Source organism: Mus musculus, chromosome 4 (genome assembly GCF_000001635.26).
Source record: "Mus musculus strain C57BL/6J chromosome 4, GRCm38.p6 C57BL/6J".
NCBI classification, from domain to species: domain Eukaryota; kingdom Metazoa; phylum Chordata; class Mammalia; order Rodentia; family Muridae; genus Mus; species Mus musculus.
The window spans coordinates 135,356,919-135,641,752 of NC_000070.6; the positions used below are offsets into that span (position 1 = coordinate 135,356,919).

Sequence of the window (284,834 nt, forward strand, 5' to 3'; positions counted from 1 at the left end):
TTTTATTTTTAGCCCAGTGAACATATGAAGCGGCACCTTAGCTTCTTGGACAAATATGGTTCTAGGTTAGCACCCCACATCTGGACTGGCCCACCCCACATCTGGACTGGCCCACCCGTCTACCTGCAGTCCTTCCTTCCTGTGTGGGTCTTGGGATGTAGCTCAGTGGTAGAGTGCTTGCCCTAGATGAGATTCACAGCACCATAAGTAAAAGAAAAAAGGTTCTGTGGGCATCAGCAAGGATCACACATAACTGATTGTCCCCGAACTTAAGACAATAAATTATCATCTCCAAGTTTCTGTGGGTCAGGAGTCTGGAGTTGCTTAGGTGAATGGCTCCGGCTCAGGTCTCTCAGGATATTGGATATGATCCACACGGCTGCTGGCAAGCGGCACCAGCTCTTTGCCCCGGTGTGCTGTTCCTGGGTTATTTCCTGATGATGCCCCATGGCTTTCTGCCAGAGCAGGTGCTCCAAAAGAGAGCACAAGCATGAAAGAACCTCAAAAGACACAGAGGGCAGTTTCACAATATCCTATTAGTTACAGTGACCTAGCGGAGGAGAGCCAGGCACTGGACACAAGCCTGCGATCACAGCCTCATGGAAGACGCAGGTAGGAGGATTAGGAGGTACAGGCTGTCCTGGACAACCTAGAGACTGTCTCGAAATAAAGTAAAAAAAGGTAGGTAGGGATGTGGTTGCATGGTCTTGACAGTAGTTCCTTCTACTATGTAACAGACCATCCCCTCAGGATGTACTCTGTCCCCTTAGTTTGGGTTCACTCATCCCTCCTGGGTGGTGGTGCCAGGTTCATTTACTGCCAACACTCACAACGCAGAGGCACGTAGAACTCAAGAATTCAAGGCCAGCTTGAACAAAGCGCTACAAAGCTGGGGTATGGCTTCAAGCTGGAGGTGCAGTAGGTTCAGGTATGTGCATGTTTCCTGAGCACCCAGGTTTCATTTCTTGCACCCACATCTGGTGGCACACAACCACCCGTGCATGCACATGGTGGGAATAAACTCACTCAGGCACGCAGACATACACATAAGTAAGAATCAATCTTTTAGGGCTGGAGAGATGGTTAAGAGCACTGACTGCTCTTCCAGAGGTCCTGAGTTCAAGTCCCAGCAACCACATGGTGGCTCACAATCACCTGCAATGAGATTTGATGCCGGCTTCTGGTGCGTCTGAAAACAGCTACTGTGTACTTATATATAATAGATAAATAAATTAAAAAAATCAATCTATTAGCCAAGTATGATGATGCATGCCTTTAATCCCAGCACTCTGGGATCTCTGAGTTTGAGGCAGGCCTGGTCTATAGAGCGAGTTCCAGGACAACCAGAGCTACACAGAAAAACCCTATCTCAAAAAACAAACAAAACAAAACAACAATATAAGGCTAGAGACAAAGCTGGGCAGTGGTGGCGCACACCTATGATCCTAGCACCTTTAATCCCAGCACTTAGGAGGCAGAGGCAGGCAGATTTTTTAGTTCGAGGCCAGCCTGGTCTACAGAGTGAGTTCCAGGACAGCCAGGGCTATACAGAGAAACCCTGTCTCTAAAAAAAAACAAAAACAAAAAACAAAACAAAACAAAACAAAAAAGAGCTAGAGACAGAGACAGCTTAGTGGCAGAGTGTTTGCCTAGCATATCTAAGGCCCTTACTTCAATCCTCATGTGTACAGAATAAATTGGAAAATTTTATTTAAAAAAACCCAGAACCTACCACAGCTGCCAAACTGGCTCTGGGAGTCTGGGTGCTTGCTGAGAAGCCCGGTAATGGGCCGAGTTCAATCATAGAGCCAGAACCTGTATGTTGGAAAGAGAGGATGAAGTCCAGAAAGCTGTCTTCTGACCCCCTCCACACACACACGGCATATACACACAACATACAAATAATAAGTAAATATACTATGAATATAAAAATTGAAAAAAAAACATGAAAACAATCTGCAAGTAAATACGAGAGTCACTAGATGGCGCTCTTCCCTCTGGGGATATTGGGTCTCTGCGCAGGTGGAGCGTGTTACTCAACCCCCCCCCCCCAAAAAAAAAAAAATGAGTGAGTGGTTGGATCCTCGTGTGCAGGGACCTTGCTGTGTTCTTAAAGGGATGCAAAAGAAATGTAAGGCCCAGGAGTTTACAGGGCAGCTGGGAGGATGTAGCAACAGGCTCCAAGGAAAAATGTAACAATGTTTCTTGCTTTTCCTTCTCTTAAAGATTTCCACAGATGCCGGACAGTCGCGGCGCACGCCTTTAATCACAGCACTTGGGAGGCAAAGGCAGGAGGATTGCTGAGTTCGAGGCCAGACTGGTCTACAAAGTGAGTTCCAGGATAGCCAGGGCTATACAGAGAAACCCTGTCTCAAAAAACAAACAAACAAACAAATAAGTAAATGCAGGGCTGGTTACAAATCACAAAAGGGGCCAAGTGGTACCTTTAATTCCAGCATTCCTTTAATTCCAGCATTCAGAGGCAGAAGGATCTCTTTGCTGCCAGCCAGGGCTACACAGAGAAACTGTCTTCTAAACAAAACTGTCTTCTAAAAACTGTCTTCTAAAAACTGTCTTCTAAACAAAACATCTCGATGGTGGCACACACCTTAAAGCCCAACACTGGAGGCAGAGACAGGCGTATTTCTGAGTTCCAGACCTGGTCTACAGAGTGAGTTCCAGGAAAGCCAGAAACAAAAAAACAAAACAAACAAAACAAAAGAACACACCCTTCCCCCAAAGGAATCACGGATCACAGTTGTCTGTAACTCCAATTTTAGGAGATCCCATGCCCTCTTCTGGCCTCTACAGATAACCAGATACATACAGACAGTTTTTGCCTTTTGAGACAGTGTTTCTCTGAGTAGCCCTAGCTGTCTGGGAACTCACTTGGTAGACCAGGCTAGCCTGAACTCAGAGATCTGCTTGCCTCAGCCTCCAGTAGTGTGTGCTACCATGCCTGGCAAGAGACTGTCAGGTCCCCTGGAAGTAGAGTTACAGATGGCTGTGAGTCACTGGGTGGATGTTGGGAACCAAACCTGGGTCCTCTGGAAGAATTGCCAGTGTTCTTAACTGATGAACCACCTCTTCACTTCTTAAAAAAAAAAAAAATCATTATTTATAGTCAATTTTGTATAAGTCTGTGAACACAGAGCTGGCCTACAGGGGCCAGGAGAGGGCATCCCATCTCCTGAAGCAGGGATCATAGGAGGTTGTGAGCTGCCTGATAGATTCTGGAAATGAAACTCCATTCGTCTGAAAGGCAAGCAAGCAGCCTGAACCACTGGACCATCTCTCCAGGCCCTCCTCATTTTCCCAGCCTCGAGAGAAGGTCTTACGCTGTAGCTCAGTCTGGCCTCATATTTCCTACCCTCAGGTCTCCTCTATCTCTAAGTGCTCAGATTAAGGGCATGTTGCAGTAAGCCCAGCCTTCCTAGAGACCTTTAACACCATTATTGTTGCTATCTTAAGCTCTTTGCCTGCTGACTCCAATGCCTTCAGCATTTGTGGGTCTCCTTCTTTTGGCTTGTCTTTCTCTTCCAGACAGGTTACAGTTAACTGCTGTTGTTAGTTTATGATTTTTTAAAATTTAATTATATATCAATGCAGGTGTCTATGTGTAGGTTTGTGCACATGAGTCCAATGCTCATGGAAGCAAGCAGAGATCGTTGGATCTCCTGGACCTGGAGTTATAGGCTTGTGAGCTCTGGCGTGGGTGCTGGGCACTGAAGTCAGGTCCTCTGCAAGAGCAATGAGGGCCTTTAACCACTGAGCCACCTCTCCACTCCTGAAGTTTACTGTTTTGCTGAACATCTTATGTCCGCATGCTACACTGGACGTGGGAGAAAGAACATGTAGTAAAGGCTAGATAGAGCATCTTGTTTTGTTTTAAAGATTTATTTATTAATTATATGTAAGTACACTGTAGCTGTCTTCAGACACTCCAGAAGAGGGCGTCAGATCTTGTTACAGATGGTTGTAAGCCACCATGTGGTTGCTGGGATTTGAACTCCTGACCTTCGGAAGAGCAGTTGGGTGCTCTTACCCACTGAGCCATCTCACCAGCCCCGAGCATCTTGTTTTACGAAAGCTTTGAGTTTTATTGTAGACAACAGCTAAATCACTGTTGTCTCAGCTTCTCCAAGCCTTGGTCTTGATGCTCATTTCCATATTTGGAGTCCTAGAAAGAAGAGGAATAGGAAGGAAAATGCTTTTTAAAGAACCACTACCCAGGGCTGGAGAGATGGCTCTGCTGTTGGGAGCACTGACTGTCTACCTAAGGTCCTGAGTTCAGATCCCAGCAACCACATGATGGCTCACAACCATCTGTAATGAGATCTGATGCCCTCTTCTGGGATGTCTGAAGACAGTGACAGTGTATTCATATACATAATAGATAAATAAATAAATAAAAATTGTTTTTTAAAAGAAAGATAAAATGGGAAAAGCACCCATATATAGCTGCGCGTCCACAGGAAACTAACAGAGAAAATAGCAGCTACCTTGGAGCTGGGAAACAGAAGAACTCCATCTTCGAAGGGAAACAAGTCAGGGCACCATCTCGGAGGCCGAGCAGGGTGTTTCAGTAGGAGACTGTGGTGGGCTATGACCAGGAGATGTGGACTGGAAGAGAGGGCTGTGGGCCTGGTGAGAGAGATTGCAGTTACTGTGGCTGTACGCTATTGCCAAAACAGTTGGAGCCAGGGAGTAATGGCACACACCTTTAATCCCAGCACTCAGGAGACAGAGGCAGACAGATCTCTGTGAGTGTGAGGCCAGCCTGGTCTGTTGAGTGAGTTCTAGGACAGCCAGGGCTGTTACACAGAAAAACCATGTCTCAAACAAAACAAAACAAAAAACAAAACACCTGACTTGGTTTTTAAGACCAGGTCTCATGTGGCCCAGATTGGCCTTAAGCTCAATCTGCAGCCTCGGCTGTCCTTGCGGTCTTCACCTGCCTGTGCCTCTGCTCTGGGACTGAGCGCTGCTTACACGTACGCCCCGCCAACCATGGCTGCGAGCGTGTTTGCAATGAGTCACGTTACGTACATTAGAGGAGCAATCTACAGCAGGGAGGGAAGGTTCAGGATAAAATGGGAGGAATCATGAGGCCAGAATGGTGCTTTCCGTGTCTAGGAGGACAATGCACTGTGCACGGTGAACTGAAGAACACAGCAGTGCCCTATGGGCTAGGGCCAGGCATAAAGGGGCAGCGCACGGAACAGGCGAGACCTTTCTGACATTTGTTACTGAGAACAAAGTGTCCTAATTACTTTTCCATTGCTGTAATAAATACCTAGACAAAACAAGTTGAAGGAGAAAGAATTTACTTTGGCTTACAGTGCTGGGGAACTGGGTAGACACCATCCATTCTGGTTTGGAGAACTTGGTGACAGAAGCAGAAATTAAGAAGTGGGACCAGGCTATAAACCCATAAGGCCCATGCCCAGGGACACACTTCCTCCAGCAAGGTTTTCCCACAGGAAGGTTCCACAACCTTCCGGAACAGCCCTGGCAGCTGGGGACCAAGTGTTCAAACACACGAGCCCATAGAGGACGCGTCACACTTAAACTACAGCATTAACCGCACAGCCTTCCATTCTCGGTCTTCCATTCTCTGTTGAACTGGACAGCTAGAGAGGGAACGCATACACACAAAATAAATCTTTTTAGAAATCTTTTTCAAATGCTGGTATGCTTCTCTGAGGTCACTTAAGGTGAGGCAGCATTGGGGAAGAGCATCAGGATGAATCTAAGCCTAGGAGACCATGCCTGTCATCCCACAGATGAGGAGGGGAGGGGACGGATACTCGGAGGGCAATCTGATTGACACAGTGGTGTGAGGCCACCTGAGTGATGCAGAGAGACGCTATCCCAGCTACCCCAAGTAAAACGGAGCATCATTGAGAGGCCCATGTACATTGTATTCATTTAAAAGATTGACCTTGATACCCGGGTGGATCCAAAAAGGCCTCCTCCCAGATGCCTGAAGGGCAGGCAGCCTGTTTCCACCTGTGTCTCTCAGATGTGCCCAGACCACCTGCGTCTGGAGGAGGAGCAGCCGCTGCTAAGCTGTTGCCATTTGCGTCTTTGCCAGGACATTGCTGTGGAGGGAACGGGTGTCCCAGGACAAAGGACTACAGAGCTGAGACAATGCCCCTGTGTGTGCCCCCATCCAGTGGGCTTCAGACAACTCTGGGAGACATTTTTGTTGGGTTGCTGTACACCCACAAATAGCTACTTAAAAAAAGAAAGAAAGAAAAAAAGGACGATTTGAGGGCTATTTAGAACAGGCATTTAAAAAACTAGAAACTACACAGATGTGCCTGCTGTGCCTTGCAATAGACTCTGTCTTGTTCCCTTCGCCTCCGGTCTCTCCCACACTGGCCCATTCTGCACATTGTGGTTGGACTTAGAAGCTCTGATCTAGACAGTGGCGTCTGTTGTCCCTAGCCAAGCACTTTTGTTTATTTAAGATTTTATTTTTATTGTTAAGTAATCTCTCCCATGTGTGTGTCCCCATGCCTTCGGAGGCCAGAGACATCAGCTTGCGGGAAACTGAGGTTACAGGCGGTTATGAGCACCTGACGTGGTTCTGGAAATCACACTCAGGGCCTCTGGAAGAACACCGTGGGCTCTGAACCATTGAGACCAACACTTTCTTTCCTTCAATTTTTTTTTTTATTACATTTTTGTCTGAGTGCAGCATGGGCTGAACATTGATGTCAGAGGATAATCAGGGGCAATTCTTTCCTTCCACATGTTGGTCCTGGGGATTGAAGCCAGGTCTTTAGGTTTGATAGCAAGTGTGTACCCACTGGGCAACCCCACCAGCCCTGTGCTCAAGGATTTTCACTGTTCCCTTTTTTTTTTTTTTTTTTTGGTTTTTCAAAACAGGATTTCTCTGCATAGTAGAAATCCTGTAGACCAGGCTAGCCTCAAACTCAGAAATCCGCCTGCCTCTGCCTCCCAAGTGCTGGGATAAAAGGCGTGCGCCACCACGCCCAGCTCTCTGTTACTCTTTAAATAACGAAGCATTGATGGTCCTCCCCACTGGAGCCTCCCTCTTCTTCTTCTCTTAGGTTTTTGCTAAGTGGAAATATCTCTATCCTGCATTGCTCTCTGCTCTCTCTCTCTCTCTCTCTCTCTCTCTCTCTCTCTCTCTCTCTCTTCCTCTCCTCCCATTCTCCCCCAGGACTCACTCTTTGATGACAGTTTTCATTCTTCCTTTCCTTGTTATTTTTACCTGGGCACCTTTCCTGAGACCTCCTGAGCCCAAGGACGAGAGAGAGAGAGAGAGAGAGAGAGAGAGAGAGAGAGAGCGAGAGAGAGCTAGAAGGTTTCAGGCCACGGCTGTTTTACTCTGGTGTTGATTTTGTACCCAGGAAACTGAGCAAGAAAGTGAGAAACAGCAGGTGAGTCCTGCACCCCCAGCTCCCAGGGTTTGCTCCACTTTTCTTTCTGCTGTCATTGATGTGACCAGTGCAAGTTACAAATGTACTCACTCCATTTCTCGGAGGTGACACCACAGTGGAGCAGGGAGAGCAAGTGGTGCTGGGCACACACACACACAGACAGACACACACAGAGACAGACACACTCTCACACACACACTCCCAACACACACACAAACATGCCCCCCACATGCACCACATGCACACACGTACACGCACACACACACACACACACACACATGCATATGTACACACATACACACACACACACACTCCCAACATACACACACACAGAGTCAATAATAGGATTTTTGGAAGAATACCTAAGACAGGCTGGGGATGGGGCTCAGCTGGTAGGGAGGGGCCCTAGGCTCACTGCATGGAAAGTAAGCGTGGTGGCCCAGGTGTGCAGGCCTGTGGTCCTAGCAGTCGGAGGTAGAGGCAGGAGGATCTGAAATTCCGACATCCTCAACCTCATTGTCTTAAACTGAAAAGAAGAGAAAGAAAAGAAAAGAAAAGAAAAGAGAAAAAGAGAAAGGGAAAGAAAGAAAGAAAGAAAAAAAGAGAGAAAGAAAGAAAGAAAGAAAGAAAGAAAGAAAGAAAGAAAGAAAGAAAGAAAGAAAGAAAGAAAGAAAGAAAGAAAGAAAGAAAGGGCATCTGGGGAGAAGGCCCAGTGGGTTAAGTGAGTTTGTGAGTTTGTGATGCAGGCACAAGGTCCTGTGCTCAGATGCGCAGTACCCACGTAAAAAGGCTGGGCATGGCAGCTCACACTTGGAACCTCAGTCCTGGGGGAGGATGGAGGCCAGAGTATCTCTGGAGCCTGTGGGCCACCATCCTAGCCAAAAGAAAGTTGTGCTCTAGACAGTGAGAGATCCCGCCTCAAAGAGGACAGAGAAAGTCAGTCTCTCGTCAGGACACTTGGCCTCCGTGCACATCTTGGTGGGTGTACGTACACACTTGCACACAGGTATATGTATAGACATGGAAGAAGAAAGAAAAGAGAAAAAAAGTCATGGCCGAACTGGGGGTCGGTCATTTTTATAATAATACATGTCCACATCAGACCTTTTGTTTCCAGAACCAACATACATAAGAGATTTTATTTCAGTGGCTAAGTGGGATGACGGTAATGGCGAGGACGATTTTATCTGGAGCAGTGTCTTCCCTGTGCCCCCTGCAGCCTCAGTTTGTGGCTGTTCTCCCTCTGACTTCAAGGAGCACCGGATGATGACCGGTGCTTCCCACCACACCCAGCTCAGAGTCATTTATCCAAGGTTGGTTTAGCATATGAAGGCGCCCAACAGGTTTTCCTCTGCAGTGGTCCTCTGACCTCCTGCTGGCCACAAAGACCCTAAGTCTTGTCTGTCAACTTGATTGCATTTAGAGTCTCTAGCTTTTGTTTTTAAAAGCAAGGCACTGGATAGCAAATGATTTATGGTTTTGTCTGTAAAAATCTTTCAAGTCAATACTAAAAGAGGAAGAACGAAATAAAAGAGTGGATTGAAAGACTGAAAGGTAATTTTATAAGAATGATACTCAAGTGGCCACCAAACAAATGGGGTGGGGTGGGAGGCCCCAAGATTTATCAGGGAATACAGGTCAAAGCCACCGTGAGAGCTCATTGCACACACATCAGATGACTAAAACCTCAGATTCTCAAAACAGCCAACGCTGTGACGTGTACCGAGAAACTAGAACTATTTTATTTGTTTTGTTGTCATTGACACAATCTTATGTATCTTTTTAAATTTATTTTTATTTTACGTGCATTAGTGTTCTGCCTGCATGTATGTCTGTATTCGGGTGTTGGATCCCCTGCAACTGGAGTTACAGAGAGTTGTGAGCTGCCATGTGGTTGTGGGGAGTTGAACTGGGGTCCTCTGGAAGAGCGGCTAGTACTCACCACTGGGCCATCTCTCCAGCCTCAGAGACTTGTGTATTTTAGGCTGGCCTGAAACTTGCTAGTTGAAGATGAACTTCTGACCCACCTGCCACCACTTCCAACTGTTGGGGTTACAGGTTGCACCACCACACCAGGTTTCACGGGGTGCTGGGGTTGGAACCCTGGGCTTCATGCCTGTTAGGCAAGCACTCTGCCAAGTGAGCTATATCCCCAGCCAACAACCCTGTAATCCTCCTGCCTCAGCTTCCTGAGTGCTGGAATTGTAGGTTTGCAGTGCATGTTCAGATGGGAACTGCAGAGGGTCAGAGTGGCTGTTGGGTACACGTGGCCAGTGTTGTGTCAGGCACACGGTGGGAACATAGTTCATGGTAACTGTCACTGCTGGTGACTTGAGGTTTACTCTGATATGTCGTACAACCCCAGTGATTCCAGGTCCTTGACATCCTAGAGCCTTTGGTGTTTAGCTTCAGGCTACAAAACTTCATATTGTCACATTTGAATAACTCAGCAAGTTTCCTACCTCCTAGAAACATCTAGCGTTGGCTCAGTATGTAGCCCAGGCTAGCCTCAAAGTACAATCTTTCTGTATCAGACCTTTAATTCTGGGACTATAAGCATGGGGCACCACACCCAGTTCAACAAGAGTTTTTTTTGAAAAGGCATTTGTTTGTTTGTTTGCTTGCTTTTTAAAAAAAGATTTGTTAAACTTTATGTGTATTGCTGTTTGCCTGCATGTATGTCTGCAAGGGTGTTGGATCCTCTGGAACTGGAGTTACAGACAGTTGTGAGCTGCTATGTGGGTGCTGGGAATTGAACTCAGGTCCTCTGGAAGAACAGCCAGTGCTCTTAAGCATCCAGCCATCTCTCCAGCCTGTTTGTTGATTCCTCTGTGCAGCCCTGGCCTGGTACTCACAGAGATCTGCTGGCCTCTACTGGGATTAAAGCCATGCACTATCAGTGCCCAGCAGAAGTGGAGTCTTACACGCGTTCTCGCGACCGGCCAGGAAGAACGCAGCAAACCAGAATCTTCTGCGGCAAAACTTTATTGCTTACATCTTCAGGAGCAAGAGTGCAAGAGAGCAAGAGCTCTATTGCTTACATCTTTAGGAGCCAGAGCGCAAGAGCGCTAGAGTGCAAGAGCCAGAGCAAGAGAGCAAGAGCGCAAGAGCTTTATTGCTTACATCTTCAGGAGCAAGAAGCAAGAGCCAGAGCAAGAGAGAGAATGGCGAAACCCCGTCCCTTTTTAAGGAGAATTATTCTCCGCCTAGGACGTATTACTCCCTGATTGGCTGCAGCCCATCGGCCGAGTTGTCGTCACGGGGAAGGCAGAGCACATGTAGTGGAAAACTACCCTTGGCACATGCGCAGATTATTTGTTTACCACTTAGAACACAGGATGTCAGCGCCATCTTGCAACGGCGAATGTGAGGGCGGCTCCCCACAGTGGAGTTTGTTAACACTACATGTAATTGAAATGAATAACACATACTGGATTTAAACCTTTTTGTTTTAAAACTTATGCATGTAATATCTTTCATTGATCCCATGGCCACTTGAAAGAGAACCTGCCCCAGTGTGAGAGGGAAATAAATGGGGCTGTACCATCCCCGGGTGAAATTTGGGGCCCTGTCTTCCTGTACTGAGGAGCCCCCTCAACTTGGACAGAGCCACAATGGGAGCCTTCCTGGGTTATCTTCATTACTGAGACGCAGAACAGTAAAGTTGTCTCGCTTGCTCCCGCCCTGACTGTCCTGTCCACCTCTCTCCTCCATTCCCAAGCATTAATTAGCAAGGGAAGACCTTCTGTGGGCGGGAGAGGTTAGTTTAAGGCTGGAACATTTGGGCTGATTTTTTTTCCCCAGTACTTGGAATGGAGGGAAGGGCCTTGAGGAGGTGTCTCTGGTGGCGCAAGGGCTTTGCTTGTTTGTTTCTGTTTTGCTTTTGAAAGCAGAGCATGTTCAGGGAAGCATTATCTATTAGGGCTTGTCCAGGGCCTCAGTGGGAAGCAAGTGAAGCGGGACACTGGGTGCACAGGTGGGTCAGAGAACGCCATCTTGGCTATGCTCATGAGAGTCAACAGGAGGCCACCAAAATGGCCTTTCTCCCACTTGCACCTGGGAAGCCAGATCCCTGTCTCCACACAGGACAGGGACAAGACTGCTTTGCTGTGTATCCATTCTCAGAGCAGCTGACATCTTTTGGGAAGGGTGGAAGGAAGAAGATACAATGGAAAGAAGGCTCCTGCCAAGTCGGGCCGACCCTACTTTGAGCCCTGGCACGTGACTCCCGGCACATGATGTCCCAGCACGTGACTCCCGGCAGGTCCCTCCTCTTTGTGAACTGGAACCTCTCATCTGAGAGTGGAAAGAAAGATGACCTCCCAGACTCACGGAGAGAATGAAATTCTGAGATAACTTAGTAGATGCCCTCCCGGTGCCTGGAGAGTGGTAGGTATTTAAGACAGAAGGGGAAGATGACCACTGAGCCACGGTAAGAGTTTCCTAGGATCTTCCCACAGCTACTCAAGGAGGCTTCTTTTGTTTTGTTTTGTTTTGTTTGTTTGTTTGTTGAGAGAGGATTTCTGTAGCCCAGGGTGCTCCTAAGTTTTCTGTGTAGCCAAGGATGATGACCTTAAACTCTTGATCCTCCTGTGAAGCTCTGTCTGCCTCTCTCTCTCTCTCTCTCTCTCTCTCTCTCTCTCTCTCTCTCTCTCTGTGTGTGTGTATGTGTGTGTGTGTGTGTTGGTAGTGGTGCACGCCTTTAATTCCAGCACTCAAGAGATAGAGGCAGGAGGATCTCTGTTGATTCAAAGCCAGCCTCGTCTACAGAGTTTCAAGCCAGTCAGGGCTACATAGTAAGACCCCCGTTGTTTCCCTAAGACACACAAAAAAGTTGTGTGTGTTGCATGTGCGTGGCATATGTTCCCTTATGAGCAAACCAGGAGGTCAGATGAGGATGTCAGGTGATCTACTCTCTTGTTCTCTTTCTTACACTCTTTCTTTCTTTCTTTCTTTCTTTCTTTCTTTCTTTCTTTCTTTCTTTCTTTCTTTCTTTCTTTCTGGGACAGGGTTTCTCTGTATAGCCCTAGCTGGCCTTGTAGACCAGGCTGGCCTTGAACTCAGAAATCGCCTGCCTCTGCTGGGATTAAAGGTGTGTGCCACCACGCCCAGCTATAAATCTTAATCCTAAAATGTTTGTCCTTGTTTGTGGACTGTCTTCTGGCCCAGGGTCAGGGGTCAGCTGTCACAGAGAATCAGTTGACAGTGTTGTGCTTTGACTCTGCAAGGTGACAAAAAAGCATGCAGGAAATACAAGGTTTAATGGGTTCAAAATACTTGTCCCCAGAGGCAAGAGGACTGCCAGGGAAGCTTAGCAACCAAATAAAAGAGAGCCAGGAAATGGGGGGTCAGGGTAGTCTGCCTGGGGCAGCAGAAAGAGCCCAGAGCAGCTACCACATAGCCCAGGACCTTGAGCAATGCAACAATTCTTATCCTAGAGCTAGCCTATGCTTCTCATCCTTGAGCTAGCCTCTGCTCCTCGGGGTACATCTTCCTTCTGACTATTAATGAAGTAGAAGTTTTGAAGAATACTGTTTATTCTTTTTCTTTCTTTCTTTCTTTTTTTTTTTTTTTTAAAAGAGAAGCATCTCTGAATGTGGTCAAAGCTGGTCCTGCAATCCCAGTGTTCCCGCTTTTACTGAGCACTGTGATGACAGGCACGTGCCACTTTATCCAGCCTCTGTACCCTTTGTTAAAGGGGGAGAGCGCTGACTGGCCATTAGGAGCTGGCTAGTGGCCATCTAGTACTGCATCAGTTAGATGCTACCAAGTTGGTTTTGTGGCTAGTTAGTCCAAGTTAGTTTCCCTGCATCTGGCTATGGGATTGAGGAAGCTGTGGACATGCCCTTAAGTTGAGATGCTCCCAGTGGCTCCCTGGGGAACACTCTCTTTAACACTCCCTGACCATGAGCAGAAGACTCAGATGTCTGTCTATCAAGCTGTCTAGCCGTCGCACTTGTGAGGCGACAACCAGACTCACACCAGTTTCCCCAGCTCAGTGCTTCTCGTCAGGTAACAGAAGAAATGTCCTCAGAGCTTTGGTCGAGTGGCAGCAGGGACGTGGACATAGCTGGGGTGGCCAGAGCACAGGTGAGGGTGGCTTCAAGCTGCAGGGGCTGTTTGAAGGGTGCCTCAGTTTACCCAACCAGAAAGAACTTGGTGAAGCTGCCAGCAGAGTGGACTTTCAGGTCATCAAAGCTCTTTGCAGAGAGGCAGGAATGGCGCCAAGGCAGGGTCACCGAGTCTCCACATGGACATTGGCAGGGTCGAAGGTCACAGTAGCAGGCTGCTGGCTGCCATTGCTGCTGGGGTCCAGGGCAGGAGGGACAGGTGGCTTTGGGCTCTTGGGCTCCAGCTCCCGCCTGGTCCTCATTCTCCTGTAACGAACGAGACGGTGAAGAATGGGCTCTGTAACCGTGGCTCATCGTAAGGTCACACTGTTCAATCGCCACTGTTACAATTGGGAAGGCCCTTCAACATCAGCTTGGCTCACTGTGGGATAGTCTGTTTAAATTAAACCGCTAAACTGCAATCTGTCCCTGACACTGAATGGAATCTGAGCATGGCCACATTCAAGGCTAAGGGAAGCCCTTCAAGGTTTGCAGCAGCATGAGTATGCATGCTAAATGTTTTGCTAAGAATATTTCAGAATATCTTATTATAATCGAGAAGAGAACTGACTTAAAATGTCTACAATCCCAGGACTTTTAAGGCTGAGACAGGAACATCTGAGGCCAGCTTGGGCTACCTGGGAAGATGCCGTCTCAAACAAACTGGCAAACTGAGAATTCTATCTTCATTCTATATACCATAAAATTCAGTAGTTAACAATAGTGAGTCCTGATGTGATATTTCATCCACTGATAGATCCTAACTCCTTAGGGGACACTGGAATTCAACGCTGCTTCCTTGTTTCCTATAGGTTCATATGGTAACACCGTCAAAGGCTTTAAAAATAATACTTAGGGCTGGAGAGATGGCTCAGCGGTTAAGAGCACTGACTGCTCTTCCAAGGGTCCCGAGTTCAAATCCCAGCAACCACATGGTGGCTCACAACCATCTGCAATGAGATCTGATGTCCTCTTCTGGTGTGTCTGAAGACAGCTACAGTGTACTCATATATAATAATAAATAAATTAAAAAAATAATACTTAACGCTACTATTGTTGTTGGCTTGGAGTCAGGGTCTTATGTAGCTCAGGCTGGCCTCAAATTCATCCTGTACACTTCTGGTCCTCCTGCCTTTATCTCCTGAGTGCCACCATACTTGATTTATAAGGTACTGGGACTCAAACCCAGGCCTTCACGGATGCTAGGCAAGAGCTCCACCTTCCAAACTTCATCCCCTGCCCCTGTCATTGTCACATGCTATGGTGGGAATATTTTCTTTGAAACCGCATGGTTTGGGTTTGAACCTCAGCTCTGACAAAGAGTTTCAGAGGGCAGGGTCTTGCATGGCAGGTGAGCTAACAGTCTACAGGTGGAATGGGTGGGAGGTCTGTGTGTGGGGGTGGAGAACTGGCGAGTTCTGGGCCTCCGGTACCTGTTGTACATCTTCAGCAGGATCAGCACCAAGGTGACAATGATGATGACAACCACCACAATGGCAGCCACGATGGCTCCAGAGCCTGCAGAGAAGAGGGAACGGAAAGTGGGAGAAGCTCTTATCAGACATCTATGAGTCCCCAGGAACCTCATGAGTCAGCATAGGAATCCCAGGGCTCCTGTGGGCACGGTGGGCAGTGACAGGAGGACCCCCAGAAGCCTGCAGGCCCCCTAGCCTGGCGTATGCTGGGGTACAGTGGGGAAAATAACAAAGAGACCCTGTTATAGGCAAGGTAGGTAGAAGGGCAGGACTGGTATTGAGGGTGTCCTCTGACCTCTGAGTGTGTGTCACGGGGCACTCTTATGCCAGCATGGACACACACAAGCAAATGCGCGTGCATGCGTGTATACACATACACACACACACACACACACCAAAAAAGGTAAATGAATTCAAATACAAAATAAGAGAGAACAGAGATGGTAAAGACAGGAGCTGACATACAGATTGGGGACTCCCCAGTCTGCCCTTGTCATGCATGACCTGGATCCACCTAAATCTCACAGAGTAATGATTTGTTCTCTGGCTATTGGACTGAGTTACTGATCATTGGCCCTGATCTAATCAGATTTAGCTATTGAATTTATAGTTTGATGGCACTATTGCGAGGTGACAGGAACTGTATGGGAGAGGGGCCTGGTGAGAGGAAGGGGCAGGGGCACTAGGGCCCTTGAAGGTCATCTTATAGTGTTTCTCTATCTCTGCCTCCCGAATCATGAGTGGGCGGCTCATCACACTGGCTCTGCCGATGCTACCTCAGCTCAGGCCCACAGCGGAGGAGCCAGTGATGGCCTTGAACTCCTGATTCTCCTCCTCTGACTCTAAAGGGCTGGGATTTGCAGGTATGTGCCATGGTGCCTGCCTGGCTCCTCCTATCAGCACAGCTCTAAACGTCCACAGAACAGATCAGTACACCGTCCTCCCCTCTTTTTGAAGATTTATTTATTTATTTTATGTATATGAGTACACTGTAGCTGTACAGATGGTTGTGAGCCTTCATGTGGTTGTGGGAATTGAATTTTTAGGACCTCGCTCTGGTCAACCCTGCTTGCTCAGTCCCTGCTTGCTCCGGCCCAAAGATTTCTTTATTATTATAAATAAGTACACTATTGTTGTCTTCAGACATACCAGAAGAGGACATCAGATCTCATTATGGGTGGTTGTGAGCTACCGTGTGGTTGCTGGGATTTGAACTCAGGACCTTTGGAAGAGTAATCAGTGCTCTTACCCGCTGAACTATCTCTCCAGTCCCCCCCACACACCTTTTTTTGGATAATGTGCAATTAATGTGGTTTTTTTAAAGATGATTTGGAAAATGCAAAAATAAGCAACACATAGGCAAGGATGTTTACAGGTCTTCTATACCTACCTACAGATCCATTGGTGCGGCCATGTGTGTGCACACCATAGTCTGGTAAGGTTTTAGGAATAGGCACTGGAAAGAGAAGGCTCAGCAGTTAAGAGCACTGGTTGCTCCTACACAGGACCCAAGTTCAGTTCCCGGAACCCAGACAATGTCTTACACCCTTCTGTGACTCCAGTACCTGTAGGGTCTGACGCCCCCTTCTGGCAATTTTGGGCACTACATGCTCACGGTGCACACTCATGTAGGTAAAACACCCATATACATAAAATAAGAACAAATCTTTTAAATGTCAGTCTTGGGCTGGAGAGATGGCTCAGCGGTTAAGAGCACTGACTGCTCTTCCAGAGGTCCTGAGTTCAATTCACAGCAACCCCATGGTGGCTCACAACTATCTATAAACGGATCTGATGCCCTCTTCTGGTGTGTCTGATGACAGCTACAGTGCACTCATATAAATAAAATAAATAAATTCTTAAAAAAAAAAGTCAGTCTTCTGTCTGAAACAGCTGCCCTACGGGACTAACTGTCTTACATATGCAGTAGTTAAAAGGACACCTGGATTTCCAGTCGTGGTAGTGCACACCTGGGATCCAGCCATGGTAGTGCACACCTGGGATCCAGCCATGGTAGTGCACACCTGGGATCCAGCCATGGTAGTGCACACCTGGGATCCAGCCATGGTAGTACACACCTGGGATCCAGCCATGGTAGTGCACACCTGGGATCCAGCCGTGGTAGTGCACACCTGGGATCCAGCACTCAAGGCAGAGGCAGAAGGATCAGGAGTTACAGGTCATCTTCAACTACACAGAAAGTTCAAGTCCAGTCTAAACTACATGTCTCCGGCTGGAGAGCTGGCTCAGTGGTTAAGAGCACTGACTGCTCTTCCAGAGGTCCTGAGTTCAATTCCCAGCAACCACATGGTGGCTTACAACCATCTGTAATGGGATCCGATACACTCTCCTGGTGTGTGTCTGAAGACAGCTACAGTGTACTCATATATAAATAAATAAATAAATAAATAAATAAATAAATAAACTACATGTCTCCTGTCCTAAAACAGAATAAAGCTAAATAAGGGGGCTGGAGAGATGGATCTGCAGCTAAGAGTACACACTCTTCTTGCAAAGGAACCAGTTTTGGGTTCCTAGTACCTACATCATATGGCTCACAACCACCTGTAACTCCAGGAACACAGGCGCGCGCACGCACGTGCGCACACACACACACACACACACACACACCCAGCTCAGACAATTTCGTGTGTTATCTTATGGTACTATCACCTCCATCCCTCCATGCGTTTACCTGTTCTCCATGGTTTCAATGACTGCACACTACCCAGTTTTGGTTGTACCATGTTCCGTTCATCAAGTTCCTACTGAGATCATTTGTGTTTTCAATCTTTTGCTCTTACACACAAGGCTAGTATGCATGTCCTGTAGTGCACTGGGTCACAGGCTAAGCTCAATACATTTTCAATGGCAAACTCCCAAATGTCCGAGAACAACATCCTTGTCAGAGTTTTGAAAACCTCAAGAACCACAAATACGGGGGTTGGTGAGATGGCTCAGTGGTTAGGAGTGCCGACTGCTATTCCAAAGGTCCTGAGTTCAAATCCCAGCAACCACATGGTGGCTCACAACCATTCATAATGAGATCTGATGAGCTCTTCTGGAGTATCTGAAGACAGCTACAGTGTATATAATAAATAAATAAATAAATAAATATTTAAAAAAATACATTCACGCTTAAGCTTAATCTGTCACTTCAGAGGGAATTTCATATTTAGGGGGTAACTAATCTTTTTTTTTTTCTTTTTTGGTTTTTTGAGACAGGGTTTCTCTGTATAGCTCTGGCTGTCCTGGAACTCACTTTGTAGACCAGGCTGGCCTCAAACTCAGAAATCCACCTGCCTCTGCCTCCCGAGTGCTGGGATTAAAGGCTTGCGCCACTACACCTGGCAGGGGGGTAACTAATCCTCAATGTTGAAAGGCTGTTTGAAACAAAAGGCTGTCTGTTAACAAAATTACTGACATGCTAAGTGGGTTAATAAGGTAGTCTAGCCCATAAAATAAATACTTTGGAATGCTTTCAATGACGATTTTTGGAAACTATAAATAGCTCAGGAACACTTAAGACCATCTCAGGCACGGAGACTAGACTACAACATTATAAAACACTAACATACATGACTGGAAACACAAGGTTCAGCTAAAGACACCAGATACAAGACCAGAGAGATGGCTCAGTGGTTTGTAAGTACAGGCTGCTCTTCCAGAGGACCCAGCTTCCATTCCCAGCATCCACACCGGCTGTAACTCTAGTTTCTGGGTATCTGGCGCCCTCTTCTGGCCTTCACAGGTACTACACACAGTGCAGTACACTTACATGCTAGCAAACACTCATGCTATATTAAAAAAAAAGCCAAATACAAAGAACACATATGGCTCTCTTCCCCATCATAAAAGACTCAAAACCATATGTAACTAATCAGTATGTGTGTGTGGGGGGGCATCCTTTGAGGAACAGGATCTTGAAGTCATTGGTATCCCTCCGTTTCTGGTGTCACGGTGAATACACTTTGCTGTGGAGTTACCTCCATCTGATCAGCCTGTGGGCCTGTGTCTGCAGGGCCATTTTCCTGAATAATGATTGAGGTGAGAGGTCCTGGGTTGTATCAGAAAACAGGCTGAGCAGGCCATAGGAGCAGGCTAGTGAGCAGCACCCCTCCCTGGTCGCTGCTTCCGTTCCTGCATTCCTGTTCCTGCCTCTCAGGTTCCCATGACGATAAACTGTAAGCCTTAAGCTAAAATAAACCCTTTCCTCCCCGAGTAGCTTTTAACGATGGTGTTCATTACAGCAGTAGAGACATAAACTAATATACAAGGTCTCGTACAGCTCAAGTTGTTCTTGGACTTAATGTGTAGCTGAAGATAACCTTGAACTCTCAATCTTCCCGTTCCCACATCGCCAGTGCTGGGAATAAAACCCAGGCCTTTATGAGGGTCTGCTGGGCAAACGCTCTACCAACTGAACAGTGGTATTGCACGCCTTTAATCCCAGGACTCTGGAGGCAGATCTCTGAGTCTGAGGACAGCCTGGTCTATAGAGTTAGGTCCAGAAGAGCCAGGGCTACACAGAGAAACCCTCAAAAACAGGGGGCAGGGGGAGAAAAAATAGTAAATGAGCTGTTACCTTTTAATTCTGTTGTTGTCATCTTCAAGGCAGAATCTCCCTCTGGATAGCCCTGTCTGGCCTTTGAACTCACAGAGATCCTCCTGCCTCTGCTTTCCCCAGTGTTGGAATTAAAGGTGTGCACTACCAAACTTAGCAAGCAGTTAACTTTTCAAGGAGACCCACTTCAGTCTCTTGAGAGATTCGAACTCCCATCCCTCCCTGGACTCCAGGACTTGCTGGAGACAAAGAGGAGCAGCAGCTCATTGTGCCACGGCGCTTGGGGTGGTTAATGTGCTGTGCGTATCTACAGGAACCAGGCCCTTCCTCCTGGGGCTCATTTACACTCTCACAACAACCTCTTGCAGGGTCTTCATTAGGATGCTCTGTCTCACAGGTGAGGGAACTGAGGCCCAGGACAAAGCAGCCATGTAGGGTTGGCAAGTGATGGGACCAGGAAGCTGACCCCAGAACTGGCCCTGGCCACCTTCCCCCAAGTCCACCTTACTCTTATACAGGGCGTCCTCTCCCCTGGTCATGTTCAGCGAGAAGACGGCGTCCCCCAAAGTGGTGGCTGTGGTCATCTCGCCCCTGCTGAAAACAAAGGAGAACTTTTGCTTACAACTTGGATTAGGCTCTCGGTCTTAGCACCACCTTCCTTGAGATTCCTGCGCCATGAGAGGGAAGAGGCGGAAGAAGAGAATGCGCAGGCTGAAGCGCAAGAGAAAAGAGATGAGGATGAGGGCCAAGCAAACCAGCCTGTGCCCCCACGACGCCTGCGGGAGCAGAAGTGAGGGATGCTCAAGGCCGGGACACCGGAACAAGCTGTCGGACTGTGTGCTGCTGTCGGTAGTAAGTCTCAGGAGACCTGCAACGTCACCTCGTCACAATCACCTGGGAAAATGACTGCCTTTCCTAGGACCAAAACAGTCCCGCTGGCCCTCTGCCCTGGACCTTTGGCACTCTGGACTAGTTCTGGTCTCTCTTGTGGCCAAGTGTAACTCATGCACAATCAATCCTCTTGCTGTCAGCTGAAGAATCAAAAAGCAAAGAAACAAACAAACAAAACCAAAAAACCTTGGATTAGTCTTACCATGCCCGTACAAAGCCTCTTTCCCTCATTTCCTGGATGATCCTAGAACTCTCAAACACACAGTTTCTTTGGACAGCAAGTAAAGATGAGGCCTGTTCCTAAAAGCAGTACCCCAGAAGTGTAAGGAACGTCCCTCCCTCCCTTCTCCCTTCCCTTCCTCCCACCTCTTCTGACAGGGTCTCACATAGCCTAGGCAGCCTGATGGTGACCTTGAACTCCACCTCCCCAGGTGGCTGGGATCACAGATGTGCGCCGCCACCTTGCTTGGCAAGGAACTCGGAACTTGGTTTTTCTTTTTGAAATATTTTTTATTTATTTAGACTTACTTTATTTTTTGGGTATGAGTCCTTTCACTTGTCTGTCTGTCTGTCTGTCTGTCTGGTGCAGGTGGCAGTCAGAAGCAGGCATAAGACCTTTTGGGACTGAATTTACAGATGGCTGTGTGCTGCCCTGTAGAGTCTGGGAATAGAACCCAGGTCTTCAGGGAGAGCAGCCAGTGTTCTTAACCACTCAGCCATCTCTCCAGCCTAGAAACTTGTGGGGTTTTTTTTTTTCAAAGCAGTGTGAATTCATTACACTTCTCCTAGGTCACTAGTAGGAAGACAAACTCAACCCAGTAAGGTCAGGGTGGGTTGGGAGGTGCATAGTTAGATGTCTCGCCACCAGGAGGGAATGCCAGGATTGACCGAGCATGCCTCGGAAGCAGGCTGGTGCTCTAAATTGGTTGTTCTGAACTACAGGGGTCAGGAAAAGACGGGAAATAAGCAAAATTTCACTTCACTATTTTAGAGTCTGAGGATCTAGCTCAGTAGTAGAGCAAGTGTCTGGTATGTGAAGCCCTGGGTTTTATCCCTCTATATCTCTATCTATAGATCTACAGATCTAGATCTAGATAGACAGACATAGATATTTAGATACATAGATATATAGACGTAGATAGATAGATAGAGAGAGAGATAGATAGAGAGATAGAGATAGACAGAGATAGAGATAGAGACAGAGACAGAGATAGCTATACAGATAGACATGTGCCAGCTCCGCTGGATTGCTGAGACAAGGAACCCGCCTTTTCCTCTTGTTTCTGTTCTGGCTGCCTCAGGTTTCAGCCCCCTACTCTCTAGACCAGCGGCTCTCAACTTTCCTCATGCTGTGACCCTTTAATACAGTTCCTCATGTTGTGGTGACCCCCAATCGTAAAATTATTTTCGTTGCTACTTCATAACTGCAACTTGGTTACTGTTAGGAATCGTGACGTAAACATCTGATATGCAGGATACCTGACAGGCGACGCCTGTGAAAGGAGTCGGGACCTACAGGTCAAGAACCTTGCTCTAGAGTAAGGCCCCCAAGCCCTTCCGCCAACATTCTCCCAGCTACAATGGAAACAGGGACAGGCATCTGCCTGAGACATGAGGGAGGCCATCTTCACTCACTTGGAGGCTCTGTCAACTACTACCATAAGACGGATCTTGGTGGCCTGGCCCTGTTCATCTATAGGCCAGGCTCTCCCTTCAGTTTCTCTGCCCCACTGCGAGTTCAGGGTCCTAACTCCCACCCTGGTTCTTGTGATTTTTCAGGGCCTCCATGGCTCAGCTCCTCCTCCAGGAAACGTACAGGGCTCTACAGACCTCCCCTGTCTTCTGTCCCGGGCTCTGGTCACCTGATTGCCTTAGACAAGCTGGGGTGGGCCACATACTCCCCAGCAGGAAGAACACAGCCTCAAGCCACCACCCTTCCCTGAAGACTCCCACCCAGACAGCGTTAGCAAGGTTGTTCTCTCTTGTCCCACAGCCTCTGTGAGTCAGAAAGCACAGCTAGTGTCCCTGCCTTGTCTTTGCACACTCCCTGTCGCCCCCTGAAGATATAGCCTCGTCTGGTTCTTCTTTAGCTCTGTCTACCAGGTACAGCCTCATCTCCCTGTTGCCAGTGGGAGGACGGCAGCAAGGGACAGAACCCCTCCCAGCTTCTGCTTGTCTGAAAATGAAAGGCCTGGCCCTAAGGGAGCTGAGACTAGGACTAAGCTGTGAGCACTACTTTTTGTTTTTTGAGATGGCACTTCATGTATTCCAGGTCGGCTTCGAATCCACTATATAGCTAATGATGAGCCTGAACTGACCCTCTGGCCGCCACGTCTCCAGCGCTGCTGGGATTATAGGTGTGTGCACTGAGCCTAGGGCTTCACGCTTGCTAGGCAAGCACTCTGCCCACTGAGCAACATCTCAAGCCTGGAATGTGTTGCTATTAGGAGTTCAGTGAGCCTGGGCATAGTGAGAATTCCTGTAATCCCAGCGCCGCAGAGATGCAGGCAGGACGGTCAGGATTTCAAGGTTATCCTCAGCTCCAAACGGAGTTGAAGCTAGCCCAGGATAAGTGAGATACTCTCTCTAAAGAAATAAACAAATACATAGGCTAAAGATGAGAAATCAGGATGGCGGGCTCCCTGCTCGGCTCTTGAAGACGGACCCCTGCCTTTGACGCCACAGTGAGGCAGACGTGCTAATAAGGCGCATTTGCCCAAACCTTCTGTGTAACCCCAGTACAAGTACCTGCTCCCAGTACAAGATGCCACAGAAAACAGGGTTTCCTTTCCCATGGCTTCCCATCGGGACCTGAGGCTCAGAGCTACAAAGCTCACTCTTGTGCTCAGTTAGTCTGCAAACTGAAGAGCAGCCCCCTGGAATGCCCGTGTTCTGCCACCCCTCTGCCCTGAGATGCACCTGGTGGGAGCAGTGACCAGTCATTGCAGTAACACTCAGATGCACACATACACACACACATGCATACACATGCCCACTCCCACCCACTCCCTGATTCACACAAACATACACACATGTGTACTCATGCACACATATAAACACATAGCCAAACATACATACACCCTCATACCCACTCCCACTCATTCCCCTATAAATATACACACATGTACATATGCACATATAAACACATATACACACATACATATGCCCTCATACCCCCTCGCATCGTTACAGATTCATTCAAGCATACATATATGTATACACATAGATACACACATGTATAAACACACACACACACACACACACACACACACACTGACCAGTGAGTAGTCTCCCAAGGACACAGGACACAGGATCCTCCTCAGGTCCGTCCGGGTTCACCTCCTGGGTGCTGGGTTCAGGTGCCGGTGGCGGCCAGTCACTCCTCCTTCAAGAAGAACAGTGAGCAACCCCAGAGCCGATCTTGCCTCATGCCGGCAGCGACAGCTCTCAATGGCATCTCTGTTCCTGCCACATCAGAGAAGGTGGGAGGAGGGCGGTGAACACTGATGGCTACGGGTGTGGATGCTTTCATGTGTGGGGGCCCCAGCAACCGTAGCTAACCAAGCCAGACCCAAGACAGGGGACTGTGCATGCCCATGGCCGTGGGACGTCGGGATACTCGGGACGGCAAGGCTGGCCTTTCCAGACCACAGCTAATTTCACAACTACGGTAATGAGCATGGCTCTTGGCCTCCCCAGGCAGGATCCTATTCCACCCTCATCCTCATTCTGGAGGGGAGGGTGCAGCCACGGCACCCACTGCACAGAGGAGGCATCCGAGGTGCAGAGTAGACAGGAGCCCCACCTAATGTAGCTGTTAGCCAAAGCTATACCAGGCCATAGGCTGAGTTCTGGGACGCCCAGCCAGTCACTGTGAATCCCCTCCCCCTCCCTTAGACTGCTTCCCAGAGAACACACACAGAAGAGATGGCCTTCGTGAGTATTGAGATGGACAGAAACCCAAGATGGCTAAGGATGGTTCCACTCACAGAGCCAGAATGCTTACTCCAGCTTTGATCCCAGCTCCTACCGTGCCGGCTCTTGAACACACTCTGACATACTTCAGCCTAACTTTACTCAAGCTAGCGTCTCCGTCTCCACAAGAGCCGGTTGTTCCCTCTGCTGGTTAACTGGTCCTGTGTGGGGGCTGGGCTGGGAAGTGGCGGAGGTCATGACCCTTTACATACTGACTCATCCTCCCTTTGACTCCCCCTGGGGTCAAGTGTAAGAACTGTTATCAGGAGGATAAATGCTGTCCCCCTCCAACACCTCAATACATCTCCGCCCTAGCCCTCCCTGTGCTTCCAAGCTTCTCCCTGGAGAAGACAAGAAAACCAAATCCCCAGCAGACAAACTCACAAATATCCACCCGCAACCCAGAGTTTCAGTAAAGCGATTCGGCTTCCATGAGTGCGACAGAGCCCGGTAGGTAACACTCTTGCCTAACACACAAGAAGCAGCCTCAGGCCGGGCGTGGTGGCACACGTCTTTAATCCCAGCACTTGGGAGGCAGAGGCAGGCGGATTTCTGAGTTCGAGGCCAGCCTGGTCTACAAAGTGAGTTCCAAGACAGCCAGGGCTACACAGAGAAACCCTGTATCAAAAAACCAAATAAATAAATAAATAAATAAAAGAAGCAGCCTCAGGCTCAGTCCTCAGCACTGTATCAATGGTGTCACACCTGAAACATGGAAGGGTCAGAAATTCAAGGTCATCATTGGCTACACATTAAGTATGAGTTCAGCCTGGGCTACATGAAACCCTTACCTCAGCAATTAAAAAAAAAAAAATTAAAACGTGAAATCGGGGCATTTGCTGCCAAACCTGATGATCCAAGTTTAACCCCCACATGATTTATGAAGAGGGGGGACTTGTACAAGTTGTCCTTTAAGCTCTACCCATGCATCATCAAACATACACAAAATAAATAAATAATTAAGAAGCTTAAATGAGATTAAAGAAAAGTTCCGACTTTCCGAAATACTGGCGCTTTTTGGAGCTACAGACAATGACGATCACTTTGTCATCACCCCACCCCCAATCTCGCTGCTGGCCCTATTCCCTTTTACCATCTTTTCCACAAACCAAACCTGTGAAACCTCATGGATTCCCTACTGCGGATAGCAGCGTGGCAATTCTACCTCTGTCCAGCAGGTGGCGGTAGCAGTTAGCGGTAGGTCGGTAACTAGCCTGCGGAACCCAAGCGTCTAAGGATTTCTTCCTACCCTGGAAAAGAGCAATTCTGTGGTCTCTGAAAACGTTCTTCTTGGTTAAATATCTTCCATTTCAGCAATCCTTAAAGTGGGCTATCGGGAGCCTGAAATATTTATAATGGCTTTTATTTTCTTTTCAGAAACACAGACTTGGGAAGCTGTGGCTGTCTTGGAACTTTTTACATAGAGCAGACTGGCTTCAAATTCCCAGTCATCCAAGAGCTGTGCCCTCATGCTAGGCTCAAAAATTTTTTTTTTTTGGTCCACGATCCCTGCCTGAATTCTGTCATTACAACCCAGGCCTCCTTACCTTACCTGTCTTTCACAGTTCCTGTTTGGACCTGTTCCAGTAGAGCTTTTCCACTGGTCTTGTGGGAATTAGATTAGATGGGAACTGTAGCTGGGTGTGATGGCACACACCCAGGAACCCCACCACTGGGGAGGATCGTGAGTTGGAGGCCAGCCTGGAGCTAGAAGGCTATGTCTAACAACAACAACAACAACCACCTAAGCCGCAGTGTCTGGGGTATAGCTCACTGGTACAATGCGTCCCTGGCCTGCCCTAGGGTCATGCCCTGGGTGTAGTGGTAAACCTAGCACTCTCCGACACAGAGCTATAGGCAGGAGAATCGGGAGACAAGGGCACGTACCTGGGGTGAGATGTCTGTCTGAAGGGAGTAGGGAGAGAGGATTCTACCAGCCACGGACACTCCCCACTCTCTGGACAGACAGACAGGTGACTGATCGGCTGCTGGGGTTAGGTAGATGAGCTACAGCGGAATCTAAGCTCCCCGCCGAGGCCAAGGGAGAGATCTTCACTTCTACTTCAACACCGGCCCCCCCAGTGCTTCCTCATCTGCCACATCCTCCATGAGAACCCCAGGAGGCAGCTGCTCCTGTGTCCACAGCCTTCTCCTTTACAATCAGGGAAACTGAGGACCAAGAGAGCCTCGGGATGCATGTAGAGAGGAAGCGTGGAGCAGGGTACAGCAACAGCAAAGAGAGGCATAAAATAACTCGCCCTTGACCCACAGTAACAACCAGGCCTGTCGAGAACCCCCACCCCGTTTCTCTTTTAGTGCCCTGCTGCCGTGGCAGTATTGCTCCCATGAAGCGAGAGAACTCGGAGTTACTGAGTCACTTACTGAAAGCAAGAGGCAGGAGAGATAACTCAGCAGGTAACAGTGCTCAGAGCACAAGCCTGACCCAAGAGAGAACCGACTCCCCAAAGTCATTCACTCTCCCTTCCCCCCACTTCTCTCGCTCATATGCACACACACATGCACCCACACCCCCATGTGCACACATTGCACACATCATATATACACATAATAGTAATGTTTTCCCCCACCCCACAGTCACATACAGGTGTGCATATGGAGGATAGAAGTTAACTTGGGTGTCATTCCTCAAGTGCGACCCACGGGTTTTATGAGACAGGATCATTTGCTGGCCTGAAGTTCATCACATACTGGCTTAGGTAGTGAGCCCCAGGGATCCTTCTGTCTCTGCCTCCCCAGCTCTGGAATGAAAGGCACTGCCTGCTTCCCAGCTTTTTATGTGGTTGCTGGGGCGTGTCAAACTCAGGTCCTCACGCTTGTGCGGCAAGCATGTCATTGACTGAGCCATCTCTCCAGCGGGCCTCCCCCATTGTTTTTAGATGTATTGATCTTATTGTAGTGTGTGAGAGTTCTGACTGTGTTTATCCACCACATGCTACCTGGTGCCCAGGTCAGAAGAAGGTGTCAGAGTTCCTAGAATTGGAGTTATAGATGGTTGGGAGCCACCGTGTGGAGGTTGTAATTGAACCTGGGTCCTCTGAAGGAGTAACCAGAGAGCTCTTAACCACTAGCCATCTCTCCAGCCTGTTTTTGTCTGTCTTCAGAAATAAGGCCTGGGGCTGGTGATATGGCTCAGCGGGTAAGAGCACTGACTGCTCTTCCGAAGGTCCTGAGTTCAATTCCCAGCAACCACATGGTGGCTCACAATCACCCATAATGAGATCTGATGCCCTCTTATGGTGTGTCTGAAGTCAGCTACAGTGATCTTATGTATAATAATAATAAAGAAATCTTTTTTAAAAAAGAAAAAGAAAAGAAAAAGAAATAAGGCCTGTTAGAAATGGGAAAGCAGGGCTGGAGAGATGGCTCAGTGGTTAAGAGCACTGACTGCTCTTCCAGAGGTCTTGAGTTCAATTCCCAGCAACCACATGATGGCTCACAACCATTCGGAATGAGATCTGATGCACTCTCCTGGTGTGTTACAATCTACTCACATATAATAAATAAATACATCTTTTTTAAACAAAAAGGAGATCACTATAATAATTCCGGTTACTCTACACGGTGAACTGCTACAAGTTTGAAGTTTGAGTCCAGCCTGATCTTACTCTGTAACTCCACCCCTTACCTCAGTTTCCCAAGTGCTGGGGTCACAGAGCCGTGTATCGTGTGTGACATTGTCTGGATTTGGGTTCCTGCCTCTCCTTCTGCCATTCCTGAGGACGTGGCAGGCTCCAAGTGCTTACCATGTGTGACTTACAGAGAGAAAAGCTCGCTGGGGTGGGGGCTCTCAACCCGTGGGTCCTGACCCCGTTGGGGTAATGTCTCATATCAGATATCCTGCCTCTCAGATAGTTACATCACAATTCATAACCATAGCAAAATTACAGTTATGAAGTAGCGATGAAATAATCTCAGGGTTGGGGTCAGTACAACGCGAGGAACTCTATCAAAGGGTCGCATCGTAGGCAGATTGAGACTCACTGCTCTGCTCAATGGAGACACGGTGTCCCAGGAACCCAGTGCTCCAGTGTCTAGGCAGGCCACCCTTTCAGGGAGCCCATATCTCCTGATCTGTAGCCTCACACGGGAGCATGGCAGAGACCCTGATAGCTGGAATGTTGGCCTGAGAGGGAGGGAGGGGTCCTGGATTTAAATCTTACCTTTGTTGCTCATTGGCTGCGGGACTGTTCCAAAGTCACTTGTTCCGTCTAGTGTACAGCTTTCTGTCCCGTGGAATGGGACAGTCGGGACCCAGTGACCTTCCTCTCAGCTGCTCACTACCTTAAGACGTTGGGCTTCCTGAGTGGTTCAGGGTGTGGCCCCTCACCCTCCCCACGCTGGCTTGCCTAGCACAGTCTCTATTCCAGAGAGAGTACACCCCCTGTTTCCTGCCCAAGTCAGGACCTGGCAGGGCAGGGCTGCAGCGAGGACTGCAGACAGACCAATCCCAACTTCTGAAGCTGCCCGCGGTGAGCGCTGGACGGCTGCCAGTCACAATAGGCCTGAAGGTACAGAGGGGCATTTGTCCGGGGACCGGAGCCTCATGTAAACCTGTGCTCTTGCTTTGGCAAGCCACCTCCTTTTCTCCACAGCCTCTGGGGCTGCAGTAGCAGCTCCTGCTTGGCTGTGTGTTTGAGGGGAGGGGGGGATGGGCACGCCATTCGGATCCCTCTGTGGGGCTGGAAGCTTCGGGAAGAAAGTGGGTGGGAAGAGAGGCAGACCGTCATTTGTGCAGGGTCACACTGAGGGTCACAGAGAGGGTAGAAGGACTGCACAGTGGAAGACAGGAAATGCTCTGAACACAGCCAGGGGTGGTCAAGAGGGCCAGGGACTGGTTCTGGACTCCCTCACTGACTAGACAAGAGACTGTGGGCACAGAACTCCCTTCTCTTCTGGCCTTGGTTTGCTCTGCTGTAAAATGGGGTGACTGTCTCCACCTCAGGCTGAGAGGACTCTATCAAATAAAGTTATTAGTGAATACCCAGTGAGGTATAGTAACAATAACGGTTTGGACCCAGACGGGCTTGGATCTTCATGCTACCTGCTAAGCAATTCAACTGGCAGTGTTTACCTACAAGGCTGTAGCTTGATTCCCCATCACAGCATAGACTGGGCGAGGTGGTGCACACCTGTAATCCCAGCACCCAGAGGGTGAAGTAGAAGGGGCAGGAGTTCAAGGAGCTCAACAAAAGAGAGTATTAGTTCCTTGCTTGCTGCCGTGACAAAACTCTTGACAAAGTCAATGTAAGGAAGGGCTTATTTGGCTCACGGTTTGAGGAAGGGCTTATGACCCTCAACGGCTCATGGCCCTGTTGAGGGTACAACAGTCATGGAGGGGAGGGGCTGGTGCAAAGAGGTGGCTGGCTGGTCACACTGTGTCTGGAGTGAGGAAGGAGACCGGTCAGGAGTCGGTTGCATGGTGGTAGCTACTGGCACTCAGGTGACATCTTCCCTTGCTCTCCCAGGGTACCCAGTGGTGCTGGTAGAATTTCGGACGGATCTGCTCATTTTACTTATCCTAGTTTAGGGACGTCCTCATAGACAGGCCATGAAGCCTGCTTCTTGTGGGATTCTGTCGAGTCAATATTTCTCACCATACCTCTAAGGACTTTTTATTTTTTAACATGGGGGTCACATTTTCTTCCACCTTAAAAAGTGCTGCCCAGTTTCTTTTTTCCTTGTTGAGACAGTCTTATGTCATAGGCCAGGTGAGCCTGAAATTCATGATCCTCTGACCCCAGCCTCCTATATTCTGAGATTCCAAGGGGGAGAGCCCACAACTGTCCATTCCCCAACCATGATTTGATTTGATTTTACTTTATTTGTTTGTTTGGTTTGGGAGACAGGGTTTTTCTTTGTAGCCCTGGCTGTCCTGGAACTTACTCTGTAGACCAGGCTGGCTTTGAACTCAGAGATCTGCAACCCTGAGTACTGGGACTAAAGGCGTGTGCCACCACCGGCCCGGCTTCCCTATCTTTGACTTTAAAATAAGCTATAATCTCATTGGAGGGCCTTCAAAATATTGTGGGGCTCCCTACAGTACCTGGTGACTCTCACATGGGTTCAGCATTCTCTAGGTGCCTGTCTGTCTGGGCATCCTGTCCCAGCCTGTCCCGTATCTGCCGGACCCCGTGTCTTCACCTCTGAGGATCCTCTCCAGACCTCAGAGTCCTGGGACCTGATGCCTCACTCTCTGCAGAGCTGAGCTCAGGGCCTTGGTTTGTGAAAAATGTCCTCTTGTGAAAATGTCCTCTTGTGAAAATGTCCTCTTGTGAAAATGTCCTCTTGGTTTGTGAAAAATATCTACGTGGCACATATTCTGGTCCCAGAGGCTGAGTATATGCTGTGTCTAGAGGCTGATAGGATCCCAAGAATTTCAGTTGTGGGCAGGCCATCCTGCTGTGGCCAGGGCCTCCATGTGTTTTAGCTGGAGTGGCCATGGTGAACACTCCTAATGGCTCTGTGCCTGAGGCCTCACACTCTCATCTGTCTGAAGCCCCATCGCATCCCCTTTACCTCACACCCAAGGACCCTTAGATTCCAAGAACCTAACTCATCACAGTTGCAAGTATCAGAGGGAGACCCAGGCACCTTGTGCTTCCCAGAGCCCCCACTGTCTCCCTCAGCAGGCTGTAGGGACTATGGAAGATACTCTGAGGTGTGCAGAGACCAGACAAATGTATTGGGCACAGAAGAGGCTGGGTAGACGCCCTGGATGTGTCAGGGTACTGAGCAGGGAAGGTACCCTGTCACTGTACGTTTCTGGGAACTGTGTGTCCCCAGCTGGCTCCGAGTGTCAGAGAACCCTGGCCAGGAGGGGCTGTTGCTAAACAGGCTAGCAGGGACTTCATTTCCTTACCAAGAAGTCCAGAGTCGCATGTTTACCACAGAGCAGAGCGCTACAGAACTATGACACTCTGTCCATTCGGGTGCCTTTAAGTAGCTATGAGGGAGAAGCTCAGAGTCTTAGAGGAGAGGGGTGAAGGCAGAAGGCCCTGGGTCCAAAGCTTATGTTGGGGGCTTATCGGCACCATTTACTCTACAGAGATTGGTAAGGCAGAGAGAGGAAGAGAGATCTGGCTGGGCTCAACTGTGGGAATGCAGACTGGGTGGGGGGACAAAGGACATTCAGGAAGGGGAAGAGGGTTGCCTGGCCTGGGATTCTGGACTATACAAAAGGAGAGGGGAACTGTCATGCTCTGCTTCCTGACTCTGGATGCAGTGTGACCAGCCGCTTCCACATCCTACCACCATGCCTCCCACGCAGTGATGGACTGTGTGCCCTTGAACCGGGAGTCAAAATAAACCCTTTTTCCCTAAAGTTTGTTTGTTTGTTTGTTTAAATAGACTTATTTATGTATGTGAGTATACTGTCCTACGTTCAGACACACCAGAAGAGGGCATCTGATTCCATTACAGATGGTTGTGAGCCACTATGTGGTTGCTGGGAATTGAACTCAGGACCTCTGGGAGAGCAGTCAGTGGTTACTGAGCCATCTCCCCAGTACCCCACAAAGTTGCTTTTTTATCGGGGTGCTTTATCATAGCAGCAGGACAGTAGCTGAGACAGCGTGGGTTTGCTGTTAGGATAAAATGAAATATGTATAAAAGCCCTCAGCTGGCACAAAGCCGCACTGGACAGATTCGCTTCCTTACCGAACCTGCTGGATGGTCTCCACGCTCGCCCAGCTTGCAGTCCAATCAAGACAAAATCAGAGCTGGGGTGGGGGAGGAGAGAGGGTAAGGGGGAGGTGGGGGGGTGCGTGGTGCTTAGTCAGTCAAGCACTTGCCCCAAAAGCATGAGGACCCAAGGAAAAAGGCTGGGTGTGGAGGGGTCTATCTGCCTGCCTGTCTGTGTATAATCTCAGGGGTGGGGGGTTGGGGAGTAGAGGGAGGTAGATCCGTATGTAGATCCTGTATAGAGCACCGAGTGCTGTGACACACATGGGGGAGTTGTCTAACAAGGAGGAGTCCCTGAGTTCAGGTGACAGCCAGGTAGAGGAGTGTAGAAACTCACAGGCTTCAGACCCTGAGCATCTCTTTTGCCTGGACTCTGATCAAAACCCAGAGGGCACCCGGAGAGCAGAGGCAGGTGGATCTCTGTGAGTTCCAGTACAGCCAGAGCTACATAGACCCTGTCTCAAAGTCAAAATCCAAACAAAACAAAACAAAACAAAAAACATAAAAGAACACTGGAGACCGGGCGGTAGTGGTGCACGCCTTTAATCCCAGCACTTGGGCAGCAGAGGCAGATGGATCTCTGAGTTCGAGGCCAGCCTGGTCTACAGAGTGAGTTCCAGTACAGCCAGGGCTACACAGAGAAACCCTGTCTCGAAAAAAGAAAGAAAAAAAAAAAGAAAAATCAAACCAAACCAAAACCAAGCAAACGACAACAAAACAGGACGCTGGAGCTGGGTCTGGTGTTATATGATCCTAACCCCAGCATTCATGACTTGGAGACAGGAGGAGCAGAAGTTCAAAGCCAGTCTCAGCTATATTGTGAATCTGAGACCCTGTCTCAAAAAAATCAGGCTCCCAGGGCTGGCAAAATGGCCTCGTGGGTAAGGACACTTGCCTGTAAGCCTTAGCAGTTCCCCACATGTGTGCCATGATGTACGGACCCCTCCAAAATAAATAGCTGTAATAAAACATTAAAATCAAAACAGCACCCAAAAGATCTCAGTGGGTAGTCACAATGCAACAGTCACACCGAAGGCACTAAACGAAATGGGTCACATAACAAAGCCGAAAGTCATGAATCTGGGAAAGGGACAGACAGGGAGGAGGGCGGGGTTGGGGAGGGAAGGGATGGTGGAGACCGGTGTGTGTGTGTGGGGGGGTGAGATGGGGAAAGGAGAGGCAGCTAAATGTATCATAAATAAGTGTTAAACTGTCAAGGAACTAACTTAATCAAACAAAGGAGACCGGAATTCTGTACTGGGAAGACGGCCCAGCCAGTGAGGTGCTCGCCTGAGTTCACACCCTAGAACCTGGGTAAAAGCCATGCGTGGTGTTGGGGAGATGGACAGAGAGGAATCTCTGAACCTCACTTGACTGCAGGCTTAGCCTAATGGATGAGCTCTGGGGCAATGAAGAGTGGTGTGTGCCTGTAATCTTACCACCCAGGAGGCAGAGATCGGAGGGTCACAAGCTCAAGGTCACCCACTGCTACAGGGCCAGGCTTGGCTACCTGAGACCTCCTCTCAAACAACCCAAACCAAACCAATAAACAGAAATAACAACAACAGCAAATGGGTTGGAGCAAGAACAACAACAGCTAGGGAGCAGCTATCGAGCAGGCTGGAGCTAGAAGAAAAGCATAAGGTCCTGAGTTCAATTCCCCAGCAACCACATGGTGGCTCACAACCATCTGTAATGGGATCTGATGCCCTCTTCTGGTGTGTCTGAAGACAGCGACAGTGTACTCACATACATAAAGTAAATAAATAAATAAATCTTTAAAAAAATAACAACAACAACAACAAAAAAAAACAGAGCAAAGCAAGGGCTTTGGTGACCCTGGCGACCTTGGCAGGCAGGGTTAGCACTGGCACAGCTGAGCTTCTGTCTCCCTGGACGGAGCCCAGCCATAGCTTTCCCTTGGCTTAACAGTTCCTGTGGCTGTCTTAGGCTGCCAGGCTTCCAGGTGGGCCCATTCTCAATGGTCATGGAATACCCCGACATGCCAATAGTTAGGCGAAGCCCTGATCTCCAGAGGAATTCAAGGTTGGCCAAGGCTGGGTTGTGAGACCCTGTCTCAACCAAAACCAAAACAAAACAAAACAAAGATCAGTGCAGATACCTCAATTGGCAGAGTGCCTGCCTAGCACCGTTAAGTCAGGCGTGGTGGCACACCCATGTCTGTAACCCCAGCATCCTGGAGGCAGAGGCAGGAGGTTCAAGGCCCTGTCTCAAACAAAACTTAACAGCCTGCTTTCTAGAGTGCTGAGCACCCTCTACCCTGCTCTGTGCAGGGTCGCCATTGACAGTTTGTTTCTTTTCATAGTTAACTATTTCCTCTGAGTTGTCTCCCTCCGTGGCTCCACTTTCTGAGGCTTTGTTTATTTGCCTAGGAATGCTTTTATGGTGAGTTCATGTTTGGAGGGCAGTTTGGCTGGCGTTGGGACCACAGATTGAATGGTTCTTCTCTTTCCGTTCCAAGGACAGCACCACCTCTGCTTCCTTTATCAGAGTGACCGCTGGCTCCCTGCTCTTGTCCTGGTCTTTCACTTTTTATGTGAATACATTGTCGCTGTTGCTGTCTTCAGACAACCAGAAGAAGGCATCAGATCACTTTACAGATGGTTATGAGTCACCCTGTGGTTGCTGGGATTTGAACTCAGGACCTCTGGAAGAGCAGCTACTGCTCTAAACCTCTGAGCCATCTCTCCAGCCCTCACTTTTTTTTTTTTTTAATAAAAAGGTCTACGTTCTGTAGAGGCATGGAGACCAGAAGAGGACATCGGATTCCCTGGAACTGGACTTTTAGATGGTTTAAGCCGCCATCTGTGAGCTGGGATTTGAACCCGAGTCTTCTGGAAGATCTTCCAGTTCTCTCAAGCGCTGAGCCACTCCTCCAGCCAGTCCTTATGGTTCCAGTCTCACCTTCACTGTGATGGAGGCTTATTTCACTGTTGGTTATTCTGAGTCTTTAATATGTGCTCATGCAAATCCCCGAGTTGTTTTCAACCTGTGAGTCTCCACCCCTTTGGGGTAGAACTACCCTTTCCTCGGGGGTAGCATATCAGCTATTCCGCATATTGGATATTTATAATTCATTACAGTAGCTAAATTACAGTTATGGAATAGCAGCAAAAGAATTTTATGGTTGTGGGGGGTCCCCAAAACATGAATGGTCTCAGCATCAGGAAGGCTGAGAGCCATTGCTCTCTCCTGTTACCTCTGAATTTTAAACCTGAGTTCCTTTCTCGGTGATTTCCTTGTTGACCTCTTTTGGGGTTTCTTTTCTTTTCTTTCCTTTTTTCTTTTTCTTGACAGGTTCTTACATAGCCCAGGCTCGCCTTGACATCTCTATGTACTTGTGGACGACCCTGAACTTCTGATTCTCCTGCCTCCACCTTCCAAGTACTGGGGTGACAGATGGACAGCGCCGTGCCTAGCGCCTCCCTCTGCTGTGTGAGGGTATGCTGTCCATCTCCTTCTGTGACTTGACTTTGCACATGGATAATTATTGTCTTTCTATCACAGAAGTCATATCAACTGCTGTTCTGCTCTGGGTCTGAAATGTCCCTGTTTGAGTCGCTGATCGAGTGCACAAGCAGATGCCATGACCAAGGCAATTTACAGAATAAAGCATTCACCTGGGGGCTCACAGTTTCAGAGACTGTGAGTCCATGACCATCATGGTGGGGAGCATGGAGGCAGGCATGGTGCTGGAGCAGTAACCAAGAGCTTACAGCTTATATCCTGATCTGCAGGCAGAGAGACACAGAGAGAGAGAGAGACAGAGAGAGACAGAATGAAAGAGAGAGAATGAGAAAAAGAGAGAGAACTCGAGAGAGAGAGAACTCGAGAGACAGCAAGCACACCTGGCATGGGCTTTTGAAACCTAGGGACACACCTCCTCTGGCAAGGCCACACCTCCTAATCCTTCCCAAACAGTTGCACTGACTGGAAACCAAGCATTCAAATAGCAGAGCCTACAGGAGCCTTTCTCATTCAAACCACTCCCCCAGCAAGCTCACTGTTTGAATACTTAGTCTCCAGCTGGAGGCACTGTTTGGGGAGGTTGTGGAACCTCTGAGTGTGTGTGGATCCCTGCTGTCCAGCTGGTGGCAGTGAGTCTCTGGGGTGGCCCACGAAGGTTACAGCCAGCTGTGGTTCTAAGTGAGTTACTCCTCAAGCCTCCAGCACTACGGATGGAGCAGCCATCCTTCTCCATGGTGAAGTAGCTAGACAAATATTAACAACCCCCCAGACAACTGAAGATGGATTCCCTCCCTCAAGGTCCATGTTGGACTCCACCTCCCATCACTCCTCTGCCTTAGGATTTAAGTACCACACGTGAAGGGCAGTTTTATTGAAGCCCATTAGGGAAAAGCTAACTTTTTTTTTTCTTTCTTTCTTTTCCCTCCAGCCCTACTCACTCTGGCGGCCCAAAGATTTATTTACTTATTATATGTAAGTATACTGTAGCTGTCTTTAGACACACCAGAAGAAGGCATCAATCAGATGTCATTACGGATGGTTGTGAGTCACCATGTGGTTGCTGGGATTTGAACTCAGGACCTCTGGAAGAGCAGTCAGCCCTTTTAACAGCTGAGTCATCTCTCCAGCCCGGGGAGGGGGGGGCGGGGGCGGGGGAGGTAGGATGAGGAGGCTAAATCTTCCCAGTAAAGATTAGAATCTGAATTCCACCTCTGGCTATGACACTCTATAACTACCTGGAAAGTTACACACTATTGTCTCCTTCCCAAGCAATTGGTTACTTTCAAGAAGACCTGCTGAGAGCTTCTGCAGTCAGTTCTGGATCTGCAGGGTCCATGGGCATGAGCTCAGCAGGTCACAGCTGAGTATATTCAGAAATAGGCTGGCTAGGCGGCTCATGGGGTAAAAGGGCCTGCCGCCAAGCCTGACTACCTGAGTTCGATCCCTGGGGACCCACATGATAGTAAGAGAGAACCCTCTTTCAGAAGTTGTTCTCTGGCTAGGCAGTGGTGGCGCACGCCTTTAATCCCAGCACTTGGGAGGCAGAGGCAGGCGGATTTCTGAGTTCAAGGCCAGCCTGGTCTACAAAGTGAGTTCCAGGACAGCCAGGGCTACACAGAGAAACCCAGTCTAAAACAAAACAAAACAAAACAAAACAAACAAACAAAACAAAACAAAAACCAAAAAAAAAAAAAAAAGTTGTCCTCTGAATGCCGTGGTATGCATCCCTCCCTGTTCCCCTGGACAAATAATAAGAATGTAATGAAAAGACCCATATCTAGTTGTTATTCCCCCAAATAACAGTTTTACAATTGCTTATACTGTCTTAGGTGTTTAGGCATCAGCAGAAATCTAGAGATGGTTAAAGTTTGAAGAAAAAAAAAGTTTAAAAAGTTGGATGGTGGTGGCCCATGTCTTTAATCCCAGTACTCAGGAGGCAGAGGCAGGCAGTTCACTGTGAGTTTGAGGCCAGTCGGATCTACAGAACAAGTTCTAGGACAGCCAGGGCTACCCAGAGAAACCCTGTCTTAAAATAACACAACAAACAAACAAGAATGGAGGAGATTGTGTTTATGCTTTGCTATTTTACATACAGGATATGACTGTCAGAGGTGTTAGTATCCGAGGGGTCCTTGAACTCCCATGGTCATCTTTGGCTATGTAGCAAGTTCGAGGCCAGCCTGAGATAGATAGTCTGACTGACTCAGGCCCATCCCTGGGAACACCACCTGGGTGTTCATACTTCTAAAGCCTGTTTGTGCAACTGCGGGGGTGGGGGTGGGGTTAGGAAGGGATGAATGTCCCATCCGTTGAGCGCCTGAGGCTTTTGGAGGAATTCAGCTGAAGGCGTAGGCTGCTCGCAGGATCACTGCTAATGTCTCTAGGACCAGACACTGCAGCTGGATGAGGGAGGAACAGAGAGGAATCTGCCTTTGTCCTCTGGGCATCCTTCAGGTCTGCAGCTGGAAAGAGAGCTAAGGTGTGGCTCCCAGAACTGAGAGGACTAGAGGGGCTGGCCTTCTCGAGAAGTTCTGGGTGAAAGGGTCCACCATGCCCAGTGGTAGGAAGAATTTTAAAATTTCAAGGCAGCATGCCCTAAAAATTGTCACAGCAGGTCCTAGACACAGGTTTCTCCAAAAGGGGGCACTGACATTATTAAGTAATTGCTGCTGATCGATAAATCAGGGAGTGGTAGATCAGAGACACGAGGTTTAAACCACATGCAGACACTGGGCACAGTGTAGGGTAAAGTCCCTGCTGGTCGTCCCCTCCTCAGTTCTGGCACAAGGTCAGCTGGGTTTCTAGATCCTCATCATTCCCCAAGGTGCCCCGTTCTTACACCTCCCACTCTGCTGCCACTGGGACCCTGGCTTGGGGGTCTCATCAGCTCAGGCATGCCTGGCACAGACAGGAGGTCCTGAGAACAGGCTCCAGACTAGCTATAGAACAAGCCTTGTCTCAGAGACAGACACACCCTCTTTTCCACCCTCAGACCGAGCTGTAAAGTTGCCGGAGAGCTTTGGACCACAGAACTTCTCCTGGACCTGCCACCCTGCAGCTGGCTCCACCTTCCCCGGTGCCGCACTGAGTGGGGGAACATGGAGCCCCACTACAGGTAAGTGACTCAGCTCTGGCCCCCTCCCTCCCTGACTTTCTGCCTCCTGCCTACCTAGCCTCACTGTGGATCAGGAATTCATCTGAGGACAGGGCACAAAGAACCTATCCCACCAGATCTTAAAGCAAAGATGGAATCCAGATGGGCCATATGCAGAAGAATGGAGATGGAGAACCTGCTGGAGGTGGGGGGTGGGGAACCAGGGACATGGAAGCCAGCTAGGTGAACCCATGTGCTCTATGTAGCCCTAGCAATCCTGGAACTCAATTTGTAAACCAGACTGGCCTTGAATTCAGAGATCCGCCTGCCTCTACCTCCTGAGTGCTGGGAGTAAAAGCATGTGCTACCACCCCCTGGCTGACCTTAAAACTTCTGATTCTCCTGCCATCCCTGGTTCTGCCGCCCTGCCCCACATCCCAGGGCAGGGAGGCAGAGCCATCATGGCTACCTCATGTCCTGGCCTCTCTTGAATATGCCCATGTCCAGCAGAGGGCTGTTATTTGAGAAGAGCCACTGGCATAGGGAGAAGCAGAGGTTTCAGATGAATGAGAGGATGTACCCCTAAGCTGGGGGGACATGGGTGAAGAAAATCACAGTTCTGCCAGGACTGCCTCAAAGCCAAGAGCGCAGGTCTACAGTCCACAGAAAACTCCCCGAGTGTCTACATGTCCCCTGCAGTGCTGGGGGTGGGAACAGTGAGGGGGGCACTCAGCATCCATGCTCCTCCCTGTTCACTTAGAGTTCACAGTGAGACACAGGTGGGTTCGCTGTATGTACGTATGTATGTATGTATGTATGTATGTATGTATGTTCTGCCTGCATATATGCCTGCAAGCCAGAAGAGGGCGCCAGACCTTATCATAGATGGTTGTCAGCCATCATATGGTTGTGGGACTTGAACTCAGGACCCCTGGAAGAGCAGTCAGTGGTCTCAACTTCTGAGTCATCTCTCCAGCCCTATTTACTTATTTTTAAGGATTGTATTACTATCTAGCCTGGGCTGGCCTTGAACTTGAGACAAGCCTCACCCTTCACCCTCGTGAGTACTGAAATTACAGGCATAAGCAAGACCCAAGTAAGTGCTACAAGAGGCCTTGACCTTGCCTTTCTGGGGGACCGTGTCCCTGTCTCTGTCCCTCTGGATGCCCGCACTCCCACCAGCCTCAATCCTCGTCAGATCTTTGCTACTCATGTTATCACATGGCCACCTGGAGGTCACCAGAACCAGACAGGCTCGGGATAGTGTTTACTGCTGTTATATACAAGCCTGTGTCCAGCCTGAGCTACAGTTCAGGTGGTGATATGAGTCCAGTTGGAGAATTAGGAATTAGGTGGGCAATCCCAACCACAGAGACCAGGGGAGCCTATCTTCAAGCCCAGCTCAGCCGCCTGTGCCTGCTCACCACACACACCAGGAGGTGCCCAGCTCCACCCGATGCTGCCACTCTTTTTTGTTTTGTTTTGTTTTTTGTTTTGGTTTTTCGAGACAGGGTTTCTCTGTGTAGCCCTGGCTGTCCTGGAACTCACTTTGTAGACCAGGCTGGCCTCAAACTCAGAAATCCGCTTGCCTCTGCCTCCCAAGTGCTGGGATTAAAGGTGTGCGCCACCACGCTCCACAATGCTGCTGCCACTCTTAAGCCCCTGGTTTAACTACGAGCCCAGCTTTACTGGAGCTGGTGAGGCAATTGTGAACCAGACACAGTCCCTGGCCCCAAGGAGCCAGTCTGGCAAAAAGGAATAGCTTACATAAAATCAAATCACCGGTTCGTTTAGATACAAGAAAGTTTCACTTAGGTACAAGAAACCGAATTGGTAAGAAGAGGCTGCCTCAAGGCGACAGCCAGCCAGGCCGAGGCGGAGACTCGGATTGGGTACCACTCCACTCCGGCTTCTTTGCTCCTTTCGCAGCTTCTCAAATCCCCCAACCCCTCTTCCAAGAAGAATCTTCCTCCCGCACCCCAGAGCTTCCCCACCCAGCCCCTTTGGAGGCAGGAATCCATTTCCTTCCACCTCAAGGTACCCGGGACTGGAATCTCCCACTATCAAGGAGCGGCTGATTCAACATCTCGCTTATTGACTCTGGTACGAGCCCGGGCCCCTTTTCCGGGTGCTGGTCTCATTGGACTGCACAGCTCCTGGGGCCTCGGAAGGAGCGTGCTCTCCTGGATGCCCAGTTTATAAACCAGGAGAGCTCAGGACCCGAGGGGGAGGGGAGTTCAAGGCTCCTACCTCTCGTAGGCTTTTCTTCCGGGAGTCCAGGTCGCTCCCTGTGACTTCGTAGGAGCGGACAAGGAAACCACCAGCTTTCCGCATGCCAGAGATGTAGCCCCGAATGCACCCAGCTTCGGGGTGCTTCTCAGCTTGCACCCTGAACACCTCTGTGCACCGGTGTCTGCAGACAACCGGGAGATGTTGCTGACCTTTCAGCTACCGGCTCACGCCAAGGCGCGCGCCAGGCTGGGGACCCCTGGGGGTCCGGAGAGCTATCTTCCGCGGGCCTGAGCCCCTGTGCGCTGTCCTTCCAAGCCCCCGCGTTCCGTGCCCTGCGCCCTACCTGCTCCACACCCCAGCCCCGCCTCTTGCAGCCGCCGCTGTCGCCTCCGGGTCCTGTCCCGCCCCATCCCTCCCAACTAGTGACCACCCTCCCCCATCACCTGCCCAGCGCTCCCGCCCCGCCCGCAGTGTCCCCACGTCGCTCTCTCCTCCTGCCGCTCAGGGGACTTCAGGTCTGGCACCCCCCCGCACCCACTTCTTCCAGGTTGGAATTGTGAGAAGACAAAAGAGGAGGAAGGGACCTCGCGTTGACGGAGAGCTGAATCGGATGAAGCGAGCTGATGGAGTGAAAGTGTGGACCAGCTGTGGGATCCGAGGACCAGAGGACTGGCAGTTTACAGGTGACAGAAATTCCTCCTGAGCGTGATTAGAAACTAATTTTCTAGTAGTACACAGGCAGCAGAGGCAAGGGGATTGCTGCAAGTTCAAGGCTGGCTCCGAAAACATAGTACGTTTCAGCTAGCATGGGTCAGTGGGTAAAGTGCTTGCCTAGCAAGCGTGAGAAAATTCCCTGTTTCCTGCCTAAAAGTTAGCACGGAGGGTGGGGTGGGCTTAGAAGATGAGCTTAACATAAGTTCAGTTCCCAGCACCCACATCAGGAAAGGCACGATTGCTTCTAACTCCATCCCCTCCCACATGAACACATGCACACACAAAATTTAAAAAAAGAATTATTGGGCTGGTGAGATGGTTCAGCGGTTAAGAGCACTGACTGCTATTCCGAAGTTCAAATCCCAGCAACCAAATGGTGGCTCACAGCCACCTGTAATGAGATCTGACGCCCTCTTCTGGTGTGTCTGAAGACAGCAACAGTGTACTTATTTATAATAAATAAAATCTTTTTTTAAAAAAAAGAATTATTGCTTCACCAACGAAAATAAAAAACAGCACTCCCACTTTCAACTAGGCTGTGCGCATCTTCACGGTCTCCGGGTGCCACACGGTCTCTCCAGCACACGGTAGGCTCACAACCAGATTTAAGAGATCCTTGTATAAACAGGGAAATGAAGTACCAGGAAGACAAGGTGGGCCTCAGGTCCCCAGAAGGTAAAGTGGCAGACTGGGAGTAGAGCCAGGAAGTGACTGGGTCTGGACCGAGCGCCCCTGAGTTGCTTCCATGGCTCAGTGTGAAGCAACTTCTGTATTAGTCAGGGTTCTCTAGAGTCACAGAACTTACGGATAGTCTCTATATAGTAAAAGAATTTATTGATGACTTACAGTTGGCAGCGCAATTCCCAACAATGGTTCAATCGCAGCTGTGAATGGAAGTCCAAGGATCTAGCAGTTACTCAGTCTCACACAGCAAGCGGGCGAAGGAGCAAGAGCCATGGAAGAGTTACTTGTACTTTGATAGGAAACTCCGTCGTGGGTTTGTTGACACATGCTGTTAGACAATACCATGCATGATTCACTGCCTCACCAAAGACGGAGTGGCCACACATGATGGAGGAGGGCAAGGTAGGGGGCACTCCTGGCTCTGAACTAGAGTAGGGTCTCTTAGGGACATTCTGGGATGTTTCCAGATCCTCTTCTGGGTATGGGTACAAGATCTCAGTTGTTAGATGGCCTTGGGTTCAAATTCTGATCCATTGTTTACTAATTCCAAGACAGGTGTGGCTATGGCTATGGCTATGTGTCTTCAGCTCCGTGCTACTATGGCAAGGACTAGAAATGAGGTGCTTCAGGTGATGGGCAGGCTGGGGACATTTATATTTATTCATAGAGCCAGAGAGAAATGTACACACGCCGGGCGTGGTGACGCACGCCTTTAATCCCAGCACTCGGGAGGCAGAGGCAGGCGGATTTTTGAGTTCGAGGCCAGCCTGGTCTACAAAGTGAGCTCCAGGACAGCCAGGGCTACACAGAGAAACCCTGTCTCGAAAAACAAAACAAAACAAACAAACAAACAAAAAAAGAAGTGTACACACACACACACAGTTCCCTCTGAGAGATCTGTTTATGGTCCTCCTATCTTCTGTATCTCTGTCCATCTCTTCCTTTCTCCCCTAACATACCACATCAGAACAAGTTCTCACACTCCTATAATGAAGGGACATAGAGACAGACCCTTTCTTTCCCCCAGTTTTTTCTTTTTTAAAATATTTACTTTTATCTTATGTGCATTGGTGTTTTGCCTGTATGAATGTGTATGTATGTCTCTGTGAGAGTTTAAGATTTTGGAGTTACAGATAGTTGTAACCTGCCATGTGGGTGCTGGGATTTGAACCCCGGTCCTCTGGAAGAGCAGTCAGTGCCTTTAGTGCCTTTAACCACTGAACCATCTCTCTAGTGCCCCTCCCCCCTTTAAAACTATAACCAAGACCAGGCAGCCCAAGTGTAGAAGACTGAAGGCGTTCTTTATCCGCTACTCTGGTCCAGCATTAAAGCCCTGGAATGTTCACTCTGGGTTAGCGTCTTTGAGCAACGGGCATCACCACAGAAGCCCTGCCCTGCTTAATGGACCTCACCTCCAGTGAAGTGGGGTTCTGGGGTGGGGTACAAGATGATTCATCTACAAAAGGGAGAGAACCGGAGAAGTTCTGTGGAGGAAACAATACCTTCTGTCTCAGAACGTTCCAGGTGGGAAGGCAGTGACCTCTCTCCACAAGACAGGGACAGGCAAACACCCTCTTAGGAACAACCTGGTTGTGTCCTGTGTGGGCAAAGCCTATAAGCAGAAAGTCACCCAAGAGGGGACCCTGAGGGGAACGCTGAGGTCAGAGGTCATGGTGAGGCCTTATCCTGACAGGGGGAAGAGCTCAGGCTTCATTTTAAGGATGGGGTTTCTCCCTTAAAGAAGCCGGGAGGGTGAGAAGGAAGGTCACACTCTGGTCTAGCCCTTGTTCCAGTAGATCACTGGAGCTGGTGCCAGGGATAGAGAAAGCTAGCTGGAAAGTGGTGTGGTATGTGTGTGTGTGTGTGTGTGTGTGTGTGTGTGTGTGTGTGTGTAAGGAGTGGTTGGGGCTTATCTGGAGGAAGGCAGGCAGAGGACTGATGCTATTCTAAGACAGGTTATGGTAGCCTGGCCACTGATGCTACAATTCATGTCCCCTGCTTTCGAGGCTTCTGGGCCTAGAACCCCAAGGCCTTGTGCACACTAGGTAACTAGGCAGGTGCTCACCACTGGGCCACACCATCAGAATCTTGACCCTTCTTCTGGCCAAGGGAGTATACACCCAGAGTCTGTGCTAGAGGGGTGGAAAATAAGCCTCTGATTCGTGCGCCTGTCGAGTAGAAGTACTTGTTGGTGACAGAACAGGTGGATCTCTGTGAGTTTGGGGCAGCCTGATCTACATTGTGAGCTCCAGCCAAGCAGCACAGCATATTGAGTCCAGTATTGGTGTGGTGCTTGATGACTGTATTCAGTATTGAGAACTACAGAGCCTGAGGCAGAAGGAGAGACCCAGGCTGCCTTGGTCTGCATAGTGAATTTTAGGCAATCCTGGGCTACATAATAAGACCCAGTCTCAAAACAAAACAAAAGACTCCAAACAAACAAAAAAGGAGGAGGAAGAAGAGGAAGAGGAGAAAAGGAATTTGGGGAGGGGAGAGATGTCCCTTTTCAGGGGAAAGCCCCCAAATGCATCAGGCTCCTTCCAAGTTTGTTAGCACAGGATGACTCAGGGAAGCCCTATCCTTGGGCACTGACTGGGGTATTCCGTTTTGAGACACAGTCTCACTGTTTGGTGCTAGGGATAGAGCCCAGGACTTTGTGAACATTAAGAGAACACTCTCCCCGCTGAGCCTCAGCCCCAGCCTGGCCCTGGAAGTTGGTTTTATCTCAGTTAGGATTGCCCAGTCTCTTCTCTCAAAGCCGTGGTCTGCCGTTTATGGCTTTGAAGAGGGTTGCTGGGGAACAGGCACACGTTGTTGTACGGGATTAAAGTGTAGTCTCAGTGGGGAGCCAACACTGGCTCAGAGACAACTAAGTACACAGTGATTACACTAGAACTAGAGCGTGCATGTGGGAGCCAGTTTTCCAGGCTGATGGCTTTTGAAATGAATTCTTTACCTGTCAGCCAAGGAGGGGGCAGAGGCAGCAGCAGAGACGCAGAAACTCAAGGTATGTTTTGTTTTTGTTTTAATTATTTTAGGCTGGAGGGATGGCTTAGAGGATTAGAGCACTTGCTGCTCTCGCAGAGGACCTGGGTTCAATTCCCAGCACCCACACAGTGGTTCATCCCCACCCCTAACTCCAGTTCTAGGGGATCCAATGCTCTCTGAGCACCAGGCATGGACATAAGCACATACCAACAGGCAGGCAAAACACTCTCACAGGAAGTAAAATGGGTAACTTTAATAAGCAATCTTTTAAAGATTATTTACTATTATTATTATTAGTAGTATTATGTATGTCTATGTGAGTTTGTGTGTTCAAGTATATGTGTCTGTTATTAGAAGTAGTGTTTGTGTGCATGTGTATATACATGCATGTATTAGTATTAGAAGTAGTGTTTGTGTGTATATGTATGTGTTCTTAATAGTATGTGTGTGTGAGTGTGCATGTGTATGTGTAGGTGTTAGTAGTGTGTATGTTTGTATGTGTATGCATGTGTGTGTTATTAGTGGTAGTATGTATGTATGTGCATTCGTGAGTGTGTGCATGTACGAGTGTGAGTGCGCGTGTGTACATGTCACAGCTCAACATGGAGGGCAGAAGGTAACGTAGTGGAGTTGGTTGTCTTCTTCTACCTTTGCGTGGGTTCTAGGCACTGGATTCAGGTACCAGGCCTGCGGGGCCATCTCTCCGGCCCAGGTGAGGGGTGAAGAGCTGGAGGGTGGTACCCCAACAAACCATGTGACCTCTCTGGGCCTCCACCCTCTGTGTGGCTGGCAGGCGGACTGAGTAGTGTCTTCGACTCTCCCCCATGGTCAGCTTGATTTTCATGACCGTTTCAACCAGCTCAGGCAATCCTCTGACAACTTCCCCATTTTTGTTTTTAAACACTTTGCAGTCCGGTCTTTTATTTCTCTTTTGCACATTAGGCCATGATTTCATATGCAGTGGCTCTAGCAGCTCCACTCTTTTCCGTTAGTCCTCACAAAGGGGGCTTCTCTGGTGGCGCAGGCTGGCGCTTCAGCTGCACCCAGGTGCCCTTCTCTTTGGCTTCCTTTTTCTTCTGGTCGTTCTCCTTCACCCCCTTCAGGAAGCTGTCTCTGCTCTGCGAGTGCTTGATGTGCTCAGTCCGCACATTGGTCCTCTTGGCCAGCATCTTGCCCTTAACTTGCTTGTTTACAATGATGCCCACGGCCTGCTGGGTGACATTGTCGACTCTTCCAGCTTTGCCGTGGTAGCACTGATGGGGCATGCCTTTTTGAACAGTGCTGTCTACAATCTCACCCTTCTTCTAGATTCCAGTGTATGTGGCCAAAGGAACAACACCATGTTTCCTAAAAGGCCTAGAGAACATGTACCGGGTGTCTCTTCTCTTTCCCTTTGTGTTCCTCATTTGGGAGAGTTACTGGAAGATGGCTACCGTGGCCGTCCCCATTTTTTTTTTTTTTAATGCTACAGTTTAGGGCTTTGTGTAAGCTGCTTGCATGTTTACTAGAGGGAAGCTGCTTTTCTATTCCCACGATGGCAATGAGAAGCTATGAATGAAGATCAGCCTCCAGCCATCTGCCAAGGTGATTCCTCACCTCGAGGCCCTGTGGCTACATCTAGAGAATTCTAGGAGCTCTTCCTGGGTGTAGTTAAGTCCATCCAAAGCCATCCAGGCTGCTGAACCGGGTGCCACGTGGGACCCTAAGTCGGAGGCGAAAAGACACGGAGTAGATGCAATTCCGCATCTTCTCTACCTGTGTGCTGTGTGACACCTGTCAGCGCTCCTAGCCTCTCTGGGCTCCAGAGTCTTCGTCCAGAATCCATTCAATCAGCATTCGTTGACCGCCTGTGATGAACCCAAGAGTTGCCAGTGCCTGCTGAAGCTCCCTCCCCGCTCTAAGAACCAACAATAATAAACAGGCCAATGAGACCAACGTGGGAGGCAAGTGCTCAGGAGGGAGGAGGGGTGAGGAGGAGTAGGAAATGACATCGGCCTGCTGCCCGCCCACGGAAAGCTTAGTGCGCAGTGCAGGAGTCCACAGTGTTACTTTGTTACATTGCAAAGGAAAACTGTAGTTTGTAAAAGAACATTCTGTCCAAAGGAAAACATCTACAACTACTCTAAAGGCCCCAGGCAGACGGGGTGATGGGGGGGGGGTGGCAATCACTGAAGATGAGGAAACCTTGACAGTCCTTGACTCCAAGGCCTTCAGTCCTGCTTGTCACTTTGAACCTCAGACTCCCCTGGGCACTTGGGCTGGCAAGATGGCTCAGTAGGAAAAGGTGCTTGCTGCTAAGGCCGAGAGACTTGAGTTCCCTCCCTGGGAGCCTACGTGGTGGAAGGAGAGAACTGCATCTACATATTGTGATTTGATCCCCTCATGCACACACGGGCGTGCCCGCACACAAGAAATAAGTAAATGCAATAAAAGATTTTATTTTATTTTTTAAAAGATGGGCATGGTGGCATACTGTTTTAATCCCAGCACTTGGTAGGCAGAGGCAGGTGGATCTCTGTGAGTTCAAGGCCAGCCTGGTTTACAGAGTGACTTCTAGAACAGCCAGGACTATTACACAGAGAAACCTCTATATTGAAAAATTCAAATAAATAAATGTTCGGCAGGGAAGGTACTATTAGTGCAATTTATACCTGAAAAAACCCAGGGCTTTGGACTTGGCCAAAAAATCAAAAATCAGAACCGCCCCCAACAACCCCTAACTGCTTAGCATTGTGGGAGCCCTGGGGAAGGAGATTGAGATCTGGCAGGTCTGAGGGTCACAGTCCTGAGCAGAGATGTCACTGGTGCTATGGCCCCACCTTTTGCTCTCTGCTAGCTGGGTGGAGTCACCCCAGATATCACTCTCAGGGAGCCTCCCTTCCCAGCTTCCCCTGCGCTCCACCCTTCTCACACAAATGCTCTGGAGTCACTGTTTCTTAAACACTAGCACCTGGGCCAGCCTGTGACCTGTCACCTGTCTGTGACCTGTCACCTGGTTATCTGTCTGTGTCAAAGCCTATGACCAGAGCACAGAGGTCCTATCCTAACCAGACACATCAAAAGGAGTCTGCAGAATGACTGGCTATTATGGGACAGCTGCAAGGGCAGGTGGCAGGTCCCTGCATAAGACTGGCAGTCAAAGGAAAACGTGTTAAAAGATTTTTGTTAAGATTTATTTTATGGCTGGGCGGTGGTGGCGCACGCCTTTAATCCCAGCATTTGGGAGGCAGGGACAGGCGGATTTCTGAGTTCGAGGCCAGCCTGGTCTACAAAGTGAGTTCCAGGACAGCCAAGACTATACAGAGAAACCCTGTCTCGAAAAACCAAAAAAAAAAAAAAAAAAAAAAGATTTATTTTATGTGTATGTGTGTTTTTCCTGCATGCGTGTCTGTGCACCACATGTGTGCCCCTGTCCGTGGAGGTCAGAAGAGAGTACTGTATTCCCTGGATCCAGTGGTTGTGAACTACCTTGTGGGTGCTGAGAACCAAATCCTTTGCAAGGGCAGCAAGCGTCCCTAACCACTAGGCAATTCCACCAGCCCCACTTTATCTTTAGGCTTTCCTCTCTGCCTCCCCAACCTGTTGTCACAGTCCTCCCTTGAGCCTGGCTTCTGGTTTTTTTCTTCTCCATTTTCCTTAGTACAGTGTGGTGGTCTTTAGAGTTATCCCTTCTGTGGTCACTGCTCACTGGCAGAAATAAAAAGTCTAGAAACACCAGTTCCCGCCCCATTAACTACGAGATGATGATGGTGATGTGTTTGTGTGTACATGCATGCACATGTGTGAGTATGTGTGTATGTGTGCGTGTGGCCTTTCACAGGGGAAACTGCTAGTGAGCCTAGGATCACTTCACACTCAAAGGCAGCTTCTCAGGTGCAGAGGGACCCCTCCCCTCTCTGCTCTAGCTTTACCAGCGGTTACTAGGAATTTCTAATGGGCTAGGAATCACCTCAGAAATGACTACAGTAGCCCAGGAAATCAGCTAGACAGTATTAGAAACCTCAGCTCGTGAGAGACTGAGAAAACACCAGCTTGCTCACTTCATTTCCTCTTCTGGGGGGGGGGGGGCAGGCTTGACAGAATCCCTTAGCCAGGAAGAGCAGAGAACTCGCCAATCAAGATCTCAGTTACTCAAAAGATGCTGAAGGTGCATGGCACTGGGCCAAGACCAGAGTCACCTGATTACTTCTCTGAATTGTAGGGAAATTGTGACTCACGTCTACCACCCACAGAGAGCACTGAGTGATACTGCGTTTTCCCATTCATTTGGAGTAAATTATTTAACAACGAATCCAAAAAAACAAACAAAAAAACCCCAATCCCCCCATATATATACATACATACATACACACACACACACACACAAACGCCCATCTATAAACCCACCTATATACCCATCTCATATTTCTGTATTAGTTAGGGTTTTACTGCTGTGAACAGATGCTATGACCAAGGCAAGTCTTATAAAAAACAACATTTAGTTGGGGCTGGTTTACAGGTCCAGAGGTTCAGTCCATTATCATCAAGGTGGGAGCATGGCAGTGTCCAGGCAGGCATGGTGCAGGCAGAGCTGAGAGGTTACATCTTCATCCAAAGGCTGCTAGTGGAAGACTGACTTCCAGGCGACTAGGGTGAGGATCTTAAGCCCACACCCACAGTGGCACACCTACTCCAACCAGGTCCCACCTATTTCAACAAGGCCACACCTCCAAATGGTGCCACTCCCTGGCCCAAGAATATACAAACCATCACAATACCCATCTATATACCCATCTATATACCGATCTATATGCCCATCTATATACCGATCTATATTCCCATCTATATACCGATCTATATGCCCATCTATATACCGATCTATATGCCCATCTATATACCGATCTATATGCCCATCTATATACCGATCTATATGCCCATCTATATACCGATCTATATGCCCATCTATATACCGATCTATATGCCCATCTATATACCGATCTATATGCCCATCTATATACCGATCTATATGCCCATCTATATACCATCTATATACCGATCTATATACCCATCTATATACCATCTATATACCGATCTATATGCCCATCTATATACCATCTATATACCGATCTATATGCCCATCTATATACCATCTATATACCGATCTATATACCCATCTATATACCCATCTAGCCACAGACTGAGCACCACTGGGCACTCTTCTGAAATATTTATCCTCAAATAAAAGGCACAAGAATCACCCAAAAAACACCTTGTATTTCATTTAAAGATATCACAGCAAAATATTTTCTTACAGCAGAAGAAAATATCATGCAATCATTAACTCGCCTTAGCTCAGTGGCAAGGCAGGAAGAAGGCAGATGTATTAACAGTTTTGAAAAGGAATTATGTTGTTCTGGGGCAGTGAGATGGCTCAGTGGGAAAGCCTGCTGACCTGGGTTTGATCCCTGGAGCCCACACAGAGGAGAACCTTCCAGAATTATCCTTTAATCTCCCTGTGGTGCAGGTATACAAACATACCTGCAGGTGCACACACACACACACACACACACAAACATACACACACCTCTATAGGCACACACATACACACCTCTGTAGGCACACACACACATGCACACACACACCTCTGTAGGCGCGCACACACACATACACATAGAAGAATCACACTTTTTTGACAATTTTAAAAATGTTTCTTCTTGGGCTGGGGAGATGGCTCAGTGGTTAAGAGCACTGACTGTTCTTCTAGAGGTCCTGAGTTCAATTCCCAGCAACCACATGGTGGCTCACAACCATCTGTAATGGGATCTGATGCCCTCTTCTGGTGTGTCTGAAGGTAGCTACAGTGTATTCATATAAATAAAAATAAATAAATAACATTTAAAAAATGTTTCTTCATTATTATTAATGTGTGTGTGTGTGTGTGTGTGTGTGTGTGTGTACATATGTGCCACAGCAGACATGTGGCAGTAAGTTCTCTCCATCCACCATGGGTCCTGGGGCTAGAACTCCGGACGTCAGGCTTGGCAGCAAGCATTACTATTCACGAGCCATCTCTCCAGCCCTGTGCTATTAGTGTAAGTCCCATAGGAAGGCTGGGTGAGACCTAAGAGGAGATAAGATTTTTCAGTTATGGCAAATGGTTCTTGAGTTGCCTATGGGTATTAAACAGTGGCTGTCTTGTTTTTCTCTTTGTGCAAGATCTGTTATTGTCTGTTTTGCTTTCCAAATACAGGGACTATAGAAGTGACTCACACCCATTTTTAAAAAAAGATCTATCTATCTATCTATCTATCTATCTATCTATCTATCTATCTATCTAATGTATGTGAGTACACTGTAGCTGTCTTCAGACACATCAAAAGAGGGCATGGGATCCCATTACAGATGGTTGTGAGCCACCATGTGGTTGCTGAGAACTGAACTCAGGCCCTCTGGAGGAGCAGTCAGTGCTCTCAGTGCTCTTGACTGCTGAGCCATCTCGCCAGCCCTCCCGCCCACTTTTGCTACAAAGAATTATCATTTTTTTAGACAGGGGTCTCTTATGGTCAGGCTGGCCTTGAACTCCTGACCCTCCTGACTCCACATCTCAAGTGCTGTGATTACAAGCCTGGGTCACCACCCTGGCCACTCAGCTGTTTTCAAGATCAGTTTGTATCTACCTTGCTTCTCATAGCTTGCTCGGCCTGGCTTCTTTATAAACCTCAAGGCTACTTGCCCAGGGACTGGGGACCAGGAAATCTGATGGAGGCATTTTCTCAGCTGAGATGGACTTCGCAGATAACTCTAGTGTCGTGTCTAGCTGAGCTGTCAAAAACCCGACCAGACCAAGAGGATTCTTTTGATTACACTAATTGAAGCGCCATCTCAGTTGTGGACAGGACTCTTCCTTAGGCAGGGAATCCTGGACCGCTGGAGTGAGAAAAGTGGAGAAAGCAAGTGGAATATTAGCATGCATGGAGCACTCCCACTCTCACGCATGGAGCACTCCCATGCATGAAGCACTTGCATGCATTACATACATGCATGCATGCAGCACTCCCACTCTCACACATGGAGCACTCCCATGCATGAAGCACTCGCATGCATGCATTGCTCTCTCTCTGGCTCTCTTTTTTTTTTTTTTTTTGTTTTTCAAGGCAGGGTTTCTCTGTGTATTCCTGGATGTCCTGGAACTCACTTTGTAGACCAGGCTGGCCTCGAACTCAGAAATCCGCCTGCCTCTGCCTCCCGAGTGCTGGGATTAAAGGCGTGCGCCACCACGCCCGGCGCATTGCTCTCTTCGGATCAGGGCATAGCACAACTGGCTGATTCAAGATCATTTTGTCTTGATCTCCCTGCCATGATGGATTGTAACATGGAACTATGAGTTAGAAATAAAACTTTTCTTCCTTACGTCATTTAGTCAGGGTACTTTATCACAGCTATAATGAAAAGAAAGGCAGGCAGCTCTGAGGGAGGGTTATGACATTTGAGAAAGCCGGGACAGCAGTGTGTGTACTGCATCCCTCCACGTGTGAGCCAACGATGAGACATATGGGATGGTTGACAGAGTGAGCAGACCTCCTAGCAGTGTTATAGCTGTCTTAGCATTTCTCAGAGACCTCGTCCTCATGGAAAGACCACTGTATTCCCAACTGTATGGGTTTAGAAGGCTCTAGAAACACTATAATAGAGAAAGTGATTTTTCTGAACATTTCAGGCCTCAAACCCCTAGATAACATAGATTCAACACCCCCTGTGGTGGTTTGGATGACAATTCCCCATAGGCTCATATATTTGTGTGCTTAGTCAACCGGGAGCAGAGTGGCTCTCTTTGAGAAGGATTAGAAGGATTAGGAGGCGTGGCCTTATTGAGTGCACGTGTCCTGTCAATGGAGTGGGCGTTGAGGTTTCAAATACCCACATACACCAGGCCCAGTGCCTGCCTGTCTCTCTCTGTGAGTTTATCTGTGTCTACATCTTTCTCCTGCCTGGAGACCAGGATATAGTTCTCAGCTACTTCGCCAGCAGCTCTACCTTTACGCCACCATGCTTCCAACCATGATGATCATGGAGTAAATCTCTGAAACTGTAAGCAAGCTCCCACCCAATTAAATGCTTTCCTTGATCAGAGCTGCCTTGGTCCTGCTGTCTCTTCACAGCAGCAGAACAGTGTTCTAACCTTCAGAGCAGTTCTTTGCCTTGGCAGAGCAGAGAAACCTTGGCAAGATTTCGAATTTTCCCTGTGGAGGCTATCAAGGGTCAGAGCTGCAAGCACACACGGGTTCCTCTCAATGCTGATATTAATGGCTGTGTCTAGTACTAACAGAACTCTGACACATACTGACGTACTTTTTTTCTTAATATTTAATATAAAAATAATATATTTTTTTGTTTTTTTGAGACAGAGTTTCTCTGTCCTGGAACTCACTCTGTAGAGCAGGCTGGCCTCAAACTCAGAAATCCACCTGCCTCTGCCTCCCAAGTGCTGGAATTAAAGGTGTGCGCCACCACTGCTGTATGTGAGTAGCTGTACAGATGGTTGTGAGCCATCATGTGGTTGCTGGGAATTGAATTCAGGACCTCTGCTCGCTTCGGTTAGCCCTGCTCACTCCGGTCAACCTGGCTCGCTCCAGCCCAAAGATTGATTGATTGATTGATCGATCAATCAATCGATCTACCTATCTATTTATTTATGGTTTTTTGATTTTTTTCAAGACAGGTTTTCTCGGTGTAGCCTTGGCTGTCCTGGAACTCACTCTGTAGACCAGGCTAGCTGTCTTCGGACACAGCAGAAGAGGGAGTCAGATCTCATGACAGATGGTTGTGAGCCACATGTGGTTGCTGGGAATTGAACTCAGGACCTTCAGAAGAGCAGTCGGTGCTCTTAACCGCTGAGCCATCTCTCCAGCCCGCTGATGAGCTTTGAAATCAGCTTATTTTTAGGAGGTTAACTTCGAAGTTAGGTTTCATTCTTATATTTTCTAGTCTGTACTTTTTCATTTCATGGCTTTTAGAGGTAGGATTTCATGGAGCACAGGCTAGCCTCAAACTTGTATATAGTTAAGGGTGACCTTGAACTGATCCTCTTGAGTCTAAATCCAAAGAACTGACCTTTTAGACATACATGACCATGGTTAGTCCTATCCCGTACTGTTTTGTTATTTGGAGACACGGCTTCACGTAGCCCAGGCTGACATCATGTAGCCCAGGCTATGTAGCTAAGGATGACCTTGAACTCCTGATCCTCCTGCCTCAGAAGTGTCAGGATTATAGGCCTGTGCCACCAAGGTGGCTTGGGATCCAACACAGGGTCTTGTGAAAGTTAGGAAAGCACTCTGCCAGGTAGGTCACACCTCAGACCTCTAGTCTGTGTTTTCAAAAATGGCTTCTTTTTCGGTTTGTAATGTCTTTTCTGCTTACTGTTATCAACCAAATGAGATTTGATCATGATGGTAGGGGTTTGGGTGGGTGTTGTCAGGGTGCTGGGGATTAGGCCTGGGGCGCAGTATATGCCAGCTAAGCACTAGACCTACCTTCTAAGGTCCTTTTGAACCCCAAGTTATAGTAGAGCCTTAAGCAGAGCTCAAGGCCCCAACCTGGAAGCACAGTGCCACCTGGTGGCAGCTCTGCAGACCAGCCTGGAGAGGCAGCCACGGAAGTGGAACCATCGGCTTGCTTTGTGTTCATTTTATTCAAAACTATATAAAGAACCTTTGAGTCCTAACATACTTCCAGGAGGATTACAGAGTTCCACCAGACAGAGCTCAGAGCACTAGAACAAGGACACGACTATGCAGTCTAGAAACACGTTGATTTTGACCCACTGAGACTTAGGCTACTTACTGCCTCTGGCATCTTCTGGTAAATGTGAGTGGGGTGAGGGTGGGCCTGGGGGCTAGGAATTTGGGGTGCTACCCTCTTGAGAGTTCTGCTCCTTTCTAAATAGAACAGCTGTTTACTTTTAATTGAGACAAGGTCTTACTGTATAGCCCTGGCTGTCCTGGAATTCACAATGTGTAGCCCTACATTATTGTCTAGTCAGTCCTAGTATATACACTGAAGAGACTGCTCAATGAGCTGACTTAAAAAACAACAATTCTTTATTAGTTTCAACATCAACGTTTGTTACAGGTAATCACAAGTGTCTTCCGGGTCACAGTCTGCCTCTGTCACCTCCTTACAGGACAAGGAATGTTCGAAAGCCTCAGGACACAGGACAGTTGAAGCTGATAATGAACTGTGGCCCATCAGATCAACGATACTGAAATCACAGGACACACGGATGAGGCTCACTGACCAGTTTCCACACGTGCAGCGAGCATACTACAGTGCACAGACCAGGGGATTACAGACATGCTGGATTCGGGACTTAATCCAGCTGCAGGTTCAGTTGTGGGGATCAATGTGCAACAGCTGTGAATGCGTTCTCACACGTCAAAGACACACATGACGTGAATAGATACTCAGAGGCTGACAGCAGAGGGCACAGCACGGCACAGGACTGAGACCTGTGGTCCCTTAGTCCTCAATTGGACTTAGGAAGAGGGGTGCCAACAGGGAACGGTACAGAAAACCACAAATTATCTGCATAGATAGAAAAGAAACCCCCCTGTGTCATAAACGCACATCCGGTCAGGTCAGGCCATGTGGGACCTGCAAGGGTCTCGGGACCCACTTCAAGAACTGCAGGTTTCCAAGAGAAAGCACTAACCCGAGTGAGTAGGTGGTGTCTGCATGCTGACCGTATCTGGGATCACTTCTAGCCTTGACTAGAAACCACAGGGAAGGAATACGGCACGTTCCCAGCCGTGGACAAGATGCACAGTTGCTGTTATCTGTCCCTGGGATACCTGGACACCCAGGAATCCCCTTGTTTTTAGACAGGGTCTCGGTACATGGCCCAGGCTGGCCTTAAGCTTGCCAAGCCCTGGTACCTCTGCCTCCCAAGCGCTGAGAGGACAGCCTATGTCACTGTGCTGAATACACGGTAATCCTGACTATGAACTGCGCTCCACTCAAGACTGAGGGAAACAGTGGCACTCTGAGAGGGATGGCTTTTCTGGAGAACACACTCTTGAAGGGAGTTTGAAACACCAACAGTCATTTGTCATGTGGTTGCTCAAGGTTCATACATCGTACTCTCTCTGTGTGTGTACTTAAGTTTGTGTAGAATGAGTCCAGAACAGACTTCTTGGCTAGAAGTAAATATTTTCCCAGTTGCTCTGTACTGTCACACCAAGAAAAAGGAAAAACCTTATTCTGAGACGGTTTAACTCATGTAGCCCAAGCTAGCCCCGTTCTCTCAATCCTCCTGCCTCAGTCTCCTGCAGGCTGAGATTACAGGCCAGGGCCACCACACCCAGACAACGGTTTCCTTTAAGATAGATGTATTATGGAGCACAGAGGGAGGCTGGAGGTGACCCGGGGTGAGGTCTCAGGCTCTATAGAGAAGAAGGCAAGCAGGTAGGTGTGAACCCAAGGCATCAAAGAATCCAGTACACTCCCATGGTTTAATTATGCGTAAAGCTTTCCTCTGAAAACCAAATCCTCCAGTCTAAAAATAGTTTACATAAAAATATAAAGCCCAGGCCCACCGTTAGTCTGGAATAGAACTTGATTCTCTAAACCGAGGGAGAGGGACATTCCGTAGAACCTTTAACTCCATGCATCCTTTGTGCCTGGCTCCGCTCTCACTACTGTTTACATTTTAACATGTAAATTCTAACACATGGCATGAATGTGACTATCCAGGGAACCCAGATAAGGTGGCAACACAACTGCCAGTGGCCAAGGTAGCATCAAGTATGCAGATTTGAACTTCTTGACTTAAAAAAAAAAAGAATGTTCTTTCATTGAGGGGTAGAAAATGAAAGCCAAGACAAATTTTAAAACAGGGTTATGATCACATAGAAAATTAGAGAGAACGTGTACTGTATAACGGGGAACACACAAACTCCCCAACTGTGAGAACACACTTGCTGGCAGCTAGGGTCTACCTTACAATCAAATGAAGTACACTGCCGAGCTCAGCACTGCAAAGCACTGTAAGCCAAGGATGAACTCTTGATCTACTGCATTCGCCTCCAAAGTCTCAGGATTACAGCAGCTGTGTGCCTGCATCCAGTCAACTGGGAAGACCCACTGAGGCCTGGCGTTTGAGACCAACCTGGGCCACACTGAGCTGTCACCTCAAAACCAAACTCACTTTATCTGACAGATGACTTGGATCTAAAAACCAATGCGGGTGGAATCGTAATCTGCAACTGAATCTGCACGGAGGGCTCCCAATGGCAAACGCAGAATTCAGCATTCCACAGGACCTGAAGGCAAGGGACACTCTCCTGTTCTTGTCAGGTATGGTGGCACACACCCTCAGTCCTAGCACTTATGAGACAGAGGCAGGAGGAGCAGTTCAGGGTCATCCTTGGGACACAGCAAGTTTGAGGTCAACCTGGACTACATGGGACCCGGTTTTAATGACAGACAATGCACCTGTGTGCGTGTGTTTGTGTGTGAGCTCATGCATGCACGCTCATGAAATCAATCCTACCACAAAAGGACTCAGCCCTAACATGTCACGCAAAGTACACGGCTCTCATGGCTTCATTTCTCTACGTTCTTTTCTTTGCAGTTGCAGCTATGTTCCTCTCTGTTCTATGCCCAGCCCCTTCACCTAGGCCAGCCAGCTCTGAATACTTGATGAGTGGAGCAGCTGATGTACCTGTAGCCCAGCACTCAAAGGCAGGAAAGTCTGCAAGGGACCAGTGATGCTGAGTGACCTATGGAGGCCCCAACAACACATCTTCAAGTGTAAGAAGCAATTCTACCTGAGGGCCAACTGCAAGCAAAGGTGGAAATGATTGTTAAAGGAGGAAGCATAGACTACAACAAGCCCATGCCTACAATCCAAACAAACAGAGCCTGAGGAAAGAGAGTGGTCTGGGCCTCAAGGCCAGCTTGGGCTACATAATGAGTGACAGGCTAGCATGAGCTACAGCGTGAAACCTTATCTCAAAATCAACCAACCAACCAACCAACCAACCAAACAAACAAACCCAACCACCCCCAAAAGAATGATTACTTTCCCTAATCCATGGGGGAAAGGACAGGTGATTTTTCTTTCTGAACAGCTGAAATACTTGAATGGAAAACTTTGAAATGTGTGGTGCTCACCCCTCTAATTCCAGCACTTGGGAAGCTGAGGCAGGAGGATCACAGAGGACTTGAGGCCCAGGAGCTACAAAGTGAAACCCTGTCTTTGAAGAAAACAAAAGCAAACTGGCTCTCCCTATTTAAAGCGGTCTTCACAAAGTCTTATCATTATCTTCTAAAGTTAAGACGACTAACGTCCTTGATTACACGCACAGCACAGGAAACCTCAAGCAGTAGCAGGCCGGCATTAGGAGGGTCAAGAGAGTAACTGAAGAGCTGCCCCACAGACTCCAACTCTGTAGTCCTCAGCCAAGCTTCCCGGTGACACATCCCACTGGCAAAGGGAGATTCCTCCAGCAGAGCCGAGGCTGGGAAGGGCTGAGCTGGGAGCAGAGTCCTGTACACCACTGTCACTGACTGCCAAGAGAGGCAGGACAGACGGACAGCCAGGAGAGCTAAGAGCACATCTGCCCACGATATCTGGATCTGACAATCTCAGTCATTTGGCCTTTCATCCTCAAAGCTAGTGAAAAAATACTTGTGAGAAATGACTTCTACAAATGATTTTGTATCTCGGGTTTCTTCTCATGCAACAACAAAAAAAAGGTCATGTCTACTGAACAACACTCAGCCTTTGCTCAATATATTTGTTAAGACACTGCCACACCTGTACAAAAATACCCACACCAAAGTACTGAAACCGTAAGACTAATTTTTAAATCTGTAAAAATGGCAGTGCACTGGGTGACTCTAGTTCTGGCCTGTGGTACCCAATGCTCTACAGGTTCAAGGGAACTAATATTTCTGGGGGAGGAGACAGGTGCCACATGGTCAGGGCTAACCTTGTCACTTAAAGTGCCATTGAGAATACTGTTCAGAATTTCAAACAGCTGGCCGAATCTGCTACTTCACCCCACGTTCTGGCCTGGGGAGGCTGGCCCAACTGCCTGACGGATGCAACAGCATCCCTGGGCTGTGCTCCTAGACAGGCGCAGCTGTAGTGGTGGGACAGGCAGGCGCGGCAGGCACCGCAGCCGCTCAGAGTGCACAGTCCAGCCGCTCACTCAGTGCCGCCGTGGGAGCCTCCGGGCGCCGCGTCTGCGTGATTTTCTGTTTTGGATTTTTTGTGTCTTCTTCCTCTTCAGTTTCGCTCTCACAGACGTGCACCACCACACTGGGGGTGGACTCGGTTCCCGCGTGCAGTTCGTATTTCTCCCCTGCAAGCACAGGAAGGAGCCTTACTCCCAGTGAAGGAAATCAAGTTCTTCTATCTCCCAACTTCCTCTTCTACTACGTCATTCAGTGGCTGATTTTTTTTTTTTTTTTTAAGACTGCGTCTCATGAAATCTGGGCCAGTTAGAAACTTGCTGCTGTAGCTGAGGCTGACCTTGAACTCTAATTCTTCTGCTTCCATCTCCCAAGTGCTGGCATTTAAAAAAAACAAAAACAAAAACAAAAACTCCCTGGAGTCGCACTATGTAGCCCAGGCTGGCCTAGGCTCACTGTGTAGACAGGCTGACCTGGAACTCCCAGGGAGCTGCCAGCCTCTGCCTCCCAAGTGCTGTTAAAGTTGAGTACCACCATGCCCTGCAGAAATTCTATTTGTAAAGACACTGTCGGGCTAATGCGATGGCTCAGTGAGTAAGAGCACTTGATGCTCTTCCGAAGAGTTCAAATCCCAGCAACCACATGGTGGCTCACAACTACCCGCAATGAGATCTGATGTCCTCTTCTGGTACGTCTGAAGTCAGCTACAGTGTACTTATATATAATAATAAATAAATCTTTGGGCTGGAGCAAGCAGGGACTAGCGAGCAGGGCCGACCAGAGCGAGGGGGGTTGATGGGAGCAAGCAAAGGTCCTAAAAATTCAATTCCCAACCACATGAAGGCTCACAGCCATCTGTACAGCTACAATGTACTCATATACATAAGTCTTAAAAAATAAATAAATAAAGACACCGTCCCTTCTGTCCTGAGCCCTAGGAGTTAAATCCAAGCACTTCAGGCACCTTCAAGGCAGACTCCTGTTAGCACACACCTTAAAACCATCCTTCTCTTATTTTCAAGTGAAACTTCATGGTGCAAGCGAACCCAAGCACACCCTGTCCACCATGTTCATCTCCATGATTTTCAACTGCGCGTGCTCAGGAGTGCACATGCCACTGTATGAATATACACAGCTTCCTTCACTCGGGGAGGGCTTGCTTTGCAAACAGCTCCTGTCTCTTCCTATCTCTTCTCTTCTTGTCTCTTCTGTTCTATGCTTACTCTGGCTTTGTGCTCAGGAAGAAGACGAGAACCCATTGATTAGATTACATAAATACTAATTAAAATGTTAACATAAATGCTAACTGCTGTTCTATAGATAACTAAGGTGGGATAGTTAAATTCACAGTGGTGTTGGGGCGCCATGGGAGGCACTGGCTAAGCTCTAGGCAGCGGTGTCTACGGTAGGGCCTCTGCCATCGAAGAGCTCAACCGCCCAGGAGCATAGAGTGCCTTCTCAAAAGCCTCTGAAGTGCCCTAGAAGAATCGGCTTCTTGCAGTATTAAAGATGAGTGAGACCGAGCAAGAAAAGAAGGAAGTAAGAAGTGAAAAGAGAGAGAGATAGAACTTTGGAAGGGTGATAGGTCATTGTCACTGTCACCCAAAGCAGCTGCCAAACGACAGACACTGTGCTGACTGGCTTGCAGAGAGAAAGCAGTGAGGATGTTCACTAACCGCCTATATTAACTTCTGGCTGAATGGCTAAAGTTATCACGCTGCAGACAGCGTTTAATCCTTAGAACACACTCAGATAACCCAGGCTAGGCAACTGGCTGAGGACCACAGCACTGGAAAGTGTACAGCTCGAGTGTGAACTCAGACTGGTGTGGCCACACCGCCCACTGGACGGTGCTGGTGTTGCTGGGCTCTGCACCCCATACTGCACACAGTCTCCAACACACAGAACAGCAATGTCCGAGGACTCGGAGAGCGAAGGTGGAATGCAGTACCTGGGCCCAGCTTGGAGACAGCGCAGAGCAGGTCATAGTTGATCACTGGCATCGCATCTTCACTCTGCTTCCACCCCACGGGGGGTGAGGCGGGAGGGGAGATGAGGAACTGCTTGGTGGGTTGTGGTGGCAGTAAGTAGGACTTGTCCCGGGCCTCCCCGGACACCTGCACCTGCAGGGAAAGGCGTGCTTGTGAGCAGCTGTCCTTTCTTTTCTTTTTCTGAGACAGGGTTTCTCCGTGTATCCCTGGCTGTCCTGGAACTCACTCTGTAGGCCTGACTCACAGATCTCACGGTCTCTGCCTCCAGTTCTTAGATTAAAGGCCTGCACCATCACCACAGGGCTTTCATTTCCAACTTTATGGTAATTGTTACTTTCTTGGAGGGGTGATTAAAACTGTCTCTCAAACTGTCTGTGACCTTCCAGGTGGTGGACTGGAAGTGGCCACAGGCCCTGGACCCTTGATAAACGTGCTACTCTGTGGTCTGGGCTCTAAGTGACCCTTGGGCTCTACATAGTAGATAGAGGCTTGCTCCCCTGAGAGGTCAAACTGGGAGCCTTCAGGAGGCAGGGAGGCCTTTAGTCATGGGGACATACCCTAAGGGACAGTGGAACCCCAACCCCTTACTCTTCCCCCTTCCCATGAACGAAGTGAAGAGCTTTGCTCTGCCCCTATGTGCTACTGCACAGCAGGCTCACAGGAAAAGTGCCAATCACATGCAGACTGAAACCTGCAAACCACAAGCCGAGACTTTTCTCCTTTACAGCTGACTCTCCCAGGTATTTGCTAGTGGTGTGAGTGGGTGTGCTGGCTACTATATGTCAACCTGATGCAAGCTTTAGTCATCAAGAGACAGGAACCCAACTGAGAAAATGTCTCCAGAAGACCTGACTGCAGGCAGGAAGTTTTCTTAGTGACCAATGTGGGGAAGGCCCTGCCCATTGTGAATGATACCAGCCTGGGTTGTGGTTCTAGGTTCTATAAGAAAGCAGGCTGAAGCCAGGCACAGTGGCACACGCCTTTAATCCCAGTACTCGGGAGGCAGAGGCAGGCGGATTTCTGAGTTCGAGGCCAGCCTGGTCTACAGAGTGAGTTTCAGGACAGCCAGGGCTATACAGAGAAACCCTGTCTCAAAAACCAAAAAACAAAACAAAAAAAAGAAAGCAGGCTGAGTAGGCCGAGGAGCCAGTAAACAGCACCCCTCCATGGCCTCTGCCTCCAGGTTTCTGCCCAGGTTGAGTTCTTGCCTTGGCTTCCCTCAATGAATGGTGATTCATTATAAGTAAAGTACATACACCTTTTGTCTCCTGGGTGCTTTTGGTCACAGTGTCTCATCCCAGTAACTAATTCGCTGGGAAGGGCTGACTAACAAACACACTACTGTCTCAGAAGAGAGAAAACTGCATATGTGGTCCTCAGAGGACACAGGTTGGTTCTTTCCTTCCACCCGTGGATGAGTTCCTGGGATCAAACTCGGGCTGCCAGGCTTGGTGGCAAGCACCTTCACCCCCTGGGCCATCTTGATGACCCTTGAAGGTTTTGTTCTGTTTTCCCACGGATGTCATGTTCTCGGTGCCATTTTAGATGCACAGTGTTTAATCTGCCAACCTCGAAGTATCAGGACTTCCCTCACAGAGCCCTAGCTGAGCAAAATCGCCAGAAAAACGAATCCCTTAGGTGTTCGTCTCAGAGAAACAAGAACAGAGGCTCAATGTGCTCTTAAAATACATGAAATGACGTATGTGTAAAGTCAGAAAAAGCACGGCAGCCCTGGCTCACGTGACTGCTGACCTCACAGACCTCTGACCCCGTGCTGGAGCGGGAACTGGAGCAGGCTGTGTGCGCAGGCGCAGAACGGCCATTACCTGTGCGAAGTAAAGCTTCAGCTTCCGTCCGTGGAACTCACTCTCGTGGAGCTCTATCCGCGCTCTTGCCGCAGCCTCGGGCTTGCTGAAGTTGATCCTCACTCTGCGAAAGCTCTTGAACAACTGGAATGTGACCTGGTCATCGTAGAGGGTGAACAGGGCCTCAAACCTCTCCTGCACCGGGAGGGAAGACAGAATATTCCTGTTAACGGGAGACCTGCTAAGGGGAAGCCGCCAGACAAACTCCCTATGTTGCTCGCGTGGGCGCTGCGGCTCCTTTCTCACTGGTGTTCAGAGTTGCTACCTATTGTAGATTGCCTTGGTGCTGTTTGTATTTTGATGCTAATCCTGGCCCCAGCGAGGAGCGGATCACTACTCAGGTGATAACATGGGAACCCTGCTCCCCATTTTAACTGGTCAAATAATGGCTAGAGCCTGTGATTGGGCCATGGAAGAAAAAGGTGGGGCTGGAAGTTTTAGAGAAGAGGAGGAAGGAAGAAAGGATGATGAGATGAAGGCACAGAGAAAGGAGGATGGAGGAGAGCCACGTGGCCTAGAGGAGCCGCAAGTAGCAAGGGATCTCACAGCTGGGGACTAGAGTAGTGTAGTGGTCGATCTGCCCAGTCTAGGCTTATAGTTTATAAATATTATTAACTGAGTTGTGTGTTCTTGGCATGGGCATATTGGGTTTGGAGATTTACCAATACAAATCTGCCGGTAAATCAATAATTAATTTGGCTGTCTAGTGTTTTCCATTTGTGACGATTTAGATGGGCAAGAGAGAGACTGAAACTGCGGGGCTGTCTTTGGTGGTTGATGTTGCAGACCACCAGGTGTGGTCGGTCTGTGGAACAGGAGAGGTAGCTCCAGGCGTTTGGCTGGTTTAGCAAGCCAGGCCAGGGAACCAGGGCCAGATGGCCGGTTTCCCGCATTGGGCAAGGAGGAAGGCTACCGATTCTAGAGCCTAGCCGGACCATGCGTGGGCTTTTTAAAATTACATGCAATAGATACACCGTGACTCACGTGTTCAAGTCTGCAATCTGCACGGACTTAACAATGGCTACCTCTGTTAGATACTGCAGGTTCAAAGGTTATTATAAAATATTTATGATGTGTAAGACAACACACATACACACACACACACACACACACACACACACACACACACGCGGCTGTACACAGAACAGGAGCATGGCATGGCTGCTGTCAAGGCACCAACATACCCAGCAGTGATTCCTCTCACGGGAGACAGGAGTGTCTGGCACTCAGACCCTTCCCTGCTTCCTCGAAGTTCTAGGCATTTGTCTGCATGCTTATGTCTGACACTGGCGAGGGCTCCTTTGACTTCTTCCTCGTAGAATCTGAACAACACCCACTTAGCATGTGCACACAATCTAACGCAGGTAAATCACTTCCTACCTTTTGCTTTTTAAAGACTAGGTCTCACATAGTCCAGGTGGTCCTGAGTTCTATTTTTAAAAAAAGCAGGCAGAGCAAGCCAGTAAGCAGCACCTTCCATGGCCTCTGCATCAGCTCTTGCCTCCAGGTACCTGCCCTGCTTAATTACGTTCCTGTCTTGACTTCCTTCAGTGACGAACAGTGCTGTGGCAGTGTGCGACAAATAAATCCTTTCCTCCCCGAGTTGCTTTGGTCATGGTGTTTTATCACAGCAACAATAACCCTAAGACACTGGAACACACGTGCGTGCAGACACACAAGCACACACGGTCTGGGATACAGATACCCCTCCAATGGTTTTAAAAATGAAAACCGGGGCTGAAGAGATGGTTTAGTGGTTAAGAACATCTGCTGCTCTTACAGAGGACTCAGATTCATTTCCCAGCATCCACAGCAGGTGGCTCACAACCATCAACTCCAGTTCCCAGGGGTCCATTACGCTCACCTGGTTTCTCTCTAGGGATTCACTCACATATACACATAAATAAAACAAAGATCCAAAACAACAACAAAACAAAACAAAACACAGCACCAACAAGAGAAAACCAACAAGAACTCAAGCTTCTGCCGAGTCAAACCTTTTCCACATCACCCCCCTGAAGTAGATTCACAGGTCTGAAGCTCTGCCCCGTGACTCTTGAAGTTGAGTGTGTACTTACTGTTATCTGTGTGCACACGTGGGTGTGTGGGCAGCTGAGTGTGGAACTCATAGAGGGTCGTTCACCTTTCTGTGGGTTTCTAGGGAGGCTGTCAGGCTGACGTCACTAAGCAACAAGCACCTTCTCCCAGAGAGCCATCTCACTGTCCCCAAAATCTTTTTTTTTTTTTAAAGATTTATTTATTATTATATGTAGGTACACTGTAGCTGTCTTCAGACACTCCAGAAGAGGGAGTCAGATCTTGTTAGGGATGGTTGCGAGCCACCATGTGGTTGCTGGGATTTGAACTCTGGACCTTCAGAAAAGCAGTCGGGTGCTCTTACCCACTGAGCCATCTCACCAGCCCCCTGTCCCCAAAATCTTGTGACTATGATTTTCAGATAAAATGGTCCTAAGATCCTCTCAAGTCCAACATGCTTGTATAGTAAGTGCCGGCTATAAAGAGGAGAGTATCGGCAAAGGGTCTGTGCACTTCCCCAATGTGTTAAACCACTGCTAGATGACCTACAACTCAGAACACAAGGTGGGCAGTTTTTATACCGCATTGCTTAGGAATGGGGTATTCAGTACAGAAACAACCCCTTTCTTCTCCCTCTTGCTCCCTCTCTCTATCTCTCCTCCCTCCCTCCCTCCTTCTCTCTCTCTCTCTCTGAGACAGGACCTCTCTCCACAGCCTGGAACTCACTGTCCTGGAACTCACTCTGTAGACCAGGCTGGCCTTGAATCCAGAGATCCTCCTGCCTCTGCCTTCCAAATGCTGGGATTAAAGCGTGTGCCACCACCACCTAGCCTAGATAATTCTTTTTTTAGCAGAATATTTTCCATCAGCGATTGTTTGAACTTGGGGATGCTACATCCACTGATAGATACAAAGGGCTGGGTTAAATACATGTGCTTTCTTACACACACACAAATTATCTCTAATATGAAATTCAGAGCTCTTAAAAAAAGAGAAAGCAGGAGAGATGCTTCAGATTCCTGACCTGTGGCTAAACTGGGCAAAGAAACAGCATTTGTAAGTAAAACAACCAGAAAAGAACCCCTCTGTGGCTGGCCATGCCTCCCCGACCCCAACCCCCATGCACCGCACAGGCTCCCATCTCCAGAAAGGAGCCCTGAACCTCCCCATCACACTCCTGAGCCCAGTGCAGTTTCAAATGCCACTCTTTGCTCCGAAGCCCTAGGATTGAAACCCCGTAAGAGGCAACTTCCACTCTGCATCGCAATGTTCTGCAGGGAGGCCCAACACCCACCTCCCAGCCTAGGGTTCTTGACTCGGGTGCTGAGAGACTGAGAGTCAGTCATACAGAATGCCTGTTGCTCTTCCCTGCCTCATACTGTCTAACTAGTCTCAGTGTATCTGGTTTTCTCTGGCTGAAGATTCGTTTTTTTGCTGAAGTTCTAATTCTCACAGGTCTTCCTCAAGGCCACTTGTCCCTACGAGAGACTTGCTGAACCTGGCTGTGAACCTGTGTCCTTGACACCCCGATGGACTACAGGACTGTCCGCCCTGGGACTCAGAAGCTGAACAATGCACACTGTCCCCCAACCTAATGGGCATGGAGCCTTACTCTGCAGGCCTTTGAGCACCCAGGTATCTGAGCATGTATCCAGCTCTGTCCCTAAGACACTGGAAGGAAGCCCAGCCTGGGCTACAGAGTGAGAGCCACTCTCACTGAAAGGGAAAAATCTTTGCATACAGACTAGACCATTTAAAGGCCAAGTCTAGAGTGGTGGCTTCTGCCTGTAATCCCAGTGCTCAGGAGGCTGAAGAGGATCGCCCAGATGTCAGTCTGGGATACACAGTGAGACTAAGTCTTAAAGAAAGAAAAAAAAGAAAGACAGCTATGTAGGCTTTTATGAACGTGTGCTGGATACACACAGACACTTTGCAAGTCAATAATAAGTAGTTTAAAAGGAAATCCATTTTTCCTTTAAAGCCATAAAGAGCAATAAGAGCAATGTTAACTATGAGCTAATAACTATTCCTCATAGCCTCATAGTCCCCATAAGCCCCAGGAGAAAGCTGAGCTGCCTCTTTAGTGAGTGCAAGAAGACAAGGAGGAAGAAGCCAGGTATAAATAAATAAATAAATAAATAAATAAAATTTAAAAAAGCAGCAGCAACAGCACTTGGACACATCCTAGCATTCAGGAGTTAGAGCCTTCAGCTGCACCACAGGCCAATCCCAGGCAAGCCTGGGCCACACAGCCAGTTCCGCCTGAGCTACAAAGTTCTTCTGTCAAACAACAGTAGCATGTTAGGTAAAGGCAGACTTAGTGGAGGGAAGAAAGGTACCCAAGAGCAGAGACAGGCCCTGTACACAAATAAAATGTGCTAACGAAACACATTCTGTATATTTAATATCTTCAAGTAAAATATTTAAATAGCTTTTCTTCAATTCTAGTCTCCAAAACTCCATGAATAAGTGAATGAATAAAAACTGCATTCTTTTTTTTTTTTTTTTGACTTTTCAAGACAGGGTTTCTCTTTATAGCCCTGGCTGTCCTGGAACTCACTTTATAGACCAGGCTGGCCTCAAACTCAGAAATCCGCCTGCCTCTGCCTCCAGTAGTGCTGGGTGGGATTAAAGGCGTGTGCCACCACTGCCCAGCAAAATGTGCATTCTTAGCCAGGTATCGCCCTGACTCAGAGTTCACTAGTTCATTGTTCTTCCAGTGTGGTGGGAGGACTGGCTCTGAACTATGCCTGACGGTGGCACACTGAGACTCTCCTAAGGCACAGAGAGGGGCCAGCGTGATACACACTGTGTATATAATGTCACAGGCTCAGGGGCCAAAGCTATCTTTGCTTCCCACAGTGTGAGCGCAGGGACAGGGTGTGTGCCTACCTTTTGCTCTTGGACCTCAAACACTGCTTCATGGACACTGCAAGCAAAGAGTGAGGTGGGCAGGTCACTTAGGTCCATCATCTCTTCCAGTCCGTCCTCATTTTCACCGAAGACCATCTCCTCTTCCTCCTCCTGGTCGCTGCTACAGAGGTCTGACTGGCTGTCATTCCAAGATTTCAGGCTGTCTCGGAGCATCTTCTCTGTAAAGTTCTAGGATGCCTGCCAGATACTTCTTAAAGAAAAAACCGAGGAGGGAGAACTTGAAGGCTTTGTAATGTGGCACTCAATCTATTTCTCACGACAGCAATTCATCAAGCAAAACGATGTAATCCAGGAAAGATCAATCAGTATTTAAGTTAGCTCCAGCTCTCATGAGTGACTTTCCTGTCTACAAGTCTGATTTGCTTAGCAGATTTTAAGAGACAATGAAATACGAAGCAGAAAAAAACAAAAAAACAAATCCAAAAGCAAGTGCAGGATAGAAAGGGTAATGGGAGCGATCATATCAACATGTCCTTGAGTTTACAAGCAGAGACAGGGAAGGTGGGAGCCAGCACGGCCTTCACATATTTGTTTTGGGTTTGAGGTGCAAACACTGGAAGTGGCCCAGCAGAATCACACCCACTCGATCTGCTCGCCATCTGCACCGAGATGCCGTCTGTGAGGCTCTGCCTTTCTTACCCAGCCTGGTTTTTCTGAGCAGACTCCTAAGTTATTAAGTCACTTAGGCTCCCACCCCCGAGTTCCCTTTAAAAGATGTTCATGAACATGCAAGGCAAACCGGGCAGTGGTGGCACACACCTTTAATCTCAGCACTTGGGAGGCAGAGGCAGGCAGATTTCTGAGTTCGAGGACAGCCTGGTATACAGAGTGAGTTGAAAAACCAAACCAAACCAAATACAAAAACAAACAAAGGAAACACGCAATGCAAGCACACCCAGCACACACTTAAGCTGGGAGACAATCCAGGGGATGCACTTAGTCAGAGGCTTAAAGCTGATACTGTCCCTCTGTAAAATCCTGGGACAGAATCTGCCTGTGTCTGGTGCCCTTTGGACTCAACGTATTTCAAGATGGTGGTGGCATGGGACTGAAGAAAGCCCAGGGGTGGCAGGGACACTGAGCGGCCATGGTTATTATGACTGTGCTTCTGAGTTCCCCCTTCATTTGTGAGGACACAAGGCTGTAGATACACTATGGCTACACTATGCACATAGACTACATTTCCTACTGGTTACGAACTATGGGATAAAAATAGCAGAGCCTCCCATTATTCTAAAGCACTCAAGACAACCTTTGGGGGGGGGGGAAGCATCTATACCTGTTTCTGTCACTATCTGGGCACCTACTGCCAGGCACTGGGGACAGCGGGGCAAACAGTTCTCCTGTAGGCCCACCCAGTCACATTCTGCAACAGGCCTCATCCTGTCTACTACACTATCGAATTCTCCAATGCTCCTCTTCCATGGCACACAAGCCTGTTCATGTTGGGGTCCCCACCATCTGCTCTACCTTGCCTCCATCCCCTACTTCTCTTCCTGCCCACTTCCTGGAGAGAGCGCACATGTGAGCATGAGCGAGCTCAGTCACCTAGCTTGTCTCCTTCGCTGCACTCACTCCACGGCTTAGTCTCATGAGCTGGCTGCCAGTCTCTCTTGGCTTCAACTTCCCTCACTACTGACATGAAGGCCCCTAGGCCCCAGAGTCCCTTCCTTCACTCCCAGCCTCTCCATGCCTCTCTGGGGTTTTTGCGCAGTCTGCTCTGAAGCCGTTGGCTACTTAGTCCTCAGCTTGGTGTCCTGATTCTGTCTCCCCAGGTGGCAGTAGCAGTACCACATTGCCTTTCACACAATCGCTCCTAAGCCACGAAGCACCAAAGTCAGGGGGAAACGAGAACTGGATCTGCACGGCACGACATGGGAAGCACGGAAATATACCATGTCTCCAAGAAATTATGAGCCACCTCTTGGTGGCTCTGCCCTCTACAGCTGACAACTACGGATCCACAGATGACCATATTTGGGGATTGGAACCTTTCCCCTAGATCTACAATTAGATATTTAACTTTGTGCTAAACATAGGTTTATTCGGGTAGCCCAAGGTCTGACAATTTTTAGCTGATTATATTAATTATATTGCTGTGCCTGAACCTTTGGGTCTGAAGAGAGGCCCCCAGGAATATGTCTCACGGTGGCTTTTATGAGGGAGAGGTTGGACTCTATCATCACTCTGCTGCCTTCTCTGCTCTAAGCCTACATGACTGTTTAAAAATCGGCCCTAGCGACCAGACTCCCCAGGCCTTCAAATTCCCAAGTCCTCTCATAGTTTCTGACTCACAGCTGCTTAGAAAGGGCAGCCGAGCAAAAGCAGACAGCACCGAGCCTCATGTCACTGGCTTGTCAGCACAGACAGAAGATTCCGGTCCGTAAGGAATTAGAGATGGGCTCCCAAAGAGGTTGTGGAGGACGTCCTCAGGCAAAGAATGGGGCACAGCCCAGCACCGAGCATGCATGCACAAGGCGAGGAACAGAAATGTCTGAAAGCTGTGTGGCTTAGGAAATAATGTAGCCTATCTAGTTTATCTTTGCAGAGTGGTCTCTTTGCAACTTGTCTATTAGAGGCATTAGTTCTTTCTGTTTTGTTTTGTTTTTAAATTCCCCATTTTATTTATTTCCCTTCTTAAAAGATGTGAGAAGCCGGGCGTGGTGGCACACAGAGAGCCCTGGCTGTCCTGGAACTCACTCTGTAGACCAGGCAAGCCTCGAACTCAGAAATCCTCCTGCCTCTGCCTCCCGAGTGCTGGGATTAAAGGCATGTGCCACCATGCCTGGCTTCCCAGTCTACTTTTTACAACTATTTCTTTTTTCAAGGTCCTTCCTCCTATATGACAGAGAAGGACATAAAAACAGAGCATAGGGAACAATCCTTTGCTTGGTTTAGAATGTTGTATCTTCATTTCCTGTTTTTCTACCTTCAACGTGGGTTAACTTTCCTTTGATACAACTTCAAAAAGAAAGGATAAAAATGGGCTTAGGCATAGTGGCTCACGTCTGTAATCTCAGTCCTCAAGAGCCTGAGACAGGAGGACTGCCAGGAGTTTGAGGTCAGCCTGGGTTAAACAGTAAATTCCAGGCCTGCCTGGGTTACAGAGAGAGACTCTCTCCAACAAAACAACACATCTTTTTTCTTTTTTTTTTCTGAGACAGGGTTTCTCTGTGTAGCCCTGGCTGACCAGGAACTCATTTTGTAGACCAGGCTGGCCTCAAACTCAGAAACTTGCCTGCCTCTGCCTCCCGAGTGCTGAGATTAAAGGCGTGCACCACCATGCCCGGCAACAACACATCTTTTATCTTGAGTTACCCAACAGCCTTTTAAAACTATTTACCAGTGATTACAAAGTATACTATAATACAAATACTCCCAAGCCAGCATGGAAGCAAGATCCCTTTTCTACACAGCAAGACCCATCAATTTAACAAGGGTAAAATAGTACTGTCTACTCTAGTCTATATTCAAATTTTGTTAATTATCCTAATAATGGCAACAATAATGATTTTGTTTCTCCAAAATTACTCATCTATTGTAGCACTAAGATGGACTCAGGGCCTCTTACATACTGGGCAAGTGCTCTACCACTGTGCTCTTTCTCAGCCCTCTGTACCCATATTTTGAGACAGAGAGACAGGATCTTGTTAAAATGTTCAGCCTGGCTCTGGATAACCCCTTTGGCCTAGACAGGCCTTGAAACTTTTTTTGAAAGTTATTTATTTTTATGAATACGTGTACACTGTAGCTGTCTTCAGACACACCAGAAGAGGGCATTGACTTTCATTACAGATGGTTGTGAGCTACCATGTGGTTACTGGGAATTGAACTCCGAACTTCTGGATGAGCAGTCAGTGTTCTTAACCACTGAGCCATCTCTCTAGCCCCCTCTTACTTGAACTTTTGATCCTCTTGATTCAGCTTCCACATTAGCTGGGATTACAGGCCTATCCCATCAAGCCCAGATCAAATTAGATGATAATATTGCTCCGAGACTTACAGCTCTATATACTTAAAATAACAGACTGTGCAGATACACAGAACTCTAAACATATCTGATCAGTCCTCAAGTATCCCCAGAAGGGGTCAGGATCCATCTTCAGACCTTCAACACTGGAACTCTGAGGCCCTGCAGGACTCTGTTTAGACACATTACTCCACCTATGTGTTTCTGGTGGTGGTGGTGGTGGTGGTGGTGGAGTGTCTGCCGGCGTGTGGCATGCTGTGTGTGAGAGTCAGAGGACAGCTTTCAGGAGTTGCTTCTCCTACCATGTGGAACGTGGGCTGTGTTAGGCTTGGCAGGAAATGCCTCTACTCTTTGAGCCAGCTCACCAAACCTGCCTTGGTTTTTTACTTGGTTCCTCAAGTGCAAAATAGAGATAACAATAATCTTTTACCCAATAAAGATATTAGGAGAAATAATGCTCATATTCAGAGTAACACTTCACACACGGCTGTGCTAAGCAACTATTTAACACAAGCTTGATGTGAGTTTCCCTGTTGGTTGAAAGGAGCCCAATAGTACCAGAACTACTGTTAGAACTCATGTTTAGACTATAATATGGAATGAAAAAGGAAAAAAAAAACTGAGTAAATCACAATATAAAGGGAGAAAAACCCTAGCATTTAGTATGACCTCAAGGAAAGCAGAGAGGACCTATCAGGAAACCGAGCTCCCAAACAGCCACTGACTTAGTTCTCTGCTTCTAGTGTAAAGACAGATTTAAAACAGCCCGGAAAAGGCCACCAGGCCTTGTGTGAGCCTCACAGAATTTTATGTCATACATTATCTGCCATTTCTAGGTAGATATCGGCTATCTTGATGAAAATACGTGAGAGTTTTTGATGTTTTGTTTTTTGCTCAAAAGCCTACACTGTCAATCACTTTAGAATTTCCTGACATGCTAAATGCATTTCAAATGGAAAAGAGAAGTATGGACAGAGATAAGCTAGCCTTGGTTTCATGAGGGCAATAAGCAAACACTACAGGGCTGAAGCCCAGGCTCAGAGCTCCAGGCCTTGCCTGGCATCAGGAGGCCCTGGGTTCTGTCCCCAGCACAAAGGCTCTATTCCTGATTCCTGTAACTGTTGCAAGCCCCACCTGTGCTGATCCAGGCCTAGCATCATCTCCAGTGCTGATTCCTGCAACTGTTGCAAGCCCCACCTGTGCTGGTCCAGGCCTAGCATCATCTCCAGTGCTGATTCCTGCAACTGTTGCAAGCCCCACCTGTGCTGGTCCCCGCCTAGCATCATCTCCAGTGCTGCCCGGCCCTGGCTGGCTTCCCGCTAGGCTAGGCTAATGGTTTCCTCATGCAAACATTGCGTGAGTGGGAAGCCTCCAAGGACAGACCTTGACCATCTGCTCTGCTGCACCAGCCTGGGGACAGAGCTAAGCCATCAGGGCTGAATGGCAAGCAATTTCAGCTGACAAGGAAAAGGTGAATTCTTTCTCCTCTAGAATTTGTCAACAAAATATTATGTTTCCTAACTCCGGGAACATTCTAATCTCTTAGCCAGATTTGCTTCAAATGGAACTCCTGCCAACCCTGGGGCTCTGGTCTACCATGGTTCCCCTCTCATCTCTCATCCAGCATTCTCAGGTAGAACTCTACTACCTTTTTTTTTTTTTTTCTTGATTTGGTTTTTTGAGACAGGGTTTCTCTGTATAGCCCTGGCTGTCCTGGAACTCTATAGACCAGGATGGCCTCGAACTCAAAAATCTGCTTGCCTCTGCCTCCCAAGTGCTGGGATTAAAGGTGTGTGCCACCACTGCCCGGCTTCTTTTTTCTTTTCAGTAGTAGTAGTGACAAGAATCAACATAATAAAGTTGGTGGAACATTAATGTAAAATCGGTTATAGAGACTAGATTTTGGGGGCTAGAGAGATGGATGGCTTCGCAGTTAAGAGCACGTACTGCTCTTGCAGAGGACAAGAGTTCGGTTCCTAGCTCCCGCCTCTGGTGGTTCATAACCACCTGTAACTACAGTTCCGCAGGATCCAATGTCCTCTTCTTGACCCCACAGATATGTGCTTATGTGCATAAACTCACACACAGACACAATTGAAAACATGAATTTTTAAAAGTTATCCTTCTGGAGCTGGAGAGATGGCTTTTGCTCTTGCAGAAGACCTGGGTTCAGTTCCCAGCACCCACCCAGGGGCTCACAACCCCAGGATAGCCAATGCCTTCCTCAGACTTCTGAGGACCCCAGGCATGTCTGTGGCTCACAGAACAAGCAGACAAGACACTCATACACATAAACTTCTAAAAACCTAAAAATTACATTTCTGTATTCTGTTTTCAAGACCTAAAGTCACCGCATTTTTATTGATAATCTATAACTGTCCCTATCACTGGTGACATTCCTGCTCGGTGTGTTAGTATGAGAAAGACGAAATGTAAACACCGCCTGCCAAGGCTGTGGAGAGTAGCTGACTCCATTCCGTTTGCTGCATGTAACTCAGACACCCGAGCAGAGCCGGTTCTCTTCAGGGCACTGCTACTGCAGCTCAATGGCGAGAGGGTTTTTCTGTTTCTCTGTTTTCATATTGAGGATTGAACCTGGCATCTCCAGCATGCCGGTCAAGGGCTTTACCATTGAACTACATCACTCTAGGCCAGGCTGAGCTTTGTGTAGGTTTTTGGAGCTGGGTGGCAGGTCTGGAGCTCTAAGTTATAGTATCTTCATGCCTGCCCACCCCCCCTTTGGACCCACACTTCCTGTAACATCATGCAGCATTGCTTCTCGTGGGTTAGTGAGCACTCCAAGGTTTTAAAACCTTAAAATATAGCATGATTGAATAGTTAAAAAAAAAAAAATCAAATCTGTGTTCCCCCAAAACACTAAAAGCTCCTCTCTTGGAAACTGGCTGCCAATGAAGCAAATTGGAAAGCTGCAGTGAAGAGTAACAGGATACTGATTTCATCTTTTTCATAATCCTCCCACATCCAATGTATAACTGAACGCTAACGTGAAATCCCCATCAAAATGAACAACTGTGCATGCTGCATAAACACCCAGACTCTGAGACTTAATATATTCCTCAAATTCTGCCCTTTTACTTACTTCTGAGTTTGTGTACATGCATCAGGTGTGTGCATAAGCCCTCAGAGGTCAGAGGAGGGGTGGGATCACCTGGAACTGAAGTTACATACGGGTGCTAGGACTCAGAGCCCAGTTCTGTGCAAGAGCAGTAGGTGCTCTTAACAGTGGACATCCCCCGCCCCCGGCACACTATTTTGTTAACATATATTTATTGAATGTTTATATGTGTGTTTGACTGTGGCCTCAGCAACACTCAGGTATTAGTCAAAGGACAACTTGCAAAAGCTGATTCTCTCCTCCTGCCATGTTGATCCCCGGGATCCGGGAACTCCAACTGTCAGGCTTTGCAGTAAGTGTGTCTGTCTGTACCAGCTGAGCCATCTCATAGGACTACATATTGATATATTGGACTAGAGGTAATGGCATTGTGTTAAGATAGGTTTTATTTTGTTTTGTTGGGCAGGACCGTATTATGTAGTCCAGACTAGTCTCCCACTTGCTAATATTATAAACGTGTGCCACACCCAGTTCTTAAAATAACATTTTAAAGTAATCACTAATCATAGCTACAGATGGTCAATTACTTCTCTGGCCAACTAGTAGATGAGAGACTTCTACGAAAAGTTCAAGTAAATGTATTGTCCTAGATAGCCTTCAATATTGGGACGCGAATATATATATATTTGGTTTTAAACCCTACAATAAAACATCACTCTACATAATCCTAGTTTGAATCTGAAACATGGACGTGAGCCGCTAGAATCTTAATCCCCAGAGGAGATGATGAGATTTCGCACGGAAGCTGGAACCCCACAACCTGGAAACAGACAGCTATTGAAGGGTTCAAGAGGAAGCGGACAAGTTTCCAGATGCCAGGGAAGCAGAGAAGCACGAGGATTCCTGCATCCTGGGGGAGGGGAGGAGAGAGGGGAGTGGGGCTTCCACCTGCTGCCAGGAGGGTTTTACTAGCCACACCTTCCCTGCCCTCCGGGAGGGGGGGGCCAGGTTGGGCCTGACATCTTTCAAAAAGTCGAACTGCGGGTGGAGAAATTGCTGGTGGAGGAGAAAGGACCTGGGGGCGAGGGTTGTTTTGCAGGACGTTACCCCGAAGCTGCTGGGGGAGATCCTGGGCATCAGGCGGTTGGTCCTTAGCAACGTCTAGGGGGTTCCTGGAGGATCTGGGCAGCTGCTGCTCTAGCTGAGGCTGCTTTAACTTTCAGGGATCCTGGGGATCCATCACCCAGAGCTGCTGCAAACCTGTTCCGAGCGGCCGCGACCCGGCCCCGCCCTGCGAAGGGGAGACTCACCTGTGCGCTCGAGGGGAGAGGCCCGAGGGGGGATGCCCACGAGCGCGGCCTGGGGCGGACAGACCCTCACCACCCGGAGCCACCACGCCCTCAACGCGGGCCGCAGCGGCCGCCTCAGCCGGCGACACGGGCGGTGACCTAGGGCTGAGCGAGGTTGCCAGCGTCGCGCGCGCTCCCGGGCCCGCGCGCCTCGCGCCCTCCCTGGGTTCCTCGCGCCCAGGGGGCGCGCTGCGCCGGCGCACAGACAGGAGGGCGGGGCTGACAGCTGGGTGGGCGGGAGTCGCCGAGTGGTGGGCGGGGCTCTGGGGGCGGGGGTGGGTTCTGCGCGCGCGCATTCGCCTGCTCCTCTTGGCTGGCTGGCACTGGCTTTGAGGGACTTGGGCCGGCACTCTTTTTTTTTTTTTTTCCCACCCCCCCTGGGCCGGCACTCTTAAGGCAGAGGCTTTCCTTGACCTCCAGAACGGGACTTTTGATGTCCCCTTGGTATCCGCCGCCCCCAAGAAACATTTTCTCTCTCTTTTTGCTGACCTCACGTGACAGTGACAGGAACAGCTAGCCGGGATACTAGGAACCTTCTCGGGGCGGGTTCCTGTGAGCTTAACCCGGGGTAGCCTTCTAGGAACCTGGCAGCCGGATGTGCCCGACCTCGCCCCGCAGCTCCCGTCGCCCAGTAGAGGCGATGGCGACGTGGCTGTGCTATGGGTGTCACCAGGTGTGTGACTGCGCGCGCCCCATCCCTCCCTCCATTGCACCCAGCACAGATGTACAATATTAATGATATTTGCGTTTGCCTTTCCACACAGTCTTGCTTATCTCCCTTGGAGATAATGGAACATTAATTATGTCTAGGTCAGGGTTTAGGCTAGTAGTAGCGCCGAGGCTGGCTGGCATTTTAATTTTAATTGCTGTTGCTGAGACCAGCCTGTCAGGGAGCTGTGCCCTCTTCCAGCTCACAAACTGGATGAACGGTACAGAGCTGGAGAACTCTCAGCTCCCGCTAGAAGGATTCTGCTCTGCTATCCAGGCCGTATGGCTCAGTTCTGAGGGTCCTTGCTCCCAACCCCGGACGCACGTGATGGAAGGAGAGAACTCCTGCAAGTGTTCTCTGACTTCCACACGGCTGCCCTTCTGAATAATAAACAAATAATAAATAGAAAATCAGCTTTTGTCATTTACGCAAGACCCTTCATAGGACAAATGAAACAAGGGGGTCAAAACTAAGGACACAGTGTTGTCACTCGGTGAGAGTCATGGGCACAAAATGCAGGGCATAGCATCCTCGTCAGAGTGACTCCCATAGTGTCCCCCACAGGATCACAGTGTTGTATCCCTTTTGCTTTAGGAAGTTTCTGCAGCTTTCCACCCTGAGGCTCCTGATTAAACTTGACTTAACACGTCAAGTTCTTCACTTTTTCATCAAAGAATTATGGAGAGTGACTTCTATACTCACATCAAGAAGCATAGAAATGTTTCCCCTTGGGCTGGTGAGATGGCTAGATGGTTAAGAGCACTGACTGCTCTTCCAAAGATCCTGAGTTCAAATCTCAGCAACCACACGGTGGCTCACAACCATCTGTAATGAGATCTGACTCCCTCTTCTGGAGTGTCTGAAGACAGCTACAGTGTACTTACATATAATAATAAATAAATAAATCTTAAAAAAAAAGAAAGAAAGATTCTCTGAACTCAGTTTCTGAGGTGACTCAGTTGGCTAAATACTGGGTTCAGTGAGAAATTGCGTCTCAAAATATGCAATAAAGAGTAAATGTGGCCAGCTTCTTACCCCCACAGTCATATGTGCACAAGCACACAAGTATGCATGTGTATGTGTGTACATGCAGATTTGTGCACACATACACAGACGTGTATATGTAGCACACACATGATGGAGTTCTAAGTCAGTGTGTGTGGGAACTGCTGCATTCTCTACCCCTGCTCAGGAATGAATGAGCTCCGGGAGCCTTAGGAAGGGCTTGGAGCCATTCTAAGTTAAAAGCCTGGCTCCAGCTTGCATTGGTTATTATTTCCCAATGGTTATGAAGGCCCTGTGCTGGGGGTTGAGCTCATAAGATCAAGGAGCCTACCAAGAGAGAGGAGACAGTGGTTGTGAAAGGTTACATGTACCAGTGATGTGCTGGCAAGTAGAGAGAGAAGGTGGTACAAGTGCCTGAGGAGGGCTTCTGTAGGTAGTCAGATGGGAGGGGGCATTGCCCAATTAGTGACCACAGGGGCACATTGACATGTAGACAGACAGAACCCTATCTTTCCAAGTCTTACTGGCCATTCTCTCTCCTCTCTCCATCCTCCTCCCCTCAATCCTCACCCCCAACCTCTCTCCTTGTAGTCCAACACATAAAATAAAGCACACTGGAGGATGTGCACGCTGGATGACCTAACAGGAAAGCCTGAGGCTTCAGGAATGGCTGGACCCAGGGGCTCAAGCTACACCACTGGCTCGTCCCCCTTTCTCTCTATCTCTTAACTGTTTTCTTCCTCCATGCTGACAGCAAAAGTTACACCCAGTATCTCACTGGTGTAGGTTTGGTTATGTCGCATCTTTAAATCTCTCTCTTGAGAGGGGGCGTGGAATATTCCAACAGTCTAGTTCTGGGTCATGCATTCAGTCTCAGGCACGGGAGAAGCGGGAGAGGCAGGTTCTCGTGCCAGGAAGTTTCTGGCTGGTTCCTCCATCACTGTAGCTCCTGATTTGCTCACAGTGGAGCTGACCTGTCTACGCGGCTTCCATGAGTCCCCTGTACTCTGGCTCAGGCAAGGCATCCCAGAGAGAGTAGGCAGAATGGAACGCAAAGGTCAAAGGTCAAAAGCTTGACGTCAGACCCGTGAGTCTGCCTTTGCATCAAAGGAAGAGTTGTTGCCTGTATTGTGAATGAGACTGAGATCAAGAGATTAAGAGACCAGGAGCGGAATCTTCCACATCCTTCCTCTTCCTGTTGTGTCTGGCGAGGTGATGGGCATTGTGGGTAAGGAATACTTGCTATGAATGAGCTCGGCACGGACTCCCGTTTCCCAGGGCACCTTTCCTCGCCTCATCTCCGTGGTTTGGGTTACAGGCCGAGGGAAAAGGATCTCTTGATCCATTGAAACTGGGACTAAGGTTGATAAGCGGCCCCTGTCCCACAAAACTCAAGGAGAGCCTGTTAGTCGATGACTTGATACAGCTCCTGCAGGAAACTTTCCGGATGTGCAATCTCATTTCCGAAGTTCTCATCCGATGTGCATGGCTTAAGCAGTCAATACACGGAAAGTATCCTTGATGGGTCTGCTGGGAGAATCTAAAGCCTGTGGCTGTCTCCAGAGATGCTTTGCCATTTTATCAACCAAATGAATGCCTAACTGGTGACCCAGAAATTCCATCTCCCCTCCTCCAAATAAAAAGAAAGAATGAGGGTAGGGAGATGGGTCAGTGAGTAAAGTATTTATTGCCCTGGTGTGAGCATTGGTGTTCGATCCCTCACCTCACACTCCTGAGAATTCTGAGGGGGCGTGGCCCTGACCTATAGTCCAGCACTCTGAAGACTGAGACGGAAGATCTCTGGAGCAAGCTGGCTAGCCAGACCAGCTGCATTAGGTGTACTCTCTGTTCAACTGGGAGACCCTGCCTTAGTGAGTGAAGTGAAAAGCGATTGAGGAAGACTTTGATGTCCCTGGGCCTTCCCAAACACAAGAAGGAATTTGCATGCAAGTTCATGAATATACATGTAAATACCCCACACCTTTTTTTTATTTATTTATTTATTTATTTATTTATTTATTTAAAAGAGACTTGTCTAAGAATTCTCTGGGTGTGTTTACCCATGCATATTATCTCCAGGTTGGAAAGATCTCATATACCCATCAGCTGAAAGATTATGTTTTGGTTCTTTTAGTTGACTGACAGAACCAAAGCTTTTCCTTGTCTTTTTCTTTCCCACTCTCTCCAGCCCAGGCTGGCTATGAACCCTCTACATAGCTGATGATTCCCTTGAACTTTTGACCCTCCTGCTTGCTCCACTCCTGGGATGACATCTGTGCACTACCACACCTGATTGGTGACACGCTGGGAGTGGAACTCAAGGCTTCATATATCTAAGCAAACACGACCAACTGAGCTACAGCTCCAGCCCCTGAGTTAATTTTTTTTTCCTTTTTATCCGATAAGGAGTGGACAAATGGAGCCTGTTTGAACTGTAAGGCCCGCTCGTTGGCTTTTGCTATTCCTCTGTTGCTCTATCTAGCCTGTGAACATGGCAGCTGGAGGTGCAGCAGCCATTATGGACCTGGAAGTAACTCTGAAGATGGCAATGGCATGTGGGATGTTGGCTTCAGAAGAGAAGGGGTTTAGAACAGGCACAGGACTGGTCCATTTGATGAGGAGGCCCCAGCTTCTATAACAGTACCTGGTGCTGGTAGACAATAAGGGCTCAATCACAGTGGAAAAAAAAAGGGGAAGGAGGAAGCTGCTGCTGCTACTGCTGCTACTGCTGCCACTGCTGGGGTGTGTGTGTGTGTGTGTGTATGTGTAAGAGAGAGTAAGAGAGAGAGAGAGAGAGAGAGAGAGAGAGAGAGAGAGAGAGCACTGAGAAAGGAAGCTGGAAGGCTGGGTGGAAGCTGGACTGCTTGAACTCTACAAATCAAAACTGCCCCAACCACACCACCTCCACCCTTTATCCCCCAACTACCTGCCTGTGCTACCTGCTTAAATTCATGATCCACTACATACTTTAGATAAAGCTCCTGAAATGAACCTGTCTCCCTGGTAACCTACCCTGTATCTACTTTTCCTGGGGACTCAGTTGTTTTCTCATGAGGAGCCCCAATGCGATCAGAGATTTATATATATTTATTTATATATATTTATATAAATATATTCACTTATTTATTTTGGTGTACATGTGTGTGCACATCCCATGGTGTGCAGCTCTATGAAGAGCAGACATTAACTTTCAGGAGTTGATGCTTTCCACACTGTAGGACCCGGGAATCGAACTCAGGTTGTCAAGCTTGGCAGCAGCCATTTTTACCCACTGAACTTATCTCACCTGTTTTAAGATTATTTATTTATTATATATAAGTACACTGTAGCTGTCTTCAGACACTCCAGAAGAGGGAGTCAGATCGCACCACAGATGGTTGTGAGCTACCATGTGGCTGCTGGGATTTGAACTCAGGACCTCTGGAAGAGCAGCTAGTGCTCTTAACCACTGAGCTATCTCTCCAGCCCATACCCAGTGGTTTCTTAATGGCACCACTTTAATGTTGGTTTGGAGATGCATTCTGTAGACTTGGGATATTTTAAATGTTCTTATTATCAAAATTAGACTTGGCCTTTATAGATAATTTGAAAGCAAATGATAATAAGAAAACTAAAGTCAACTGTAGAGCTAGCCATTCTTCAATATTTGGGTATATTTCCTCTTTATAATTAGACTTACTGTTGGAATTATTCAATTTGGACCTCCCCTCTATTTGCTTAATGCCAATCAGTACTTCCTTGTGTTCCAAATTTTATTTTAAAATATTTTAAAATGATGAGCTAAAACTTCACCCTGGGCAATTATTTAGCTAATTGGTAGATTCAGGGTTTCCTGAGAACTTCCATTTGTATAATTAAGCATTCGGTGACTGCCTTTTACATTATTGCATCCACGTTTGTTTCAGAGTTCCGGCAGAGGACAGCAGGACAAAGAGCGCGAACTTGCACAAACTTCTTAGGAAATGAAGGACCCATTGTAGGTGCCTATAGGGCCCGTCCCTCCCAGGGCCCGCCCCTCCCAGGGCCCGCCCCTCCCAGGGCCCGCATCCTCCGCGAGTGAGGCTTTCCAGTTCCTCTTCTACAGACAGAAAGCTAACAACAGCAGTGTCTGGATCATGGGGGGGATGGGTGAGCTGTCCCTAGCTGCTCCTCAGGGGAAACCGCCCAAGTTTACTGAGTGATTACAGCGGCGTGACTGAGTACAACAAACTGCATTTGTTCAAAGGTTTCCCTCCGTGGTTTCCCTGTTGAAATCTTTTGTTTTGTTCTGTTTTGCTTCTTTTATTTTGTTTTTCAAGACAGGGTTTCTCTGTATAACCTTGGCCATCCTGGAACTTGCACTGTAGGCCAGGCTGGACTCAGAGGTCCATCTGCCTCTGCTTCCTGAGTGCTGGGATTAAAGGTGTGGGTCACCACTGTCCAGTTGTTGAAATCTCTTTAAGTACATGTTTTGTATTTTGCTGTATCTACTTTGAGATATTTTTTCACTTACTAAGTCTAATTAATAGTGACTGTAGTGATGTCCATTTTAAAAAAAAGACATGAGTGTTTGTCTTAGTGTTCTATTGCTGTGAAGAGAATCCATGACCACAACAACTCTTACAAAGGAAAACATTAACTTGAGACTGGCTTACAGTTCCAGCGGTTAATCCATTATCTTCATGGCAGGAACATATCGGCATGCAGGCTGACATGGTGCTGGAGAGATAGCCGGGAGTTCGGCAGGCAGCAGGAAGAGAGAGACACTGGACTGGTTTGAGCGTCTGAAACCTCACTCTGGGTGACACATTTCTTCCAACGAGGCCACACTTCCTATTAGTATGACTCCCCGGTGAATAAGCATTCAAATCTGCGAGCCTCTGGGGGCCATTCTTATTCAAACCACCACAGTATGTATGTGTATATGAACACACACACACACACACACACACACACACACACACACACACACACACACACACACACAAAATGTGCATGCAGTACCTATGGAGGCCAGAAGAGGGCATCAGATACTCTAGAACTGGAATTACAGATAATGGCTGCCGTGTGGGTGCTAGAACCCCTCTGGGTTCCCTGTAAGAGCAGCAGGTGCTCCTAACTGTGGGGCCATCTCTCCAGCCAACTTTTCCTTTTTGTTAAGGTAGCACTCCAGGCTGACCTTGAACTTGCAGTCTCCCTGCCCCAGCTCCCCAGTGCTGAGATTACAAGTGTGCATTAAGATGCAAAGCTTTCTTTTCTTTTCTTTTTGTCTTTTTTTGTTTTTTGTTTTTGTTTCTGTTTGGTTTTTTCAAGACAGGGTTTCTCTGTGTAGCCCTGGCTGTCCTGGAACTCACTTTGTAGACCAGGCTGGCCTCCAACTCAGAAATCCGCCTGCCTCTACCCCCCTACCCCCACCCCAGTGCTGGGATTAAAGGTGCACACCACCACTGCCTATTTTCTATGGTTCTACATTCTCTCTCTCTCTCTCTGTATACAACTTGAGTCAGTTTCTCTCTCTTTCTCTCTCTCTCTCTCTCTCTCTCTCTGTATACAACTTGAGTCAGTTTTCTCTTTCTACCACATGAGTCCCAGGAATTGAACTTAGGTATCAGGCTTAGTGACAAGGCCCCTGGCCCTCTGAGCCATCCTGTCAGCCTGTGACACTCAAAATTTTGTTTTATGTTCTGTTGGAACACACTGTGTCGTTTAGACTGGCCTCAAACTAAGGTAATCCTCCTGCCTCTGGCTCCAGAGTGCTGAATTACAAGTGTGAGTTATTACACCTCATTTTTCTAATTATTTTTCACCCGTGGCTTTAAAAAAATCATGCTGGAAAGACAGCTGAGCCGGTCAAGGTCCTGGCTGCACAAACCTGATGAGTTGGGTCCCCAGAACCTATGTAAAAAGCTGGGTGCAGTAGTGCCCATCTCTTATCCCAGAATTCCCTCGGTGAGGTGGGCGGCAGAGACAGAAGGATCCGCTTGAAGCTTGCAGATGGGCTAACTTGGAGTAGGGTGAGGCAAAAACCAAGGGAAACCCTGACACAGCAAGATGGAAGTCAAAAGCAGACTCCTGACCTCTCCAGGTGCAGTGTGCCATGGCAGGCAGGTGTGTGAGTGCAGGCACACAAATTAAGGCTCCATTTTCCCCAACACTTCAAATAAATACAATTATATACGGATATGTATATATATCATATTACATATATTTCCAGGTTCTCTCTCTCTTTCCTTTTTTAAAAGTCAGGGTTTTACTATAGAGCCCCTGGCTGGCCTGGACCTCTCTATGTAGTCCAGGCTAGCCTCGAACTTAAAGAGGTTCACCTGCCTCTCCCATCATACCTAGTCAGATTGTAGCTTGTATTTAGTTATTTGTTAATAGAAACGGTTCTGATACGTGTAGTTTTATTCTCTAGAACGGAATGCCCGGATATTCATAATTCCAGCCACTTGTAGGAAAGTTGTAATAGGCAGGAATGACAATGACCTCTTGGCATCTCCTTGATTGGGACGTGGAGGCAGGAAGATTGGAAGTTCAGGGTTACCTGAGGACACTGTCCAAAAGCAAAGAAAGTAGAGGACATGTGAACTGTTGCAGTCGATGGAGCTGTCCCTGAGTCTCAAGCAAGTAGACCTTTCAGTGAGAATTTCAGTTTCTTTGGAAACCCAGTTATGCTGTATGAATGAATATGTTTCTTGTTTTAGTCCCAGGTGTGGGATATGGGGCTGCTTCAATTTGTCCACAGCTGTTAAATGTGATTGCTTTGTGCTCTACGGGGCATGATTTTTTTGTGTTTGTTTGTTTGTTTTGTTTTTTGTTTGTTTGTTTGTTTGTTTTTGTTTTTCGAGACTGGGTTTCTCTGTATAGCCCTGGCTGTCCTGGACTCATTCTGTAGATCAGGCTGGCCTCGAACTCACCCAAGACTCTTTGTATTTCTTTAAGATAAAAATTTAACAGTTACCAATCAAGCAGCTTTTAATTAAGAGTTTATATTCCTCTAGAAACTTCTGGAAACAGTTATTGGAGTCTCAAAACCATCTGATGCAGGAGGTACTTTTGTCTCTCTGTTAAAATGAAAAGTAACTAGGCTTTAAAAGTAAGAGGTCTAGCTGGGCGTGGTGGCACACACCTTTAATCCCAGCACTCAGGAGGCAGAGGCAGGCGATTTCTGAGTTTGAGGCCAGCCTGGTCTACAGAGAGAGTTCCAGGACAGCCAAGGCTACACAGAGAAACCTTGTCTTGAAGAAAAAAAAAAAAAAAGTAAGAGGTTTAAGGCCAGGGAGGGGAACAGATAAAGTATCTGCTGCCAGGCTTGGAGACCTGAGCTCAGTCTCTGGAACCCACGTGGTAGAAGAAGAGAACCGACTCCTGCAGGTTGTCCTCTGGCCCCAAACATGTGCTGCGGCATAGAAGAGTCCCCCTCCCCCGCCCCCACATACACACACACACACACATATATACACATACACATGTACACACACATACACATGCATACAACATACACATATATATGCACACATACATGCACACACACACATACCATATACATGTATGAAATAAATACATGGAAAAATATGAGATTTGCTCAGGTTGAGCAGATAGGTAACTATATAAACAACTGGCATAATTATTTAGCTGTTTTTGTTTATTTTTGGTACTGGGAATGGAATCCATTGTGCATGCTCTGTCATTGAGCTGCACCCCCCTCCAACCCTAAAGACCTTTAAGTATTTTAAGTAAGTTACTCGGTTTATGCATTGCTGGGGATAGAACTCAGGGCTCTGGGCATGCGAGGCAATTGCTCAATCAATTGAGGTATGTCACGTTGGCTTTAAGTATCAGTTTGACACATACTAGAGTTGTGTGTGTGTGTGTGTGTGTGTGTGTGTGTGGTGGTGGTGATGTCTCTACAACCTCCATGGCCACCAGAGTGATGATCTGTAAGAGGCAAGAAGGTATTTCAGTTCAGTAAGACTAAGTAGCTAGTGTTGTTTCAAACTTCTGAAGTCAGATCCCAAGTGGTTTATTTCAGGCATATTTAAGCACAGCACAACTTGGGTGATAACTTTTCTTGTGGTAATTAACTCAATCCCTGTGCACAATAAAGCATGCATAAATCTCTCTGAGGAACAAAGTAAGCTAAAAAAAGATTGGACGTGACTACATAGAAACTCTTTGTAGGCTGGAGAGATGGCTCAGCGGTTAAGAGCACTGACTGCTCTTCCAGAGGTCCTGAGTTCAATTCCAGCAACCACATGGTGGCTCACAAACATCTGCAATAGGATCTGATGCCCTCTTCTGGTGTGTTTAGATAAATAAATCTTAAAAAAGAAAGAAAGAAAGAAAAGAAACTTTTTGTAAAGTATACGTGGCACCCTCCATATAGCTAAATTCTATAGATTGACTGAGAACAGCAAGCTATAATCAGGGCCTCAGGGAGGGTTATACAGATAACACAAAAGTCACCAGGCTAGAAAACAGATCTGCTCTCAGCCTTCTGGGAGGATAACAGGTTACGCACTCCTTCCCTTGAGGGAACAACGGTGTGTGCTAATATCCCAGGGTCCCCTAGGACTTTTCTGTGAGCAATGAGGACCTTGTACCTCTTGAGAAGTCATCTGAGAAGAAGCCTCAGTCAAGAAACAACTTAGATCAGATTGGCCCACGGGCATGTCTGTGGGAGACCCTCTTGATTATTAGCTGATGTAGGAGGGTCCAGTCCACCGTGGGCGGAGCTATTCCTAGGTCAGTGGTCCTGGGCGATAAAAGAAGCTAGCTAAGCATGAGGCTGTGAGTGAACTAGCAAGCCGCATCCTCCACTGTCTCTGTTGGTTTTTGTTTTGTTTTGTTTTTGTTTTTGTTTTTTTTTGTTTTTTTTTTTTTTTTTTTTTTTGCCTGTGAGTTTCCTGGTTGGAGGTAATGCACGGAACAGCAAGCAATCCTGCCTCGATTTCCCTCACTGTGACCTGGGAGTGTTAAGACGGAAACAAACCCTTTTCTTCCTTTTAGTCAGAAAGTTTTAAGTTTTATCCCAGGAACAGGATGAAACTAGAACAAGCTTTGTCCCCAGCTCAGTGGTCATCTGCTATCTGCCTTCGTGAGTGTCAGCACTCCAGGGAACCTCATGGACATGGGACCATATATGTGCCCTGCTGTGTCCTGTTTAGTCACTTAGCAGAGTATCTTCCAGGCTCATGACTGTGTTGTATCACACGTGGAATGTCCTTTCTCAGGTTGAAGGCTAGTCCACCATACACTACAGGACACTTTGTTCAACCCATCATCATGGAAGGGCACGGCAGGTTGTTTCATAGTGCTGGGGATTTAGACTCCATCTAAGCACAAGCTAGCAGAGTGCTCTGCCACTCTCTTACATTCCCAACACACAGCTTTTTTTTTTTTTTTTTTTTTTTTTTTTTGGTTTTTGGTTTTTCAAGACAGGGTTTCTCTGTATAGCCCTGGCTGTCCTGGAACTCACTTTGTAGACCAGGCTGGCCTCAAACTCAGAAATCCACCTGCCTCTGCCTCCCGAGTGCTGGGATTAAAGACATGGGCCACCACGCCCAGCTACAACACACAGCTTTTATTGTAGATGCAAACATCTGTCTAAGATCCTGCTTTGGGAGCCTGAAGAGATGGCTCAGGGGTTAAGAGCACTGGTTGCTTTCCCTAGAGGATCTGGGCTCAAGTCCCAGCACCCACAAGGCAGCTCACAACCATCTGCACCTCCAGTTCCAGGGGATTTACATACGTGTGGTATACATCCATTCATGGAGACAAATCACTCATACACATGATAGAAAAACAAGCACTTTTTTTTTTTTTTTTGAGACAGGGTTTCTCTGTGTAGCTCTGGCTGTCCTAGAACTTGCTCTGTAAACCAGGCTGGCCTTGAACTCACAGAGATCCACTTGCCTCTGCCTCCTGAACGCTGGTATTAAAGGCATGAGCCAGCCACCACTGCCCGGCTAATAAACACAATTTTAAAAAATGATCGTTTTCATTTTTTTTTCTATATAAATCTGGAAATGGAATTCCAGGATCATATGGTCAATTCCTTTTTTTTTTTTTTTTTTGAGAGGCAGAATCTCTTTGGGTACAGGCTGGCCTTGAACTCTGTGTGGCCCAGATTGGTCTCAAACTCAATACTTTGTCACAGACAGGAGAAACACAACTAGTTTACCCAGGAACCTTTCCTCAAGCTTTAGTCTTAGCAACCATTAGAGCTGGAAAGCTTCAGTAGTTCATGTAGTGTGTTATTATGTATGATGGGACACAAGCTAGAGTCCCCAAGAGATGTACATGGTGTTTAGTTCATTAGGGCAGAGCTTTGTATTCATTCCAGGTGTTAGGATATCCTGGTGGCCATCTGCATGGGCTACGTTTGGATCTACATCTTGCACTGTACAGAGAGAAAAACTGAGTGACTGTCACAGATCTTTTAAATGATGAGTCAAAATTCAGAAACCATGAGACACTAATTATGTACATAAACTACATATATAAACACCTACATAGAGATAATTCAATCATATACATAAAATGGGGTAAAAATAGACTTTCTTTGAGCCAGGATGTTATTGTAACCCAGGCTGGCCTGGAACTCGTTATGTGGCCCAGGGTGACCTCAAAGATCACTCCTCCTGCCTCTGCCTCCTTAGTGCTAAGATTCAGGTTTGAGCAACCATGTTTGGCAAACAAACATCTCCACTAACAAAGCAGCAAAAACCTGAGTGTATTTGTCTTAGGGTTTTACTGCTGTGAACAGACACCATGACCAAGGCAAGTCTTATAAGGACAACATTTAATTGGGACTGGCTTATAGGTTCAGAGGTGCAGTCCATTATCATCAAGGCATGGCAGCATCCAGGCAGGCATAGTGCAGGAGGAGCTGAGAGTTCTACATCTTCATCTGAAGGCTGCTAGCAAAATACTGACTTCCAGGCAGCTAGGATGAGGCTCTTAAAGCCCACACCCACAGTGACACACCTCTCCAACGAGGCCACACCTTTCAATAATGCCACTATCTGGACCAAGCATCATATACAAACCATAACAGTATTTTCTATCTATATTCCTCTCTCTCTCTCTGTCTCTGTCTCTGTCTCTCTCTCTCTCTCTATATATATATATATATATATATATATATATATATCCATCTAGATCCCCCATATACATATATATGGGATTTATTGCAGTAGCTTATAGGCTGTGGTTCAGCTAGTCCAACAATGACTCTCTACCTATGAAAAGTTCAAGAATGCAACAGTTGTTCAGTCCATGAGGCTAGATGTCTTCAGTATTTATCAAAATGCTGAAGAAGCAGGCTCTAATGCCAGTGAAGGGATGCACTTGCCAGTGGAAGCCAGCAGCAGAAGAGAGCAAGCTTGGTGGCAGCCATCTTTCCCAGCTGAGCCCTCTCTCACTGGCCCTGAACTGCCTGCCATGCCCAACTTAAGAGGGTCTCGAGTATTTCAGGCTGGCCTGGAACTTGCAATTGATAACCCCAATCTCCTGATCCCCCAGCCTTCCCTCCCTAATGCTGGGATTGCAGGTGTAGCCGCTCATGCTTAGTTTATGTGGAACCAAACCAAAGGCTTAGTGCTAAGCAAACCCACTACCAAACAGGCTGCATTCCCAGACCAACTTAAACATTAAAAAAGAGAGAGATCATTTTTATCTTATGTGGATGGGTGTTTGTCTGTATTTTTTCTGTGCACCTCATGGGTGCAGTGCCCTCAGAGGCCAGAAAAAGGCGTTGGGTTTTTTTTCTGGAATTGGAGTTACCTATGACTGTGAACTGCTGTGTGGGTGCTGGGAACCAAACCCAGGTCCTCTTCAAGAGCAGTAAGCTCTCTTAAACTTGGTGCCTTCTCTCCAGCCACCAGCCCCACGTCTTGAGCATCTTGATAGAATTATATTCAGTAACTTTTTGGCAGTGTAATAAGACATGGCTCCCCAGCTTCCTGAGCATCCTCCACAGTGGATGTGGCTGGCACTGGAACGCTGTATGGTCAGCACAGGGGCTACTAGCCCAGCTCCATTTCTGTGATCAAACACACCTGGGGGGATTTAAACAGGACTTAGAGGTTTTATTTGTTTCTAACTAGAAAGCAGGGCTGGAGAGATAGCTCAGTGGTTAAGAGCACTGACTGCTCTTCCAAAGGTCCTGAGTTCAAATCCCAGCAACCACATGGTGGCTCCCAACCATCCGTAATGAGATCTGACGCCCTCTTCTGGTGCATCTGAAGACAGCTACAGTGTACTTAGATATAATAATAATAATAAAGTCTTAAAAAAAAAAAGCAACCTGAGAGAGGAAGGTCTGAGCACTTCTAGAGAGCATGGCTGAGACTTCTGGGGAAGGGAGGGTGCTGTTCTCAGTGCCTTGTGGCGTGGCCTGCCATCATCCTCCACACTAGGGGCCTGCAGAGAAACAGTCTGTTCTAGGAATGAACACCTCGTGGCGCCACAATGAGAAAGAAAATTCTGTCTCTCGGCCTGTACTCACTTTGTATTTACCAGCTGACATTCTGCTTGGTGTGTTTTGAGAATTTTTAAAAATTTATTTATTTTATGTATATGAGTACACTGTAGTTGTCTTCAGACACACTAGAAGAGGCATTGATTGGATCTTGTTAAAGATAGTTGTGAGCCACCATGTGGTTGCTGGGAATTGAATTCATGACCTCCTCTGGAAGAACAGCCAGTGTTCTTAACCACTGAGCCATCTCTCCAGCCCTTGTTTTGAGATTTAATATACCCACAACAGAACACTGGGCCTGCTGTGCCAGGCACAATCTTTGTCCACATAAAGCTGAATTTATTCTACAATGGATGATGGTGGTGGTGGTGATGAAGAGGAGGGGGAAGAGGAAGAAGAAGAAGAGGAAGAGGAGGAGGAAGAATGGGACTTGGGAGTTGTAGTAATTTGACAGAAATATTTGATATTTGAACCCTTAGTCCCCAGTTGGGTGCTCTTTGAAGAGGTTCTGGAACCTGTAGGAGGTAGAGGCTTTCTAGAAGAAGGTTTTAAACAGGCCCCACTTCCTGTTTGCTCTCTCTGCTTCCTGATGTGAAGACTCGACTTCCTGTTCTACTGCCATTGCCTCCCCACCACGATGGACTCTCACCTCTCCAGAGCCATAAGCCAGAATAAACGGACTTGCATGCATTGCTTTGACCATGGTATGTTAGCGCAGTAACAGGGAGGAACTATGCAGGGGTGTGGCTTAGTGGTGACACATTTTGGGGCTAATGAGATGGCTTAGCAGGTAAGGGCACTTGCTGCCAAGCCTAATGACCCCAGTTTGATGCCTGGACCCCACATGGGGAAAGGAGAGAACTGAACCCCAAAGTCCTCTGAACTCCACTCATGGGGCATGCATGTATTCACATGTGTGCACATGCAAAGTATAAAATTAGTTTCTTGGGCACACTAGCCATATTTAGAGTGGCCAGCAGTCACGTGGGGATGACAAGACAGAAATGACATGGACCATTCTACTAGACAGCTGCTGAAGTATTAGTGCAACACAGGACCCGAACTCTGCAAGAACTGCTTGGATTTTTAATTAAATACCGCTTTACAATGTTATCTGCACACAGTATACACACTTCTGCAAAATAACACATGCTGTGTTAGTTTTGACATTTAACAAAATATAAGCATCTACAGAGACTATGTTCTAGAGTGACTTCATTTACAGGGTGGTTTCGGTGTCAGTTAGAGTTGGGTCACATTTGAAATCTGCAAGCCTGCAGGGTGAGCAGGGCCCAGTCCTTCTCTGATGGCCACCTGCGTCTATTCCCACAATACCCTCAAGCTGGCTAGGTCCACTGGAAAGGCAACCTCCCCCCGACCCCCAGTACTCAGGTCCATGATGAACCCCAAACCTTAGTGCTGAGAGTGTGAGAACCATCAGGCCACAGCGTGGAGTCAGGACCCCACCTCTGAAAGCAGCAGTGTGCAATCACATCTGTTCTAATGTCTAATCTGGAACCCAACCCGCAGAACAGAGATTCGGATCGGGGTTTGGGGAGGAAGACAAGGGAACAAATGAAGTTCCATCCCATGGTTGATGCCCCTGTTGGAGTGCCTTTGTGGCTGGGAGAGAGGCCCTGTGGCATTTAATGTGGCCAGGGGAGTTCCGATGGGAGCTGGACACAGTAGTACACACCTGCAATCCCGGCACTCCAGAGGTGGAGGCAAGAGGACTGAGATTTCAAGATCAGCCTGGGCTACAGACTGAATGCCTGGCTTCAGGGTAAGGGGTGGAGAAGGATAGGAGTGGGTGGGTGATGTCAGAGCCATGAGGGAAAACAGGGGGTTGTGGGTAGAAAGTTGGTCTCCCCCTTCCTCATTCTACCAACAGGGCAGCCCTGCTGTGAGCTGAAAATCCAGTGACTCCTGGGGCCAAGCAGGGCATCTAGGACTGTGGGGGGACTCCAGTCTCCCACTGCCTGACTGCCCTGCCCCATCTCCATTCAGGACCTCAAAGGCCTTTCTGCTCATCCCTCATGGCTCTTTTTGTATGATGGTAGCTACTGTCCCCAACCTGAAAGCCATCAAGCTGCCCAGGCCCCAGGAAGCAGTTCCTGGGTGGCACTGCCTACCTCTTCTGTATCACCTGCAGTTACAGTGCACCTGTATCTCAGGCTGGCCACGGCTAAACAGCCCACGGGAACAGGGAAGGGGCAGAGCAAGGCTGGGCATACATACCATGCCAAAACTTTGGGTGCCAGCCCCGGTTTGCCACACAGAAACCTGCTTACTTCTTTGCGTACACCACCCACGTCCCAATCCCTACCAGCGATCAGAACAGAAGCTTTAATTCTTTAATCTTAGGGGCCTGGAGTCTGACCCTGAAAGGTGACTTCTTGCTCCAGCTTTCTCTGCTGCCACAGAACAGGGTCTCCTTCCCAATAGGTGTTGACTCTGTTACCATCTTCCTTGTGACTCTTCAGTAGCTCCCACGTCCTCTGGGATACTTGCCTCTGCCAGCCAATCACACCTCCTTTATGATTATCTTTGCTGCCAATCTTGTTTTGAGACAGGGTCTCACTTGGTAGTCCAGGTTAGCCTAGAATTTGCGGCTATTCTCCTGAAGGAAAGAATAATGTCTTCCAAGTGACGGGTGTGAGCCACTGTGCTTCAAAAGACTGCTTGTCTTTTGACCTTCATCTTTTATCACATCCCTGGGCTCTTTGGCAACCCTGGTTCCCACCCCTGATTTTCCAGAGCAGCCCATTTCCTTTCAGGGGGAGCATGTGATCACCCACTTCTCTAATCTTAGCTATATTTCCACCATGATTGCATGGAAATCGTTTCCAATCGGAACAACTATTGAGTTCAGGGCTTAGCCTTATGGCAAACCTCCGTGAGGCTATGCCTCTCTGCCACACAGCCTGCCCTGCCCAAGGTTCCTGGTGTGTCCGTCCCCCTGCAGTCCTGGTGGGCAGAACTATGTATAATGCTTGGAGCTTTGTGGGTGAGAGATATATGGTAAAACAGCCCCCAGGACCTCAGAAAAGCACCCGGGGCCTACTGCTGTTGGGCTGAGTTGAAGAGCCCTTTCTCTGTTCCCATTTCAACCTCAGGCATGCGAGCCACAATACAGACATGGTCAAGAAGAAATACAGAAGTGGTTGTAGGCTCTGTAGCAGATGGCAGAGTTCTGAAGTCAGAGCACTGTTTGGGCGTGAAGAGACATGCCGAGGACGGCATATCAAACACTGACCTATTAACACTGCCACTCTCCAGTGGTGTTCACTGGGTAGGGACTGCCACAGGTCCGAAGAGCCCATATAGATTGCCTATAAAGCCCTGAGAGGGTAAGAAACTGGAGGTTTAAACCTTCTGGGCCGCGTGGTCCCTTGGGAATTAGTGGTCCGTGAGAAGGCTTCTGAGGGGGTCTGCTCTCTGCTCTCTGGGGCTCAGATCTCCGAGCTGATGCAGGCCGTTGGGTCCCATCCCAAGCCCACTGACCCAGGTCACTCCAGTTGGCGCAAGGAACTTACATTTTAAACAAACTCCTCTGGAATTCTAATGCCTGTCAAAGCCTGCAAGCCTTTGCCAGCTACTCTCAAGTGTGTGCATTGGTTGGGGAGGGGGGGAGGGCGAGGGGGAGGCCACTCACGGAATAAACAGGAAGAAAGCTGCAGACCTGTGTGTGAAAATGCCTGTTCTGCCTGAACCAGGCTGTGAAATTGCAGCTGAGGCTTAGCTAGCGGGAGACTAAGGGGAGGACGGGGAGGAGGCTGAAGTGGATCTTCAGGAGGCTCCGACTCTTCCAACCTTTCTAATTAGCCGGAAACAGAGTGGGCTGAAAGCGGCCCACCCCCACACACACCCCACCCCCACCCCCGCTCCTGTCCCCCTCTGCCTCTGTTCTCTCGGCTTCTTTGGAGAGAGGAAGCAATGGAATAATCTCTAAGGACTGGAACGAAGCCAGTTTTCAGAGCAGACCCAGTAGACACCGCCCGGTCTTCACAGATGGACCCAGGCGATGGGAAGGTCCATGTCCGCCAGGAAGGTGCAAACGACAGCTTTTTCCACACAGGGTTGACAAAAGGGACAGCAGTGTCCTCAGAGTTACAGAATGGTGAGTGAACTAGGTAGAGCTGAGACATGCGTGCTGGGTAGAGGAAGACCAACGGTGGAGGTCGCCAGCCTTTTGCTGGATTTGCAAAGAGGGGGCAGACTCACTCTGTCTTGCTTTTACTCCAAGGAAATGTGTGGAACCTGTGACCGTTACCTGACGCTCACTGACTGTCCAAGGAGGTAAAATGGTTTCAACTCCCACTAGCATAACCGGCCACATAGCCCACCTGGGATTCTCCCCCTACTATTTGAAATTTCCAAAGCCAAGGTCATCGAATGGCTTCTCTGCCCGAGAGACAGGGGCCTTGCAAGGCCATCTTGCACAGAGTTCTCCGTTTGAAACCAGGATACTTGAAAGGCAGTTTGGGCAATGAAGAACGGAACCATGGGTGACCTCCGGGCAGTGACACCCCAAAGGGAGGCCGGTCATTCCTTCTTGGTGTGCTCCAGGACGCGGTAGGGAACCCCAGGGGTGCTCCTGGAGCTGTGCTCCTCCTGCATGACGGGCAGTGTGGCCGGGGTGTAGAGCTCAGAAATGCTGTCGTTGCTTTCCAAGGCTCCGTAGGAAAAAGAAGCTTTGAGGTCAGGCTGGACCGTTGTCCCTTTGGCATGCATGTCCTGCATACCTGAAATGACATCCATGTGCCCAGTCATTGAGTGGGAAGGGCCGCTGTACTTCCCTCCCTCTCTCCCCACCTCAGAGCCACCAGAGCTGATGGGCTGATCAAGCGCGTTCCTGCTTCCCAGATGTCTTAGACTTAAGAGGATCTATTCACACGTACACTGGAGGAAGGGAGGTGTGTATCCCGGGTGGCAGGTGGACAGGACAGAACACGGTGCCTAGGTGTGCTAGATGCCACGTTGCTGAAATAACTCAGAATTCAGAGAGTTTTTCCCCATCGAGGAAATAAAGAGGGTGACTTTTGCAGCCTGGATACCCAACACTGGGATGGGTGGAGGGAATGTTTGTTAATTGACCTTCACTCCGTATCTATATGCAGGGTGAGGTGTGATTCCCATAGTTTAGGACACGCTGATGTTGGTTTTAAATTTACACATAGGAGGAAACAAAGCCCCTAGTTTGGTTTTGTTGCTGTTGTTGCTGTTGTGTTAACTACTGTTTTTAGAGACGTACGTGTGTGTGTGTGTGTGTGTGTGTGTGTGTGTGTGTGTCTCACTATTTAACCCTGGCTGCCCTGGAACTTTCTATGGACATCAGGCTGGCCTTGAACTAATAACCTTGGCCTCCCACATGTTGCGCTGTAGGCATGCATCTCCACGCCTGGCTTAAAGAGCTGTTTCTGTAACAGTCTTCTACAACCCTTCCAGGCAGGGCGTCTGATCACTTGGGGGCCAACACCTTTCCTAACTAAATGCCAAGTGTCTCCAGTGAAGGATGTAACAATTGTCCTCTCACTTCCTGACACACCCTCTGCCCCAGGCTAACACTGCTGCAGACCAAGATAGGCCGAGGTGTGCTGGGATTTAGACAGCAAAATATCCTATTTCAGACATTCACCCAATTTTGTCCCATCCGATCCTTAAGGCCGTGGAGGAGGACTAGACACAGCTGGAGGCAAGTTCCCAGAGAAGCTTGGGAGCTGTTAAGAGGCAGGGACAGGGTTTAACACAAGGGTGTTTAAACTCTAAAGCCCACGATCTTAACTGCAGTGGTATACTGTCTCCCTATAGACCTAACTTAATCATTAAACAACGCTAGGGCAGAGAAAAACTACTACCCTCATTTCCTGGATAATAAAACAGGTTCTAAGAGGCAGAGTAGCCCGCCTACATAGGGCTAAAGAGCAGCTGGGACTTAGCACCAGAGCCTGCAGCTTTGAATGCCAGCTGGGGAAGGCCTGTGCCTTCCACGTGACACAGATTCAATGGATGCTTATTTCCAGGGCCACTTCGAGAGTGTACGGCCCAGGCCGGGACTGCAGCTCCATCAGCCGCGTGCTTTGCTTGCTTGCTTGCTTACTTGCCTGCCGAGCACGCACGAAGCCTTAGGCTGAATCCCAAGCATCTCATACAATTGGGCACGAAGGCACACACCTGTAATCCTAGCACTGGGGAGGTAGAAGCAGGAGGTTCAAAAGTTCAAGGCCATCCTCAGTCATATAGAGAGAGTTCAGAGCCAGCCTGGGCTACAGAAGGCCCTGTCTCAAACAAACAAACAAACAAACAAACAAGCAAACAGAAAAACAAACGTCTATGGTTTTGGGCTCCCGGGTGTGGTGGGGCAGGCAAAGGAGTCTGCTGCTCAGGGGAGAGCTAGTGTACATGATTATAAAGTACTGCATAGCTGTGAACTGTGTCAGTACCTCCTGCCTTATCCCACCATTCCATAAGAGTCTCTCTCTCTGTGTGTGTGTGTGTGTGTGTGTGTGTGTGTGTATATAGCAAGCATTTTATGTACCTTGCCATCTACCTAGCCCCAAAACTTCAAAGTTTTTTAAAGCAAAATGGAAGCAAAGGCAAAGTTAACCAGGCATCTACCACCTCCCAGGCACTGTGTCAGAATCCTTGACACATGTGGCCCACAACCCACAACTAAGGAGTTCTCCAATGCATGAGGGTAAGAGGCCTCAACACCGGACAGTGGGAAGGTGGCAGCGTCTGAATCGGAGCCAGGCCATGTGAACTCTGTGTGTCCAGCACGGTTGTCTCAGCAGCCAACAGGACAGGGTCTCCTCTCTTCAACGCCTCATTCCCCAATGGTCATGAGGTCCAAGAGCCACACCCCCAAACTGGCCACACAATCCTGGTGTCTAGGATCATCTGATCTCACCCCCCTACTTCCCATGGAAAAATACATCTGTATGTATGTACAGAGGAACATGTGTATGGACAGACACACAGTTTATAAACACACGGACACACAGGGGACATACACATACTCGCACACACGGAGTTGACACCTCACCTATCTGGGATTCAGCTATCCAGCGCCCTCATCTATCCGGAACACAGCCGAGAAACAAGGAAATAAGCAGAAAAGGCGTCTGAGCAGCCAGGTTCGACGTTAACACAGTCCACGCACTCACAGCCCGAGCCCTCAACTGCCAGGAGAGACCTCAGGGCCCGACTCAGCCACTCTGCGTTTATCCACGTGTGGCTGAGTTGGGTCAAAAGAAAATGCTGACTTGGGGTTCTCTAGTCCTGCTCAGGCAGGCTGGCCACAGCAAGCAGGGCAGATGGCAGCTTTCACGGAGCAAGATAAAAACAAACAAACAAACAAACCAGTAAGCGAATGCAGCTGGGGCCACTCGGCACAGGAGCACATCAGCCAGTCCTGAGAACACACTTGGGTCATGGCATCAAAGCCTCAAACCTGGGTCCTGTTGCTATGGTGCCCAGGCTGGTCTCGAACTCACAATCCTCCTGCCTCGGCCTCTCAAATGCTGGGATTGCAGGTGCATGGCACTGAGGACATTTAAGCACTGCCCTTGACTAGGCGGTACCTTATGTGGCTGACATATGCACTCATGCTTTCTTCACAGATTACATAACTGAAGAATGCGCGGTTGTGTTGTGGAGCAATGTAGGAGAGACAGCAGGCATGACCTGGCGGCCAACCTACTTGGCACACTGCACTTCTAAATAAGAAGCACGGCACACTGTGCCCCTGAAAGTCAGAACACTGAATTCTCAAGTAGCGGGGCTGGAGAGATGGCTCAGCGGGTAAGAGCACGGACTGCTCTTCCAGAGGTCCTGAGTTCAAATCCCAGCAACCACATGGTGGCTCACAACCACCCGTAATAAGATCTAACGCCCTCTTCTGAAGCAAGCGGGTCCTACTGGAGTGAGCAGAGGTCCTAAATTCAATTCCCAACAACCACATGAAGGCTCACAACTGTTGGGAGCCGCCCCCACATTCGCCGTTACAAGATGGCGCTGACATCCTGTGTTCTAAGTGGTAAACAAATAATCTGCGCATGTGCCAAGGGTATCTTATGACTACTTGTGCTCTGCCTTCCCCGTGACGTCAACTCGGCCGATGGGCTGCAGCCAATCAAGGAGTGACACGTCCGAGGCGAAGGAGAATGCTCCTTAAGAGGGACGGGGTTTTCGTTTTCTCTCTCTCTTGCTTCTTGCTCTCTTTTCCTGAAGATGTAAGAATAAAGCTTTGCCGCAGAAGATTCTGGTCTGTGGTGTTCTTCCTGGCCGGTCGTGAGAACGCGTCGAATAACAATTGGTGCCGAATTCCGGGACGAGAAAAAACTCCGGACTGGCGCAGGAGGGATACTTCATTCCAGAACCAGAACTGCGAATCAAGGTTATAAGGTTCCCGTAACACAGACTGTTGAGAAGGATTCAACTGCCGAATTCAGAACTCATCAGCTGGGGAACGACGGTGATAAAGGTTCCCGTAAAGCAGACTGTTGAGAAGGATTCAACTGCCGAATTCAGAACTCATCAGCTGGGGAACGGAAGTGAGAAATGGCTTTACCAGGTATGTTTGGCCTTGAACTTTTTCTAGTGTTAGGAGCCCTTTTGTTCCTTTTCACATGTTATATAGTGCTTAAGGCAGGGCTAAAAATTCTAGAGGAAATTCAGGACAGTCTATCAGAAGTAAAGCGGAGAGAGAGAGTAGGAACAAGGAGAAACGGTAAGTATACAGGCCTTTCCAAGGGTCTTGAACCCGAGGAAAAGTTTAGGTCAGGTAAGAATACCTGGAGAGAGATTAGAAGAAAAAGAGGAAAAAGGGAAAAGAAGAAAGCGGAGGTCTCTAGGAAAAGGAGCCTGTGCTCATCGCTGGATGGGCTCGGGGAGCCAGCTCTTAGTAGCTCTGAAGCAGGTGAAGAATTCTCCTCTGAGGAAACAGACTGGGAGGAAGAAGCAGCCCATTACCAGCCAGCTAATTGGTCAAGAAAAAAGCCAAAAGCGGCTGGCGAAGGCCAGTTTGCTAATTGGCCTCAGGGCAATCGGCTACCAGGTGCACTCCCGCCCTATGCGGAGTCCCCGCCCTGCGTAGTGCGTCAGCCCGTAGTGCGTCAGCAATGCGCAGAGAGGCAGTGCGCAGAGAGGCAGTGCGCAGACTCATTCATTCCCCGAGAGGAACAAAGGAAAATACAACAGGCATTTCCAGTCTTTGAAGGAGCCGAGGGTGGGCGTGTCCACGCTCCGGTAGAATACGTACAGATTAAGGAAATTGCCGAGTCGGTTCGTAAATACGGAACCAATGCTAATTTTACCTTGGCGCAGTTAGACAGGCTCGCTGGCATGGCACTAACTCCTGCCGATTGGCAGACGGTTGTAAAAGCCGCTCTCCCTAGTATGGGCAAATATATGGAATGGAAAGCGCTTTGGCACGAAGCTGCACAGGCGCAGGCCCGAGCAAACGCAGCTGCTTTGACTCCAGAGCAGAGAGATTGGACTTTTGACTTGTTAACGGGTCAGGGAGCTTATTCTGCTGATCAGACAAACTACCATTGGGGAGCTTATGCCCAGATTTCTTCCACGGCTATTAGGGCCTGGAAGGCGCTCTCTCGAGCAGGTGAAACCACTGGTCAGTTAACAAAGATAATCCAGGGACCTCAGGAATCTTTCTCAGATTTTGTGGCCAGAATGACAGAGGCAGCAGAGCGTATTTTTGGAGAGTCAGAGCAAGCTGCGCCTCTCATAGAACAGCTAATCTACGAGCAAGCCACAAAGGAGTGCCGAGCGGCCATAGCCCCAAGAAAGAACAAAGGCTTACAAGACTGGCTCAGGGTCTGTCGAGAGCTTGGGGGACCCCTCAGCAATGCAGGTTTAGCGGCTGCCATCCTTCAATCCCAAAACCGCTCCATGGGCAGAAATGATCAGAGGACATGTTTTAACTGCGGAAAGCCTGGGCATTTTAAGAAAGATTGCAGAGCTCCAGATAAACAGGGAGGGACTCTCACTCTTTGCTCTAAGTGTGGCAAGGGTTATCATAGAGCTGACCAGTGTCGCTCTGTGAGGGATATAAAGGGCAGAATTCTTCCCCCACCTGATAGTCAATCAGCTTATGTGCCAAAAAACGGGTCATCGGGCCCTCGGTCCCAGGGCCCTCAAAGATATGGGAACCGGTTTGTCAGGACCCAGGAAGCAGTCAGAGAGACGACCCAGGAAGACCCACAAGGGTGGACCTGCGTGCCGCCTCCGACTTCCTATTAATGCCTCAAATGAGTATTCAGCCGGTGCCGGTGGAGCCTATACCATCCTTGCCCCCGGGAACCATGGGCCTTATTCTCGGCCGAGGTTCACTCACCTTGCAGGGCTTAGTAGTCCACCCTGGAGTTATGGATTGTCAACATTCCCCTGAAATACAGGTCCTGTGCTCAAGCCCTAAAGGCGTTTTTTCTATTAGTAAAGGAGATAGGATAGCTCAGCTGCTGCTCCTCCCTGATAATACCAGGGAGAAATCTGCAGGACCTGAGATAAAGAAAATGGGCTCCTCAGGAAATGATTCTGCCTATTTGGTTGTATCTTTAAATGATAGACCTAAGCTCCGCCTTAAGATTAATGGAAAAGAGTTTGAAGGCATCCTTGATACCGGAGCAGATAAAAGTATAATTTCTACACATTGGTGGCCCAAAGCATGGCCCACCACAGAGTCATCTCATTCATTACAGGGCCTAGGATATCAATCATGTCCCACTATAAGCTCCGTTGCCTTGACGTGGGAATCCTCTGAAGGGCAGCAAGGGAAATTCATACCTTATGTGCTCCCACTCCCGGTTAACCTCTGGGGAAGGGATATTATGCAGCATTTGGGCCTTATTTTGTCCAATGAAAACGCCCCATCAGGAGGGTATTCAGCTAAAGCAAAAAATATCATGGCAAAGATGGGTTATAAAGAAGGAAAAGGGTTAGGACATCAAGAACAGGGAAGGATAGAGCCCATCTCACCTAATGGAAACCAAGACAGACAGGGTCTGGGTTTTCCATAGCGGCCATTGGGGCAGCACGACCCATACCATGGAAAACAGGGGACCCAGTGTGGGTTCCTCAATGGCACCTATCCTCTGAAAAACTAGAAGCTGTGATTCAACTGGTAGAGGAACAATTAAAACTAGGCCATATTGAACCCTCTACCTCACCTTGGAATACTCCAATTTTTGTAATTAAGAAAAAGTCAGGAAAGTGGAGACTGCTCCATGACCTCAGAGCCATTAATGAGCAAATGAACTTATTTGGCCCAGTACAGAGGGGTCTCCCTGTACTTTCCGCCTTACCACGTGGCTGGAATTTAATTATTATAGATATTAAAGATTGTTTCTTTTCTATACCTTTGTGTCCAAGAGATAGGCCCAGATTTGCCTTTACCATCCCCTCTATTAATCACATGGAACCTGATAAGAGGTATCAATGGAAGGTCTTACCACAGGGAATGTCCAATAGTCCTACAATGTGCCAACTTTATGTGCAAGAAGCTCTTTTGCCAGTGAGGAAACAGTTCCCCTCTTTAATTTTGCTCCTTTACATGGATGACATCCTCCTGTGCCATAAAGACCTTACCATGCTACAAAAGGCATATCCTTTTCTACTTAAAACTTTAAGTCAGTGGGGTTTACAGATAGCCACAGAAAAGGTCCAAATTTCTGATACAGGACAATTCTTGGGCTCTGTGGTGTCCCCAGATAAGATTGTGCCCCAAAAGGTAGAGATAAGAAGAGATCACCTCCATACCTTAAATGATTTTCAAAAGCTGTTGGGAGATATTAATTGGCTCAGACCCTTTTTAAAGATTCCTTCCGCTGAGTTAAGGCCTTTGTTTAGTATTTTAGAAGGAGATCCTCATATCTCCTCCCCTAGGACTCTTACTCTAGCTGCTAACCAGGCCTTACAAAAGGTGGAAAAAGCCTTACAGAATGCACAATTACAACGTATTGAGGATTCGCAGCCTTTCAGTTTGTGTGTCTTTAAGACAGCACAATTGCCAACTGCAGTTTTGTGGCAGAATGGGCCATTGTTGTGGATCCATCCAAACGTATCCCCAGCTAAAATAATAGATTGGTATCCTGATGCAATTGCACAGCTTGCCCTTAAAGGCCTAAAAGCAGCAATCACCCACTTTGGGCAAAGTCCATATCTTTTAATTGTACCTTATACCGCTGCACAGGTTCAAACCTTGGCAGCCGCATCTAATGATTGGGCAGTTTTAGTTACCTCCTTTTCAGGAAAAATAGATAACCATTATCCAAAGCATCCAATCTTACAGTTTGCCCAAAATCAATCTGTTGTGTTTCCACAAATAACAGTAAGAAACCCACTTAAAAATGGGATTGTGGTATATACTGATGGATCAAAAACTGGCATAGGTGCCTATGTGGCTAATGGTAAAGTGGTATCCAAACAATATAATGAAAATTCACCTCAAGTGGTAGAATGTTTAGTGGTCTTAGAAGTTTTAAAAACCTTTTTAAAACCCCTTAATATTGTGTCAGATTCCTGTTATGTGGTAAATGCAGTAAATCTTTTAGAAGTGGCTGGAGTGATTAAGCCTTCCAGTAGAGTTGCCAATATTTTTCAGCAGATACAATTAGTTTTGTTATCTAGAAGATCTCCTGTTTATATTACTCATGTTAGAGCCCATTCAGGCCTACCTGGCCCCATGGCTCTGGGAAATGATTTGGCAGATAAGGCCACTAAAGTGGTGGCTGCTGCCCTATCATCCCCGGTAGAGGCTGCAAGAAATTTTCATAACAATTTTCATGTGACGGCTGAAACATTACGCAGTCGTTTCTCCTTGACAAGAAAAGAAGCCCGTGACATTGTTACTCAATGTCAAAGCTGCTGTGAGTTCTTGCCAGTTCCTCATGTGGGAATTAACCCACGCGGTATTCGACCTCTACAGGTCTGGCAAATGGATGTTACACATGTTTCTTCCTTTGGAAAACTTCAATATCTCCATGTGTCCATTGACACATGTTCTGGCATCATGTTTGCTTCTCCGTTAACTGGAGAAAAAGCCTCACATGTGATTCAACATTGTCTTGAGGCATGGAGTGCTTGGGGGAAACCCAGACTCCTTAAGACTGATAATGGACCAGCTTATACGTCTCAAAAATTCCAACAGTTCTGCCGTCAGATGGACGTGACCCACCTGACTGGACTTCCATACAACCCTCAAGGACAGGGTATTGTTGAGCGTGCGCATCGCACCCTCAAAGCCTATCTTATAAAACAGAAGAGGGGAACTTTTGAGGAGACTGTACCCCGAGCACCAAGAGTGTCGGTGTCTTTGGCACTCTTTACACTCAATTTTTTAAATATTGATGCTCATGGCCATACTGCGGCTGAACGTCATTGTTCAGAGCCAGATAGGCCCAATGAGATGGTTAAATGGAAAAATGTCCTTGATAATAAATGGTATGGCCCGGATCCTATCTTGATAAGATCCAGGGGAGCTATCTGTGTTTTCCCACAGAATGAAGACAACCCATTTTGGGTACCAGAAAGACTCACCCGAAAAATCCAGACTGACCAAGGGAATACTAATGTCCCTCGTCTTGGTGATGTCCAGGGCGTCAATAATAAAGAGAGAGCAGCGTTGGGGGATAATGTCGACATTTCCACTCCCAATGACGGTGATGTATAATGCTCAAGTATTCTCCTGCTTTTTTACCACTAACTAGGAACTGGGTTTGGCCTTAATTCAGACAGCCTTGGCTCTGTCTGGACAGGTCCAGATGACTGACACCATTAACACTTTGTCAGCCTCAGTGACTACAGTCATAGATGAACAGGCCTCAGCTAATGTCAAGATACAGAGAGGTCTCATGCTGGTTAATCAACTCATAGATCTTGTCCAGATACAACTAGATGTATTATGACAAATAACTCAGCAGGGATGTGAACAAAAGTTTCCGGGATTGTGTGTTATTTCCATTCAGTATGTTAAATTTACTAGGGCAGCTAATTTGTCAAAAAGTCTTTTTCAGTATATGTTACAGAATTGGATGGCTGAATTTGAACAGACCCTTCGAGGCTTGCCATCATTCAGGTCAACTCCACGCGCTTGGACCTGTCGCTGACCAAAGGATTACCCAATTGGATCTCCTCAGCATTTTCTTTCTTTAAAAAATTGGGTGGGATTAATATTATTTGGAGATACACTTTGCTGTGGATTAGTGTTGCTTCTTTGATTGGTCTGTAAGCTTAAGGCCCAAACTAGGAGAGACAAGGTGGTTATTGCCCAGGCGCTTGCAGGACTAGAACATGGAGCTCCCCCTGATATATGGTTATCTATGCTTAGGCAATAGGTCGCTGGCCACTCAGCTCTTATATCCCACGAGGCTAGTCTCATTGCACGGGATGGAGTGAGTGTGCTTCAGCAGCCCGAGAGAGTTGCAAGGCTAAGCACTGCAATGGAAAGGCTCTGCGGCATATATGAGCCTATTCTAGGGAGACATGTCATCTTTCATGAAGGTTCAGTGTCCTAGTTCCCTTCCCCCAGGCAAAACGACACGGGAGCAGGTCAGGGTTGCTCTGGGTAAAAGCCTGTAAGCCTAAGAGCTAATCCTGTACATGGTTCCTTTACCTACACACTGGGGATTTGACCTCTATCTCCACTCTCATTAATATGGGTGGCCTATTTGCTCTTATTAAAAGAAAAAGGGGGAGATGTTGGGAGCCGCCCCCACATTCGCCGTTACAAGATGGCGCTGACATCCTGTGTTCTAAGTGGTAAACAAATAATCTGCGCATGTGCCAAGGGTATCTTATGACTACTTGTGCTCTGCCTTCCCCGTGACGTCAACTCGGCCGATGGGCTGCAGCCAATCAAGGAGTGACACGTCCGAGGCGAAGGAGAATGCTCCTTAAGAGGGACGGGGTTTTCGTTTTCTCTCTCTCTTGCTTCTTGCTCTCTTTTCCTGAAGATGTAAGAATAAAGCTTTGCCGCAGAAGATTCTGGTCTGTGGTGTTCTTCCTGGCCGGTCGTGAGAACGCGTCGAATAACACACAACCATCTGGACTGCGTACTCATATACATAAAGTAAATAAATCTCTGAAGTAGCGTGAGTAGCAGGTAGCTGGCCCACAGAGGAGTCTGAATTCTCCATGTCTTCTTTAATGCGCTGCTTTCCCATACAGACCTGGTGGTATGAGCTCTCACTGTCCAATCAGAAGTAAGGTGCTAGCTAACCAACCACAGCCAACAGGCTTCCACCATATAAGTCGCTCACATGCATTAAAGCAGACGCTGTTCCCTGAAATCCTCTCTGGGGTGGTTCAACTCCTAGCCCTTTTTACCAAGCCTCAGGCATTGCTGTCTTGTCGGGGAGGCCCCAGTAACAATAGCAGAGTGAGGGTCATCTTAATCTATTTAAAATAAAGACTGTTTGGGGTTCAAGGGGGTAAGGTTAGTGGGCAGAATTTACATCAGCCAACCTAACCCAGGCTGCTCTAGTCTTTAACTGTCCGACTCTGAGCTTTTCTGATTCACCACAAGCCCCCGCTTCTCCCTCTCTTTGAGCTTGTGTTCTCAGTGTGAGCCCTTATAGTGTTGGGAGTCATCCATGTTATTTTTCTTCTTATTTTTCTCCCCTGCTGTGAGCACTCTGTCCCTACAGGCTCGAAGCTTGGTACTGTGGGTTGGAAACACACCCGGTGTGAATCGGGGTTTTCTGTAGAAGAGCCTCTCTCTGTGTCAGACCAGGGAGCTGGCAAGGGGTTCTCAAGGCTGACTGAGATGCGTCAGCTGTCACCTCCTCTTGAAAGAGAAGCAAACCAACAAGGACAGGGCTAGAACTCACACCACAGCACACTTTTCTGCACCTCGCCCAGCGCTGGCAGTCTAATTTCCGACACCAAGCAGCGGTCATTTGGACAGGGGCAGCCGGCAGGATACAGGGGGTTTTATCGTTACCTGGCATGGCGTCCATGGAAATATAGGGCTCGAACGGAATGGCCTTCTTTCTGTTTCGAGTGATTAGGAACACGCCCAAGAAGGCGATGAGGCACCTGAAAGAAAGGAGACAGGAGAGGAAGAGGAGAAATGAGGCCAGGAGCAGCCACGAGGAGGGGGACTCAAGGGCGAGTGGCAAAGGGTGGCTGGCTAAAAGCAAGGCTGAGATGGTGGGGACTGAAAGCAACCAACAAGGAACAGACGCCCTGAGTAGTAACAGTCATGGGGGGAGGAGTGTCGGGGCGGGGATGTGCATCTGCAGTCCCCACGAGCTGGGTTCAGGGTGGACTAGAGTCACGATCTGCAGTGTATGGCTTATCCACTGCTCTCACCCAGCGTTCTCAGAAGCTTGCTCTTTAGAAAGCTGTATTTTTCCTTTCCTTTCTCTTCCTTCCTTCCTTCCTTCCTTCCTTCCTTCCTTCCTTTTTTTTTTTAAAGCTTTATTTATTTATTTTATGTATATGAGTACACCATAGCTGTCTTCAGACACCAGAAGAGGGCATCAGATCCCATTACAGATGGTCGTGAGCCACCATGTGGTTGCTGGGAATTGAACTCAGGACCTCTGGAAGAGCAGTCAGTGCTCTTAACCACTGAGCCATCTCTCCAGCCTAAAAGCTGTATTTTTGAAACTAAAAAAAAATTCTTTATGACTTTAGGAGTGCAGTCGGTATACAAGTCTAGCAAAATGAATGAATATAGGAAAGTCCCTGTACTTCTCAGTCCAACTCCCCCAGGAGGAGCTGGAAGCGGGACTGCCTTCAGATGTTCTCCCCTCTGCCTCTGTGAGTGTGTGTGAGTGTGTGTGTGTGTGTGTGTGTGTGTGTGTGTGTGTGTGTATGAGAGAGAGAGAGAGAGAGAGAGAGAGAGAGAGAGAATGTGTGTCACGCTCCCAGTGTTGCTCTCTCTGGCCTGGGGTTTGTCCTGTAGTTCAGGAACGCACAGGTTTATCTACCTCTGCCCCATCTGCCTGCCACCCCCAGGGCTGGGGTCAAAGGTCTGTGCCCCCCCCCCGAAACCCCCAGTCCCTCTCCACTTGATTTTTCGTTTTTTTTCAGTTTGTATAAATGAGACATTTCTCAAAATCAAGGTGAGATTTACATGCAGGAATGTATGAGTGCCAACAAGAAAGATGGCCGGTGTGTTTATATTAACTTGTGTGTGTATCGTCCCCTTCCAGGTCAAGATCAAAAGATTTCTCTCTCCCTAAGGTAAGGGCTCTCGAGCTTCCCAAGGCTGCGACCCTTTAGTACGGTTCCTCGGGTTGTGATGGCCTCCAACCATAAAGTTATTTCATTGCTACTTCATAACTGTAGTTTTGCTACTGTTGTGAAGCATAATGTAAATACCTGACACGTAGGATATCTGATATGTGACTCCTGTGTCAGGGTCCTTTGAACCCCAAAGGGGTTGTGACCCACAGGTAGAGAATCACTGATCTAGAATGTTCTACGCGGCTGAAGGTGACCTTGAATTTCTGATCCTCCTGCCTCTACTTTCTGAGTGCTGGGTTTACAATTGTGTGCCACGAAGCCTGGTTTTCTGTAGTGCTGGGGATGCCAGGGAAGACCTCTACCAAATGAGCCCCAGCCCCATCTTCCTTCTTCTCTTCACGCTCCGCCATCCCCGACAGTCTCTACCACCAGACTTCTCTCTCCACAAGCTAGATTTACCTGATTTTAGAAGGGACCAGGAGAGAGAAGGAGGCAAGGCTTGGAGGGGGGGATAAGCTGCTCACTCCGGTGGTCAGCCCCCTCCAGCTCGATGCTCTCCCAACTCCAGGCCCACGGCTGAAGCAAAGGGCCAGGGTCAAGGCCTGGAGGGAGGCTCCCCCTAGTCCTGGTTAGATGGGGTGAGACTCACCCCAGTGCAAACATACAGATGTGCAGAGCTTCCTCCCCAAGGAAGTCCAGGTAGAAGATCGCACCTGGGCAGCAGCAAGGGAGAGAAAAGACGGTAAGGTAACCATTTCCGGATCTGCCCTGTGCCCACCTGGCTAGGCTCTGGCTATATACTCTTCCCTACAGGGCACTGAAGTGACCAGAAACATTAGGATTAAAACTTTTGGAGGCAGATGGTCTTCTCTGCCAGCCCTCTCAGGCTCTTCTATCTCCCTATGAAAACAAACCAACCAACAGTCTTTTGGTATAATATTAAAACTGTCCCAGCTGTACAGTGGTGGCGCACGCCTTTAATCCCGGTATTTGGGAGGCAGAGGCAAGTGGATCTTTGAGTTTAAGACCAGTCTGGTCTACAGAGTGAGTTCCAAGACAGCCAAAGCTATACAGAGAAACCCTGTCTCAAAAATACACACACACACACACACACACACACACACACACACACACACACACACACACACACACACACAAACTGTTCCAAATAGCAAAGCTCTCATATATGCTTCCAATAGGATCTCCGATCATTAACCGATCAGTTCACAATAATTTTCCTGCCTTAGCTTCCCACAGGCTCAAGCCACCATCCCTGGTTGGGTGGTTTCTTCTTTCATCTTCTTCCCCGTCCCGTTTTTTGGCAGTCTCAATGTAGCCTAGGCTGGCCTCGAACTCATTATTAGATGACCTAAAACTTCTCGTTCTCCTGCTTCTGCCTCCCAAGTGCTGGCTGTCAGGCAGGCCCAGGCAGACCTAGTTAATGCAGCATAGGGGATGACTCCCAGAGATTTGTGTGCACAAGGCCAGCACTCTACCCACAGAACCCAGCCCCAGCCAAAACTGTTGAAGAAGCCCTAGTCTCGGACCCACAAGCAGGAGGACCAGGGGCTGTTTGGATTGTACATATTGCAATTCTAGAAGGGAGGTGTTATTAGAGTGTAAAACCGAGCCTCAGAGAATTCCCTGAGCCCTACAGTTGGTATATGTTTACTGGATGGCAAGCCTCCATGTCTACATTCCACACCTTCCACAGAAGCCCAGGGCGGAACCAGACCGCGGAATCAGCTGAGCGGTAGCCCCTCCGACCCCTAGGCAGGGGACAGACCCCAATAAAGGACTGCTCTTACCTGCTGTGATGGCCGCTGTTGTGGACAGGATGTAGCCAACGCTGGCAATCAAGGAGGAGTCATAGATCTGGGAGGCTTCACTCAGAAACCTGCAACACAGGCACTTGGGTCAGTGGGCGGAGGGGAAAAAAGAGAGAAACTTGGGGGTATAAGGTAAGACACGGGGGTTTCTAGGTCTGTAAGGATGGTCTCTCCCTATTACAGGGTAGGGTGTATCCCAAGATCTGGGGTCTATACCTGGCCCACAGACAGGCCAGCCAGTAGTGTGCCTCTGGCTGTATGGCTCTGGCCATTGCCACACCCTTCTCCTCATCCTTGATCCCTACCTCATAGAACAGAGCTGCCCCTGGGTCCACACATCCCAGGGCTCTCTCTCAACACCAGTTGCATCCAGCCCAACATTGTTATTTTTTAAATATTAGAAACATTATTTTAGTGGTTACTGCAATAAACGGGACAAAGGGGAATTAGCACTGTTCCTAATCTCTGTGTCTGTGACAGACACCACCTTCATGCGGGAACCGATCCTGTCCTCTCTCGGTTGACAGTCCAGTTGGCGCTGCACGGCTGCCCACATGAACGCTAACCACTGGGTTAACCATCTGTGTGTCCAGGAGAAGGACAGTGGCTCTGAGTGCTGGGGGGGAAGTAGGAGCTTCGTGCCCTGATTGGGAGACCATTAGTTCCTGAGAGATGGCAGGAGCCCCTGGTTGCCTGCATCACCCTGACCTCGAAGCACGAAGCTGAGGGCAATAATGGTATTGAAGGGTTAAAAGTCATAATAAAAACAACAGCAGTGACCAAGCTGATGCTGTGTGGACACCTCGTGTGGGCCACTTCAGACCCGTGGGTCTCAGAGAGTGAAGCTGAGTCCCAGAAAAACCCAGTTAAGACTGGAGCAGCAGGTGCAGAGAGTCCAGCCTGGGAGCCTGATGTCTGGGTTTGGCTCTCAACCTGTCACTTCCGAGTTCCCTCTGCCTCATCTGTAGCCTGGGACAGACAACACCATTTCTGTGTCCCCCAAGAAGATGCTGTGAGCACAGGAAAATGAAAGATGGGCGTCACCACCACTAGCAGCAGCTACTGCTATGGCCCTCAAAGTCAAGTGGCTGGTGGATGCTGAGGCCAGGTCAGAGCTAGGAACCTGACTATCAGGCTTGCTCAGCCTCACTCACCGCCTTGAGACCGTTAGGTTGACTCTCGGCTGTCACCTACACTATTCATGGAGTGCCACTGGCAGGACTCCGAGGGGAGGGGACATAAGCCTCAGGATCACAGAGCTTCATGTCACCCGGGCTCAGAGGGAGAAGGGAGTGTGCACTCTTCTCCCTGTGAGGACCAGGGATAGAGTTCTCGGGGACGAGAAATGACAACTTGTTCTTCCAAGCAGACAAGAACATGCCTCTTAGGTGACCACAAGGTTTTTTCAAGTCCCCACGGGGCATATGACAGGGAGTGAGGCTGCTGCTCATACTTTGAGGCAGAAGGTGCACTCAGGGTGAGGAGGTAGGGGGAGGGGCAGCTCAGCCCCCCGACCCCCTCGGGCTCCCTGGAACTCATCTCCACCCAGAGACTAAACCCCCTTCCTGTAAGTTCTGGCTCCCCTATAACTTTAAAACGGAACAGAATTAGGCCCAGAGCGGAGGGAGCGCAACGTACGTGGCCTGATAGATGGCGGTGGCCACCATGCACACAAACATCACGTAGAAGATGGGGTAGTCCAGCTGCAGGTTGCCTTGGATGGACAGCACCAGCATCCCTGACACGGCCTTGACCGTCACCACTGTCATGGAACCTGTGAAGAGAGAGCAAGCGAGGGTGTGGGAGGCCCAGGAGAATGTAAGGAGTCTGAATGGACTTGGGGACAGAGGTGGAGGGCCATGGAGCTCCTCTGGTATGAAGCAGCCACTGAATAGGTCTCCCTTGCCTGTGGCTCCCAAGTCTGGGAGGACAAGTCACAGGAAGGGAAGGGAGGTGCCCACAGCTATTTCCAAATGTCACCTGACTCTACCTTAATGGGCTGCGAGTTCAGGTCTCTGTCCCCAGACTCCACAGCAGGGAGTGGGGACATGCAAATTTCCCGAGCATCAACTTGATGGTACTCTCAGAAAAACAGGTAGGGAAAGAACTCAGGAACTAGGACTTCATAACCCTCAGTCACACGTACTTTTTTGTTTGTTTGTTTGTCGAGACAGGGTTTCTCTGTGTAGCCCTGACTGTCCAGGAACTCACTCTGTAGACCAAGCTTGCCTTGAACACAAAGATCTGCCTGCCTTCCAAGTTCTGAGATTAAAGGTGTGCATTGCTCTCTACCCCTCCCCACTCTATCTATCTATCTATCTATCTATCTATCTATCTATCTATCTATCTATCTATTTTTTGGTTAGGTGCTGGAGAGATGGCTCAGTGGTTAAGAGCACTTGCTGCTCTTCTTTGAGGACCTGAGTTCAATTCCCAGCAACCACACGGTGGCTCACAACCATCTGTAAGTCCAGATCTGGGGGATGTGATGCCCTCTATAGCAATCATACACACATGGTGTGGTTTTTGTTTTTTTTTTTCCTTTTTTTTCAGTTGCTTCTCCTCCCCCCCCTCCTTCCTTCCCTCCTTCCTTCCTTCTTTCCTTCCTTCCTTCTTCCATTCCTCCCTCCCTCTCTCCCTCCCTCCCTCCCTCTTTTGGAGACAGAGTTCCTTACTGAGCCTGGAGCTCATCGCTTTGGCTAGACTGGCTGGCTAGTGAGTACCAGCGATGCTCCTGCCTCTGCCTCCCTAGAGCCAGGACTCCCTGTGCCTGGCTTTTCACTGGGGGGGGGGGAGGGGGGAATCCAAACTCAGGAACTCAAGCACTGTGTTGTCTGAACTGACTCCCCAGCCTCCTCTGCACATTCCTTCACTCCCAGAAGTCTCTAGTTTTACATAGCCTTATGCATATGCAAATTAACATCCAACATAGCTTGACTTGCTTCAAAATTATCGCTATGTAAGAATGTACTTGTATGATTGCATGCATGCATATTATGTGATATAAAACACACACGAGAAATGTAACTGGATGCGAATTAGAAGGAAGATGGGGATTTCTCCTACACATCCCGTGGCCATCGTGAGCACCATACTATGGAGACCCATTGCTGACTTCAAAATGGCTTCAGCTTGCAAAGTGTCACATCTGCCAAACTGGTGTTAGGAGAAGCAACGGGTGTGTGAGTGTGTGTGTGTGTGCATGTGTGTGTGTTGAACTGCTTTTTCTCCACTTTCTGCCAGCTGCCTCATTGGCTTTCTTGTGCCAACCATACAGCACACAGTGCCTTCTGGGACCCTCAGCCACTACAGGCATTCGTCACCACGCTGTCCATGTTACCAAGCAGCAGATGGACCATGAGGGAAGAGATGTTGATGACTCTGGTCCTAACCACCAAAACTTAAGTCAAAAGGGACAGGAATGTCTTAGGCTGCACCATGCGCACTCGTAAAGATGGTTTGTTGAAACAAGCCAGTTACAAAAAGGCCACATAGGCCAGGGGTGCACCTGTCCTCCCAGCATTTAGGAGGCCAAGGCAGGAAGATTGAGAGTTCAAGGCCAGCTGTTTAAAAAAAAAAAAGAAAAAAGGCAGCAGCTGGAGAGTTGGCTCTGTGGCTTGGTGGCTCGGTGGCTAAGAGAACTTGCTGTTCAATTCCCAGCACTCACATGGACTCTCATCACCTCCTTGGGCACCAGGCATGAGTGTGGTACACAGATGTACACACAGGCAAAACACATATACATAAAATAATAAAAATAAATCTAAAAAAAACCAAAACCAGCTGAAGATGCATCTCAGTTGGCAAGGGGCTTGTCTAACATGCACATAGCCCCTGGGCTCAGTCCCCAGCACTGCCTAACTGGGGTGGGCTGTGGTCCCAGCACTCAGGAGGTGCCTGTGGGAGGATCAGAAGTTCAAGGTGGCAACAGAGGGACTTCAAGGTCAGCCTAGGCTACCAGAGACCCCATCTCCACACAAAGAACCACATTACTGCATTTATAGAATTTATAAGATTCACAAAGGTGCATTTATACACAGAAGAAAGGCTAGTGGTTGCCTGGGGCTAAGAAGAGGGGAGATGGGAGCCACCAGCACTGATTCCAGGGTTTATTTTGGGGGTGAAAATGTTCTAGGATTAGAGTGTGCAAGCCTGTGGCTATAGTAAAGTCCCTACAGAGGCTTACCTTGAGTAGAGGAACCGTGTGGCATAGGAAATCTATTTCGATAAAGCTGTTTTAAGAAGGAGACCAGCTGGGCAGTGGTGGCACATGCCTTTAATCCCAGCACTTGGGAGGCACAGGCAGGCAGATTTCTGAGTTCAAGGCCAGGCTGGTCTACAGAGTGAGTTCCAGGACAGCCAGGGCTATACAGAGAAACCCTGTCATAAAAAAAAAACAAAAACAAAACAAAACAAAACAAAACAAAATGCCAGCCAGTGACAGATATTCTTGTGGTTTGGGGGCCCTGTCCCCAAGGTGGGACTGGGGGAAGAACACATGTGGGCACCTCTGCCTGTGTCAGCTTGCCTTCCTCCCAACCTTTGTGTACTTTCATTGTCTGTTGTGTAGTGTTGTGTGAAGGAGAGTCACCAGATGGCCAGGGGGCTAACAGGAAATGGCACTGTCCTGCTCTGTCGGGCATCGGGTGACATAGCATCCATGCCTCAGTCTGGGGGCCACCTTCCCACTCACCATCCATCCCATTAAAGTAAAGAAAATCTGTCTGCTATGACTCCATTCCTGCCCTCTGCGAGTGCTGCTGGACAGCACAGGGGTTGCTCTGAGGTGACCTCTGACCTCACCTATCTCACCCTGGGTCCTTCCTCTTCCTGTTGTGTCACTGCCCACACTCACATGGCTCTCTCTTGACCGTGCCTGCTAACTTCTATATTGCTACAGACAGCCCTCTGAGTCCTCCACTTTGGACTTCAGTTCTGGACACTTGTCTGTAGCCAGAGCCTACAGCCCCAGAAGCCCCAGCAGCCCCATGATCCCCATGGTCCAGACACTGCTTACCAAGCAGGGCCACCAGGAGGAGAATCACAACGATGCTGTTGGCGTTCCTCTCCTTGTAGAAGTAGAGCAGCAGGCAGAACAGGACGATCGCCACCAGCTGTGGGGACATCAGTGATCACCAAGCTTTTAGTAGGGAATTCAGTGTGTGTCCCCTGGCCCAACCAAGCCCCGAGTGTGTGTGGCTGAGTAGGGAAAGAAGGCATCTGTTGGGCCCAGTGGCTCACTTAGGATGGAGGGTGTGGTAGGAGGGTTGAGAGTTCAAGACTGGCCAGGACTGCATGGTGAGTTCAAGGCTGGCCTGGGTAACTTAGGTCTCAGAATAAGAAAGTAAAAAGCGGTTTTGGGCAGACAAAAGGCAGAGCACTTTTTTTTCTTTTTTCTTTTCTTTTTTTTTTTTTTTAAGATTTATTTATTAGTATACATAAGTACACTGTAGCTGTCTTCAGATGTGCCAGAAGAGGGCATCAGATCTCATTATGGGTGGTTGTGAGCCACCATGTGGTTGTGGGATTTGAACTCAGGACCTTCGGAAGAGCAGTCAAGTGCTCCTATCTGCTGAGCCATCTCACCAGCCCGCAGAGCACTTTTTAGGGACTTTTTAGGACAGGCCCTGGGCTCTATATCTAGCACCAAAAAAAATCAAACCATTGAAAAACCAAAAAAAAAAAAAAAAAAAAAAAAAAAATCATACCAAACCAACAAAAAAAGCAAAATGCTACCCCAGAATGAGACACTCACTCCAGGAGCCATGTGGTCAAGTAACAAGTGTACATTCTGTGTCACCAAGCCTCAGCTAGGCACAGCTCCCAAAGTAGACAGAGGAAGGCAACAGCTGGGCGTGGTGGCCCATGCCCCATCCCTGGGACTTGGGAGGCTGGTGGCCCATGTCCCATCGCTGGGACTTGGGAGGATTTTGAGTTGCAGGCTAGCCTGGGCTATGTGGTGAGACTGAGTGAGACTGGGAGAGTCAGGCGGTCATTGCATCTGTCTCTAAATTGCTTATGGGACCATGGGGAAGTCTAAACGTCCCCAAACCTCTGGGGCATCCTCTGCACAGCAGAGGTAACTCCATTTACAGAGCACCAGGCAGTGCTATGCTGGGTGAACTCTCCCCACAGGCGAGACACCAGGCTTGGCATGGCTACTATGCAAACTCCTTACACCAACATAGTATTATGAGGTGGGGAGCATTACGTCCCACCTGGCCAATGACTTGAACCTGGGCAACTTGTCTAAGGGTCCGTATTCTTTCCTAGTGACCATGCTGTATGGGGCTGGAAGCCTAAAGCCTCACATGGCCAAGCTGCTTCAGCAACAGAAACTTCCTAGTAGCTGATTCAAAGCTTGCGTTTGAGAAGGCCTACCTGCCTATCGTCAGCCTCCTGCCCTTTCTAACCCCCTTCAGGGCCTAGATGCCTGGCTGTATCTCCTCTAAGGTCTGGAGTCAAACCCAGCACCCAGCAATGATAAGGCAGCAAACTGTAACAATGGCTCAGCTCCCTTGCCAGCCCCAAACCCATACTAAAGTCTACTTATTCCTAAAACTGACGGGAGAACACCGGCAAACAAGTATTCCAAGGTGAGAGATTTTAACTGGAGGCCATTAACTCCAGGTCTTCCATGTCTGCAGGGTCCTCTCTCAGTTCCAGTGGCTGTGTCTTACCTAGCTGTCGAGGGTCTTTGTCAGTCTGCAAGCTAGCCTCGTGTTAGGGAGGAGTCATGCAGGATTCCACATGATTACTGGTAAATACCCAATCAGGTATACACAGACGACGCAGACTGACACAGTAACATTCCCAAGGCTGCGTGTGTGTGTGTGTGTGTGTGTGTGTGTGTGTGTGTGTGTGTGTAACTCCTCAGTTCTTACCTGTTGCCTAAAATAACTCTTTGTGCCTCACCAGTGAGGCAGGTGGAACAAGACCTAAGGGCCAGCCTGGGATACACAGCGAGTTTAAGGGTAGCCTGGGCAACTTAGTAAGCTCCTGGTTTAAAATGTAAGAAGTAACAAAGTGGGCCAGGGGTATAGCTCACCAGGAAAACCTGCCTAGCGTATGTGAATCCCTAGGATTCATGTCTAGTACCACCAAAAAAAAAAAAAAAAGATAAAATTAGTGCACGTTGGCAAAACTTTGGATCTAGAAAGACAAAGCAGAACTAAAACATACATCATAATCATAATTTCATCTCCCAGAGACAACTACCCAGAATTTCTGTTCTGCTCCCTGCCCTTCACAGATACAGGTTGTACATACACCTTCACAGCCTTCTGAATACCCAAGGCTGGCAGACGTGGCACCAGCATGCCATGGGAACCAAGCATGTCCTTGTAAGCTCAGTGGTCACACCGTGCCTCGGTGATCCCAACCGCTGGTCCCCTCCCGGGGACCAACCGCTGGGACCTGACTCCTGTCCAAGCAAAAGGATGTCACCGTCACTTACCATGTACAGGAGAAACGGCCAGCTCACAAGGTGCCTGGCGATGTTCTCGCCTGTCATCTTCTCATGACTGTTGGGTGCAAATGTCACTAGCAGGTAGGTGCCCACGATGGCCAAGCCGCAGCCAACAAAGGACAAGACATAGCGTCCTGTGCGGAAGCAGGGAGAATTGGTCAGAGCCTCGGGCATGGCTCAGGTGCATCGGAGAGGTCTTAGCAAGTCAGGGCAGTTTTTGCCTGTGTGCTGGCTACTTTTAGGTCAACTTGACACAAGCTAGAGTCATCTGAAGTGGGGGAACCTCAATTGAGAAATGCCTCAGTAGGATCTGTCTGTTGGCAGACTTGTAGGCATTTTCTTAATTGCAGATTGATGGGGAGGGCCTAGCCCACTGTGGGTGGGGCTTGTGGTTCTATAAGACAGCAGGGCTGTAAGCAGCACTAATGAGTCCTGGTGCCTTCAGAGATGAGAGGGAATTAGATCCCCTGGAACTGGAGTTATAGACAGTTGTGATCCACCATGTGGGTGCCAGGGATTGAATCCAGGTCCTCTGCAAGAACACCAAGTGCTCTTAACCACTGAGCATTTTGTCCAGGTCCCCTTAATGTATGTGTGTTTTACAGATTGTTCTCTTACTTGATTTGAATCATTTTACAAAAACTTTTAAAACTTTATTTTGTGTGTGTGTTTTGCCTATACAGAGTTACAGATGGTTGTGAGCTGTCACATGGGTGCTTAAAACCAACCCCAGGTCCTCTGCAAGAGCAGCCAGTGCTCTTAACCACTGAGCCATCCCTCCAGCCCGTTATTTTAAGATTTATTTTTATTTATGTGAATGTGTGTGTATTTGTATGCTGCCTTTGTGAAGTCACAGATATGTGATATCATGCCTGGAGCGTTTTTATAATGCTATTGGGGGAGGTACATCAGAGCCTCTTCACACATGCGCATCATGAACTTTGTGCACATTCATTCCCTTAAATGCCATTCTAAAAACCTTAACTAAACCAGCTGTGTGGCACACACCTTTAATTCCAGCACTTGGGAGGCAGAGGAAGGAGGATCTCTGAGTTCGAGACCAGCCTGGTCTACAGAGTGAGTTCCAGGACAGCCAGGGCTATACAGGAAAAAATAAAAAAAAACTGTCATGGAAAACTAACTAACCAACCAACTAAACCCAAACCAAAAACCAAACCAAACCTTAACAAAACTCTGATGAAGGTCGCATGTGCTCATTCACACAGGAAGTGCTAGAGGGAGTCTTGAAGTGAGCAGGGGTACCACACCCATATCCCCAGCACCCAAGTCAGGAAAGGAGACATCAGGAGTGTCCCAGTTCCCACAGCCTGCCACAGGGTAGCATGGCCCCTGAGCAGTGACACTGCTCACTGAGGTTTGAGTGACACTGAGGGTGTCAACTGCTTTGGCTTTTTGTTGTTGTTGTTTTTGGTGTTTTGGTTTTTTTTTTTTTTTTTTTTCGAGACAGGGTTTCTCTGTATAGCCCTGGTTTTCCTGGAACTCACTCTGTAGACCAGGCTGGCCTCAAACTCAGAAATCTGCCTGCCTGTGCCTCCCAAGTGCTGGGATTAAAGGCATGCGCCATCACTGCCTGGCTGTTTTGGCTTTCGGTAGACATGGACCTGTGGGGTCTCTTTGGGTCACTCAGCAGGTGTTTGTGAGGCCCATCTGTGTCCTGTGCCAACTGGGTTCATTCACTCTTGCCTGCCTAGCAGTGGGCCATGTGACAGCGACTGTTCTGCTGGGCCCTGTCTGCAGCCTTGGGTTGTATAGACTATGCCCCAACCATAAAGTTATTTCATTGCTACTTCATATTGTAATATTGCTATTGTTATGAATTGTGCTGTAAACAACTGACATGCAGGCTAACTGATATGTGACCTCTGTGAAAAGGTCATTTGACCCCACAGGTTGAGAACCCCAGTGTAAGGGTTCTGTTTGTGTTCTTGGTTACTCTTATGGTATACTCTTAATGTCTTGTAGCCATTCTGGGGGCGGGTGGGGACTAAGTTCACCTTTAGGTTTTCCAGTACTGGGAGTGGAACCAGAACCTTGAGCACTGGGCAAGCTCTCCCACTGAGCCCAAGCCCCTGCACGGTGGTTCTTATGTGCATTTGAGAGGGAAGTTCCAACCTAGAATCCCTCTGTGGGCAAGCTAAGAAGGAAATAAAACTCCTAAAGCAAACAAAGGGTAACTTTTAAGAGGGACTTTGTCCCTTTCCAACCTCTATTTAACCTGCTCTTAAGGATCACCTTTAGGGCTATTGTTAGTCTGCCCTGAGGCCTCCTGGGGACCATCAATGGGACCCAGGACAGAGTGGAGGCTAAGAGACCTATGTTTCTTCCCTGGTGGCCTATCATACTCCAATGGGGAAGGTCCAGCTCAGACTTGGCCAGCTGTGGGCTAGCACACACTGCACTCACGTTAGACTACGGTCTCCTGAGAGCAGTGCTCCAGGCCCTACTGACACCCCCATGACACAGTGTGACTGGTGTCCAGTGGAGGGACCTCGATTGACACTAAAGCCCCTTGATCTACGGAGTCCATGTTTCTCAGTTGGTCAGGATTATCTATAAACAAATTAAACATGGGACTTCCATCTTTTTCCTCCCTTCTGTCCTTCTAAATGGTTTGAGACAATACTTCTGGGTCAATACCTTGACTCTGTAAACCCAGATGATACCTTGGGGCTTGGGGACCAGGCCCAGGTCTAACTGAGCGGAGGGATATTTTGAGGGACTATGATCAGGTTTCCTGGGCTGCGAGCTCAAACTCAGCCTTATCTGTAATGAACTAAAGGTTTCTGGCTTCTAGGTTTGACTCTTGTGGATTTAAAACTCGATCTCTCCAGCCCCTGGGTTTTTCTAAGTCTCCAACAACAAAGTCCCAAGCTGTATAGACTGCAGGAATGAAGGAAGGGTAATTTTCTACTGGGCCACAGACAATTCTGATGGGTAGCTGGGCTTGGGTTATTTAATGTTAACATCCCAGGAGTATGGAACCCAGAGGGGAGCAGGTATCAGAGCATCTTTCCATGGCGGGGGTGGGGATGGAGGAGGTGGAAGGGGGAGGGGAGGGGCTCCATCAGAGACTTACTCACAAAGTCCTTAGGTTTCCATTTTTCCTTGATGAATATGATTCCGATGATGGCGCTTGCTGGAAAAAGCCAAACAGAGGCGTGAGGCTGTTGCCAGGCAGAGGGCGCCTCTTACCTACACTCTCCCCGTGGCTCATTTCCACACAGCCTCTTACACATGTTCCGCATGCTCCCCAGAGACCTTTAGAGCTTGCTCTCCTTCAGCCTCAGACTCTCCATCTGGGAGTGGGGACCTTCTAGAGCCTTCTGTGGCATCTCTCATAAGCCAGGGCCCTGGGCCGAGAGGGCCCACTGTCGCGAGAGGTAACTTACATGTGTGACTTTGGACATGCTCACCCTGAGAGGTGGGCACCACTGTTAAGTCTTCTTTGGTAAATGGGGATACTGAGGCAAAAGGGGTGAAGCTGGTATGAAAAGGCAAGATTTGAAATCAGGATCGTGGGGGCCAGAGCCTTTCTTCTTCTACTACTGTATCCTCCCTCTCCCATGATGCTCGGCCCTCCCTGACTACTGCAGAGTCACAGCTTTAAGCTCCTGTGATCATCGTACTGGGCAGGCCTGGCAGCCACTGTGAATGACTTCATTACTAGCCCAGCTCTGCCTCTGCTGGCTGGGTGACCTTGGGGAAGTCAGCTTTGCCTCTGCCGGCTGGGTGACCCTGGGGAAGTCACCTCACTAGTGACAGCCTTCTAAGAGAACGTGTTCTGGGTCCGGCTGCATCATATTCTGCCACACACTCAGGAGGCCACTGGTGGAGGTCGCTGTTGACCGGATGCGCCTACACCGTGCAGCTCAGCAAACTCTGAGAGAAGGGGCCTTCTCTCCAGTCTTATTGACTACGCCCATGGCCACCTTCCTCTCTACTTCTCTTCCCACCTCAGAACAGTCCACAGACCCTACTGAAAACTCCTTCTCTGACTTATAGGATAATAACTGCAAATCATTTATCACACAGTAAATGCTCAATATGAAACAATTCTTGTTATTGAACGGTGACAGAAAACTCACAGGTGGCCAGCGGATGAGCCGTTGTATTAAATTTATTTCTCACTGCGTAGTCTCTGTAGCCCAAAGAACACCTTAAAATCCAGTGGCTGACTGTCGCCCCCTCCCCCAATCTTGGCACAATTTACCCTACTTACCTATTTATCTTGTCAATGGGGCTCAAAACCAGGGCCTGGTACCAACCAGGCCCTCATCTCTGGCCTCTACGTTTGAAGGATTTGGTTACTTATTTGAAAGCAAAGACTCTGATCACTTATGCCTCACTGTGAATGAAGTCCCTGAGGGGTCTTTGGAGACCCCAAGCAGCGGGCAGAAGGGAGACAAGGATGTAATTCTATCAGTGGGGCTGGGTGGAGCCCTGAATGCAGGAAGCAATCCAGAGAACCACCAAGGAAGGTGGGGATTGCCAAAGGACTTGCCTTAATTAGAGACATTCAAAGCACCTTAGAAAAAGACACTGGGCTGGGCGGAGGTGGCGCACGCCTTTAATCCCAGCACTTGGGAGGCAGAGGCAGGTGGATTTCTGAGTTTGAGGCCAGTCTGGTCTACAGAGTGAGTTCCAGGACAGCCAGGGCTACTCAGAGAAACCCTGTCTCGAAAAACCAAACCAAACAAACAAAAAACCCAAACCAAAAAAAAAAAAAAAAAAAAAAAAAGGGAGGCTCTTCTAATAGCAATTTGGAAATCCAATTGAATTGCCCACTTTGCTAATTTCTTATCATTGGTAGTGACTGCCTACAGAGCAGAGAATTCTGAGCTCCCAGCTAGGCTGGCTAGAAGGAGAGCTGTAATTGATTAATGATGTCTTCCCTGAGCCCAGGAGGGGCAGTTACCACCATGTGTCATACACAGCCCCATTTAAGGAGAACTAAAACACCAAGATTCTTTGCTATCCTGTGAGCAGGAGACAGTCAGGCTGACCTCAAACTCACAAAGACCTACCTGTCTCTGCCTCCCAAGTGCTGGGATTAAAGGTGGGCACTGCAATGGCTGGCCCGGAGAATAGTTTTTTAATGTGAGTGCTCTGAGCCTCGTTCATGGTGGCACTTGGGCCACCCAGAGCATGGGTTCTAGGTGATGAGAAGGTTGGGGCTTACCTATCACGGAGACGGCACTGAGGGGCACGATGAGCGACAGTGGAGCAAAGGCGTAGGAGGCGAACACGCCCAGTTCCCCCAGTAGCAGCAGGAGCAGCCCCAGCCACCATGTCTTGGTCTTGAAGTAGGCCCGTGGGTCCTTGGAGCCTGCTAGGCGGATGTGGCAGTATTTCTACAAGGCCAAGAAGGAATGCAATTTGACCGGAGGTTTTGAGAAAAGGAAAGGCTCTGGTGAAGGAATCCAAGCTGACACTCCACCTTTAAAAACCATTTACGTGGGTCTGAGTGGGATTTGGGGGACATGTGGGTTGGACCCTGACATGGAGATTTAGTCACATGTATGTGGATATGTATGCACATATGTGTACAGGGTCCATGTTCATAGGTATGTGGGTGTGTACATACATGTGTATGTGTGTGTGAGTTTGTGTGTGAGTGGGGGGGGGCGGTCCTCATGTCTGTAAGGCAAGGACTTTACCTAGTAAGCTATCTCTCCTGTCTCTGTCTCTGTCTCTCTGTCTTTCTGTCTCTCTCTCCTGCCTCTGTCTCTGTCTCTTTCTCTCCTGTCTCATAGCCCAAGGAGATCTTGAGATTTCAATCCTTGGGGGGTCATAGGGATGGCTCAGCGCACAATGTTGCTGTTACAGAGAACCTGTGTTTCCTTCCCAGCACCCATGTGGTGGCGTATAAACCACCTGTAACTCTAGTTCCAGGAGATACAGTTCCCTCTCCTGACATCCACAGACACCAGGCATCCACATGGTACACAGACAGACAAACACTCACATGATGCACAAAAATAAAATAAAGAAATCTGGAAAAGAGAAAAGAAATGACAATCTACCCTCGCCCCCTTAGTGAATGCTGGGATTCCAGGCCGTGACTGGTTAGAAACCGACATCCCTAAGGCACTCCCAGGAGAACTGCAGTCTAGGTCTAAGGTCCCTGCTTTGGCTGGGCCCTTGGGTTGACCTCCTCCTGGCTGCCACCCCCAGCAATCCCTGCCTGTGGATGCTCAGGGGGCCACACCCTCCTGCAGATGGTGGGTGGCGGCTCCTGCTGGCTGGGTTTGTGGATAACAGGGAGTCCGCCCTCTTAGAGTCGGTGAGAGGCTCGAGCACAGACTCATGTTCTTTTCTTCTGGAAATATGAACTTAGGACGCAGAAACTGAGACCGTAACTAAAGAAGACAGAAAGAAGGTCTTGGGGGCTATGGTTCAGGGAGACTGACTCTTCCACAGCATGCTGCTGAGAACAGGACAGCCCTCTGCCTGACCCAGATGTAGGCAGCTCATGGCTCTTAGAAGCAGGGGATGCCTGGTGCATTATGGGATTTCTCGGGGTCAGCAGTGCCAGCTCTATGATTCGGCTTCCCAGAAGCAGCACCTGAGACCTGGGAAGTATATGTGGGAGATGATTCCAGATGGTATAAGTGAGGAAGGGGGAGGGGAGGCAGGCAGGCAGGCAGGCAGGCAGGCTAATGAATGTGGGCTATGTTGATGAGACTTAGTTCTTAAGGCTCAGAGAACCTCTGAGAAATCTAATAGAGATCATTTACCAACTGACTTCTCTTGCCACCTACCACAGTGGCCACCAGCATGGGGACATGCCTGTCTCCTGGGACACAGCTGGATCAATTCCCTGGACCTCAGGGGAAGCTCTTCAAGCTGCCAGCTTGCTCCACAGCACAGATGTGATCACTATCAGGCTAGGGGCAGTGGAGGCTCTACAGTAACTGCTGCAGCCTCCCTGCCTGAGACTTGAAGCATGAACTGTTCGAGAATCAGAGCTGAAGGTGATGGCACCATGACGGTCCCAGCAGCAGGAGGCTTACTGCAGTATGGGCCAAGACCAGGGCCTGTCATTAGGGTACCATGCCACAGCTTATAGAGAGAATCTCTTATGTACTGTGTGGAAGCATCACCTGTCAATAAAAAGCCGATGGCCTATTAGCTGAGGCAGGAAATAGAAGGTGGGACATCCAGCAGAGAGAGAGGGAGAGGATTCTGGGAAAGAGTCAAGAGCAGGAGGATTCACCACATGGACTCTGAGGGAGTTGGACGTGTGAAACTAGGAGAGGTAACCAGCCATGCGGCAGACGTAGAATAAACGGGTTATATAAGTTATGAGCTAGTTGGGGAATGAGACAAAGCTTAAGGGCTAGGCATTTATTCATAAATAATTAAGTCTCACAGTTGTTATTTTGGGAACTGGATGCAGGTAGAAAATTCCAAACCTACAACTTGAGAGACGGGGCTGGGCAGGGGAGAGGGCATTGTAAGTCTGGTGTCTGCTGTGTGAGCATGTGACTTGAGTCTGGATCCCACCGTCCATGTAAAAAGCCAGGCATGGCAGGAGGTGCCTGTGATCCCACACTAGGGCCACAGAAACAGAAAGTGCTTCTTGCTCTCACTGAGCTCCAGGTTCAGCGAGAGACCTTGTCTCAGAAAAATTAGGTGGGGCAGGAGAGGCGACGCAGCGGCTAAGGGTTAGTGCCACTTGCCAGAGGATCCAAGTTAGGGTCTCACCATCCACACCAGGTACTGCACAAAACTCCAGCTCCAGGGTAATTGGATGCTTCTGTAGGCACCTGGGCTCATGTGCACACACCCATTCTCTGACACATATAGCTCAAAGTAGAACAAGTCTTACAGAGGAAAGAAGGTGGCAAGCAATTGAGAAAGGTGCCCACCATCGATCTCTGGCTTCCAGTGGGTGCAGGTGCACACACCTGCACACATATGTGCGCACACACATGCATATGCCTCACATGTGCACATAGAAGGAACACTGGGGCTTCTGACCTATGGGAGCCTGGTGGGGAGGGGGAGGGGGAATAGACAGAGACTGTGGAGAGATTCAGGGTGTAGACAGCAGACCTGGCTCACCAGCTGCTCCTCTGCCTGGGACAGCCCTGGCTGGCATCTGAGACTCACCTGCAGGTTAAGGGCAATGCTGACCACCAGGTGCCCAAAAATGGCCAAGAGTGCTCCGATCAAGTTTTCCTAGAAGGAAACAGAACAGACGTGAGTAGCACTTAAGGGGTCCTAGGACGTATGTGATATCCAACAGTTTACCCCCAAACAAAACTGAACAAGGTCCACACTTCCCATCCTTGCTTCTACTGAACCTGGACTGTTGCTACCTAGAGGTCAGCCAGCTAGCTACCTTACAGATTCGCAGGGCAGGGTGCTGTCCTGAGTTGGCTACATTTAGAAAGAACCATCTTTGGTTGTCCCTGCCTTGGTAACCGGAGCAGACTTAAACTGACCCCGCTGGCCCCTGAGATCCGTTGATCGGCTGCCATCTTGTACAGAAAGGCAATATGTAGACACCAGTGTGGATGAGGGAAACTAGGGCTGGGACGTCTTGCCAGGGGAGCCTTATCATCCCCTGTCATCAAGAGCCTCGAAACTAACAATCTGCCAGCATGCATATATATATATATATATATATATATATATATATATATATATATAAATTTGTTGTTGTTGTTCTTTTTTGTTTGTTTTTCAAGACAGGGTTTCTCTGTATAGCCCTGGCTGTCCTGGACCTCACTTTGTAGACCAGGCTGACCTCAAACTCAGAAATCCGCCTGCCTCTGCCTCCCGAGTGCTGGGATTAAGGGCGTGCGCCACCACGCCTAGCTCCAGCCAGCATGTATTTATTATGGAATAATTGGGAAACACAGGGTACAAAGATAGCAATAAGAGCAGGTGTGCCGGCCATGGCTGTGAGTCCAGCACTTAGGAGGCAGAGGCAGGCAGAAGATGAGTTCAAGGTCAGCCTCTGAGCTTATCTCAGAAAACAAAACCCTGGGTCTGGAGAGATGGCTTCGTGGTTAAGTGTGCATATTGTTCTCCCAGGGGACCTGAGTTCACTTTCTAGCCTCTGTGGGAGGCAGCTCACAATTGCCAGTTGCCCTAGCTCCGGGAGACGTGAAGCCTCTGCCCTACCCCCAACAGTGCTCATGTGCCCAGCGTACTGTGAACATATTTCTGTCTTAGGCACAGTGAACTCATCATTTTGAAAAGGTCAGCAGGTACCCTGCCAACCCAAGCTACAGTCTCAACCCAGGTGACCATTTAAAATTTTTATCTATATTTGTGCACATGAATGTTTTCTGTGAATGTGTATGTATGTGCACCACGCGCATGCCTAGTGCCTGCATAGGTGGGGATGGAAGGGTGGGGGAGGGGAGTGGGAAGTGGGGGTGGGTGGGCACCAGGTCCCCAAGAACTCGAGTTCTAGACAGTCCTCTGCGAGAACAACACGTGTTCTTAACTGCTGAGCCATCTTCCCAGTCCCCCATCTGACTATTTTGACCGAGCAAACATGGTTGTTCCATGTGGTTCGCCTTGTGACTGAACCGCTGTTACTTGCAGATAGACCATGTCATCCTTTGATGCCTTGTTGACAGAAACAACAGGGCTGCTGAGAGGCCCCTGCTTTATGCCAAGTGGAAGTTAAGAGCTAAGAAGGGGAAAGCCTCCCGCCACACAGACAAGCCCACGCCGCTGTCAGGAAGGGCCGATGAGAAGGTTCTGAGTGGGAGAACCAGAGAACTCACAAGGCCCAACCAGAACCAGCATGAGCACTGGATCACCTCGCAGTTAGGGATTCCGGGAGTCAAGGCTCAGTCACAGGGGGCTCACACGTGACAGCAGGGCCTCCCCACACAACCCGAGGAGAGCTGGGCCTGGTGGGGGACCCACCTGTGATCTCAGCACTGGGGAAGTGAGCCACACCTTCTCTTTAGGGACACAGCGAGTTCAAGACAGACCAGCTTGGGCTACATAGCAAGACCTTATCTTTTTTTTTTTTTTTTTTTTAAAGAGATGTATTTATTGTATGTTTGTGAGTACACCATCATTGTCTTCAGACACACCAGAAGAGGGCATCAGATCTCATTACAGATGGTTGTTAGCCACCATGTGGGTGCTGGGATTTGAACTCAGGACCTCTGGAAGTGCAGTCAGTGCTCCTAACCGCTGAGCCATCTCTCCAGCCCCGCAAGACCTTATCTTAAAGAAAAAAATAAACCCCCACGGGGCTGGAGAGATGGCTCAGTGGTTCTTAGGGCCCTTATAGAGGACTCTGCTTCCAGGGATTCAACAACTCTTTGAGGACTCTTAAGTACATGTGATATATATATATATATATATATATATATATATATATATATATATACATACACACACACACACACACATGCACTCACACGTACATACACACCAAAATAAAAAAACAAAACAAAAACACCAAACCAAACCAACCCCCCTAAACTAACCAGACAGCAAACGCCCCCAAACAGCCCTAAGGGATGGTACTCCACTGAATTTCTCAGCACCAGAGCTGGAAGCCCACGGCAGATTAAGTACAGATAGGAAGGTCCAAACAGAAGCGTGACTTCTGGCCTTCTGATGACAGTGCTGGCTAACATGGTCTCCGGGTTCTCTGAGGAGTTTGTTCAGAAGGTAAGAAGTGACCTGGGGTGGGGCACTGTGTAAGCACTCCTCCGTGCTGACGTTTGCTCTGCAAAGCCATTTACCCAGCACATTAATCTTCACATTTAATAGCCGGTTCCAGATAGACACGGTGAATAACAGCAGACACCACTCACGCCCTCGGATCTGAGTGTCTCCAAGGGCCTCATCAGCGCTAATTATGCCCCCGAACCTTTGTGAAGTAGTGCATGGACTAGTTTTATGAACATTTAAAGTCATGGACTGCTGCCACCACCCAGGGGTTACACGGTTTGAACACACATCCACCAGCTGCCCTCAGGGCTTAGCATGGGGCATTCAGAGCCAACAAGGATCCGGCCTGAAGTTCCTCTTCCAACCCCAGAGCCTGACGACTCATGTGGCATAAGCTAGGAGTCCCGGTCATCTATTCTGTGAGGCCTCTGGGCCAGAGTGTCCTCAGAGTGAAACTTGGAAGGCTATCATTTGGGCAGAGACAGCAGGATTTCAAACTGTTTCCTATCACAGCTTCGAGCTCCTGGGAACCTCACTATCAGGGAGACAGAGAGCAGAGAGGCTGGTTCCAGCCAGTGCTATGGTTTGTCTTTGCATCTTTTTATTTTTAAAAAAAAAATTTTTTAAGACAATGTCTCCTGCCGGGCAGTAGTGGCGCACGCCTTTAATCCCAGCACTCGGGAGGTACAGGCAGGCAGATTTCTGAGTTTGAGGCTAGCCTGGTCTACAGAGTGAGTTCCAAGACAGCCAGGGCTATACAGAGAAACCCTGTCTCAGAAAAAAACAAAACAAAAACAAAAGGCAATGTCTCCTGTAGACCAGGCTAGCCTCCAACTCATTATGTAGCTGAGGATATCTTCAAATTCCTGGTCCTCCTGCCTATACTCCCGAGTAGGCTACCAAGCCTGTGAGCTTCTACCGCTCGCCATTCCTGTCGTCCTTACTAGCAATGTCTCCAGGCAATCCCTTCTGAAGCTGAGATTTTCTAAACCAAAATGGATTTTGGTTTGTTTGGGTTTTTTTTGCCCCTATGACTCTGAAAGAAAATGAAGTGTTTCTGGGAAGTTGCTGCAGGTTAGAGGTGGACCCTGTCTGTGTGTGTAGATTATTGGCACCCAAGTGAGTCAGAGCCACACACATGCCAGTGCCAAGGTCCCCCTCAGGTCTGGTCCCACCAGCATCCGTTTAAATACCACCATCATCACAGTCATCTCTTGATGGTTAAACTGACCTCCCACAATGCTTTGGGCTGTGTTCAAGGCTGAGACAGAGCTTGATTTGTCTGGTAGTCAGCTGGAACTGGAGACCATCATGAACTCTACCCCTTCATGTGACAGAGACAGAAACTGAGGCACTGAAAGAGAGGGCCTGACTTGTCTAAGATCAGCTGTGCCGATGAAGCCGAGCTGCTCTCCTGATCTTCACGAGGGCGCTCTGCCCGTCACCCATCCTCCCTCCAAAGAGCTGTAAACAGGTAAGGTGCAGCCTTGCATCCTGGCTGGCTCCAGGTGGTTGGCACTCCAAGGAGTGAAGTCCCGCCAACCAGGTTCTGCCATGCCTGCAATTTGGCTTCAAGCCACCTCCCTGACACTGTCTTTAACAGGCGAGGCATTCCCTGCCTTGTGACAGCCATGCCCGCACCCGTGGCAGGAACAGGAGCCTAGCAGACTGCCTGGGACAATACAAGTAGCACAAAATGGTGGCCTGGACCCTGGACACCGGCAACGAGTAGATACCAATTCTGTCTTTGTGACTGTATAGACTGTGGGGACTCAGGCAAGTTCAAGGACTTCTCTGCTAGTTTCCTTATAAGTAAAAGGATGTTATCACAGACTCTACGCTCTGGCCTTTTGGGAGGCTTAGTACAATCCCTGCTCCACAGTCAACACTCAACACACACCAGCTGCTATTATGACGCCCGTGGCATTGATTGTTAATTGACTATGGGTAAAGGATCTGTATGTCCCTGCTGGCAACAGGTGATGAGGGAGCTGGGTAGACAGGAGGCAAAACGGGAGACTCATGTGGCTTGGGGTTCCTCATTCTGCGCATCCTGCCATCCCCCTAATTACCCTACAGGGTGGATGCTAGCCTCACCTGTGGGGAGAGCCTATGAGTTTCCCGGGCTTTAATTCAAGATATACCAAAGCTGGGACTTAAGCCGGCCTGTCTGAGTCCAAAGTCTGAGGTCTCGGCACTCTGCTCTGCCATCTCTCTAATGTAGTCCTCCCTCCCTTCCTCCTCCTTCCTTCCCTCCCTCCTGTCCTCCCCCTCCCTCCTTTCCTTTCCTTCCCTTCCCTCCCCTCCCCTTCCCTTCTTCCGTTCCATTCCGTTCCGTTCCGTTCCCTTCCCTTCCCTCCCCTTCCCTTCTTCCCTTACCTTCTTCCCTTCCCTTCCCTTCCCTCCCCTCCCCTTCCCTTCTTCCCTTCCCTTCCCTTCCCTTCCCTTCCCTTCCCTTCCCTTCCGTTTCCTTCCTTTCTTTTTTTTTTTTTTTTTTTTTTTCGATTTTTTGAGACAGGGTTTTTCTGTGTAGCCCTGGATGTCTTGGAACTCACTCTGTAGACCAGGCTGGCCTTGAACTCAGAAATCCGCCTGCCTCTGCCTCCCAAGTGCTGGGATTAAAGGTGTGACTGGCTTGCTTTGCTTGCTTGCTTGCTTCCTTCCTTCCTTTCTCTCTCTCTCTCTTTCTTTCTTTCTTTCTTCCTTTCTTTCTTTCAATATGGGGACCGAGTCTCACTATGTAGACCAGGTTGGCCTGGAACTTGCAGAAACCCATCTGCCTCTGTTTCCCAAGTCCTGGGATTAAGGGCGTGTGTCACTTTTTTCTCTTAATGACAGGTCCCCGTGGAGACCTAGCTTCTCCACTTCTCTCCTGGACCCCAGGGAATGTGCATCCCTTTTACCTGCAGGGCTGCCCTAGTTGATAGTCTGACTCACCTGAGGCTGCTCTAGAAACCATACCCTCCAGGACTCTAGCCTAGGTCTGCTGGATCAGGATTTGCAAAGGGAGAGCAAGGGGTGGGGGTGGGGGTGGGGGTAGAGGCTGCAGGCAGAAAGCTGTATTCAAGGCTGAGACAGAGCTCCCAGATATATCTGGTAGTCAGCTGGAACTGGGGACCATTACAAAACCCTTCATGAGACAGAGACAGAAGCAGGCACTGAAAGAGAGGGCCTGACTTGTCTAAGATCAGCTGTGCCAATGAAACTGAGCTGCTCTCCTGATCTTCATGTAGGTGTTCTGCCCGTCACCCACTCTCCCTCTAAGAAGAACGCAGTGGCCACGAGGGGAAGTGGACAATCACAGGCTTCCGTGAAAAGAAGATTAAAGAGCAGGAAGAGCCACCTTGGCTTTGAGATAGACCCAACTCTGCACAGGAGCTTTCTAGGTGGGCTGGAACCAGCGGGGAGAGCGACAGCCAGTCCTCGCTTTGTCTACCTACAGTGAGCCCAACTCCAGGCGGACGTTCATGACGCTCATACACGTGTATCAGCGTCCCCCGTGGGATGGAATTAAAATGAATACAGTCCTTTCGCTCTCCTTGTGCCTCTCTGCCTAGCACCTTCTTTGGCCTACAGGGTGACAGGGCCCTCAGGAGTATGTTGAAGCAGAGAGGACACTGGCTGAGAAACCATGATGCCAGTGAGGAGGTACCACTTAATCTCTTGCTTCAGTTTCCTCATCCCCAAAGTGGGGAGGGAGATGCTGTTGCCAGGCACCCATTGAAACCTAGATGTTGTAACTGGGTCACCGTTCCAAGCTTCATATGGCTGAACTCATTTGCCCCTCCTGTCAGGAGGCAGGCATTACTGTACCCCGTTTTATAGATGATGAAGAAGAAAGGGCACAGTTTTAGTGCTGCTGAGAAGACGGCCTGGAAGAATACACGGGAAGGACCCAGCACAGCACGGAACAGAACGGAAGCTTGACACGTGTTACTCGTCATGGTTATTATCACCACTCAGAGCTAACGCTAGTCACGGTTTTTCCTGTCAATGTGCCACATGATCTCAAGTATGTCACTCCCCGCCATTCGGCTCCACTTCCCCAACCCATAAGGCCTGGGTGTTAGACTGGATGATCTCTAAATCTCTTCTGGCCCACGGTGTTATCAGTCTTGACTATGAGGGCTACCTTAACATTGTTATTATTTAACTTTATGTGTCTATGTGTGCACCTGAGTCTGTGTTTGTGCACTACATGGATGCGGTGCCTGAGAAGGTCAGGAGAGGAGCTGGATCCCTTGGGTACCAAGAATGGAACTTGAGTCCTCTGTAAGAGCAGTAGGTACTCTTAACCACTGAGCCATCTTTCCAGCCCCTGTGATGGTTCTTTTTCACTGTCAGCTCGGCACAACCTGGGAAGAGTCTCAATGAAGGATTGTCGAGATCTGATTGGCCTGCAGGCTTGTCTGTGAAGACTGCGTTATGTTAATTGATGCAGGAAGAGCCGCCCACTGTGGGCGGCACCATCCCTTAGATCTGGGTCCTAGAGAAGCAGAGAAAGCAAGCTGAGCACTAACCCTCAACCATTCTTCGTTTTCTGACCCTGATTACGAAGGCCACATGAGCAGTTCCCTCTCTTGACACTGTTATTTCCCTGCTAGAATGGGTTGTAACCTGGAAATAGGAATTTCTCCCCTATCATAGGGAATGGAAATGAAACTAAGAAGTTAACTAATTCAAGAAAACAAACAAGTTTTAAAACGGGTTCCAGTCTCTATATGCTTCATTAGGAACACCAAAGTTTGATAGTAAAACCTTTTACCTATTCATAGAGAACAATCTAAAACTCATCCGAGGAAATATTCAGAGATGAGTACCAGACCTGGTACTCAGTCACGTTCACAGTTCATCCCACACTCAAAGCAACCAGACAACAGGGAATCTGCCATGCAAATTCCTGCAGAGCAAGTCAACAAGTGCCTGGGCAGGTGGCCATTCTAGAAGTGCTTTGGGGGCAGCAATCCACTGTCAGCGCCATGGGGGAGTAGCCCACCAGGACGGAGATCAGAAACAACCAAGGTCCAAAACCTTCCGAAAAAACATGCCGCCAAATCTTAAATATTAAAACAAAAACAAAAGACATGGCAGACGGAGACATGAACAGAGAGGCTCTTCAGCTAAAACCCAAACCTAAACTGGAGAGATGGCTCAGTGGTTCAGGGTACGCACTGCCCTTACAGAGGTCCTGGGTTCGATTCCCAACACCCACATGCTGGCTCACAACCATCTGTAACTCCAGATCCAGAAGAAACACCTTCTGATGCCCTTGGGAACGGGGCACAGAAAGACACACACATAAAATAAAACAAAGCTCATGTCTCCTAACTGGACGGGTCCTCCCTTATAACTCTGCATTTCAGATGTGTCTCTGCCTCTCTGTGTTTTAAACATCTGTATTTATTTGGTTAATGTTATTTCAGTGTGTGTGTGTATGTGTGTGTGAGACAGAGAGAGAGAGAGAAGAGGGCCTAGAGGACAACTTCTCCATCTTATTTATTGAAGCAGGATTTCGTTTTGTTTTGTTTTGTCTGAATTCAGAGCTGACAGATCTGGCCAGTCTGCCCACCCAGCTTGCTACAGGGATTCCCTTGTGTCTACCTCCCATGTGCTGGGACTATAGGCAGCCTCCTAGAATTACTTGGCATGTATGTAGGTGTTGTGGATCCAGACCCGGGTCCTCACCCTTGTCTGTCGAGCACTTCGCCAGCTGAGCTATCTCCCTGGCCCTATTTTTATCTGTTTGAATGAGCATCTCTTTTCTTGTGTTGCCGTGTTGTCCCGTGTCTGTGGAGGACCTTTCTGTTTCTGCTCGTGATGGCCATACAGACCCTGGGCACAGTGGTTAGGCCATTCAGCTCTTGTGTCCCTTTTGTTAGAAAACCATAAAATCCCCAAAGGAAAGTGAGGTGCTTGCCTTGTAGGAGAAGGAGCCCTCGCTGCTGCTCAGGCTCGTGGAGGTGGCGCCGCTGGTGGGTGGGAGTGGCTGCAGCTGCAGACCTGCACTGTGGGCTCCGTCCATGGCTGTCTAGCGGGACATCCTGCCGGGCCAGGCTGGGCGCTGGAGCTGCTGCTAGGCAGGGTGTGAACTGGAAGCCATGTCTCCCGGTGTTCTCCTCCTTCCAGCAGCCGCCTCGCTCCCTTCCTCAGCCAAAGGAGTCCTCTGATCTCTTTTGGTTGATTTACATACAGCCTTCCCGGAGAAGGAAGCGGTGTCTCTCCTCCAAGCAGATGGGTGAGGGTGTGTCTTCTGACTCTGGCCAAGCTCTGGGTGGTGGAGACACACATAAAAAATGCATGGACATGAGACTCGGCTTCACTGCTCGAGAAAGCTCTTCCCACAAAGTACGACTGGCCACAGGAAAGGAGACCCTGACAGCATGATTACCAAGCTTCTGACCCCCTTAATAAACAGATCTTTCTAAAACTCTACTCTTGGCTCTTAGACATCCCATTCCCTCTTCTCCCCTTCCTCCCCCAACTCCCGCTCCCCCCCCCCCCCGATTTAAACTCCTATTTCACCCATCAGCTTGAGGACAAGATAATGGGCCACCGACATCTGCTTCTCCTTGTCTCTGAAATCAATGAATCAATAGATCCCACGGCCATCAGGTTGGCAGCACCTGCTTACAAGCCCAGCACTCAGGGGAGGCTGTCACAGGACCCCAGGATAGCCTGGGCTACATAATGAGATCTTGTCTTAGAGCAAACCAAACCAACAGTAACAATGATGAACAACCACACCAAACCAAATCACGGGTGTTTCAACTTAGGAAGGAAAGACTATGAGGAAAATCCTCCACGGGGCAGGGGCGCTGTACTGGGAGGTGGGGCCTGATGCCCGGGTCAGCTTGGCTCTGGGTGATTCAGCATCTCATCTGTAAATTGTGGCTTTGAGCTGAAGCAGGGATAAAGATCACCCTGTTAGCTTAACTGGACTGCTGTTTTCAGTGTTTCTCACACTTGTCTCCCAAACAGAGAAGAGAAAATCCAAGAGCTCACAGTGGAAACCCTAACACTGTATTAAAAGGTTCTATCCAGCCTTATGCTTTCAAATATATATATATATATTATACATATTATATATAATATATATTATATATATATATATATACACACACACACAGAATAACCCCACACAAAGCACCAAACAAAAATCATATGAATTTATATTCTATTCTATTGTGCAAACTGTTTACTATACTTCACGTTGTAGTTGTTAATGTGTTATCGTCACGTATGTGAGTGTCTGAGGGTCGTCGTGTGTTTGTGGAGGTGGTGGCAGTCAGTCCTCTCCTCCCGCAGTGGGTTCCAGGGATTGAACTCAGGCTTCCAGCCTTGCCTGACAGCTGTCTTCGCCTGCTGAGCCATCCCGATGGCCTCTTGACATGTTTTGGATTGCTTCTGATCTGACATGTGCTACCTTGTGTACCTCAGCCAGGTTACCCCCAGCTTTTAAGCCAGTTTCCTTAGCTGTAAAACGTGACTCATGTTTCTGTGCCACGGGCTGCGCGGAAATCCGATGGGATGTGGTGTGCTAAGGTGCACAGAAGACAGCTTGGTGGAGCCAGTTCCTTCCATCCTACATAGTGGTCCTGGGGATTGAACTCAACTCATTAAGCTTAACCGCAACTACCCTGACCCACTAAGCCATCTTGTGGGCCCACTCCCCAGTGTAACCCTATAGGGTTCATTCATACATCTATGCTCTTAGCTCCCAGGCATCTACCCAAGAAAGAGTTGAGGGCCTAGGTTTTAAAAACCTGCGCATCACATAGTTTCTAGTTCCCTCTACCTCCTGTTCCACACCTAGGAAAAGCAACAGCATGCACTGATGTCACAAGACAGACAGGCACAGACACCAAATGCCAGCTTAGTACAGGGCAGCCATGAAGACCTCTCTGCCCAGGTTGCACCTTGTCAAAGGGCCTAAAGTTAAGTTGTTGCTGCTGCTATCATTTGAGACAGTATTTCTGCAAGATGCCTCCCATATGTTTTTTGATATGTTAGATCCAATGCATATAGGATCAACTGGGAACCATAATTTTCTGGGAAGACTGGGAGGGCATAATTATAATTACTCTTGGATTAGACTGCATGTGTGTGAAAGCAACTCTGTGTTAAATGTCTGTATCTCTGTCCTGACATCGTTAATATGGGGGTGCTCGAGAGCTCCTTCTACCTGGGAGAGACCTAGGGCTGCTTCCAGCCTGGAGTTGAGGGGGCCCTGGATTGAAGGCACCTGTCAGGTCCTCTGCTGTTCCTGGAAACCTAGCTCAGAGCCTGGCAAGGTAACTTGCATAGATGCCCACTCGACCAAATGTAATGCCCATGATACACTGTGGTTTAAAAAAAGAATGCCTTACTCAGAACCCATGGCCACAAACAGATATACCCAGCCCCACCCACAGGATGTCAGAAAATGCAAACAGGCCTTGGGAACCAGCTAGGGAGGACAGCAGGTTGTCTCCCCCCACCGCACCCCTCTGTGTGTGTGTGTGTGTGTGTGTGTGTTGAGTCACTGGCTTTTAAACAGTAGCTTCAACTCCCCTCTCTACCCAGGGAACCCCCAGAGCTCTGAATACCCAAAGACAGAGGGAGGAAGATTCTCCTTGAACTGCCGTGTAGCATCACCCCAAAGCCTCCGTGGACTCTGTAAGTTGCATTCCCTTATAAGGCTCACACTTTGGCCTGGTGATGGTTTATTGTTGGTCCAAGGCTGACATATGTCCAAGAGGCACACAGCCAAGCCAGTGTTGACAATCACAGTCACAGTTTATGGTCACTGACCCAAGAGAATTCACAAAGTGCTTGCTTCCACTCGAATCCCCCGGCCTCATCTAAATGAATAACTCCGTTAACCCCACCGAGCAAGTCTTCCAGCGAGCATAACAGCCTCGCGGCCATGAAATTGGCTGTAACTAAAAACAAGGGTGTGTGTGTGTGTCCGCGCGCGCCCCCCCGCGTGCGTGCATGGAGGTCTTGTCACCACCTGACGATTCAGTTTGACCAAAGAACGTCGGTTTCATGCCAAGCTTTTCTTTCCCGGGGCTTTTGAGCACTGAGGGGTGACATTCTCGGAGAGACACACCTCTGTTTCAGTACCAAGCACAGAGCTCCCTCCATCCACCTGCCAGTCGCACCGGCTATTTCCTGCACGCTGGAGCCGGCAGTACTGGCCTTCCACTTCCTCATCTGGTAACGCCCAGCATCTCCTTCATTAAGGCAAACCCGTGCCCACCCTCCTTGAAAATATGGAAGAGACAAAAAAAAAAAAAAAAAAAAAAAATCGGAGGCAACAGAACCCAAACTGACAAGGCTGGCAACAACAAGGGAGACTATATTTATACTAGGGGATCAAAACAGCAAGCCTGATTTCAAGTACCCCTTCCCTCAGTCATGACCGTGACTCACCCGGGACGTTCCTTCTAGATCCACCTATCCCAGGTTCCGGAGAAGCGACTCGGACACTCCGTGCCACCCCTAGGTACAGCCTCTTGGATCCCTTCCCAGCTCCGAGTTTCCAAGGGGCTGCAGTGTTTTGCTTTCAAAGGTGGAGACTTGATTTGTTACACTGCCTGCCAGTCCCAAGCTGGCGAAGCCTCTGCGCAGGCGAGTGGTTGTCGGGAGGGGATGGGCGGGACATCCTGAAATAATTGGCTGCGTCGCCAAGCTCGCTTGAAGCGTAGGGGCGACCTGACACTCACCTGGAGGAGTCCCCTCTAGCGGCCAAAGGAAGAAGTCCGGGCTGCTTTGGTCCCCAAGTTATGGCTGCTCACCTCCACCTGCCGGACAAGTAGGCTGGGCTTAAGCAGCCCGCCTGGTGTCCCCCCGCAGTCTGCGCTAACTGCCACCGACCGTCCCGGGCGGCGCCCCTGCTGCTTCCATCAGGTAGCTCCAGTATCGAAACCCAGCAGAGCCCTGACACGTCTCGGGGACCGTGCGTACCCCTTCTTTCCTGCGCCTGCGTCCCACCTGTTGGCTGTATTGCGTCCTTAATTTCCCGGTACGCCTGCAGCTCAGCAGCCCCGGTAGGCTGTCAATCATCCTAGTAGTCCCGTCCCCCCCCCCGCACCCCTCCCCCGCCCGCTGCTGTTTCCCAGGGGTTCGGCTGTGAGCATGAACCTGCGCGTGGAGCTTCCAGCGCGCTCATTTTTCAGCACGCGCCGTTCAGTCCAGAGCCGCACAGCAACCTCTGGGGGAGATGTTGAGATCACACAGGTTTTACGAGGAAATGACATTGGGGAGACCTCAGCGATGGAAACGCGGTAGAACTGGGAGGGAGAGTTTAAGAGAGGATGGAGCTGCCATATTGTATTATGGGAGATGCCCAAAGACCAACTGGGTCGGTGCGAGATTTTTTTTTTTTTTCTTGAGGCGTGGGTGGCAGGAGATGTGATCTGAGGAACAAGCGGGAGACAGTTTCTAACAGGGGACTATCCCATAATTTTAAAGAAGACGCTGGTGGGTTTAAGCCGGGCTGTGGCTAGGCACTGTGGCTGCGGTGAAACGGGTAAGGGGCTCTTGGAATACTGCACGGTTGCCCTTGGGGAATTATGTCATCGACCTTTCTGCTCTCACACTCAGGGTGTGGATGGATGGGTAGGAACACTTGGGTTTATTCCTTCGATGAGTCACAAAAACAACAAACCAAACAAACCCAACAACCAAACAAAACCGAAACAATCAAACAAACAAACAAACAAGAAAAGGGAACTGAACCCCAGAAACAAAAACCCTAATAGTTAGTTCCCTGCCTAACAGGTTCTCCTTAGCATTGTCAATCCGAACCCCAAAATTCTGGTAGCTTTTTTTGTTGGTTTTTGAAACGTCTCCAACGATTGGTCAACAGCTTTTCACATTAAAGACACAGAGGACACCCCTGGCTAGTTAGCCAGTTGCCTGCCGCCGGACTCTGGAATGTTAGGCCAGTGGTTGCCATAGCGACCGGGCGGGAGGGATAGATTGACTAGTTAGGAACCAGTTCCTGTTAAGGGACCGGTCCTTGAGGTCTTGAGGAGGATTCCGCGCACTCCATGGGACACCCACGGAGACCTCCATACTCCGGGTGCGTGCGGAATCTCTGTGGCCAGTTGGGTGGTGCCTCGGATGCCAGAAGGTGCCACTTGGGGTACGAGTGGGTCAGCTTAAGCCCTCAGTGTACCAACGTGAAAAGAGCTCCCCCTTGGGCCCGGTGAATGGTTGGACATCTGATGCCCCTACTTCAGTCTTTGAGGGGGTCTCAGAACTGGGCGGTGGGTGAACCTCCAAGAGCCAGCTCTAACAGAACCCTTTTGGTACTCCCGCGTCTTCCTCAGCAAGTCTTTATTCTGGACTCCATTTTGGCCAAATGAAAGGGTGAGACTGGCTTCTCGAAGCCACTAACCAGTTGGTACAGTTCCATGTAGGCCTTGAACACACTCTCTCACCAAGCAAAATAGCTAATGGGTCAATCTCCTGGGGCTTTGAAAGGTCTTTTGAATCTCCTGTGCCTTCCACTATCCTTTAGTAGGGATGTTTCAAGTTGGAGGAAATCAGGCTAGACCGTGACCATCCGTCATGACCCATCAAGTGCAGGAGGCTCACCTGGCAAGCAGCATCCTGGGCAGAGCTAGGTTATATCTGTTCTCTACCAACTGTACCAGCATTCCATGGAAGACTGGAAAGCAAGATAGATACTTGTTTCCTTCTGGTGGTAGAATAATGTACTCTTTGACAGTTTTATACTTTCTTAAAATTTTCCAAAAATTTGATAATTTGCGTGAGAAGCATAATTTTAAAAATCTCTTGCAACTTTTAAAAAATAGATTATTTTAATTTTATGTACATTGGTGTTTTGACTGCATGTGTGTCTGTGTGAAGGTTGTCAGATTGCCCCTGGAACAGGAGTTATAGTTGTGAGCTGCCATGTTCATGAGAATTGAACTCTTAACCTCTCTCTGAGTCATCTCTCCAGCCCCGAATTTTTTTTCTTTAAAGACAAAGTCTCACTATGTAGTCCTGGCTAGCTTGGAAAGCTCTATTTAAACCAGGCTGGCCTTAGGCTCACAGAGATCCATCCACCTTTTCATGTTGGCATTAAAGGAGAAAACATCACTCCAAAATTTTTTGTTGTCATTTAAAAAAATTAATTTTCACTTTATGAATATGGATATTTTTCTCTGTCTGTCTGTTTCTGTAGCACACACAGGCCTGGTGCCTGTGGTGGCCAGGAAAGGGAGATTATCAGGTCTGTTTACACTGGAGCTATATAATGGCTTGGGGCCTCCATATGAATGCTTAGAATGGAACTCAGGCCCTCTGGAAAACCAGTCAGTGCCCTTCACCACTAGGCCATCTCTCCAGCCCTGTTGCTTTGTTTTGTGAGATAGGGGTCTGGACATATGATCCAAGCTGGCCTAGAACTCAGCGTGTAGATCGGGCTATCCTTGAACTTCTGATCCTCTCGCCTCTATTTCAAAGTGCTTGGATTACACGTCCCACTGCTGTTGCTGCCGAACAAACCAGGGCTTTGTCTTCATGAGACACCATTCCCAGCGTTCTCCAACAGCAGCGTCCTTAACGGGAGGGCTAAAAAATGGTCCTTACTAAAACAGCAAGGTCACACGGCAATGCGGTTAGTGAATACTGGCTGCTTTCAGAGACAGTAAAAGGCACTGTTCTCTGGTCAGTATTGATCGCTGTTTGGAAATATCTTAATGTTTTAAAGCCATAGTTTCCCGTGATCTTATTAAATGTTAAAATCTTAGATTATACAAATTGCCCTCGCGAAGAAGAATCCATCAAGGAACACACAGTGAAGAAGAAAGTTCTAGACGGACTTAAAATTGCTTACTCAATTCCCCCATTCACTAAGATTTAGAGACAGGGAGAGTTCCTTAGGGCGTATGGGTAAAATGAATCCAGAGTCAGCTCATGAAAAATTAACTGCTTTGGAGATGAAACTGTGTACATGCTATTGACAACTAAATGAAAAAAACAAACAGAAAAAAGAAAAAAGAAAAAACAGAATAATAGCCCCAGCCACATGGATTAGAAAACTCTTTAGATCTCAGACAAGCAGGTGGCCCAATAATGTAGTCCCTGAGAGAAGTTACCTCGATTAGGGAGGGAGCAATTTCCAGGCTGCCCTGCAGGCAGGAGGGCAGTGGAAACAAACTCTAGTCTTCTGAATTGAAGTGCATTAGCATTGCAGCTTGGATGGCCCCCAAGGCCTGTTTGTTGAAAACCTGGTCCCTGGCCTTTGATGGTATTGGGGGTTTGTGGAATCTTCAGGAGATAGGGCCCAGTGGAAGGAAGTTAGGTCACTGGGTGTGTGATGTTGGAGGAGCTATTGGGACCAGCCCTTTCCTGTTTTTCTTTGCTTCTCTGGATGCTGTGGAGAGGACCCCCCACCCCTACTTCCACTATGCTGTGTTCCCGAAGTCCGCGCTGATGTAGGCCCTGAGCAGCGGGACCGATGAGGAGGGGCTGAAACCCTGGGAGCCGGGAGCCAATACAAGTCTTTAAGTATTTTGTTTAAGTGATGGGATGCTACCTGACATAAGGACATGGAGGTCAGAGTCCAGGGAAGGCAAAGAATGCAGAATTGTGATCTAAAATACCAGAGGAGACTGTGGCTTAGGGAAAAAGCTGGCAATCTGAAGAGATCGCTTTGGGTGTTGGCTGTGGAACCCCAGAGCCAAGGATACTTCATGTCCCCATAGGCCAGGATGGAGGGACACTGTGTTAGACAGGAGATAGGATGATTCCACAGAAGCAGTATGCCTAGTGACTGAGGGCGTGGCTCAGCTGGCAGACTGCTTGCCTAGCTTACATGTGTGTAGCCCTGAACTCGATTCCCTGCGCCACATCCAGGGGTATAAATGGTGATGTATGCACGCAATCCATCAGTCAGGAGGCGGTGGCAGGAGGATCAGAAGTTCCAGGTCATCATTAGCTCCATGGTGGGTTTGCCAGCCCAGGCTACAAGAGATACTGTTAAAAGAAAATCAAGTATCATGCCTTAGTAGTGACAATAAATGACTTCCAGAATAAAAACTGCTCTGAATCTTCCCAAGCCTGAACGCTTGAAGAAGTCAAACCTGCAAGTTACCAAAAACAAGCCAGGGGAAAAGAATGCAAACGCACGTACCCAGCAGGAAGATCCAGGAAAATGGACCCCAACCAGGAGAGCAGTACCAGCAATGGCAGATATTACAGAACCAGCGGAAAAGCACTCCAGAAAAGCCGTTACAGACTGGAGAAGACTCCAGAAAAGCCGTTACAGACTGGAGAAGACTCCAGAAAAGCCATTACAGACTGGAGAAGACTCCAGAAAAGCCGTTACAGACTGGAGAAGACTCCAGAAAAGCCGTTACAGACTGGAGAAGACTCCAGAAAAGCTGTTACAGACTGGAGAAGACTCCAGAAAAGCTGTTACAGACTGGAGAAGACTCCAGAAAAGCTGTTACAGACTGGAGAAGACTGCCCCCAGGAAGGCAGAGGACAGCATAGTCACCGTGAGGCTGGACGGGGAAGGTCTTTTTAAAAACAGAAAGATAAGAGACGCTGCCTAAGGGTGCAGAGGTTGGTTAGCTTTCTCTGCTGATAAAAAGGGAAAATGTGGTAGACAAGTGGTGTTCCCAGGCATCTTGGGGAGTCCCAGAAGAGCCCCATATTATGTATGGAAGTCAGGGTCCCCTCTTGGGGTTCTCAGTTTCATTACTAAAAGAATTTAAGAAGGAACACTAACAGAAGCCCAAGGACAAAGAACCAAGTCAAACAAGTTGAGGGCGATTGAATTAGTTTGAAAGGAGAAGCCCTTTCAAAGGGCAGGTGAGCTGTACATGTCATGGCTGCTGGGGAGGAAGGACAAGGGTGGAGAGGAGAAGCTGGCACAGAGATCAGCTACTTGTTGAGGACAGGAGCTTTAGAAAAAGATCAAATTCAAAGCATTGGGGAATTTGTAAGCAGGGCTCTTGAGCTCTGGATAGCATCTGAAAGAAAAAAGAGGAAATAGTTATGGCTAGGTGGTCAGACCCAGCAGATCCCCATGGCAACCGCTGGGGAGTGCACTGGGGGAAGGGGTGGATATTACCTGGTAACCTCCCTTTCCCAGTGATGGCCCCTAGACAGATCCCAGACCTGTCCGCTTAATTAATCCTCAAGGGAGGAGACGAGGGCCTGTCTCCACTAAGGGGTAGAGTCCTCCTTCACAAAGGAGAGACCCAGATCCCACATCCCTGCTCTGAGGAGATGGAGACAGCAGGCCCCCTGGGACTCCCTGGTCAGCAGGTCAAATCAGTCAGCTCCAGGTTCATTGTGAGACCCTGTCTCAAAAATGAAAGGGAGAAAGGGAGGAAGACATCTGGTGTGGTGTTTCACACTCAGGCATCATATGTATACACATGAATACTCATGAATACATACACATGAATACATATACACATGAATACTCGCGGTCACAGGGTAGCATTTAGAAATGAAGGAAATGTAAGTGTAGGCGTATATTTTTCACAACCTACTTTAATAAGGGTCCATCCTTCCCTCGAGCCCACCACCCACCAGATGCAGTGGAAAGAGAGGTGATTAGGATGCAGGGGAAGCAGACATGTTTAGAGATAGTTTTGGGGGGCTTTTCCAATCTTCACTGTTCCCAGTGCAGTCCACTCAGCAGACACCACACACGAATCAGTAGTGGCAGCTGGATCTAAGAGAAATGGCCAGGTTCAATAATAGGCTGGAGTCCAGGGAAGTGGGCAAGAAACTGCAGGAACCACACAGGAAGGAAGCTCTTTGGAGAGTTTCTCTCAATGATGTCATCACAGGCGAAGTTCGACAACGCAGTGTAAGGCGAACCGATACGTGTGCATCGTCAGTGAAGATGGGTGAGTCAGAGCGCCCACTGTCTGTAGGGTCATTCTTATATTCCTTCTGGACATCATGCATCCTTTCATGGATCTGCTATAGCAAAAAATCCTTTCACCTGTGTCTGCTTCGGCAAAACATTCCTTCACCCTTCTGCCCCAGCAAAACACCATTATAGCCTAATTGAGTTTCCAAAGAAACCAGGACTTTCCGCTTTATATAGCAATTAAAACGAAAACAGTTGATGAGGTCCACAGGTGAGACTAGCTTGGTGAAGCTGAAGCTGGAACAATCTAGATGGTCTAATGGAGCACAGAGGTTAAACCAGGCCGAGCTTCAAAGACAGACAGACTCTCGGCAACCTTTAGGAAAACACAAGTGACCTAACACATGTATAACTGTCACCCTGGAAAAGGGGAGAGCAGAAAAAAAAAGGTCTGCGAAATGGTCTCAGAATCCAATGGAAAGCATAAGCCGTCAGGAAATGCATCGAATCCCAAATATTAAAAGTCCTGAAGAAGCCGGTAGTGGCGCACGCCTTTAATTCCGGCACTCGGGAGGCAGAGGCAGGCGGATTTCTGAGTTCGAAGCCAGCCTGGTCTACAGAGTGAGTTCCAGGACAGCCAGGGCTACACAGAGAAACCCTGTCTCAAAAATAGGAAAAAGGAGGAGGGGGAGGAGGAGGAGGAGGAGGGGGAGGGGGAGGAGGAGGAAGAGGAGGAGGAGGAGGAGGAGAAGGAGAAGATGAAAAGTCCTGAAGAAAACCATGCCAAGGCACCATCAAAATTAGATCAGTGAGAAAAAAAAAGAAAAAGTAGATCATTGAGGGAGCGGAGCTGCAGGCGGCAGAGCACTGGCAGTGGGGAGGGGACCTCTGGAGGAAATGCCTCTGTTCTGTTTGCCATCTCCCACTGTGATAAAGGTCTTGTCTGAAAGCTACTTAGGGAGGAAAGGGTTTACATTCTTACCGCAGTCATGAAAGGAAGTCAAAGCAGGAACCTATGTGCAAGTAGGTTCACCTTTCATCTCAGCACTCAGGAGACATAGGCAGAGGGGACTTTGAGGCTAGCCTGGACTACATAGTTTCGGGACAGCCAGGGCTATGTAGTTAGACCCTGCCTCAAACAAGACAAAAAAAAAAAAAAAAAAAAGTAGGTGGAAGCTGTTGTGATGCACTCTTTAAAACCCATGACTGGAGAAAGTGAGGCAAGTTCAAGGCTAGCCTGGGCTACATAGCTTATTGTCTTTAAAACAAAACAAGAAAACAAAAATTAGGTTTGTTAAAAACAACAACAAAAACAAAAGAAAAATAAAACCTCTGTGAGTTCAAGGCCAACCTAGTCTACATAAAAAGAGTTCTAGACCAGCTAGGACTACACAGCGATGCCCCTGTCTCAATAGCAAAACAGCTCCTCAAACAAGACAAGAAAAAGCACCGAGCTTGCAGAGGGAGGGAGGTAAGAATTACAGTGAACCTCTCTATAACTGTGGGGGCCAGGAGGTGGGGATGCAGCGTGGGGGCAGAGCTGGTGTCTAGCATGCTCCTAGTCCCAAGTTCAGACTTCAGAATCAAAACAACAGGGAACCACATTTAGGGCTGGGGTTATAGGTCACTGCATGGTCCTGGGTTTGAAGCCCAGTTTTTTGGTTTTTTTTTTGTTTTGTTTTGTTTTTTTTTTTGTTGTTGTTCTTTAAATGAGGGGCTGGAGAGATGGCTTAGTGGTTAAGAGCACCGACTGCTCTCCCGAAGGTCCTTAGTTCAAATCCCAGCAACCACATGGTGGCTCACAACCATCTGTAATGTGATCTGACGCTCTCTTTTGGTGCATCTGAAGACAGCTACAGTGTACTTAGATATAATGATAAATAAATCTTTAAAAAAATGAAAGAAAGAAAAAAAAACTATCTTTAAATATGAAGGAACAGTTGGTTCACACAAAAAAAGGCTAGGAAGGGGTATAGATATTAATAGTAATTAAAAGACAGCTGGAGGGGATATTAATAAGAACTATTAGCAAGAAATATTAATAAGACAGAACAGGAATCTTACCAGAGCTAGACAGAGGCATTTCAAAAGTACCTATAGATCACATGTGTGCAGGCATCCCTAACAGTGTGCATTACATGTGTGCATCACATGTGTGCATCCCTAACAGTGCTTCAACATACATGGAACACAGGGAGAGTTCTGGAAATAAAGAAGAGCCGCCAGTGGTGCTGCCCAGGGGCCGCCAGCACATCCCTCAGCACTGCGTGGGAAACCGGGGCATAGAAGGCGTGAACACCAACACTGAGCAGTCCATCAGGGTGGCAACTGTGCAAAACTGTAGCCAACCATATAGGAAAACTCAAAACCAACCACAGGAAGAAGTCTGGGAAATTCCCCCAACGGCTTGGAAATGAATTACCCGACTTCCACGTTTCAAAAAGAAGTCACAAGGGTTAATGGTGTAAACCGAGAGGAAAATAAAAACGAAACGCATCAAAATATACGAGGTGCCATTAAGACGGTACCTCTGGACAAATTTAAGGTTAAAATATTGGTTTTATTCTAAGTGGTAAGAGAAGTCCGAGTTTAGTGGCCCAGGCTTTCTCCTAAGAGTTAAAAATAGCATGTGGAACTCACAGAAAGAAAGGACATGGAAAAGCTGTTTGCTTTTGAAAAGGTGGTTGTTAGAGCCCTAGCAGGCCTGTCAACAAAAGTCTATAAAGTGTAAATTGTTAGTACAGGGAGTAAAGGAAGGCCAGCTCTGCAGATATTAAAAGGACAGTTTGGCCAGGTGTGGTGATGCACACGCTTAAACCCAGAGCTTGGGGCACAGGCCAGCTGCCCTGCATAGTAAAGCTACCTAGTGGGACCCTGCCCCCAAACAAGCCAGGGCAATAAGGAACGTTTTGAACAAAGTTATGCTAATGAACCTCATGGCGGTGAAACGGAGACGTTTCTTTGAAATGTGCTTGTTTTCCAGGAGAAGCTGACAGCATTAAGTCACGCAATGTATCGCCGAGAACCTTCCCTCAACATCAGACCTTGGCTTCATCTGAATGGAAAGAAGAAAGTATTTGAGTCCTAAGCAAACACTTTGAGGATAATGCCAATACTAGGAAGTAAAAAGAGAAGCAGGGTCGACAAGATGGCTCAGCAGGGAAAGGTGCTTGCTGCCAACCTGGTGACCTGAGTTCAATTCCAGGGAACCATACAGTGAAAGAAGAAAGTGAGTCCCCTCAAATTGCCTTTGGACCCCCAAATGTGCATGCCCAGACACACAAATGGAGAAATAGTGGAAAAAAAGAAATACATACTTTTAAACTCATTTTATGAAACAAAAAGCGAGGACATTTAAAAAAAATAGAAGAAAGCTACCGTTTGGTAGCCTTGTACATAGGTCTGGAAGTCTACATTGCAACCAAAGTAGCACTAATTACAGAAATTCTAGATTTAAAAAATATTTTAATTAGTGTAAATCAGTTAATATAACCGCAAAGAATACCGACAGGGGTCATGTGTACAAACAAAGATGAAGTGTTCCATAAAATTCAATATCTGGTACTACACAGGAAAAGAGTTGTAGGAAATTAGGATTAAAAATGAAAAATATCTTCTATTAAAAAAAAGAAAAGAGGGCTGGTGAGATGGCTCAGTGGGTAAGAGCACCCGACTGCTCTTCTGAAGGTCCGGAGTTCAAATCCCAGCAACCACATGATGACTCACAACCATCCGTAATGAGATCTGACTCCCTCTTCTGGAGTGTCTGAAGACAGCTACAGTGTACTTACATATAATAAATAAATGAATCTTTAAAAAATATTAAAAAAAAAAAGAAAGAAAAGGAAAACTTCCTAGAACCAAATGTGGTACACACCTTCATTCCCAGCACACAGGAGGTTGTGGCAGGAGGATCACAGGTTCTAGGCCAGCCTGGATTATTAATATATAAGGAGACCTTGTCTCCAAATTCAACTAACCTAACAACAACAACAACAACACCCTTGTAACTAGCATCAGACTTTATGCAGAAGGCCTGCGTATCCCTACTCAAGCTGGTATTAAGATAAATATCTGCTCTTGTCAGCTACCTTCAGGGTGTGCCCCGGGCATTGCAATGTTCCAAGGGAAGAAAGTAATGGCATACATTAGAAAGGGATGGAATAAGCCCGGTCTTTTATGGATGGATGGATGGTTATCTCTATTAGAATTCCTAATCTACAGTGAAGCTTTTAGAACTGAAAAAACAGGGCTAAGTTGGAGAACAGGATCAATATATAAAAATCACCAGAAATGGAGAATTGGAAACAGACGACTGGGGAAGCATTTCAGGGGCAGACGGCTTGCCTGGTATCATCCATGGCCCGGCTCCAGTCTCCAGCACCAATTCTCATGTCAAGACTTTTAAGAGAGTCCATTTTCGTGACATAGGAATATGAACCCCCTAGGGTTGCATTTAAGAAAGTCTACGTTGGGATGGGGAGATGGCTCATAAGACAGTGTCCAACGGGGACCTGAGTTAGGATCCCCTGAACCCATTAAAAGCCGGACACAGCAAGCAAGGTGAAAGGCGGGGTCTAATACCTGAGGCTTGTCCTCTGACCTTCACGCGTGCACCGTGGCACTCTCTCACAAAGGCCCACAGAGATGTGCAATAGCGATACATTCATAAGTACAAGCTGCTGCTGAGAAATGCAAGTATATCAGAATAAACGGGAGATCTGCCAGATGAGTGGCTCTCAATACTCAACGAAGCTGAGATATTCTCACGGAATTTTTGATGCAATACCAATCAAAATCTAGGAAGTATTTTTAAAACAACAACAACAAACAAGTAACCTTTCCTTTCTAGGTGTGTGTGTGTGTTTACTCATATGAAGTGTGCAGGTGCCTGTGGAGGCCAGAAAAGTGCATCTGATTCTCAGACGCTGGAGTTCCAGGCTTTCTGAACTTCTCTGTGTGTAGGCGCTTGGAAAGCGAACAGAAGCCCTTTGCAGAAGCAGTGAATGCTTTTAACCACTGAGCTGTCTCTCCAGCCCCACGAGGACTGGGTCAGTAGCACTTGATCAGCTGATGGTCACATTTGTGCCACATTGTAGAAGGGCAGCCATTGTGACAGGAAGCACGGAAACCGGCAGAAACCAGTTCCCCGAGGGAAATGCCTGCAAACGCGCTTGCCAACTTTGTGGCATACAGATAACCTTAATGTCTTAGTCATGGTGGTATATGACCCAATTGTACCCACTGTCAAGACGCATACCTTTACCGCTGATGAATTGAACTGTATGTAAATTATATCTCCGCCAAACTAAGTAAGTCAATAATGAAAATGAGATCTAAAGCCTCCACAGTCCAGCAGTGATGGTGACCTTGGGTGGCCTCCTTAATTCTGGCACTTCTGTGTGCTTGAAGCCTGGGGCTTCCCAGCAGTTGGTGGACATGCTCCACACCCTAACCCTTACAGAGCCGCCCGCAGGGTAAAATGGCCCCTACAAATGCCGCATCTTATTTCAGGTATTTAGAAGGACGCGAGGCTGTGGTTCTCAAACAGACGGAACATGTCCCAGAAATTTGCTAACTTGGACAACGTTGTCCTGAGGGCAGACCTTGACAAACCTAAGAAGCACGCCGACAGAGTTCAGAAAGGTGAATTTAGATGACAACATGTCCGCTCCAGTACCTGAGAGCAGGCGTGCAGCGTCTGGTTAGTAAATCCAGGCACTAGCCACAAGTCCATCCTTTGGGAGTGTATCCCATGGATTGCTGACCCTAGCGTGTAGATGGGAAGAAACCATTAGAGAGGATGAATCGGAATTGGGGGTGGGGTGGGGTGGGGACTGACCTTTCAACAACAGCAAAAACCAACATGCTGTTTTTAATCTGTCCAGCCAGAACCGTCTTCTTCAGTTTTAAATGTGTAACAGGTCATGCTTGCTTTATTTTCGACAACTAAGTTGGGTTTTTTTGTTTGTTTGTTTGGTTTGGTTTGGTTTTTGTTGTTGTGGGGAGTTTTTTTTTTTGTTTTTTTTTTTTATTAGGTATTTTTCTCGTTTACATTTTCAATGCTATCCCAAAAGTCCCCCATACCCACCCCTGTTTTTTGGTTTTTTATTTTTTTGGTTTTTGGTTTTGGTTTTGGTTTTTCAAGACAGGGTTTCTCTGTGTAGTCCTGGCCTGGCTGTTCTGGACCTCACTCTGTATGTAGACCAGGCTGGCCTTGAACACAGAACTCGCCCTGCCTCTGCCTCCCAAGTATTGGGATTAAAGGCGTGCGCCACCACTGCCCAGCAACAACTAAGTGAGCTGCCATGTAGGTGCTGGGAATCAAACCTGGGTCCTCTGGAAGTGCGGCAGCCTGTGCTCTTAACCTCGGAGCCATCTTTTCAGTCTCTATTTTAATTTTCCAAAATAATACTTCTTTATTTTGTACCTGCATGCTGTGGAGCACATGTGGAAGACACAGAACACCTTTTGGGGATTAGTTCTCTCCTTCCACCATGGAGGTCTTGGGGACTGAATTCAGCGCACCAGCCCGGGCAACAAGAGCCCTTGCTCCACTGCGCCATCCTTTGACCCTGTATTGAATGTTTTTAATTCAAAGAGGATAGTTTTATTAGAGTTTTAAAGAGGAAAGGAAAGAAAACAGAGCAAAGCTGTAAATTTAAACAGCTGCCAAGAGAAGGGAGAAAAGAAGAAAGCACCACACTGACCGCGGAGTTCAGCTCCGTGTCATCAGACAGCCACACGCGGGGAAGGGGGGCTGTGGAGAAAGAGGAAGTCTCACCCACCAATATAAGCATCCTCTAGTTCTAGCCAGCATCCCGGAGAAAACACTAAACAAAAGGAAAGGTTGTATCTCCCTGGGAGGGACTGCCTATTCCAGCCTGGTCTTGTACTTAATATGTAGCCAAAGGTGACCTTGACTTTCTTCTAATCCCCCTGCCTCCACTACCTGAACGCTGCATGGAGCCAGGGGGGCGTGCGCATGCGCTATCTACCAGCCGCGCTACATTCCCAGCCTAGTATGACTCCACAGTTTTCCTGTCGCCGCGCGGGCACTGATGGATATCTTTTTGTTGTTGTATAGGTTTTACGGCTGCATACCCAACTCAGTCCTCCATCCCTTATAGACACAGGACGTCAATAATCCCAGAATCAGAAAAAAAGGGATTTAACAGCCAAGCCAGGAGATTTTATAGCAAAAAGGTAAATGACAGTTGCCTTCAAAATTCTTTGCTTGGGTTTAGCTGTTGTGTTTCTCTATGAACAGCAGGGGGCAGTATCACCCGAGGGCCTGTACCATCCTTGTGTCAGGATTTTATATATAATATACGCTTTGGAAACATAACTCAGGGTCTTGCTGGGTAGCCTGGCCAGCTTTGTACTCGGTCCCCTTTCCTTGGCCACCAGTATACCTGAATTGAAATCTGCCTCCACACCCTGTAGCCAAAATCATCTTTATGTTGAAAAGAATAAAAATACAAACTCTTCCGAACCTACGTATGTATAGCCGAAGACAAAACCCACCCCACTCTGATCCGTCAGAGGGAATGACATAATTCCCCAGATAACATGTGGGAAGACAAGTCTCTAAAAAAATTATAGTTGTGTTAGTAATGAGCACCCCTGTTTAAAAGATTCCTTAAACAGTATCTGATTAATATTACAGGGGGCTGGTAAGATGGCTTAGCCTTGAACCCATTTAGTGGCGAGAAGCCAACTCTTTTAATAGTTGTCCTCGTGTATACCATGGTATGTACACACAAATAAATACATACATGCAATTAAAAAATAATAATATATCCGTGCTGTCTCCATCCAACCCCCTTTTCTCCAGATCTCCAAGCCCTGAAAGTTCTGGGTGTTTTCTGGCAAGCCTTTATTTAACTTATTCCTGGGCTTTGGTCTTCTCTTTTCTCACCACCAGGGGGCAGTAGCAGCTCAAGGCATCCCTAGCGTCTTCTCTCCACATCCCTCCTGCTTTTAAGTAGGACCCTGACAGTAAGCATTCCCGGTTACCTCCTGCAGCAATCTGCAGGTGGCCGTCAACCTCCCACCTCCCCGAGAAGGCAGCGGGGGAGGGGCGGGAGAACCTGGGGTCGGAACAACGGGGAGGTATACCAGTGAGGGGCCCTGGCAAGGCCCGCAGCCCTAGGCCTGGCTCTTCTGTTGTGAGTTGGATCTCGGAACTGTAGAGCAGATTTCGTCCTTTTAAACTGGTCACCTCAGGATTCTATGAAGCTGGCCCGCACACACACACACACACACACACACACACATTTTAAAAATCACAGGTGGCTTTCTTTACGATGATAAAAACTTATTCTGGCACTTTTCTTTCTTCTTTTCTTTCGCTCTTTCTTTGTTTCCTTCTTTCTTTCTCTTTCTTTTTTCTCTAGTTTCTCTGTATTGTAACTGTCAGGCTCTTTCCCCACTTGCTGTGCGGGTCCCCGTTGATCTGCTTTAATGACAGTGTATAAGTTGCCCACGTCCAGGGTGTTTGCAGCTCAGTTTCCAATAAAAAGAATAGTAGCTGTCACCAACCAATCCCTAGTATGTGGTAAAGCATTTTTAGATCGTATCGCCGCTCCCCCAGAACAATACTAAAAGAAGAGGGTTTAGTGTCTTCATTTAACATAAGAGGAAAACCGAGGCTTAGGGAGGCCAAGTGACCCACCCTGGGCCGTGCAGCCCCGGGTTTGCCACATAAGAGAGGCTCTAAATAAATATTTGCTGAATCAACGTCGAAAGAATTAGGCCTCAACCCAAAACCTCTCACTGTTTCCACACTGAGCCACGCCTGCCTTTGTGGCCTTCAAGGCTGTAAATTTGGTTGATGAAAGCCAGCATGCTTCTGGACCGACCTTGGCAAGACAGACTGCTCTCCAGGGAGGATAGCAAGTACTCTTTGCCGGGCTCCATCCCACATGGCAAGCTCTGATCCAGGAGCTGAAAGTACCCTGTGGGATCCTATCTCGTCTCCTGCCCATGGCTGACAGCGCGGCCTCCAGCCGGAACTGCAGGGTAGCACCAGATACAGGCGGAAACCACTCAGAAGTTTGGTTCCAAACTTTCCAGTGCGGTGGTGGCATCCGCTCGACGGGAAGCCTTTCACCGATGCCTTTGAAAGCATTTTTTATTTTGTATTTTTGCAGAAGCATGGCTCCTCTACGGAGATCCCAGTGTCCCCTCACCCAGGAGCCTTTGAGAGTGGCCACTTGTCCTTTGCGGCCACGATTTCCTCGTCTGCGACGTTGAGAGTTGGGATTGTGCAATTACCGAGGCGTTATATAATCCCCATGTCCTAGGCACAGAGAACCCACTCCTTCCTCGCTCCGTGCCCATCTCATTTTTCCTGGGGGGGAAAATGAACACAGAGAAGCAACGCGCCTGCGCGGCATCACCCAGTAATTTAGTGAGGCAACGCGAGTTAACAACAGATTTGAAACCTCCCCTGCTTAAGACAGGAGCCACACACGCCCTGTGCCGAGCCCACACCCGATCAGCTGCTCACCTTGGAGCAGTGACCCACTTAGCCCTGCTTTAACATGACACCCTCTGAGGCAGGCACTCACCTCTGCTGCAGCTGAACCCCAGGCCCAGTTCACATTCCCTGTAAAGAATCCCACTCCTGCAGTGCCAGTGTGGTAGCTGGTGTGTGTGTGGTGTGTGTGTGTGTGTGTGTGTGTGTGTGTGTGTGTGTGTTAAAGGTACTCACTTCCAGAACTGACTCTCTTAGCTTGTCCCCTGAACTCTGCTCTCAAGCTATGGCTCACATGTCCCCCTCAGACTTTTGTTTTGAGGCAGGGTTTCTCTGTGTAGCGCTGGCCCTCCTGGAACTCGCTCTGTAGACCAGGCTGGCCTGGAATCCACAGAGATCCACCTGTCCCTGCCTTCTGAGTGCTGGGATCAAAGGCTTGTGTCACTACCCACAAGAATCTCACCACAGGGAGGATGAGGGTCCAGCACAGGCGTGTGTCTAAATTGGCCACTTGGATTGCTAGAACTAAACTTTATGATTGGTTACAAACATGTAGCTAACTTAGCATTCACGAGGGGATATGGCTCTAGGTGACACAGCCCCCTGGACACTTCCTTCCCTGTCACCCAGCTTCTGCTCCGTCATACTCAGCTTACTAAGCTAAGCAGCTGTAAGGGCCCCGCCTGCATCTGCTTCTTCCCCTTAACAATTAGGATGTTATGCTGGATCAGCTCTTCCTGGGGGGGAGATTGCAGGATGCCAAATTTGATGCCTTCCACGTGAATGAACACGCGCTGGTAGAACCCGGACACTGTGTCTTGTGGGTTGCGGGGTGAGGGTGGGAGGGAACTTAAGTTCCATGGTGAAAGGACTGGAGAAATGGCTCAGTGGTTTAGAGCATTTGTGGCCCTCATACAAGACCTGGGCTCGATTCCCAGCACCCATATGGTAGCTCGTAAAATGCACGATGAAATTGTGCGGCAATTCCAGCACTTGGGAGGCTAAGGCAGGGCAGTCAGCCACTCACGCTCATCCTTGGTCATATAGTGAATTTGAAGACCAGCCAGGGACATAGAAAAGCACTTCAGAAACAAACTAGCCAGCCAACTAAGCTGGTAGTTCTACAGGAGATCTACCCTGCCAGGCAGAAGCCAGGGTTTAAATGCGGTGAAACCATTTAAGGTTAGAGGAACTCAGAATTCATGATATTAGATGGAAACCACAGTAGGTAGGAAGCCATGCCTGGCTCTAGGCTCTACAGTCCCACCTCCCCCGACAAGACTGAGAAGATACTCAGGCCCGGGGTCTACATGCCAGCTCCCTCGTGACCTCTTCAGGCCCATCCCTAGGTCAGGTGGACAGGGGTCATCTGCCACTCCTCACACCTGCAGAGACTGCCAGTCCAATGGGCGCTCTAAGGGCTGCTCCACCAAGTGTCACCCGCGGTGTGTGCTGGCCGAGAGGAGGGGAACACGTCTGACACCCATCGCTTGCTCAGTACCGTGCCCGCAGGTGGCCCTGGCTCCGAGGCTCTGCGGCTGTGGTGGGCAGTTACTTCTACTCGGGTTATTTGGTTTTCGCCTTCTGAGGTGTCTCATCTAAGAGATTGAGGGGATGGCTGGGTCCTGCCCCACTTCTGGCAGCTTCCCAGGGATCCTTTGCACGGGGTTCTTTCTCTTGTGCCCGTGGAGTCCCCTGGTGGTTTTGGGGCCTGATAATGAGAAGGAAACCCAGCTCTTCCCTCCACTGGAGCCTCGGCTGCTTTCTCCGCTGTAAACATTCCTGCAGCAGCCGATTTCGATGACCACGGTCAGGGTTTTAAATGGCCCCCGTCACAGGCCAGCTCCAGCATGCTTCAACCCCAAAGACGCTTCTCTTACACCTTCGTGGAGAGTAAATTGCGTCCCCACAGGCTAAACGGTGACAGCCCTATTCCCATGTGCCCTGGACCATAGCTGTTTTGCAGTCTGACCCAGCTGATGGATGCCCAGTAAAGTTGTCAGATTTAGCAAAGACAAATACAGGTGCTTAGATAAATTAGAATTGCAAATAGGTAATTATTTTTAGCACAAGAATGTCCCAAATACTTCATGGGCTATACTTAAGCAAAAACAGCTAGTTGTTGTTTGTGATTCTAATTTAACTGGGTAGGTGGAGACAGAGCAGTGGCTGTGTGCAGAGAGACCAGGAGCGAGAGGAGAGAGAGAGGAGAGCGAGAGAGAGAGCGAGAGAGAGAGAGAGAGAGAGAGAGAGAGAGAGAGAGAGAGAGAGAGAGAGTGAGAGAGAGAGAGAGAGGAGAGAGAGAGAGAGAGGAGAGAGAGAGGTGTCTTCCCTGCCCACTTGCACCTGTGAGGTCATATATCAGGGGCTGGAGAGATAGTTTAGCAGTTAGAGCGATTGCTCTTGCAGAGGACCTGGGTTCAATTCCTAGCGTCTACCTGGCAGCTCACAACTGTTTATAACTCCAGTCCCAGAGGATCCAATTCCTTCCTCTGGCCTCCATGGGCATGCAGGCACACACGTGTTCCACATCCATACAAGCAGGCAAAGCGTTTTCATGCATCAGCGCTATGACTAGTGACACTACAACTCCTGCTGCAGATGGGGACCTGGAACCTCACTAGGATCCCAGCACCTCAGGTTTGCAGATAAGGAGACTAAGGCCCAGTGAGGAGACTCACTGAAGATGGTGGAGCTGAGCAGCACTGAGAACAGACTTTCCAATTTACAACCCTGGGGACGGGCGTTTCCTTATCCTCTCAGTCTCATCTGAGAGGCAGTTGGTGTCCGTGGTTGGAAGACTCTATCCCGAGTCTGGCTAGGTCTTTGCCCGTTGTGCAACATTAGGACATCTATCTCCCTTTTGATCCTGTCTTCTCAGTGAGCCGGTCATTGTAATGTCTCAGTGTGCTACTGGGGAAAAGTGTGCAAACTGCGCCCTGGGAAACTGACCTGCCTGCAGTATCTTGCTCCTGATTCTTGGCCTGGGAGGCTGAGCCCTCTGCTCTTCTTCTCACTACCTACCGTGTGTGTGTGTGTGTGTGTGTGTGTGTGTGTGTGTGGTATGAATGTGTGTATGTATATGTGTGTATGAGTATATGTGTGTGTATGTCTCACTTGTGTGTGTGTCTCGCCTGTGTGTGTCTCACCTGTGTGTGTGGGGTGTGTATATGTGTGTGTCAGTGTGTATGTGAGTTGTGTATGTCTCACCTGTGTGTGTCACCTGTGTGTATGTGGTGTGTGTGTGAGTATATATATATGTACATATGTGTGTGAGTGTATGTGTGTAGTATGTGTGTATGTGTGTGAGTATATATCTATGTACATGTGTGTGTGAGTGTATCTGTTTGTTTATATGTGTTTGTGGTGTGTGAGTGTGCCACACATCTGTTCTAAGATCTTGCTAACAACAACTTTGCCTCTCTTCTTTATAGTCAACTCCAGTCACTCTCTCCCCACTTTTCAGATTGGAAAGTTCTGGAAGGCACCAGTGGTCCATCAAGCTCCCTGCCTGGATGAAGCAGCCAGGACAGGAGAGTTAGGATGTCTTTGGCTTTACAGAGTGGCACTAGCAAACTCTGCACTCAGGGCTTACTGCTTGCTGCTGTGGCCCCCACATGGCTGGCTTCTGGTTTTTTAGGTAGCTTTGGTGACAGGCCCACTTCCGAGAGCACTCGCCGTGTAGTCAGCATTTGGACTTTGGACAAGTTCATCTGCATGTGCCTCCTTGGTGAAACAGGGACTGTAATCCCTTCCTTGTTGGGTGGTGGTGAAAATGAGATTAGCCTTGAACAGCTCCCAGCAGCGGGCAGGACCAGGAAGCCCTGTGCGACGATGAAGCATCTCCTCTTTTCTTGTCACCTGTTCCCCAGGCTTTTGACAACACTGCTATCCCCTTAGTAACGAGCACCAGAAAGGAGCTGGAAGCTTCTGGAAGCTCACGTAGCTTGTGCTGGCTCCGAGCACAGCTTCTGCTGCCTGCTCCCCAATACCCCAACTTCAAGCTACCCTCGGGCCCCATGGGTGCCTCATTTTGTCTCCAAGTTCAAGATGGCCTCGTCTGGAATGAAGATTGTTTTTGTTTCCTTTTGCTTTATAAACAGAAACACTCCCCAATTTCCCTTCTTAGAGGCCTCAGGAGGAAGCTGAGTCAGGTGGGGTGTGGTTACCGTAAAATCGGTCACCCTCCCCTCACCTCAGGCTTGGCTGCCCCAGTCCGAGAAGGCTGACATGCACACCAGTACATTTCCCTAATGACACGAAAACCAAAATCTCCCCAAAGCACTGTTGCCGTCGAACTCAGGATGGCACCTCTGTGGAAAGAGCAAGGGCTTTGGGAGACCCGGCCTGAGTTAGAACTCCGGCCCCTCCCATTGGTCACTGAGGTAGAGATTGGGCAAGTGAGGGAACTTCGAAGCCAGGCTGTCACTTCTGTTATGGTGGAGCCTGCTTGTAGGATTAGAGGGAGGCTTAGCGCTAATGGATGGAAGACTGGTGGAAAAGCATGCTGAAGTTGCCGTGCCCAGTGACACTGCATTCTTGTCCTTCTCAGGATGACGTCCCGGGCCCTGGGTTCTACAATGTCATCCACCAGTCTCCAGTGTTCAGCAGTGCCTCTCTTTCCAAGAGAGGAACGTGCACTTTTCCCTCCACGGTGAGAGCCCCGGGGCGTTGACCGGTCAGTAATTTCCCCTGTTCACTGCATAATGACACGTTGGGCAGCTGTCCTTTCTCTCCAACCACCCCTGTCCTGATTAAGACAGCAGCCACTTCCTGTGATTTCACAAAGGTAAATCTGACCCTGTGACCTTACGCCGGTCGTCTCCATGGATGCGTGTGGACGAGGTAGGAAGAAAAACTAGGCCTTAGTTGTCCATCGAAAGAAGCAGGTGTCTTCCCGAGGCTTTGAGGCATGCCGGGAAAACTGCTGTGGCTTTCCCTGAAAGGAAAATGATTTTTAACACTTGCTTCATATAACTGGGTTGTTCAAATCATTGGGAATTTGGATGAAAAAAAAACAAAAAACAAAATACAAACAACCCTAGGAGTACAATTAGATGGCTCTGCCAAAGCCAATGGCCAGAGCTGGATTGCTGAGATCCACGTGGTAGGAGAGAGCTGACCTCTGACCTCCACATTCTCTACACTGGACTCAGGGCATAGATATTACTCCCTCACAGTAAGGAGAGAGACAGAGAAACAGAGAGACACACAGAAAGACAGACAGACAGACACATGCACACACACACATGCACACAGAGAGACAGAGATAGAGACAGACAGACAGACAGACACAGTGACAGAGAGGCAGTAAAGAGAGAGACAGAGAAACAGAGACACACAGAAAGACAGACAGACACGTGCACACACACATGTACACACAGAGAGACAGAAACAGACACACAGTGACAGGCAGATACACAGAACAAGGGAGACAGACAGACATACACAGAGAGAGACAGAGACACACACACACAGAGACAGAGGGAGAACACACAGTCCGAGAGAGAGAGAGAGAGAGAGAGAGAGAGAGAGAGAGAGAGAGAGAAATTGGGGGAAGAGAGCACACACACATGGGGCCTGAGACACGGGAATCTTCCTGTTCCTTCCTGGGACTCCATCTTTGTCGAGGACTCTTGCAGTCAAGCATAGAAATGCAACAGCCCTGACCCTGAGCAGACGTGAGTGAAGACTGTGTTCTTCTGCCTTCTGTTTTGGTGTGTAAGCAGAGGATGGCACTCAAGGCTCTTACCACTAAGCTACAGCCTCAGCCTTAAGGGAAGCAAGGGCGGGAAAGAGCCAAGCCAGAGCAACGTTGCCTGAGGTGGAGCAGCGTCGGCGAAAAGCAGGGTCAGAGACTAACATCAATAGAATGCGTGTGCCTGCCTGTCCCTGTAAAGGCTGGGACAGTTCTTACATAGATGGATACAATGCCTGACACCAGGGATCATTTTCTTATTAATCTCACACAAAGGGACCATTTAGGGCCCACCAAACGCGGCCACCTCTTGCTGGGGGTTGGGTTGGTTTGCAGTGGGGAATTTTCAGGAGCAAACTGACTTTGGAGTGAAGGCTCATGGTCTCGGAGCCCTCAGCAAAGTCACAGGATAGCCAGGTCTTTAGCTCCGCGTCAGGAGAAAGACCCCAAAGCAACCATCCAGGTGCCACGTCACAATGCCCCAGCATTGGCCACAGGCCTGGGGACCTAATCCTGACTCAGCCGTGGAGCCTGAATGTGACCTCAAGCACGCCACCCTTCAACATACCAGTTGCCTCAGAGACTCCCTGGAGGCTCTGAGCGAATTGCAGTGAGAAAGACTTTGAAATTGCTGAGCAGTGTAAACAAGCAGGAGCTAGCTAGCTCTGTCAGTACCAGAGTCACCCTTCAGACTGCCCAAAGCGCCTGGCTTCTCTCTGAGAACTCCTCTGGCCGACTGTACACTACTACCCTACCATGAAGGGTCTGGATTAGTGCCCAGTGGATCAGGACGCTGCCAGGCTTCACTGGCCATGACTTTTGAGTGGTTTAACTAACTCTTCACCCAAGAGAGAAGGCCCTGGTAGATCAGAGTGTTACACAATCCAATCAGGTCTTTCACCTCTTTAAAAAAAAATGACCCAGAAGAAAGGAGAGGGGGGACGTCTCTCCCTTCGCTGGCCCTAAGATTCAGCTTTATATTTCTTGTTTTAAATACAAGGCTTGTTTTTAACTATGTGTGTTGAGTCGGGGGAGGGACGGAGAAGCTAAGGCACAAAGGAGTTGCAGATACCTGCAGAGGCCAGCAGAGGGCACCAGGTCCCTAGAAACTGGATGCTTGATGTGGGTGCCAGGAATAGAGTCCAGGCCCTCTCCTGAAGTGCTAGGATGTCTGAGCCCCAGCCTTACACTTGTAAATGTGTGAGTTCCTTGGGACGGGGGTCCTAAGGGTTTGTAATACCTGGCTGCAGCCCACATTGTCCAACCTCAATGAGAGACAGAGAGCCTTTCCCCCACTTCCGGATCCGGAGACTCAGGGAATTCAAGCCTCCCGCCTCAGAGGGAGATCATAAGAGCCCAGGAGGAATGTGTTCAGGGTGAGGCCACCCCGAAATGTCCGTGGGCTTATAAACGCGACACACTTCCTCATGACTGTCATGGGGACAACACCCAACCTTTTGTCACCCCTCAAAGTTCAAATGATATAAAGCACCCACCTCACTAAGGCATTCCGAGTTTTTATTCTAGAATCTTCTACAACCAGGAAGCTAAATGAGGCAGATGGGTGGGGACTTTGGTGGCCTTTCTGGGTTGCCACTGCACAGTGGATTTCATATGTGTTGGGAGAAGTTCTCCAGTGGCAGCATGGGGTCGAGTGGAGACCACAGGCCTGACAGAGAAATGCAGGGGAGTGGGTGTTGCCAACACTAATCCTGTTATGGTACCTCAGCGAACTCGGTGTCACTGGAAAGTTTCTAGAACACCCCACCCCAGCCCCCAAACATAAAAGCAATAAATCTCTGAAGGCAAGAAAGACACCAGGATGGGAAAGAAACGCTCGCAATTTCTCTAGGGCAGAGCCCGCTGATCTCTCTTTTGGACGCCATGGCTGATCTTGGTCACCAGATGGAGGCAAGACTGCCTGGCTGAACGAACATGTCGGTCCCACACCACTTTACTAGCAGAGTTGAATTTCTTGGTAAAGGATTGGCCAAAAACCAAAGGCTGCTGCAGGTTTAGTCTTTGCTGCTGAGAACACTGGGGAGCGCCGCAACCAGAGCTTGGGTTTGAACCCGGGTTAGAATCAGACTAGCACAGCCTGGCTTCTGCCGAAACTCCTACCCTCATACCACCGTGGAGAGCCACCCCCACGAGCCCTCTCCCCTGTGTGTATGTGGCTATTAACCTCCACGGAATGGAGAATCCCCACGGCAGTGTTCCCGAGCCTTTCACTGTAAAGCCATGGGAACGCTCTTGTTTTATCAGACTCTAATACCAGCCACGCTGTCATAGGGCAAAGAGATGTTATCATCGAGTTTCTGTGACTTTTGCCCCCATTCATTTGGCAAACACGAATTGTGTTTGTTTTTGAACTGAAAATACTTTATTGTGCTCTCCCGGAAGGGATGGGATCGGTTCTGTTGAAGCATAGGTCTTTTAGGGTTTTATTGCTGTTTATTTGCTGTTGGTCTGGGTGATAATTATTTATTTATTATTTTTGAGACAGTGTCTCACTGTGTAGCTCAGGCTGGCCTCAAATTTGCAGTCACCCTGTCTCTGCCTCCTGAATCCTGAACCACACGTGTGTGCCACTAAACCCGGCAAGAACACAGTAGGGAGAGGAGGCGTGAGCAAGCGGCCTTCTCTGAGCCTCCCTGTCCCTCCCTGAAGCAGCTCCATGAGAACGCCATGGAGAGCAGTCTTACCTTTCCTGTCTCGGGAGTCACCCCACAGCTGATGAGGCGGGCGTAGTGGTGGGGCACAGGACACTGTGAAAATGTGACGCCAGGAAAGTCACTCTCTCCAGGTCCCAAACAGGTGACGAATACTTTGAGTTAGTTTACAGAAGTTGGAACAGGTCTGAACTTGCATTTCCCAAGATTGAGCCCTCAAAGCTCGAGGTCTGATTACCCCTGGCACCTGCTACGGTCTCGCCTCTTAAGGAAAAACATGCTTGTAAGCTGGGCATGGTGGCTAGTGCCCCACACCCCGGCACTCCCAAAGCGAGGCAGCAGGAAGGCTCCAAGGCTGAGGCTAGCCTATGTAAGGCTGAAGCTAGCCTGAGCTATATACAGTGAGCTCTAGGTCGACTTGGGCTACAGACTGAGGCCCTGTATCAACAAATAATCAGACAAACAAGCAAACCAACAAGCAAATAACAATGGTCAGGGACCTTTGCTTTTGACCTGTCTTTCCCGGCCCCTGGGTCGATTGGCAATGCTAATCCTCCTCCTCTTCCTCAGTGTGCCCGGCTGGGCCCCATCATTTCTAAAAATCCCGCTGCCAACGCGTATACCATCCGGTCAGACTTGGCTTCCAAGAAGGACTTCAGCAATTCCTGTTCCAGCATGTTCCAGCTGCCAAGCTTCATGAAAGTGGAAAAATCTGAAACCCCTGCCCCAAACCATTACAATGTAAGGTCACCGCTGCCCTTGTCCAGTGTCTGTGTGGAGAGGGTGGGCTGCCAACGGGGCAGGGAGGGGCTCAAGGCATGGGGAAACAGGATTTTTTTTTTTTTATTGTAAGTACACTGTAGCTGTCAGACACTCCAGAAGAGGGCGTCAGATCTTGTTACAGATGGTTGTGAACCACCATGTGGTTGCTGGGATTTGAACTCTGGACCTTCGGAAGAGCAGTCGGGTGCTCTTACCCACTGAGCCATCTCACCAGCCCGGGGAAACAGGATTTTAACACCGGAGGTCAGACAGTGAGCATTTATGAGCATGCTGGGGCAGGGGCGGGGTGACCGTGGTTGCAAGAATCTGAATCGTAGGTAACGATGGTGGGTGGCAGGGGCTTCAAGAAGCCCGCTTCTCCCACTCACCCCTGTGTAGACTAGTGTGTCAGGGACGCGATTGTCCCCTGGCATAGCAGGTATATACATACGTACTGCTTCAGCCACCGACATTATTCCTTTACTTTTTAGAATCTGATAAGATAAAACCCAGCTTCTTTTTATTATCTGAAAGTTGCCAATGTTCCGGATGCTGCTGGCTTTGGTTGTGAGACAAGATCTCACTATGTAACTTTCACTGTCCTGGAACTTGCTGTGTAGTCAAGGCTGGCCTCGAATGAGCAGAGATCTCTACCTGTCTCTGTCTCCTCAGTGTTGAAATGAAAGGTGTCTGGAATGGTGTGTGTGTGTGTGTGTGTGTGTGTGTGTGTGTGTGTATTTACATGTGAACTCAAATGTGTGTGAGGGAGCAAGTATCTAAGTGTGTTGACGTGCACACAAGCTCCAGTGTATGTGCTAACATTGGTGCTCTAGGCAGAATAGGGTGAGTGGGAAAGGGTACCTGAAGGAAGTTTGGGCTCAGGTCTCCATTTTGCCACTATCTATGCCTTGCCTATGCTCCACCAGTCTTTTCAAGACTCAGTTTGTTGATCTGTAGAATGGGGGGGTATATGTGTTTGTCTACCAGATTTGATGAAGATACTCAGTAGGAGAACCTAGGTTAAGGAATGAGAGCAGCACCTGGCACAAAGGCCTGCGCAATAGCCCTCAGGGGAGCGGGGGAGCTGTCCTTGGTTAGTCATGGGGTCTGTGGCGCCACAACGGTAAAATAAAATCAATGACGTTTGTCTTGGGAGGCTGTGGGGGAAAGTCAGGCAGACCACAAACCCATGCGAAAGCTCTGAAGTCAGGGTGTGGCCCACACAGAATTCTGGTGAACTTGGCGAAGGGCTGCTTTTCAAAAGCCTGCTCTCAGATACCTCATTCTCGAGGGCCTCTCTTGAAAGACGGTCTGTAAGTCACCATTATCCACATGGCTTCTGCCCACTCTGTGTGAGTAAGCTGGTCAACTGTAAAATGCGCAGAGCGGAGGACAGGGCGGCAGCAGGGAGAGGGGAACTACCAGGTTAGGACTTGGCAGTAGCAAATTGATGGAGGACAGCTGGGTCATTTAGAAATTTCTAGTAGCAGTGTACAGAGCTAAAAAGGAACAGGTGAAGTTAACTTGGTAATATAGCTCACTTAACCCAGCAGATCCAAGATGTCCTTGTTTTGACACCAATCACACAGAGATGATAGGCGATTACTAATGAGCCATCTCGAGGGGAGTCTTTGCAGTCTGGTGTGTATCTGCTCTATGCAGCCTGCCTTAAGTTTGGATCAGTCAAGTTTCCAGGGCTGATTGTGGATACTCTCTTGGTCATGCTGTTCTAGAATGTTCCCCTGGAATAGCTGGACCCTAATGATGACCACGTGATGGTGGCAGCAGGGGTTTGCATGGGCGGAGTCAGCTGGACCTCCAATCACAAAGTCCTTGCATTCATTCCTCACAGAACACTGTATTTAATGGATCGCCTGATTCCGGCTCACAGTAGGAGATGCTAAGATGTGTATGGGGAGAGTGTGGAGGTATACCTGCCTTCAGTTTCCCAGCTTAGTGTTTCCACACACTCGTACATATACAGGAACACCACATACACATATGCAGAGAGAGAGACAGAGAGGAGAGACAGAGAGACTGAGAGAGAGGAGAGAGACAGAGAGAGAGACACGCACACACAGAGAGACGAGAGACCGAGAGAGACAGAGACAGGAGAGAGAGGGACAGAGACAGACAGACAGACAGAGAGACCAAGGAGAGAGAAAGACAGAGACAGACAGACAGACCAAGGAGAGAGAGAGACAGAGACAGGAGAGGGACAGAGACAGACAGACAGACAGAGAGACCAAGGAGAGAGAAAGACAGAGACAGACAGACAGACCAAAGAGAGAGAGAGACAGAGAGAGGGGAGAGAGAAAGAGAAAGAGAGAGAGAGAGAGAGAGAGAGAGAGAGAGAGCTAGCTTTAAGGGAGATAAACATTTGGAACCTGAGAAGGTAGGTACAGTTTGGGGGTTGAAGTACCTATGCCCTTTAGACTGAGTAGTCAGAGAAACATCAGAGGCTGAGACCCACGATTGGAGGGAAGTCCAGAGGGAAGAGCATATGCAAAGGTCCTGAGACAGGAAAGGAGTTGGTTCATCAGGGACTGTAGGGTCAGAGGGTGATCTGAGCCAGGAGGCTGCAAGAGGAAAGAGAGCACACAGGCAGACAGTGGCTATCTCAGTCTATCCCTGAAGATCCCAGGGAGAGTTTGGGCTTGTTCTCTGTGCCCTGGGAGACTCCCGATGGGCAGCGAGAAGGGTAGGACATAACCTGAGGAAGATTCTAGAACACCTCCTCCAGCCTGCACTGTGGGTTCTGAGACGCGACGATTCAGGTTTTCAGGAGAAAGGAAATGTGTGTCTAGGAGTGATCTGCACAGGAGCAAGGCATTCAGAGAGAGCCAGGCCACCTGGGAGCCAGGCTCAGCTCTGTCACTGTGAGCACCCCTCTGTGTCCTAGGTTGCAGCAGAAGGGTGACATAGCTCGAGCCAGGCCTGGGTGCTTCCAGTCCTCTGTGCACATCCTTATGCTTCCCCATAGGGCTTGTGATAAATGTCTCTCATCGAACAAATGGCCTCTGGGCCCATGCAGCTGTGAGTCTGCAAATGACCAAGATCCAGAATAGAGTTGTTTCTTTCTGCCAATTCATGCATGTTGTGTGTGTGTGTACACTTGTGTGTGCACATGAGGGTGTTTTCCTCAGTTGCTGTCTATCTTAGATGGTGATGGTGATGTTTTTGAGAAAGGGTCCTTGGTGACTGGCAGGCAAATAAATCTCAGGGATCCTCCAGACTCTGCCTTCCCAAGATGTGGGCCACTGTGTCTTTCGTTTGTTTGGTTTTGTCTTTTGGGTTTTTTTTTGTTTTTTGTTTTTTTTCGAGACAGGGTTTCTCTGTGTAGCCCTGGCTGTCTTGGAACTCACTCTGTAGACCAGGCTGGCCTTGAACTCAAAACCCGCCTGCCTCTGCCTCCCAAGTGCTGGGATTAAAGGCGTGCACCACCACTGTGTGTGTGTGTGTGTGTGTGTGTGTGTGTGTGTGTGTATGTATATATACATATATATATTCACTGTCTTCAGACACAGCAGAAGAGGGCACTGGATCCCATTACAGATGGTTGTGAGCCACCACGTGGTTGCTGGGAATTGAACTCAGGACCTCTGCAAGAGCAAGCAGTCAGTGCTTTTAAATGCGGAGCCGACTCTCCAGTCCATGTCTGACTTTTTGTGCCGAGGGCTGTGGATGTGAATTCGGGCTCTCATGCTGATGCAGCAATCCTTTTCATGACTAAGCCGTTTCTCCGGCTCCATGGAGCGCCTGGGCTTTGTTCATGATTGTTTTAAGGTGACACATTTATACTTTGAATAATATACAATTAAGCCCTATGGAAATCCAGGAAGCAGAGATATAGAGTAGATTTTTCTTACAATTATACTTCTCGTTCTTAAAAATGTTTATTTTTTAAAGTGTGTGTGTGTACAGTGTGTGTGTGTGTGTGGGGGGGTGTATGCTTGTATACCTTAGTGCAGATGCCCTTGGAGGCCAGACCATCCATCCATCCCATGAAGCTGGAGTTACAGGCAGTAAGAAAGGAGCCACTTGGTGTGGGTGCTGGGAATTGAACTCTGGTCCTCAGCAAGAGCAGTATGTGCTCTTAACTGCTGAAGTCTCTCTCACCCCATGCCAACTCCCTTAGAATGTGGGTTCCCAGGGCAAATGCAAATGTCACCAACAGCCAGATGCAATTTCTTCAGGGGCTTTACACATGTCTGCGCACGTGCACGCGCGCGTGCACACACACACACACACACACACACACACACACCACCCCCTTCAGTTTTGAAGTCACCCTGTCAGGGTCCAGGTGGATTTTCTGCTCAGTCCATCTGGAGTTTCTCTCTCTGAGAGTTCACAACTCAGCTTTGTTCTGTGTTTACCTGCTGAGTGTTTTCTTAGTCTAATGGAGAAATCTTCCTGTGGACTCACAGGTATACAACAATGTTCCATTTTCCACAGGTTTCTGTCTGGGTAAAGAACAAAGGTGGGGAGCTGTTTTGTCTGCAGGAGACGCCCCCCCCCCCGCAGCTCCCCCCCCCCCCCAGCCCAGAGAACAATGGCGGGGACAGCAGGCAAGCAGCCCAAAAGCCATAATCCCGTTAGCCATGCTGTGCTCTGAGCAACTTGCCTGGCCTCAATCTTAGGTTCTCTTTTGGAGTCCTTTGCTGTGGCAGCTGTTATTATCTTCTCTCTAGGCCTGGTCCTCGCCTGTCCAGTAATTAGCCTGCCCATCTGGGCTTTGTGTAGGAACTCCCTGCATGCAACCTGCCATCGGGACCCTGGGAAAAGCTACATTCCTTGTGAGCACAAAACCAAAGTGCCACCTGCGTTTCTCAAGAAACTCTTTTTTTTTTTTTTTTTTTTTTTTTCTTTTTAAACAAAGAAGTACCCGGGAGAATCAAGCCCTCCCAGCCCCCAGCAAATAGTTTCACTCATTCGGCAAATATTTCCCAGCACTCTTGAACACAATTTTTTATTGCTTCTGTTATCTAACGAATACAGGAGACTGACTACAAATTGGTACTTCAAATATTTGTGATGCGTGCGTAATAGAAGAATGATCTCAGCCTCCCCCCACCCCCGAGACCCAGCCCCTCCCTCCTTATCATTTCTAGAGTTCTGAACCCATGGGACGCTCTCATGTGTATATGTCGTGGATCAGCCAAAATTCTTAATTTCTGGTCTGTCCAGAAAAGCAGAGAGAAGAGAGTGACTGCAGATTTGATTAGAATCTTGAGCGATAGGACTCCAGGCAATGCTGGATGCCTAGGTTAGAGCACTATTTGTTCAGGGAGAAATGCAGCCAGGGACCAGGTGGGGGACATGAGGACCTGTCCTGGAAAGGATTCAAAACAAAACAAAACAAAACAAAACAAAACAAAATGATGGCAAAGGAAATGAAAACACGCGCAACAGCATCACACACCCAGCCAAACCCTTCCCCCAAGCGCAGTGGGTGCAGCTGGCCCATGGTGCACAAGACTCCAGCACTGAGAAGAAACAAACCCGTAAACTTTCTCTGAAGGGTTTGTGATGTCCTTCCCTGCCCCCAACAATGCTCCAAAACAGAACAGGGATCATCGGGTGGATTTTACAGAGAGAGAAAAACTCAGGCTCAGAGAAACGAGACCATCTGAGCAGGGTCACACAGACTTGGCCAGGCTGGAGAGGGGCTATCGACCGAGGTCTTCAGGTTTCTCTCTTAGACTCCTAGCCGTTCTCTGGTTTCTCCGTGGTGTGCATGCGTGCGTGCGTGGGTGTGCACATGGTTTGTCACAGACCACTTGGACTTTGTAGATAAGGACACAGCCATAGCCACCTTTTGCAGTTCATGCCCACGCTCCATCCAAGAAGGACGGGTTGAAATTTGGCTTATATTTGCCACCTGTCCAGGCAGGGTGGCAGAGACAGAGAGCAGGCAGGCTCTGAGCATGCGGGTGGGTTTCCTCCCACACAGGCCTCCATCGCCTCCTGCAGACAGAAAAACAATGTCTGCGCTCGAGCCGGGTTTCTGTCGAAAACGCCGAGAGGATTCATACCCTCGTCGGCATCCGGAGGGCCAGCACCAGGTAAGCAGCCGCTTGGCTTTGCCCTTGACTTTGGGTTCCTGCTATGGCTTCGATGTTCTGGGCGCCCATCTCCCTGCAGGGCGCCTGTGCAGAAGAACCTTAGTTGTGGGGTTGGAGGCCGTGGAGACAGAGAAAGTGCTGAACACAGAGAGAGAGAGGATCGGGGATCCAGTGGCTCTGGGCATGTCCGCTAAGCGGCCATCTTGGCCTTAGTGGTCATGGCCTTTTGGGACCAGGCACGACAGCTCTGGGCAGCCAGGTGGAAAGGTGGCCTCAGCAGGCCACTAACAGGGAGGGAGAGAGAAGGTGACACTGCCTCAGAGGTCACTTCACCATCTAAATGACCAGGTGCTGGCTGCATTTATTCCACTGGGAGTGTTTCACCTGCCTGTGCCCATAGTCCCGATTTTCTCATATATGGAAGAAGATGCTCAGAGAGTTTACAAATACTTGTCCAGAATCGCAAGACACTAAATAGCACACCTGAGCCCAAAGGTGCCTGGCCAGACCCCTGCTTCCCTTCAGATACTTGGTGCCTTCTGGAACCAGAATCCAGGAACACATCTGAGCTTGCCTGTATTGTAGTCTTCTGTATTCCCAAAGGTGGCCATACCCCTGTGCGACCGCACTTCCGTCTCCAGAGCACTTGTCCTAGAGGATTAGTTCAGAGGGCTCCAGAATAGTCCACACAACCTGACCTCTCGCCAGCCTTACCCAGCCAAGCCTGGAACTTTGGGCCCCAGAACCCAGAGGAGGGGCAGGGAGGCGTAGGGTGTGGAGAAAATTGCAGGGCATGTCAGATTTCAGCAAATCCAGATTAAAGCCAGAAGATCAAGCTGAAGCTGAGTAACAAAACCAGTGCTAATTAGGAGGCTCAATGCAGCCACAATCCCCCCCCACTTGCACCATCCGCACAAAGCCCCTCCTTGTTTGTTTATACAGCGGAACAAAGCAGCACCCTTGGGGCTTAGCCAGAGGCCCCACCACGGGTCCCTGGGACAGGGCATCACAGACAGCACGCCCTCTCAGAGGCTCCTCAGCGTCCCCTGTAACAAAGAACAGAATAGGACCCAACTGCTCCGGAGCACGGGAAAGGGGGGGGGGGCAGGGCATTCCTCTTGTTCCCATAGAGGGCATCCAGCCTTCCTTCCCGATGCCCTGCCTGGAGACGACAGTGCTGACTCTTATAGCATCTTAGAGTTCTCTTCACCACTTAGTCAATAGAAAAGTCAAATCTGCTTAGAGAAAAAGTCAACCTCTCAGAAGACAGACGCTGGAAGGTAGCCTTAGGGGTGAGGCCAGCCAGAGCTGCAGAGCAAGACTTGTCTCTAAAACAGAAGGCCAGAACGAACACAGTCAGATCTACAGTGCTTTAGATCTTGTCCCTCTGATGCCACCACTCCTAAGATTGTTCCCACCTTTCTGGGTCCCACCAGTTCTACTGAATTTCTTTCCTGGTATGACCCCTCTCGGGCCCTGCCTCGCTCTGCCCTGATTTTGTCCTTTTCACGAAAGCACGGATGTCATGATGTCATATAGACTTTCAAGCTCTGTGTGTATGTGTATTCATGTATATCTTTAAAAATGTGTTAGTATGTGGCATCTCTGATCCCAATGGTTGGGAGACTGAGGCAGGAGAATCGTTATGAGTTTCTGTTTATTTAAGGTGGGTGGGGCAAAGTGCTTGCTCTTGCTGAGAACAGGCACAAGGACCTGGGCTCTATCACCAAGTGAAAAAGCCCTTTGGGAGGCAAAGACAGGGGGATCCTTGGAGCTTGCCAGTCAGCCAATCTGGCCAAACCTGGGACTCCAGGTTCAGTGAGAGATCATTCGATGATGACAATGACAATGATGACGATGATGATGATGTTGTGAGGGCTGACAAGATGGTCCATTGACCTGAGTTCAGTCCTCAGGACCAAATCTCTGACCTCCACGTGTGTGCTGTGGTAATCTGTAAATACACAATACGTGCCGTAAGTAAACAAATGGAAACAATTGTAAAAAAGCAGAGGGGGCGGGGGGGGGTGCTGGTGAGATGGCTCAGTGGGCAAGAGCACCCAACTGCTCTTCCGAAGGTCCTGAGTTCAAATCCCAGCAACCACATGGTGGCTCATAACCATCCTTAATGAGATCTGACTCCCTCTTCTGGAGTGTCTGAAGACAGCTACAGTGTACTTACATATAATAAAAATAAAATAAATTTAAAAAAAAGCAGAGGGGACTGAGGAGTGGACGTCTGGCCTCCACATACACCAGCACACACACACTAACACAAGCACACATACAGATAACTAAGAGTACACGCAAACAAAACTCCCAAGCCATGCACCAGTGGCCTTCGGGCACTTGAGAGTGTCACTGTGGAACTTGCCCTTCCCCTGCTGGCTTAGTCCCTGCAATGCTGCCTGCTCCCAGCATGCCCAGCGTCATGCCTAGAGCGCCGCCTCTGTTGAGTAGTTCCCCTAACTTGCGACTGATGGGAAGTCTGGAGCAAGCGAGCAGGTGACAGCCTTGGGGGGTGAGGCTGCTCCCTGTTCTCCAGCTCAGGCCATTCTCCCCTCCTTGGAGCTTTGTGGACAGATGAAGTGGATTTGATTTTGGTTTCTTAAGACAAGAGCAATGGGGCGCCGGCTCTAGGGCAGTGGTCCTCAGCCTTCCTGACACTGTGACCCCAACCATAACATTATCTCCGTTGCTGCTTCATAACTGTAATCGTGCCACTGTTGTGGGTCATAATGTAAATACCTGTGTTTTCAGATGATCTTAGGTGATCCCTCTGAAAGGGTCCTTTGATTCCCAAAGGGGTCTCGACCCACAGGTTGAGAAACACTGCTCTAGCGGAAACTAGACTTCCCCTCCCCCCCACGCAGCGGATTCTCAGGAATATTGTGCAGGGCCTCAGGCGATGACATAGTGGTTAAGAGCACTTGCTGTTCTTCCAGAGGACCCAGGTTCCCATCCCAGCACCCGTTTCAGTGGCTTACAGCTTTAGGGGATTCCAACCCTGAGAGCTCTGACCCCTCCGGGGAACTTTGTGCCCACATGCAAACAGAAACACCTAAAAATAATAAACTTAAAAAAATATTGCTTGGGGACTGAGAAGGTGGCTCCTCAGGTACTTGCAGTATAGGCACGAGGATCTGATATTAAATCCCTATTACCCATGTAAAAAGTTGGGTGTGGTCACACATGCACCCACAACTCCAGTGTTGTGTAGGGCAGAGACAAAGAAACTGCTGAGTTTTATTGGCCACAAGCCTGTCAGAGAGAGATCTCTGTTTGAAGGAAATAAGGCAGAAAGTGGTAGAAAGAACAAGAGAAGGGCACCTTTGGTCTTGTGTGCACACAGATGTGCATATCTGCACATGCATACCTGTATGCATAACAGACATAAACACACACACAGACATATACACACAGGCATATACATAGACATACACACATAGATACATAGATACATAGACACATGGACACATACAGAAAGACACATACACAGACATACAGACACACAGGCACACACACATACACACACTTTTCTCATTGGACATGTACAAACCGTGAAGATAACATTCAGCAATTGGAATCTCCCTGTCCCCAGAAGACTGGGTGTTCTTACTCTATTAAAGGGGAAGCTGTGTCAGTATGGGGTGTTCCTTAGGTGTCTGGCTGGCTGCAAGTCCTCTGGCTATTTAATTTCTGTCTCTGGTATTAACTGCAGGGTCCTGGGTATGGTTTGAAACAGTGAGACCCACCCTGCCAGGCTGCTCTGAGGCGGATGGGCTGAAGTCATTTCCCAAGTGGCAGGCCTGACTGTCGTCCCACACAGGCGACCTTCCCAGTTGATCTGCTGAGGTGACAGTGTCACCATGTCTGCTGTGAGGTGCCTGTGGTGGCAGACGCTGCTTTTCCCTGAACTGGGAAGTAACTCATCCCATGTCCATGTTCCTCTCTGTTCAGGGCATTACAATGTCAACGAGTCCCTGGTGAGGCAATCGCCAAAGTTCTTAATGTCCTGCTTCAAATCCAGAACTGGCCGTGGATTAAAGCCGACCTCAATAGGCCCGGGACCCGGTTACTACAACCCGAATGATCAAACCAAGATTCTGAAAAAATCTTACTTCCCGTGAGTCCTGCATTTTCTTTCTCTGGTAGCTCCAGGGGACCCTTGGAGGGACAGAATGGGAAGGGCACCACTTAACAGGACTCAGTCCAGGGTGGGATGGGGGTTGGGGCCGCCATGGTACAATGCTCAATTAGCCATCGGAGAGTATGTGACTTTAACTGAGTAGCACCTGTATTTGGAGTGTGCCTTCCCACGCCAGCACTAGAGTCACCGTCCTCCCAGCTCACATCTTCCCATAGAGACCCAGGTTTAGGGCTGCCAGGCTCTTTCTATGTCCCTCTTGAAGCTGGCTTCTCCTGGGGTCATGGAGGTTCCGCTTTTATAAGGTGGAGTCTTCCCTGCGCTGGGGAAGAGGCAGGAGTGGGGACACACCCAGGAGAGGTGCACTGATGGGGAACAGCTAGATCTGACCTTTGGCCCCTGGGCAGCGTGCACAGAGTTCCCGTACCTTCGTCTGTAGAGCGGAGTGGGTTTTAGCCATGCCTTACAGGATTGCTTTCAGAATTAAAAATTTGTCAGGCACACAGTAGGTGCAAAAGGTGACTTACTAGTGACACAAAGTTAAAAAGAAACAGCTGGGCAGGTTGGTGCATGCTTGTTATCCTAGCACTTTGGAGGCTGAGGCAGGAGGATTGAGAATTCAAGATCAGTCTGGGTTACTTAGCCAGACCCTGCTTCACCAAAGTAGGGGTGGGAGGCCGAGAGAGACAACCATGTGAATTTCTTATTGTTATTTGATGTGTACAGGTGTTTTGCCTGCATGTTTATCTGTGCACCATGTGTCTGCAGTACCCATAGGGGCCAGAAGAGGGCGACAGGACCTCTGGAACTGTAGCTATAGCTGGTTGTAAGCTGCCTTGTGGGTGCTGGGAACCTAACCCCAGCCCTCTGCAAGAACAAGTGCTCTTTGTCACTGAACCCTCTTTCCAGCCTCTCTCTCTACACCATTTCTAATGTTACTTTCATCTAAGAGACTCAAAGGTATTTGGGGCTTAAGAATTCCTCAAATGGCTGAAGAGCTTCTAGAACCAACTGCACCAAAGGTTGATCTTTTTACCATCAGAGGCGTCACCTCCTGTTTGAGCCTTTCTTGCAGGTCCAACCATTGGAAGGGTGACATCGGGGTCGGGGCTGAGTGTGTGGACACCTGAGCCCCTCCACAGAGCCAAGGCAGGTGTCAGGTCCATTGCTTGCCTGGGCTAGACACCCAGGCAACTGGTAGGAGGCTGGAAATATTGGGCATCATCTGGCCATCAGGCTGGGGCACAGGGCAGGAAGGCAGGACTCTGTCAAGTCAGATAGGAGCTGGAGAAGGGACTCGGGCTCATGTGGAAGTTTGCTCTGTGCTCCCATGTGGGATTCTGCAGGCTCCTTCCCAGGGGAGCAGGATGGCTAGTCCCTCTCTAAAGGTCAGAGACTCCTGCCTTCAGGCTGGCTTGAATTCCCTTTGCACACAAACTTTTCCTTAGTCTGTCGGGGGAACTGTTACAATAAAGGGCAGGCTCGTGGGCAGAGGATTGACCCCGATGGAACCTCCCTCCCCACTTTGCCTCATTGCTGAGCAGAGATGAGGACCTTCTCTGCTGTGGCTCCTAAGGCTGAATGCAAGCAGAACTTGGAAACAGTTCTTACTTTTCCCCCAGCTGACGCATAAAAGCCATGCATATTTATGGAGATCATGTGATATTTTGATGCATTACCTAATGTTCAAACTGGAAGAAGCGTCTGCCGCCTCAGACATCTGGCTCTCACTCATTACAGCTGAGATTACACTGTACCCTGCAGAAATAGGACATAGCTGCCATTTGGCATGGTGACTCAAACCCACAGCCCGCATCTGTAAGCTTCAGTGAGGAGGACCTACCCTTGAGCTCTCCGGAATGGCGGCCATAGGGCAGGTGCCACCCCAGAGGCTGCCGCTTGTGCCTGGTGTGCCGTGGCTGAGGAACGTGTTGTGGGTGCCTTCAGCTACCAAGCAGACTCAAAGCTAAGAGGACTTGTTGTGTGGGTTGTCTTAGGTTGTGAAGAGAGCTGGGTATACGCCTTTAATCCCAGCACACAGGAGGCTGAGGCAGGTGGATGTCTGAGTTTGAGGCCAGCCTGGCCTACACAAAGAGTTCTAGGACGGCCAGGGTGACACAGAGAAAGCCTGTCTTGAAAAGCAGATGTCAGTCAGCGCTTCCCTTCTTGAGTTGCTCAGCCCCCATCCTGGGGGTGTGACTCAGTGAAGGCAGGGCCAGGCAAGGTGAAGAAGCCCTTGGGATCAGAAAGGGGTCATTCTGGTGTCCTTGCTGCCTGGCGGGAGGTATCCCCAGAGACTCCTCTCTGACCACTTCCTGGAGTCTCTCTGAAGCCCCTAGCTTTGCACAGTATGCTGTCCTGTCAAGGGTAGCTCGAGAGAATCCAGCCCTTTGGGCAGGCTCCAGTTCAGTAATTATGCTAGGCCAATTACACCTGGGTCCACCTAGGGTTCCCTGGGGGATGGGGATTGCCATTCACTGTGGGGTGCATCTTCCCAGGCAGCTATCTGTCACTGCCCTACCCTGCAGAACAGATACTGCATTCCGCCCCAGAGGCAGTCGGCCTCCCTTTAATGTGGAGAAGAATTGTGGGAAATTGCTCCTTTATCCCTCCCAAACCTGGGAATCCCCGAGGCAGAGAACCTGTGTCTGGGAGTGTCCCAGGGGTCCTAGGTGCCTTCTACAAGTGACCTGCTGTGACCTTGAAGATATCCATTATCTCTAGGCCATTGACAAAGGGGGGTCCCTTGGAGACCGGAGGAGTGTGCTTAACCCTGCTGTGGCTCCTGGGAGAGTCTAATAGATGTTTTTATTCATTACTAAGCCATGAAACCCATCAAAGCCTGGTCACACTGCATTGCTGGCCATCCTGGGTGTGGCCTCTGAACCTCAGCGATTTCACAACTGCTCCTCAGCACCTGGAGCCAGCTGTGGGTACAGGGGTGGGGGTGGTGCTGGAGGGGGGGGATGTGCTGTCTGGATTCCATCACCTTCTTTGCACCCCTCCCTCAGGGTTTCAGACATAGGAAAAGAAGACAGTGCTTGCCTCCGCTCCCTGTCCCGCTAGCCTCTATCATTTCTGGGTGGTTCTCTTGTTTCTTACCATTCTCTCCCATCCCCCATCTCCTACACAGTGTGACATTAAAGGGAGCTCTCTCATTAATGACTTTTCAGTCACATTTGCCTCCCAGAAAGATCCAGAATAACACTGCTCCCATGCTGGGTCTTTGCCCATGTTCCTCCTTCCTGCAGAAACAGCATCCTTATTCACTCTGCTCCACTCTGTGGGTGATGGCAGTGTGAAACAGTTACAATACAAGCAGCAAGTTCCAGATTCCCAGCCCTGGGCCTTTCCACTCCAGCCTCCAGCCTTAAGGGGGAACGAGCTAGCAGGGTTCTGGAACGTTAGCAGAAATCTGCCAATTGTAGACCAGCAAATCCCTGCAAGGAAAGATAGGGCTTCCTCTTCCCTGGCTATGCAGACATCACAAGTGGCTCATCAAAGACTTGTCTCAACCAGGCTTCAGTACAGGCATCACTAGTGGCTCATCAAAGCCTCTTTTCGCTCAGGCATCAGTTCTCAGAGCTCCAGCCAGACTAAAGCAATTAATCACAGACAGCACATATTATCAATGCGACCTGCTTTTCCCAATGAGCTCAGCAACAGGCGTCTGGGACAGAAATGTGTCTGTGCTCTCGCTGCCCCAGGACCATAGTTTAAATACTACACCTCATTTAACCCAGGCAAGCCTGTGTGGTTTGGTTACCATTGTACAGGTGAGGAAACTGAGGCCCAGAGGTCCTGGGCTCATAAGCAACTGAGCTAGGATACCGCCCAAGGTGAACCGCCCCATAGACTCTTGGGGGGGGGGTCCCCTGGCATTGCCTGTGCTTTGTAGACACTCCTGTTTCCCCCATGAGGCTGCTGTGGTGACATCTTCCCATTTGGTCTTTTCCAAAGGAAAACTACACTCCTGAACTTTTCTGCCCACCCTCTGCCCCTGCCTCCGAAGCCACCCCTGCCTGGCCCTGGTCAGTATGAGATCGTGAACTACGAGGGACCCCCAAAGCACTTCATCTCCAGTGCATCGTTTGTGTCCAACACCAGCCGGTGGCCAATGAAGTCATCCAAACCAAACCTTCCCGGCCCAGGTCAGAGAACTGAGACCCCCAGTTCTTCCACAACAGTGTGTGATTCCGAGGCCATCAAATGCCACCAGTTTATGGGCTGTTTGCTAAAACAGGTTCCAAGGGTGAGATGGTTTGGCAGGTCACTGGCTCTCAGTTCGGAATACTAAAATGTTTTCTTTCTGAATGGAAAGGGGGCTTTCAGTTTAAAACCATGGCTGGGGTCATGCAAGGGTTCAGAGCTTCTGTGCAGTAGTGACTGTACTAGCTAAGGCGTGCACTTCACAGACCGCCCCTTCCCTCCCCTCTTGATCCCCTCCCCTCCTCTCTCCTTCCCTCTCCCCTTCCCTCCTTCGTGTGTGTGTGTGTGTGTGTGTGTGTGTGTGTGTGTGTGTGCACATGCACACACATACACATACATGCACTCTCATGCCATGACCTGTATGGATGTCAGAGGACAAGTTGTGGACCCCGGGGATTGGACTCAGGCTGTCAGGCTTGGCAGTGAGTGAGCATGGTCATCTCAAAAGCTTTCTCTTTTACTTTTTGGATACAAGGTCTCTCCCTGAAGTACACTGATTCTACTAGGCAGCTAGCCAGCGAGCTTCAGGGGCCTGCCTGTCTTCATAACACCAGGTTTAGGGTTACAGACCCATACCCGTGGCCCTGACTTTTCCCCAGGGCCCCGGGGAGCTAAGGTCAGGTCCTCAAGCTTCATCAGCTATCTTTACTGAGCCACTTTTGAGCCCAGATACTGTTTTTGATTTTTTAAAGAAATATATCTTTTTAAAATTTATTTATTCATTTAATGTATGAGTACACTGTTGCTATCTTCAGACACACCAGAAGAGGGCACCAGATCCCAGTACAGATGGTTGTGAGCCACCACGTTGTTGCTGGGAATTGAACTCAGGACCTCTGATGAGCAGTTGGTGCTCTTAACTGCTGAGCCATCTCTCCAGCGCCCCCCACCCCAGATATTGTTTTAGAAGGAAATGGTCACAGCATTTATAAAGTTCTCAGAAACCTTCTTACTCTTAAAGACTAAGACTAGAGAGTCTAGACTAGCCAAGGAATTTTAAAGACAGGTAAGGCCTGAAGGGTAAGCTGCCTACTGCTTGAGATATCTGTGGTGGGGTTGAGTCTCCAGGTGGGGTCCTGTCTTCGGGTTTCATTGCTGTGAAGAGACACCATGACCAAGGCAACTCTCATAAAGGACAACATTTAATTAGGACTGGCTTACAGTTTTAGAGGTTCAGCCCATTATCATCATGGTGGGAAGCATGGCAGCAGGCAGACAGACATGGTGTTGAAGAAACCAATAATTCTACATCTTGATCCAAAGGCAGCCAGGAGGAGGCTCCGAATCCACCATGGGCGGAGCTTGAGCATCGGAGACCTCAAAGCTGTCCTACACAGTGACACACTTCCTCCAATATGGCCACACCTGTTCCAGTAAGGCCACACCTCCTAATAGTGCCACTCCCTATGGCCAAGCATTGAAACATATGAAACTGTGGGGGACAAACCTATTTAAACCACCACAGGTCTCTTGCTGCTGTGTCTTGTTTGTTGTGGACACCAGAATTGGGCTGAAGGGGTGGCTCTCTGATGCCACCTGGCTCCTCCCTCCCTCCCCACGAGCTGAGGGTAGATCTCCCTGAGAGTTGGCATCCTAAGGGGTCCACTCCACCAAGATGGGACACCAAGAGCCATTGGCCCATGCCATGTGCACAGGGACTGGAAGGCAGAGCGAACACGGCAGCCACCTTGTCTTTCACGCTCGGCCTTTTGGTAAGCCCTGATGGGCAGCCCTGGAGGGCGTTTGGTCAGGACAGGAGAACAGCGTCTAACACAGGAATTCTGGAGGCCCAGGGATGGTTGGGGCTTCGTGTCGAGCTCTTTTGGGTCCTCTTGGAATGGTGTATGAGAAGGATGCACATGAAGGATTCCTGAAGCAGGGGCCCTAAGATATGGACCCTCCTCCTGCTGTGGTCCCCTCCATCACAGTATCCCAAGGGTAGGCTGGGAGGATGCACAACATGTCTGTGGTGGTGCCTCTGGCAGGCATAGGTCTGCCTGGACCCATGACCTCCCCTCTGTAGCTTCCTGAGAGGGCATGGAAGAGATTCTGGGACTGTGCCTCACAAGGTTTGTTTGCTAGAGAATGAAGCCCATTCTCTAAGTCCGTGAATGGGCATAGATTTCAGTTTTCCTGGGAACATTTGAACTAACACAAAACTCTACCAACTTAAACCCCCCTTCTTTAAGAGTACCAGTTGACTTGAAATGTCCATTTTACATCTTCTAGAAAGCGCTATTGTAAATAAAGTTGGTTCTGTTATGGAAGGATAGAGTTAAAAGAGTACCAGAAGCCACAGTCCAGAGGCCAGCTAAAAGCCCCGTCACAGGGCTCAGTAGGTCAAGTGCTTACTGTATAAGCATGAGGACCAGGCTCAGATCCCAGCACCCAGGCAAAAGCCAAAATCAATGTTGCACGCCTGAGACAACATGGAGCAGAAGTTTCGATGAGAGACCTTATCCCAAATAAATAAAAACTGGAGAGGGAGGCATAGAGGAAGACGTCCGAAGGTGACCTCTGTCCCTGCCCCTTCAAAATAAGAGCCAGGCAACACAAAACCAGTTGCTTCCTCTCCCTGTCCCTAGACACAGGCTGCAGGGCAGGAGCAGGGTGAGGGAGCCCTTCCCAGCTCTGATCCGCCCTTCGGGCCACCTCTGTCTCTTGATGCCATTTCCTTCTCTCTCTTCAGCCACGTACAAGCCAGAGATTCCAGGGAAGCAATCCTTCCTCTACAATGAAGACAACAAATGGGTCCCTGCGGTCTAGTGATGCCACAGGAGCAGAGGGAGAGAGAGGCTCAGCTCGCCAGACCCCCTGACCCTGCTCCTCAAGACATCTATCAACAGAACACCCAGCCCAGGGTCACATACTGTCTGGAGCTGCCTTCTGGAGACTGGCCACCCCTGCCCCTCCCATAGCCCCCCTCACCCACCCCAGCAGAGCTCTCTGGCTACCTCTGTGTCAGCCTCTAAGCTGGTTCTGATGATTCTCCTTCCCAGAGATCAGGACTTTTGGAGCACTGACTCTAATGTGGAGCCCCAGTCTCCTGCTAAGGCAGTCTGTGGTCAATTAGAAGCAAGTCAGCCAGGGTGCCGAGGCCCTGTCCTCCAGATTGTCCTTGTCTTCTGGGTGGCAGGAAGGCTCAGAGGTGCCTGCAGCAGAGGCACCTCTGCCCTCAGCTATGCCTTGTTATTACACAGCAAGAACATGGAAACTAGGCATGAATCACTCATCACACATCAGCAGGCTAGGCAGAGCCTCTAGCTGGAGCGAGAGGCATGGCGCCACTGTCCCCAGGGCATGGAGGACTTATGGGTCCCCTGCCTTCATGTTCTCACTTCCCAGTCACTTGCCTCTGCCCGGTCTCTGTCACCTTCCTGCCTTCCCACTCTGATTCTGGGTAGGGTAAGAATCAGTTACTAAGTTGGACGGTGTCCCTGAGAGATCATGGCTTGTGGGAGATCTGACCAAGAACGAAGATGAAATGTGCCTTCCCTTCCTGCTTCTCTCATCTCCTCCCACCCTCCCCTATCCCAGACACTGATAATGTCTGTCACTTTCCTAAATGACATCCTCATAGCCTCCCCTTCCCTCCTCTGGCCCCTGATTGCCTTCCAAAACACCTGCCTGGGCTTCTCTCCTCCCAAGGCCCCTTCCTTGACATTTTCTGAGAACTCTGCCTCCTGGGCTTCCCATCTGGACTGGCTGCCTGACTGGCTCTCTTCCTGGGGTGGGGGCGGGGGGCAGACATGAGCAAGGAGGAGGGAAGGGACGAAGAGACAGATTCAATTAAATGGAATTCTTGCTTCTCACAGAAGCCGGGTTCTTTGTGATCTTCAGATTCCCTCAAGCCAAAGCTTTGGAATGGCGAGGTAGCCTGGTCTACCCTGGGAAGCATAAAGGATTCTGATCATGGGCTCCCCTGCTCTGATCCTTGGCTGCTGTCTGTGGTCAGAACTCAGTTGGAATCAGGACTTCAAAGTCTACACCTTCAGGTCTTATGATGTGTGGGTGGGGTCGATCAGGTGTGAGCTGAGTCACACCTAACATGCTAGCATCCAGCACATTAATGGGTGTCAGAGCCCCAGGAGTTTTAAGAGTGTCTGTTTTCGACAAGGTATCTCCAAGGATGGCTGCAGTTGACTATAAATTTTATTAAAGAGGAGACTCTTGGGTGGGCTCTCTACTTCCATGTTAGAAGGTCTAGAAGACTGTTCAGAGCTGACATTCAGAACTTGAAGATGCCTGTGTGCCTGGCCACAGATTCTTGGCAACAGGGCTAGATCCAAAGTGAACTAGGATCAGGGGATCCCATCCCGGTCCCTCTGACCCAGACTTAGCACATGGAGTCCCCTGGTCCTGGGCATGCTGGGTGGAGGCTGGTGCAATGTACAGGAAGTTGCATCAGGCCTCTTCAGACACCGTGATGCTCCACCAAGTGATTATTGTCTCTCCAAGTAGACAAGGAAACAGGCCGCTCTGAGGGGGTGAGAGGGCGGGCTGCAAGAATTCACCATTGATACCAAGGCTGGGCCGAGGCTGGCCTGTGGTTGGGCTGAGGACCTAAGCTCACGTGGTCCATGTAACAGTTTTCAGAGACTCAGAAGAAGTCCTGGGCTGCTCAGGATTCTGTCCCAACCCTCAGACGGACGGTAGGCTCATCTAGGAGCAGAGAGAGGTTCCAACACCAAGATCATGCCAAACTTGAATCTCAAAGTTCTCATTTAATTGATTTGGGGCATGGGATTCAGATACTTTCACATCACTTGACAAGATTATCTGGCAGAGGTAACTTGCAAGAAGAGGGATGAATCTTGGCTCAGAGCGTGAGGGCGCGGTCCACCGCGGTGGGGACCATGGGGTGGTCAGGAGAGCTCAGGGTGTGTTAGCAGGGGTGAGCACAAGATGGCTAAGCTAAGGATGCTAAGGCTGGCACCAGAAGCAGAGAAGCAAACCATGGGAGGGTACCATCCACATTCAGGATGAGTCTTTAGTTCATGCCTCACAGGCTCAAATCTAGACATTGTTATTAAGTTCTGTGAGTGTGTGTGTGTGTATGTGTGTGTGTGTGTGTGTGTGTTTGGTTTTGATTTTTTTTTAATACAAGGCCTCCCTCTGTAGTCCAACTGTCCTGGAACTCCAGATCCTCTTGCCTTAACATCCCGAGTGCTGGGATTACAGCCATGCAGCCGCAGGCTGACCTATGAAGTCCTGTGTGGGATACATTGGGATACAGCTCGGCAGAACTGGGATGCACAGCTCTGCTCTCAAAGTGCTTCCCAAATAATGCACAGGCAAATCCCATGGGTATTGGGTTAGAATACAGACGTCATGGATCTGGGGCGGGGCCAGAGAGACTGCTCTTACACATGCCCCATGTGAAGTCAATGCTGCAAGCTTAGCGAGCCGTGCTGGGTCTGATACACACTCGGTTCTTCGGCTTGCGTCTTTCACGTGTTCATCCGACTCTTTGGTAATTCCCCCCTCCCCCACTTCCCGCTCCTCATTCCTTTCTCCCCACACTTCTCCTGTGCTGGCTAACTTGACCCAGGCAAAAGGCATTTGAGAGATAGGGACCTCAACTGAGGAAATGCCTGCATTAAAAAAAAAAAAAAAAAGTCAGGCCGTGGGCAAGCCTGCAGGGCATTTTCATAATTTGTGATTGATGTGAGAAGGTCCAGCCCAGTGTGGGTGCTGCCATCCCTGGGCTGGTTGTCCTGAGTTCTATAAGAGAGCAAGTCGAGCAAACCGTGGAGAGCAAGCCAGTAAGCAGCATCCCTCCATGGCCTCTGCAACAGCTCCTGTCTCCAGTTACCTGCAGACAGGTAGTGTTCTGCCCACTGGCAACAGCTGCCCTCTGAGAGTGAAAGCTATAGAAACTCCTGTTCTTCCCGGCTTCTCATTTCAGGGAGTGAATTATTCTTGCCATTGGCAAGCTGACCTCCCCTGACTTTCTTGAAGAGGAGAGACAATCTTTTCAAAGCTGGTTAGAGTGCTGTCCTTGGGGACCAAGTGACTTTTGTCCCCTCAGCTCTGTTTTGGTGTCTTGCTGGAGGCGTAATACAGAATGCAGAAGCTTCCAGTACACGTCCTATGCCCCACAGCAGGTGTGTTCCAAAGCTGCCGAGCCTGCTGTGTGCAGGTGGAAGCCACAGAGACCCAACGGCATCAGTGCCTCTTTGGAACAGTGCCCCTCAGCATTGATTACACACTATGATCACCTAGGGAACTTCAAAACGTGCCATTGCCTGGGCCTTCATCCAGGACGCTAATTTAGAGGCAAGGGCAGGGTAGAGGCTGCCAGATAATTCCAATACACCAGTGAGGCTAGCAGCAGCCCCTTGGCCTGCCGGGATTTCCTCGTTGCTCTGGGTTACAGAAACGGTTACAGGACGTTAGGAGTCGTGGATGTGCCTGGCACTGTCAGCTGCTTTGTTCTCCTGTCACGTCACCTTCACGTGTGACTCTGCTCTGATGCATAGTGTGGTGTCCCAGCAGCAGGGAGGCATGACTGGGAGATGCAACCCTGGTGCTGCAGTGTCCCTTGAGCAGGTCACAGCAACCATGATGAAGCACGAGGAAGCATTAGTCATGCAGAGTCTGTCTTTAGACTCGAGATTTTGTTCATTGTGGATCTTCGGCCTTAATGTTCAAAGGGTCTCAGATTGGGATTGGTTGTGTGCGCTCACCCTCCTAGTGCTATGGATAATGAGTTTAAGATGAGCTTGAACCACACAGAGAGACCCTATCTAATAATAAAAACGAAACAGTAACTATCTCCCCAGTGTGTTAAACTATTCCCTAAGTGCAGTGCTGAGTCCTTTGGCATCCTGTCCTTGTCGCCGCCTGAGGCCAGCTCCTCCCGTGGGTAGCCTGCCTCCCAGTGCCGATTGTGGTATTTGACCATGGATTCTGTTGGAATTGGGAGTTCTTAAAAAATGTATCTTGGAGCCAGGCGTGGTGGCACACGCCTTTAATCCCAACACTCAGGAGGCAGAGGCAGGTGGATTTCTGAGGTCGAGGCCAGCCTGGTCTACAAAGTGAGTTCCAGGACAGCCAGGGCTACACAGAGAAACCCTGTCTTGGAAAGCCAAAACAAACAAACAAACAAACAAAAAAAAAAGTATCTTGGTTCTTAAACTTTAAAAACAAACCAAGAAACAAAAGTATACAAACGTGTAACAAAGACACACATTCAGGCAAAACACCCATACGCATAAAACTGTAAAAAGTCTTGTTTAGTCAGAAGAAATCCCAATTCATGGGAAGCAGAGCTTCTGGGACAAAAGGCAGGGCTGCTGACCCCTCCCACAGCCTGGATCTTTGAGACTCGATGGAGAGCCCAAGGCTCTGAGGGACACGGAGGCCAGTGAGGACCACACTACATTTTATTGGTAAGGAAGTGGAGTAGATACAACTGTGGAAAGGAAGAAAAGAAGGAAGGGAGGGGGGAGGGAGGGAGTCAGGAAGGCTGTTCTAGGAGAGGATATAAGACTTAGTTTGAAGTTACCCCCTGCCCCAGAGGCCTAGACACTGGCACATGACTCTACAAGTTACCAATCTGATGTTACTGCTGTACAGTTGGGAAGTGATGTGTAGCTGCCTTTGGGTAGCAGTTCGAGTTGAATCCAGAGAAAGTGTTAGCCTGAGAAGTAGGGGCAGAGTTGGCCCAGGTCTTGGTGGCATGGGTCCCAGCTTTGGGCTCTGTCCACTGGCCTAGCTTTGAGGGACTTGTCACAGAGGTGGTGAATCTTCCCGGGCCTTGCTCTCTGCATGGAGGAGCCTCGTCATGACTCTTGTGAGACCACATGTGGATTCTATGGCCTGGCAGGGTAAATATGCCATGCCCATTGTCAGCCTTCATGTACAGGACATGAAGCCCTTGGGACAAGCCACAGTGAAGGGAGAAAGAGGAAGGGCCTCTCCAACCGGAGCCTCTCTTCTGGGTCTTTGAGACTCACTGGAGTCTCACAGAAGGAAGAAGCGCATGAAAACCGGGGAAGTGTGCATGGGTAGGCTTTTATTACTAAACCCTATGATATACAAAATGCATAATCGAATAACAGCTAAAAAAATAGTTCAAGAAATATGAAATACATATTTTTGAAATGATAAAAATGTAACATGGACATACAAAATGTTGCATATATGTACATAATATATACTTACATATATATATATATAATCACATAATGAAAACTGTAAATAAGAAATGTGTACAACAGTAGGTGGCAAGGGTATTTGTTCCTGTCAGCTCGATGATGGTGACTTACATCTTGTGCCGAGGAAGTCAATAAGAAAGTTTCCTCTCCAAGGGCCTCACAAAGGCATCTGCTGTGAAAGTCACGAGTTTTCAAGTTATTTGGCCAAAGTGTGAGAACTCTCTGGTCTGAAGTTGGTAGAAAGGAAACAGTGAACGTCAGAACCGATCGAGACAGCGGGTGTAGCCCTGCAGAGAAGGTGGTGTGACCCCCGTCCCCTGTAAGGGCCTCTGCAGCGGGACTTAGAAGAGAAAGCAGGCAGTTGGGTCTGTGTTGCTCAGACTCTCCGGTGGGCTGGGTGCTTTCAGGAAGCTCTGGAGTGAGTTCGAGCCTGGGTGGGACATTTAGATCCTGGAACCTTCTTGGTCTCTCCCTGGCTTGGACATCACCGAGTTGGTTGCTTGCGAGACCTCTTTCCCAAAGAAAGGCATTTCAAGTAACAGCTGACACAGAAGAGGTTGTACGTGGCTTGAGCCGGGCCCCGGGTGTGGGACGCTTGAGGCCGGGCCCTCATAGCTCCTTCAGGATGATCTGGATCTTGCCGTCCAGCTCACCCATGTCCAGCAGGAAGGCCACGTGGTTGCTGTAGTGTTGGATGATGTTGTTGTCCATGTTAACCAGGATGCTGGAAGAGAGAGGAGGGAGACATGGTTACTATGCGTCCAGGCCAGCTGTCATGACCCTCTGAGCAACAAGCTTGATAGCAATGCTACAGGCCACTTCTGTAGCTTTCTGTGACCCTCAAGACCAGGCTGTAAGATGAGGAATTCCAGTGGTCAAGTTTCAGCTCGGAACCCAGCCTGCCAGCCATGCCATGCTGGTGCCTGCTGGTGGATGGCTTCCCTTCTGCTGGGCTGAATGTGGATGCTTCTGAGTGACTAACATGAAACTCTGGGAGAGATGCTATGTTCTCAGTCATTAGACTGGGGGCTCGGACTGTAAACTCAAGTTCAGGAGGTGTAGTAATCTGGGTTTCACAGAAAGCTACACTGAGCCACTCAGGTGTGTTGGCCTGAGCCAGAGACAGGGGCCATACAACACCCCTCTCAATTGATTCCTGTCAAGCTGAAATCTCAAGGGGATTATATAACAGACTGGAAGGATGGAGCCTCCACCCTCAAGTCAGGGACTTGAAGCTCAAGAAGCATGAACTCCATGGCTATGGGCTCTGAAAGGGTCAAAGTCATAGTTTATATCAAGAGTACCCTGTAAGAGCTGCCTCCCTGATAAAAAGTCACCCAGAGGTCACCTGAGCTGTGCTTTGTCTCCCTGCTAATCTTCTGAGCAGGTGATAGAATTGGGCATATACATTCAACCATTTATCCATCTCTCTGTTCATCTATTCATCATCTGTCTGTCCATCCATCCATCTATCCATCTGTCCATCCACCTATCTGCCCATTTACCCATCCATCCATCCATTTGTCCATCCGTCCATCCATCCATCTGTCCATCCATCCACCTACCCATCCATCTCCCCATCTCTTTCCTCCATCCTCCCTCCATATATCCATTTATCTCTGATCTTTCAGTCTTTGCTGGACACTTTCATGTGCAGGACATTGCTCCTGCACACAAATTAATTGGACCTGAATTCTGTCCTCCAGAATTTCATCCAGAAAGGAAGACTGGGTTCTTAACAACCATGCCATGCCAGGCAATAGAATGGAGAAGCTACGATTCAAAGACACAAAGCTATTCTTTTGTAGCCACGGTTAGTAGATGGCAGAGCTCAGGTTTTAATCTAGACCTTTGTATTTCTATGATATCACTTTTCAGGATAGGGAAAAGAGCCACAAAATCCTATAAATACAAGTTAGTGGGAGTCAGAAGGAAGCCAAAAATCTATGTTCAGGCAAGAGCTCAGTAGATGCTTGCTTTTGTAAGGACTCTGGGAAGGGTGGCAGGGACAGTAGTGAACCTGAGAAGCCCACTGGGCTATTTCTGTCATCTGTCAGCACCAGCTGGCAGCGCCTTCTTTTGGGGAAAAGGTTGGAGGTGGGGCTCCCAGAGTCTGGGGGCTGGCAGGACCCTGCATTCCCAGGTGATCATTATCTTGGGGGCTGAAGGCTGGAGATACACTAGAGAGCAGGGCTGGGTGGGGAGGAGAGAAGGTGTGTGCTCTGGAAACTTCAGGGTTGAATTGTCTGTTTCCTAGCATGGCATTCATCAGCCTCAGCGTACTGGGCTGTGTAAGCGCACCTCCAGGGCAGTGGTGTGAAGATGGATCCTCCAGTAAGAGGTCAGTGACAACTGGGTCCCCAGCCAGTGGCAGGCACTTGTCAACAGTTATTGTTATTTCTTAGCTTCCAACCCCTCTGCCTGTATTGAGTTAACCCCCCTGGCCCACTGCCAGCAAAAACAGTGTGTTGGTTAATCTTTCAAGCACTCTATGATGCTTGTAAAATTGATTTTATCTACCTTGGTCTGGAGGACTTGGGGGGAGGAGACCTGTGAGAATAAAGTAGGCTTTGGGTTAGAATATCCACCTTTCTCTGATGTGGACATATATTTGAATGAACTCATATATGGAAATATGGTCTTTCATATTTCTTATCTTTGAGCTGAAGTTCTCATGGCTGTGGAGTTCATGTGCTCCACAGTGCTGAGTGAACAATATGTGCATATTTCTTAGAGGTCAGAGGAACAAGGAGGAGAGGTGAGATCAAGCCGTGTGTGTGTGGGGGGGGGGGGTGCACTTTAGGTCACCGAGAATCTCTTTTGCTAGTCTCTAACTCAGGACCGCTACTTTGAACCTCAGCTTCAAAGGGGGGCGGGGGGATCCTGCCGAGCTCAAGGGCAGCCGGGATGATGCCAGGAATTACTGGGGACAGTATCTGGCCCGAGGGAAGAACTTCCGTGATGGAAGTCATGACAATTACAGTTTGAGCAGCTGCCTGGATTGATGGGAAGGCCTCCCGGCAAAGGAGCCAGGAGCTAGAACGCTGAGCCTCACAGCTCATCAACTTCCCAACTTACACAGACTATCCCTGGTCCCTCAGGGGAACCCTGCACAGGAGGGGCAGAAAGCAGGGCACATGGGTGTGGCGCTAAAGGAGAAGTGGGGCTGGGCTTGTCTGGGCAAAGCAGACGAGAAGCAGTCTTACTCCAGACAGAGGGTGAGCCCCTGTATGAAACCGAAACTTGATGGGATGGCGGAGAGGAGAGGGAGGAGGCTGGTGGGAGGGGAGAGACCCCACACACCGACAAAACCCTCTAGATTCTCATGCAACCCAAACCAAATGGGTCCTTTTCTACACTCCAGCCTTTTGCCTGGGAGGCTAGCTGGGAGCCACAGAGGAAGGACAAGGGGGCGGGGCTTGGAGGAAGCCAGGCATTCTCAATGGGAGAATGTGCCGACCACCGGGCGGGTCATGCTCAAGTGCAGCTGGAGTTAGACTGTCTATTGGGGTGCAGCTGTGCTCCCCACAGAGCAGCGGGAGGACTAGCAGGTCCTGGAGAGTATGGCCTGCTTCTCTCCTGCCTGCTGTAGCCTGGAGGGGGAAGAGAACCTTGGAGTTTCTTTTGATTGGGCTCTTCAACCTAATCCCCAATCAAATTCCCACCTAGGCTCCTGGCAGCCACCCCTTCCTGTCACCCTCTGCCTGGGGAGGCTCCTCTGGGCCTCCTTACCTCTGGTGCCTTGCTCACTGCTCCTGCACCCACCCCTGCTTATTGCCTCCGAGCCTCAGTTTTCCTGCATGTAAAATGTGGGTGTGTGTGCCAGTGTGATTCCAAGGGTTAAATGAGATAGACTCAGTCTGATGTCTGTAACAGGAGTCGGGTGAATGGAGGTTGCTACAATGAACATAATAAGAGAAGAACTTTGGTCTCCAGTGTTTTGGGGACTTGAACTTGGGTCTTCTGATGAGCGAGCCGCACTCCCCCCTCTATGCCAGGAGGGTCACTTGTGAGAAGACCCTTGCACCTCCTCCTACTCTCACCCAGGTTTCTGCAGGTGGAGAGGTGACCATGACCTTGGCCTGACTTGGGGACTCTCCACCCTCACTGAGCATGCTCTCTGTAACTCCGCCAAGGCCAAGCCCAGCCTTGGTAGCTCTGAGTAGCCCCTGGAGGACTGAAGTGGCACTTACCCTCGCTTGCATTTCTTGTAGACTTTGCAAATATTCTCCTCGGGGAGGCCGTACTTCTCAGAGATCTGGAAGGAAACGGTAAGGTTTCACTGCCTGTGGCCCAAACTGGATTTATACATACTTTATACTACTGCCTTTTACTTGGTGGCTATAAAAGTAATAAATAGCGGGAAAACAAAGAGAATTACAATGATCCTATTTCCCTGGGGAGAACACCACTGTCACCTGGGCACCTTCCCCTCTGTGTGCTGTGCATGCGTACATACGCATAAATTTACATCACCCGTAGGGGGTTTGATATTATTTTGAATTGTCTTATGATAAGCCAAATCACAAGAAACCCTTAGCAAACTGCATTTTAGTGTCTATAAAATATCTAGTTGAGCATCTACCATTTCCTTTGGTTCTCACCTAGGGTCTGACCTTTGGATCTGTGTTTAAGGACTGATTTTTCACTGGCTGGTGACCTCATGCAGACTCTTTGTGGGGACAGCAAGAATGCCTCCCCCGCCCCCCGCCAGAGGACTGCTGAGAGAATTAAATGATTGGCTGATGATGTCATATGTTCACGCCAGCTCCTGCCATGTACCAAAGCCCCCATGAGTGTCACTGTCACTGTCTTGGGAGCAATGGGCGTGCTCCAGAACCTGCTTTTAGGTGGGGTACCCCGCATGTCCCTCTCCTGAGCAGGAGTTCATAATTGCAGCTGATGGGGTTGGCCCATGGAGCGCCAAGTGCCCAAGCCTGGCTCAGAGCCTAAAGGCCCATTAGGTCCACATGAGAGCTTCCTCTATAGGTGAGGCAGCTGTGGCTCTAAGCTTGGCTGAGCAGCCTGCCTGAACCAAGACAAGTGGTCCCTGCCCACACTAGAGTTGCCTAACTTGTCATTGTTGTTGTTGTTGTTGTTTGAGACAGGATCTCTCTCTATCACCCTGGCTGTTCTGAAACTTACTATGTAGACCAAGCTGGCCTTGAACTTACAGAGATGTGCCTGTACCTGCCTCTGGAATGCTGGGGTTAAAGGTGTGTGCCACCATACTGGGGGAGTTGTAGAACAGTGTTCCTGTGCCTCTCTTAGTTTCACTTTTGGACAATGAAAAGAACTTGGGAAGGACCAGGTCTGGCCCACTGTCAGCTCTCAGTCAAATACTGGTGCCCAGTGGAGCAGGCAGCTTTAAAGCTTCAGTTAAGCCCAGGTGGTCCCCTCTGGGCGGTTGAGAATGAGGAAGAGTTCGGTGTCCTGGGTAATTTTCACAGAGATCCCTCCTAGCTAGAAATGTCCCTAGACTTTCTTCTAACGGCACTGTAATCAGAAGCTGCCAGGGCTCTGTGAAGAGCGGCAAGCTCTGCTTCCAGGGAAGCAGAGAAGCCAAGAGTGGGTGCCGTCGAAGCTAATGTGCTGTGCCGTTCAGCCCAAAGATTCTATCTGCTTTCAAGTGACATTAATGACTTTTTGTGAGCCCAACTTCCTGGGGCTGATGCCAAGCAGGCCGGCAATATGTTATAAGAGCAGGACAGCCCGGAGGGCAGGAAACTTGGGCTTGACTGGCACTTACGCCACCTTTGCCAGTCCCTGGCCTCTCAGAGCGAGGCGATGCCCAGTCAATAAAGGGAAGAGGCAGTCACGCACACGGCAGACAGAACAAAACGCTTGGCCCGTGGGTCTCCATTAAGCAGGTCGTCAAGGCTGCCAAGGATCTCCCAGCTACAGGGGCTCAGCTGTCCAATGAGGTTTCACCTTCAAGTCCAAAGCCCCCGGTGACCCTCAACTTGCCCAGGCTGGGCTGTACTCAGGTGACTGGGGGTTGGGGAAGGTCTCCTGGTCCAGATACAGTCCCACCCTCGCCCTCAGCCACCCTAGAGTCCTGCAATCCCAAGGAATGAGGCCACCCTGGGAGGAAAAAAAAAATGAGCGTCTCTGGGGCCTGGCCTTTTTGTGGAGGGCTTTTTCACTCCCATTAAAACAGAAACAGGTTTGCAAAGCCAACAAAAGCCCTGGGCTGTCAGACAGATTAAGGAGGATTTATGGTGTGAGTGACTCTCAGGGTGGAGCAGGGTTCTGACAGGGTGATAAGATCGCAAGGCACACCCCCTAGCAGGGCCCTGGCCCCCCTGTGGGGTGGGAAGAGCAGACCACCGGAGCCCTCCTGTGGGAAATGAGGCCCCTTACCGCATTCCTCAGGCCCTTCAGGTCCGGGGTCTTCAACATGAGCGCGTCAAACACCTCCTCTGTCTCCCTCCTCACATACAACAGAACTGAAAACCAAGAACGGAGGATGTTGAGCACGGGGGTGGGGGTGGGTGGGAGGTAGGGGTCTGGGCGGGGGATGGAGAAGGCTCTCAAAAGGCATGCAAGGGTGTGCTCGCATCCAGTCCTTTCCAAACTGCCCTGCTTTGCCGGAGTTTGAATCTTGGGTCTGGCTCCATTATGTGGCAGTCAGTGACCTTGAAAAGGTCATTTTAGCTCCATTGGCATTACTGTGTGTGTGCATTGGGGTCCTTGCCACCTACTTCAGAGCTGCTGCTGAAATCAGGAGCAGTGTCTGGGAACCCCCGAGTGCATTTGCTAAGCTTGGTTCCTGACTTACTGGAGGCCTTGGATTTTCTAAGGTCATCTAAGCCTCCAGGGCTTCTGTTCCCCATCCCCCACCCTCCTTCCCGTCGCAGGCTTAAGAAGGTCAAAGCCAGACGACCAGACATAGAAGTCCATCCAACTCTTAACTACTTAGAGAACCAAAGGCCTTTTCCAACCCAATAAGCTTGTCACCCGTGCTAGCTGCCTTGGGAGAGCCATGTCCAAACAGGGTCAAAGCCACAGATGTCCTTCTATCTCTGTGACATCTGTCTGAGCTCTGGAGTGTTCTCAGTCATCCCCAAATCTTGGCCTAAACACTCTCCAAGGCCTTGGGTGGGGGGACTTCAGGAAAGTCATGGGGTGGGTGGGGGCTTCTGAGAAGGCTCTGGGGGGCTTTGATGGACTCTGAGACTCTGTGTACCTCTCTGAAGGTCATCTTCCTTGGCTTGTTTAGAAGGAAGAGGCTCAAACTCCTCAGCAAAGGGTGAGCAGGTTCGCTTCAGAGGCAGCCTGTAGGGCAGCAGAGAGGGGCGGGTGAGGACAGCTGCCCCCACAACCCACCCCAGGTCCCTTAGGGCAGAGCAGGAACCAGGAAAGGCTAACAGCGTGTTAGGGTAGAGGTGAAGTCCTAAGATTGAATACAGGTCTAACTGGGTCAGACCCCAGCCCTGCCACATGCTGGCAGCATGCCAGGCTGAGTTCCTTAACCTCAAATGACACATTAGAGAAGCCGGCCATGGGGAGAGCTGTCATGCTATAGGAGGTGGCACAAGGCGTGCGTGGCCTTAATCAAAGTGAACTGTTAGCACTGCCCACATTATGTCTTCTAAAAGAAGTGAGCCAGGGATGGGTAGAGCCTTGGGAGGAGTGGGGACCGTGGGGCCTAGAGCAAGCCAGCTCTGGTTCAGTCCTGTCCCTGTGACTTAGTAGCTGGAGAATATGAATGAGCTCTGTCACTCATGGTGAGAGAATTTGGAGAAAAGCTCCTTATGAAAAACATACATGGCTGTTTATAGGGAGAAATGGATTCCAGCAGACGGCTTGCATGCAAAGCCAAGCCAGTTACGGCCACACACTCACGCCGTCCCGCCCTTCTGCCTCACCCTCTATAAACATTCGGGGGTCCCCCCAGGGTTGCTGGGACAGAGGCTCTGACCGGCAGAGGGAGGGGCACGGGTGACTGTGGCCTCTGAAGGGGACGCGCTGGGGAGAGGGATGTCCAGCATAGCTCTGGTTTGTGCTCCCCCAAATCTGTATCCCCATCTCGGAGGCTTTTCTTTGCCTTTAGTTTTTTTACAAGCAGGTGTCTCACCAGAGATTTGCCAACTTTCCATGTAAGGGAAGCCCATAAAAACCCAGGTGGTTTCAATGTAAAGGGAGGACCCAGGCCTGGCTCCAGGGAGCAGGGGAAAGACAGGAGGCAACGTGAGGGGTACAGAATTAAGAAAGGACAGGACCCCTGGCTGCTGTTCCTGTACCTGTCAGAGCTGCTGTGTCCTGCTGAGGGGACAACCTGCAACAGAGAGAATAGACATTTCTGGTCAGGGACAAGAGCGGCCTAGGAAGGAAGGGGGTGGGTATTACGCTAGAGTCCCCTGTGTTCTGCACTGAGGGCTCCCTAAGTGAGTTGGGGTGAACCGTCCAGATCAGGCTGCTGTACTGGGGACTCAGGGACACAACCGAACTGCTGCAGTATTGCTGGCAGGCTGGTGACCCAGCAGCAAGCCCAGAGGAGGCGGGGAGCTGCAGCTACTGGGCCTGCTGCTGGGGACCAGTGATCATGGGAAGATGGAGCTGAAGCTACGCCCCTGAGCACACTGCATGCCTGGCGCTACTGCTGCTGCGCTGCCCGTTGGGTGTCCCCGTGTGGTCCCGTGGGGTGAGCACTCAGGGCCAGAGAGGGCAGGAGATGGCTCAGGGCCATCCTGTGCTCTCTTCCCCACTGGGTACAGACACTGGTTTCCCACAGAATAGCTGTCTACCCAGTTGGGGACACTAAGTGAACATCTTCCTTCCTGGGGCCTCAGGCTATAACAGGATCAATATAGAAAGGCCAATACTACTGCCCAGGCTGCTTCCAGGAGAGCAGAAAGGATGGGATATGCTTCTGGGCATGTCTGAGCTACTTTGTGCTGGCGGCTGTATCCAGCCCTGTGATGTACCTCCTAAGTCAGACACCAAGGACTTAATCAGGCACCATGGCCTGGACTTCAAACGCTCCTGAGGAGCCTGGGGGCTGGGCCTTCAAGTCAAGAAAGATAGTGATGGAAGCAGAGCAGAGTGAAGCCGGCTCTTGACCTTGTCTGGCCAAGGGAACACATTGGATGGGCATGCTAGTGGGAGGGAACATAGCTCAGTCAAGGCCTCGCTCGTGCCTCCAGGCTGCAGGTGCTCTGGGTTAGCATCCCTGGCTGGGGAGACAGGCGGAGCAGCCAATGAGTGGCCAAGGGCACCTGGATCCTGATCGAGGCTTCAGAGTGGGTTCACATTCTGGCCATGGGATTTTAGGAGTGTGCCTCTATCCAACCCTTAGACCCAGTATTGGTGACTCATAGAGGTGCAGAAAGGGTCAAGGTGCTGTAGGGTTGCTGGGCTCTCATATCTGTTCCCCGGGACCAGCTGCCCAGCCTGGGTGTGGCCTCAACTCACATCTTTCATGTGAGCCCAAAGAGTTTGATGGATGGAGAATCCATTTCTCTTTTCCTCATGACTGGTCCCCGAGGCTATATACCCACATGGTCAGTGGTCATTTTTAAACGCCTTGCTGTTCAACAGAAGCAATTTTCTTTCTGCTTTTCAATAGCAGGTCCAGGAAACACCCTAATACCATCACGGCAGTAGTATGTGAAACCCCCAGCAGTGTGGTTAGACGGGCCCTATCTGGACCCAGGGCCCGCCTGGTCCCTCTCCCACCTGCCCTCTCCTCACCCCTCCTGGGCGCTGTAGGCTGGAAAAATGCAGATTGGGGATAAACAACACAGGCTGGGTCTCCAGGTCAGTTTCTGGCCGCAAGTATGTGGTCTCATTGCCCCTGAAGCCTGACAGCAGGCAGCCCTTGATTCCTGCTAAAACAAAAGAAGCCACTGAGCCCCAAAGTCCCTTCACACAACCCCCTGACCATCTTCTCTGTCTTCCTTCCCTTTGGCCTACCCTACCTGGCCCCCTGTCCACTGTTTACTGACCATTGTTACTGGAGTCTGGGCACTTGACCTTCCTTCGAAACTGCTTCCGTTCATCATCGCGCATCTTCCTCTCAGCTCCCTGCAAAGAGAGGTGGTGCTCACCAGGGGCCAGGGGAGGGGCTTGCCATGTCCACAGCTGCTACTTTGCATCTTGAATATGGGCCAGGCCACAGGGAAAGTGGGAAATGGGCGAGTCCCGGCCTAAGGCCCAGCTTCCCTGAAGTGGGCTCAGGTCTTGAGAGAGATGAAGAAGGAAGCTTATGGAGATGGAGCCGGAGGGAACGGAGGGAAGTGGGGGGGGGGGGGAGATGAGCAGGAATGAGGAGGACCAGGGGAGACAATGGAGCCATAGAGCCCGATTTACAGACCCTGCAGAAGGGTGCAGAAATACAGATGCAGAGATGGATACTGAGAGGAGCTGGGACGAGCACACAGAGGAATTGACAGACAGGGACTGGCTTCCCAGAGAAGCAAGTAGTGTCTCCTGCTCTTCCAAACACACACACACACACACACACACACACACACACACACACCTTATCACAGAAGATCTTGATCTGGCAGACAGCACGGTGTACCAGGCGCTCAGTGCCTGCTCCACAGTCATAGGTGTCAATTTGCAAGTTCAGGGGGACACCCTTCACTCCCTTCTGCGAGGAGAAGTCTGTGCTCAGACAGTTGACACCGATAAACACCTAGGGACAGAGCAGGGAGCCAGATAAGTGGTCTACTCAGATCTCAGAGTTCAGTGACTACCCTTCAGCCATCTTGGGCCCCGAGGACAGGCATCACTACCTGCCTCCCTTTCACAGATGGGAAGGGGTGCAGCTGGAGCCAGGCTGGTGTCCCCCCTGTAGCTCACTGGGGTCACCCCACCCTGGGAGGGCACTAAGGATTTTTGGGGGACTGTAGGTCTGAAGGTTGATTTCTCTTCAGTTTAAAGCATGATGGGGGACACAGCTTCCCTGCTGATCCAGGCACACAGGAGGTGACACTTCACGCTAAGGACCAATTACAGCCAGCATAGGATCCCAGTTCTTGCCTTTCAATAGTCCTGTGCCGTTAGTGGCCAGCGGCTACCCAGGTAATCTCTATTCTACAGCCTCGCAGGCTCAGCTGAGACAGGATGGCTGCAGCCCATTCCCTAGGGGTCAGGGCATGAGCTTGGACCTGGACCTCCTAATCTGCCGTGGGAAATCTGCCAGCTTGCAGCTTGGTTAGATGCTTTGGGCTTCTGCAGACCCCGTTTGTTTTATCTGCAGATGAGGACGGGTAAACGATCCCGTGGGGCTAGGAGAGTTCACACTTCTTGTCAGTCAGAGATGCCGGGGATTCTAGTGAAGATTTGGTTCCAAGTCTACAGACAGCCTGCGTTTTCTCAAAAGCCAGCCTGGGGTCTGTCTAAGCCCTGGCAGGCTCAGGGTCAGACTCTACTGCCCCAGTCTGGGCTTGGTCTCTGGAACATTTTCCCCTTAGAAACAATCTTGACCTGAACAGTGGGGGTGGGATTCAGGGGGAGCATCTTTACAACTCCCCCCCCTGGTCACAGGCTTTGTGGGAGCTCTGCTCACACGACCCAGGTATGATACCACCGGCTCACAGCTAGTACTGAGACCCAGGCCTGAGGGCATGAAGGCCGTGAGAAAAATCCCCACCGAAACCCACCTCTCCCTTCCCATGAAACTCTCCCACATCCCTGGCCCACCCCTCCCTTCCCAAGAGACTCTCCCACCTCCCTTGACTGGCAGGCTCCTCCTCTAGCCCCTAGCTCTGTTTGAATAACAACCATGCCAGCTGGGCCTGTCATCCCCCCCCCCCCATATCTTCTCTATGTCCCACCAGGGGAGGCAGGGGTCCACAGATGCCTTTGGGATGAGAGGTCCCAGGCTCAGTGGGTGTGGTGAACCTGTTCAGGGTGTAGAGGGACTGACTGGAGAGAGGTCACCCAGCTCCTGAGGGCCAAGCTGGTGCTATTTCCACAACACAGAGAAGCCATAAGTGCTCAGCTGGTGATGGGCTCAGGCACCTGGCTAGGGAGAATCCTCAGGGTTCAAACCGCCATGAAGGAAGCCAGTGGGGCTCCCTCTCCTTGGCTTCTCCCTCGACCAACCCCATGGCCTTGTTCTAGCCTCTTAGACATGGCAATAGGAGCTCACCACTGCTCGAAGCATCTAAGAAACCAGTGCCAAGGTTCAAGCCCTCCCCTGCTACTTCTGAGCCCGTGTCAGCACGCAATCGGGAACTTTGAGCCCCTCCCTTCCTGTGAGGCTCAGTTATCTGAAGAACAGGGATGCTGACATCTGCCAGTCACCCCATCCCTATGACAACCAGTCATTTGGGCAATAGTTAAACACAGTGGCATGGCTTCTGAGGGGACAGGTTGGGTGCAACCCAGCTTGTCAGCCCAGAGCCTGTGTCTCTGTCGCCTATGAATACCACCACCTGGACACCACCACCCTTGGGCCCCTCAAGCCTTTCCCAGGCACAACAGCCCCACCCAAGCCCACACTGACCTTGGCTTCCTCGTTGACATTCCACACAAAGGACAGCGCGTTATAGGCCACCTCTTCAATGTGCTGGACCGTGTTGAAGTTTTCCTTACAGTCAGCTGGAAGTGTAGGAGACCAGAGGGTCAGCGCGAAAGAGACTGGGGCACTGTGGGAAGGAGCTATGAACCACACCTCACCCCAGGCAAGGACATGCATGCTGACCCCCAAGCTGTGGTTCAGAGCTTAGCCTGGGAGTGTGACAGACGGTCTCTGAGGTAATTCAGCGAGGACCACATAGCAAGGGATGTATGGTGAGGCAGCAGGTGTAGGGACAGGGATCCTGGCAGCTGTCGTCAATACAATACTGATAAGGGGCGAGCCTCAGTCAATGCCCCCAACCCTCTGAATAGTCAGTCTATATAAGAGAAAAGCGTAGCTTAGAGAGGTTGGGTTTCTCACCCAAAGTCACACAGCAAATGAAAGGTGGAGCAAGGAGCACACTATTTGGCTCTTAAGCCCAGTCTCCTAATTGCTCCGTTGTCCAACAAGTCTTTGACCAGTCCCAACCTGCGTACAGCCAAGCCGCTGGCCACCTGACATTTGACAGCTGGATAAACTGAGGTACAGGGAGGGGAGGGGACATAAGTCATAAAGGTACACAGGAAAGGATGGAGCCAGGTTTGGGCTGGATGTCTAGCTGGTTGGGGTGGTTCAGGGACAAGATGGCCCAGGAACACATCCCCTCTCCTCCTCCTGCTTTTTTTTTTTTTTTTTGGTTTTCCGAGACAGGGTTTCTCTGTGTAGCCCTAGCTGTCCTGGAACTCTGTAGACCAGGCTGGCCTCGAACTCAGAAATCCACCTGCCTCTGTCTCCCAAGTGCTGGGATTAAAGGCGTGCGCCACCACCGCCCGGCTTTCCTGCTTGCTTCTTTTTTAAGACAGGGCCTTGTGTAGCCCAGGCTGGCTTTGAATTCTGTGTACTCAAGATGACCTAACGGATGCCCCAGCCTTTACCTCCCACGTGCAGGAATTACAAGTCTGTGCCACCATGCCAGTTTTACGAAGGGCTGGGGACACAACCCAGGGCTTCCTGCATCTGACTCTGTCATCTGTCCTCCGAGTTCGGTTCCATGCTGAATCCCATGGCAGCCTACATCCTGGGGCCCATTCACTGGCACTGCCAGGGCTCCACGCCCCGCCTATCCCAGAGCACAGCAGGAAAGATGGCTGCTGTTTCCATCAGCAGAAGTGATCTTCTGCCCTGAGCCCTACTGGGTTTGATCTGGGGTAGGAGAGGCACGGGGTTCTCTCTTACCTACGTCGATGACGCGCTGCTTGGCGGTGGGCTGCCGGGAATGCCAGTGCCTCCAGAAACGCAGCTGCTCCACGGGGACCTTGTCATTATCGAACACGACCATCACCACGCTCTGTAAGTACAAGGTCATGTCACCCTGGTCTGGAGGCCCAGGCCCCAGGCTCCCTCCCAGAGCATGGCCCAGCTGCCCCACCTTACACTCCCCTCCTGCTCCCCCCTCTCAATTGACAAGCGTTCCCCAGCAAAGCTCACCAGTGACATCCTCCCCAAACTGTCCCACATACCTTGACTTTGCTGGAGGACAGAGCGAGGCCTTTCCCTCCTGCTGGGGTGCGTAGGGTGACGGGGTAGAACTGACCCTTGTTGAGGTAGGCCATGGGTGACTCCCCTGCTTTGATGTGAATGGCTTTGGGGGAGCCCAGGGTGTATTCAAAGTCACTGTGGGGAGCGAGAGGGTGGTGAGACAGGCTATGGGTGGAGGTGTCCTGGGAGCATGGGGGAGGGGTCTGGGTGTGAGGTGGGCTTGCTGGGTGACCTAAGTCAATCTCCTGACCAGGGATGGTCTCTGTTGACACATGTTGTAACTGAACAAAGGAGTCTAAAGGAAACCAGGGAGATCCAGGGTAAGGACAAAGCCATGGGTGGTAGTGATGGAGGGGGAGGCTTAAGACAATTGAACCTCAGTTTTACGTTTTTGGAGAGACTAGGAGGGTTGAGAGATGATCTTACTACATAGCCCAGACAGGCTAGGAACTCAGTATTTAGTCCAGGCTGGCCTCAGACTCACTACAAAGTCCATGCTGACCTCAAACTCATCGCGTTTCTGCCTCTCAAGGACTGAGCTCACAGGTATGTGTGTCTCTAACAGGGTGCTGAGCCCACAGCCCGAGTCACCACCCAGGAACAGGCTGTGGATTCTGCTGTGTTCTTGGGGAGCTGAGTCACCACCCAGGAACAGGCTGTGGATTCTGATGTGTTCTTGGGGGGCTGTAGGGCTCTGTCTTCAGCCGCCTGCCCAGATGGTCTAGGAAACCAAGTTACCTCTTGAGGCCTGGATAATCCTCTGGGCATGGGGGGTCCGGGGATGTCTTCAGAATATCAGGGAAGAGCAGAGACTGTAGAGAAACGCAAGCACAGGAGAATAAGTGGCCATGTTCAGGCTGCAGGGGCTCGGCCCAGGGCTGCACACACAGCCGCGTGACTGTGCAGTGCAAATTTGGATGGCTGTACACGGCAGCCCTGCCTCAGGTCTAGAACTTTCTCCCATCTGCAGCAAAGCTCTGACCTTCGTACTGTCATTTCTCCTTCTGTGCATGCAAACACAGATCCAGGGGTGCTGCGAGGGGTTCAGGGGCAGGCCCTCACCTCCTGTGGGTCATCTTTGAAGGTGCTGTCTGGCTGCCAGCGCTGTGTGGGTGGAACCCCATGAATGCTCTCAAATAATGAGTTGAGGGAGCCATTGTCATATATGTCACTGGCGGGCAAGAGGTAGCTGTCCATGGAGCTGGCTTCCAGTTTACTCGGACCTGGGGGGACGGTATTGGTCTTGCCGGGGGTGGGTAGAACCCCCTCCAAGCCTAGCAGATTGTTTTTCTTGAGCTGGTCTGTGTAGTCTGGACTTCCAGACACGTTCTCTGTCAAAAATTTCATGAGGTGTGTGGGGCTCTCGAGGGGGGCAAGATCCGGCTCATAGTCCATGCTGTGGTAGAACCTGGGGGAGAGAGACCGTAAAAGTGAGCATGTGCCATCTCTCTATGCTGGGCTGATGGTGATTTTGTGTAAGGTTTAGGCCCTCCTGGCATGTGAGAAGCTAGACTCTAAGCAGGACTCTGCAGCAGGCCAGTTGGCCACACTGACAAGAGAGGGAGAGGGTAAGAAATGGTAATTCCCCCAGGCCCTGGGCTGAGGGGACAGTCTGCTTTAGCTGTTACAGAGCTAGTTAACTTAGAACACTGGAAGTTTAACCATTTGTTTCTGAGCCAAATGTCCCTGTGCCAAAATGTCCCCACTTGAAAACAGCTGGACTGAGATATTCAGTGGGGTGTATCTGGGAGGTGGCTGGGTGCATGGGGGACGGTGGATGTGTGCTCAGAAAAAGGTCAGCAAATGAATATATTCCAAACTGCTCAGGGGGCAGGTTGAGTACTGCACAAAAGCTCTGACTTTATATACAACTGTAGAGTGTGACTATTTTGCAAGAATCAGGCATTGCCCTTGTGACTAGAAGTCACTGAACTGTAGCGTTCATTTCAGGGAGGCCCAAGCACCCCAAACTCTGCAGTACAGGGGAGGACCCAGGCCAGCTTCCGGCTCACACTGGGTCCATAGAGAGCTGCAATAGCACCCTAGACATTTGGATCTCTCTGGAAGCAACTAGCGGGCCTTACCTATGCAGTGACTTCTGTGAGGTCCTATTTTCTAGGAGAGGAAGTGCAGAAAGAGGGGCAGGATTCTGCCCTCCCAATCCCCCAGTCCTCACCAGACATTATCACTTAAGGTATGGATGATAGGCAGGGGCCAGAAGGCTGCAGTAGAATGCTAGGTGTCAGGTGACCCCCTTGAAGGAGGGTCTGGAAACTGGACAGAAAAGCCACCCCTAAGGCTTTCCTGCTCCTGTGGCTTTGAAGTGTGTTTGCAGTAAATGCCAACCCACATGGCATGAGCAACTGGGATCGGAAGTGTGTGTGTGTGTGTGTGTGTGTGTGTGTATGTGTGAGTGTGTATGTGTTTATATGTGTTCAAGCACAGCTTTATTATAACTTAGCAAAACTCTTCTTTTGATATCATTAGGGTTGTTCTTTTCCTTTGTTGTTGTTGTTTTGGAGATGGGATCTCTTGTAGCCCAGGCTAGCCTCAAAATCACTATGGAGCCGAGGATGACCTTGAATTCCTGATTCTCCTGCCTCCACCTCTCAAATGCTGGGATGACAGGCATGAAGGCTGGACTAGCAGATCTGGGGTTGGTGTGGTGCCCGGGATCAAACCCAGGACCTCATGCTTGGTAGACAAGCACTCTACCAACTGAGCTGTGCCTCCAGCTGGGGATCGGCTGGCTGTTCTGAAACCTCCCCATTGCACCTATTGCGCCAGCATAAAGATAGGGAGAACCCAGGCTGGGTTGTATATACTGTTTGCTTCTGATCTTAAAGGAAGTTAAAATATAGAAGTGCTCAGAAGTACTGTGGGTTCCAGCACCACACCCCTTCTGCTTAACAGGCAGGTCCGCCAGCATTCAGGGGTCCCCAACAGAGCAGAGAAGGTAAGGGTCTAAAGAGACAGAGATGGCCTTGAGTAGCTTACTTCTTTCCTTGGTCATTCCGGCCACCAGTGCTGGAGGACAGTATCCGCTTCTCCTTGGGACCCTGCGAGAAGAGGGGAAGACTGATGGGTGGCTCTTGGCTGGGGCCAGACTATTGGGACCCTGCTATCCTCTAGGGCCTGAGGCCAGGCCCTGGAACGCTTGGGAGAAAAGTGAGTGTTTCAAGCTGGCAGGTCCTCTGGCTACCACAGAGGCGGAGCCCCCCAGGTACAGGGTGGACAGCACCTCACTGTGCTTTCTAGTTGAGAGCCTGCTAGTGGGCGTCAGACTAACCTGGCTGACGTGCTTCACCACCTAAAAGTGCTGTGTGGCTCTGGCTAAACGAGTGCACCTCTCTGAGACCCAATTCCTTCAAACGTTAAATAGGGGATTAGAACTCCTGCTTCAAGGAAAGCCTAAAGCTATAGATTCAAAACAAAACAAAACAAAACAAAACAAAACAAAACCAGCAGCTTTTTCAAAAAGAACACTTCTAACAAGTGAGACCTTGTATAAAATGCTTCTAATTTAATGTTTCTCATTACCCTGAACGGCTATTACTGTCACTAGTATGACCTAGGTAGGGATAGCAAGGGTCAGAAACTCTGCTTCAAGGAGTGTAGACTTCACATTTTATTTCTACATAGACTCTAAGTCCATTTCTTGACTCCCTTCCTAGATCTACCGCATATTGGCTGTGTGTCCTTGGACAAGGCACTGACCACCTCTGGCCCGAATACCAGCCTCAGAGAGAACTGTTGGTACACTGAGCAGGGTTGAGGGGCAGAGGCACAGCCCTGAAAATGACCTCTTGCGGGGATTTTATTTTACAGTCTAGCCTCTCCTGGTGAACTCCAGGCTGGGATCTGAAGATAGATGGAGAATTCTGGCTTCCATCGTGACCCTGAGCTGGAGTAGCTGATTAAATTCCATTCTGTTGGCCTGAGCTAGATAGGATCCAGACACTAACAGCCTGCAGGTAGACAACAGGCGGGGGGTGGGGTGGTGCCAAGCTACGCTGGGATGAGGACCAGAGACAGCCTGGGGCCTTCTCTGTCAGGAGCTGTACACCTCAGTCTCTCTGGACCTCGAAAATCATGCGGAGAATTCACCTCCCTTCCCACATTAGGGTGGACAAACACCCCTACCTCTGACCCCTACATAAGGTTTGAATGTTCACATTCAGGGTCCGTTGTCTCAACAAATCCAGGCAGATTTATTGGTGCGACACCCCCACCCCCACCCCCCACCCGTCCCGTGCTGGACAGCATTGCTCGCTGTGGCAATTCAGATACTCAAACAGGTAGGCCTCATGGATGCTCTGTGACGAAGCAAGCTGCAATCTATTAGCAATGTCTGGCATAGGCACAGGCACTGCAAGGGGTGGTGGGGGTATGTTGTGAGTTCCTATCTGTGACTGATAAACTGATTCAGAAGTGAAAGGGCCCTATGCCCATCCATGCCTGAGAACTAACAGTCCCCAGAGTCAAAGCCAAGACCTGCAAATAGGGACAAGAAAAGGTAGCCTGGAGGCAGAGGCTGGAAGGAGAGGAAGACATTAGGGAAAAGAAAAGGCTGTTAGAGTTGGTGGGATTAGGACAGCGGATGGGGATAGCGGGAAGCTAGGATGGCCTAAGGGACAGGGTAGAGCAGATGGCTGCTGGGGACAGCTGAGATACAGGGTGCTTGGCCAAGCCAGGAATCCATTCAAGCAATGTGTGCTGTACACCAGGTGGCGGGTTGTATGGGCTGCTGGGACTTCAGCCATGGTCAAGATGTGTAGCCACTCTCCAGGAGCCATCTTGTAGGGAGTCGGAAATGTGTAGGCACACGGTGTTTGGGAGGAGAGGGGTGGAAGGATCTGGTGATACAGAACTGAGACCCAGGAGACTCGATGGACTTCCTGTGTCATGAGAAAATGAGGGTACATTTGGGCTGAGGGTAGGGTTTAGTCAGGAAAAGAGGAATGGCCCGTGCAAAGGCCCTGCGTAGAGGGGCTGCTGAGCCCCGAGGCCTGGCAATGCAGACACTTAGCAGCCATGTACCCGGCCCGAGGGGGCAAGCCTACCATATAGTAGTCGTAGAGGAAGCTCAGAGCAGCCACACTCTCCTCGTCCCCGTTGACTCTCATCATGGCTTTGGTGGCAGCCGTCAAAGGGTTCTCCAGGTATGTCTTCCAGGCCTCGTCCTCATTACTGTAGGGAAACTTCTGGAAGCTCACAGGGTCATTCTTCAGCAACCGCACAGACCTGAAACTGCAGGCAGATAAGGAGGGTCACTTGGAGACAGGGAACTGGTAGAGTGCTGGCCATTACAAGTATAAAGAGTTGACTTTAGTCCCTAGGTAAGAGTACCCCTGGCTAGTGGCATGGTCTTCTGATCCCAGTGCTGAGGTAGCAGAGAAAGGGAAGTCCCTGAGACTCCCTAGTGGGTGTGGTCTAGCCTACATGGTGAGTTCCAGGTAAGTACCTCAAAAAATACAAGAGGGAGAACATCGGAGGAACAACAGGTAAGGTTGTCATCTGGTCTGTACATACATGTATACATATGCACCCATATCCACATGCACCTGCACATACACACATACACATCTACACACACACACACACACACACACATGAATAAGAAGTGTCTCTTTTAGGCTCAGAGGAAGGTCCCCAAGACACAGCTCCTGCCATCGATAGGAGTTCAGAGTTGCCAGCCTGAGGAATGGAGACTTCTTCCTCTGCCTCTTGAGGCAAAAGAAGGAATCCGATACAGATCAATGCCAGATGCTGCCACGCAGGAGCTGCAGACCTGGGTCTGATCCCATCATCACCCAAACGAGGACCATAGGGTTGGTCAACCTCAGAAGGGCTCTGAGACAACTCCACAGACTACTGCGGTGGCACCTACTGTCCAAGGGGAACCATGGCAACAGTTTCCAGAAAAATGAAACAGCAGAGCCTGACTTCAGGGGTTTTCCAGAGACCACGTAAAGGCCCAGGGGCCTGCACGTTATCAAGTCAAGGAAAAATGCAACACAGGACAGGATATTAGAGCCAGAGAGCCAGTGGGCAGAGACTGGCCCTAGGAAGTGGTGTTTTAGACTGACATGTATTGTAGGTCCCTGAGTGGTCAGGCAGAGGCAGCGAATATAAATACAAGGCATTGTCCCCTTGCATGGCATGGTCTCAAGCAAGGGATAGAGGCATACAGAGGATAATGATGATTGCAAAATTAGCCTAGCAGGGGATGGTGGGAGGTGCAAACCTACATCTCAGTACTCAGGAGGCTGAGGCAGGAGGACTGCAATTTCAGGACAGCCTGTGCTACCGAGAGAGACCCTGTTTCCAAAAACAAAAGATAATGTCATAATGTCTTTGCTCTGCCCTGGACATGTTTTGGGCACTGAGCTAAGCACACCTAAGCATGGTCCTTACAGTGTCCCCTCAGGACACAGCTGAGAAACCAAAAGCTCAGAGGCGGCAGAAGAGCCTCCCGGGGTCCCCGTACTAAGTGGCCTCATACTCCCACACTTGAACCAGAGAGAAAGACGGGGCACACCCCCAAAGTCTTTTTTTTTTTTTTTTTTTTTTTTTTTGAGAAAGAGTCTCACATAGCCCAGGCTGGCCTCAAACTTATATATCTAGAGATGACCTTCAATGTCTGATCTTCTTGCCTGCACCTCCCAAGTGTTGGGATTATAGCTGTGTCACTGAGGATAGAACCCAGGGCTTCACCTTGCTAGGCAAGCCATCATGTCACTAACTGAGCTACCTCCTCAGCTCAAGACTTTCTGATTCCTTCTTTTGGAGTAGCTGAGAAGTGAACATACTACAACACCCTTGTTGCTGCTGTTGCTACTGCCACCAGCCGGGGGACCACATTTACAGAATGCCTGGACATGAGGAAGAGGTGTCGAATGAGAAAATGGCTGCCCAGCTCAAAGACAGAGTGGGGAGTTCCCTGGTCTGCTGGCATCCCAGAGCTTCCCTGTCTATAAGGGTCCCACGGGTCTGACTGATGCACCATGCTATGGTCACAGGAACTGCACCAGATGCCGTGAACCACAGCATCTGGACTGTCCCCACTCAGTTCTGCCCCTTACGAGCCACTATCTGGGGATGACCTTGTCTCCCCTGTATAGCTGTAGAGACTGGAGATTTGGAGCAGAAAAGAAAATGCCTATGACCAACCAGCCCGTCAGCTACTCAGTCAAGATTATTACTATTTCAAGAGGGCTTCGTGTAACCCAGGTTGGCCTTAAATTTACTAGGTAGCTGGAAACGACCTTCAGTTTCTAATCCTCCTAAGTGCTGGGATTGCAGGCATGCACCGCCACACCTGGCTTCTGTGGCACTGGGGACCGAACCCAGGGCCTTGTGCATGGAAGGCTAACACCCTACTAACTGAGCCACACGCCCAGCCCACAACCAGGATTTCACCTCAGGCTTATCCAGCTCCCAAGCCATGTGCTTTCCACTAGCCACACTGTTCTGTCCCGACTCCAGTCTTTTCTAGAGTGGGAGGCTACCCTGGTGAGGAAGTTGCAGGCACTGGGCCAGACAGGTAGGTAGGTGGGTGGGGACCTCTGGAAGCTACTTGTAGGAAGTGTGCCCCTTGCTGCCTGAGGCTGGGTACAGGCTTCCACTCAGAGAGGAACTGGCAGCCAAGCTGTGTCCAGGCAGTAGGGACTAAGGGTACAGTTCTTCAGTTTCATCTGGGGACAGTGTCTGCTGCCCCACTGTCTGCCTTCTCACTGGGCTATGAGAGGGAGGCAGAAGGAACTGTCACACAGGAAAGAGAAATGACAGAAACCTTCCTGCTGTAAGGAGCAAGAAGAGTGAACCACACCCCAGTTTCTGTTGCTATAAATCAAGAGGTCTCAAGACAGAGGGGTGTGAAGAGGCCCCTCCTTACTGCCCCTGAGCCTGGGGTTAGAGGAACTAAGTGAACAGCCCCTCCCCTGCCAGGCTCCAGGCTAGGCAACTCCCTAACTAAGGCGGCATGGGAAAAGCAAGGGGTGTCTAAGGGACCCCACCTTCCCTGCTCCCCTTGCCGGTTAGCAAGTCCTACCAGCAATGCTTCTATCTCTGAATAAGGATCACAAAAGGAAGATTATGTAGCCTGGGTATCTTGATTCACACTGGAGAAAATGCTTAGAACCCAGGCTGGCTGGCACGTAACAGATGCGCTTAATGCATACACACCCTGTCGGCACCTAACAAACGCCTAATGTATGCATACCATACCAATGCCCGAGACTGGCTTGGAGCTAGATGCTGAGAGTCAGCTGTGCTACCAGTCTGGTCACACACGTCTGGACTTCTGCCTTGGATCTACTGACTAAGAAATGGCCAGTCTCAATTTGGTTGGACTGTACATATTTCCATCCCTTTTAGAAAATAGAATTTAAAAAACAATAGGGTCATACCCCAAAACAAAAGAACAGAGTTTCCATATGGGGGCTTTTGGGGGCTACACGCGTCTCTAATGCTTCCTTCTGGGTACCCAAGTCTGATTCCCAGATAAACAATCCCCTGGGGCATCTTAAGCATCTACCACAGGCAGATACTGTGCCAACAGTTTCTGGGTGGCACCTCACCTGTCTCCCACCGCAGTCCTGAGACACAGATGTGTCCCTTTTTACAAGAAGGGGAAACTGAGACTCAAACAATCGTCATCTACTAAGGGCCACTAGACCAGGAAGTGCCGGTGGCTCCACTTGAACTCAGACCTCGGGGCCTCTGAATCCCAGGATCACCTTTCTAAGTGCCTTTCTGAGTCTGGAAATTTCCCTCCTCTGGAATACACTGAACCTGTTCTCCACAAGGGAGGAATTTCCCACCCATACAGGCTGGGGGCATGGGCAGCTGAGGCAGTGACAGGAGGAGTTTCTGGACGGGAGCTGAGAGCCGGGGAGTGCCTGCCCTCGTGCCCAGGGGTCTCCGTTCTCATGCCCGCTTTTGCCACCGTTTCTCTTCATGCTTTAAGGCTAACCATTTAGCTTCTTGGAAGCCTTGACTGTTCATAAAGGTCGGCAGAGTTCCGGGTCAAATCCTGAAATCAGGATCTGGGATCTGTGTTCTTTGAAAGACTCAGGCAGAGCTCCGTGGGGGAGGCAGAGTGAGCAGCCCAGAAGCTACTACAGGCTCAATGGAAAGGCATTCCAAGGAGGAATTCGGCCTCTTCATGAATGAATGACAACTTAGAACAGAAAGGGGTGATGTCTATCCTCTTAGGTCACCTTCCCTGGGTTCTGCCCAGGTTCCCAGTTGGTGTCCCTGTCTAAGACAGAACCCCTGAGCCGTCAGACGTGGGAGGAGAGCGGAGAGCTAGTTAGAAAAGGACTGGGCCTCGGGCCACAAGTGTGATGACCTCAGATCCCAGTCAGGACACAGCACGGAGAGCCCAGTGCACCATGGGAAGAAGGCACACAAGCTCAAGGGTTGGGGAGCTGTGCGTTCTTGAGGTGGTTCCCCCCCTGTTAAATGGATCGACTGAATGTTTCTCACGTGCCAATCAAGGCTCTTCTAGGCCCTGGGAAATCGGCCAAGTTCAAGGGAGATAAGGCTCGGCTCCCATGGAACTTTCTGTCTAATTGGAGCAGACAGACCATAAACATGCCGGGGAGTTAATTTTAGTTCCTGATAAGTGCTGGGAAGAATATTAATGAGAGCACAGTACTATCACAGAGTCACCAGGGGTGGCAACTTTAAGGCAGAGTTAATCTCTCCTGGGTTGTTAGGGGAATTACATGCATTAACATAAGCAATGTGCTTATGAGCCTGCCAGTAATAACGCCACTGTAAGTAGGCCGCCATCATCACCATCACCACCACCACCATCATCACCATCCTCCTCCTCCCAGCACTCCAGAATGAGAGTAAAGGGGAGACTCTGCCTGAGGTTCCTGACTGATCACACCCCTCCAAGCCTTGGGCTGTGAACAGGCTCTAGTCAAAGGACAAGGGAGACAGTGTAATAACCCCTTGCCTTGACTTTCACAGTCCTTATCTGACAGTCTCCCAACACACATGGTGGTTATTATTCCTACTTTAAAGACCCTGAAATAGACAGTGGAGACAGGAGCTGACCTGAGAATCTGGCCTGGGAATTTCATGATAAGTCACCTTTATACCAAGGGATGGAGCGGAAAAGCCAGGGCCCAGGGAACCCAAGTGGTATTCCATGTCACTGTGACAAATGCTTCTCAAGTGACTGCCGTGGTCTAGCCCCTGTCCTGGGGGACAGTAAGACAGGATTGTCCTTGTCATCAAGGAGGTTGAAGACAGACATGACCCTCACCTCAAACAGACAGCTAATACCAAATAGGTCATGAGAGTGAAGAAGCCAGAGGCCCCGTGAGCGGCCTTATCCCTGGAGAGCTACGGGTAGGTGTTTATTGAGAAAGAGATGGAGGGAGATGGGCGGGAAGGCCTGAGACCTTCCAACTGAGAGCCAAGGTCAAAGGTGTCAGCTTGGGCCTGGCCTACTGTGTGCTGGGTGTGAGGCGGATGCTTTGCACGTATCATCCGGATTCAGGGAAGGCCAGAAGGCTGGCTGAGGAGGAACCTCAAGTCCAGGATTTGACAATCCCTCTCATTTGCATAGTGTGGGATTTTGCTTTTGTTTTTTCCTAGCACCTATCTGTCATCCCTCTGTCATATCTGAAGTCCTGCAACGTGCCTGTAAGGGAGGGAGGGAAGAGATGACTGTCCCCATTTGATAGCATGAAAACCACCCACAGACAAGGCTACCGATTTACCTAAGGCCACCAGTTGGACCGGACACATCAGGCCTGGAACTGGGGTCGCCAGCTCACAGTATCAGGAGCCTTCCCAAAGCTGCCATCCCACTGCCTCCCTGTGTAACAAGGTATCCACCTCACAATGGATCAATGTATCCACCTCAGGGAAGAGACAGCCTGGAAGCAGATCGAGAGAGTGGAGCTAGACCTCTGTCACTGTGGAGCAGGGGTGTGCAAACTTCCCTGGCCCGGGCGGTGGGCGGGAGGGAGCCCAGACAAACGGAGCCTTTCCCTGGCATGGGAGGGGTGCAGTATCAGCTGTCTCATGCCCGGTCTGCCTCATGTCTTGACTCCAGCACAATCGAGCACAGAGGAAGCGGAGAGCTGAGAAGCAAAGCTTCCTCCTCCCAGCTGTGCTCTGACTCACAGAGGCTGCTGTACCCGGGCTGAGCCGCTTCAAATTCCCAGTGAGACTAAGGAGACGCCACCCTGGCTGCTAGGTCAGACTTTCTCATCTCATTTCCTCCAATTAGAATCCTGGCAATTCTGAGCATCGACAGACCTTTGTTTAGACATGATGTCCCCAAAGAAGCAGTGCTGAGACCTAAAACACAGATCCCAGAGCAGGAGTCTGGGAGCATCCTACCCAGCTCTGAGGTCAATAACTGTCCATGTTACAAGCATCTCAGTAATACAGTGTTGCCTTTAGCAGAGCAGGAGGAAGGCCATTGCCAAAGCAGGCAGCCTCAAGCCTCGCCTATGGGCCCGGGATATATTGGGCAAGCAGGGTTCCAGTTCCCTGAAGCCTAAGGAGGAAGAGTTCCAGGGGCCACCTGATCTGGGTGTCGACACCCAGATACACCCAGTCAATGACTTGCCAAGCCCAGCTGTGAGCCACCCAGCTTCATCAGCCGTGATCAATCACACTCGCAGTCACCCACAGGGACAGCCTCCACGGCTGCTCACAGAGGAAACATTTTTCAGCCAGCCCCACGCAAGGTGTTTCTGAGCATGACAGGGGCGCCCCAGGGTTTTTGGGCTTGCCAGTGGACCATCTGGTTTTCTGGCTGCCTATGTTGTGAAATGTGGCCTGCCCCCATGAACCAGGGGGCTCTCTGGAGATGCTCTCAATTGAAGTGCGGGACCTGACTGTGTGGTGGCCCCAGCTGGAAGGAGGCAGCACGCATATCTGGTTGGAGGGTGTGCCCCAGTGCTACACAGAGGGTTCCAGCCTCAGAACTTGCTACTTCCTGGCTGTGTGACTTTCAGCACGTCCCCTTAACACCTCTGTGCCTTTGTGGGAAGATGAAAGTGAGAATCTCTCTGGGAAAGGCTCATTCATTCAGGGATCACTAAGCATCAAGTACCCACTAAATAATCTCTACTCACAGTCTTTCATTTTTACCTCCATCTGTGAAGTGTCACTAGCAACAGGATAGCGTAGGTCATGCACTAGTATGGAAGCACGCACACTATTGTTCCGCTGTTATCACTCTGAATACTGGCTTTGAGCAGCCAGCCCAGCCAAGGGCATGGTTAACAGCCTCACTTTCTCCCTGTCTGTCAAAAGGGGCCATCCCTACCCTGCCTTAGCTTGGCACTAAGTGGCCAGAGCCCAGGCAGCCTCCACCTCTGGATCCAGGTGGGCAAGCTGATGGTGGACAGGCTCCAGATAACACTGCTGGCTGCATCTGACTTAATTACATGTCATTTCCTAATTATACCAGAAACTCACTTTCTGCCCTTTGGAAAACTGCCCCCCTGTGTGGGAATTCTTCTTTTATGCCCTAGTCCCTTGGCTGTTTGTCTGACTTTTTTTTTTCTTTCTCTACCGTTCAATAGGGATGGGAAAAATTTGAGCTCTACCTCTCAATCAGGGAACTGCCTCTCTTCAGTTACACATTGATGTGTTAGCAGACAGTCACATTCTGTGATGGACGGTATGTGCAGAGCACTGGGGACATTCTGTCCTCTGAGTCTATCCTCCAGTGTCCCCAGTTCTTGGTGGCTCCCTGAGAAGACACTAGGGAGTAACTCTTTAGTTGTAAGTATATGTGTGTATATACATGTGCACATGAGCGTGTGTACACACATGTGTATGCACATGCCTGCCGTGCAATATCATGTGTGGTCAGAGGGCCATGGCAGGCATTCTCTTCCGCTATCGGTGCCCAGGAATCGAACTTGGGCTTGTCAGGTGATCCACACCTTAGCCCGTTGAGCTTTTGGTGAAGGCAGATGGAATAGAGCGGGAGGGGAGTTAAGAAAAAGGAAAAGAGGCGAATGAATGACTGACACAGCCAGCCCATGCCTCCTCACCCACGGCCTGCACCCACGGCCTGAGAGGTGGGCATTCTTATCGCTGCTTTATGCAGGCATTCACTGATACGAAGCGCTCAGGGAAAACTCACCAACCTGCCATCTGTGAGCCGTCTGGGCTTTAACACAGGTGTGACCCTGCCGCAGGGCTCTGGGTCAGCTGACTCAGCAATGACACAGCAGGTCAGAGGCCGACCTGGGAGCCTTCTTTTCCCATCCTCTACTTGGTCTCCCGGGCCAGCGGTTTAAAAACTAAGTCAGGATCACCTGGAAGGCCTGTCAAAACAAAGAATGGCAGTCCCGCCCTCAGAGTTTAGTCTGATTCAGTCTAGGGCAGGGCTAAGAATTTGCATATCCAAGTTCCCACGTGAGGACCAGCCAGGGACCTCTTTTATTTACTTACTTTTAGTGGTGGGGCTGGGGTTTGAGCTCAGCGCCTGTACGTGCCAGGTAAATGCTCTAACTGAGCTAACCCCCCCTCCTCACGGCAACTACGTTTGGAGATTGGTGTTATGGATGAGCCAATAATAATTATTTCTTACAAATAATAACTCTCTCTTCCCTTGCCTCATTTCAAAAGTTACACAGGCTTGTAAAACTCAAGTATATAAAATACGAGTCGGGTGTGGCGGTGCACACCTGTAATCCCAACCTTGAAGAAGCTGAGGCAGGAGGATCGTGAGTTGAAAGTCGGTCTGAGTTACCTACGTTCCAGACAGGTTACACAGAGGCAAGGTCTCGTATACATACATACATACATACATACATACATAGCAGGGAACCTACAGGAAAAACGAAAGGCAGGGTCGATCTACATCTTATACCTAATGTCCAGGCTTAGAAACTTTAGTCTGGTTGGATCCAGAGGAGAGCCTGGCTCTTCCATGAAATCTTGGCTACTCAATGTCACTGAATACACACCCATCCCTCTTGGGATTACCAAAAGGGACAAAATAGATATGCTGATTAAGCGCTAGCAAGAGTCTGGGTCTCGGGGATCGGGGCCACTGTCAGTCTTTTTGTGACTGCATGGGGCTAGCACGCTTCCCAGACCTTGCTTACAGGCGCAGCTGCCTCCGTTAACACCCCTCCCCCCGCCCCTCTTGCTCCCGCCCCCGCTCCGCCCCGTTTTACAGCCCGAGCTTAATGAGGGCTTTTAACTTTTCATTCACCAGCCGCGTAACTCCGACTTTTAATAACACACCTCCTGCACGACAAAAATTTGCTCCTGGCAATCATGGTTTCGACCACAAAACCGCAGCGGGGCGGCGCTCCGAGTTAACTCTTTCAGCGCTGCGGGCCTAAGGGGGAGGGGGAGGCGTTGTGAGCCCTCTAGCCTAGGGCCACCCTCAGTGGCCACTCTCCAGTCTCTGTTACCGATGGCAGAGGGTCCGGGCTGTGGGGATGCAGAGGCCAGGGCGCTGAGGCATGGTGCCCCCGGAATGGACCTACTGTGTATGAAAGGTAGTGAAACCTTCCATCCTTCATCAGGTGTCTTAGACAGCCTTGTACACAGTAGGACACTGCGGAGGGTCTGAAGAGGCCAGTGGTCACCAAGAATCTGGCTCTCAAGAGAGCCACAGTCTCCAGTCTAGGTCAGGGCCTGTGCCAGACCGCCCACTTAGCCAGGCCCATGGTGGGCAGTGTGGAGGTTCAGGTTGTTTTTCCTGGGGAGTCCGAAGCTAGCGCTCCAGGAACCCTTGCAGCCAGCCCCCGCCACTGGGTACTGCTAGGCTGTGGGCTGGAAGCAGGGTGGCTGACAGAGGTGCCAGGCGCTGGGTCTGACCACATGAAAGGCCAGGTGCTCACCACCCACCAGCTGCCTGGAGCTGGTTTCTGACTTACATTGGCCAGCCTTTCCAGGGCCACCTCCCTGTGGAGGCCTAGGACCGCGCTGGGGTGGGGTGGGGAGGTGGTCTGCCACCACAGCTCAGTGTTTCCCTGTCAGGTAGGTGGGTTCTTAGTGGACACTTCACTCAGGAGAAAGCCGAGAGTCAGCAAGGGCAGACTCACTCAGTTTGATTTGAAGCAGATGCGGACCTGACTTTTCACTAATGCCCCAGGGCTGACAAGTTGTTTATTCTCTGAGGGCTGGAGATGTCTGCTTGTCCTAGTAGGATATTCCAGCCAAGGTCACAGTAAGAACAAGGCCACAACAGCAGCAGCAGCAGCAGCAGCAGCTTAAAACACACATCCACACACACACACTCACAGGCACTTGTTGGCATCAGGACCTCTCAAACCTATGACTCCACAGGCACTTACAACACACTCGAACACACACAGACACACCCATACACATATACGTGTGTGTGCACACACACTCAAGCATGCCCACAACATGTTCTCTCTCTCTCTCTCTCTCTCTCTCTCTCTCTCTCTCACACACACACACACACACACACACACACACACACACACACTCACAGGCAACCTCAGACTCCCCAGTTCTCAGAGTGGCTGAGCCCCCAGGTCAATCACTGTAATCTCCAATGGTAGCTTCAAAGTTGACCTGCATTACTCAGCAGGCACAGGCTTTCCTGAACGGAGAAGCCTCTTCTGTCAGCCCATCCGACTTCCAACCCAAACCATTCAGGACACTAGCAGAAAACCTGTTCCGTAAGCCAGCTTCTCCATAGCCCCTGAGGAGAAACCTGAAAAGATTCTCTCTGCAGCCTCCGCAGGCAGCTGTAATTGGCATGCGTGAGTGTGCTGGAGACGTGTGTCTCAAGTGTGTGTGTGTGTGTGTGTGTGTGTGTGTGTGTGTGTGTGTAAAGCATAGAAAAATAAAAAGCAAGAAAGCTTCAGAAATGCCCAATTATTAATGTCTCCACAAAGGGAGAAAGGCATTATTAGCATGTTCCCTAACAGGCTTTAAATCAATCACTGTCATAAAACTGAACCCTGTAAGGACTGCCACTTGGTCACAGCACGCACAGTCCAGGAGATGCAGGCTTGGGTCACTCAGATAATAAGTTCAGGGGTTGGGGCTTGAATCTGGGCCCTAACACTGTGTTTCTATTTTTACTTTAATTGGGGTTCAACTGTCAAAACAGTGTCCTGAGAATCTATTAAAAAAGAAACCTGATGCTTGTAACCATAGTGGTTGGACAGTAGATGTGGCTGTTCAAGCCGGACACACCCCAGAGCTAGCCGGTACATGGGTTCCTGTCTGCAGTTAGGACCCATCAATTCTGCCTGCAAGCGTTTGAGTTCTTAACCTGCTGAGGAAAAGCTCCAAAGAGAGAGACAGAGAAGGGGAGGAAACAACAAGAGGGTCACTGCTAAAGAGGGGAGAAAGGGGAAGTCTGTTTCTTTCCTGCTAGCTCCTTGCCCACAACTTAAAGCGACTCACACCCTCGACTTCTGTCTTCTCCAACATCTGTACCTGATACTGAGGCTGAGAGTGAGGTCAGCGTCAGCCAGTCAAGGGATTCTAGATCCCAGATGTGGGCAGGAATGCACCTGCCTCTCGCCAGACAACACAGATGACCTCACCAAAATCTAGTCCTCGGCTTCCCCAGCGTTAGCACTGCCTCTGGATAAAACTGACCACAATTTATTGAACGCAACTTCAGACCCCTTTCTCTTTGGTAAGCATTTTTACAGCTTTCAGCACACCTAAGAACTCTACAAAGTTCTCTTGTTCCAAATTTCCAAATCAGGAAAATGAAGCTCAGATAAGTCCAACGACTTTTTAAGAATGAACAGCGGAGGAGAGACGGAGCCTGGGTTTGAACCTAAGGAAAGCCACTACAGAGCCCATGTATACAGCCATTACACTATAGTAGCCAGATCGCTTGGGACTGTTCCAACTCAACATAAAGGACCTTTAGAGAAACTCAACTCTTTGCATAAGACAGCTCTGAGAACCACCTCCAAGACGTTCCCTTTGGCAAGAGGAGAGAAAGCTTCCCTGGGGCGGGAGTGTCTCTGATTTCCAAGGCACCTCCAGAGTATCAAAAAGCGATGCCAAGATTCACGGTTTCAGGCAGCCCGGGTGTTTGCCTTCCTCGAAACTGCTCAGCACAGAGAGAAAGAAAAACTATTTTCCCAGGGAAACAGTCAGCTCTAGATAGAGAGCTGAACGTGCCTCAACACGCTAAGGCAGGATCGTCAGCCCATTCATTCACCCTTACAAATTGCCGTGTGAATCCGGGCGCCCGGCCTCCCTTGCTCTTCCCTCTGCAGGGAATCCCAGCCAGCCTCGGTGTGCTGGGGAGGCCGGGAGGCCAGACATCCGTGGCTTTACTCACTCAAGTTCATTCGACATCTTCCTTCTCCGAGGTTCCAGCGATCCGTCTCTGGTTGGCTCGCAGGCGCTGCTGACCACTCGTCTCTTAATTCTCCTCTGACACAGACATTCCCTTCCTGCCCGGGGAAGCGTTTGCTCTACGTTGCGCTTTGGATGTTGAGATTTTGCTGACAGCGGTCCCCGGCTGCGGTGGCGCTGATTGGCTGGAAGCACAGGTGCCGACTGCAGCTAGACCACAGCAGGTGCAGATGTTAACTTTTGGCCCACCAGCAGGGGCGGAGCTCCGGGGGGCTGACTGGGTGGAGCCGGCCAATTCCTTCTTAGCTGAGGGGGTGAGGGGGTGGAGACGAGGGAAAAGGGAGGAGACAAACGTTGGGAAGGAACGGGAGAACTAGAGGAAAAATACAGACAGGTACTTGGCTCAAAGGGAAATCTCTGTCCATCTCATCGCTCGGATCCTGGATCCCACAAACATCTCCCCACAGACACCATATCTCTTTATAGTCACCTTCTCTACCCGGAAAATTTCACGGAAGAGAGCAGGTAGCTCTCTGTGAGTCCCCTCTCTTTTCTCCAGAACTTTCCCCTTCGGGTAACAAACACCACAGGTTCTAGTCTTGTTAGCTAAGTGATTTCTTCCTATTCTCCCAGTAACCAGCTAGGAAGGACTTTCTGTCAACTCTCCCTTCCACCCCAACCAACCCCATGCCCTCTACAGGTGATCGAGGAAATGTAGGTTGGAGAGGCAGGGTGCCTTGCCTAAGGGTGAGAGCCAGTGTCAGAGACCCGTTCAGTCATCTGGGAGACTAGCTACTCCTTGAGTTGAAGTTGGTGGCCTCAGTTGACAGGGGACATTTACTAAGTACCGAGTGTGCAAGGTCTCCTCGCTCTGGGTTCTGGGGCAATAGCGGGGAAAGAAAATGCTGGTTTCTATTCAGGAGGAGCCCCCCCTCCCCCAATGTGCATGAGTGTGTGTGTGTGTGTGTGTGTGTGTGTGAGAGAGAGAGAGAGAGAGAGAGAGAGAGAGAGAGAGAGATGGGGTGGGGAATCAGGGAATTAGGGCAGGGCAGCCTTTCATCTTGTGCGATGCCAATCTGAACGGGATGTGGGCAGACCACATGCCTCTGGCCAGCCCAGAAAGGATGGAAAAGTTGAAGGTGGTTGCCTCAGGAGTCTTAGCTGGCCAGTACACTGTAAGTGCTCTGTGCTAGGCACTCAGGAGATGCCTCTTAGGCGAGGGGATGGTGGGGGATGGGCTATGAACAACCTAGGGTGGTCATCCCCAAATGCCCACAAGTACCAGCAGAAACAGAGAGCTTCCATGGGGTTCATAGGAAAAGAGATCTAAGCTGCGAATCTTGGAATCTCATGCTTACTCTTTTACCAATACCCTCAGCCCCGCCCCCATGCCCACTCTCCCCATCCCCCACTCTCCCAACCATCCCCCCCCACTCCACCCCCAGTTCATTGCTCATTCTTCCTGGGTACCTCACCTTGAGCGTTCCTCTGGAGGAAAGGTGACTTTACCCTGAGAAGCCCTATCTGATAACTCAGGAGGGCCTGCTTAGGATGGGCTACCGGGCTTGAAGACTGATCGGAGTCCTTTCCCATTGGAATCTGTTTGAGGGCTACCCCTAAGGAGCCCTGAGGTTAGCTAAGGACCATGGTGATTGCTAACACGGCTAGCTCTCTCTCCAGTAATGCTTGTGAGAACAGACATCCAGCCCTCAGGTTTCACATGGCTTTATTCTGTTCCCTGCAAAGCCCTTCCGGATTTTCTCACATCATCAGGTGTCTATCTCCCTTCCCTCTGGAACGTGAGTTCCGTAGGAGCAAGAGGCCTTGTCTGCCTTGGTTACTCTCCAGCACTGGCTTAGGTGTCTGGCTCCCAGTAGGTGCTGTGAATGTTGCGTAGATCAGGTATCGTGCCAAGCCTTCTTTATGCATCATGTCAATACCCAAAGTGAGTCAGGCACTTTGCTATCATCCCGTGAGATGAGGGGACCGGGATGCAGATCACTCACTATAGCTGAAGGCAGCGGCAATGTGAGCAGTGACTGGCTCTGAGCGATCGCTTACAGCAGTCACGGTGCTGAGAAGAACTGCAGGCCCGCGGCAGCCCAAAGGATGGCACACTTCTCTTTGTAGTCTTCTCCCTGACTAACTCACCTCATGAAAGGCTGGAGAGTTTCTGTCAGCCGTGTTGCAATGGATGTGGTGTGACTCATGCTTGCTGAGCTTGTGGGGGGGTGGGGGGAGACACTGGGATTTCGGGTGGCATGTCTGTGCTCGCTGGGCTTTATAAACGGGTCCTCTCCCTCTCTGGGTCCTGGCTCTGTGCTCACAGCCATTGTTAGAGATCATCAGAGGGTCTCTGTGACTCCTTACACAGGAAGCCTCCAGAAGGTGCCCCGATAGGTACCACGGATGCAAGGAGCAGGTGTGCAGGGTTCCGGGAGTCCTCCCAGCCATGTGACAAGGCCAACACAGACCTTTGCCACCACAGCTCAAAGAGGCCAAGATTTTGAAGTGATATTGCCCAAGTCTGGCTGCCTGCCTTTCCTAGTCCTTGGGGGTATGATGCAGCCCAGGGCCAGGGGAGGCTGGCATCACTGCCCTTGCATGGACATCCCAGCTCTTGGTTGCTCTAAGAAATTATAAGCATAGACCAGCCAATCAGATGAAACACAATTAGATCCACTAACAGTACTAAGTAATGACAGCTTGCTATTCCGTGTAAAATTACCCCTGTTAGGGCATAGTATTGATAGAAGACACAGAGCTGGGTTTGAGTCCCAGCCCGGGCACCTTATCAGCACCATAAGGTTGGGCCAGTGACCAACCTCAGTTTCCTCATCTGTATTTGGGTACAAAACCATGCTCCAACCTCACAAGTTGAATCGCTTTGTGCTGCACATGACCACTTACGATTCACTTCCTGCAGAAGAGTGTGGTACACCCCCCACCCCCTTAGGACCACTATGCTGAATAAGCACCAGCCCCCAGGGTCACTTACCACACAGCAACACTCAATGGGACAGCCTTGCTAACAGCCCTTCCTCTTAAAATCCCAGGTCTCCATGACTACCCAGATCTCAGGAATACCTATTAGCCTATAAGGAGATATTGAAGTGTAGAATGCCCAACAGAGGTGCTCTGTGGCAACTGTAATGGCAAGATTGGACTCTCCTTCCCCGCCAAGTAGTCTGTGTTGAGCTTGCTAATGCAAGCTAAGAGGTTCCACACAGTCCCGCAGCACCATCACCTTTGAACGAGGCCAGGCACGGAGCTGGGTGGTAAAGACTTAGTGGGCCTTGGGTTTGATCCTTGGCAATCGCCCAACCCCCACCCCAGAAAGTGATTAAGCCAAAATGAGTGCCTACAGACTACACCGCCACTGGGTTCCTGTCCTTCCTAGGGCAGAGGTGGAGATAAAGAGACAAGACTGAAGGCCAAGGAGATGATTCAGTCAGTAAAATGCTTGCCGTGCAAACATAGCCGGAGTTTATCCCCATAACCCACATTAAAAAAAAAAAAAAGCCAGGTGTGGTGGTGCATGCTTGTAAACCCCTGGAGTTAGGGGCTAGAGAAGGCAGATCCTTGGCAGATCTCTGTAGCTCACTGTCTCCTCAGCCTAACCTACTCAGTGAGGTCCATGCCCTTGAGGACCCTCTCTCAAAAAATCCAAGATGGACGGAGCCTGAAAGATGACATTTGAGAACATACCTAGGCCCAGAGAGACGTGCACACATGTGCTCATATAAAGGGAAGACTCTCGTCAGCTGACATCCTCACTCTAAGCAGTGAGCGGAGATATCAGACCTGCACGTCATTTAGCAATGGCAGTTATTGTCACTTAGTCACTCCGTGGCTCTTGCTTAGAATCTTCACCTAACAGTGGGGTCTGGGGTTCCTTTCCCAGATGGGCCTGGTTCCTGCAAGACCATGTCTGCCTTCCCGGAGCTGTGACTTCTGGAACCTTGGATAAGACCTTTCACCAACTGTGAAACTCTGTTTCCCCTCATTTAATCAAGGATGGTTAAACCGAGATGTTGACCACTCCCAGCTAAAAGTGAACTCAGAAAAACCTGTTAATTCCAACAACACCACCGACAACAGGATCGGGGCACAGCCACGCCCTCTGCAGTCAAGGGAAGTGGCCAAGGTCTGGTTCCAGCAGAGGTTCCCTCATTATCTGGTGATAGGAAGATAAACAGTGGCCTCTGTAGGGTCAGGCAGTGGTCTCATGCTTGATGTCACTCAAGCACGTGACACTCAAGCCCTTTGAACTGATCTCTATGATCTAGATGATCTAACAGAGGCCGAGAGAGGTGATGTCACATCTAAGACTCTCCCCATGGTGTCGGGACGGAACCAGACTTTGGTCTGCCTGCCTCCAGAGCCTCGGAAACAGTCCTTTGAATCTGTCTGGTCTATACTGGATTCACAGGTAAGGGGGTCGGGGTGGGGCAGAATGGAAGTTAGCAAATTGGTTGACATTTTGTGTAAAGGAGTTGATGGAGCTGTAAGCTTCCAGAGGGGTGGGAATAGCACCAAGAAAAACCTTACCCAGCGCTTGCCCCAGGTTTCAGCACAACAGATGGTCAATGAATTCAGCAAATGGAAATACGTGTATAATTTACCAAACGTTTAAACATCCTGGACAATCCGGCCATTGCGCCCCTCCCCTCCCCCGCAAGAGAAGACCTCTGAAGGTAGAACCTTTATTCGCAAATCTCAGAGTCTTCACCCTGGGCCTGTGATTTCACATCTGTAAATTTCCCTCTAATATCTCATCCCCAAGTTAGATGAGCCCTTAATGAAAGATTAATGGCAAAAACATTGGTACCTAAGGAAGGCATTGTAGGTGGGTGGGCGCGCCACTTAGCAAGGGGGTCCAAGCAACTAGCTTCCAGTTCCAATGTCAGTGCACAGTGAAGTTCCCAGCATCCATGCCCAGCCATCCTTACAGCACCCCAGTCTACGCATCCAGCTCTTTCCCAGGGGTCAGGGTGAGAATTTGTTATTGGTCCCATTTGGTATGTAGGCTGAAATTCAGAAAGAACCCCTGGCTAAGTGAAGAACCTGGGCTCTTAGATGAAGCATCGCCCCACATACCAGCATAGACCCATGGGGGTCCTGGAGGTCTAGTGTGAGCCCCCCCCTCCAGTTGGCTGTGGTTTTTCTCTATCATCACTAGACCTAAACAGAGGCTTAGAGGATGAGCCCCTCCCCCCACCTTTGTTTGACCTAGGTGTTTCTGGAGGGTCAGGACATGGGAGTGGCCAGCCTCCAGCCCCTTTTACAACAGATCCTGAACAGTATCGCCAGCGACTCTGCCTACATTCCTGCCTAGCGGTTGGTTCCTGGACTGGGTAGGGTCCAAAGTTGCCCTGAAGAGTGTCCCCTTGAAAGTGAGTGGCCTCAAAAATAAGCAGCTGTTTTCCTGATCATCCTTGATAAGGACTCCGAAGGAGGCATACCGCCAGGATTGGCATGAGTAAGAGGTCCCACGCGGGCCTTGTCAGCCTGTCCTTTGGCTAAGCAATTTTATTCCCGGGAATTTGGTATGAGGCAATCACCTCTGGGTGCAGAGGACCCTAAGGGATGCCTATCAGAGTTCCAGTTCTGGTCCTGGCAAATCGGCCTGTTCCAGTGCTCTTTAGCGAGGCTCGGGGAAGAAGAAGAAGGCAACAGTTGTGCAGCCAGGCTCTGGCTGCAATCCAGAAGGGTGCTGTGAACACATCCCTGAACCTTGGATGCCAGTCGCTGGGCCTGCAGTACAGTTGTCAGAGCCTGTAAGTCCTCATTCAACCCTCCCAACTATGAATGAAGCCCCAGAGGGGCACACCTCACCCCGTGAGACCTGAGCGGAGCTGTCTTGGCCTTGGCCTTGGCTTACAGGATGGTTCTTAAGTCTGTCTGTTCCCATCCACACAACCCACTCAGAAAGAGAAGGAAGGCATTGGGGACCCCGGAGGTAAAAGGAACAGGTGCAGTTTATAGTTGATTATTTTTATTCATCTGTCAACATGACTTCTTTTGTTAGGAAGAAAAAGGAAATTTTATAGTTATTAAAGAGGAGCCAATCAGACAGGCTTGTGCCAAGCTGAGCAGGGAACAGGAGAAGTGCTAAGGTATTCGGTGGGGGGGTCTTTGCCTTGTGGGCAGGAACTGGCTAGAAAAGGTGGAAGCCAGAGGGAGGGGCCCACAGGGGCCAGGATCCCGGAAGGAGCAGGCTTGTTTGAAAAGACATTTTAGCCCCATGGGTCCCTGGGAAGGGGGGAGGGGGAGAGCCCTGAATCTCACTCTTCCTGGGGACTTGTATTGGGCCCTGGCTATCTCTGGGTCCATCACTAGTCTGTGCCCGTGAAAGATACTGCCCACTCCCAACTAAAAGTGAACTCAGGAAAACCAGTTAATTCCAACACCATCACTGCAAACAGCCTTGCGGCACACCCAAACCCTCTGCAGTGAAAGGAAGTGGCCAAGGTCTGGTCCCAGCAGGAGTTCCGGAGTCCCAGGCTGTGTCCTCTGCCACACGCTGGGGGGTGGGGGCGGGTAAATAATGTCCCTCCAGGAAACGTTTTTTTACTTTTATGAACTTCTACAAAATCAATTTTGTTATCAAATTTCACAGAATTCCATGAATGTTGGGAACCCATAGAGTTCTCAGTTCTGACCCTAGTGGGTCCAGAAGTCTCTATTATAGACCACTGGGCCCCAAAACACACATACACACACACACACACAAACACACACACACACACAGACTTGAGAGCTTGGGTGCTGAGTTCAAATCCTAGATCTACCACATATTACTATGTGACCTTGGGCAAACCTTGTGGCCACTCCAAACCTTAGTTTCAGTCTGTAGAGTAGGCATGACTCCGATCCCGTAAGGCTTTGGTTGATGAGGCAACACATGCAAAGTCCTTAGCTTCATCCAGGTGAGTGTTGACTGTTATCGTCCTTATCACCAGGGGTGGGTACCACCTTACCACCCCGCACACAGGGAGTGCTTGTCTCTTTTGCATCTGTCACCTGAGGTGCTCTACCTAGGGCAGATATGCCTGATGATGGGGCTTAGTCACCACATTCCCCTGCCTCTGAGGGTGTGAGTATGTCTGGTGTCCTGTGCCCAAGGTTCCTGAGGCGTCAGGATGGAGCCTTAGCAGCAAGCAGACAGATCGGTGTGGGGATGAGTCTCCAGCCCCAGCCCCCTCCCACTGTGCAATGGACGCCACCATTTGTAGTTTCCCAGGTCACCTGCACTCTTCAATGCTAAAGGACTCAGAATGCATGCACCTCTGGGAAGACAAGAGTCCTGATATGCAGGTGACAGTGACCTGACTCTCTAGCCCGTGGCTTTGGCGGTTCCTCTGAATGGACTGGTGAGCCATGATAGGGTCACAGTATTTCATCTGGCTGTTCTTCATCTAGTAAGAGCACAGACTCAATCCAAACTGGATGAGACCAGTTTCAGTCTCCCCCCCCATCCCCCCACCTCTTTTTGTTCCTTTTTTTCCCTTTTCTTTCTTTTCTTCTTTCTCTCTCTCCCTTTCTCTCTCCCTTTCTCTCTCCCTTTCTCTCTCTCTTTTCTTTCTTTCTTTCTTTCTTTCTTTCTTTCTTTCTTTCTTTCTTTCTTTCTTTCTTTCTTTCTTTCTTTCTTTCTTTCTTTCTTTCTTTCTTTCTCTGTGTAGCCCTGGCTGTCTGCCTGCCTCTGCTTCCTGACTGCTGGGATTAAAAGGGGTACCACCACTACCAGCTGGCTAGTTTCACCCTCTCCTGCTTTTCCTTTTTGGGGAATTCCCTGAAGCAGGTTAGGTTGGGGGGTATTGCAAATTAAGGCTCTAAGTTAAAATCTTCTAATGCCGTCCACCAGTGGCAATGCAGACAAGTTCTGGTCTCAACCGCCCTGAGGTTTGAAACCGGGCTTGGCATTTGTCAGCTATGACCCTGAGCGCAGCATCATTGTCAAAAGTCACCGTCTCTAACTAGCAGTCTATCAGAAGAAGCATCTCTGACAGGGGAACTGTTTGCAAGACCCCAAGATGCTTTCTGGAGTCCCAGTTGAGGCTCCAGGGGAGGGAAAAGGCCAGCAAACAAAGGTCGTGACACAGAAGGCACCGAGGGGGCCAGTCTAGGAACTAACCAGCTCTTAGCATTAGTTTATGACAAGCCTGGGGGATGGCGCTCTGGGTCACCATAAAAGAGGCCTCACCTGGGGGAAAAAAAAGACATCGGGAGTCCCGGTGACCTCTGACACCATTCTTCCCCCACCCCACCCCCACCCCCAGTCAAGTCACACCCAGTAAGAACAAATGAGAGGTGTGGAGAGGAAGCCAGCGGCAAGGAAGAGTGGGAGGCCCCCCGCTGAGTTCTCCAATACAGGCTTGAACCCTGAGGGGATAACATTGGTGGGATTTACAGAAAATAAAATAAAGGCCATTTTAACTTGTTCTTCCAGTTTTTACCCCTCTTCTGTGTTTAAAAAAAAAGTCATTTAGCTGTTTTAATGCTCTGGGTTTCTTTCCATTTAAAGAGACAATGGCTTTAGGAGAAATGCTCTCACTATGGGACCCAGAGCCCTTAAGAAATGCCCCTTCCCCACGCCCAACACTAGCAATGTCCTCATTCCTCTGTCAGAAGGGACAGCTGAGGCCCAGGGCAGAAAGAGACTGGCTTCCGGTAAGGGTAGCACTGGGATTTGCAGGAATCCCTGGACTCAGGCAGAGCTTTGGCTGTGGCCAGCTATGATTTTTGTATACAGACCTGACAAGAGTCCCTTCAGGAAAAGTGCCCCAGCTGAGGGGCACAGACCTTCCCACCAGAGTGTGTTTCCTACCTCAAGCTTCTGACAGTGGTAAGGTGGCCGAGCCAGGCCCAGAGAGTGGGCCGTGCTTGCTTCTCAGGTGCTGTCCCATCTGATGGCAGTGACCGCTAGCTTTCCTCTCCCTTTGCTTTGGAGTTCTCAAGAACACTCTCTGTGACAGCTGAGGAATGGTCTGTCCCCACAACTTCAGACTCTTCTCTTCGCCTCCAACCCAAACCTCTTGTGAAGTTTGACTTCATTCTCTTGGGTTCTCTGAGCTCCTGCTAGGGAACCTGACAAAGCAGGAACATGAGGTGCCCCAGGATGCTGCAGGCAGAAAGGGTTCTAGAGTCAGAATCTTCCTGGAAATTGAAAGACAGTCCAGCCTTTGGGGTGTCCTGCAATACCAAACCTGCTTTCTTTATTTCTTTAAGCCAGAGCTTTGCCTTTATACCCCACATACCTATAATAACAGAAAGACTTGGTGATCCTCTTCAGGACATTTGGGAAATGCTGTCCTCAACTCTCCACCAAGGCATGGAATCGACCCCGTATTTATCAATGGAAGTCCTTCCTATTTCTCGGAGTTGAATGACCAGGCTCACGAGATAAGATCAGGTCTGATCAGCCAGTCCTGAGGGAAACGTGTCATAGAGGAAGATTTCCCTGAAGATATGGTACGAATGTTATCAGAAAACAAGAGTTTTTCAGAATTTTGAGATGAGGATAGAATCTGGTGGGACCAGCAGGCAAGATTTGACAAAGTCCCCACCTCCACCCTCAAATGTGCACAGATGCCCTCCCCGACAACACTTTAGTCAGAGACCAAAGCTGGGCATGAAATATAACAGACAATAACGGGAGTCCCAGACACAGTGAGCCAATGAGTGAGAAGCCATTGGGACAAGCATCCTTTGGATGGATGGATGGATGGATGGATGGATGGATGGATGGATGGACTCACTGGACAACAGAATGGCCTCTAAGCTTTTCCTGAACTCTGTGCTACGTCGTCCTCTGTGACCAAAGGCAGACCTCATCAGTCTGCTTTTCCTCACTGTCTAGAGGATGAAGCCCACGCCTGGACTGGTGCGGATGCTCTGCCAATGAAGCCGCAGCACCTCCCCCTCTGTCCTCACTCTGAGAGTTCTTTATTTTCTCCTGTACTCCAGAATTCCCTCAGATCACTTCAGGGGAGCCACAAATTCACTCTGAGGATTGCCCAGGGTAGTTCTGCACTCTTCTCGCTGGTCGCAGGTACACTTTCTATTTCTCCTCTCTTCCTGCCTTTTCTGAATCTACCCCCCTTTGCCTCCCTTCCCCCTCTACTTCCCAGGCTGCTTAATCAATCCTGGTACGCTTTCAGGCTCAGCCCAGTCACGCTGTGAAAGGAAAGAGGCCTGGCATTAAAAGAGGGAATTCAGAATGATTCCAGGCAGGTGAAGGCTAGGGTAGCACACTCCCAAAATCTCAGCAGTCAGCAAGTTGGAGGATTGCAAGTTCAAGGCCAGCCTGAGCAGCAAGACTCTCTGATTTCGACAGTACATCTACTGGACCTGGGATGATACAGAGATTAGCACAGCCTCTGCGCAAGTATAACACACACATCAGGAAAGCTGAAACTTTTGACTGGGCAGTGGTATCGAATGCCTTTAACCCCAGCACACATGAGGCAGAGGCAGGTGGATCTCTGAGTTCAAGGCCATCCTGGTTTGCAGAGTGAGTTCCAAGACAGCCAGGGCTAAATAGTAAGACCCTGTCAAAAAAAATAATAAAAATAAAAGACTACACAAAACCAATCCATTAGATAAAGATCAGAACTGTGGTTATTTTAGGGGTGTAGCAGTTAACTCAAAGGGGACAAAAAGGGTTGTGGGACAGTGTGGGTAGAGTTTAGATCTGGGTTCTGGAGGTAACTGCGTGGGAAGATTCATCTGCCAAAATGTGTTGATCTGTACTTCAAAGATCTGGTCATTTCTCCTGGTGTGAATTTAAAAATAAAAACCTTACTACCCAGACTTCCCTGGCAAGAATTACCTCGTGTGTCTCTTGATTCTGTCAAAGTATTCTGTCCACACAGAGGTTTCCCTGAAGGGGAGGGCAGAGAGACTATCACCCAGTTACAGGGCTTGAAATAATGGATGAAGTGACCCAGCAGGGGTCTGCTATTACTGTGGTATTTTTGTTGGTCGCCCAGGTGCTTCTGTGCTCTGGCCAGCATTTGTAACCTACGGTTTCCCCACTGGGCAGTGGGAAGGCCTGTGCCTCAGTTTACCTGTTCTCCGTGTGGACACCATCACATCTGGAATTCGGTTATTGCTAAGCAATGCTTTGATCATGTCTGCCAGCCCTTTTCCATCCCTTATCCTCCATGCCCCTTCCCCACTCTTCCTCCTCCTCTTCCCTAAGGATGGCTACTTCCCATCCGTGATATCCAAGTGTCCTGCAGAAGGAGGAGATCCAGTTCCTTTCCCCCTGTCCCTGTGTCATCACTGCCACCGGGCTTTGTCATTACTGCTCATCTCTAAGCAATTATTCTCAGCAAAGGAATTTCCTGCGGAGAAACTGTAAGCTCCCTGGGGCCAGGGCAGCTGGCAGAGGTTCCCTAGTCCCTAAGGATTTCTTTTGTCTCAGACATTCTGCCCACAGCAGACGCCCTGAACCCTCCCTGGATCTGTTGTCCCTGGAGAAAACTCAGGGAGTTTGCGAGGAGAAAGCTAAGGCTTGGCAGAAGTGCCACCTTGCCCAGCAAAGGGTGAAACACAGGGGTAGCTGAGGCCCCAGACGGGGTTGGGTGGCTTGTCTACCCACATAAAACTCAAGAAAGCTCCAAGGCCGATGCCTGGGTTTTACACCTTCACCATTGTGGCTGTTGTATAGGATGTTGCTTCAGTCTTTGAACATGGTTTCCCCCAGTCCACCAGATGTTGTGATAGCCATGGAGTTTGTGGCTCTGTCCCCCCCCCCCAGCATTTCTGGATGACATATGAAGCCCTCTGCCAGTCCAGGAGACAGGTTTGCATGGTGGACAAGGGGCTGGACTATCTGGGTTTTCTGTCCCTGGAGCACTGACAGCAAACTGCTAGCCACACCGCCTGGGCAAAGGATATAAGACTCTGGTAAGCCTTCAGGGAGCCCTCGGTGAGGGTCATCTTTTCCACCTCTTGGGAGGAAAGGAGCAAGCAGGGATGTTAAACAACCAGGTAAGAGAAGGCCTGCAGTTGGTCCCACAACTTCTTGACTCAGTAATATTCTCCAAACCCTGAAATGTTAAAGCCGGGGAATAGGTTGTCTGGTCTAGTTCCCTCACCTGACCCTGAGACACAGAATAGAAGGTTGGTGACCACCAAACCTGGACCTCTGAGCAGCTCAGGGACTAGCCCCGGGGTCGGGAGGCAACAAAACCTCTCATGTAGCTAGCTGCCCTTGGGAGGGGAACCCAGGAGCCTCTGGGTGCTCCATCCAAAAGAGCCAGCCATGCAGCTCGGCCCAGGCCCGGTGCCAGCTGAAGGTATTGTCATCGGCCGCTCCAATTATTCCTTTTGTCTGATAATTCCAGCCGTGGGTCCCCTCCCAGGGGGAAGTCATCTACCCACTCCTGCCTGAACTTGTCCTCTCTGTGGCTCCCCTGGGTGCCAGCATGACTCTCAGAATGACTGCTCCTCCCAGACCCTGCCCCTCACCTTACTTCAGGGCCACTTTTGGGTGGGGTGAGCCAAACTGGGGCTCCAGGGGAAGGGGGTCCCCAATTCCTCAGCTCTGGGCTCTCTCTTCTGTAAAAAGACATAATTTTACCTAGCCTAGTTAATAAAAAGAAAGTCCAAAGTGTGTGAATATATTGTGTACTTTATCATCTCTTTTCTATTAAACACCCAGAACCTGCAGTGTACATTACAACACACCTCATTGGAGTACTGTATTTTCAAGAGACAGAAACCAAAACATAGAAACAGCCATCTGAACAAAAGGTGATATGCCCATTCTTTGGAAAATAATACAGCCACAGAGAGGAGCAAAGTTCAACAGAACCTTGGAAACACACTAATCAGGGCTGGAGGTGTGACTCAATTGGTAGGTTGCTTGCCTGACATCCACCAAGCCCTGGGTTCAATTCCCCAGCCCTGCATACAAACCCAGAATAATGGCGCATGATTATAATAAGCCCAACACACAAGAGGCAGACAAAAGAAGAACAGAAGTTCAAAGCCATCCCCAGCTACATAGAGAGTCAGAGGATAGCCTGGGCTACATAAGCCCCTGTCTCAAAAGAAGGAAAGGGAAGAAGAAAGCTAAACGGAAAAAGCGAACACAAGACCATTGATTGAATGAAACATTTTTGCTCATTTATTTTGTTGAGACAGGGTTTCTCTATGTAGCCCTGGCTGTCCTGGAACTCGCTTTGTAGACCAGGCTGGCCTCGAACTCAGAAATCTGCCTGCCTCTGCCTCCCAAGTGCTGGGATTAAAGGCGTGAGCCACCACACCCGGCTAGGACATGATGATGATGATGATGATGATGATGATGATGATATGTGGAGACTAGGGAAATCTGTAGCGACTGGGGACAAACATGGTGGCTCCAGGAGCTTGGGGCAGGAGGTCATGTTATAACGACTGTTGGTAGTGTGAGGTTTCCTTTGGGCTTCGAATTAGACAGTTAATGGTGACTTCAGAACCTCATGGCTATACCAGGACCACCAATCTCTGCTTTAAAACAGTGAATTTTATGATGTGAATTATGTCTCAAGACCAAAAAAAAAAAAATGCTGCAGAGTTAATACTGCCAAAGCAATAAAGTTGCGATATGCCTATTTGACTTACAAATTTAAATGTGAATTCTTCAAGAAAAAAGTGAGATTCAGGTACAAATACAATACAATAAGCACAACGCCAAGTGAGAGCCACCTGTGGCCAGAGGCTCCTGTACAGCATAGCAGAGCTCTGTGGTTCTGAGTGGCCATCCCCGGGCAAATCCCCAGGACTCAGGAAACAGGCTGGCACTAGGACCAAGGCAGGGAGTGAAGCTGCTTTTCAAAGACCCTCTTCATCCTGCTGTGGCGCAGTCAGGCCAACCTTGTCATTTCTTTCCACCTTGCAGAAGAAATCCATGCCATGGATGGGAATCTTTGTGGTAAATGCTTCCTTAATAGGCAGAATAAAGCTTCCTCTTTGCGGTGGGTTTTGATCCATAACCAAGCTACAGTGAAATTCCGGACCATCACCCGAGAACCCAGATGCTGTCCCACGATCGCTTCAAGACGTGTTTGCCCATAACCTGCTCATTCATCCTTTTTCCATCCTCAGCTATGGATAACTTGCTCCCCTTTGCCCAAGGTCATACATCTTAGTGACAGTGCTGGCATGTAGACCCTGATCCACTAAAAGGACATTTTCTTTTGCTGGAAGAGCCCCGGCACAGGCCTGGGGTTGACACAAAGACTCCCGGAATGCTGTGAGTGGCCTCCAGAGAGCACCCAGCCCATCCCTGTTTTGCAGGTAACTTTTTATCTTCTCTGGTGTTGGGTCTTGGGTGTTGGGCGCCAGCTCAGTGGTATGACAGTCCAGGATGCTATGACAGTCCAGGATGCTCGCCCCAACTTCCCTGCTTGGCCTTTCAGAGAGCCCAGTGCAATAGCTTTTGCCAGAGGGGATCTGGCAAATGTCCCCAAAAGCCCTTGTTGGCAGGATCTGAGGGCAGGTCCCCAATGTTACCCAACCGTCTTCCTCATACAGTCTTCCTTGGAGCGGAAGTGCCCTGCCTGGTCAATTCCTTCTGCAGTGTGAGGCCTCTCAATCCAAATCCACGTCAAAAGAAACCTGGGTCATGTGGGCAGGAGGGAGGCTCAGGAGACCATCGAAGGCTCAATCCAGGGTCTTGTTGGCTCCTGGCTCCTGCTGAGGGACAGATGTGGACCCAGAAGGCCAGAAGAGAACACAATGACTGCGTCTTGCACATCTGTAATGATGGACAGGCACAGTTTCAAATGGTACATTGTCATCAACAACTCCCCTTTGAGAGCCGCACAGTGCTGCTAATACCAGGGCCTCCCAGGATAGAGAGGAGGCAAGGGGAGGGCAAATATTTTGTGGCTGTGGAAAGACAGCCACTCCTTCCCTGCGTACTTCTGTGACAGCTCTCGTGATGGCAAGGAGCCGGACCTAAAAAAAACAGCCACAGAGTCCCATACAGGAACCTCTCTCTTCTCAGCTTCCCTCCCTGGGCTTGAGGGGACATGGCCCAGACAGACTTCGGGATCTTAATCTATCAGACTGTGGGAATGAAATTGGCATCGGATTACCAGGGATATCCTAGGTTTCACCATTACTAATTGATTAATTTTACTCCAAACATTTGTCCAAATGACAGAAGGCAATATAGAAACCAAAGTTTAAAAGACCGCACCCCTTCACCAGTCAATGTTTCTGTTTTATAATCTCCCAAACTAGTTTCTTATCCATAGATTTCCCCCTTCTCTGACATGCTTTTGCACATGCGTTTGCACGTGCATACACCCCCCACACACACACACACAGAGTCAGTCTTTATTCCTGTTAGTTTTCATGACCATAGCAATATTTCTCTCAAGGTAGCCGCCCAGGGAGAATAATTCCTCCATCTTTTCTCATTAAATGCTGCTGTTAAGTCAGGGCTTGAGATGAAAGAAGAGAGGCTGAGCTGACTCAGCACAGGTCCCCAAGCAGGGCCTGCCACCGGTTTTATTGAGCGTTCCCTGGTGTCATTCCTGTCACTGAGAGAAAAGACGGGAGTCTTCGTGGACTAGAACCATGGGCCATCCCCTGGAGCCCTTCCTTCTCCCTCCTCAGCTTGAGGCTGTGAAAAACATGGCTTCTGTGAGAGCAACTCCCGGATTCCTTCTGGGGACAAGAAGCCCACAGGACGGGAGAACATGGCAGCCTTCTGAAGGCTGGAGGAAGACTTGCCAGCTGTGAGTGTGTACCCCTCCAAAAACAAAACAAACAAACAAACAAACCCTACATTACAATCTTTGAAGACAATCTCCCAGGTTCTGAATGTTAAAGTCCTCTCTGGAGGCAAGAATTGGCCACTCGGGTCCTGGGCAGTGAAGGCCATGTTGATTTCAGCAATGGCGCCGCCGTGAGCATCTCTGAGTCCTCAAACCCAGCTGTGTGTTGTCCTCAAACTCAAAAACTCTGCACGACTATAAATTACCTATAAAAGTTCCTCTTATCAAGGAACCCCGTGTCTCCAGCCTGCAAGAAGCACAGGGCGCCTGCAGGCTTGCTGAGCCCTCCTGGAGGGGAGTGGAGTTCACCACCCAGGCTGATGGAGCCCTGACTGGGTCCAACAATTGCCTTCTTGGCATGGATGAGTAATGTGAGGGAGGGGACCGCCACCCAGTCACGCACAAAACAGAGTCATACTTGCTCTGGGCCACAGAGGGAAGTGGGTCATAGGGTAACGTGGACTTCAACACTTTGCCTAGGGAAGCTTTCCCCATGACAACATTCCATTCACTTCCCTTCCTAAGAGAAGGGAAAAGAAGTTGAGGAAGGACTAGGAGAACTTTTTCTTATTAAGCTTTTTGTGAGAGTGCGAGAATGTGTGTGTGTGCGTGTATGAGCACATACACCTGTGTGTGCTTGTGTGTGTGTGCTCAAGCACATGTGTGTATATGCATGTATATATGTGTGTGGGTACACGTGCATGTACACCTGTGTGTGTGCACACATGTGTATGTGCCTGTGTGTGGTCATGTGTGTGCATGTGTATGTATGTGTGTGTTTGTGCCTGTGCACCTGTGTGTGTGTATGAGTATGATCATGCACACCTGTGTGTTTGTGTGTGTGTGTGTGTATGTGATGTAGATTGACGTATTTAATTACAGAGATAGGAAGGGCCACAGAGGGCTGCTACCTGGTTCCTCTCACAACAAATTGGAGCAGCTCTGGCCTGCTTGCGTCTTGCTGTCCATCCTGTGGCTTACTCTAGTTTTTCCACTGTGGAGGCTTAACATAAGCAAAATGGAAATTTCAGTTTTGTGCTTCGGATGCGGATGAAATCGGAAAATGTGCTTTCAGATATCAATGCTCTGCATACCCACTGCCTTCTCAAACCCCGACAAGCTTCCTAAAGCCCCTGATGTTGTATCTATGCAGACACTGACCTCCGGCCCCTTCATCAATAAAGGTGAACAACACCAATAGAAAAGGATGTCATCTGACCTCCGCTGACCTTTCCGCCCCAGGCACCTTTAGACACTTACACCTAGGTATCTAGCACTCAATAGGACCAGGAAGAAACAAGCTCAGAGAGGGGGCACAGCTGGCCCAGGGTAACCCAGTGCAGATAAGACTCAACTCAGGCTGGCTGGATCTCTGAGCTCAGAGTCCTAACTGTGTCATTGGAACCTGACTTTTGTACTTTGGGGATGCACATTGAGCCAGAGGTTCAGGTCTCTGGTCACAGAGCCAAAAGGACCTTGGGTCTGTCTGGTGGTGAAGTCACCATAAGGCCTTTTACTCTGGTATGCCTTGCCTTGTTGATCTGGAAACTGGGGGAAATCAAGAGGATTAGATGAGATACATTGCACAATGTGCTATTAGCATGCGCCAAGCCATCAGTCAATGTGGGTTGACATGGGCTTCAGGGCACACCTAGGTAGGAGGGGCAGGGGAGGGACCCAGCAGGAACTTCCTTGATGAAAGCTGTAATTATGGACCCTTTTTCCACACTGGAGGCCCCCGGGGCATTGGGGCACCTCACTGTTCTGGGGGTCAGGTCATATCTCTGCATGGATGGGCAATCACAGGGTTTGGAGGTGAACCAGATGGAGACGAGATGGAAGGTTACTTTGTCTCTGAGCTGGATAGCGGGTCACATCTAGAACTGTACCTCAGAACCCCCACCCACAAAAAAAGATAACTACAGTCCCTTTCCTGGGAGACAGCAGAGTGAGACTTATCCCTAAGGTTTCTGCCCAGATATTTATTGGTTCCTTCCCAAGAGCATATATGTAATGGATTGAATTTGAGCCAAATTCATATTAAATAACAGCTCCTCTCAGCGATGTGCATGCCTGCCAGGATCTGGCTGTGATCTAATGGACCCATCCCAATGGCCCAGCAGGACAGATAGAATCTGTCACTCATGTATGCACAGTGGCTACTGTGTGCATAAACCTGCTCTGGTACTACAGGTATATTATTAGCCCTACGACATTCTTTTATTAACCCTTTACTCACAGACGGAAAACTGGGGCTCAAAGAGGGGAGAGAGGTTGCTCGAGTGTGGACATACTTGATCCATGGGCTTCTTTACCCCCATGAGCCATTGTGATTAACCATTGGACTGTGCAAATTTGACCAGCAAGTTTGTGTCCTGGTCCCCACCACCTAGCACAGTCCCTGCAGACAGATAACAGCATGCTCCTGTCCTTGCATCTTCCGCACTGGGACTCAAGGCTGGCTCATTCTGTATCCATCAAGAACATTCCTTGGTGGCTCCAAGCATCCATGCCTTTAAAGAGCAGCTCGGTGTTCCTGCTCCAGGTTCCTTTGCCAGAGAGCCATACTACAGTGGGTCTGAATGTCTCTCCTCTGGTGACCCCTGATGGCAGGGACCTGTCAGATCACTTGATCCCCAGGACCAATGGTGCTGATTTTTACAGCATTTGTAGAGGTGGGCATCTTCCTTCAAAAGGGTGCTGATTCTCGGGGTCTGGGCTGGAAATGTCTTGGGTTGGGATGGTCATGGTGGACAGCATCATCACAGGCACAGGCAGAAGAGTGGCATGAGCAGGGCGTCCCCTGGGATGGACTTGAGTAGGAAGAAGGAATTGCCCAGAGGCCTCTGAACAGGAACATACTCAGAGGACAGGGAGTTACTGGGCTGGGCGTGTCACTGGCTGCAGGAAGGAAAGGTGAGGGGGATGGGCTGCGAGGATTGCTGGAACCAGGCAGTAGAACGAGCAGAGGAGTCTCAGAGCCTGGGCCCAGGATGGCAGCTCTGAGGTACCCCCCCAATCACCTTTGGAGGGCGGTACCAAAGAGACAGGCTAGAGAGTGACACTACCTGGGGGGCAGCCTCTGAAGACAGCTATGTGGGTACAAGCTTAGCTGGCCCTAGCAATGAATTGTGTGATGTTGGACATGTGACTTTGCTTTTTAGCGCCTCCGTTTGTACCTCTATAAAATGGGGACAATAACACTTGCCTCCAAGACTGTCGTGAGAGCAGCCAGCTAGGCAGGGGAACACTCTGTGGCAGTTTGTACTGTGTATCAGTTGCTTGCTTTTTCAGCCGTGGACAGGAAAGAAGTTCTTTCCGTTCATCTACTGGTCTTGCTCTCTTCTCTTCAGCTTAGCCATTCCCAGGCTGCCAATCTGAGCCAGACTCTGTGCTGAGCTGGTGGGAAGCTACAGGCCTGCCCTGCCCGGGTGAGCTGCTATCTGGCCTTCACTCTTGTCTGTTAGTCACACCCCAGCAAGATCCTGTGGATGAGTCTCCTGTGAGTCCCAGGAGGAGAGTGGAGACCCAGGGCCGAATCAGAAATGACAGAGATGAGAGGACAGGGCTTTTCTTTCAAAAATAAAGCAATCCAATTGGCTCAAGGTCATGAAATTTTTTATTGACTAGTTTTTGATATTAGGATAGTTGCCTGAGGAGCCACAGAGGGACTAGGTGGGCCCCATGAGAGCATGAACATAAGATATCCCTCCCCCAAACCTTGGCCAAACACTCTGACATCATGCAGAACACGGGGAGATCACCAGCGTTACAACAGCTGGGTCTTTTGTTGCTGTGGTTTTTGTTTGTTTGTCTGTTTGTTTGAGCACCTCTATGGCAAGCACTGTAGCTGAACTTTTGGCTACTTTGTGGGTTCCTTTTTTCCCTTCTTTCTCCACCCCTTGGACCCCCTAACACTAGGATAGAGGGGAAAGGGGGTGATGATATCATTAGACTACTTCTTGCTGATTAGGGGCATCGAGTTCCTTGGGACAAGTTTAAATCTTTGCCATCAGGGTATCTAATTTCATCTTTTTGTCTCTTTGCACTTGACTGCTTGACAAACTGCAACAACTGCAACCAACAGCAGCCAACCACCAACCACCCAACCAGCCCCTTCTATGGGAGCTCCCACATTTATACATCCTCCGAAAAGTCCCCAGAATGCCAAGTGTTACACAATCGCAGAAACTGTCTGCGGCTGGCAAAGCCCATGCCTCTGCTAGAGCACTAGGAAAATCACAGTCACCTGCTGTGAAGCAGCCCCAGATCCCACACTTGGGGTTAAAACAAAAACATGTTTCCCATAATATTTCTGTGTTATTTAAAGAAACCTAACTTCTCACTACGAAGTACCATACCAGCTACTTGACAGATACCCAACATCCACGCCAGCAGAGGAATCCATATGCAGATGCTGACATCCGGAAGGCCACCAGCCAGCTGGTGGCAGCCAGGGACACCAAGGGGCTTACGGCAGCTAAACAGCCTTCCAAGGAGCGGAAGGTTGAAGTCCACACGGTTGATGCTCTCTCTGCATCCACAGTCTCCTTACCCACTCCACAGACCGCCACACTTCCTCCTGAGGCTTTGATGGCTTCTCTTCAGATTGCTTTATAGAAATGTTGACAAGACTCGTACTTATGAACAAAACACAATGGTTTTGGTGTCTTGAGCAGACTATCTGCCAAGCTAGCCTGTTTGTGGCCCTCCAACCAGTCTTCACTCGCACAGAGTAGCAAAGGCTTTAGTGTCCTGACGCAAGCCCTGCTGAGATCAAACAAAGCAATATTCTTTCTTCATCTGGCTCCTGCCCCACGGATAGGAGTCCTTCAGAAGATCTGCATAACGTCACACATGCCACATTTCAGGGTTTTTTGTTGTTGTTGCTGTTGTTGGGTAACTTTGTGGTTTAAAGTGACTGTCAAGCGCGACTGGGTAGATAGCTTCATCACTAAAGTGGTTTTTGGTTTTGCGCTCTGTCTGCAGAACCCAAGTCTGCACCAGGCCAGTGAGAGATCCCATCTCGCCCATCTCGAAAAAGCAGTGTGGAGGTTGCCTGAAGGAGGATGTCCGAGGACGCCCTCTGGTTCCCACATAAACATGCACCCTCATGCTCACACCCCTGCAATCATGGAGACACCATATATGCATACATAGACAGCTCTCAGGTATGTGTTCTTCAGCGTAAGAAAGCTGTGGTCCAAGAACATGTATGTCAGGCAAACTTCATTTACACATGAATACATGATTTCTATTAAGTGAGGTGTATTTAAGGCTAGAGAGATGGCTCAGCGGTTAAGAGCACTAGCTGGCCTCATACAGTCATGCATGCAGTCAAAACACCAATGCGCATAAAATACAAATAAACTAGGAAGACAGATGTATTTAAACAGGAGCACATGCAAGCGACAGACCATGATTGGGGAAGGTGCTGTTTTTCTCTCGAAGAGGCCAGGTATTTACCAATCCGGTCTTTGCTGCAACTTTGCAGGATAGATACTGCCAGCAAGGACTGCCTGCAGGGAACCAAATGGAAATTCTTAGCAGCGTTTCCCCAAGGGCCCGCACTGTGGGTCTGTGGGAGAGTGCTTGCCTAGCATGCTGGGGCACTGAGCTGGATCCCCAGCACAGCAAGAAGAAAAAGTTTTAAGGTTGACTTCTCACAGTACATATACAAAGGTACATACATATATTTTATTACGTTAAAACGTTTCAAGCAAGAAAATACAATATTTTACATTCACTCTCTACTTCCACCTTCAGAGAAGCACAGTCCTCCCACCCTGTTATAGTCTGACGGTTTCTCTTCGGACAGCAACCTCCGCCTTATTTATTTATTTATTTATTTATTTATTTATTTATTTATTTATTTGGTTTTCCGAGACAGGGTTTTTCTGTATAGCCCTGGCTGTCCTGGAACTCACTTTGTACAGCAGGCTGGCCTCGAACTCAGAAATCTGCCTGCCTCTGCCTCCCGAGCACTGGGATTAAAGGCCTGTGCCACCATGCCGGCCTCTGCCTTATTTCTTGAGACAGCATCTCTCACTGAACCTGGAGCTCACAGATTCATTTACACTGGTAGCCAGCAAGACCCAATGTTCCTACCTCCCCTGCCTCACAAGTTCTAAGATGACAGACCTCCTACTATGGTGGGTTTAAAGGGTTCTGGGGGCTCAAATTTGGGTCTTCGTGCTTATGTGACAAGCACTTTACCAAATGAGCCATCTCCCCAGTCATGAGGGCTGTTTTATTTATTTCTTTATTAATTTTGGTTTTTGGAGACAGGGTTTCTCTGTGCAGTCCTGGCTGTCCTGGAACTTGCTCTGAAGACCAAGCTAGCCTTGAACTCATGAATATCCATTTGTCTCTACCTCCTGAGTGCTGGGATCAAAGGTGTGTGTCAACACCCCCAGCCAGGGTTGTTTTTAAATGGACATAAATGGGATCCTACCGGGTATGTTATTTTGCAGTTTTAATCTCTCACTTAATAGCAAGTTGTGTGGTATTATTGCAGCACTTGGCCCACAGATAGGCCTTAGGTCTTCCAAACATCTGTACGTTAGGGCTGTGTGCTTTATTATTGAACCATGCATGCATTTAATTCCTTCCCTCTTCGATGAACATTTACCTCCTTCCAGTCTCCATGGTTACGGGCATTTTGTTTCATTTCTCCCTCTCGAGGGTAGGGTTGCATGCATGGCCGGCAAGCTCTCTGTAGTTGAACTCCCTTCCCAGGCCCTTACAAATATTTCTGCCTCATGACAGCAGGGGAATCGTAACCGAGCAAGGTCCAAGGGTTCTTATACACCTTGGGTTTCCTCTTCTTCCTAGAGAGCTTTTATCAAGTGCCCAGTGCCAAGACTTGATGACAGTCAGTGGAACAGAGCAACTACAGCCCTGCATGAGAGAGCTGGGCTGGCAGCCAGGGAATCCAACAGGGAATCCAACCTGCTGGCTGGCTGTGCAGTGCGTGTGGTCCTGTTCCTCCGGCCTTGTGCAAACACCTGGCTTTGTCACTGGCTGAATAGGAAAGTCAGCCCCGAATTAGCACTAATGTGAGGGTGGTGAACTCTCTCTCTCTCTCTCTCTCTCTCTCTTGTGAGGCCCTTTGAGAAGCACAAAAGAACTTCTTCAGGGGCTGGGCTGTTCAGCCCAAACAGGTCTGACTTGGAGACACATGTCCAGGAGGAACACACCAAGGCCCCAGGAGACTCTACAGTGGCTCTTGGATAACTGCTTTCCCCCAACACATATGGAGTGTTGAACACAGTTCTGGGTCCTAGAGGGTGTGTGCTCCTAGGCCCATGGCAGGCCTCAGTACAGGAGCAGGGCCTTTTGGCTAGTTAAGGCTTTGACATTAGAAAGGCCTGGGTTTGACATTAGGGGCTCTGTCTGACCTCACAGGCAGAGATACTCTAAGCAGGTCTGTTCCTTGCTGGACCTCAGTCCTCTCCTCCAGACCATGAGAAGGTAATGGCAATGACTTCAGGAGTTAAGGAGGTTACCGGGAAGGCTGTGAAGACAGCTCAGCTGCTAAAGCAACCGCCACACAAGCAGGGGACCAGGTCTGGATCCCAAGGACCTTTGAGTATCTATAACCCCAGTGCTGAGGTAGGGCCGAGCAAATCTCTGGTGCTCATTGGCTGCCCAGCCTCCTAATGGGTGAGTGTAGTGAGAGACCCTGTGTCAAAAAAAAAAAAGAAAGGAAGGAAGGAAGGAAGGAAAAAAGGAAGGAAGGAAGGAAGGAAGGAAGGAAGGAAGAAAGAAAGAAAGAAAGAAAGAAAGAAAGAAAGAAAGAAAGAAAGAAAGAAAGAAAAGAAAAAGTTGGAGAGCAGCCAGGAAAGACACTTGACATCAACTTCTGACTGCTACATACAAGTGTGTACACAGACATGTACACACACACACACACACACACACACACACACACACACGATGATTATATGCAGTGGTATCAGGCCACTTTCTGAGATGGAGGGAGAAGGCCTTTCTTGACCAGGCTGGCTAAAATCACAGGGCTATGCCACCTAGCCCCATATTGCTCCCCACCCCAACCTAAGCCATGGCATTTACCACCTCCTGACCCTCTCATGAGTTGCTTTCTTTGGCTTTCTCTGTCTCTAGCTATAAGCTACATGAGTGCAGAGCTTGGAGCTTTCACTCATGACTGTAACCCAAGAGTCTTATGTAGGCCTGATACACAGTAGGCCCTCTTTCAGTGCTGAGAGTTTTTGGTGTATATAGCACAGGCGTCTGGCATGCTCTAAGCTTTGATGAAGAGTGGCCATTGCAGGCCACTGCTGTTGGCTTTCTCTTTATTCTCAATGTGACTCCCAGGAACACAGGGACAAAGAGGTCCTAGCATACTGGGCTGGGCCTGTGGGAGGTCCCAACCTTCCCTGATGGCCTAAGTCCAGAGAATGGTGCTCCCCAGCCTGAGAGTCCTCAGTTAAGGTGGAAGGCTGGCAGCCGGGCTGTGTCCAGGGAGCAGCGCACTGCCTCTGGCCAGGCATGTAGCAACCTGCGAGTGCTGTGGCCCTAGCAACCTGGGTGAGGCACAGGGCTGGCACGCCCCAGGGGTCTGAGCTGAGAACTGGCTTGTCTGAGCCTGCTCACCCCTAATCTGACCACTAAATCAGGGAACTGACTGAACCCCGACTTGTCCTAAGGAAGCTCAGAAGCACCTGAACACTGAGGCCTTAGTTAGCCCTGGCTTTGGTCTAATAATCCTTATCCAGCAAGGTGCTAAGCACAAGGGCCTCTCCTGTATGTTAAAGGGTTTGTAACCACAGGCCGCCATCTCCCAGGCCACGGCAAGGACTGTACAGTTTCCCAAGGGTCCATGGGGTGTCAGGCCTGTGTGAGGAGCTCAGGTAGACGGTGAGACACAGAGTCTCAGCCATCATTCTGGAGCTTCCGATCTGACCCCGGGCGGAGGACATGAAACGTAGAGTTTCCAAAATTACAACTGGCAGAAGGCCAGGGAGGAAAAGTACAAAGGACTGTGCGTGCTTTTAATTGGGCACTGAACTAGGCTGGAGTGTTCTCTGAAGAAATGGCATTGAAGCTACGCAGGAAGGATCGTGGGCGTTAACCAAATTGAGGAGCCGGGGTCACGGTGGGCGGAGGGGAAGGGTGCCTCAGAACAAGGGAATGGTATGTGCAAAGGCCCAGTGGCAGGCAGGCCTGATGTGCAACGCGGCTTTATTGAAATCCTGCGACACCACCCCAAGAGGAAGCATCTCATCTCGTTGATTAGGAAACCGGGGTTCTAGAAAGTTAGCCAAGCGCCTGGGATTCCACGGGGCATGCTGGGCCTGTGGGGGTTTCCCGAAGGAAGACTCACCCTGAGTCACTCTGATCCAAAGACCAAGCTATAGAAAACACACAGAGAGAGCCAGAGTTAGTGAGGTTTTCTGGGAGGAAGCTCAGGGGGAGAGGTAAAGACGGGAGGAGAGAAGGGAGGGGACAGGAGAGAAGGGAGAGGAGAGGAGAGAAGGGAGGGGAGAGGAGAGAAGGGAGGGGAGAGGAGAGGAGAGGAGGAAAGGGGGAGGGGAAGAGAAGAGAGGGGAAGGAGATGAGAAGAAGAAAAGAGGAGAGAGGAGGGGAGAAGAGAGGGGAGGAGAGGAGAGAAGAGGAGAAGAGGGGAGGGGAGGGGAGGGGAGGGGAGGGGAGGGGAGGAGAGGAGAGGAGAGGAGAGGAGAGAAAAGGAGAGGAGAGGAGGGGAGAGGAGAGGAGAGGAGAGAAAAGGAGAGGAGAGGAGAGGAGAGGAGAGGAGAGGAGAGGAGGGGAGGGGAGGGGAGGGGAGGGGAGAGGAGAGGAGAGGAGAGGAGAGGAGGGGAGAGAGGTATCCTGCCTCAGAGTAACTTTGAAGGTAATTCTGAGATTCAGGTCTTTCTTTCCCTGTCTTGGAAGTCAGCCCATCTGATACACCTCTCTTGAAATGAGTCATCTTGGAACCCTGGGCAGATGTGCAGATAGGTAAATAAATAACCAAACATGTGGCCTGGGCCCCTCCTCCTGGGGGAGAGAGCCCTGCAGAGTCTGCAAACACCAGAAGAGTGAGCACCTTGGGACTCAGTGTCACCCAAGACCGTTGCTTCTCTTAGTGGCACTGACTAAAATTAAGCCACACAGCTAAAGACAACTCCATGGGTGACTGAGGTCTGTCTGGTGAGCAGACCGGGGGGGGGGGGGGGGGGGGGGAGGCTTGATCGAGGTTCAGGTAGCCTACTCCTCAGTCATTTGCAAGCCCAGCTGTGGCTGTCCCCCAGTGAGCAGCCTCAATTTGACTTCTCATGCAGGAGAAGGTATCTGCTTACTAGGAGGTGCTGGGGTGATCCCCCCATACTTCTCAGCAGGAACATGATGACTGTGGCTGGTGTCTCCTGTCAATGAGTGACACCCAGACACCCACCTGTCCCCAGGTAGCCACACCTAGCAGGGTAAGTGTTAGGTAACTTGGCATGAGACACCCATCCCCATGGGTCATGCATGCAATTCTGCATTTGTCCGGGTGAGTCACTGTCCACAAGGTAAGAACCTTAGGGTCCCAGCCTTGCCTTTTGTCCACCAGGGAGGCCGCACAGCGGTTCTCTGGGTTCACAGTAGAGGGTATGTCCAACTAGCTTCAAGAAGAGATCTTTCATTTGTGGGGGAAAATCCTTTAAAAAAAAGATTGACTGAAAACTTTGAGCCCCGGAAGCAGCAAGGCTAGTTACCTTGCCCAAGGTCACATGACTAGCAGGGCGGACCCAGGTCTGGAACAGGGTGTGGGAGAGCTCTAGAGCACCCTCCCACTCTCATGCTAATGCCTGTGTGTTAGTGTATGTGTGGAAGCCCACAGCCTACGCTGGGGAAGGTCAGCCACCCACTTCCGGGAAGTGCTTTCAATTTCCTTTGTCATAACATATATTCTTTTTATAGTCAAGGAAAATCAAAATGCTATGTTTTAACATCATTGTTGTAATTTGGAATATTTATCAGAGGCCCTTCAAATATCCTAAGGGGTTGATGCTCACCCAGGATCCCTTGGATCTGAGTCAGTTTCTGGAGACTCTGCTCTCAGATGTAGATACTTCATTACCCTTTTTGAGCATGAGCAAGTATGTGGTGTCTGCTGCAGGCAAATGACAGCCTTCAATGGCGGAGCTTCAAGCCTGGTGAGGCAACATATATGTGTGGTTCCAGTACTTGGGAGGCTGAGACAGGAGGATTGTCAATTCAAGACCAGCCTGTGCTACCTAGCCAGTCTGAGGACAGCTGGGCTATATAAGAGCCTAGCTCAAAAATAAAAATGTATGTGGTAACATAGGCCTGTAGTCTCAGCACTTGGGAGTTGAAGGTCTGCCTCTCTGCTACATTGTGAATTCAAGGCTAGTCTGGGCTATATGTAACCCTTTCTCAAACAAACCAAAAAGTCAAATAAAATAAAATAACTTGTCAGGCAGAGTGGTGCACATCTTTAATCCCTACACACAGGAAGCAGAGGCAGGTGGAGCTCTGAGAATTGCTGGCAAGCCTGGCCTAAAAGTCAGGTCTGGAGTAGACAGGGTTACACAGTGAAAGCCTGTCACAGCAAATGAATACGTTAGCTAGTTAATTAGTCAACTTTAAAAACAAACCATAAAAACATATAACTACACAGGAAGATATCAGTGGTGTAGACTTAAATATAAGAAGAATATTAAATTGTATACTGATTGTGGTGTCAACTATATTTTAAAAAAATCTGTAGGAAGTATGTACTGTGTATTAACAATAGTTTTCTGGGTGCAGGCTATGGCAACCATATACTTTTAATTCTCAACAATAATAATATAGGTGTCTGGAGAGATGAGTCAGCAGTTAAGAGCACCTGTTGCTCTTCCAGAGGACCAGTGTTTGGCTCCCAGCATCCACATCAGGTGGCTAACAACTGTTTATAACGTCAGACTTGGGGGAATCCAATGACTCTGGCTTCCAAGGAAAGCTGTGCTCATATGCTTATACCTACATGCACACACAGACACATGTACATTTTAATAATAATAAAAAATTAAATATTAACAAAGCAATAGTATATAAGTTTCTGATGAAGATGGTGAGAAAGTTATATACGATAAGAGCTACTGGTGGTCAATCAAATCACAACAAAGCCAGGCATGGATCTGGGGACAGAAAGACTTACAAGTCTTGTGGTTCATCTACTGTCAGCCAGCAGGCACAGGCTGAGACTTGGATCTGAAGCCAGATGGCCTCCCAGCAGAAGCTGCCCACAATCACAGCAAATGCATCTTTCTTTAGAGTAAAGATGGCTTTCTGGAGAGTGGCTCCTGCTCATTGTGTGCAGTAGTCAGAGAGACAGAGGCAAAGCTGCCACATTCCAAGAGAGCATGGGCTCTGCTTGCTTTACCAGGAGGATTGGCAAGGAGCTGCATCCATGGGGAGAAAGGCTCCTAGTCACAGAGATGTGGACTAAAACCACAACGAGATGCCAGGACACATTAGTCAGAAGCTTAACAAAGACTGACAACACCAAATGTTGACAAGGCCATGGAGCAACTAGAACGCACACTCACGGTAGTGATAAATGATGCATGTGGTATAATAAAGTCATGCAACCACTTTGGGGAAAGATGTGTCAATAATTTATAAAAATAAAACATACATCTAGCTTGTGACTCAGTCATTACACTACTAAATATTTACCAAAGGGAAATGAAAGCTTATTGTCATAAAGGCTTGTATAAGAGTGTCCATAACACTATGTCATAGTAGCCCAAACTGGAAACAGCCAGTGTACCATCCCAGTAGTAAAAGGGAAGGAGGGAGGACTGGAGGTGTGGGCCAGTGGTAGAGCATTTGCCTATTGTGTGCAAGGTCCTGGGTTTGACCACCAGCACACAGTGAGACACAGAAGGGAATATCTTTATTACAACATGGACAAACTTCAAAAGCACTGTGTTGTGTAAGAGAAGCTTTGAACAAGAGCGCACACTGTTCCATTCCCTCTGCATCGACTCTGAAGGCAGCTGAAGACTATCGACGTAAGACATCAGAGCAACCTACTGGGAGAGGAGGAGGACGTAGTAACTGTCTGGAGTTAGATTGTTCCTCATTGTGAGAGAGTTTGAGCCAAACAGGTGCACACAGTTATCAGAACTCAATAAATATGGGCTTACACTAGTGATTTCAACATATATAAGGTTTATGTCAAAGAACAGGAATATGGACCATTTGTTCACAATTTTTGTCCTTTTGATGGAGACTTGTATACAACACTGTGCACACAGGTCTTCAGGGGGTCATGGATAGAGTCTGCAGTCTCTTTAAGATGAAGGAAAATAGCCGCAGTGATGGTTGGGAGAGGGAAGGCTTTCCATGAAGAAAGTCACATAGAGTGGTGAAGCCATTGAAGAAGATACCTGCCAGCTCTAGAGTACCCCACATACACTACACACACACACACACACACACACACACACACACACACACAGAGACACACACACTTAGACACACATAGTGCATATTGTGTGCATGCTACATGCACACAGACTATACACACACATGCATACTACACACACACACACACACACACACACACACACTTAGACGTACATACACACACACTATATACATGCTACATACACACAGACTACACACACACATGCACACTACACACACTATACACACACTACACACAAATGATACAAACACATCACAAACACATGCACACTATCCATTACACACACAGACTACACGCTTACACACATACATGCAAATACATACACACATACCACACACACACACCCTATACACATGCACACTACACACATGCTACACAATACTACATACACATAAATTACACATGAAGAGACTACATATGCATGCATGCTACACACTTGCACACTGTGCATACATACTTCACACACACTATACACACATGCACTCAGATGCACACACACCACACACACACGTGCACATGGCACATGCACACCACACACACACTACACATAGACTATACACACACACACACACACACACACATACACAGAGATACACACACTCACAGTCACAGTACTATTTCAGTGGCCTGCTTGAGAACATTATACGTTTGAAAGGCTGAGGCAAGAGGACTGGCTGGAGCACAGGCTAGCCTAAGTTACATCATAAATTCTAGCCCAGCCCAGCTAAAAAGCGAGATACACAATATTACACCAAAGAAGCTAGGCACAGAAGAGCACTGTGTGTGACCAGACTTAGTGAAAGGACAAACCAGACACAACAGCTGGTGGTCAGGATAGAGGCGGTTCCAGGAAGAGCTGGATGTCTGGGTTTCTGGAAAATTCTGCTTCTAGACTACTTCAGGCTGGCAGTGTCCACTTTGAAAAAAATACAAAGCAGACATGATTTTCCATTGTGTATATTATCATTTATATGGAATAAAATGGGTCATTAAGAGACTTGCAGGGTACTGACCCTCGCTCCAGGCTGTTTGAGGTAACAGTTCACCATGGATCCTGACCTTAGTCCCTCCCCCTCCTCCCCAGCACCCCCTTTCTCTCCTCAGCCACGGTAGAGGCTTCCAGGCTTCTGAAACATTCTCCCGGGTTCCAGGTGAGACTCAAGGTTGTAGAACCTGGCTTGGAAATCAGAGAAATTTGGGTTCAAGTTTCTGGTTTTGCTACTTACCGTGATCTGAGACAAGAAGTCCCTATGGCACTGGGCTTTCTTGCCCACCAGAGGCACAGCGCTGACACCTGCCTCCGATGGACTGATGCTGTGTTCCCACAAATCTGTGCACATAGAGTACTGGACTTAGAGCCCTCCATGCAGCTGATACCTTCAGTGCAGTGAGCTGGTGGCTTCAGTATTCTCAACACCGCCCACTTCCCTGTGTAGGCTGGCTGGAAGGGCACTGGGATCCTCTGGGTACCTGTAGGCTGCTCACTTGACCTTCACCTGACCTCTTATTTTCTGAGCCTCAGCTCCCTCATCTAAATAGTCGAATTAACATTCCTGTCTTTCAGGAGAATATAGACTCTGTCAGCCTGAAGACCATTCTCTTCTAGAAGTTTCCAAAGTCGGCTAAGAGGGATGTTTAGCTTCAGATGGAGGCACGGTGTCATGCTGTGGATGGGTCCAGAGCTGTGAGGTGTCATTACAGCATTTGTTACTTGGTGACAGGCAGAAGAGCCCAGTTCTCACAGCTTAACATCAGCTCTTGTTAAGTGGATGGTCACCCCTGATGGGTTACTTGATCCACCACTGCTACCTGTCAAAATCCAGGTTTGACATCATAGGGTAAACCGAGGCCGGCAGCGAAAGGGGGTATGGCGATGACGATTGGGTCATGCTAATAGCAGCCACTCCCGCCCCCCACTGACAGCAACAGGAGATTACAGGGTGAGCTTTACTGAAAGAACAAAACTTAATTATCTGGAGCTTGCAGGAATGCCCAGTGAGAAACTCAGAACTTCATTAACCCTTAAGTGTGCATACATATAGACAGGCAGATAGACATTTGTTGGATGGGGCAGAGCCTCAACAGCCACGCTTTATTTCTTCTCTCAGACTTTTTATACCTTCTTAGACAAAGGTTCTTTATAAAAGTACCTCATAGATGAAGCGTTACACAAAAGGAGAGTTACAGAAGGATGTTGATAGTCAGTTCAAAGCAGTGCTTCATTCTATAAGCGCATTATAAGTTCAAAGCAACAGTTTCCCATGGCCTTGCTTTATCATAGTGCACACCTGTGGCTTCATCCTTGGACCTGGCCTAGGATGAATGGTTTTCCTTGATCACAGATTTGCCCCAAGCCTATTTCTCTTCTTAGTGCATTTATGAAAGCTCACTGTATTCCTTCTTATGCAGCCTTCACTTACTATTCTATGAGGAAGGGGCACAATCTATTCTTGATTCTTTATTACATCTTTCTGGCAAAACAACTAAAACCATCTCCTTAAAATTTCTTTCTAGGCTGGGCCGTGGTGGCGCACGCCTTTAATCCCAGCACTTGGGAGGCAGAGGCAGGAGGATTTCTGAGTTCGAGGCCAGTCTGGTCTACAGAGTGAGTTCCAGGACAGCCAGGGATACATAGAAAGACCCTGTTTTTAAAAACAAAACAAAACAAACAAATAAACAAACAAAAAATTAAAAAGAAAATTCTTTCTAAAATTTTTTGAATCAAATCAGGAATTCTATAAAGTCATTAATGCATCTAAACAGCATTAATTCATGAAAGTTCATTTTCATGTTGATCTGCAGGAGATCTGCCCATACAGTGTGGGATGATGCCCAGGAATCACTGGGCTGTGTAATAGTGGCAGGAAAGACATCTCAGCAGTGAGAAGCACCCCTGGGATGAAGTCTCTGGGCTGTGCCTCTCCAGAGTGCACCCATCACAGCCATGCTGAACAGTGAGCCATCTCCAGGAAACTCGCTTGCCATAGCCCTTCCTAGATGGCTTCGGTCAGCTACCCCACAAAACCTCTATTATGTCACAAATTTTGCTTCAGGTGTCAGCAGGACCTGAGGTCTGGACTGGGACCAAAGAGCCTTGTGCCCAGCCCTAAAATCAGGCCTCAGGTCTCCAGAGGTGCTGGCCATCCCTGTCATTAAGATGGACTTTCTCCTGACAGGCAAGGCAGAGTCTCTTCTCCCCGTGCACCCTAACAGGACTCTGGACAGCTTTCCTAGGGCAATTAGTCATTTGAGCGTGGAGTCTGTGTCTGCCAGGAGCCAGAGGGTCTACCAGCCATCAGTCCCCAAATTAAAACCCCTGGCTCCAGCCTGGCACCCCTCAGGTAGGCAGTCAGGCCAACTCATGCCAAGAGCAGAAAGCCAACTGGGTTCTTGTTATGTGTGCACTGCGAGGGGAGGGCGTCAGTAGCCAAGGGCTGTGCTAGGGATCATGCCAGAGAACAGGCATATTTCCCCACCATATATTATCCCCAATCCTTTTCTCTGATGGAGAAGCTGAGGGTTGGAGACTCAGAGCTGCTTGTCATAACACAGGGCAGAAGCCCAGGCAGGTGACCCCTCCACCCCCTTTCTTCCATGCAGTCACCACAAGTTGCTGCCTGCATTTACCAAGCAAGCATGGCAGACATACATAGCACAGAATGAGCAGCATGGCGTTTAAACCCCCAGAACTACCTGTGCGTTTATATCATACTCACTCACTCCTTATGGAAGAGGGAACTGAATACCTTTGGCGGCTGCAGTTGCTTCCCTGGGATGGTTAATATTGGCAACTTGACCGGATCTAGAATTGGCAAGGCCCTGAGCCAAGGGCACACCAGTGAGGGATTATCTAGGTTAGGTGAACTGAGGCGGGAGGACTCATCCCAATGTGAGTCACACCTACATGGGCCAGGACCTGGACTGGATTAAAGGGGGAGGGTTAGGGCCGTTGAGACAACTTAATAGTTAGGGTACCTGCTGCTAAACCCGACAGCCTGAGTTCTATCCCCAGGACCCACATGGTAGGAGAGACCTGGCCCCAGCAATTGTTCTCTGACCTTTGCATGCACACACTGTGTCATGTGAGTACACACACACACACACACACATGCACACACATATGCCTTCATGCATACTACATACACTACACCCCTACGTACTCAAACTAACAAGTTAATATACTACAAACACCACATACACACGTACCCATGCACACGCACCACACACACACTCCATGCACCCCTAGATACTCAGACTAACAAGCTTATACACCACAAACATTCCCCCCACATATGCATGTATATCATACACACACACACACAAATTTAAATTTTTTAAGAAAGGAGAAAGCTAATGAGCGACAGCATCCGTCTCTTCTTTCTGATGGCAGATGACATGCAATACAACCAGTTGTCTCGGGTACCAGACACCACACCATCCCCCACCATGATGGACCCTCAGCTGTTACCTTGAAGCCCTTTTGTCTAGTGTTTTGTCCCAGCACCTTGGAAAGGAACTAACACACCCCAGAGGAAGGGCTGATCTTTTTTCCAGTTCTTTTTTTTTTTTTTCTATTTTTAATTTGAGACACTGTAAACCAGGCTGGTCTGGAGTTTACTGTAGAGCCTAGGCTGGCCTTGAACTCACAGAAATACTCCTGCCTCAGCCTCCCAATTATTGTGATTACAGGGGTGATCCCAGCCTGAGCTGAGCATAACCCACCATGCCCTGCAGGACACATCCTTGTCTTTCGCCGTAGAATCGGGCTCTGGGACAGCTCCTTCCCACTCCAACCTCACCCACCCTCTCTGTACAACCCCTAAGACGCCAGAGTAAACCTTCCTGTTTTCAACAGACTCAGAGTCATTCAGCCTCCTGTCACTCAGCAGAACGGACAGGGGCTGGTGTTCGAACTCCAGGCACTTGTCTCTCACCACCTCACCCTGGCATGGGAGACACCAGTTGCTTCAAGCCCAGACTCTATTGAAAAACAGAGCTGCCTGGCTGAAGTAGTAGAATGTCGAGAGAAGTCTCTGTGAGTCTAAGCGAGGGTGTAACTGGCCCAGATTCCTAGTTCTTTGGGGCTGTACCACTGGGTACCTGAGCCAGCTTGCCTGGGCTCAGATGCCGGCTTTCCACTGATCAGCCGTATGACTTCAGGCAAGAAGCCCGACTTCTTTCTCTATGCTCATTTATCCTTCAAAGGGCAGTAGATGATGAGGACGGCCTATCAGCACCTGTCTCAGGGTTAGCAGGATTATACCAGCCAACGTGTGTGTGTGTGCGTAAGGTGCTTAGAGCACAGTCTGGCTCTGCATCCATTACAGAAGTGCCTGCGATTCCATGCCGGAGTTGAGCAATGTATCCAAGGCAATTTTGGCTTGGCTGTAAGCACACAGATCTTTGCTGAGTTGCGATTTGATGCTATAGCCTGGGTTTTATAGATGGTGGGTGTGACGAGCAGCCACCCAAGAACGGGTCAGTGTCCCCAGGGAAGCTGAAGACGTTGTTCACCACGTTACACAAGGCTCCTTATCTCTGGATTCCCTGTGCCCTACTCCTGGAGCTGACATCAGAACAATCATGTTTCCCTGACCAGCATATACACTCTGGGATCTACGAGTCCCTTGTGGCCGTCAGGAATTTGAAAAGGAAACGCAGTGAGCATTGGCCCAAAGCCCGCGGAGCCGTCTCTTCCCTCATTGATGCCTTTCTTCATTTAAAACAATTCTTTTAAGCTGGTGCGTAATACATGCTTTTAATCCCAGGGTCAGGATGCTGAGGCAAGGATGATGTTGTTCAAGGCCAGCCTGGGTTATTTAACCAGCCTGGGCCACACAGTAACATCTGGTCATTAAAAACAAAACAAACAAACAAAACCATTAAAACGATACATTTGAACCTCATCTTTTTAAATGGAGAGTTTCCCAGGGGTGGGATGAGGAAGGTTGATGGATGGGTATCTTGTTATAGTCAGACAGGAACAGGAAATTCTGGGGTGCTATTGCATAGGAGAGAGACTATAGATAAGGATAGCATACTGTACATTTCGTAAAGCTGAAAGACCTTGAAAGTTTCGCCATAAAGAGATAGTGGCTGCTGGGAGAAGGTTGCAGTCTGATGCAGTCATTATCCAAGGTGTTTGCACACCAGAACAAGACACAGTACCTCGCTCATATGCACAAGCTTGTTTTTATGAATTACTTTCTAAAAAAGATTTATTTATTTATTTTATTTATCTATGTGAGTACACTGTAGCTGTGCAGATGGTTGTGAGCCTTCATGTGGTTGTTGGGAATTTCATTGAATTTTTAGGACCTCTCCTTGCTCTGGTTGGCCCCACTCGCTCCAGTCAACTCTGCTCGCTCAGTCCCTGTTTGCTCTGGTCCAAAGATTTATTTATTATTATACATAAGTACACTGTAGCTGACTTCAGAAACACCGGAAGGGGGCATCAGATCTCATTACGGGTGGCTGTGAGCCACCATGTGGTTGGTGGGATTTGAACTCAGGACCTCTGGAAGAGAGTAGTCAGTACTCTTACCCACTGAGCCATCTCGCCAGCTCCAAATTATTATTAATATTATTTAAACTTAAAAAGAAAAATCGCTGCCTGACCTGGTGCCTTATACTTGAGTTATTCAGGAGGCTGAGGTAGCAGGGTCACACGTTCAGGCCAGCCAAACCAATAGAGTGAGTTCAAGACCAACCTGGACAGTTTAGTATGACCCTACCTCAGAACAAGGAAGGAAAGGAGGCTGAGATGCAGCTCAACTTGCCTAGCATGCACCAGCTCTGGGTTCAAGCCCCAATACCACCACCAAATAAAAAGAGAACAAGTTGTTATGTGGATTTGTTTTTAATTTAAAATACATATATCTTGATTACTTTTTAAAAAATTAAACATTTTATTATTTACCTCTGTAGATTTTTTGTGATTATATGGTATACATATGCTTTTTAAAAAATCATACACACACACACACACACACACACACACACACACACACACACACACTTCATCTGCTATGTGGGTCCCAGGGATTGAACTTAGGCCCTTAGGCTTGGAAGCAAGTGCCTTTCGATACTGAGCCATCTTGCTGACTCACACATACTTTTGCTAGAGCAAGTGCCGAGTCAGGAGCGAGGAACCTCACACATGACCAGCGGGCATGCTCCATTATGCATATCCTTTGGGAAATTAAATTTCAGGAGAGGAGAAATATGCTGTTGTGGCTGAGGTAAAATTGCAATTACAAAATGTGCAATTTTTTTTTTTTTTTTTTTTTTTAGCAAATGCTATTTGCACAAAATAATGGGCTTTGATTACATTTCTATGTTGGTATATAATGTACTTTTGATCTATGACACAGTTGGTTTTTAAAAATACATTTGAATTCTCTCTCTCTCTCTCTGTGTGTGTGTGTGTGTGTGTGTGTGTGTGTGTGAGAGAGAGAGAGAGAGAACACGTGCACCTGAGTGCAGGTGCTCACAGAGGCCAGAAGAGGGCGCCAGGTCCCTTGTTTTTGGAATTCAAGACTGTGTGACCTGCCCAGCATGGGTGCAAGGAACTGAACCCTGGTCCTCTGCAAGAGCAACAAGTACTCAACCTCTGAGAAGTCTCTCCAGCCCTGTTTTTAATAAACAAACAAACAAACAAACAAATGAAACAAAACACCTGTTGTTGTTGTTGTTGTTGTTGTTGTTGTTGTTGTTATGGCACCATTTTGAAACTTACCATTTCCCTCTGGTGTTGAAAACATTATAGTGATAATAACAATAACCTCATTTATTCAGCAGAACTTCTGTGATATGCTCAGATACATTTTGAGTTTTTTTCCCCCTATGCACCAAGAACATACATGTGAATCAAATGAACAAACAAGGTGGCGCTTCTCTTAAAGAAGCCACTAAGCCCCGGAAGCCACTACAAGAGGCCATTTCCCAGATGCAGGGGAAGCAATGCACTGGGCTGAGGTCACAGTAGAAAGTGTGGTTGTGAAGCCGTCTCTGAAGTGTTGGCTCTGGGACCTGAGTATTGAGACTGGAATGGCTTTGGCTGGCTCTGGGCAGAGATAACATCAAGTGTAAAGGCCCTGAGGTTGCAGAAAGTTTAAGGACAGCTGTAGGCTGATACTTTTCAAAACCTACTTTAATGAGTGTACTTAAATTTTTTAACCTCTCTTGTAGCACACCACCCACCAGAGGTAGTGGAAAAGAAAGATTACTAGGACAAAGGAGGATGTGGGCCTGTTTAAATAATTCTTTGTGGGGAGATTCCAACCTGAGTTGTCAGGACATCTGCAGCTCAGTTCTCATGAATCAGGAGCAGTAGCTCCAGCCATTTGCAAACACTATTTACAAATCAGCAATGACAGCTCAATCCAAAAGAAACCTTGAGACTCTGCCAAGCAGCCCAACTCCTCCAGAGCAGCAAGAAGCTGCTACAACACCACCAGAAGTTCTTTGGTGCATTTCTCTCTACAAAGTCAGATCAAATGATGATCAGCAAAGAAGGCAAGGCGAACCGATACCACACGGCATCCTCAGTAAAGACCAGAGTCAACAAAGCCAGACAAAAAATGGCAAGGCGAACCAATACCACGCATCCTCAGCAAAGCCCAGCATCAGCAAAGTCCAACAAATCCCAAAGTGTGGTAAGGTGAACCAATACCAGATAGTGTCATCTACTGTCTGTTGGGTTGTGTTGACAGTGAACAGGGTGATACTGCCATAGCCTGGCTGGGGGTCAGACTCTGCAGCTGTTAAAGGAGGTTGGGTTTTGTTTCAAGTGTCAGACTCTGACTTACCCTTTAGGAAGAGTCCCCGTGACAGCTGAGTGGAGAGGAAGTAGATGAGGGAGGGAACAAAAGAAAGGGACAGCAGCAAGAATTTGGGTGGCCAGCAGGAGGGCTGTCCTAGACCTCATAGATTCAGACTTGGTTTTGAAATGAGATGCACCAGAACAGAGGTGCTGGCCTGACATTCCAGCCACTTAGGAGGCAGAGGTAGGAGAGTACAGTTCAGTGTCTGCCTGGGTTCAGAGTAACTTCAAGGCTGGGCTGAGCAACCATTTCTCAAACTATGAGAAGGGCTGGATATAGCTCATCAGTAAAGCCGATCGCTGGGCATGTGAGAAGCCTTGGGTTTGGCCCTCAGTTCAAGGAAGGAAGAAACACAACCAGCTGCACTAAGAAGTACAAGGCAGAGGTCAGAGTCAACGCTGAGACTTCTCATAAAATTGATCGATGTCAGGGGCTATCCAGGTGGCCCAGCATACAAAGTCACTGGCCTCCAAAGCTGACATCTGTTTGCAAGATGATTGACTTCCATAAGTTGTCCTGTGACTTCCACATGTGTGCTATGTGGTATGTATTGCGCACACACACATATACACACATATATACACAAACATAAATACGTACACACACATACACACACGTATATACACATAATATATGCACACACATATACATACATATATACATATACTATACATATGCACATATACATATATACACATATGCACATATACATACACACACATATACACACATACACACACACACTTAGATAGTAAGTTAAAAGTGGAGGTCATTATCATCTGACCTCCTAGTAACACCCAGTGCTGACCTAAGCTCATTTGCAAGTCTCCACTTCCCCAACACAATGTTGTGTTCTATGTTGTTGAGCTTGCCAGAAGGGCTTGCCAAAGCCACTGGAATTTGAATTCAGGTTCCCAACCCCAAGCCCATTTTACAGTGTGGGAAACTGAGGCTCTGGAATCATCAGCCACCTGTATAGGTTCCTCTGAATCTCGTCCTCCAGCCCGGCAGCAACAAATGGTGCCACACATTTAGCAGCTACAGGATTCCACCAGACTACTCTACAGTAAATGCTATTTTTACCGCTTTGGTATGTGACACACACTCAGGCTTGGAACCCATGGCTTGTAAATCTTTTCCAGCCATAGCTAGCAGAAGCCCAGTTCAGTAGCTGCTAATTGCCTTTAATGATCATTGATAACTCTAATAATCTCAGCTCCCACTTGCTGAGTGCTTCTTACGGGCTGGGTCTCCTATAAGTGCTGTCAAGGTGCGTACGGGTGGGGTCCACTCCCACTGTCTCCCCTCCCTGGGTCGCCGCCCTTCCTCCTGGCTTGTCTACCTGGAGACCAGATGGTATCAGCCCTGCCTGGTGGTTAAGCATGGCAGGCCTTTGTGGCGTGCTCATAAAGAGCAGTGGCTTTTGACCCATTTCCTGGGCCAAATCCATCCTCGAGGCCTCACCCTCTTGTCAGAGTTTGACAGCAAAATTTAACCGAGGCCTGCCTCAGGGTGGGGCAGTGGGCACTGCAGAGGGAAAAGGGTGTGAAAGGCTTAAGTGTGAATTGGTTTTTGGTCTCTGCTTCACGGGGACTGAGAAGTGTGTTTCAATGGCATGGCATTTGTTTCTGCCAGGATCCATCATTCTGTCCACTTGTGATGATCCCCAAGGCTTGGTGTCACAGGGCTGTGCTCTCTCTCTCTCTCTTTCTCGATTGCAAACCAGCTTTAGTCCCTAGCGACAGGAACCAAGACTATAAGAGAGGAAAGTTTGCTATGCAGGAACTTAACAAGGATTTCTTTCATTTATGCATAAATCCATCCATCTGTCTTTCCATCCATCCTTCTATCCATGTGTCCAACCATCATTTCACGTCTATCTGTCCTTCCATACATTCATCATTCTATCTATCTATCTATCTATCTATCTATCCATCCATTTACCCACCCATCCCTATCTATCTATCTATCTATCTATCTATCTATCCTTCCATCTCTATATCCATCCTTCCTTCTATCCATCTATCTATTCAACCTATCAGTGAATCCATCAGTCCATTCATTCATCCACCCACCCACTAGTGCATCTACCCACCTATCCATCCATTCACTCAACCACCTATGCACCCATCCATTGACACTCTGGTGCATCTACTCCCTACCCACCCACCCAACCATACATCCATTCATCCACCCACCACTGGTGAATCCATTTCTCTACCCAGCCAGCCAGCCAGCCAGCCAGCCAGCCAGCCAGCAGCTATCCCACAAAGGACTATGTCCAAGGCACACTCATGTATGCTTGGGCCTATCAGAAATACAGAAGAAGCAGCATGGGATCTGCTCTCAGGGAGTACACAGGAAACGTCGGGGAACTGATAGTTCCATCGATGTGGAGGGTCATTTCTCAGAGACCCACTAAGCTAAGCTAAGAAACTTAGTTAATTAGTGAATTGGCCATAGCAGTTTAGCCCCTGGACGCTCATTTCTCAGCTCAGGTCTTCGTTCTGTTAAACTACTGTTTGCAGGCCAATCATTGCTCCAAACTTAGGTTTCAAAGAGCTACTTATTTTTGTAATTGTGAGAGTTAAAGGGCATGTGCATGGGGTCACCATGCCTGTCATACAGGGGACGGCAGGAAGGCAACACTCACGGCATATAGGAATGGGCGTGAAGGCCATGCCTGGCTTGTAGGAAATGGGCGTGGAGGGTATCATGCCTGCCTGGCATGTGGGAAACAGATAATTATTAGACTTTTACTTCCTTTTCTTTATGTCTTCTAGAAAGATCGTGGGCGACTAAGAACCAGTACCCCACGGGAAGGGACTGAGCAGGCAGAGAGCAGGATGCCCAGTGGCTCGCCCTGTTGCTAGATGTTTTCATTTTTGCGTTCATTTGTTCTCAGTCTTCCTGGGAGGCGGTTTTATCACCTTTATTTCTCAGCCGAGGAAACAGAGGCAGAGGAAGTAAGACAGCTTGCTGAGCTGCCATAGCAACAAAGTGGCCACACTGACGGTCTGTCTGTCTGAATATTTACCCAACTGCCTAGCCCATGTTCAAACCCTACACTACATTCTTCAAGGGCAAGAGAAGATATACCTAAAGAACGCAGAATGTTCTGGAAGCCCAGAGAATACGTTGCTTTGGATTTCTTTTACTTTTTCTTTTTTCCTTTTTTAAAAATTCCTGGCTATCCTGAGTAGACCAGGCTGGCTTTGAGCTCAGAGATCTGTCTGTCTCTGCCTCCCAGATACGGGGATTAAAAGCACGCACCACCACCGCCTGGATAGCGGTGGATTTCTTAAAGATGTGGATGTTTAAGCTCCGCTCAGAAGGAAAGATTCTAGAATACGATCTCACAGAAACTGCAGGGGCACAGCCCTGCAGGAAGAGAGCATTCGGGGAAGGGGGGGGGGGGAAACAAAAGGAACACGGTAGATTTGGGAGTAAGTTCAGAATCTAACCACTTATAAAATTAGATCATTTTAGTCTAAATCTGTCATCTCAGAGATGACAAGACCGGTCCCAAGAGAGATTGGGCATTAAAAAAATTTATTTATTTTTATTATATATATATATATATATATATATATATATATATATATATATATATATATATATATATATATATATATGAGAGTCTTGCCTGCACATATGTCTGCGCACCACATGCGTGCTCATGCCCAGGTAGGCCAGAAGTACACACTGGATCCTTTGGAACTAGTGTTTCAGATGGCTACTAGCCACCATGTGTGTGCTAAGACCCTGGTTCTCTACAAGAACAGTAGGTTCTCCTTGTGTCTGAGCATCTATCCAGCCCCTTTGTTCATTTTCTTTGTTCAACACTGTCTTAGTTAGGGCTTTACTGCTGTGAACAGACACCACGACCAAGGCAACTCTTAGAAGGACAACATTTAACTGGGGCTGGCTTACAGGTTCCGAGGGTCAGTCCATCATCAAGGCGGGAGGATGGCACCACCCAGGCAGATGTGGGGCTGGAGGAGCTGAGAGTACGGTAGCTAGGAGAAGCCTGAATCTCTCCGGCAGCTAGGAGGAGGTCTCAAAGCCCACCCCCACAGTGACACACTTCCTCCAACAAGGCCACACCTCCTCCAACAAGGCCACACCTCCTCCAACAAGGCCACACCTCCTCCAACAAGGCCACACCTATTCCAACAAGGCCACAGCTCCTAATAATGCCACTCCCTGGAGCAAGCATATTCAAAGTGCCACAAACACCGCATACCAGGTTCCCTCTATGAATCAAGCTTCCACCCACCTCCCACACTGTGCTGCTTGGATTGGATTTGGTTTGACTTGATTTGATTTTTTTTTAATTAGGTATTTTCCTCATTTACATTTTCAATGCTATCCCAAAGGTCCCCCATACCCACCCTTGATTTGATTTTTATGTGTCCTAGGCATTAAACAGTTTTGGCCACCAAACCAGGCATCAAGCTAGGGTGGACAAAGGACTGCCAACTGCTCTGCCTCCAACGGATATAAGAGCAATGACACCAACAACCAGATAAACACCTTTGCCCATTGCCAGGGAAGGTCTTGTTTATTTTTTACTTGCTTATAATATTTATAGAGGCAAGGCCCTCATCCAGGCCACTCACAGACCTGTCTTCCTGGGAGGCACAGGTGGGCCATAGACAACCACTTGCCACCACGTTGCAGTCCAGGGGATGTCACCTAGGGGCCTGCACATGGACAGCAGGCAGCAGGAACCACTACCATGTGCAAGCATGTGGTGGACACATGGGAGAGAAAGAAAGGTAGAGCAGCTTGGGCATAATGAAGAGAGATGGAAATGGAGACTGGAGGGTGGAAAGGAGCAGCCTGTTGTGAGAGGCCAGCCCGGACACCTGGGGCCATGGTGAGGTCCTAGCCTGAGCTGCCACTGAGGGCTGTGTCTGGGTCCATGACTCTGCAGCAGCAGGGGGCCCATGGTTCCTATTACCATTAGAGAACATGGCAGCCTCTCTGGTAGGGGCAACCTCCAGGGACCAGGTGGATGTGCAGGAGCTGTGCAGAACTGGCGCCTCCTCTCACTGGCTGGCAGCATTTGGGAGAGCAGGTTCTGAGCCCTGTGCCCTGGCCTCAGTGGAGCTGGCAATGGTGAGGGGGTGTTGGTGATCCGGCCCCAAGGGCTTGAGTGTAGGAGTGCTTACCCTGCCTCTTTTCCATTGTGGTCTTGAGCACACGAGAGCTTGCCCTGCCCCTCACCAGCTGCAGCACTTGGAAGAGTAGGCCCTGCTCCTGGCCCAGACAGCTCAGTAGAGCTGACCCTGGGGGTGGGGAGTGGGTGAGGTCTTCCTGAGGGTGAGAGGACAGGATAGCTGGCCCCATGCCACTGGTCTGCCACGAGGTGGTGTGGGTTTGGGGTGATGCTCTCCCATCCCCATGGGTGCCCTCATGATACCTGTGGTGGTTAGAAGAACTAGGCTTCAGGGCATGAAAGAGCGGAAAGCTAGTCCTGCCTACTCCCTGGCTTTGGAGAGTGGCCCCTGTTCTTCACTTGGGCAGCACAGTTGAGCTGGCTCTGGAGGTGTGGGTGCAGGTGAAAAGCCCCAAGGACGTGAGAGCAGAACAGATCCTGCCTCCTGCCAATGGCAGCATTGGGTGGCCTAGCCCAAGCAGTGCTGGAGAGCTCACCCTGGTGGTGCTGATAAAGGAAGAGCCAGTGGGCTGACCAGCTCAGCTACCAGCCAGTCCCAGATCCAGGGCTCTGAAAGCACCACTCTCTGTGATCCAAACTGCAGGGTCTCCATGACACAGGGTCTCCATGACAACAGGATAACCGGAAGGAGGACCGGTGAGGATCCAATACTGATGGTGTCCCAGAAGCCAGAGCCTTGGAACCAGAGCAGTGACTCACTGCAATGACCATTTGCAAGTGAAGATGCGTGGACAGAGGGATAGACTGCAGGACACACCATGACACACTACAGCTTCCACGATGAGATGTTTTTTTATGCTTTGGTTTTTGTTTTGCTTTGTTTTGTCTTTTGTTTGTTTGTGTGTCCTTTATTTTGGGTGAGAGGTTGAAAGAGCCAAGGGTGGATATGAGGGGGCAGGGAGATGAGCGAGATTGGGCTGCGCGATGTGAAACTCACAAAGAATCAATTTTAAAAGTTTTTTTAAAAAAATTATAAAAAGTAATAAAGAAACATATAAACAGGAGAAGGCAAGGTTCTGTTGAAGACAGGGTGCTTGTCTTGCACTCACTGTTGCTTTGGGAACAAGCTAGACTGGCTACTGAGGATTCTTCGTTCCCTGAGCTGCTCCAAACGTTTCAAAGGTGTTGACATGCCAGCAACTCTCAGGTGTTTTCTTCCAAATTGCAAGGAGCTCTTGGGGTTCCCAAGCGGGGGAGGGGAGGCAGGAGGGGTGAATGGGGAGCTCTTACGGTTCCAAGGGTCAGGGGTAGGGGGAGAAGGGTGGGAGAGGAGGAAGGGGCGGGGTCGGATATAGAAAGCCAACGGAGAGACACCCCACCATCCCAAAGGCTGACCCTGCTGGAGACAGGAAGCCGTGCGGCTCCCACTGCTCAATTTGCATTTCCCTGGTTACTAAGAAGGTGACCCATTCTGTCTGTCCTTCCCTGGCTGTTTGGGTTTCCTGCTTCTGAGGTGCTTGCTCAGGCCTTTGGTTTTTTCTTTTTCTTTTTTTTCTGTGACTTCCTTCTCATTTCACACAGGAAGAAACTACAGTTAAAAAAAAAAAACAAAAAAAACTTAGAGTGATTTGCATACAGTTAGGGAACTGATTTACATGCGAGGCAGAAAGCCGTGTTAGCTATCACACAGTGCTTGCTCAAGACCTGGTGGAATGAATTTAAAAGAACAGAGAGGCGCCTCGCCAGGTGTCAGAAGGAGCATGCGCCCCAGAGTCCGCGGCCTGCCGTGCTACTGCAGCGGCAAACCTGCTCTGTCCCTTGTTCCTATGTGATGTGAGCAGACCCTGGGCTCCTCCAAGCCTGGCTATCCTAGCAGGAGAATAAGCCTCTCCAGGTAAATGGGAACACTTAGCTAGCAGCGGAGCTGCTGTGCTATATAGCTCAGCAAGATCTATTTCCCCCCTCTCCCTCTCCACGCACGTGACTGTGGGCTCCAAATCAAATGGCATGGGGGGTCGCCACGACTTCAGTGTGTCTTCCCACAGTCCATACATTGGAAAGTTGGTCCCTAGTGCGAAAGTGTTGGGAGCTGACTGGGCCACAGATTAACTAGGTTAGTTGTCGGCCGGAGCGAGTAGGTTTTTCTCTCCTACTTTCTGGCCATGTGGCCGATGCTGTCCACTGTGTGACCTCCCTAAGCTAGGAGGTGGTGGTGCTCACCTTTAATCTCAGCACCCAGGATGGGGCAAGAAGAGCTCTGTGTGTTTGAGGACAGCCAAGGCTGCACAGAGAGACCCTATCTTGAGAAACTGAAGAACAAACAAACAAACAACAAAGAGAAGACCTTCCCCAGATTCAGCTTCTACCCCTCAGCCTCAGTCTGGAAGGAATAGATTTATTTTCTTCGGTAATTACCCAGCCTGATACACCCTATTATAGCTGCAGGAACAGATATGCCAGGTATGCTGGGAGAGGCTGGATCGCTCTCCAGGTCACCCAGTCCTGATGCTCAGCCGTGGGCCAGTGTATTAACCTTATCAGGTGAACGGGGCTTTGTGGATGTAATTAGGTTAGAGACCTTGAGGTGAGAGGTCAGGAGGCCGAGAGGATCATGGGAAAGGAGGCAAGGTCAAAGGTGAGGAGGTCAGGAGGGACTCTATGAGGATGAGGGTAGAGAGACACACCTTGGTGACGCCTGTGGTCCAAGGGATGATGACCACCTCTGGAAGCTGGAGAAGGGGAGGGAAAGATTCTCTCCTGCATCTTTGGAAGGATAGTAGCTGCTGGAGTTGGCTTTGCGAAACCTACTTTGGACTTCTGACCCCTGAAATGTAAGAGAATTAATTGGTCTCGATTTGTGTCTGCTGTGCTGAGGACAGAACTCAGGGAGGGTCTCCGCATGCTCCATAAACCCTAACCTCAGTCCTTAGCATTGTCTTGGGCCACTAAATGGGGGTAATTCTTACCACGGTGGCAGGAAATCGATATGGCAGTGTAAGACTGACGAGCCTTAGCTACTGGGACTCCCCACCGCCACCCCCACCCTCCTGTCCCCCCAGTGAATAACTTGTAGCTGGGGATAGATGCAAAAGCAAGAGGAATTTATTGTTTCAGTGCGCTGGGAGCACCCTGCACCCAAAGGAGAGGAGGCGACCTCAAGCAGCCCATTCAGCCAGTTTTTATACAGTTTTCAGGGGTAGAATAGAGCAACAGCCACTAGGCACAATGTGATTGGCAGAACAGTGTGACTTTTAAACTGATTGGTCCTTAGGGGATGAGGCAGCAAGGACTTCCCTTGTCTGTAGGTGGCCAGTGGTTGGTCCACCCTATGGTTTTCCTGAGAAATGCAGTTCAGGAAGGGAGGGGTGCCTAGGTGCTCCAACAACCTCCTCTCCCTTCTAGGAAGGGAGGGGTCTTTATGCTCTGGGGTCTGGTGGATTTTCCAAATGCCCTGAGCTGACCTCTTCAGCATCTCAGAAGGGTTAAGTCTTCTAAAGGGGAGGAAAAACTTCATAGTGAAGAAACAACAACAGCCTCTACTTTTAGAGTCCTTTTTTAAAAAATATATATTTATTTATTTTTATGTATATGAATACACTGTAGGTGGACAGATGGTTGTGAGCCTTCATATGGTTGTTGGGAATTGAATTTTTAGGACCTCTGCTCACTCCAGTCAACCCAGTCTCTTTGGTTGGCCCTGCTCGCTCAGGTCAACTCTGCTTGCTCAGTCCCTGCTTTCTCTGACCCAAAGATTCATTTATTATTATACATAAGTACACTGTAGCTGTCTTCAGATGTGTTAGATCTCATTACAGGTGGTTGTGAGCCACCATGTGGTTGGTGGGATTTGAACTCAGGACCTTCGGAAAAGCAGTCAGTGCTCTTATCTGCTGAGCCATCTCACCAGTCCCAGAACTCTAGTTCTAAATGATCTGTTTCAGTGTCCCACAATAGGTTGGAGGGACCACTCAGAGGTTAAGAGCACTTGCTGCTTTTGTAGAGAACAAGTTTGGTTCCTAGCACCCACACTGGGACAGCTCACAATTACTCGTAACTCTAGCTACAGAGGATCTGACACCCTCTTCTGGCCTCTGTGGGTACTACACACACACACACACACACACACACACACACACACGGTACCCACATCCATACAGGCACATCTGTACACACAAATAAATAAGCATAACAGCCACACAGCCAAGCAGAGCACAAACCATCACCCCACTTGGCAGCTGAGAACAACCAGAGGGGTCCCAAACAGTGTGGGAAATTTTGCTATATTTTATGTCCTCAGAGGGGCTGGTACTTGAATCCAGGGCCACTTGTGACAAATCATGATTTTCCTGAGGTAGAGGTTGGAGGCCTAGGTAGAGGACAGATGGTGGAGGTTTGAGAGCTGGCAGGTCTCTGGCATGTGAGGTCACCAATCATTGATCGGCATCGAGTGTTGCTCTAAGCAGGGGAAACTCATCGAGTGCTTTGTGAAGAGCCAAGATGCTGTGGCATATTAGAGACCTGGGAGAGATCACTGCCTTACAAAATGCCTGGGAATAAAATGGAGATCTGGTGTCATGAGTTCAATATAATCCATCTCCTCTGAGGTCCATGTTGAAATACAGACTTTACCATGAATTGCTAAGAGGTGGAACTAAGTAGAAGCTTTCAAAGGTGATTAAAACTCATTAGCATCCACTCATGCCATTAATGGACCAATGAATCAATGGGCTAATGGATTAATGGTTTAATCTAGAGAACGATCTCTGCACAGCCAATGTGACAAGGTCTCTCAGACATTGCCTGCTGACATCTGATACCCTGTGTCACCTGAGACTTTTTACTGGGTATTTTCAGATAACCCAGTGGGGAAGCCATCACTAGATATGGGCCCATAGCTTTGGACCACAACTAGGAGCCAAATTAAATCTTCCACCAGAGATGGTTGGATGCGCCTTTAATCCCACACTTGGGAGGCAAGGGCAGGCAGATCTCTTGAGTTTGAGGCCAGCCTGGTCTACACAGTGAGTTCCAGGATAGCCAGAGCTACATTGCGAGATCCTGTCTCAAAACAAAACGAAAGCTTACCTAGTCTATAACTGTTGTGTTATTGACAACAGAAGATGGACTAAGACATTGTGTCTAGCAGGGTGGGCTCTGGAGAGAGGGTGGGAAGGGAATGGTGCAAGCATGTCCGCCAAAGTTCCACCCTAGGAGAATCACAGGACTCCATATGAAAACTGCAGAGGCCTTTTGGAGCTCAGTGGATGAAGGGTGGGAAGGGTCAGAGGTCAAGCTTGAGGAAATGTGTCCCTTCTCTTCAGTAGGCAAAGGAATGGGAACAAAGGCAGTGTATATGCCTGCTTATCAATGCAGCCAGGTCTGAGAAAACCCGAAGATCTCATCTGTGGCTGATGAGAGTGGGGCTACTTGCTTGTACTCCAAGCTTTAGGGAAACAACTTGGCAACGTCGATTAAAAGCCCTGGGATGTTCCCATCCATCCAACCATCGCCTTCTCTGAGGAGCTGAGCCTCGAGACAGAAAAGAGAAACCTTCCCACATGAAGTGCTCCCTGGAACCCTATGTAATCAATAAAATAGCAACCCAAGGATGCAGAGAGGGATGTGAACCACTGTTATCTCTACCTAGCGAAATGGCCCACAGCATTCAAAACATCAGTAGTGAAGAAGGTGGGTTTTATTGCCTTATACAAGGCTGGTAGCGCAGCCTTGCAGAAGCAGAACATGACACTTTCAACTATGTGGCTTGAAGAAAAATGTGGCGCCATGAATGAGTTATCCATCCCACTGGCTGTTTTCAGGATAGTACTGTAGACTCCATCTGTGGTCTCATGACGGCTTTCCAGAGCTACTCGTGACTCATCCCGAAAACTCGTCTCCCACCGAAACAGCTCGCCATCTTCCTCCCCTCTGGCAGCTTTGAAGGAACTTGCTTGCCTCCCATCCCATCTGCTCTTCCTGCCTCATGGATGTGGGGCTGTGCAGCCCTGGTCTTATTAACCGGTTTATTTCACTTAGCGTTGTTTTGAGAAAGGATTCAAGAGATGAAAGGCAGATAAAAATAGGATTCAAATAAAATGTCCCAAACCTTGAGGTTGTCTTCAGGGAACCGGTTTATGTGTGGTTTTCAAATTTCTTTCCACATTTCTTTTGCCATTTCTGAGTGGTCTAGATTACACTTTTATATGGTTTAGATTACACTTTTAATAATAGGTGAGATGTTTCTTTTGACGGAAATAAACAAAGAGAGCGAGCCCCAAAGAAATGGAACCCAAGGGACTCAGGGAACAGTGGTTCTCAAATGTGAGTCTGGAGGAGGGGGAAGCCCAGGCCACCTGAGATTCCAGAGCTCAAGACAAAATGCCAGTATGAGATGTGAGCCGTGCTGGCGTCTGTCTCTCAGCTTGTCCTTCCAGAAGCCACTGACTTCTGTGTCCTCCTGCGCCCAAGAGCCAGGGACATGGAAGGCTGCCCTGGTTAATTCCCCGCTACCCAGGATTGATTAGGCTATAGACAGGAACCAGCTGATCTGCCCAGTGCAACCTATGAATCATTCCTTCCTTTCACAGGAATGGTAAAGAACATTTGTTTGGCTGTGTCTCAACCCACCCAGCCAAACAGCCCTTAGGGACTTAAGGAGGTCAGACTCCACCCACTGCGTGCAGAGTTAAAAGAAGGAACTGGGTTGGTTTAAAGAGAACCTTTGTGGGTAGGAACAGAGAGCAGGCGGAGGGGACTGGGAGCGCATCCACCCCGTGCTGTTCTTGGAAGATCCTTGCGGGCCCAGATCTTTTTGTGTCTAGCACCTCCACCCTCCAGCCTTATAGAGGTTTCATAAATATTCATCCCCTAGATGAACCAAGAGCCTTGTGTCATGGAGACAAACAGCTTATTTGAGGTGTGGCATGCTCATCTTGGGAAACTAGCAAGACACTGGAAAGTTACGATAAGAGTCGGGGACTCTCAGGGCGGAGACCAAGGCAGGGAGCTGACACGGTTGCAGAGGACTACTATCAGAGGGTTCCTGCTCTCTGGCCTGCCATCTGGCTCCAGCAAGAACAGGTCTGCCCCCCAGCTTAACACCCACCCCCTCTCTCTGTTGAGAGTGCAGGCCAAGTTTATCCCAGACCACTCCTCTCATCTTACTTGGGTCAGCTAGAATAGAATTCGCTCTTACGTGCATTGTCAATGAGGTGGGTGAATGAAGAGGCAGGCCAGTCTAAGCGACTTCAACTCAGCCCTGTATCCGTCAGCCAAGAGGCTACATACAAAGGACTAGCTTTGTATGCTAACTAGCTCTAAAGTGTTGACTGCTAGGGTTCTTAGAAACTTAACTTACAGTACCCATTTCCCATATCATCCCTCAAAGAAGGAACGGATCTTCTTGTTGCAGATGGGAGGGAGTCCAGATCCAGGGAGGTTGAGTCAATTTCCCAGCGTCACAGGTTGGGATCTGAAGACAGATCTGATGACTTTACAACCCTGGCTTGGCTTACAACCTGGCCTGTCGCCGAGCTAAGCTGCCTCCCTGTCCACACCTACCGGCAAAGCACTGCTGTGAGGCTCAAAAATGGGGTCACACATACAAAATTGAGCAGAGAACTCCAGTGCACCAGGTGATCAATCACAGAGATGTTACAGACCCAAAGAAGGGAAGGGACTGGAAAAGTTTATGGCCACACCCGAGTCCTGCCCCCAGTCTTCTCCATTCCTGTGAAGGCGGACAGCCCTCGGGCAGCCCAGCCCTCCCAAGGTGGGCAGTAAGGAATTTTCCCTCCTGGAACCAATGGTGGTTTCAAAACAAGGGCTGTGTCCCATGGGCTCTCTGAGCCACCCACTCGCTGTCTCTATCAGCTGACAAAGTGACCAGAGTCCCCGCTGCAGACTCAGCCAGCACCAAGTCTTTCTGCCTCTCCTTGCCCAGGCAGAAGAAGGCAGGTCAGAATGGAGGAAGTGGATTTTGGCACAGGAGGGCAGCCGGACTCCAGGATGCAGAGGCAGGGGAGTCTGACTAGAGAATTCACGCAGGGGATGTCAGATGACAGGAGAGGTGACCAAATCACAAGCGTAGGTCTGGCTGCTGGCTGACTCAGCTGTACAATGTCTCACCCATTCATCGTGATTATTAACAATTGCTCTTTGAAGCAGGGTGACACAGTGACCCACCACATGTACTTCTGAATCAGACAGGCAGAGGTAGGACTTGACACTGCTTCTGTCTCACTAGGGGACTTTAATTACTTCAACTACCTGACCCTCAGCTGCCACATCTGTCCACAGAAATGAATATGCCTCATTCCCAGGAGGCCTGTGAGGAGTGGAAGGATGGCATCTGAGGAGGCTTCAGCACAGGAGCCATCGTTGTAGCAGGGGCTCTGTGGGATCACATGGGCATTGCTACTGAGATCCAAGGGGATGTAGGATGCAGGGAGGAAATCTGTGCCCTCAGGGAGTGTACAGATGCAGAGAGGTGCAGAAAGGCCCGGAGGCATAGAGCCGTGAAGAACAGAGCAGAACATTTGCTGATTTCATTCACTCTCATGCAAGAGCAGATTGGTGAGATGAGTTTAAACTCAAGTAGCTTATTAAAAGTGAGTTATTGATCTGGAGGGCAGTGTGGAATCCAGAGTCAGGTAACTTAGAAAAATCCATCCCCCCTTGAACTCAGTTTTCCAAACTGTCAAGCCCTTCCTTCCTTCCTTCTTTCCTTTCCTCTCTCCCTCTCTCCTTCCTTCCCTCCTTCCTAACTTCTCCTTCCTTCCCTCCTTTGGTGCTTCTCTTTCTCTCCCAATCTCCTTCCTTCCTTCCTTCCTTCTTTCCTTCCTAACTTCCTAATTTCCTTCCCTCCCTCCCCTTCTCCTTCCTTCTTTCCTTCTTTCCTTCTTTCCTTCTTTCCTTCTTTCCTTCTTTCCTTCTTTCCTTCTTTCCTTCCTTCCTTCCTTCCTTCCTTCCTTCCTTCCTTCCTTCGTGTGGTAGGCTTACATATGCAGTTGCACACAGTGTGTCTGTGTGGAGGCTAGAGGTCAACACTGGATGTCTTCCCCGATAGCCCTCTACCTTATTTAGTATTCATATTTTTGTTCGCTTGCTTGCTTGGGTTTTTGAGATGAGGTCTCACTGCGTAGCTCTGGTTCCTGAGTCTGTGATGTCCACTGCCACCCCACCAACCTCGAAGGCTGGGAGAACCCCACAGGTCTGTCAGGGGGAGCCCCCAGACTCCCACTGTTCTCTTAAATACTCCTCTGGGAGAACAGATGGTTTGTCCTGGCTTAAGCAGTGTCACTTGGGGAACCCACTCATGACATCAGGCAGCCGGGCAAGGAGACGTTAGGAAATGGTCTCACCAGTTCTTGCCTATCATGGCCTACCGTGTTAAGAAGATATGCCCTCTCTGCGGTTCTAGGCTTGCAATGAGCCAAGAGAACATACGTGAAATAGCCATCCACACCAGACCTGAATGTGAGGCTCAGTTAGACTTTTCTGGTGTTTGTTTGTTTGTTTGACACAGGGTCTTGGTATGTAGCTTAAGCTGGCCTTTGAATTTCCAATCTTCCTGCCTCAGGCTTCCTTTGGAATACAAACCCAAGTTCAAAACTGAGCTAGGGCATCCGTGCTTGTATGGCTGAGGAAGCCGCTTCGTCCTGCCTGGGCCCATGAGGTGAGAAGCCCGTGGTCCTGCCAGCACCAGTCCTTGCTAGGTTGTGCGAGGCTCAAAGCTTAAGAAACAGAAGAGAGCCAGTTGCGATCTTCTCTGGGGTAGGTGACCAGAGTCCGAGAGAGCTTCTAGTCCAACGACAAACCATTAAGGGCCTCAAGTGTGTGACTGGGTGTGAGGGTGGCTACGTGTGTCCCTTCCAACGCTCACAACGACCTAGGACTAGAAGTACTATTTTTGATAACTCTCAAAGCGATTTTGCTGCCCCCCTATGCCCCAGGAGCAGTAGTCCTTGCAAGGCTCTGATTGGCCCTCCTGTGACCACATGGCTTAGTGGCGAGCTCTCCTATTGGGCGGAGTCCACGCAGACCCGCCTCTCTTTAACACTTTAACCCAACCAGCTGAAGCAGCACATGTGGGTCACCTTGGAGACAGCCGACCTACCAATCTGAAAGAGACCGTTTTCCCTAACTTCCAGGACTGGGGGAGTTAACGGTTTGAGCGAACTCTCTCGCTGAAGTCCCACGGCTTCAGGGTCATTCGACTTGCAAATTGACTTGGCTCCTCTCTCACACCCATGTTTAGGGGGCTGTGGCCAGCATGGTGTTTTCCATAGCCCTGGAACGGAAATCAGGTTGGGCAGCGTGACCAACCGCTGAAGCACGGCAGGAGGAATGACTAGATAGGATTTAAGGATGGCTCCCGGGACCGCAGCATCAGAGGAACGTCAAGAACACACCTTAAGGGAGAGAAAGACCGTTGTGAGGTATGAACAAAGTAGATAGTTGTGCTGATCTGGAGCAGATAGGGCCACCCCGTGACCACCATCGAGTCTTAAAGGATACGACCCTCCCAAGACCTTTCCCAATGGGTGGAGGTGGGCATCATGGTCAGGAGCGCAGGGCTTGGAGTGTGCCCACGTGGTCGCAAATTCCCGTTCTTATGCTTCCAAGCTGCAGGGCTTCACCCTACCTGCCTCATGGGGCAGCTCAGAGCTCTGTGTCTATGAAGGGAGGTTATGTTTCCTTCTCCAGTGGACCTTCCCAGACCCTCAGGTGAGCTCCAGACTCCACAAGGACACCCCTGAATCGACGGACGTCTCTCCTTATTTCCTTGAGTGATCTGCATTTCTCTCAGAATTGTGAAGGGAGCAGATGGAACGGGTAAAAACCTACCCGGGCTTTCAAAGCCCTATTCAGTTCTCTGATACCCGAACCCTGAGGCACCAGCACACTTTCTTACCCAGATACCTGCTGGGGTAATAATGTTGTCAATATTGTGTTCCTGCCCTGTCTGCTGGCCCTGGCCTGGGCTGACCCTCTCCTCTCAAGATAGACCCATCCCTTTAGCGGTTCAGAAAAGAGAGGCTGATCACAGGTCCCCTGTCACTAGGAGGTAGCCAGCCCACCACCACAACACAAAGGTTTTCAGCCACTGAACTCCCAAGTGTTTCTCAACTCCAACTCTCTCCCCTAGGGCTCTCAGGAGCAAGCACCTATACTCTCTTGGCAACTTTCCTCGATGTCCAGTGTCCACGCACCTCCTAGCTTTGAGCATCGCTGTCTACTCGTCCTTGAGAGCGTCAGCAAGAAGGAAATTACTCTGCCATTTTCAACCACCCCTCATCCCAATCTTACCATACTTATCCTAGACTGGCTCTTCCAGGACCAGATCTGAGTCTGACTCACCTCTGTGTTCCCAAAATTGAGTACCGGCTGGTCCAAGAGTGGTTTCCTACCTATATCTGAAGAGTTGAGTATATGTGGGGCCCATCTCATTCACTGTGTTCTAGGCCCTAGGGTGTTTTTCATCCTAACAGGAAACTGATCTGGCCTAGGGTGTTGTCTGCAAGTCACCCATGGGCACCATTGCCTTCGCCAGGCCGCGGTTTCTTAATGTAGTACTGGAAGTTCATGTATTTTTCCCAAAAGGGTAGGCAAAGTTTTCAAGAGTTTGTGGGTTGTTTTCTGGGAGGGAGGATCAGCAACAGTCTCCATCAGAATTCAGCGGGGTTGTGAGAAGAGACCGGAGAAAGGGTACGGGGAGGAGAATAGTTCCCGGAAACATTTGCCCAGATCCCTGGGTCACACACCTGCTGTCCTCCTCCGTCCTCCTCCGGCATGGGAGGAGCCCTGAGCTCCAGGGGTGCATGTCACTGTTTGGCCCTTTGGGAAGTTCTATAAACTGGGATGTGTCCCCTGCAAGCACACTCCTGTGGTGTGAGCACCCTTCAAAGGCATTTGCTGGCTTTCACAGGGCTCTGGATCTTTTCGAGGCAAGTTTAGAAGCCTCACTCACTCCCAGGGCGGTACTAGGGTGGGGGGTGGGGTCCAGGACAGGGCCTGGTGTGCACTAGGCAAAGCTCTCCACCTCTCCAGCCCCCATCCCTTTGAGTTGAACTCAGCTCTGTTTTTCCCTAAGGTCTCTTCCCAGGAGCAATTGCCCTTGCCTGCTTTTCCTTCAGGCCTCTGCTGTCGGGTCTTCAGGGCCAACTCTCTGCCTGACCATGGCCTGAGCAGCGAGAACCCCTCCCCTAACACCTGTTTCAGCACATGACTGGGCCAATCCTGATTTTCAAGACACATTTCTGTGGTCCTTCAACTGTCAGGGCTATTGATGAATTGTGGTCTCCCAAGAAGACGGGCTCCTCACTTGACGCCTCTCTGTTCTGTTCCTGTGGCCTAGCAAGGGGTATGCACACCATAGGTGCTAAATAAATGTGCAGTATCAAGAAAACAGTCTTGTTTTCACAGACTGGATCGGCCATAGCTGAACCAGTTTCTTGGATGCTCTCTAACGGGCATGCAGGATGCCTTGTTTTCTTATGCGGTATAGAGTGGCCATTCTGGGGCTCGAAGGGAGAACGTGGTTCCTCACTGCCGACCCAGGGAAGGAGCTCAGCTACGTAGACTCTGAACCCAGGCAGTCTGGATTCAAACCTCAATGTAACTCTATTGCCCTGAGCATGTTGATCTCTTTGTGCCCACGTGTCCCTTATCTTATACAGGGATGTTAACATCCTAGGCCACTTGGGGGACTCTTGAGAGAATTCAAGCATTTGTAATCTAGAGTGGGACATTGCCAGTGCATGGCTGTCATTAATGGCCACACAATTCAAGTCCCTTCTGCCCTTTGCCTTTCAATAATATGTCTAAAGCCTAGAGCCTTCACTTCAATTTCTTGGCTCCCATTTAACCAGCCCAAGTAACGGGATCATCCAAGGTCATTTCCAACCTGTGGACACTGGGTTGTTAGCTGGAAGGACCCATGTGTGCCCTGGTCTCTGGCGCATGGGGCCAATCTTAGTTTCAGCAGAATAGTCATAGTTACACCCCAGTCTTGGATCTTGGAGTTTTCTTATTTATGAAGCAAGCCCCAAATACCTCCTCAAGCCAGAAGCCTGATGGGAGAATTCATTAATGCCCTTGCCTGACCCTTGAGAATGAAAAAGGGTCAGGGAAAGTTGGACTTGCTGAGTGTCTAGCACAATCCTTGACATCTTGCACATCCTTTAGTGAGCCTTCACATTAGCCCGAGGAACCCACAGAAGACGCCTATGACTCAAGAATTATCGGCCAACATGTGGACTTCCTGCTGATGTCTGCACTTGCATTAGAGGAGGCTCTGGAATACCATTTGTGGTAATGGACCACTTCTGTATCTTGATTGTGGTGATGATTATATGGGATCAAATCTCACAGGAGCAAATGGCACAGGCTGCGTGCTGAGCGGAAGCCTCTGGACTCTTAAAGAAGGCTTCTGAGTTAGTGAAATTGGACTACAGCCAACTTGCTGGCTCAGAGTTTTGTGGTCACATTAGATGTTGCTACTGGGGGAAGCTGGGGAACGGTCCATGGAACCCTCTATCTCTGCTATTTAAGGCTTGTGAGTCTTAAACTAGAATAAAATGAAATATTTGAAAAAGTGCAATCATTAAGAAAGGGCTGGGGGCGGAGTTGTCAGTGGTGGGAGTGGGGGCGGGGCAGGAGAGATGGCCCCGTGACTAGGAGCACATACTGCATTTCCAGAGGACCTGAGTTCCTTCCACAGCACCCATGTGAGGCAGCTTACAACTCCAGCACTTGTGGATCTGACGCCCTCTTCTGTCCTCCACAGGAACTGCACTTGGTGGCATCCCTCCCCAAATATATGTAAACGTAATCTAAATCTTTTCAAAAGGGCTACATTGAGGAGTCGAGGGTATCAACAAACTCTGAAGTTCATGGGGTCTACAGCCTCCCAAGAGTTCCTTTCTCTCTGCTCCCCAGGGCTCAGTTTGCTTTAGGTTCTTTGGATCAAGAGACTTAGAGATTCAGAAAGAGGTGGCTCTGTTCTGGCACCCACCCATACGCCAGCTGTCCAATGAATATGATTGACAGCTGTGATCACCAAGGCACACCTGATTGGGTGGACCCGTTGATGCACCAGAACTAGCTGGTCTCAGCTCTTCCAGGCCAGTTGTGGCCATCTCTTCCTAACTCCGTCTTTGGGTGGTTTCCCTGGTGACTTGAAACCAACCCCAGAGGCCTCTTTTCAACAAGAGAATCCCCTAGCTTTATGTCTCAAGGATTTTCGTTTTGCCAAATAGCACAACACCTCCCCAATCCTTACCACTCACTCTTCTCAGAAGATCCAACACTTCCCATGGGCCATGGGCCACCTATCGGAGGAACGGGCGTAATTCTGCACTTGGCTGACTCTAGCTGTCACAATCCCTTGAGATGCTAGGCCTGGGCTAGAAGCCTCATGCTTGGTTCTACGGCACCTTCAGTGTGTGAGCCCCATCTACAGAGGAAAGTGGAGTGTTGACCTGGAAGGTCTTCAATGGGCCACAGGAAAGGGTACAGTTCAGACTAGTCTTTAATTTTTAAATGCCTTTTATTTAAAAAAAAAAAGCCCATGGAAAGCTCCTTGCCCAGCAGATACTAGTGTGAAGAATAATTGTGAAGAATAACGTTACATTTTGCAAAGAGGATTGTGGAGCTTGGTTAAGAGCACTGTGTGCTCTCCTAGAGGGCCCAGGTTCAATTCCCAACACCCACAAGGAGGCTCACAGCTGTCTGTAACTCTAGTCCCTGGGGATCTTGTGCCACCTTCTTACTCTCACTGGGCACTGCACGCACACAGTACACCAGCATACATGAAATCAGAATACTCGTACACGTAAAAATTTAAAACAGGAATTGTTTTTTTGTTTGTTTGGTTGGTTTTTTGTTTGGTTTTTTTTTCGAGACAGGGTTTCTCTGTATAGCCCTGGCTGTCCTGGAACTCACCTTGTAGACCAGGCTGGCCTCTGCCTTTGCCTCCCGAGTGCTGGGATTAAAGGTGTGCGCCACCACACCCAGCTAGGAATTGTTTTAAGGTCAAAAAATTAGAATTATAAATGCATTCTCAAAAGTGAAGCTTTGTAAGTCACTAAGATCAAAAAATCCTTCCAAAAGGGGGGCTCCTATGCCAGACATGGTGGCACATGCCTTTAATCCCAGCACTCGGGAGGCAAAGGCAGAGGCCAGCCTGGTCTACAAAGTGAGTCCCAGGACAGCCAGGGCTATACAGAGAAACCCTGTCTCAAAAAACCAAAAAAAAAAAAAAAAAAAAAAAAAAGGGTGGGTGGGGGAGCTCCTTGGTTCTGAGGACTCGCTGACTTTTGGGGTCATGAGCAAGTATGGACTCCATATATCCAGAACCTCCACAGTTCTGTCTACCGGGAGGGAGGCAGCCATTGCCAGGGTTGTGCTAGAAGCCCAATCAGCCAAGAAAGTTCAGGTGGAAAGTGTGAGAAACAGTGACTCAAAGTCAAAGACTGGGCAGGACTCTCTGGGCCAGGTCTGTAGTAGCCCCCACAGAGTCTGCAGGCTCTCAGGGTTCATCCCACCCCCACTGTGCAAGGCACACTGGAGACCCCAAGCTGCCTCCTCTTGCAGTTGCTGCCTAGAGTGGCTGCCTTCTGTTTGGGTACTGCTCCTCCCAGACCCATGATAGAAGAGGGTAGGGGTGGGGATGGAGAAGGGCTGGATTCCTTCCCACAGCCAACAAAGCCTCCACTCAGTCTGGGGTGTTCTGCCTCCCCTCAGCCAGGAACTGTTACAGAAGAAGGCTGTTTCCTACTTCTTGACTTAAGGCTTGGTTTCTGATGTAGCTAAGGAGAGAGGACAGCCAAGCATGGCGTATAATTCTTTGGGCAGCAGGACACTCTCCTACCCATGTCATGATTGCTCCTCATTAGAAGAGGAGTCAGAACAGTGAGGGGGGGGTAAGGGGGGGGACACTCACAGTGCTCATGCTGTGGCAGGTTCTGCAGGTGACCACCAAGCTCTTTTCTTTTTCCTTTCTTGGGAGCACAGGTGGACTACATTTCCCAGAACCCTTTGCAGTTAGTAGGCTCTGGCCAACCAAAGGAATTATGAGTGGAAGAGACTGCCTTGCCACTCAGCTGGCTAGACTAGAAATGTTACAAAGGCAAGGCTACAATGTTTTCCTGTAAACTGTTTATTTATTTATCTTTATTAATGTCTTTATTTTTATCCCATGGCTTCATGCATGCTGGTCAAATCTCAAATCTGAGGAGATACATCCCCAGCGCTCTGAGTGGTTTGGATTTTGTGCTCTCATACAATCTCAGTGGCATCTTTTTTCCTTTGATCTTTGCCCCTCTTAGCTGTCCCTTCTTCCTCTCCTCCTTGTGTCCCCTTTCTCTTTCTTCTCCTCTTTACATTGGGTACAAACTCTTTTTTTTAAAAAAGATTTATTTATTTTATTTATGAGAGTACACACTACAGCTGTCTCCAGACACACCAGAAGAGGGCATCAGACCCCATTACAGATGGCTGTGAGCCACCATGTGGTTGCTGGGATTTGAACTCAGGACCTCTGGAAGAGCAGTCAGTGCTCTTAACCGCTAAGCCATCTCTCCAGTCCCGAGTGTGTAGTCTTTCACGATTTAACCATATAAAGTCCTTCTGTTTGGTTGGCTGGTTTGAGTTCTTTTTGAGACAAGAGTTCTCAGTATAGCCCTGGCTGTCCCCGATCGTTCTCTGTAGACTAGCCTGGCCTGGAACTCAGAGATCCTCCTGCCTCTGCCTCCCAAGTGCTGTGATTAAAGGCGTGTGCCACCACTGCCCAGCCAAATCATTCTTATTCAAGAGCCATCAAAATAAAAAGACACCCAGGTTACTGGCTGGATTTGCCATAGGCTATAGTTTTCCAACCCTGCTCTAGACTGATGCCAGGAGCCACGTGTTTGGAATGAAAATGAAACTTTTATATTTTAAAAAGCTTTTTTTTTTAATTTGGTAAAATATATGTAATACAAATTTTACCATTTTAATAATTTCTTATTTGTTTGTGATAAATTCGCCTTATGTAAGCCCAGGTCAGCCCTGAATTCTTGATCCTCCTGCCTCAGCCTCCTGAGTGCATGGATTAGTGGCTTCTTCACCACACCAGCCAAAGCTGGAACTCTATCTGTACTGAGAGCTCCCTGCCAGCCCAGCCTTGGTGACCACTGCTTTACTCAATGTCTACAGAACTAATAGTGACTGTCATACAAATGGAACCAGAATTTTTGTATTCAACTGAATTCTTGTTGGCCCATTCTACAAAGGTTCGTCCACAGACTGGCAAGTATCAGAGCTCTCTCCCTTGTGAAGGCTGACTGATATTAAGTTGTATGTGTTTCTCCATACGGGAGAGCCATACGGTCATCTGTTCAGTTTTCTGTCTTCTATTCTTTGGATCATATATGCAGAAGGAGGAGGAGGAGTTGTGTATGTGTGCATGTGAGTGAGCATGTGTGTGTGTGTGTGTGTGTGTGTGTGCATGCACGTGGAGGCCAGAAATCCACCTCAGCTGTCATTCTTCGGGTACCATCTACTCTGTTGGTTGAGACAGACTCCTGCTGGCCTGGAGCTCACAGAGTAGGCTAGGCTAGCTGCTTAATGAGTCAGGGACTGCCCTGCCTGTCTCAGGGACCCAATACTCTGGAGTTGGGTTACAAGCACATATCACTGTGCCTCACTTGTTCTTGAGGCTTCTAAGGATGGCACTGGGGTCCTTATGCACACCCTTTACCAATCCCACAGTCTTCCCCAGCCCCATAAGCCGAATCGCTTTTATTGCTTCAGTCTCAAGGCATTGCAAGTTACTTGGTTGTAGTATAAGTATTGACAAAGCCTGCAGAAGCAGCCTTGCCCTGGCTTCCTGACAGGGGGCAGGTAAGGACGTGAGCGAGAAGCTATCCCTTCAAACTCAAGGGGTCTATAAGAGAGTAGTCTGACTGCAAATGCCCACATGATATCCTCCTCCTCCTCTTCCTCTTCCTCCTCTTCCTCCTCCTCCTCCTCCTCCTCCTCCTCCTCCTCTGTTCTCAGGATGTGCATGCAGGGGGAGTTCCCACCAACACTCCTCTGCTTCCCCATCCTAGGTGGTGGGTAGTGTGCACGTGCCCATGCACACATCCAACGAGCCAAATTCAGATCACCCCCGCAGAGGCCTCCGGGACACACCCAAGGGCCAGGTCCATTAAGACTTAAGTACAGAAAGCTTGCCTGGAGCCAGGCTCAGGCCCAGGGAGGATGTCTGAGCATGCTGTCCCTCCTCCCTTTGCTGCGTCTCATGGTAGGGCCAGGTGACTAGCTCTGGCTCCAGGGTTCCTTGGGGAGGCAGAAGGGCGGCCTCCACAACTCTTTTCCCCACCCGGCAGATGGGTTGCTCTGGCCTTCTGCAGGTAAGTGGGCTCACACAACCTTCAGCTACCTGGCTAGCGCCTCCTGGGACAGCTTACTTCCCACTTCTTGTGTCCAGAGGATTCGGAGGCGTGTCCCAGGGTGGCAGCCCCATGGCCAGTCACTGTTAACATGGTCACTGCTGTGTTAGAGATGATGAAACTCTATATAAGGATTAATGACTTGTCCAAGGTGAGGTGCAAAACTCAGTGTAGCTCCAGAATTGGGCAAGCCTGCTCTCCGGTCCTGGCAGGTCCCTCCAGCTTGTAAGAGATGGGCAGGGAGATCATAGGGAAAGGAAGGCTTGGCCACCAGCAGTGCTGTGCCATCTTTGTCAAGTCACTCAACCTCTCTGGGCTTCCATTTCCTGATCTGTGGGGTGAAGATTCCAATGGCTGTCTATGGCTGTCCTCACAGGGTTACTGTGAGCATTTACTGAGATGGTCATTGATCAAATGCTCTGCCCACAGCGAGGATGGCGAAAGCAGAACCTGTCTTTGAGAAGGTGGAGATTTGCTGGATTCGCTTTCTCCACGGAGATGACAGAAAAGCCAACAGCCATGTGCAAGAAACAAAAACCCAGGAAACTCATCTCCTCTGGGCAAGTCTGAGAAGTTGTTTCTAGAACTGTAGGAGGCATTGCTCGGTTTTATGGGCTGGGGCCTTTGGGTGTATAAAAAATGAGTAAGCGAGCTGAGCAAGGGCTCGCCACCCAGGGCTCTCTGCTTCCTAACCGGAAACAACGGGAACCGCGGGTCTGGTTCCCGCCGCTGTGCCTTCCCTGTCAGGACCAACTGTGCTTTCACAGCAAAACGAACTCTTGCTTTTGTTATTGTCACCACGATGGGAAAAGTAACCGACCCCCACCACACACACTCGTGGGACATGAGCCACAGGATGGAGTCACTGTGTTTGGTGTCACTGTGACACATCAGCTTCCCGAGCCCCTCAGGGAGGAATGATTTCTTTGAGCTCACTGTTTCAGGGAGTTCCAGGCAAAAATCCTGGGCTCTCTGCATTTAGGAAGAAAACGGAGGAAACAGAACACTTGTGGAGGAGTCAGGAGGCAGGGGAGAGAGAGAGAGAACCCCCAAATATATGACACACCCCACCCCCAAAACACACACACACACACACACACACACACACACACACACGTATTTCCTCTGGTGAGATGCCACCTCCCAAAGCTTCTAGATCCTTCCAAAGTAGCATCATCGGTGGAGGATAGTGGATGGGGGGGGGGGGGGGGATGAAGAAATTTGAACCTGTAGGGACATAGCATTGACCTAAATGTAAAACTTTAAATCATCCAACTTCTAGGGAAAAAAAAAAAAAGACCCTTTTGTTTAGCATGGCAACATAAGCCTGGAATCTTGGCGCTCTGGGATCTAGACAGTTCCAAAGCAAAGCAGGAGTCTAGAAACTGCGACTGTCCCCAAGACAAGTAATTATGACAACACACACAAACCTGCTTACAACTTAACAAATAAAATTCAGGTTGGGAGATGGAGGCAGGAAGATCAAAACTTTGAGGTCATCCTTAGCTACATAGCAAATTTGAGGCTAGCCTGAGCTACGTGAGTTCCTAGGTGCCTCAAAAAACAAACAGACAAGAAAGTCAATTTAAAAACAAAACAAAACAAAACAAAACCCCTCACACTTCACTGTTAGGTCTCAGAATGTTCATCTATCCAAAGATGAACTCAAGATAAACTGTAGGAGGGTTTTGGTGGTTAGATAAAAGCCAGCATCCCTTTGAACTTGTGAGAGGAATCACTTCCCTGCCTCTGAAGAACGGACTGATGGCTATCTGTGGTACCTATTAGCATACCGCAGTGCATGCTGGTCTCCAGGATCAAAACAGCTACGCATCTCAAAGTCCACGCTAGCATCTTGGCCCTTCTCTCTCTTCCCCTAGTTATCCTCCTCTCCCTCTCCCTCTCCCTCTCCCTCTCCCTCTCCCTCTCCCTCTCCCTCTCCCTCTCCCTCTCCCTCTCCCTCTCCCTCTCCCTCTCCCTCTCCCTCTCCCTCTCCCTCTCCCTCTCTCCTCTCCCTCTCTCCTCTCCTCTCTTTTCTCCCTTCTTGATACATTATATTCTCTATCTCTTTCTACCTTCTTCTGTATTTTCTCATTCCCCTGCTTGGCTAGCCATGGCTATGCCAGGTCTATTTTCCTCTCTGTTGTGGACTCTTTCAGATATTTTTATCTCTTCTGCAAAATAAAAACCTCCCCCCTCCCCCCAGCCCATCTGAGCAGTTACATTGGCAGTTCCTTTACTGCATCGCCCTCACATAAACTGGATATTTCTAATAAATTAAATGCTAACACGCATCATTATAGCTCAAAAGCTGTTAAAAATATCAAGATACAAGCAAAGTTGATAGTGAACCTGAAGAAGAGCCCAATAGGATAGGAATGAAGCATGTTACACTTTTAAACCAGCTTTACAACACAGCAAACATAATATAGTCTAACGCATACATATCACAGAATAGTTTACCATTAGAATTTGGGGGCTGGAGAGATGGCTCAGTGTTTAAGAGTACCAGCTGCTCTTCCAGAGGACCTGAGTTCCCAGCAGAGACATGGCGGCTCACAAACATCCATAACTCCAGTTCCGGGGGATCAACACCTTCTTCTGGTCTCCTCAGGCACCAGGCATGCGCATGTCCCACATATATACACACAGGCAAAACATCTGAACACCTGAAAAAATTTATGGGGTCCCAGCATGGTGTAATATGCCTTTAATCCCAGCACTCAGGAGGCAGAGGCAGGAGGATCTCGATGAGTCCAAGGTCAGCCTGGTCTACATAGAGTTCCAGGCCAGCCAAGGCGACATAGTGAGACCCTGTCTCCAAAACACAAGCAATAAATTTGACTTGACCTGGTGTTACATGCCTGTAATTCCAGCTACTCTGGAGGTCTGGGCAGAAGGATCCCCAAGTTCAAGGCTCGCCTGGGCCCAGAATGAGTTCAGTCTACATTGGTGACTTAGTGAAATTGTGTCTAGAAGAGAAAAAGAGGAAAGGAGAAAGGAAGAGAGAAGGGAAAGAGGGAGAGAAGAAATGAGGAAAGAGAGGAGAAGGGAAAAGAATAGGAGAAAAATGGCCACTGCTCTGGGGTAGGCTTTTGGCCAAGTATGTTTGAGGTCTAGGGCTCCAGGCCCAGATGTGTGATTATTAAAATAAAGTTCTAGTGCTCACACATTGTTCAGTCCTAACCATCTAATTGGGGGAAATGGTGTATAAATGTGAGAAACTACACACAGAGACACACACGTGAATCCTGCATGAACGGGTGGAGTCCCGCCTACACTACGCTTGCTGAGTTGCTGTCCCTGGCAGGTGTCTTTTGCTAACGTGCACAGAGCTACCCAGCCCAGCTAGGGAAAACATAACCACAAGGATGCTTCATGTACAGTCATCATCCACAAGTCAGAAACACCAGGTGTCTTCCGGTAGGGGTTGGTTAAATAAAACCCAGGCAGGCAAGCCAGAGAACCAGGAAGTTACTAACAGGTAGAAGCAGGCCAGCTAGGGAGCCATCCAAAGGGACACCAAGAGAAGCTCCGGCGGTGGCCGTCTCTTGCAGTCTGCCCACTCTCTCTCTACTTTGTATAGTCACTTTGCCTCTGCAGATGTCAAAAGTCCCAACTCTCATGGGGAGAGACTATTATATAGGTAGGAAATAAGAGCTGTTTTCTAAAAGGGGTGTAACAATATAAACCCGAGCGTGGGGCCAGGGCGGTGATGGTGGGGACAGTGAGACATCACTGACTTTTTTGTTCATTCAGGTTGTTTTGTTTGTTTTGAGACATGGTCTCATGGTGTGATTCTGGCTGGCCTGGAACTTGCTATGTAGACCAGGCTAGCCTTGAACTCACAGAGTTCTGGTTAACTCTGCAGGCCTCCAGAGTGCCATGCTGGCCCCCACTGACCTTCTCGGCTTTGCAAGTGGTATCATTATTTTTGTAATTATTCAGGTGGCATGTGCGCATGTGTGTGAGGGGAGTGGTATGTACGTGCATATGCATGTACTTGGGTGCACGGGGGCATGTGTGTGCGTGTGTGCACGTGTGTGTGTGTGATCCTTGTACCTCCAGACTACTATCCTTAAGTGTAAAATTACATCAAAAAATTTTAATGGGATTTTAAAGATTTATTTATTTTATGTATATGAGTACACTGTAGCTGAACAGGTTGTGAGCCTTCATGTGGTTGTTGGGAATTGAATTTAAGACCTCTGCTCACTCCGGTCAACCCCGCTTGCTCTGGTTGACCCTGCTTGTGCTCGCTCAGTCTCTGCTAGCTCTGGTCCAAAGATTTGTTTATTATTATACATAAGTACACTGTAGCTGACTTCAGACTCACCCAGAAGAGGGCATCAGATCTCATTATGGACGGTTGTGAGCCACCATGTGGTTGCTGGGATTTGAACTCAGGACCTTTGGAAGAGCAGTCAGTGCTCTTACCCGCTGAGCCATCTCACCAGTCCTACATCAGAAAATTTTTAAAATTGCTTTTTAAAAGCCCTACATCAAAAATTTTTAAAAATTGCTTTTTAAAAGCATTTCAAAACAAAACAAGAAAGGTTGATTTCTGTTTTCTTCAAGAAATTATATACCAGGGGGCTGGTGAGATGGCTCAGTGGGTTAGAGCACCAGACTGCTCTTCCGAAGGTCCAGAGTTCAAATCCCAGCAACCACATGGTGGCTCACAACCATCTGTAACGAGATCTGACTCCCTCTTCTGGAATGTCTGAAGACAGCTACAATGTACCTACATATAATAAATAAATAAATCTTAAAAAAAAAAGAAATTATATACCAAAGTGTATCGACTCACTCCTAACCATCAAACACAATCCAAATAGTTCAGAGAAAATGCTTCAGACCACAGACAAAAAGGGAAAGCGGAGGGAAGGCTGGGCATGGGGTGACAATGGCCTCAGCTGCCCAAGGATTCGGAGCCCTCTCCAGCCCATCTCCAGCTCTCATGCCATTCTCAGAAGACCTGGGCTAAAAGATGTCAGCTCACGGCTTTAGAGTTTTCATTTCTTTGCTCATTTTAGGACAGAGTCCTATGCAGCCCAGGCTAGCCTCAAATTTGTTATATAGCCCATGGATAACATTGAACTTCTGATCCTCCTGCCTCCACCCCACAATGGCTGGGATCACAGCTGCACCAGCTCTGGTTTATGTGGTGTGCTGGGAATGGAACCTGAGGTCTTGTGAGTGCCAGGCCAGTGCCCCACCGCTGAGCTGCCTCCGGCATTTGAAGGTAGGATTTCTAGTTTAGCAAACACTGAAGGGAGCCCACAAAGCCACCGTGCTCCATCTTGTCATTTATTTTAACTTCTCCCTGTGTACTTTCTCACTCTTCAAATGTTCCACGGCGGACACATGTTATTTTGGCAAAAACAAAGCGTTATTATGTATACATCTATTATCATAAACACAGATATGTCTATGAAATGCTTCACAGACAAAAGGCAAGAAGGAACCACACCCACGCGCTGGCAGCATGCTATGTTGTGGGTCCTGTACTCTTCTCTGTGCTTCCCTGGATGTTGCTTGTCTGTCGGGTGGCACACGGAAGCCATCTTTTCTGGGGTTAGGCCTCCTCCTCCTCCATGTCCTCCTTTTCTTCCTTGTGCTTCCTCTTCTTCCCCACCTCCTTCCCTCTTCCTCCCATCCCTCATCATCATAGATAGATAGATAGATAGATAGATAGATAGAGAGAGAGACAGAGACAGAGACAGAGAGACAGAGAGGGAGACAGAGAGATATCTGCTAGGAAAACATGTGCGTTTAAATAGCAACCATGCTGGCTACAGGGCTTGCAACCTGCCATGTGGCTTCACCATCCTAAGATGTCTACAAGCTATAAAGCAACACTTGTAAAACTCCTCGGTCCTAATGAACTCTTTCACTATTGGGTCTCCTTTTAGACTAAGAAATCCGCGAGTCTCCAATATTTCAGATTGGTGTGGATTTTTATATGATGATAGAAATTTAAGGTTATGTTTGTCACAACATGCTGTATATGCGATTCAACTTTGGTTTACGCTATCCTCTATATGGTGAGAGTTCAAGGTTATAAAGTTCCATTCAGATGAACAAAAGCTAACTTAAGATGCATGTCTAGCTACTTACGTCCATACTAATTGCTCAACACCAAGCTATTAGAAAATTTAGATAATTAACAACTTATGTTTGATAAATAAAGTATATTTAACAATCCAGATCTATAAACTACTAAGGGCTAATGAAGTTCACAGTAATGTCATCTAGCGTCTCTGTCTTTTAAGTCAGCAGTTTAGATAAAATAAACCATACCAAAAAAAACCCTGCAATATTCTATAAGTGTGTGACTGGTCCCCCAAGAAAGTTCTTTCAAAGTTTCTTCCTGCTAAAATGGGAGTCATTCTCCTTATCGCTGGCAGGCGGAAACAGTGGCCCTTCCATTCTATGACTGTGGTGCTTGTTAACTATCCTGTCAGGGCTGATGCTGGCCTCTAGGCTCCCTCAGTCTCTGCTCGCAGGCCCCACCCCAGCTCAGAAGCCCCCTCTGTCCCTGACAGCCTTGGCAGATTAGAATAAACGTTTTCCCTTTTCACCTACAGAATAGCTATTTTGGTTGTTGGCTGTGCTCATTTTCAGGATCAGTAAAGTTGCCTGTTTTCCTGTGAACCTTAACCATGATTAAAAGTTTTATTTTGATACTGTTTTGTGTGTCAACTTG

The 284,834-nt window shown here is 49.2% G+C and overlaps 5 protein-coding genes, 2 long non-coding RNA genes and 1 other non-coding gene across 34 annotated transcripts; 3 read left to right on the forward strand and 5 right to left on the reverse strand.

Moving 5' to 3' along the window:
• Positions 1-12,657: 12,657 nt before the first annotated feature.
• Ncmap (noncompact myelin associated protein) lies at positions 12,658-41,322 on the reverse strand. 8 transcript variants are annotated; one of them, NM_001243306.1, is made up of 6 exons: positions 40,965-41,309; positions 23,734-23,920; positions 23,204-23,374; positions 20,073-20,155; positions 14,959-15,043; positions 12,659-13,792 (listed from the first exon to the last, which is right to left on the reverse strand). In NM_001243306.1, exons 3-6 carry the CDS (start codon positions 23,248-23,250, stop codon positions 13,651-13,653), a joined length of 357 nt encoding a protein of 118 aa, NP_001230235.1. In that variant the 5' UTR covers positions 23,251-23,374; positions 23,734-23,920; positions 40,965-41,309; the 3' UTR covers positions 12,659-13,650. The 8 variants fall into 8 exon arrangements, with proteins under 8 accessions (XP_017175649.1, XP_030109329.1, NP_001230235.1 ...); NM_145555.2 differs by lacking the exon at positions 23,204-23,374; NM_001168500.1 differs by lacking the exon at positions 23,204-23,374 and having other exon boundaries at positions 20,073-20,158.
• A 14,067-nt stretch (positions 41,323-55,389) lies between these two features.
• On the reverse strand, positions 55,390-76,953 carry Rcan3 (regulator of calcineurin 3). 2 transcript variants are annotated; one of them, XM_017320317.2, is made up of 5 exons: positions 76,694-76,953; positions 68,296-68,524; positions 63,328-63,501; positions 61,462-61,633; positions 55,390-59,680 (listed from the first exon to the last, which is right to left on the reverse strand). In XM_017320317.2, exons 2-5 carry the CDS (start codon positions 68,488-68,490, stop codon positions 59,502-59,504), a joined length of 720 nt encoding a protein of 239 aa, XP_017175806.1. In that variant the 5' UTR covers positions 68,491-68,524; positions 76,694-76,953; the 3' UTR covers positions 55,390-59,501. The 2 variants fall into 2 exon arrangements, with proteins under 2 accessions (XP_017175806.1, NP_075356.1); NM_022980.4 differs by having other exon boundaries at positions 55,391-59,680; positions 68,296-68,527; positions 76,694-76,887.
• Mir700 (microRNA 700) lies at positions 59,637-59,715 on the reverse strand. Its single transcript, NR_030481.1, has one exon. It is a non-coding gene; the product is annotated as a microRNA 700 (primary transcript).
• Positions 76,954-85,886: 8,933 nt separating the features above from the next.
• On the reverse strand, positions 85,887-138,054 carry Nipal3 (NIPA-like domain containing 3). 8 transcript variants are annotated; one of them, XM_030253854.1, is made up of 13 exons: positions 137,805-138,054; positions 134,015-134,364; positions 125,554-125,622; positions 122,618-122,789; positions 120,515-120,574; positions 117,406-117,551; positions 114,967-115,063; positions 111,588-111,723; positions 109,929-110,017; positions 108,770-108,833; positions 106,868-106,962; positions 97,955-97,986; positions 91,974-95,654 (listed from the first exon to the last, which is right to left on the reverse strand). In XM_030253854.1, exons 2-12 carry the CDS (start codon positions 134,117-134,119, stop codon positions 97,970-97,972), a joined length of 1,050 nt encoding a protein of 349 aa, XP_030109714.1. In that variant the 5' UTR covers positions 134,120-134,364; positions 137,805-138,054; the 3' UTR covers positions 91,974-95,654; positions 97,955-97,969. The 8 variants fall into 8 exon arrangements, 7 of the variants coding, with proteins under 7 accessions (XP_006539293.1, XP_030109715.1, NP_001334149.1 ...); XM_006539231.1 differs by lacking the exon at positions 137,805-138,054 and adding an exon at positions 137,512-137,700; XR_003955032.1 differs by lacking the exon at positions 137,805-138,054 and adding an exon at positions 137,512-137,700 and having other exon boundaries at positions 95,014-95,654; positions 97,955-99,451.
• On the forward strand, positions 137,752-180,885 carry Stpg1 (sperm tail PG rich repeat containing 1). Of its 10 annotated transcripts, none has more exons than XM_011250357.3 (10): positions 137,752-137,988; positions 146,916-147,161; positions 149,447-149,578; positions 151,020-151,138; positions 157,966-158,067; positions 162,354-162,524; positions 168,502-168,613; positions 172,574-172,739; positions 176,721-176,911; positions 179,659-180,781. In XM_011250357.3, the coding sequence occupies exons 3-10, from the start codon at positions 149,491-149,493 to the stop codon at positions 179,733-179,735; spliced, it is 1,026 nt and encodes a 341-aa protein (XP_011248659.1). In that variant the 5' UTR covers positions 137,752-137,988; positions 146,916-147,161; positions 149,447-149,490; the 3' UTR covers positions 179,736-180,781. The 10 variants fall into 10 exon arrangements, with proteins under 10 accessions (XP_011248659.1, XP_017175947.1, XP_006539352.1 ...); XM_006539286.4 differs by lacking the exon at positions 137,752-137,988 and adding an exon at positions 138,204-139,165; XM_011250356.2 differs by lacking the exon at positions 137,752-137,988 and adding an exon at positions 139,208-139,228.
• Positions 180,886-184,968: 4,083 nt separating this feature from the next.
• On the reverse strand, positions 184,969-216,714 carry Grhl3 (grainyhead like transcription factor 3). 2 transcript variants are annotated; one of them, XM_006538760.3, is made up of 16 exons: positions 216,490-216,707; positions 204,251-204,437; positions 202,185-202,246; positions 200,250-200,595; positions 199,926-199,999; positions 199,169-199,322; positions 198,885-198,996; positions 197,595-197,689; positions 195,618-195,776; positions 195,082-195,160; positions 194,828-194,961; positions 193,378-193,412; positions 192,321-192,409; positions 191,495-191,580; positions 189,325-189,389; positions 184,969-185,855 (listed from the first exon to the last, which is right to left on the reverse strand). In XM_006538760.3, exons 1-16 carry the CDS (start codon positions 216,504-216,506, stop codon positions 185,741-185,743), a joined length of 1,809 nt encoding a protein of 602 aa, XP_006538823.1. In that variant the 5' UTR covers positions 216,507-216,707; the 3' UTR covers positions 184,969-185,740. The 2 variants fall into 2 exon arrangements, with proteins under 2 accessions (XP_006538823.1, NP_001013778.1); NM_001013756.2 differs by having other exon boundaries at positions 184,970-185,855; positions 194,828-194,964; positions 216,490-216,714.
• Positions 216,662-223,256, forward strand: Gm30888. Its single transcript, XR_390832.2, has 3 exons — positions 216,662-216,730; positions 220,411-220,938; positions 221,743-223,256. It is a non-coding gene; the product is annotated as a predicted gene, 30888 (long non-coding RNA).
• A 46,480-nt stretch (positions 223,257-269,736) lies between these two features.
• On the forward strand, positions 269,737-273,280 carry 1700029M20Rik (RIKEN cDNA 1700029M20 gene). 2 transcript variants are annotated; one of them, NR_015613.1, is made up of 3 exons: positions 269,737-270,127; positions 270,396-270,524; positions 270,838-273,280. It is a non-coding gene; the product is annotated as an RIKEN cDNA 1700029M20 gene (long non-coding RNA). The 2 variants fall into 2 exon arrangements; NR_027909.1 differs by lacking the exon at positions 270,396-270,524.
• Positions 273,281-284,834: the final 11,554 nt, after the last annotated feature.

What these genes read in the sequence shown, in the direction of transcription:
- Grhl3 (NM_001013756.2), bottom strand. An exon ending in TGTCCTCCAGCAAAGTCAAG is followed by an intron (nt 198,997 to 199,168) that starts GTATGTGGGACA and finishes TTGTACTTACAG; the next exon opens with AGCGTGGTGATGGTCGTGTT. An exon ending in TGAAGGGCCTGAGGAATGCG is followed by an intron (nt 189,390 to 191,494) that starts GTAAGGGGCCTC and finishes GTTTCCTTCCAG; the next exon opens with ATCTCTGAGAAGTACGGCCT.
- Stpg1 (XM_011250357.3), top strand. Translation starts at nt 149,491, where the DNA reads ATGTCCCAGAAATTTGCTAACTTGGACAACGTTGTCCTGAGGGCAGAC. An exon ending in CGCCGACAGAGTTCAGAAAG is followed by an intron (nt 149,579 to 151,019) that starts GTGAATTTAGAT and finishes GTTGTTGTATAG; the next exon opens with GTTTTACGGCTGCATACCCA. An exon ending in GGAGATTTTATAGCAAAAAG is followed by an intron (nt 151,139 to 157,965) that starts GTAAATGACAGT and finishes TGTCCTTCTCAG; the next exon opens with GATGACGTCCCGGGCCCTGG.
- Rcan3 (XM_017320317.2), bottom strand. Translation starts at nt 68,490, where the DNA reads ATGCTCCGAGACAGCCTGAAATCTTGGAATGACAGCCAGTCAGACCTC. An exon ending in TTGAGGTCCAAGAGCAAAAG is followed by an intron (nt 63,502 to 68,295) that starts GTAGGCACACAC and finishes CTCCCGGTGCAG; the next exon opens with GAGAGGTTTGAGGCCCTGTT. An exon ending in TGAAGCTTTACTTCGCACAG is followed by an intron (nt 61,634 to 63,327) that starts GTAATGGCCGTT and finishes CTTTCCCTGCAG; the next exon opens with GTGCAGGTGTCCGGGGAGGC.
- Ncmap (NM_001243306.1), bottom strand. Translation starts at nt 23,250, where the DNA reads ATGGGAAAGGAAACCCTGTTTTCTGTGGCATCTTGTACTGGGAGCAG. An exon ending in GCATCTTGTACTGGGAGCAG is followed by an intron (nt 20,156 to 23,203) that starts GTACTTGTACTG and finishes TGTTTTCAGCAG; the next exon opens with GGGCGAGATGACCACAGCCA. An exon ending in CTGCTGAAGATGTACAACAG is followed by an intron (nt 13,793 to 14,958) that starts GTACCGGAGGCC and finishes CGTTCGTTACAG; the next exon opens with GAGAATGAGGACCAGGCGGG.
- Nipal3 (XM_006539230.4), bottom strand. Translation starts at nt 134,119, where the DNA reads ATGGACGGAGCCCACAGTGCAGGTCTGCAGCTGCAGCCACTCCCACCC. An exon ending in CAGTGCCGTCTCCGTGATAG is followed by an intron (nt 120,575 to 122,617) that starts GTAAGCCCCAAC and finishes GGCTTTTTCCAG; the next exon opens with CAAGCGCCATCATCGGAATC. An exon ending in GAAACCTAAGGACTTTGTGA is followed by an intron (nt 117,552 to 120,514) that starts GTAAGTCTCTGA and finishes GCTTCCGCACAG; the next exon opens with GACGCTATGTCTTGTCCTTT.